The following is a 231,478-nucleotide window of genomic DNA, read 5'->3' on the forward strand; positions in this document are numbered from 1 at the left end:
ATTTTGATGAAAGATTGTGACTTGTAGGGATTTGAAGTGATAACAGTTTGTTTCTGTATTTACACTTCACTAAAATTTAACTATTTGACAAATACTGTTAACTAAGGCATGTAACACCTTATCATCAATCAGGAAAAAGAAAGGTTTGCACTAACAACATGTTTGCAAGTAAAGCACAATGTGAACAACTGAACTTAACAGCTGAGAGATCAAAATTATGGCAAGATGTTGACTTGAATACTATTTGCAAGTAGTAAATGAACAAGTATAGCTCTGAAAAACACAGTCTGGAGGTAAGCCTATAGCTGTAGAAAATGAGGAACTAGCACTGACTCTGACCAAACTTTAAAACATACATTCACAAACACCCTCAAAACGGAAATAACGTTATACATGCTGGTTGTGTAACTTGTACAGCAACAGTTTGCATTTTTTGAGGGATTCATGTGCTGCTTCTTTACAAACCCCTTGTTGTCAGTTAGTTGGCAATGCATTTTTCTAATTCTCTTTAGATGAAAAAATAAACCATAAAAATATGCATGTAGCCAATATTTGATTCCTCTGTCAAGTAAGGTTTTATGCATAGGTAAAACAAAGGATAGAGCAATGACATACAAAGATGACTTCACCGTTATGCATTTCCCACATTCAAGGAAACATCCATTACTAGTGCCACACCGTGTCATTCATTAAGACAGACGGTGACCTGCTGTCACTGTCATCTTGTTTCTCAGACAGCGCTGTAGTGACTAAGACAATAGAGTAAGACAATACAGTTGTAGAATGCTAATTATGTGACATGCTGTCTTTCCCATGTTAGTAATGATGCCTGAAGCATACAGCTGGGGACAAGGTGTGCAAGGTGTGTCACATTTATTGTCATGTCCTGGGCCGGTGGCCCAGTGTTTTATGTTTTCTTGGTATTGTTTCTGTTTTCTCGCGTTGTGTTTTGTTATCTTTTGTATTTGCCCTCAGTCATTTCTAGTTCCTTGTGTTTCCCAGTATTCTGTCAGGTTTAAACCTGCGTTTCTGTTCCCTCGTCATACTTCCTGTTTTATTTTGATAGTCGTCCAGCCCCTGTCTGTTGTATTCAGTTTTGCTTCCCCCTGGTCTCGGCTTAGTTATCAGTGTCACCTGTGTTCCCACCTGTTTCCTCTTCCCTCATCAGCCCCTCTGTGTATTTAAGTCCTGTGTTTTCTCTGCTTGTTGTCGCGTCGTTGATGTTATTGTGCCAGCGTGTTCCAGTGTTCCCTGTGTCCTCCCTTTGTCTCCCTCAGAAGGATTTTGTATTCGTTTCCCCCAACCTTAATAAACACCGTTTAAGTTATGCCTTTCTCTGGAGTCTTACGTTTTGGTCCTTCCTCGCCCGTCTCAGCGCCGGCCATGACATTTATCTCTTTTGCCCTTTCATGGATTCTTCTATATGTTCAGTATTTTACTTATGTAAAAATTATTCTAATTTCCAATGAAAAAAAAGTGTTACAGTAAATATTTTCTTATCAAACTTTGAATGAAATGGTAGCCAACAAACCGATCACAATGACCCAGTGAATAAGCAGTAAATTACAGAAGCAGAAGCACTGTAAACGATATGTTGCACATATATTACTTTCTTCTTGATGTATTCTTAGTTAGAAGACCACTCAGTACATTTTCACATAGATTAAATGAAATGTATTTCTTATTTAATCTCTCCCTGGTCATCTAAATTAAATTATGTCATTGTTTTTGTTGGAAAGCTGAATGAATAGACTCCACAGAGATTCAAGATTTGGCAGGACATTTGCAGAACACTCAGTTTGATTGGAAGCATATTCAGAAAGGCAATCCTTAATTAGTGCCCAGATTCCAGCTTTGATGTGTGTGTGTGTGTGTGTGTGTGTGTGTGTGTGTGTGTGTGTGTGTGTGTGTGTGTGTGCGCGCGCGCGCGCGCGCAGGTGCATGTGCATGTGCATGTGTTAGATCCGAGTTGAAATTCAGTAACTCTTTCTTCATAGGCAAAGTATGAATGGACTTGTTTGGACATGCATGTTTAGCCACAAATATACCTCTAATTTCCAGCTGTTAGTTGTTTGCACAATTCAGTGAATTACACAATGAAGAGAATTTTAGCCATCAAATCTATCTCTTAACGCTCTTCAATCGGAAAATAAGCAGAAGAGAAGAAACCCTTAAGTCACTCTTCTAAACTGCAACGAGAAAATCAACATTGGTATTCTTGTGACAAAACTTAATGAGGCCATCCTTCAGAGAAAAATGGCACCATCGGGCAATATTCCTGATGGACATGCGTCACAAGCAGTGGGTTAGAGACTAACTACAACAAACTGGATAGTGCCTGTCATGGTAACCCTGGACCTGATTTCAGAAACAATGGGTGCATACAAACAGAAGGTCCTCTAGAAGTTTCCATGACATGTAATCTTTGTACTGTTGTCACAACACATTAGTTGACAGGTAAGAAAGTAGAGAACGCTCTGCTCGAAACATGTCATTACTTCAAAAGGAAAACAGTGGCCTTGGTTTACAGTACAAAGAAGAGGTAATGTCATACGATTTTTGACATTTTGAATGTAGCACACACAGAGAGGACGCAAACAATAAAGGCTCATTATTTTCTCAAAGGCAGAAATATAAAATAGAGGGGATGCGACAACCAAACATACAGGTTTTCCTTTTCACCTGCAGTTGACCTCTCATCCAGGTTTCATTCAATTTCACTTGGTATTTTTTGCACCCTCACCCTGTACAGGTCGCCAGTCTGTCACAGGGCCAACACAGAGAGACAGACAACCATTCACACTCACACGCACACCTATGGCCAATTTAGAATCACCAATTAACCTAACTCCACTAAGTGCATGTCTTTGGACTGTGGAAGGAAACCGGCTTACTCAGAGAAAACCCACGCAAACACAGGGAGAACATGCAAACTCCACACAGAAAGGCCCTGGCCAAACCCAGACCTTCTTCCTGTGAGGCAACACTGCTAACCACCGTGCTACTGTGCTGTCTCAAGTTTCTTATCCAGTCAAGGGTTGTGGTGGGATTGAAGCCTATCCCAGATGTCCCAATATGGCAACAAGCTATATGAGTGTAATTTTTTTAGTAGCGTCATTAAAGTCATGTACGGGAAGAAAAATAGTTTAGAAAACTCAAAATATCAAGGCAGTATGTTTCAGTAGATTTTGGGGTTTTCTCAGCTTTTGTCTGTTGTAGACTTTGTGAAGGTTTACACATTTAGACAAGAGTTCTGGCAGCACAAATGTTCTTGTTTGCCTAATTCCAATATATTTGTGAGGTTAATAATGAAATTCTAACTTCAATTACATGTATTTCTAGCTTAAAAAAACATAAAAATTCTTGTTGCGTAAACGAAAAGCATCTCACACCGGTAACATTTACGACTTTCAGCGGCTTCCTGCCGTCCTCCCTTTCATCTGGGCTTGGAACGAGCAGGTATTGTACACTAGGTTGTATCAAGCTGACTTGATATTTTGAGTTCTTTCAACTTTTTTTTTTTTTATTTTACAGCATGTATATAGATAGAGAACTACTACAGTTTTGGTCTATATGCTTAAAAAAGTGCCAAGGAAACCCTCAGCCAGGAATTTGAGTATTTACAGTGGATGAATCACTGACAGCCAGCAATTACATGTAAATACACTCAGCCTGAGCTGAAGACAGCTAGTGAAGGTATGAGTATGAGACAACAGGAAAGGGAGTGGAGGCAGTGAAGTGTGTAAGGTGAAGAAGGTGAAGTGTGAAGAAATCTACCTGGGAGATCTACCTGAAAAATAACAAAAGCCTCCTTTCTGGGGAATTACCTTCTTCTTACCTACAAACTGCAATATTAGTATACTAATTTTACTATGTTAGTTTTTCTCATTCTTTGGCTCAAATCTCAAATCATGTGAAGGTACATAAACCACATAAAATCAGCAGCTATATATTTACATATATGTTATAAATTTAATAGTTTTACTCTCCAAAATACACAGGCCACTACTCTACACTACTCTCCAAAATACCACTTTTTTTCCAAATTTGCACTCTAGAAGTATATTCATCATCTTCTAATTTCACAAATGTCTTGTCCTGTGTGTTTTTACTGACATTAAATACCTCTTGTACCAGATTAGAATTTTTTTCTGCGAATAACCGACTATGTGCATATCAAGGTAAATACTCTCCAGTAACAGAGAACTACAGTTACAGGGGGAAAAAATGTAATAATAAACTAAAGTTATAAATAGTGCTGGGATATCCTGTCACTCCTGTTCTCTTTTGGCACAGATTCTCATCAGCCTCACACCTAAAGTTCTTCCTTCTAAACTTCCATAGTTTGTATTCCCATTGCTGCATTGTTACACATTGCTCCTCTTTCATAGGCAGGCCGATGCCCCTTTAAAATGTTGATATAAGCTGTTCTTTCATGTTCACAAAATGTTTGCTGTTGCACTCTAGATGTATAAATAATGCTTTATAATTCTCATACTCAGGCCTTGCATCTGTGGGCTTGGCATATATTCCCAATAAGATGGTATATTCTGCATGATGCATAGTGCAAAAACATTTTGGAGCAGAAACTATTGAACTTGTCTATAGCTATTAAATTATCACAAAGACATACACTATATTACCAAAAGTGTACACTCACCCATCCAAGTAACTGAATTCAGGCATTCCAATCACTTCCAGCACCACAGGTGTATAAAGCCAAGCACCTAGGCATGCAGACTGCTTCTACTAACATTTGTAACTGAATAAATGAATGAATTCCAGCATGGTTACCTGATAGGATGCCACCTGTGCATCAAGTCCAGTCAGAAAATGTCCTCACTACTAAATATTCAAGTCAATTGTTAGTGGTATTAGAACAAAGTGGAAGCATTTGAGAAGGTGGTAGGCCACTTAAACTCACAGAGCGAGGTCAGCAGATATTCATACTGACATGGTGCACTGTGCATTTTGGACAGTTTCATGCTCCCAACTTTATGGGCACAGTTTGCAGATGGCCCCTTCATGTTGCAGCATGACTTCACATCAGTGCACAACGCAAGGTTCATGAAGACTTGGAGGAGTGAGTTTGGTGTGGAAGAACGTGACTGACCTGACCTCAATTTGAAAGAACACCTCTGGGATGAATTCAAGCAAAGTCTGTGAGCCAGGCCTTCTCATCTGACATCAGTGTCTGACCTCACAAATGCACTTCTGGAAGAATGGTCAGAAAATCCAATGAACACTCCTAAACCTTGTGAAAAGCCTTCCCAGAAGAGCTGAAGCTGTTACAGCTGCAAAGGGTGGGGCAAATTTTAGACGACTGTTCCTAGTCATTTGCCTACAACTTCAGCTGTCATTTGAGAAAAAAATTTAAAAATAAGTAAAACTGTGAAGAAGCATAGAAGAGGGATGAGATTTAAAAAATCGGCTAAATTGAAAGCTCTTCACACTTTTCAACATAGGGTTTCTCTCTTGTATGTAGCTCCATGCATACTGATAGTGTTTCTATTATTTCTCTTATTTAATATACTTCACTTTCTAATACCTGCAAACAATCAAAAAATCAGAGCAGTAAAAAGTGCTCAGTATTGATGTTTCATCGGGTGTCAGGGCTCCTAGACTGATAGCTGCAAGACTTGAGCTACTGTCACATTCTGCTGCTATTTGAAAACCGTGTTTGGCTGATATTACTGACTAGATTTTGAGACTTTTTGAAATGGCCTAAGCTGCTCTGGGATGCTTATTATTGCACTTGTGAGTCACACAAACAGGTTGTGGCTAAGGAGCGCCCTTTGTTATTTGTGATTGCTACATTTCAAAACTATGGAAATACTCACAGCTAATAACACAGTGAGTTACAAAATGTACCGTAATTTGTATGTATTTATTTATTCAGTGTAACTGAGCACTCGCTATTGCGGTGCTACTGTTTTTGTGTGTTTTTTGTTCCATACCAACCTTTACACTTTCAGCTACTTTTATCCCTCTTCTACTTTCATGATGATTATATTCAGCTTACAACTCACAAATGGACTATTTTAGATGGAATGAATTTCATCCCACTTTCTGCTTTCAAATTTTGACAAAAATATGGAAATCGCATGCACATGTTATAGCTTGATTATTGAACTGCATTATTTTCCAGAAGATGTAAATTATTCAAAATGATAGACTTATAAGTTCACAATAACAAAACAAAATTCCACTTTTACAGTTTAACTTGCATTACATTTTAAAACTTTTCTACCATGAGTATGTATTGAGGGCTTGGAGCCATAGAGGCATAAGTGACATTTTGGTCAAATTGAGATATATCTATCAAATGAAAGCTTTTGATGTGCTCTATCTACTGTCAAAATTACAGAAGTAAAATATTAATAGAAATAGTTATTCAACAAAAACCAAAAGGCTTAAATCTGAATGCACAGAAGAAGTTGATGCCAAAAGTGCATTTACGACAAAGACAATATTGTTCATTAAGCATTGTGTCATGAATTTGTAAAAAGAAACATGCTTAAAAAAATAAAATCAGTAAACAAAGTAAAAGCAAACTATGGTCTTTTTTTTGTTTGTTTTTTGTTTTTGGGGTTTTTTTTTGGTCTCTCCTGCAAAATGTCACTTACGCCCCTATGGCTCCAAGCCCTCGGTATATTTGTGACTATATAATAAATTTATGTGTGTATTTATTTATCTATACCAGCATTATTATGATCAATTTGGCCCTATGTAAATGATGATTACAAAGCTGACCAACACTGACATATAGGGTCTTCCTTTTCCTGTGGTGTGCTCTGTGCTCCTTCAGCTCCTCCCTGTGGCAGGTTGAAACACAGTCAGGGTTTTAAAAGCGTGCGTCACTTTTTCTGAAGCTGAATGAGTGAAGCGGGGCTGCTCACATGAAAACTGCATAACTTTGGAATGAGTAGTACAAGCAGTATTTATGAATGGCTCTGAGAGTAGCAACAGTGGTGGACACACGACTCTGCCATCAACAGTCTCGTCACTCCCTTCCTCCTTCTCTTGCGCAAAGAGATGTTGCACAATGTTTGGCACACATCCGTGCATACGTGTGAGTCCGGGGTCTTTGGTGAAAATTTTAACTTCCATCAAGCAGATTAAAAACACAGCTTCATGTGTTATTGTTCTCCGACCCACCCCAGCCCACCCCCTTTTTTAGCGTCATCACTGATGATGATGATGATGATGAATGTAAAACTAAGACATGGGAAAATTAATGCCCATGCCCATGGTCTGAGCTTAGATTAACACAATGGCAAAACATCAGTGGCTACCAGGAATTCAGATGCCACTCTCAGAACTGGGAATGAACAGGTGACTTACTCTGGATTTCATATTACATTGACAGGTTTCCTACAAGCACTCTCCCACACTTGAAAACCTTAGTTGTCTAGGAAGTGCCAAAGCTACATAGAGAGTGTATCTGACATCATATGGCTTTAACAGGGATAAATGGTCTGAAACAAACTAAGCTTTTGACTCACCAGCTACATTGTTTAAAGTATTCACCTGGTGTTAATGGCAGCTCATTGTTATGTTCATTATTACTTAAATGGAGTTTCCATATAAATCATAAATGTCAGAAAAGAATGGAAAATATGTCCAAAATGACACTTTAGAATAGAAAGAATAGAACAGAAAGCCTTTTTTGTCATTTATTTAGGACACAACAAGACTGGGAGTGACGCTTCTGTTCGGTGCATTAAGGTTAAAGGTACTTGATTTACTTTCTTTTGCTTTTTTGGCTAATGTGTAACAATCATATAAAAGAATGACAAGCACAAATGTCCAAAATAAAAGTTTGGAAATTTTTCACAAAGTTTAACGACCGTTACTTCTTACTAACTAATCTTCACTTGCAAACTAACATTAACTAACATTAGCATTAACAAAGCAGAGAAAGATATTTCAAATAATTTTATATAAATACTGTTTATATTTGACAGGTGTTAGAGACCTCAAGCTCTTCACTCTTAAACTCTTGAAATGACATCTTAAAACACACAGAACCTGAAATTTGCTGTGCAAATAATTTGAATTTGCACCCAATGCATGATAATGGAAGTTTCCACCTTTAGGCACATTTATGGCTTATTAACTGCAAAAAGAAATCTGCCCTCTTTTCACGTATAAAATGTTGATTTTTATGAAAAGACATTTGTGTTGTTTTGTTTTGTTTAGTTTTGTTTTTTTGTCAAGTGTGTTATGACTTTGAGATGCAGGACATTCATTCATTTTACAGACATGAAAACGTTTCGCCCACAATGAATCACTACCAAAACAAAGCTTATTTTCAAACTTTCTCCATAAGCTCAGACGAGTGCCTGTGGATTCCCAGTGCTCACATGCTGACTGTGGCAGACTCACAGACATAACGTTCCAACCATAGATATTTTTTTCATTTTATCCACAGAGACTTCATCATCTAAGCATTTGAATTACATTTACTGTAAGTGAGAGCAGTGGAAACAAGTGTGGTGTGAAGACGTCGGGTTCACTGAGTTCATTTGAAAGTTTTTCTATTTTCTCTGCTGGTTGCCAAACATAATAACTCCTCTTTTCTGAGATATTTCCCAGCATGCCTGTATAACTGAGCTGAATGTAATCCCACATCTATTAGAGTCAAATCAAAAAATTATACGGTGAGTGATTTTGCAAGGCATAATGTAATGTAATCTTCACTGAGAAACTGTGGCTACCAAAATAACAGAAAAATAGTTGGGGTAAAATATAATGTTTGTGACAAGATATTTTCAGTCCCACAAAAAAATTTCTGATGCCCCCCCTCAGTTTATAATTTATTGATAAATTATCAGTCCAGGAACACAAATTCACTTCGGCTCTTTTCAAAGTAGCTCTTGAATTAAACCTACTCAAATTCATTTCAATCTGAGATTTCTCATATATTTTTTTTCATGGTTTGATTGTATGTAGATTGTGTTTTTTTCATATTCCTTTGGTTTATGAGGTAAGAGCGAGTCTTATTTAACTGTTATTCTAAATCTCAGTAGTTAGAACACAGTATATTCGCAGTAAATTTGTTTTAGGGTCACTTCGAAACTCAAAGGTTTACACTCCACTATCAAAAAGCATTAGCTCATTAGCTCAAATCATTCATTCATTTGCCAGAGCCCACACTGAAGAAGAGAAAAGGAAAGCAAGAGGTGCTTGCAGTAGTTAACAGAGAAATGAGCACATGAAGGTGGTAATAAGGGAAAAAAAGTGGTGGCAGGGAACTTGGAGCACTGCCTGTTTCAGACCTGCGTGCAAGTAGCTGCACAATGTGGGGCTGGTTTTCACTTTTGGGAAATTATGTTGAGGTTTGTAGAATGACAAAGTCCACAGCACAGCTGACCTTCTGACTTTAGTTATGAAAAAAAATGGGGAAAAGGCCTCTGAAGTGTCAGTGTACAATAGTTAGTTAAGAATTGCCTGACGCACTTTCTGCGTCATTTTTGTTTTCTCAGCATAATTTTAAATGGCCGGAGCCCATCGGCACTACTACTCTGTGATGTCTGTCAACTGGAAATGAAACCTCCTGAGTCAGAGGAGCGGATTTTTTTTTTGCGCATCAAATAAAGCAAAGCTGGACTTTCAGACTGTGTTTCATAACAGAGTAATAGCCCACAGCTGTCATAACATTGGAACACTGAAAAGAATTACTACATAATATCAAGAAGAGAAACTCGGTCTGAGCCCGGTCAGAGGAAAGTTAGAGAAGCACAAATGTTTTCTTTTTTCACAGACCAAAATACCAAGCTCTGAGACACCCGAAAGTTTGTTATTGTGGAAAGGTGAAATTTATGTCAATTTTACAGAGAGAGATGAGCAAAATATATACTTTTTAATAGATTACTTTTAATTAAAAGTGATCCCTGAATTGGATAAGTGGAAGATGGATGGATGGATGGATGGATGGATGGATGGATGGATGGATGGATGGATGGATGGATGGATGGATATTTCTCAGGAATTCAAATGTTGCAGATTAAGAATTTTGTAAGTAGAAACAGCTTTTAGTAGCAATCCTCACCTGACACTTGACTTCAACTTATATCGAGTGCTAAAAAAAACCATTTCATTTCATAGAATACATGATACTGGAATCAAACTTCTATTTCAAGAACAGCAACTGCCCTTCACAGCCAATGAAAAAATGATTTCTGCCAGTTACCATTATTAAGTAAATGATCGATAGCCTCAGGAAAAGCAGTTTCCTCCTTCTTATCTAAGGAATGCAAACTTGACTGAGTAATCTGAGCAATATGCAGGAAAAGGGACTTCTTTATTCTCCCCACAGCGCCAAACACAAGAGAGACAATATAAAGATCTATTATATCTAAAACTAGCATAACACTCCACTCCTTAATGTTGATCTTCATGCCTCAATGATATGTAAAGACCATCATACTGAGAGACCTCAGCATTGAGGTATGCAAAGTATTATTTGAAACCATACTGTGCTTCTAATTGTCTAAATGGGAGAGGCAAGCTGACGCAATAGCTTTTCTCACTCCTGCTCCCTTTTGTCTTTTTCCTTGTAGTCCCACCTGCCACTGAGACCTAAACACGTAAATATGAGGTGCCTTTTAAATGACGCAGTACCTGTGTGATGAAGGCATGTTGCTAGGTGTAAATGTATATTTATAAACCTTAGTGGTTTAGAGGCATAGTGGTTTTGGCAAGTCACAAAGAAATTAGGAATCTGGATGTTTTGGAATTCATCCTAAAAGTATTCACTTTGAATACTTTTATTAGTCAGTTATTCTCCAAAAAATAACAGTCACACAAGGTAGGCATTTACTTTTCTAGGACTAAATCTATATGGCTGAGAAGAACCAACTGCACTTAGTCTTTTGCCTATGTGTTAGATGCCATTTTCAAATGCTAACAACAGAAATGGAAATACTCTTTCTGTTAGTCGCAAGCAACAAAATTCTGTGAAGAATTCGGCTGTCACTGGAGAACTTAGAAAAAAGCAAGTCAGAGAAACTGTAACTGTCTATCCTTTACAGTCCTTGAAGTCACATGAATTAGGCATAAGGCTGACCTCTAGTGTTCAAGTGCTGTCCTGACGTTAACCTTTCACCCAAGGGAAGTGATCCATTTAGTGATCTAACAGAGACACTGAATCAGGAATGGATCAGGCACATGCACAGATAAACCCCAGGCACCTGCCCATTGGGACTCCTACTTGATAAGTGCACTGTAGGACAGTTTTATATATATATATATATATATATATATATATATATATATATATATATATATATATATATATATATATATATATAGTATGTTGTGTGTGTGAGATGATGGAGTCAGTTTGTGCGAGATGTCCTGACTAGTTTGAATGATTTGATAATCTGAGGGAAATATTACCAGGATTCACAGAGAAAGTACAAAAACGTGTCCTGTCTCCCACCCCTCACCCCCAACCGGTCGCAGCGGATGACTGCCCCTCACTGAGCCTGGTTCTGCTTGAGGGGTAGCAGCTCTCTTCTGGCCTGGATCAGGCCATCTAGCAGTGAGGCAGATGAGGGAGATGTATTATCACAACCTGATAACAGCCCATGTAGGAATAATGAATGCAAAAGACTTTAATCTCTGTTTCAATTGATAATGTTTTAGAAATCTGTTGATTAATAATCTGTTGATTTAGTAGACCTCTGCAACAGTGTATGGATGGAATAAATTAATTCATAAGTATGTAAGCAAGAATAAGGTGTGCTACTTAAATACTTAAATGCCCTTTTTTGGCTTGAGGATTACCCCCTAAAATGTCTTTGCCCAGCTGCACCCATACACACAAATAAGCCTCGGCTTTATGAAGGAATGTGCTCTACTTGAACACATTGCTCATTGCAATAATTCTTCTGTTCATTTCCTGCCTATTTATCCAGTTCAGGTTTGGGGGGCCATCCCAGCTGTCACAGGGCAAGAGGTGTGTCCTAGGCAGGTCGCCAGCCTGACACAGAGAGACAGACAACCATTCACTCTCACATTCCCTCCTTCAGCCAATTTAGAATCACTAATTAATCTAACATGCATGTCTTTGGACTGTCACAAGAAGCCAGAGTACCAATAGGGAATGCACACAAGCATAGGGAGAGCATGTAAACTCCACACAGAAAGGCCCCAACCTGGATTTGAACACAGAATGTCTTGCTATGAGGAAACAGTGCTAACCGCACCAGTGTGCTGTCGTCTTCTTCTTCTTCTTCTTTTTCTTCTTCACAGTCCCGGGGTCCAGGACCTTAAAGGTAGCAAGAATAATTTTTTCAAGCACCCTTCGACACCCTTCAGCTTCTCTCCAAACATGGTGAGGACAGTGAAATTGATATGGCTGCTGGCTTCCTTGATCATAGAGTCTGAAGCTACAGTCCACAGGGCCAATAAAGTGACAGAGTATAGATAAAAATAAAAATAAATAGTCCAAACTAAAATGTAATGGTGTGTATAGTTGGACTCAGCTGTTCAACATTCTAACAGTTTAAGGGAGCCTTGTGGTCCTGCCTTTTATGCTCCGAAATTGTTTCCAGCGCATAAAAGGCAAAGATAGCTACTACAGCTCTACACCTCTCCTCCATTCTTCACGCATTCTCCCACTCTCCAAGATTGTGTTGAACAATCAGGTTCAAAAGTCCACTGCCATCTCCCCGAGACAACTCCACACCTTCACAGGTTTGTCATCTGGGTCGACCACCTTCATCTTCTTCATAACCTCCTTACTAATCCTCTGCACTTCCTGATTCACTGTGCTCCCTCTGTCCTCCACTCTCATTTTTTACATTCCTCAGCTCCTCAAAGTACTTCTTCCATCTTTTCAATGCATTCTCTTCATTAGTTGGAACATTTCCACCTCTGTCCTTAATTACTTTAACGTACTGCACATCCTTTCCAGCTCAATCTCTCTGCCTAGCTAAATTATACCAGTCTGTTTCTCCTTTAATGTCCAGCCCCACGTACAACTCAGTATAAGCTTTATCCTTTGCTGCCGTTCTCTTTGCCGTATGCCTGGCCTCCTAGTACTCCCATTTACTTTGTCATCTCCCCGACTATCCCATTTTTCTTTGCTAACCTCTTCCTTTAATCTACATTCCACCACCAAGTCTCCTTATCCTCTTTCCTCTGTCCAGAGGATAAGCCAAACACCTTCTTGGCAGTTTCTCTCAGCACTGTACTTTCCCAGTCATCTGGTAACTCTTCCCTACCACCCAGAGCTTGTCTCAACTCGTTTCCAAACTCTGTGCAATATTCTTCCTTCTTCAACTTCCACCATTTAATCCTTGCCTCTACCTTCACTAACTAGTGATCCTACAAACTGCTGCATAGCTACATTCTCCCCTGACACCACATTGCAGTCTCCTATCTTTTTCAGATTGCGCCTTCTGCATAAGATGTAGTCCACCTGTGGGCACCTTCCTCCACTCTGTGTTCCTCCCTTTTCTTGAATTACATGTTCAACACAGCCATTTCCATTCTTTTCACAAAATCCGCCACCATCTGTCCTTCTGCATTTTGCTCATTAATACCATACCTACCCAACACCTCCTAATCACCTTTGTTTCCTTCACCTACATGTCCACTGAAGTCTGCTCGAATCACCACTCTCTCCCTCCTGGGGGCTCTCTCTACCTCTTCATCCAACAAACTCCAGAAAGAAAAATGAAACTTGTTGGGCAAACACTTTGATAACATTCACCATCACTCCTTTGATTTCCAGCTTCAAACTCGCTTCACCTCCACTACACTATTCACATCTCTACTCCATTTCTCTTCCTGTCTACACCATGGTAGAACAGGTTGTATCCACCTCCACTCCTCCTGGTCTTGCCTTCCTTCCACCTGGTCTCGTGCACACAAAGTATAGCTACCTTCCTTCTCACTATCATATCAACTAGCTCTCCACCTTTACTGGTCTTAGTCCCTAAAGTCCCTGCGCTCACCTCCACACTCCTGCCTCTGAACACACCTTCCCACTTTCCTCTTCCTTTGCCTTGGGCCAACAGTAGCACAGTCTCCACCGGCACCCTGCTGGCCAATGGTCATTTTTAACTCGGGCCCTGACCGATCCAGCATGGAAATCTCATTCTTGATGATCGCTGGGTTTGATTTGATAAAGGTTTTACACCAGATGCCCTTCCTGACAACGCCCCCACCCCCCAGAATACAGCTCAGTATATAGAATGTGATTTTTGTCCTTACAAAACATGTTACCCATTATTCTAACCGTGAGAATACCTATTTGAGCTATTTGTATTGTCATTATTAATTGAGTTAAAAAGCACTTTATACATCTAAGATTTTCAGTAGGCTATGCGAGCTTGTATTTAATAAAAGAATAATAAAAGTGTATTTTCTTACAAAAGCCACTAAATGCAAACTGTTAAAAAAAAAAAAACTTGCACAGTTGTTGGTGTTAATAATAGATATTGCTCTTTTTAGAACCGTCAGATAGATAGATAGGTGCTGCTGACAGACAGTTTTAGCACAAAAGGTGCAAAATATTCAGCCGAATTCCACTGTAAGCAACCCGTGCTTATCGAATGACTGAGAATAATGGAACCCCACCTGACATACATACTCTGTGTGCCTAAATAAAAAAAGTCCAGTAATCCCTTAAGCCAATAAAGACAGGACACAGACACAGAGACGAAGGACAGAAGTCAAACATGGTTGCAGAAAATATCGCGTGGGTGTGGAGAGCATTTGCCCTTCCTATTTGCACTACAGTGATTCAGCACTCAGGAAATGGAAAGCTTACAATGAGGCATGAAGGCAAAGGCAAACTGTGAAGAGGTGATTTCTTCTCGCACGGCAGCTTGCGAAACTATACCACCTGAATAGTTCCTGAGTTTATGTTCTCCTATAGTGAAACAACCACTATCAAATTTTGCTGTGAAGCTGTTTGTTTTAATGAAATTCAGACCCTGAAAGAGTTTATCTATTGGGAGCATTTGGGTTGGTGATAACAATTCAACTGTAGTGGAAAGTAACTATGTTTACTACAGTACCTATGAATGCTGATCATTTCCATTTATTCTATTTTCAGCGTTTACCATTTTTACTGTATCACCAGTTTTTGTGTAATCAGTGATAAGCACTCATATATTTGGAAAAACATAGGAACTGGAAGAGAGACATTTTACATTATAAAGCTGATAATTCATATAAACTTATTTCTGAATGCAGAAATGTTCTTGTTATTGACTATTTTAATATTGAGGAACGGCTACAGACATTTTTAAACCAAAGTCTTCCTCTTTCCTTAAGCTTTGGAGCCATGCAAAGAGACAACAGGCACGATATTACAAAACTATAACAGTTTTATAAGCTTGTATTGAACTCTTTGACCTTCACTTTGTCATAACTTGAAGAACTTTATTACGTAACAACACCAAACCTTTGGTGTTGTGGCTGCTTTATTCTTACCATTTGTATTTGTTAGTATTCTTAGTAATTTTAGCTTTCTTATAGCCAGCAAATAATACAGGAACACATCCAGAGGCTTCTGTTTTCTATCTTTGTTTGTTGAACTGTGTTTATTTTTTACTCACAAGAAAATTTGACATCACTATAAAGAGAAACTAATGCTGAGACCTAACTCCAAATCTACTTGTAAGGGAAATCTAGGTTTTAGAAATGAGAAGAGACTACAGTGGGATTTTTGTGTAGCAAATAGTCGTTAGGCACATGATAAAGTATCGGATATTCCCCACCCCTAGCTAGCGGTGTTTTGTGCTTTGAAAGGCTCCCCATCGTGTGTTTCGTGTGAAGCTCTATGCCTGGAAGAACTTTGAATTCCAGACAGGATCATTTTATTTGAAAGTTCATCTTGCGGATATGGTGTTTTTCCTTGAGTTAACTCTTAATGTGCAGCTTATAAAAATGCAACACAGTGGCTCCTGTGTACTGCTCTTATCAGCTGCCTGATCAAGTGATGCATTAAATTTGTGGTTTGTAAAAAAAAGAAAGAAAGAAAGACACTTGAGAAGAAGATTTGCTGATTTTTCCTCTCCTTATTTGTCCTTCTCTCTCTCTTCATTGTGTGTAGTCATGCCTTTATCAAGCAGAGTCTTCTAATTGCTGAGATGAAATCCTCTTAGGATCTGTGCTCTATTTCTGTTTGGTCTATAGGGTTGTTTTTGAAATCTCCATTAGACCAATCTCATTGGCTGGAAAAGACACACGCATGCACACAAAAACACACACTGTCCAGCAACAGATAGTTCAGTGAAGTGATCGAGTGTAGATCAGTGCAAGGTTATCTGCTGGTACAAAGAGGACTTTACTGTGACCGTGGGAGGTAAGACAACTTCTCTAAAACTCATGCAGACAGGTTTAGAAATGTGAAATTTAGTTTTGAATGAAACAACTTGTTTGGCAAGTATGTTTTTTTTTAATACATAGACTTTGGGGGCCCTTTTTGTGTTTCATGTATATAATTTATATTGTGTTACAACATTATGTATCCGATGGAGTGTTTTTGCTCCTTCTTGTTTAGTTTCTTCCTTGATTTAAAGTAACGGCTTCTGTGCAAAGTACAAACAAAGAGTTCATTCTGTTGGTGCTGAGTTTAGTCACGGGTCTGTGACTAACTGGAAGTCAGATGGTTACAAGACTTCTATTTCTCACTCACACATACACAGAAACAGACCTAAAAATTACAGAAAATCACCGCTTGCGAGCTGTGATTTAGACCTGTGTCTATAAAGATCTTTACACCAGATGAGCATTGTGACTGCATACAGGAAGTAGGACTGTACTAATTGGAACCCTGGGGGTAGATCATTTAATCCAATCAGATATCGGCTACAGGATAGGGGTGGATGCAGGTAAATCTACCTGTCCAAACAGGAGCATCAGAGACATTATGATGCTCCTGTTTGGAGTATGAAGGTCAAAAAGTGTCTCAAGAAGGGAAATTTACCACCATCCACAATACTGCACATAACAGCACATCAAATGGCATCTGAAATAATAAATTTATAGTCAATAAATGTTTTCATCTTGTAATGTATGAATAAATATGGAAGTTCTGTTACATATACACATGTATTTTAATCACTGAAATTAATTGTTTGTTTTTTTCCTTTATGGTTTCATGATCTTAGTGGCCACTTTCATCAGATCATTCTTCAAGAAGAAGCTTCAAGGACTAATAGCAAGCACACAAGTCTCCTGCAGGTCAGTAATCCTCTTAGACGGCATTAATTTAATTAAATATCACAGAAGTGGCTCTGTCACAGTGCATAGGTTCTAAATCATTAAAACATTATCTAAATTAAACTGAAAAAAAAACAGGATTAATTATGTTACGCGGATCATGAAATTGTCAGTGTTTTCTCGATTTTTGTCCTCCAGGTAACAAGCCGGAAAAATGTCTGACGGGCTGATTGAATTGGAAGAGACCGCAACCCATACAGGTGAGAAGACGTGCTGTTTTAAACCTCACACAGTAAGTGAGACTTTAGCTTAACCTTACTATAAAACACTAGGGAGAAAATGGTTTCAAGCATATATAAGAAAGACGAAGTGTAAATCTTCAGTCAGTTTGGCAGTTTAACCTCATATCCACCAGGTTGCGAGGAACCCAATAAAGATTAGGGTCAGGCTGTGGCTAAAACGCAACCCAACACAACCTGACCTGAGTTAGAGTTGGGATGTGTTTGAGTCATGTGTTAAACAAGCATATCTTTAGGAATTAGGACATGCTACTTATAACTTCCTGATAAGGATAATTCTGTATAAAGGAGGTGTGTGGGGGGGAAGGGGTTAACCTAACACTAACCTTTGCCCAAACCCAGTGAGTCAGTGAAAAATAAGGTTAAAGGTTATTTTGCCAAAATATACAAACAAGATTTTGCCGACACTCTTGCATTGATAATATCTTTTTTTTTTTTTTTTAAATCACTGTGGATGTGTTTTTATTGTTTGAAACTCACGGCCAAAACCCTACACATGTCATCAGTGACCTGGCAGATTGTGAGATGTTAACATGTGCTCTAATCTTCTTTTTTATTATGCAACACTGAAGTAATCAGTACACTTCCTGAAAAAAGGTATTGGTATGCTTCCATTAAAAATGGATGCATTACCCAATGATTTGAAGGCATAAATATATACAGAAAAATTTTTAAACAAAGAAGTTCAAGACTAATCTTTATGAAACCACAGCTACCACATACTCTGTGGCTTCTGTGTTGTCTTGCCAGTTAATTATGGATATTAGTAATTCCCCTCTACTAACTGAACACAATTATTTGCATTCTCCGTAGGTCCAAAAGGGGTCATCAATGACTGGAGGAGGTTTAAGTTGGAAAGTATGGACCAAGAAAATTTGCCTCCTGCAAAAAGGGAACTGCTGAGACAAATGTCATCCCCCAACAGAGTAAAAGATGCATCCAGAGCAAACCTTAACCGCAAGGTACAGTACAACCCAGTACCCATAATGCTAAACCAGTGCCTAACTCTAATGGTTAGCAAATAATCTGTGTACATACCTTGTATTTGTTAAATAAATCTTGTTTCTGAGTCCTCCTTGGACTTATTTTATGAAAACAATAGCCTCAAGGAGCAAATTTTTGTCTTTCCAAATGCTGCATAAGAATATCAAACACAAACTGTAACTACTGTTTTAACATATTTTCTTCAGATGAGTGTCCAAGAGTATGAACTGCTTAAGGAGGAGGATGAAGGATGTCTAAAGAACTACAGAAAGCGGTGCATGCAAGAGATGCATGACAAGCTCAGCTTTGGGCCCAAGTTTGAAGGTGTGTATGACCTGGACAGTGGAGAGGCTTTCCTGGAAGTTATTGAAAAGGAGCATCACAGCACAGTTGTGGTTGTCCACATCTACAAGAATGGGATTAAAGGCTGTGAGGCACTCAACAGCTGCCTCGACTGCTTGGCCACTGAGTATCCCACCGTAAAGTTCTGCAGGATTGATGCCGTCGCCTCTGGTGCCGCCGAGCGATTCTCAGATGAGTATTTGCCCACACTGCTAGTGTACAAGGCTGGAGAGCTACTTGGAAACTTCCTGGCCTGCACACAGCACCTAAATGAGGAATTCTTTGCTACTGATGTGGAAGCTTTCCTCAACAGCTACGGCTTGTTGCCAGAAAAAGATCTGCCTCGGATGGAAGACGATGAAGAAAATGACGTTGAGTAAATACAGAGTTTGGCTGCTGATGAAGAACCAAAGCTGTGTTAGGTCACTGGAAAAAGCTCTGAGAAAGACAGTTAAAATAAAAAGATGAATTATTCCTTTGGGTTTCAATAAATAGAGAAGCATAACATTTTGAATAGCTCCCTAGTATTTGAGAATTGTTTTCTAAAGGAAAACTTTTACATCCAGTGTCCCAGATATGAGTGCTTCCGAATACGGGTGTGACAGTTACAGCAAGGTGAGGAAAAGCAGCTTTTATTTATACAACATAGAGCACTCACCTCTATCCTAATATAAGCCAAAATTGTAACGTTAATTGCAATGTTACATGCTGTATGTACTTGTAAAAATAATAATTGATAGTCTTTTTGTAGTTTTTATATTTAATTGGACTGATATTTACACAGACTACTAGTAAAAATTCAGGGTTTGTACAAACTAACATCCCCAAATGTGACAGACATGTATATGTGATGTATCTATGGTGTTCTACCAGCATTTGAAAAGAGAGAGAAAAAATAAATACATTTTAAAGCCTGTAATTTTAAGAGCTACAATGAAAAGGCCGAAGTAATTATGATGTGGAAACGTTTATCTGGAAGGTGGAAGGTGAGTGCTGTGCTTTGAGCAACCAGTCGGGCACTTCATCATCATCACTGAACGCAGGGCAGTTCATCCTTTTCTGTGTAATTCATGCTGGGAATTGGAGAAAATGATGAACGTCATAAAAACAAAAGGAAACTGTTAATGTTTGGGTTTCTGTGTGTAATACTGCTCACGCTACAAAGTCATGACTCTGTACAATGTCAACATCATCATCATGTTTAAATTTCCTAGGATCTGGTGACCCTTTTAACATTTGTTTTAGAATTTAAATAAACGTACACCCTTTTTTGTCAATGATAATAAAAAAAAAATTCTAAAGTTTTGCATTTCTTTCATTTTTTGCACTTCAGTGATACATAATATGGACTTTGAGTTTGGATGGCAGGAAACCTCATGGTGAGAATGCGTATCATTGTGGCCAAGAAGTAGCTAATGTACTCCATAACGTCTCATGTTAGTAGTTTGCGTTCTGTAACTACCAATTAGTGAACTTTGAACTTTAAAAATTACACGTTCCTGTTCGCTCCTCAAACAGGAAGTAAAATAAGATTTCAAATGCATTTTAACCTTCAGACAGAGAGTGGTTTTTCCCTGTTGAATGCATATTTAGGAAAATTAAAATAGGTTTATTTTATGTCCTAGGAGGTTAAGCCAAGAATTACACTCCAACATCTGTTTTTTTTCCTTCATTCCCACCACCGCGCTCTACACTCCAAACCCTTGGGGTGTAAGTGTGCACTTAACGTAGATGAAATGGTCTGGTATAAATACTCTCAATCTTAATAACACACCTTCTTCAGGAATCTTTCACTTTGTGAAATAACAAAAACTAAAAAAAAGGTAAATTAATTTTTAACAAGCAAGATAGAAACAAAGTTTTTAAATGCGCACATCCAGGGATGCGTAAGGTTACGGAAGAAAACCATTCTGCAGACACATGCTGTCACATGTTGAATAATTTTGTCTGTCTTAAAGCATAGACTTGACTCCTCGGTGACCCCTTGAGCTCCCGGCATGCCAAAACCACAAAATAAAAGCTGTTTTTTTTTTTTTTTTAAGTGAAGACTTGAAATCCTAACCCACAATTTAATATGTGGTGAAATAAATCAAATTGCCCCCCACTGTAGGAAACAAGGTAGATCATAGGATCTTAAAAATTCTTATAGAAGGTAAATGTTTTTGTATTATCAGTGTATGTTTACCTCTTAAAGCTCAGCCAGCTTCCCAGGAAGTCCAAACAGTAGCTTCCTCAATATCTCCATAAATTAACCATAACTATATTCTCATCTTTACTTCATTTAACATTCCTGTAGTATCGAATCATTAAAACCATGTTTTAGGAACAGCACTTTACAGAAATAAGACTAATGAGACATTCACCAAGAAAAAAAAATCTGGTTTCTTCTCACAAGATGGTCCTTACGTCGCTGCTTTTCTCTTCACCTTCATTCCTTTCACTAATAAAGCTCTAAGCTTGGTAGTACGAAACCTCAGCTCTTTGACTGCCTTAATCGGATGCTTGCCTCTCATCAGTTTGGCTTTTTTTTACCTGTAAAAGTAAAACTATTGTTAGAGAGGTCCCGTTTGTGACAATGTTATTCTCTGTAAAATAAACGTAAAGGCATTCATAATTTAAAAGCTGTTTCATCACCATCACTGAAACAGCCCCTTTCAGTGTAAATAATAAGCTCAAAGACAATAGTGGGCATTTTAAGTCTCTGTGTTGGTTTTATTACATTTAAGTACAGCATTTAACAGCTGACCCTAACTCCTTGATTGAAAAGCAGGAGACTTGGACCTTCTCGTTCAGTACATGACCAGTGTGCATGTATCTTAAGGGGGAACAATTTTTTTTGGAAAGTTCACCCATGTGAGTTAGGGTTTAATATTTAGTCCACTGCTCTTCAGTTCAGACGTCCAACACTTTGGCCCCATAATAGGAAGACACAAAGTTATGATGACACAAAGATACGCTTTTGCCTGTCAAATGGAGGCTTTACCCATGTTGTCAGAGCCATGCACTGACTAGAAACTCCATTTTACCTTTCGACTATAGAGCTTTTAAATAACCTTTCTTATTAGCGTTTCTTATTGTTCTGATGCAATCAGCTGTAATCCTTTTTTTGCTCCGTGCACTTTATTGCTTTTATTGTTTTTAAAATATCAGAATGATCTGCAGTATTTGTTTGCCTGTATTTACACACAGTTAGGTGAAAAAGAAAGTTTTCACGGGACTCTACTGCTTCTGTAGGAATTACGAGTTTAAGCAGGAGCCAGGTGCTACTAATAAAATGCACCTGATTAACTGATCATCGGCAAGTGTGAGCACCCTTGTAAAAGCAGAATTTTTGTCAGTTTGCTGGTCTGGGGCATTCAGGTGTGTGTTAACACAATGCCACAATCTTCCCAGGAGTGAACAACTCAGCAAATTTACCTCAAGGTCAAACTGTGCAGTGCAAAAACAACCCAGGAGCTACACCTCAGACTCTACAGGTCTCAGTTTTCCATGTTAAATGTTACATTTCAGGACAGTACACTTAGAAAAAGACCAAACAAGTATGGCTTGTTTGGAAGGGTTGCCTGGAGAAAGCTTCTTCTCTCTCCAAAAAAAAAAAAAAAAAAAACATGGCATCATTTGCAAAGTTGCATCTGAGCAAACCACCATGACTCCTGGAACAATGTCCCTTGGTGAGATCAGACCAAAGGGGAGTTGTTTGGCCATAATGTACAGCACTATATCAGGTGCATACCAAATGCAGTATAAACACCTCCTACTAACTGTCAAGCATGGTGGTGGAGAGGTCATGATTTGGGCTTGTTTGGTAGTCAGACGACGTGGGCACTATGCAGTAACTGAGTCAACAATGAACTCTCCTGTATTACCAAAGTTGCATAATCTAATTTCAGATAAAGCTTAGCTGAAATTAGATTATGCCCCATGCACAGCAGCAAATCTATAACAGAATAACTAAAAAAAAAAGAAAAGAATCAAAGTTTTGCAATGGCCCAGTCAAAGTCCAGACTTGAACACTATTGAAATGCATCCAGGGACTTTAAAAATCTGTGCCTAAACAAAGGCCTGCAAACTTCAGGGAGGTAAAGCAGAAGCAGACACGTGGGCCAAAATTCCTCCACAATGATGTGAAAGACTGAAAAAGTTGCACAGAAAACAATTACTGCAAGTTTTTGCTGGCAAACATGGTCCTACAAGCTACTGAATCATGAGGTGTACTTAGTTGTTCACAGGATTGTTTGTCTGGAATGTGTCAGGTCATTTGTCCTCCAGGCTGTAAGTTTAATAGAAGTGGTAGTCTTCATGCTGTTAACCAAAACAAAGGTTAAGTGTGGGTAATAGAGGATCATGCTTTATTTGCCATATCGTTAATGAAATAAAGATTTAGAAAAGAGCCTCAAAACATATTCCAAGCTTTCTGCTTTTTTTGTGGAGGTAAATAACATTAATCTCTAAGATAACCTCTTGTAAAGAAACTCTGGACTTGCAGTTACTGTTGAAGCAAGAGCTGTTGCTGTTACATGCTAATACATATTCCTTTGAGGAACTACATGTGTTTGCGAGTCCACAGTACGGCATTTGGCATGACCTGTATAGCCTCTAGCTGGCATTGCATCATTTTTACACCATAGCGTGTCTATCAAAACCTTTTTGACACTTTTCACGGAAGCTTTTGGAATGAAAGATTGTTTTGGGTGCCCAAACATGTCAGCCAAACTGGTTGTTGTTGACTTAGACAACAGTGTTATATGCAAATTGGAAACTTTGCAGCATACAAGAATATGCTGCAAAGTTTCAGTCACACTGTATCTACAGCCATCTACATGCAATCCATGTATAGTGACTGCAGCAGAAGCCACTGTGAGGGTTTTTGCATGAGCTAAGAAAAGGTCTCGCAGCAGGGGGTATATTTCACCTCAGTACTCTATAGAACATGCATAACCTAAGGATGGGCCTCTTCTAAGCAGAGTTGTCTGAATAACTTTGCTCAGTGAAGTCCAGAACAACATTTACGTGTCGCGGATACAGTAAGCCTTTCCTCCTGGAAAAGACCCCACGCATGATGTGACTCACTGGTCCACTCAAACAAATGTTTATCTCACTGTTTACCCCTGCTCTGACCACCTGATTCCACCCCCATTCTGACATTTTGGTCCCCCTTTGTTTATACTCCTTCTCTAATTGGAATACTTTTTTGTGTTTTGTTTTTTTTTTTCATGTTTGGACTCTTGGAAAGCCCAGCTGTCGCGCTCTAGTTCACCCACATAAAAACCAGTTTAACTGAGGTGATGTCATGACACAGCAGGAGACCCGGCTGGAAAGTGCGCTTGACCAAATACGGACACCGGATGTTAGGGAGATGACATAACTACGAAATTTCCTCACTGTCTGTCATCAGTAAGAAACCTATTTTAAGTTATGCTGTTTATATATTGATAAGAGCCTCGTGATTCATTAAGGTCAACAATAGAGTGATGATGTGAATGTTAGGGCTGATGGGCTTTAGTACAAAAAAGAAGCAAGTTTTTAAATTGTTATTACCAAAGCAAAGGTTGAGGAAGCAAACTTTTCAAATAAATTGGGATGATAGAGGATGGAGGACTCAGTGGAGGATGAGAATGAGTAAGACAGCTGGAACGGCTGCAGAAAAATTAATTACAGGGCACATAAGACACCCACCGCCTACTTTTGGGTTGGTCTTATTGGTGTTTCACACGCTAGGCTCACTTTACTGAATCAAAGGACTGAAACTTGGAAAAAAATCAAGGATGAAATAAGAGATGGGTGGCTAGATTTACAAAAGATTAAACCATTGCGCTAAAAGTTCTTAGAAGTGCTGTCACTTTTTTGGTTTTCAGTGAATTAACTTGACTGAATCACTTGATATAACTCAAACACCACAGACTGTCCATGCTTGACAAGTCCTGACAGCAGTCGGTATGGCTGACTCAGAAAAAGAGGTTTTCACTGTAATGTTGCTGTAGTTTACAGTACGTATTGGTATCCAGGCGTGACATTGGAGTGTCAGAAAATAGCTTGGCTGCCTGCAGCAAAAGTTTGCCTTAAAACTTCTCGTGTTCATACTTTTGTTTCATAGACGTCTCATGCTCATTGTGAGCCAATAAGCCACTGAGGTATTTGTCCAACTAGTCTCAACAGGGTCTGAATACCAACCAGGTTTATGTCACAATGAACACAGTAAATGACTAAAACTGAGAGCAGGAAATGAAAGTGTAACTGAATGTGTGACTCAAAATATCGTATTGCTGCATGCATGAAAAGAAAGCATTCACTCTCCAACCTTCTACCATTTGACGCAGCATTTTTAGATGTATGCTGGTCATAGTGCTGCGTAACAAAAATATTAATTACATTTTTGTCTAAAATGAAATTACAATATTAGATGTGCTGTGTAATACAGATTATGAAGCTCTGAAGGGTACAGTATGAAGACAAAAAAATTTGCTCTGTGGCTGAGAGATCTCATGGCTTCTGTACAGAGCAGAGGAACCAAGATTACACTAAGGTTGTTACTGTAAATCCAAAAGCACACAAAGAAAATTTTGTGTAAAATTTTGTGAATACTTCATAGAACAGTTAAACTTACATGTGCATCATTTTAGATGTGAAACCACTGTTTATAAAGGCCTATGCAACTATTGAATTTGAACTGTTGCCCACATCCTGGGAATCCCACTGCTAGATTCCCAGAGATAGACTATCACCAGCATAAGCTCTGTGTTTTCAGTAGCAGTTGTGCACATCATGGTTTATTACATTATTATCAGTACCCTCACTGTCATTTAATTGTACTGTAGAGAACTTTATAGGCAACTTTAGCCTTATATTAGCAAGTCTTGTGGGTGATTTTAAAAAAAAACACCCTGTGCTTTATCAACAAATCAAAAGGAATCATCAAGCTGATGGTACCAAGTTGCTTTTAATTCTTTCTCAATTCTATTTAGTAAAGATGACAGTTTTTCTAATGTTATTGCCTCGTGAGATTGAATTTTATCAGTCATAATTTATTTATTTATGTTTGTTTTGTGTTTTCACTGTGATATATATATAAAAATCAGTTTAGCCCAGTCTACTGTGATGTACGCGCCTACAGACACATTAACGTCGCTTTTAGTGAGTTTTGGCGCCATCTGCTGTCCGTCACTGTCTGAAGTACGTCCAGTAAACACCAGAGGTCACCAGAGGTCAGGACAAATACAATTTTTAAAGTAGACCTAGTTGTTTCACCCTAACATACAGTTGAAACATCATGGAAAGGAAAGCATTTGTTTTACTGTAGGCCAATAAGTACGTTTTCAAGCGAGGTTTGTTTAGGTTGCCTAAACGTCAAGTTCACATTATAGAAATACATTTCCCACAATGCATTAAGAGTCTTTAGCCTCAAATTATCAACTGCGCCTGCTCGGGTTGTTGTCGGAAAAATGGCGGCACTCCTGCAGCAGGAGTTAGAAGGTTCCGAGCTAGCCAAGTTACCAAAAACAATTCAGAATAAACTCGAGAAAACACTTTCAGATCTGCGGTATGAAATCGACTCATTGAAAGCACAACAGGAACAATTCCGGGTCGATAGCGGTAAGTTATTCCCTGTTATCCCGATAGATAGCAAGCTGTGCTAAGGTGTTTGCTTACCATGCATGCCTGTTGTAAATCGAGCAAAAGTTAAAAAGTTTACTTTAAATGTAATTGTTCATTATTTCATTAGTCCATCAGCGGCTTTGGAAATATTGACTCACGCTAACAGCAGATGAAACAGCTCGTTTCCAATAACAACAATGTGAAGCTAACCGTTAGTAGCACTAGTTAACCTTTCTGAGCTAGCCGCTCCTATTGACAGGAAAAAGAAGACACTAAGCAATAAATAAAGCAAGTAGTCGACGAATTTGTGTGCTCGTCTAAGCGGTTTTTTCTTTTTTGTTTACTTTCCTCTTACAGAGCAACAGTTCTTCGAAAAAGTTAAACAGCTTTCCCAGTGTCAAGAAGAGTTTCTGTCCCAGACTCAAGAACATCTGAAACTCAAAGAGGAGTTTAGCAGGCTTGGTAAGATTGACATGTTGCTGTATTATAAAGGGGCTCGGATTGATTCAGTTGTATGACTCCGCAATGCTGACCATCATCATATCTTTCCTGAAGGAGAGGAGCTCAAAAATGTACGCGAGAAGAACCGAGAATATGAATCTGCAGAGCAGAGGCTGTCATCGCAGCAGGTAAGGCAACCGAAAGCAGCCATGCTGATAATCCCTTTGTTTTCACTTTTTTCAGAAATGTTTCTACTCGATTGTAGGCTTGCAGTGGCCCTATATACTCTTAAGCCTGGTAGAGCGTTTATTATTGCTGTCAGTGTCAGGTTTATAGACTCACTATGAACAGTTAGAGAGAATAATTTGGAGTATTGTGAATTTAAACATAACCACAGTTTTTTTTGTTGTTGTTGTTTTTGTTTTTTTACAATACTGTAACATATGTTTAGTTGCATTCATATGGCAATATTTCCAGTCTCGTGTTTTCTTCTTCAGACAAGTGATCCAATCAAACATAACAAGACAAAAAGTTTAACACACAAGATTTAAGAGCCCTTTCCACCAGCTGTGCCATAACTTCAGTATAATATGAAATAAGCTCAAATTTCAACAGCACAAAATGCTGTCAATTTAAAAATCTATTAGCCTAAATAAATATATATATAAGTATAGTAGATTCCTACATATCAAACTTAGAAGATGATCTGCTTTGATGATGGACTTTTTATGCTTTCCTGCAGAATGTCATCTGCAGCACGTCACCCTCTGTTACCCACATCCGCAAAATCTCCGTGCAGGGAACGAGGCAACCCTCTTTGTTTACTGAGATGAGACTTTCCAGTTTGAGAGTCAATAAATATGTGTAAATGACCCATCTCTGTAAGGTGTTATACAGCAACATGAACCCTAGGTTCTAACTTGTGATCAGAGTCTCTTGGAGTGAGTGACGGTCAGGTTAGGGTTGATCTTTTAACACAAGAGTGCATCTGCTCCTCTGGGGTAGCCATACCATCACACAAAGCCAACAAAACATGCATAATTTCTGTAGCATGGAGAAAGAACAAGCTGCACAATTCACGTTTTGTAGGGAAATCTGATGTCAACACTCAGGCTCGTGGTTCACGCACAGTATTTCTAGTCGGTTTTTCTCTCTAAAACGGGTGCTTTTTGGCTTAATGAAAAGCTGGAGTAGAACAGATCCTGATCATCCCATCCCACACAGTGTGACCTCTATTGTAAGATCAGAAACAGGAGCGTGGAAAGTGAAAGTCGTTTTCTTATTTGACTAATATTTGCATTGTAAACTGTTTCAAGATGCAGCGCTAAAAATAGAGAAGGGATAAACACAGTTGTCCAAAAACAGATGTCAACCATTTTCATCTAATATGTACGGGAACCCTAAATTGTTGGCTTTTTGAGAGAAGTGAAGATATAACGCGTTAGTTTTCAACATTACAATTATTTATATATGTAAAGAGGATAGTTGAACTTGTATTGATGTTTCAAGGATTTAAGGCAAAGTTCACAAGTTATGTTTAATCAGTGTGTTTAAAATAATACATTTGTTTAGACGTTGCTGTCCAAAGCCAAAGAGGAATTAGAGGCAGAAAAGCGAGAACTTGTGCGAACACTGGAGAGGAGATCCTTGGAAGTGGAAAATTTAAATGGTATGAAAAGTTAAATTAAACTTTATATTTGTACATACAAAATGTCATCTACACATACACTAAAGTTATTTCTTTTGCTCTACCAGATGACTTGAGGCAACTCAATGATAAATTGGTGGAAGTGAACACATCCAAGATGGCCCTGCAGATGAAGTTAGATGAACTTGAAGTAGCTGAAGTCAACATCAAAGTGAGTTGATGTTTTCATGTAGATTGAATAACACCATGTGCATCTGCAGAGAGGGTCAATTTTACATGGTTACTGATTGAAGTTGTGGTCGTTTCTCATTCCAGTACAAGGAGAAGCGTATGGAACAAGAGAAGGAGCTGCTTCACAGCCAAACATCTTGGCTTAATGAGGAGTTGAAGTCCAAGAGTGAAGAACTGCTATCCCTGTCCCGGCAGAAGGGTAACGAGATCCTCGAACTGAAGTGTACCCTGGAGAATAAAGAAGATGAGGCAAGTCCCTTTTTTTTCTTTTTTTTTTTTAATTCCCCTGTTGAACATTTTACAGTGAAATCAAATATCAAAACTGAAGAAATTTATTGAGCTGGTTCTGATTCAGAGAATAATCTCTGAGTGCGTAACAGTTTCAGTCTCAGTTTGTTACTTTGTCCTCAGTGGTCATTGTGCCTTGACTGTGGATAGTTCCCTATTTTGAGATAGTGTAAGAACCTTATGTGACTTGCCATCTAATGCCATAGTCTTTGTGATTTCCAGATGAACAAGCTCCAAGATCAAGTGGCCGGTTTGAAGACCTCAAATGAAAACCTTCAGAAACAAAATGAGGACATGATCAGCAAACTCAAAGAAGTAAGTGTGTTTCTATAGAGTGAAAGTAATTCCTTTTTAATCAAAGCCATCAGTATTATTGTCATTTAATAGCACTTGGAGTAAAGTGTAATCATTAAAGTGAATGGTTGGATTTTAACTTACTTTAGGCCAAGGAGCTACACGCCAGCATGGAGGAGAAGTTCAGAAACGAGCTGAATGCCAACATAAAGCTTTCCAATTTATATAAGGTATGTACACATGAAAAAGCAAACATGTGATTTGGTATTTTGTGCCTCTGGACCGTTATTTCCCAGTTCATATTACTGCATTATTATATTGCATTGTTTCAGTGTTTCACAACTTCAAAATATGCTACCAGAGGCTTATTGTTTGAGTGCTTTAGTCTTAAATAATATTTTTATAGATAGTTTGTGATGTCCAGTTTTTAAACAGCAGCTGAAATCATGAATGTGCTGCAAGTTTCATGGTTTGAATATTTGACTGTTTAAATCCTTAATAACTTTACTGCTTCTGTACAAGTTTCTATATATTTCTATATATCATTAATATGACGTCATTTAAGCTTCATGTTTGTAAATGAAATGTATTTGTTCAGCGTCTTTGCCAGTGTTTTGTTATTCTCAACCATCTGTTCTTGCAGGGAGCAGCCGCAGATTCTGAGGCAAAAAGTGAAGAGCTGAGTCGGGCGGTGGAAGAGCTGCATAAGCTGCTGAAAGATGCTGGTGAAGGTACAAGGCTTTAGTCAGGTTTTCTACCCTAGAAGGACAGCATATGTTTGATTTAGTCTATTTGCTCATTTAGTTGCACGTTGTTGCTAATTTAGAGCAATCTTTGCTTTTCCTCCCTGCTCCACAGCTAACAAGGGTCTTGAGGATAAGTTGCAGGAAATGAATGGCATCACAGACAAAACTGTTGGTGAGTTAAAGGACAGGATTCAGAGCCTCGAGAAGGAGCTGGACAATGCCAATGAACTGCTGTCAAGTTCTAAACTTAGAGGTCAGTTGGGTTGATTAGTCCTGTTTTCTTTATGTTGACACTGATTAATTGTAGACATTTTAAAAGGAATCTGTCAGGATTTTCTGGAACTTCAGCTAAGCCTTGCTGGGATTTTTTGTCAATAAATGATCTATGAGCTTTCTCTACATCTGTCCAGGCCCTGTTGCTACAACATCTATTCTGACAGAAGAGCAAGTTACCACAATGTCTCCAACAGCAACTGTTGTGTCCAAGATAAAACCTGGTATGAAGCTGACTGAGGTATGTACAGCTCAGTTTCCAGACTTGATTATGAACCTATGTAGAATCTTTAAGTGCATGTCTTGCTTTGTTCCAATTTCTTAATGAAGTGTGTTGAACTAACAGCAAGACACAGTCTGCTTTCTTATTCTGACACGAGGCATTGTCTTCAGTTGTATACAGCGTATTTGGAGAGCAAGGAGCAGCTGCAGTTGGAGCGGTTGGAGAACAAGCGAGTCAACAAGTATCTGGATGACATTGTGCAAGAAGTGGAGGCAAAAGCTCCCATCCTCAAAAGGCAGAGGGATGAGCATGAGCGCATGCAGAAGTCAGTGGCCAGTCTTTCTGCCAAGCTGGAGCAGGCTGTTAAGGTTTGAAAGCCAGATGAGTGAGATTGTTCAGAGACACCCCCCTTTCTAATTGTTTTTTTCCTGTAATGTGGAAATGGTAAAAACATTCCTTCATGGTAAATGTATTAGGTAAAAAGTTCATTCTACTGTTAGTAGCATCTGTATTTGAAATAATGCTCAAGCCTGCAATATATATTTGTTACAGGAGGTGCACCACCTGCAGAATGAGGCTGATGAGGCCAACAAGCGTGCTTCAGTCCTGGAAAGGGACAATCAGAGGTTTGAACTTCAGCTGACTGACATGGCGCAGCAGGTGGGGTGATGCTTTTCTTTATGTGTGGATAATCTTTCTTCATTTTCAAAATAAAGATAGGATTACTAAGAAATAATCTAATACCTCAAAATTCTTAATCTATATAACACCCTTTATCTTTCCCTCTAGGTTCGTGTGCTGCTGATTGAGCTTGAAGAGGCTCGTGGAAACCATGTGATTCACGAGGAGGAGGTGAGCTCAGGTGATGTCAGCAGCACGTCAGAGGTGATCAGCCAACACTTGGTGACCTTCCGCAGTGTAGAGGAGCTTCAGAAGCAGAACCAGCGTCTTCTTGCGGCCCTAAGAGAGCTTAGCGATGCCCAGGAGAAGGAGGAGTTTGAGTCTACTGGCAATAGGTGTGTTATAATGTTTGCTGACTTTTTTCTTTTTTTTCTTTCGTTTTCTTTTCCTACGCCAGAATTTTGCATTTGAACTAAATTTTCTCTCATCTTTAATCACAATGAAATGTCTCAGGCATGGGGAGCTGGAGCAGAGTTTGGAGAAAGCTCAGGCTGAGCTGGAGTCTTTGAGAGAGCAACGCAGCCAGCAGATAAAGATGGCTGAGGCCATTGTGAGGCAGAGGGACATGTATCGTGTATTACTGGCTCAGGCAACTGGAGTCACCTTCCCACAACAAGGTAACACAGGCAGAGAGAACAAGTGCTGTAGAACACAGACGCCAAAGAACATTAATGTTGGCGTCTTTATAAAACATAAGTAAATGGTGTTTATATAATTTGATGCACTAATTTCAAAGCAGGTTTGCACTTTTTTACAGCATGTTACACTTTGAATACCTTATTGTCTGTTCTCAAGGTACGCCACCTGAAGAATTCTCTCTGACGTCGACCCCTCGACGTTCACCCGCAGCTACTCCCACCACAGGAACACCCACTGCTCTTGTTTCGATGGCTACAGAATCTGCTGAGGCATTGGAGGCCAAGGCAGCTCTGCGACAGGTGAGCGCTAAATTTGCCACACAACACTGAAACTGTAGCATTACTATTTGTTTATCAAAAGCATAATTTTAAAGAATTATAGTTTTCATGTCTATAGCGCTCTTTATTGCTACGTAGCAGAGCTTTCCGTGGAGCTGTATTCCATCACTGGCTCACCTTCCTTCATTAAAAACTTGGGACATTTCATTATGTTGCTTTGCTGGCCACCAGATGGCACAGTGCCTACATAAAGAGATGTTCTGTATGTTTAGGCCTATCTGAATCACAGACACTGGAGCAATGTGTTATTTATCCTCAATAAAAACTGGAACTAACAGTAGTATTAAAAATTTCTTCTGCAGTTGCAGGAGGTCTTCTCCAGCTATAAGAAGGAGCACATGGAGAGTGAGAAAGCAATGACTGCACAGAATGAGAAGCTTCAGGAGCAGCTCTCTGAGCTCCGCTCTCAAAATGCCAAGATATCCACACAGCTAGAGTTTGCCTCCAAAAGGTAATTTTTTTAGGGGGGGGTTGAGCAGAAATGAGCATTTTTCAGGGGAAATATCCACTGTTATAATCAAACATTTAAACAACAAAAGTGACTTTAACCTCTGCACTTTCAGGTATGAGATGCTGCAGGACAATGTTGAGGGCTACAGGAAAGAGATTGCTTCACTGAGAGAAAAAGGACAGAAAATGGAGGCTGCCTCACAGAAGCTTGAGCAGACCATCCATACATTGAATGAGGATCTTAAAGCGTCCAAGGAGAAACTTACCATGGCTGAGGTTTGCCTTTTATCCATCATTCAGTATGGTGTCTGTATTTCATACCACTTCTGAGTTGAACTGTCTCTGCTCCAGGAAGTACTGAGACATCTACTGCAGGCTTATCTCATCCTCCCTTTCAGGGCCGTGCTGAGAACCTGCGTAAGGAGCGAGACCTGCTGAAGCTGGTGGAGTCCCGGCTGAATCAGGAGAAAGAGACAATTTTGAGCCAGCAACAGAGCCAAAACCTGCTGCTGACCAATCTTCAGTCTATTCAGGTAATCTGAGGTTATTTTTGCTGCCAGTGTCTCACTATCACTCATTTACAAAAACAAAAATGTTACGTTTTCTGTTCTACAAGGCCACTCTTGAGCGATCTGAGGTCGATACACGTCAGCGTCTCAACAGCCAGTTAGAGAAGCAGGAACGAGACATCTCCCAGCTACAGAAGAAGCTTGAGCAAGAAGTGGAACAGCGCCACCTGCTCAGCAGAAACCAGGAAGTAGGCATCAAATAAAACTGTTTATATGAGCTTTTGTGATGGGGCCTGAAGTAGTGTTCAACACAGGCCTAAAGTTAATAAAAACAAAGGTCAAAAGTACAGAGAGGTATTTATAGATAATATTTCTTAATGTATTTATTTATTCATATTCACAGATTCAGTTAATGGATGCAAAGAGGCAGTTGGAGACACAGGTAGCCTTACACCAGAAAACAAAGGAACAACTGAATGCTGCTGAGTCAGAGCTCAACACCCTCAGGATGCAGCAAGGCAGCACTGAAGGGCGTCACACCCTCAGCTCCCCATCCACACCCATCATCAGAGGTTGGCATTTATACGTGTGTACATACAGAAGTATGTAAAGCTACATTCACAATGTAATCCAGACATATACACTCCTATATTCTTTGTATATTGTCTAGATATTATGAAATATATCCAGATATCTCCAGTCTCATTGTACATTGTGTATAATGACAATAAAGGCATTCTATTCTAAATACCATGACCTCAAACTAAAAACAAATACAGAAGAATGTTTAACGTCTTCATTCATTTGAATTCATTTTGCTGTGAAATTAAAAGGACATTTACATTCTAACTTGGATATTTGAGATGGTTGTAAGACAAGTAAATTGCTCGGGTTCCACAGATGTCCGTTTTTCCAGTTGACTGACCCTCTTTCATCTTAACTTTTAAAAGCTTGAATGTTGTGTTAGCGTCTTTTTATATGAGATCAAATCTAGTAAAAGAATCAAGTGAAATGTTTAAACCACACTCATTCAAAAATTTATGGGTTTTAAGCACAGATTCTTCAAAATGAATTTGTATATTTTATTAGGCCACATTGCATCCTCCCATCTTAAAATCACCCACTGACTGCCAAATTGCATTACTCACTTGCAGGCCTGCCTGGTTCAGATCAAGACAGAGAGGATCTACGAGGCCGCCTGCAGCTGGCTGAAACCCGGGCAGAAGAGCTTGCAGAGAGCCTCAGGGCAGCCACATCCAGCATGGAGCAGTACAGAGCAATGGCTCAGAGTCTCGAGGAATCACTGGAGAAAGAGAAACAGGTTGGGGGCACAATTGTGAAACAACCTCCAAACTTTTGTGTTCCTCAGCTCATAAAACACCTAAATGCCACAAAAAAGATGACACTGGGAAACTTGCTAAGGACTGTTGGTTCCATCAAATAACCAGAATTTTATTTTCTAATTAAGTTTAACTTAAGTTTATATGAAAACGTAGATGAGACTACTAAGAGATTATTGTAAGAAACTTTAAAAGTGGCCATAAGGCAACTCAGCATAACATATTAAACACAATTGGAGTACACAGTATTTTGAGCTGTGATCTGATCTTCTCACAGACTGCAAATTTGGAACTTTGATTTAAAAAAAAAAACTGAAGATTTTTGTATAAAGTTTTTCATTTTTGTAAACGTGTAATGACCAGGTAACAGAACAGGCACGCTCATCCATTGAGACCCGTATGAAGGAAGCTGAGGAGCATCGTTGCAGACTGGAAGAGAAGCTTCAGCAAGCAGTGAAGGAAAAGCAAGACATAGAGGAGCAGAAGAAGAGTGCCCTGGCCTCTCTAGAGGAACAAGTATGAAATCCTTATTATAAGCAAGCAAATACTGCTGGGCAGTTTTCATTTTTTTAAAAAGAATGAAATGTTAACATGTTTACAGGTTTCTGTGATAAATAAAAATTTATTTTTGTTGTTTGTCTGTGTTAGATAAATGGCCTGAAGAGAAGTCTCACCAGTACCCAGGCAGACCACCAGGCAGTGCTACAGCAGGTGGCAGTAGCTGAAGCCCAGCAACAGCAGGCTGTAAAGGACAGCCAGGATCAGGTAAGCAGCTATGATTAAAATTTTACATTAAAAGAAAAGTGTCAAATGTTTGTCTGAAGCAATTTGTGGTCAAAAGGTTAAATTTATGCCATGATTAGAGCATATCCTCATGCTGATGGCCCATGATAGTTTATTAAATTGCACTTAAATGGTGCACCTGCAGTTAGTTTCATAATTTGTTGAGCAAAGACACAATCTGTGTAGTTTGGTATACCACCACTGAAGATTTTAAATCAGATGATTTTTAGAAGTTCAAAATTAATTGCACAAACAAGTTGTGCATTAATCCAATGATTAATGCATTGCTGGTATTGCATTGTAACAAAAAAAGGATAATCTCAGCTGGCTTAAAAAACAAAAATAAGTTTGAAGGAGATGTCAGGAAACAATAACTGTTGAGATTGAGATATGAAGAGATTAATATCAAACATTCTTTCCTATCTTCAAGGCTAAGCTGGCAGCTGAAGCTCAGGATAAATATGAGCGGGAGATGATGCTGCATGCAGCAGATGTGGAAGCCCTGCAGGCAGCTAAAGCTCAGGCCCTGCAGGCCACCGAGTTCAAACACCAGCTAGAGGAGAGAGTGCAGAGGATCAGTGCTGAGTTACTGGAGGCCAGAGTCTCATGGGAGGAGCAAGAGAAGATCCTCAAGGTTTGCTTTAGTGTCAACACATTAGATAACTAGATATATTAACATTGAGTTTACAAATTAACAGTTTTTTTTTTTTGTTTGTTTAATTAGGAGCGACATTTCTAACTTCTTTCCTCATCTTACAGGAGGAGATGTCTAAGATGGAGAGCCGCTATGAGGAGCTGCAAAGGCAGAATACCCTCCTTCATGAGCAGATCCAGACAATCAGCAGCCAGATGGCGGATAATTTGCAGCGTGCTGCTAGTGAGAGTTCCCTGAACATATCTTTGACTGAAGAGGGAAAATCCCAAGACCAACTTCTTGAGATTCTCAGGTAACACGTTATCTATCTCTTATACTGTAGGACTCTAAATTTAAAAAATAGAGAAAATATTTAAAAGTTGGAGGATTTCTTTGGTTTTTCTTCTTTGACAAATGCTATTCTTTACATGTGGTCATGTTTTCACAAATTTTAACAGCATTTGATCCCTGCTCTCAATCACAGGTTTGTGCGGCGGGAGAAGGAGATTGCGGAGTCTCGTTTTGAGGTTGCCCAGGGGGAAACTTTGCGTTACCGTTTGAGGGTGGAGCATTTGGAACAAGAACTAAAGGAGGTGCAGGACAGTTTGAGTGCTGCAAGGGAGAGGATGCAGGTTTGTGTTTATACTGGATTACTAAGTAACTTTACAGTCATTAAGGTTGGATTGCTCCTGTATAGAGTACACAGACTGGTTCTATTGTTTTGGTGGGGGTATTACCATTGTATTAATAGTTATAGTATCATTTGTTATCAGTAATAGTAGTCATACATACACTGGGAGGATGTACACTGTATACTTAAGGTAGTAGTTTAGAGCTGAGGCCTGCTATATTTATATTATGCATAATGTCTTATATTCATTAATTCATTCTTTCACATCACTTTATACATGTATACCTTTTGAAATGTGGCTCAACAGATATCTCATGATTAGGATAATACAAAGTATTCCAGGGGTTATACAGTTAACCCTTTAACACTGGGCGATTGCTACTGATAGCGATCACCCAGCTGGTGTTTGGGAGGGTTATGTTTGATTGTGACGATGTAAAAAAAAATGTCTCAAGTTTAGAAATGGCCACGTAATTGACTGGACCTGTCAGACCTGTCATAAGGAGAGAACTTAAATGTGGGACACCCCGATCAATCTTTTTGCTGCTGGCTTTTTCTAACCTGCATGCCGGGAACTTATGCTTTCTTATGTTTTTTGTTTGAACCTGTGTGTTTAATAAACCTGCACCAAATTCTGCTCCTCTGCTGTGATTTTTTTTTTTTTTTTCAAATTTCTGGTTTGAATTGAGTTTTTAAAAGGTTTGAATCCACATCATCTTGGCCAGAGGGAAATCCACGACCCAACAGAAGCCATCTGCAGATTTTCTTTACCTGTCACTTAACTCTGTTTCAGGTGACAGCAAAGACCCTGGCTCAGCACGATGAACTGATGAAGAAGACCGAAACCATGAGCATCCTATTGGAGACTAACAAGAGTTTAAGAGAGGAGAAGGACAAGATGGAGCAAGAACTGCAGCAAACCCAAACTAAGGTCAGCCTCATTTTAGAGAAAATTTTGTTAGTTTGGTTGAATTTCAAGTGCTCCTCTAAAGTATGCTATTCTCCAGCATGCCATAGAGAAGCATTACACTCCCCTTTATCATGTCACAAAAATGAAGGAATATTATGTACATTCACCACATATTTTGCCTCTATTTGTATACTTTAACAATTCATTTATTCACGTGTGTTATCCACATATTTATCCCATAACAAGAGGCATTATGTTTTTCATTTTGGCCATCTCTCCATCATATGTGGATGCAGTATCTCTTGAATAAGTTTATTGAACCATAATCTCTTCTCAGGCATTCAGCAGCAAAGCAGCAGTTATGTTTGAAATCTGCTCAGTTCCAGCTTCTCTTTCGTGTGTTCAGGTGCAAAATCTGGAGTCAGAAATCTTGCCACTGCAGCAGGCCAACTCTGAGCTGAGTGAGAAAAGTGGCATGCTGCAGGCAGAGAAGAAGATACTGGAAGAGGAACTGAAACGCTGGAAAGCTCGGACTCAGGTCAGCATGAAGACTAGGATATAAATCAGTAAAGTTTTTTTGTATGAAGGGGAAAAATCTCACGATACAGACATAACTTCTAAGTTATGAGATGAAAGACTAATTTTTCTTGTAACATTCAAATACACAGCTGTTTTTTTTCATGTTCTTTTAGCATTTGGTGAGTCAGCAGAAAGATTCAGATCCAGAAGAATACAAGCGTCTGCATTCTGAGAAAGAGGCACATCTCAAACGTATCCAGCAGCTGAATGAGGAGACCAACAGACTTAAATCAGAGGTGGCCAGGTGAGGAACTACATAGAACTGCTGAATTGGACAGGATGTTGAATTGTTCTCCCTATCTATTCTTTCTTCTATACTACCATTCATTTTTCTATTATCCTCTTTTCTCTCTATAGGACAAATAATCTCACAGCATCCCTACAGAACCAGATACAAAGCTTGCGTGACAGTATGAGTAAGCTAACTGATGAAAAGAATGCACAGCAGAATGAGTTGGACACCAAAACCCATGAACTCCAGGATAAGTTGCGAACTATCACCCAGATCAAGAAGATTGGACGCCGTTATAGGACACAGTATGACGAGCTTAAGGTGGCACATGACAAGGTACTTGTTACCATTACTGCTTTAGGCTTCATTCCAAAGCCTGAAATAAAAGTGCATGGCTGTATAATATTCATCACAGACTGAATGATTAGTAGTAGTACTGTTGTGCTTGCTTGAGGTTAATCTTTAATTCTGTGTATCCTCCAGCTGCTAGCTGAGGCCACAGCAGGCCCATCCCAAGAAGAGGAGGCTCGTCAAGCCTCAGTTCAGGAACTGCAGAGTCTCAGAGATTCTCTGAGTCAAGCTGAAGCCCGGATTAAAGAGCTAGAAGGACAACTGGAGAACATCAGCAAGGTAGAACATAAGCAAAAACCTTTTACTGAATTGTCCATGTTTTACTCATTAATTGTTCTCTTAGCCCTCCTATATGTGAGATGCTCATTTTACTGATCAGCTTCTATAGTAAAAGTTCTTGGCAGGGGGGAAAAAAACAACAGTTTTTAGACAGTTCTCCACACTCACCTCAGGTGGTCACGGAGCGAGAGACCGACGCACATAATGCTCAGGAACAGTCATCTCGGCTGCAGACAGAGCTGACCAGGCTGCGGCAGGAGCTGCAGGATAAAACTTCTCAGGAAGAGGCGCTAAGACAGCAGATGGCCGAGAAGGAGGAGAAGACCAGGAAGGCCATTTTTTGTGCCAAGCAGAAGATCAACCAGCTTATGAGTGAGAGGATGTCCTGCTGTTGTAGGACTAAGATAAATTCCTGATTTTTATCAATTACTAACTGTTCCTCTCCATCTCTAACCCCTGATGTAGTGTTGTTTCTCAGTTTGAAACTGATGAACATAATTTCTTCTCAGGCAGTAAAGACCAGTTGCAGAAGGAAAATGAGGAATTAAAACAACAACGTGAGGAGTTGGAGGTGCGAGTGAGCGCGCTCAAGTCTCAATATGAGGGCCGTCTGAGTCGACAGGAGCGAGAACTCCGAGACCTGCGAGGTCAACAGGAGAGACAAGAGCAGCGAGATGAGCCACCTGAGGCAGGTCCCAGCAAGGTGAGGTTGCTGTAAAGTTTTCAAAAGCCAAATTTTTTTTTTCTTTATAGGCTGTAATATAAATGTTTTAGTTATGTTACAAATAACTAAAACATGAGTATCTGTGATAAGTTCCTAAAAAAAGAATCAAAGTGTTAGTTCTCTCTGAGCAAAATTTGGATGTCCTGGTGAAAAATAAAGATGTGGAATATTTATTCCATCATCATTTTCCATTTTTATGGCTTAACTACATTATTTTATTAGAAACACTTAGTGACAACTCGATGTCCTGATTCTGAGCATGTTGTTGGTCCCCTTCTGTCTGTCTTGCTTTTAGACCCAAGAGCCGCAAAGGAGCACAGAGCAGAGGCAGATCAGCCTGAAGACCACTCCAGCTGCAGACAGGGGCAGGTATGAAGGGAAAAGAAGCTAAAAATTATGTCAATTTACACTATAGGGTACTTTTGTTACACAGGAGTGACTTAGTCAAAATATTTTTCTTATAAAATGTAATTATCAATCCATCCAGTAAGTTTGGTATTTGTCCTTATACTGACTTCATTGACTAGTTGCTTACCAGTTGTGGCCAGTCAACATTTGTTACACTTTTCTTAGTCATTTGTGTTTTGGTTGTGCCTCTGACTTATTGAGTCACAAAATTAGACATATCTTAAATTTGGAGGAGAGAGTACAATGGTGTGAAATCATTTACTTAGTGGATCCTTAAAATGTACTTAAGGTCCAGGAGACTCATTACTGATCCCAATCCTTGCCTCTGTCAGTGCCAGCACCTCTGAGCCTCCAACCGCCAACATTAAGCCTACACCTGTAGTTGCTACAGCCAGTAAACAGCCTGTCAACCCAGGGAACAAACCCACTCCAAGAGCAAGCATCAGGCCCATGATCACCCCAGCTCCTGTACCCACTCCGACACCCACTGCTACTGTCATGCCCACTACACAAGTGGAGACCCAGGAAGGTAGGTCTAACAGCAAATCTTAAGCTGACCTGGTAGTCTCAAAAGCAGGGAACTAACCACAGGTTATTTCATGAAGTGTGTGTGTGTGTGTGTGTGTGTGTGTGTGTGTGTGTGTGTGTGTGTGTGTGTGTGTGTGTGTGTGTGTGTAATAAATGCAATAAAACCAGTGGCTCATTGAATAAAGTTTGGTAAAACATACAGTATTTGGAATTAGGGTTTAACATTAAGTTAATATTGTTTCCACTTTAACTCTGTGACAGCCATGCAGCCAGCTGAAGGTCCACCAGTGGAGCATGTGACCGTGTACGGCAGTGCCAGCGGCTCAGTGCGCTCTGCCAGCCCGAACGTCCAGACGACCTTAGCTAGCCCCATGCTGACCGTGCAGCAGACCCAGACACAGGCCACTGCATTTGTTCAACCAACACAGCAGCAGAGCATGGCCCATACAGAGCCAGCCAATCAGGAGCCACCATCTGTGGTGATTGAGGCAACACCTAGCTCGCAGGTGGAACGGCCTTCCACGTCCTCCTCTGTGTTTGGCACTGGTGAGAGATTATCTTTTTGAAACCTGAGATAATATTATGTCTTAGGCAGCGAGATGAACACTCTGGTGGGTTTGGGGAAGCTACAGTACAGGGATATTTAAACAAAATGTTGCAAATTTGACTTCAGTGTCAAAAAATGTTTCATAATGGAGTCACAATATTAGAATAAATGTTGGAAACAGACAAATCCATGCTTATGCACACTTATTTTCATGTGCACCTAATGTTAGAGATGAAAAATTAACTTCAATTAAGTTCAGACTTCCTCTTTGATCTGTCCTGTGAGAAAAATTTCTTCTTTTCCTTTTTCAAAATGTTTTAATGAGCCACTACTTAAGCATGATAAAGTTTTTAAAAATTATTTAACCAACAATAGTCACGCTTTATTTCTAGGGTCAGCAGCACCAGGAACCTCTGCAATGTCCAAGCGTCCTCGTGAAGAGGAGGAAACCACCAGTGTAGTCACTGATACAGACACGACTCAGGAGGACACCTCCCGGGCTCCCATATCAAAGAAGCTGCGCATTATCCAGAGAGTGGATCCAGAGGTGAGGTTGGGTTGGTGCACAAAAATTTGGCCATTTCTGTTGTTTTTAATTTCAGTGAGTATTGAGGGTCCAGTTCTGATTGTCACGTGGTCTTCTTAGGAAGAGGTGCTGGTCGAGGACAGCGCTGAGGCTGAGGGAGTGGTGCCAACAGACAGTCTAGACGGTGGCGAAGCAAGCCAGGTTGGCCAAAACTAACAGAAACAGTCATAGTGACGTCTTAGTAAAAGCTGTTAGTTATGTATTTTTTAATTTTGTACATCAGCTCTTGATCAAATTACTGTTAGTATATTTACTCTGATGAAACACAGTCCCTGATAAATGTTTTAGACCACCTGTCATAAAAATAAGAAAATGCAAATATTTTATGAATCTGTCAAAAAAATCTGTTAAAACAAAAAATTATATTGTTATTTATTAGGCAAATAACAAACTGAATTCACATTTTTATACCCAAATTTGAGTCAGCACACTTGGACTTCTCTGAGAATCAGAAACTAAGCGTAACATTCCATCACTAAAACTAAATTATAGAAAATAACTGTAATTTGGCATCTTAATCAAAAAATTATGTGCTTTACTATTTTTCCTGCTTTTTCTTGTAAAATAGCAAATTTGAAAATTCATGGATAACAACAATCATATTCTAGCATTAAAAATATCATTTTGATTAAAGAGCATGCACATACTGATGGATTAACAGAAACATAAAAGAATAGGAAACTGTGTAAGAGGCAGGGTTGTCACATTAATGCAGCACTTTTTCTGTTATACTAACATGTATACTAACAGAAATAGTTTAACTGAATGCATGTTGTAAATGGTGCCCATTTCTTTTTGGGGTTTTTTTTGTTTGTTTTTTTTGACCTGTAGACTGAGGAGTTTCCTGCACTGGAGGAAGAAGATGAAGGTGCAGCCTCTCAGTCTGTTGCAATGGATCAAGAGGTCACCCTGACCCAAAGCGAGACCTCGGAACACCTGCAGCAGGAAGTAATAGTTATTGTGACAGACACAGAGAGTGATGAAGAACAGGAAGAGGAAGAGGAGGAAGAAGAGCAGGTAGAGCATTTTTGTTGCGCTTTTTAAAAGGGAATATGTAAATTATGAAAATTTGTCCTAAAAATTTCCCCGGTTTCCAGGACTATGATGATGAGGAAGAAGAAGATGAAGAGGAGGAGGAGGAAGATGAAGATGACGAGGAAGATGATGGAGAGATGGGGGAGGAAGGAGAGGACAGTAACGAGGGGAGCGGAGACGGCAACGAACCCTACGAAGGAGATGACACAGAGGTAAGATCTACGACCCATGAGTTCCAGCTCTGAGCTTTCATTACTGTCACCCACGCAGCATTCAGATCCAGTACACTCCATTAACCCTTCCCACTCACTCCCTTTCCCGTTCACTCACTCAGTTTTTCCACACAGGCTAGTTTCACCGTCACTTGCATTCTACCCCTGTGTTGTAACTCTCTGTCTGCCTACAAGCTGTGCCTGTGTTGACTTTAGCTGTTTATTTTTTGCTCTCGTCTTCGTTGCACATGTTCAGGATGAGTCAGTGTCTGCAGAGGGACAGCTAATGGTCTTTTACTTGTAATCATTGTGTAAGGTTGGAAGTCTAAAAGGTGTTTGAAGTGTTGTGTCCAAGTTTTGTGTGTGTGAGGCTTTGGAACAGTAAATGCTAAGTGTGTTACTTTCAAAGGTAGTTGTCAGAACAAAGTGGACCACACAAGGTACAACAGCGATCCAGGTTCATGCATATGCCGCGCCGCGGGACAGCTGAATAGAACCTGTAGATGTCACTAGAGGTGTAAAGATACAAAAATCTGGTTCGGTGCATGTTTGATACAGCAAAGAAAACAAATGCAAACAATGAAGACGGGCTGAGTTCAACTTGTGTTAGTGAGCACATTATACAAAAACGTTAACCCCTGTCAGACATCTGGTCCGCTGCCAAAACATATTCTGCTTAGAAATCAAGCTCTAGACACATGTACAGCATAAGTGGTTGTCTCTGATATCCAGTGTGCAAAACACAGGAGAAACCAAATCAGTATGAATTGATATAAACAGTCACAATCTAAATCAGAGAACCACAGATGATAGCAGAATAACAAAATACAGATTTTTTTTTTTTTTTACTTCTTTTGTTTTTGTCCTTGTTTTCTGTATCAATGATGAAAAATATCAAATAGCAGCACAGATAAAACTGCAAGAAATTAAAAGAAAGTTTGAGCTGTAATATTACTTATGAAATGTAAACAGTCATAGAAAGCATTAAAGATAGAATAACAAACATGTCATAATGTGTATTTAAAGTTTGCTTGAATCTGTGTGGGTTCCATTTGGGTCCTCAGTATTTGTGTTTTTTGAGCAGAAGAATCAGTGTAGTCATGTGAGAAGGTTTTTGCAGGGCTCTGTGCAGTCTGGTGAAAACCAAACACCGATGTCAGTCACGGTGGTGGAGGGTGTCTTGATTTGCTGCCATAGGAACTGGGCACCTTTCAGTCATTGAGTTGACCATGATCTCCTCTGTATACCAAAGTATTCTAAAGCTTGTCCCAAATTGGGTCATGCAACGGGACAATGATCCCAAACACAAATCTACAACACAATGGCTGAAAAGTTAAAGAATGTCCAGACCTCAGTCTGGACGGGACTTTAAGAGCTGTGCTGTGCACAAATGAATTCCCCGCCAACCTCAATGAGCTGAGGTAACATTGTTAAGAAGAGTGGGCCAAAATTACTCCACAATGATGTGAGAAACCGATAAAGTCGTATATAAAACTATTACTACTACAGCTGGTTCTAAAAGCCACTGAATAATAATTTTTTGTTTTGTTTTTTTCTCTTCACAGGACTGTATAGTAGTCCAAGATCAGTATCAACCACCATTGGTGGTGTTGGCAAATAAGATGATGACCGGTGAAAGTGTCACATCAATTTTATGATGGTTACATATTTGTTTATGGTGTAATGAAGACTTTTTAAAAAATTACCAGTTGGGGGGTGTTTGTTTTTTAATCATGAATGTATCTTTGTTTCCTTGTCACAAAATGACAAACATGGGAGGAAGAAATAAATTTTAAAAAGCCAAGTTATTTGAAACATTGGTATTGAAATCCTTGCATCCGTACTTTTTAGGCTTGTTTGAAGGGCGGTTTTGTTTCTCACAGGGAGAAAGTGAATCATAATCTGTATGTGGTGCTCTGCCAATACACCCTGGCAGCTATACTGTGCGGGAACCATCCAGTAACCTGCTTCCTTTCATGACCTTTCTCTTCCTTTTTTTTCCTTTACTGCTCAAATTCACATTACCTGTTGGTCTCACCTTCATTTGCCCTGTTTAATCTTTTAAAATTCTACAACTAGGTTTCAATTTCTTGTGCCATCCATTTCCTTTTACTTCCTTGTGTCCTCTCCTTTCTCAGGGACCTGACGTAACAGACCCCGGCACTGAAACAGAGGAGAGTCTGGGGGCGTCCGACTCCACCCAGAGGCCAGCAGATTCCCAGACACCCAGCTGTAAGCTCCAGGAAACCCTGTCAAATATGTAGATGTACCTCAGATTCTCCGCATTTGCTCATAAACTGTCCCGCCATCCAATTAGTTATAACACTCCACAATGACTGAGAAAGATGTCATGGTTTTTTTGTGCCCCCCCCCCCCCCGTTTGAAAGGATGAGTAGCAAAACTGGCCATAATAAGGTTTTACAAGTAAAACAAATGATTCAAGTTATATTGCTTATGTTTTAGCCCTACATGGTAATAGGAGGTTTAAATACAAGTCACAGGTAACTGGGATAGTTAGAAAACTTACAATATTGATTGTTTACATGTGTTTAGTTTTTGAGTCTTCCAAGAGTTTCATAAGCTATAATTCAATAGTGTATTTATCTCAAATCAGACGTACTTTTGTTCATTTGGACCTTTTTAACTTTGTTTTAGTTGAGGGTGGCACAATGGAGGCATTCTCTACAGAACAACCCACGAGTTCTGGTACACGTATGCCCCAGTCACCACGGAGACCAGTCCATCAGCTGCCCCCCCGCCTGAACATCCATCCTGCGCAGACATCAGAACTGGGTCCACCTGCTCAGGTTCAGGTGTGTAGGGAAAGTAATCTGTCACCACTGAGGGAGGAAAAACTGTCTTTAATGTTCTCTCTAACCGGTTTGTGGAATTGCTTTTACAGCGTATCCCAGTCCGTCGCCAGTCGGTGGGCAGACTTACTCCTGGTGTGCCGGGCAGTGCTGTAAGTCACATTAAAAGTCTGAGAATTTACATCATGATATTAATACAAATCTCATTGTGAAACTTTTACCTTCTGTTGTTGTTTAAATCCACCCATTTTCTTGCCTCGCTTCCTCTGCAGCAGCACTTTTTCGATGAAGATGACAGGATGGTTCCCAGCACTCCCACTCTGGTGGTGCCTCATCGCTCTGACGGTTTTGACCAGGCCATCCAGTAAGTCTCTCACACATGGCACACAAGTTAGAACACAAACAACATGCACAAAGTTTTAAGGAATGATTCATTCATTTATATCATGCATATGGGGAAGGAAAACAACTTGAAAGTTGCCACAAAGAGACATGTAGAGTGGATATAAAAAGTGTACACACCCTAGTTAAAATGCCAGGTTTTTGTAATGGAAAAAAATTAGACCACGATATATCATTTCAAAACTTTTACCACCTTTAATGTGACCTGTAATATGTGCAATTCAATTTAAAAAAACAAAAAAATCTTTTAGGGGAAAAAATATAAAAAAGCTGTGCTCTATCAGCATGACACATCTTGACTTGGCAATGTTTGCCCACTCTTCCTTGCTCAAATGCTCCAAATCTGTCAGATTGCAGGGGGCATCTTTTGTGCACAGCCCAGTTTCACAGGTCTGGCTGGGCCATTACAAAGCTTTAATTTTCTCCTGGTGAAGCCATTCATTTGTTGGTCTGGATATGCTGAAAGGTGAAATTCCTCTTCATCTCCAGCTTTCTAGCAGGAGCCTGAAGGTTTTGGGCCAAAAGTGACTGGTATTTGGAACTGTTCATATTTCCCTCCACCTTAACTAAAGCCCCAGTTCCAGCTGAAGAAAAGCAACCTCAAACCACTGCCAGCACCATGCTTCACCGTGGGTATGGTGTTCTTTTGGGGATGCAAAGTGGTGTTTTTATGCCAAATGTACCTTTTGGAATTGTGGCCAAAAAAAAAGTTCAACCTTGGTCTCATCAGACCTTAACACATTTTTCCCACAGGCTTTTGGGAGACATGATGTTTTTTGTTTTTGTTTTTGCAAATTGCAGCCAGGCTTGGATGTTTATCTTTGTCAGAAAAGGTTTCTGTCTTACAGCCCCATTCCATAGTCCAGACATATACAGTTGTGTTCAAAATAATAGCAATCCAACATGAGTAAACAGATCAATCAATCTTTTTGACACAACTTTTGAAACCAAGATGGCGCCACTGTGTACGGCCTGCCGTCAGCTGTTCTGTGTATTGTTTGTTGTCGCTCTGTTCCTGGTAGTCATCTGCCCAGATGTCTCCGCTTTGATCACCTACGATCGGCAGACACTTCTAAACCTCCAGTTTGTTTTGGTACCAGCATATACTGTAAAGAAAAACTCAACGATTTTTCCTCCACACCTATCGGATGTACCTGAGAATTTGCGCCGGCTGCCCAGTGCTCCGGTCCCCAACAAACGCCAGAGGAGACGCGGAAAGCGGGGAGGTATCGCGGTGCGGGTCAAAACTTACCTGAGACTCCTAGGTTTGTCTGTTCATTACCCCCTGGATGGTGGTCTTTGCCGCCTCAAGGCTGTTGGGCTGCCTGTGGATTTCGGGCGTCGCTAGATCAGGCCGATTGTCCCACCTGTCATCCTGGAGACTCGGCGTCCCTCGTCCTGGCGCAGGATGCGGGATCGTGGAGGCGGCGTAAACCATGCTAACCTTCGCCTGTTGAAGCGGGCCCCGGCCTCAGCTAACAAGGATCTGGACATCCGAATGGCCCTACTAAATGCTAGATCGTTAGCCAACAAAACTTTCCTTCTCAATGACTTTTTCATCGCACAGCAGTTGGATTTTATGTTTGTGACTGAGACGTGGCTTCATGCTGGTGAGTCTGCACCTTTTTCCGAACTTTTACCTCCCGGCTGTTCTTTCTTCAGCTCCCCGCGGATCTCTGGAAAAGGTGGAGGACTTGCTTCAATATTTAAATGCAGTTTTCGCTGTCGTCAGGTCTCGGCAGACCTGTACGCCAGCTTTGAACTGCAGCTGTTGGAGATAAACTCTTCCCCCTCGGTGCTCTGCGCGGTGATTTACCGACCACCGAAGTGCACGAAGGACTTCATCGGTGACTTTGCTGACTTGCTGACGGGTCTCATACTAAAATATGACCGTATTTTAATTGTTGGCGACTTTAATATTCATGTGTGTTGTGAGAGTGGTCCACTGGTTAAAGAATTTGCCTCGCTTATTGACTCTTTTAACTTAACACAACTCGTGTGTGGTCCCACTCATGAAAAAGGTCACACACTGGATCTGGTGTTGTCTTATGGACTTAGAGTCTGCATCACAGGGATACGTGACTGTGGTATATCGGACCATTTTCCTGTTTTATTTACAGCAGCGCTCCCCAGCTCTGGGATAAATAGAGTATCCTCTACACGTCGTGTGCGCTTGGTTAACTCTTCATGCGCTGCTGATTTTGCAGCTGCTTTTAAAAACTCTGACTTAAGCAATTTGGATTTTTGCTTGAGCCTGAATACCAAGGACTTCACTAACTCTTTTATATCTGCTTGCACTGCTGTACTGGACTGTATTGCCCCTTTTACAACCAAACGCACCAAACCTTCCTCCCAGCCCTGGCTGGATGAGACAACCCGCGCTCTCAGACGTGAGTGCAGACGCGCTGAGAGAAGGTGGAAAAAGGATAAGCTCCATGTCTCCTTAGAGATCCTGCGTAACTGTTTATTGAAATACCAGAAAGCAGTAAAATATGCAAAGTCTGCTTATTTCTCTAACATTGTTTCAAGTAACAGTCACAGGCCTCATTTTCTTTTTAGTGTTTTTAATTCACTCGCTGATCCTCGCTGTAATGTGAACCAAGCGAAGGTCTGTCCTGCACTGTGCGAAAACTTTAAGAAATTTTTTGTGGAAAAAATTTCTGCCCTCAGGCCTTCATCACCTCAGGCTGAAACAGACTCATCTGCACCTCCTCCCAGCAGAGCTGTCTTTGAGCAGTTTGAGCCTGTCACACTCTCCACACTAAAGGAGGTGATTCAAAATATGAGACCTGTAAACTCTCCCACAGACTGTGTTCCGTCTCGCCTTTTTAAAGAGGCTTTTGATTCAGTGGGACCAACTATCCTCGCTCTGATTAACAGTGCGCTTGCATCTGGTTGTGTTCCAGCTGCCTTTAAACATGCAGTTGTACAGCCTCTAATCAAGAAGAAGAACCTTGACCCTGATGTTCTTTCAAATTACAGACCAATTTCTAAATTACCATTTTTATCCAAGGTTCTTGAAAAAGTTGTTTTTAAGCAACTTCAAGCATTTTTAAGTGAACATGGAATGTGGGAAAAGTTTCAGTCAGGTTTTAGAATGCGTCACAGCACAGAGACGGCTCTTTTAAGAGTTTTTAACGATCTGCTTTTAACTGTGGACTCTGGTAGTCCTGCAGTTTTAGTACTTCTAGATCTGTCAGCTGCCTTTGACACTGTGGACCACGAGATCCTTCTATCCCGCCTAGAACATGAAATTGGCATTAAAGGCACGGTTCTGACTTGGTTCAGATCATATCTTACTGATAGAAGTTTCTCTGTCCATCTAGGAAACTGTTTTTCTACCACAGCAAAGCTTTCTTGTGGAGTGCCTCAGGGGTCCATTCTGGGCCCAATTCTTTTCTCATTGTATATGTTGCCTCTAGGGTCGATTTTTAGGAAACATAATATTTGTTTCCACTGTTTTGCTGACGACATCCAGGTGTATATGCCCATCAAACTGAACAGCAGAGATCCATGGGAACCCCTGCTGAACTGTCTAAGTGACATCAAGTCCTGGATGAGAAACAATTTCCTAAAACTTAATGAAAGCAAAACCGAGGTCATATGCTTTGGTAAATTTGACCCCTCAAGCTACTCCTCTGGCACTCCGAGTCATTTGGCTCCTCACTGTCGTGATGCTGTGAAAAATCTGGGTGTCATTTTAGATAGTAGTTTTAAAATGGAGAAGCAAGTAAGTGCTGTTACCAAAATCAGTTTTTACCAACTCAGAGTCATTGCCAAGGTAAAACCTTATCTCCCGCAGCAGGACCTGGAAAAAGTTATTCATGCTTTTATTACTTCCCGCCTGGACTACTGTAATTCTCTGTACTTTGGCATAGATCAATCATCTGTGCGCCGCCTGCAGGTAGTCCAGAATGCGGCAGCTCGTCTTTTAACCGGTTTAAAAAAGCATGAACACATTACCCCAGTCCTGTCATCCCTTCACTGGCTCCCTGTCCGTTTTAGAATCGATTTTAAGATTTTATTGCTTACTTTTAAAGCCTTAAACGGACTGGCACCTTTGTATCTGTCTGAGCTGCTTCACTGTCACACCCCTGTAAGAGCTCTGAGGTCATCGAACCAGCTGCTCTTACAGAGGCCTAAAACTAGACTAAAACAGAGAGGTGATCGAGCTTTTGCAGCAGCAGCACCAAAGCTATGGAACGATCTACCTCTCCATATCCGCACAGCTCAGACGATACACACATTTAAATCTCTATTAAAAACACATTTCTTTTCCTTGGCATTTGGCTGCAGTGCTACCTCCTTTTAGATGATTGTTTTATGGTATTTTATGGTACTTGTTTTAAACGTTTTAATTTTTAATTTTCTTATGTTATTTATTGTTCTTAATGTTTTTATTTATTTATTTTTATTTTATTATTTTATTTATTTATTTATATATTTTTATTTTTATTTAGTATAGTCCTTGGGGTTACAGATCTTGTACAGCACTTTGGTCAACGTCGTTGTTTTAAATGTGCTTTATAAATAAACTTGACTTGACTTTTTGGTAGAAATCATATTACTACATGGCAAACAATTTACCAGTAGGTGTAGTAGAGTCATAGAAAACCAACAGACCCAACATTCATGATATGCATACTCCTGAGTCTGTGTAATTGAATAATTAATTGAAAGGGGCGTGTTCAGAATAATAGCAGTATAGAGTCCAATCAGTGATGTCATTCATTCTGTGAAAAAACAGGTGTCAATCAGGTGGCCCTTATTTAAGGATGAAGCCAACACATGTTGTACATGCATTTCTCACTGAAAACCTGAGAAAAATGGGCCGTTCCAGACATTGTTCAAAAGAACAGCATTCTTTGATTAAAATGTTGATTGGAGAGGGGAAAACATATAAAGTAGTACAGAAATCAATAGGCTGCTTGGCTAAAATGATCTCAAATGCTCTAAAATGGAAAGCAGAGCCAGAGAGACGTGGACAAAAAGGGAAGACTACCATCCAAATGGATCGAAGAATAGCCAGGAGGGGAAAGACTCAGCCAATGATCAGCTCCAGGGTGATCAGAGACAGTCTGATGTTACCTGTGAGTACTGTGACAATTAGAAGATGCCTGTGTGAGGCTAATCTGTCAGCAAGAAGCCCCCATGAAGTCCCACTGCTAGAAAAAAAAAAGGCATGTGCTGAAGAGGTTACAGTTTGCCAAAGAACACATCGACTGGCCTGTAGAGAAATGTAGAAACATTTTGTGGACTGATGAAATTAAAATTGTTCTTTTTTTGGTCCAAGAGCCCCAGACAGTTTGTCAGACAACCCCTAAACACTGAATTCAAGCCACAGTACACAGTGTAGCATGGTGGTGCAAGCATCATGATATTCGAATGTTACTCTTACTATGGTGTCGGGCCTTTTTATTGCATACCAGGGATCATGGATCGGTTTGCATATATCAGAATCCTTGAAGAGGTCATGTTGCCTTATGCTGAAGAGGAAATGCCCTTGAAATGGGTGTTTCAACAAGACAAAGACCCCAACCACACCAGTAAGCGAGCAGCATCTTGGTTCCAGACCAACAAAATTAAAGTTATGGAGTGGTCAGCTCAATCCCCGGACCTTAATTCCATAGAAAACATGTGGGGTGACATCAAAAATGCTGTTTCTGACGCAAAACCAAGAAATGCAGAGGAATTGTGGAAAGTTGTCAAATCATCCTGGGCTGGAATACCTGTTATAAATATCAGAAGTTGGTCAATTCCATGCAACACAGTTGTGAAGCAGTTCTCAAAAACAGCGGTTATACAACTAAATATTAGTTTATTGATTCACAGGAATGCTAATTCCTAAAGGTTTTTCAGTTCATTAAGTCAATATTTGAGTTTATAAAGAAAAATGCAGACACTATTTTTTTTTTTTTGTTTGTTTTTTGAACAGCCCAACATTCATTTTTCTTCATTTCCTGTTAAGTAATTGGAAAAATTATACATTTTTCTTCATGTTTTGATTTAGAATGTAATGTGCAGTGTTTCCAATGGCTGGAAATAAAATGAAATTAAGGATGCCAAGCTTTACTCGTGCTTTTAAATGCACTGCTATTATTTTGAGCACAACTGTAGATATTACAGGAGATTTTTGTCATGTAATACTTCTGGCAGTACTTGCCAGAAATTCCTGTGGCTCCTTCAGTGTATATCCAATGCTGTGGAAGTGTTTTTGTTCCCTTCTCCTGGCTGATACCTTTCATCAATGAGGTCCCTTTTGACAGTCTAAAGATGTACTATTTCTCCTCAAATTGAGACTCCAGCTTTTATAATGAGCCTTTATTTGAAGCTAATTAAGTCTTCTCACATTTCAGTGGACAGAAACTGTTTTATTAACGGGACTTTTATTGCGAAATATTGGCAGGTAACAAATAGCAAGGCACTCAGTATGAATAAACCCAACACAGCAAAGAACAACACACTGGATTATATTGTTGAGTATTTAAAAGGTAGAGATGTACGTTATCCTTTCCTAAGATGTGTGTTACTGCCAGCAGGTGTTTATGTACCCATGTTATTTTCCCAGTGTTTGTTTCAGGATCTATGGTATTATTATTTTATTCAGAGCTGTTATTATTCAAACTTACAACTGGACCATGTTGGTCACTCTAGTCTTGTGAATCATGTTTGTGCTTCTTTTGTTTCTCAGTTCTCCGCAGGTAGCTGGCGTGCCACGCTTCAGGTTTGGCCCTTCAGAGGAGGTGCCGCAGACCAGCTCTTCCTCGCACTCGGACCTGGTGCAGCTCGCATCACAAGGAGGTACTTCACCACATGTTTAATCAGTAATCGTTATCCCCAAGGGATGTTGTGCACATCAAGATGTTCCGCAATCTCTTTTCTTTAACTGCAAAGTAATTCTTCTCTTCAGGTCTTGGTATGTTTGAAAGCCCCCTGTTCTTAGCCACTCATGAGGAAGAGTCTGGTGGACGCAGTGTTCCCACCACACCACTGCAAGTTGCAGCACCAGGTATTTGTCTGTCTCTGTCAGCCGGCCTTTTCACCAGCATCCTCAAAACTATCTGTTGTGAGCTAACTGTGAGGAAATTTGGGATGTGGGAGCACTACAAGTTTCTGAAAAGTTAAAATTTGTTTTCCTCTCCTTATATTCCAGTAACTGCCTTCTCTGAAGTGGCTCAGTCCGACACAACAGAGCACGCCTCTCAGTCTGTTCCCATGGTGAGCACGTCCACCCCAGGCCTGGTGGTGCCAGGAGCTGCCGGTACAGGGGAGGAGAGAGATGACGTCTTTCTAGAGCCAGACACTGATAGGTGAGTCTCACTCCTCTCAGCAGTTTGTCAGTCCTTGAGGTGATTGTGGGACTCAGACTTCTGGCTCTTTGAGTATTTATTTTGAAAATGTCTCTAATGAAAGGCTCTTGAAATGTGAGCTTTTCTTTCCACTCAGTTTCAGTAAGTGAACCAAAGTACAATTTTTCCAGCTGGAAAAACTATGAAGGTCATTATTTACATAATCTGAGGTGCATTTTGTGTGTTCCAGGCCCACTGCTGAAGTGTCAGTGGATCCTGTGGTGTCTCAGGGTGATATGGAGGAGTCAAGCCAGCCATCTGACAAGAGCAGCCTCCCATCCACCAGCCAGGAACCTTCCTCCAGCTCTGCAGGTACAGTACAGAGTGTGCCATTTCCCAGCTATGATTGTAAAATATTTTCTCTTTTGTTATATGTCATTGTTCTGTGGTGATTGTCATGTTGCATTTGTCTAGATACAAGCAGCGCTCCACCGAAACCCTCTCGTCCTGGGCCCAGCAGACAGCTCCAACGCTGGTCGGATAGCCGCATGAAGAGAGGAGGTAACGCATTCGAAAGCAAAATGAGCAAATTAATTTGCTGGTGTTAATCGTGATGTAATACAGACTTTGTAATGTGCACAAACACTTGGCAGTGTTTTTAACTCTTAATTTAAACGGCCACTCACAAAAGACTTAAAACATATTTAATTATGAGGTTTTTTTTATTAATAAAAACACCATACATTCATTGTGGTTATAACACATTTCATGCAGCCACTGTGCAGATTTTTTTTTTAACATCAGTATAACAGGCTTATCTAAAAATATGTTTACACCTTCACAGGTCAAGCTTTTCCTTCATGGAAACATGGGAGAAGATTTGCAAGATGAAGCACTAATCAAGTTGTCAAACTTAAACATAGAGCTCATCGTTCCCTTCAGAAAAACATCCGTTTGTTTTTTCCTCTCTGTATTCAGACTTCATGATGATCAGTTGTTATGAAGCATGTTTTTTGCTTCGCTCTTGTTTTTGTTTTTTTAATGTGATTAGAAACCTTTTGTAATTGCAGTCTATGCTGATGCTGTGTTTTTTTAAAAGGAATATAATAAACTTATAAACTGCAAAAGTTGTGAATTTTTTTTTTTTCCCAGTGGTCTGTATTTTATTTTATTTTTTTTAGATTTTCTTTGGACATCTGAAGAAGTTGTTGGTCTGAGGTGACGCGTTGGCTGTAGGAGCAGCAATGGCAGGACGTTCACCATCCATCCTCACGCTGTAGGATTTTGCTGCAAAAGTAGAAGTAACAAGGAAACAAGTTCTTTAAACGGTTAAATTAAATACTGTTACCCACAACTTTTTTTCTTCATGCCAGTCTGTACGTGGGTAACTTGAATGTGGTATAAAGCTGTTCGTCAACAGGGTTGGCCACAGTTTTTAGGACCTTAATGTTGGCAGCTCTTGACTACATGATGGCTTTTAAGTCTAGGAGTGTTGTGCATAGCATAAGAACTGTGGTTTCCTATAAACTGGATCTCCATTGAAATGGAAACCTTGACTTTGGTTATTCCAAAATAAATTTGAGCTCTAGGTAAACACCCTAACACCCTCAATGATCTGTCTAAATCTCCACCCTAACATACACATGGTCCTCTTTAGCATTTCACATGGTTAAGAGTTTACTACTGATGGATGCATAAAGGACTGATTGTGCTCCTGAAGTTGAGCAAGTATTCTGAAGAAAGGATTGCACGAACATCACAGTAACTACTTTCAACAGCCCCTCAGCTTTCATTACAGCTCAGTAAACGGTCCAGTTTGTAACTTACCTCTTGAGAAGACGTAGTATTTGTATCCCTCTGGGTCTCTGACGCTGGGCACAGACACAGCGGCTGTGATGGTGGAGGGAAAGCCTCTCCAGGATGTCCGGATGTTGATCGCTGGTCCTAAAACCGGGGCTGGAAAATAAATTGTGCCATGAAGCATGACGTTTTGGTACATTTAATATATTGTTTTTGTTTTCTGACAAAACTCTCAACCCTTATCAGTGGCACTCCCACATTCCATATGAAGGCCTGTTGTTTCCACTTTGCCTGTTATTTACAAGACAAACCCTCCCCTCCACACTGTGACTCTTTTTCAGAGCAACATGGGCTGCAGCTCAAGTACAAGTATCCGCCAAAGACTTGAATAAAGTCTGCAAACACAAACTTAACTATACTGAGAATTGCAGGAGGCTTTCCCCACCATTAAGATTAATGCACAACAAAATCATTATTAAAATCATAAATGAGTTACCTGCTTGTCGAGTTACTCGGTTGTGGACTGTGTAAATGGCATAGTGGGGTTTCCTGCCACATGTTGGGCTGGTCCCAGCTTGGTATGAATACTTCTGGACCAATCCCCCTGGGGAAAAAAAAAGAGAAAATTAAGCTCCTTACAACCTAATATTTGTTGAAAACAAACATGGTCCGCAGCATTTAATAGAATTCTCATTCAAAAGCAATGAACAACAAAATGAGTCTCTTTTTTGGCACTTTAAAGGACTTCTCATTTACCTCTCTTGAAGAAGTACACTGACTCTGACCTCGTCTTGTACTGAGGCACGGACAGCGCAGCGGTGATGTGGCCCCGCAGCCCATCAAACCCTGTTGTAATGACTCTGGGATAGCCAGGGTCCAAAGCATCATTTTCAAATCTCCAGTACTGGTTTCCCTGTGGACACCATGTAGCGCAAACCCAAACATTAAACTCCAGGTGACTAAAATGTAATATGGTTCACTCAGTGGTTCTGCTGAGATTAGTCAATTTACCTTGAAAATGTATGTCTTGCCCTGGCAGTTGCAGCGGGTGAACACAGTGTCAATGGGCGAGGGGACCCCCCACACTTGTGTGATCCCTCGGGGTGGACTTGGCACCCTGTTCCTATCCAGCAGCCAGAAGTAGTGCCCTATAAAATAATAAAAAATTACATCAGTATATACAGATTGTCTGGCTGCTTAAGATAAATTTAATGAATTTTATTGGTTTTAATTGTAACAGTTATGCTATTTTATTGAATTTTGCATTTATTTTTCTGTTGTGCACTATTTGCACTTTTAGAGTGGAGGAGCTATTTACAGCCCTCAAATAAAGGTATTAATAGCTCCATACATTTATATATGAACTGATTTTTTTTTCCACAAAATGTATTGCACCCCATCAAATTGTTAGACTGTTAAAATTAAACCCCTCTGGAGTAACAGCTGCTCATACAGCCTGTTATATTCATATATTTTTCCCCTTCTATATTCCAATAATGCTCTCTTATATGCAAATAAGCTGCTATTTGACTGGAATGATACCACTCCTATATTCTTTTATAGTTAATACTGTATATGAGCTGCCTGGCACTAACCTCTGAACACCACCATTGTGCCATTGCTCAGTGTGGTGACTCCACTGACAGGCCGCCCACTACACAGGTTTGTATCATTGCTGTCATCTGGGGAAAAAAAACACATTTGTGAGGAAATCACCTGTGAGATGAAAAAACATATAATCTCAGACTGGGTATCTTGGTGTTAGGTGTAATTTTCTCCTGCATTTTCTTTTTTTTTTCACTTCATGAAAGTACCTGAACTTTATTTCCAATTTCTAAGGAATGCTAGGTTCATTTACAGTGTGAGAAAAACAGCCAAATTAGTCACGTAACATTGCTCTGTTCACCCAGGGGTGTAATAATGAAATAACAACTGAGCTCATAAAACAGGTAGCAACCTGTAATTATATGTAATCAAAACTCAGAGCCTCCATTTCTGCAACAGTGTCAGGCTCGTAAAACAGATTAGATTTTCACAGAGCCAAGGGGAAAGAAATTTTTTGTACTTGTGCACGTCTCAGTTTCATAGAATTAGTCTCTGAGGTGATGTGTTTTCTGTGGATGACATGTAAAGAATCTGGTAAAATGATTGAAAAATAGTCTTGCCTGCTTGGTAATCTCTTGCATCATCTATGTTCAGGGTTTCTAGGGGCTTAGTTTCAGGTTTAGAGGGGGGCTTGGCTGGGTCTAGCTTGGATGGATCAGGTTTGTCCAGGGATACTGTGGTGGGTTCTGGTTTCTGAGTGCTGGTTGGTTTCAAGGTGTCTGCTAGCAGATTGTCAGTGGTCACACCGTGTGTGGTGTCATCCTGCACTGCAGCTGTGGATGAGGGAACATGGGCTGTCACAGGTTCGAGCTCTGATAACTCCTTGGATCCCAACGGAGAAGAACTGGTCGAGGGATCTTCAGCATCTGCCAGAGCAGAAAGGGTGACATCCTCCAAAGGGTGTGAAGTAGGTTCCTCCAGGATGGTTGTCGAGTCTGGTGTTGATGAGCTAGGGGTGGTGGTGACTATTAAGTTATCTAGGTCTGTGACAGAGTCCTGATTGTCCCGGAGTGCAGTTGAGACATCTAGTTCATCAGAAGGAAGAGTAACATCTGTAAGATCTGCATCTCCTGGTCTACGTGACTCCAGCTCTGGAGAGCTGGTTGAAGCAGTAGACTCAACTAAGGGTACTAAATTTGAAGTAGGCTGACCGTAGCTGTGGTCAGCTGCTGTTGTGAACAGAGGGAATGCCGTATCACTGGCATCTGGAGGGGGGGAGAAGCATTATAATTAACTCTCAGATTGAAATCACATTCATGCAGGGGCAGCAGAAAGGTTGTATAGATGGGTGTCAAAGTATAATGAGAAAAAATATTGAATAAATTATCCCAAGAAAAGTATTAGCTATAAGAAATGGAGAATAGTTTGAACTGTATGACATCATGCACTAAAAAATATTACAGTATATAATTCATATGCTCCCAGGATCTCATATACCTGTGCTCTCATTCGGGGCCTCTGCAGTGGTAACATCATCTGAGGGAGTCACTGCTTTGGTCACGGTGGGTTCAGTAGAAACTTGACCCAACAAGTCAGCTGTAGAAAGTTCATAGCCACTGCTGATCTCTGGGACTGGACTGGCCTCCAGATCTTCCAGTCCACTTTTGGAAAATTCATCACTGGTAAAGATCTGGTCATGCATATCTGGAAGAATGTGACAAGAGTGAGATGAGATGTGCACTTGGGCGTAAGAATTATGTAACTGCACTGGGAAAGATCTCATTATTTAGAGCCATTATTGCTCACCGTCAGTAAGATCATCTGGTGGATGTGATGTTGGACTGACCAGAGGAACTGAAGAGTCATCTGCTGGCAACAGAGGCGAAATAAGCAACAGGGTTCACACAAATGTTTTTAACCAATTGTCTTTATTTTTCCTGCATGTCATAACATGACTTCTATGTGACTCTGACAGAGAAGTTTGAATCCAAATGTGTCCCCACCCAAAAAAACAGTTCAAAGCTCTGATTTAAAAAAAAAAAAAAGAAAGAAAAAAAAGCTGAATGGTAGCATCATTTTGTGCTTTCCTCTTTTGTAATTGAGCCTGTGCCCAACCCTCCTACACACAGTCCACTCATGGTAACACTGCTTCCTTGTGTTTCTTTTGGCCTGTGAGGCGAATGCTCTTGGACTCAGTCCCCAAAGTAATCCTCTGTGACAAAACCACAGTGCGGCGGTCAACCATAAACATCCTCTTGCTGTCTTCCTGACATATGCCTTTTAAAATGCACCAAGTTCAGTTCATAATAGTCATCAAAGTACTCTAAAATATGTGAGCTGCAAGAGGGGAAATTTTGAGAGCATTTGTTTCTCTCATTGGGATCAAATGTAAGACGCGGTGTTGTATAACTTTCTTTAGCAAATGTCAAAAAGAATGACCTCACCTGGGTCGTTTCCCTCGCTGTATGTAGACTGCTGGTCTGTTGCTTCATTCAGAGTTTGATCTGTGGGAATGTTCATGATTAATAACATAAATGAACATTATTGGGGTAACCTTGTAGAAAAAACTAAAAAAAAAACCTAAACCAAACGAAACATTGACTGTCAATCCTAAATGAAGAATCAAACCTTTAACCAAGAAAAATATACCTTTGAGTTTGTTATCATTTACATTATTGCATGAACTAGTCTTCTTTGATGCTGTTGCACTGGCTTCCCCACTGATTTGTTCTGTGGTAATTAACCAAGACAGAAATTATTGTCAAATGTAGCCCAATGCATTGTTGCAGATTACTGCATGCACTGCGTGCTGCTGTTGTGCTGCTGCACTGTGCATGCTGGTGGTGGACATGCAGGCAGAATCAGAGTGACTGTGTCACATTCATCCTAGAATCTCCCTTCACTAATCATGCACATGTATTATCACAAATTGCCATGATTATAAATGTAGCATGAAACTGAGAGGGTTGATTTTAACATGCAGCCACCAACAGTATATGAGCTGATATATGAAATGATGACTAAATGTCATCTGCTACATAAGGGATGTATGACTTCATAGGTGAAATAAGTATTATGATGGAATCTATAGTGTTAAACATGCATTATGAATGACTCACATACACACAGGAGCTGAATATACTAGAAAGGACTAACCTTCTGCATCACAGTGATTATTGTAATCTGGACAGCACTGCTTGTACTTTACGCACTCGGAGTCACAGCTGCACAGCCGACCTCTTTTGAAGTTTTCTCCGCATCGTCCTTTACATGAGTTTTCTGTTTCACCATAACAGACATACACAGTGAGACTGCATGGTTGTTTTTTTTTTGTTGTTGTGGAATTGTTATATAATATGGCATTCAGCAATGATGAACACAAAATCTAAATTCTTGTTGGTGTCGTAGGCACAGAAAAGCCTCACTTGTGGTACACTGAGATTCATAGTCTTTGCAGCACTCTCCATAACTCAGGCAGTTGTAGTCACACTGGCACATGTAACCCCTGTAGTACTCGGCACCACATCGTCCTCTGCAACTTGCTGTCAGTAAGAGTATAAAAACAACAAATGTCAGATACACAAGGTACAGCGATAAGATGACACATGTGCTCTACTTGAGGGCACAGCCTGTACAACGCTGCCAGAAATTGATTTCTACAATAGTGTCAAACACATGTGGTACACACAGGTTCCCCCTCTGGTAAATAATTATTTAACAGAGTAAACATGAATGAGGCCAAGCACAAAAACCATGAAGCATTCTAGGAAAGGCTTTCACTAAAAACAAATGAAGGCACAGAGTAATCCAACCTAGTTTAATGTTTCTCCATGTTATACAAATGCCAGCTTATACTCACTCTGAGCAGCACTAAATTTCAAAGTGCAAGCCAGCAAAATAAAAGCACAAAGTACTGTGGAAGACATCCTCCGATATAACCTGAAACTAAGCACAACACACACAAAGATTAAATCATATTTCTATTACAGCATCAAGTATTTTGATATTTCAGACTGAAACGCCTAAAAGAGGCAATCCAGAAACAAAAATGTGACTTACCTTGTTGAAGCTGCTGAACACTTCTGAAGGTTTGACTGCTTCTGGCTGCTTTTAAAAGGCTGAGAGCCACAGTGTGACCTCCCATTAACTGGCAAATCCGGTCTAATTAAAAGTGTGGTGATCTCACAGGCTGTAGGGAGGGTCCAGACTGGAGGTCCAGACAGGATGATTTGCCGCAAACAGCTGGAAGGACATCAAAACACGTGTGTCAGACACATGGCTGACTTTACACACTTCTGAGCAAAAAAAAAAAAAAAAAAATATATATATATATATATATATATATATATATATATATATATATATATATATATATATATATATATACAGCTGTTCAGTCATAGGTAGATTCATAAGGGATTCTTTTAGCATCATGCCATCTTTGAAGTTTGTCAAATAAATACCTTATGGACACTCAAATGACATACGAAGCTGACTGTTTTCTTTCTGCCACCTTTATAATGTTATTTTATTCTTTATTGTTTATGTGGATTCCCTTTAGACGCTGCCTCAGCCACAAACACCTCCTCGGATCTATTTTAAAATAAAATAAACGCACATAGCAATTACTGTCATACTATATATTTATTACATTTGTATTTGAACAATTATTAAATTGTAGATTAAGAATAAAATCATATTGAAATCATGAAATAATCTGAGACTGTGCCACTTAAATATTTATATATACTCTCTGTTTTCCATGTTGGCAGCTGGATTTCTTGTTACTACTGATAAAATCCTTTTCAGCAGTTCATATGTCTGACATAGCTCATCTGCTCTTCGTATGAGAATTGAAAAGCCTGATGGCTGTGGGTACAAATGATTTTCTGTATATCTCCGTTTTACAACTGAGAGAGAGGAGTCTTCAAGTACTGATGTTTTTTTGTTCTATAAATCATGCAAGTGGTATTTTCCCATCATGTCATGGTTCGGTTAGGGGAAAAGTGCTCATTAGTACCTTCATGTCAACTCAATAATGATAACAGGATCTGGTTGAAGTGACCAAGCCTACCAAACAGTCGGGTAAACACAGACAGTACAGGACACATCCGCAGAAAAATTCCTCACTAATATACTATGATAAAAAAGAGTGCATTAATCCCATTGTACCTTCATTTAAATAGAGTAAGTGCACCCCCTTGTGTTTGGAGCCTTCAGTGCTGCTTTGGGATGTTTTGGACATGTGCAGAAGAAGGATAGTGGATATATTGGACAAAGAATGTTGAATAATGGAGCTGCCAAGCAGGAGGAAAAGAGGAAGACCACACAGAAGATTCATGGATGTAGTGAAGGAGGACATGCAGGGGGTTGGTGTGACAGAGGAGGATGTTAGGGATAGGGTGAGAAGGAAGCAGGTGATCCACTGTGGTGACCCCTAAAGGGAGAAGCTAAAAGAAGGACTGTCTGCTCCCTCATTACAACAACATGCCAAATATTCCACCAGAATATTTGTGCTTGGTGCTCAGTTTACTTTCCTAGTCTCATCAAAAAAAAATAATAACTAGTGTTCATATATTTTAATTTGTGTGTTGTAGTTGTATGTGCAAAAAAAGATAAGTTAAGAGACCTGTTAAGGTTTACAAAAAACACATTAAAAGTTTAAATTGTACTGCTGAGTTTATGTCCATATGGAAGAAATATAAAATTATCACTTCATCTAGAGGGTGTTTCTATTTGTCTTTACAGAAAGATGTGGCTTCCTCTCATTTTGTCTTGATTCTTCACAGACATGAGCAGTCTGTGCCCGCCTCCCCACGGGGCAACAAAGCCCACAGAGAGACACAACCCCAACCCAGAGGGACAGCCAGCAAATGGCAATGTTATCACTGAGATGTGGCACAAAGCAGTTATTACCACAGATGGATATCATACACTCTGGATCTCCTGGGGAGATTGGAGGACCACTGAGAGGAAAGAAAGCTTGTTTTTCTGTATGGAAAACTGTGTGTGCTTAATGAGCAGTGGTCTCCATCTTCTGTCTTGGCAGCTTTAATTGTCCGCCTGTTCAACCAGGAGTTAAGCTGATTTGAAAGCGCCTGCTGAGAGACAAAAACAGGGAGACACACAGGAGGAGAGGTGATGCAGAGCCACAGTGGACCTCATTTGCCAGATAATGTTTGCTCTTGCCATCTCCAATGTTGGAGGAAAAAAAAGGACTGATATTAGAAGCAGAGAAAAATCCTATTTGAGATCAAAACATTTCTGCAAAAAAAAAAAAAAGGTAGCAAACTCTTGTTCAAAACAAGAAATAGTGCACCAGTTGGTGTATGTTATCATCATTTTGTGTCTTTTGAGTTCAATTAGGCAGTCAGAAGAAAAGACTGACTGTGAAGTAACTAAACTGGCATCTGAAATTATTTCAGCCCCTTTAAAAATATGTTTTAAAGTGTACCATGTTATGTTATGAAAGACAGCACGATCACAAAGAGCCTTTAGAGGGAGACAAATGAGAGCATATCAACTGGTGTCGGAAGCAACACTCGAGCTGGTTAAGAATAGAAACAGCAACAGGTGGCAGGGATTGATGATACATAATTAAATTCAGCTGCTCATTTCATTTTATTTGTGAGATTTTTACTGGGGATTAAAGGCTCTAATAATCATCCCCCATTGTATTTGTGTTTGCAGATGGAAGAGGAGGACACTGCCAATCACGCTGTCCACAAAAAGAGTGGGTTTGCGTATAATCATGCAGCTTCTGCGTCGCCCTCCTGCACGTCCTCGTTCACTCAGCATACGGATGAAAAATATCCAACATCATCTAAATTTTCTTTCATATATGTCTCGGGTATATTCGCAAGTCAAGCAGATATCTTAAAATATCTTGTTCTGTGACTTTGTGGTCGAATGTTCACTGTAGCCTAGTGCAAACTGCAAAGGTGGAAGTGATCTAATCTAACCATCTCACAGGAAATATACACTAACTCAAATGCTGTGTCGAGCTGCACTTCAGTGTCTTTGACATTATGTTCTGCAGCACCTTGTATGGATTTCGATATTGCACTACTAATCATCAAGCATCAGCACCTCCAGCAAAGAACCCTCACTGCTCCCGTCTTTGATGTGTAACAGCATCAGAAAGGGCAAGTGAAGGTGCACAGCAGTGAGTTGCAGCAGCTGTGCAAGTGGTGACAGATTTGGTATCAACATAAGCATCCCCCCACACACACATATATATATACATCTAATACAGCCCCAGAAATAAAGGCTGCATGCAACCTCAAGAAATTAATCTATCTACCTAGAATTTTTTGCAACCCCTTTTAATCATCACCAACATTTTAAGTCTGCTACTTGATTGTGAGAAACGGCAACAAAAATACTAATACTTGCACAAGACTGTGCTGTGTCTATGATGCAACTCTCAGCAGGTCTGGATACTATCTTTTCTTTTTGCTGTTTATTAAAAATAATTCCTATTCTGCACAGTTAGCTCATTCTTGCTTGTAGTCAGCTTAATTTGAAAAATGTTTCTCCTCTTACACAAACATTACAGCCCCCATGTGAGAGGCACAGTGCTGAGTGTTGCTAACTGTCAGCTGCACCATGATAATCAGACTGCATTTTTGCACTTCACATTTGCGTGTATTTTTTTTTTATTATTACAGAAGTTTACTGCAGAAGTGTTCAGATGGCACATGACTACATCCTCATACCATTTTTAACTCTAAGAACTTTGTATTGAACGTTTGTATTTCTGGGCTGTGTCATGATCTTTTGAGAAAATCAGTTGTGTAGTCCTTTATTAATGTTTCACAGCAAAAAGGAGCAGCTTCATGTGTATTTACAGGCTTCACTGAGGAACTGATGGAAAAGATTTTTATTTTATTTATTTTTTTAACCTTTTCGCAGTCAATCAGCCTGAAATCATCACCTGCTGAAAGCCTTCTTTCAGTACTGATTTTCATAAGGAGGTTGGCATGGGGGTTAATATATTTCTGCCAAATGTTCCCTGAAAAATATTCTGCTTGTATGATAGAATCGCCCTTCAAGCTGCACTGACATGCATGCATTCAGTGATTTGGAGAATGAGAAAGAGGCTGGAACTGTCTTAAAATTAAACTTCAAAGGTTATTTCTTCATTTCATGATCTACTGACTTGTAAAACATCAAATTGCTGCTTTGTTAAACACTTTCATACACTTTTTTTTAATAGCTAGAGCAGGAAATCCTTATTACAAAATTGTTATCAACCCCTTTCAAATTACAGATGTCATTATCTGTAACACAATCAAGATTTACTCAGTTGTAGTACATGAGATGATAAATCCATACTTTGGCTGTGTGTCAAAAGTCTTGAGCCAGTCCTCATTTCTTTATATTTTGTTAGGAAAATGGAAATAGGTGCAGTGATTTGTTGAAACATGTGCAAACATACATGGAAATACAGTATATGAGGCAAAAACAGAATCTGTGCAATTAAAGATCAACATCTGGTATAAGAAGTCTTCAGGAATAGTTCTCCAGGCTTCTTGAAGGAGATTCAAAGCTCTCCTTTGGATGTTGGCTGCCTTTTGTTCTGCTCTCTGTCAGGATGATCCCACACTGCTTCAATAATGTTGCGGTCTGGGATCCAATCCATGACTTGGCCGGGTCTCTCTTGAAAAGGAGATTTTAATCTCAATGAGACTTTTACCTGGATAAATAAAGGATCGCCATGACTGATAGTGTTCCACTGTGTGTTTTTCTGCTTGTGTTTTTCATTCTCATGCTGAAAGATTAAGCAGTTGCCAATCAGACGCTTTCCATGGTGGATTAAAATCTTATGTTACTTTTCTGCATTCATAATTATGTCAATTTTAAGAAGTTCCCCAAACCATGACAGAGCCTCCATGGTGTTTTGCATATGGCTGTAGACACTCAGTGTTGTACCCTGGGCCAGATTATGCAATGGGCATTCTGGGCACGTGCTCAAGGGCTGTTGTGCAGTTGGAGAAAAATTATATCACTGGTAGAATACCATAGTCTGTATTTGCCCTGCCCCTTCCCCCTTGCACTGCTGAGGGTTGTAGCATCTCCCTAGCAGGTGGCTATGTACTTCCAAAATGAGTGAAGCAAACATGTTTAGGGCCCAGCTTTTATGAAAATTGCCATTTTTTTTTTTATTCCAAGTAGTTCAGGATGATAACATTCCAGTTAACTTAAAAGTTGTTGACATTTTCAATAAGGTGACATGCAAGTTAATCCCGAAGTTCCCTGTAGCAGCTCTCACTCCCAGTGGATTTATGACATGTAACTTTGGTTGGAACTAAATGAAAGAGCCAGGTATTGGTGTGAGTGTGCTCTCTATGTATATAATAAAGGGATTTCGAAGTGAGCCATCAAACAGCTTAAATTAAGAGCTACAACAACTAAGTGGAAACAAAATGTAACGGAGTGGAATAAAATACTGTTTCCGTTAGAATGTTAAGAAGGGTGACGCTGTAGGTCCTTAACGCTAAAGAAACAATAATCTTTGAAAGCCTATAATAAATTATGCTACAGAAGTTGTTTGGCTGTTGAACTCGGCTTGCCTGTTGTTGCATTTTGTTGTACAAATGCATAAATCGTTCAGGTTCGTTTCATTTGTATATTCGCTAGTTTGTGGAAAATGTATCCAATGGGCTGCCGGTATACACTCTTAGAACCGCCTTTTTGTGGTTGCTATGCCTACTACGCGTTTCTCTCTGATTGAGGCACGGAGCAGCCAATCAGCGTTGAGCTGGGAGGGAGTTTGCGTTCACACTGGAAACTGCCTGGTGAATTTCTACTACTAACATCAAACCGCTCAGGGTGCGCGCAAGTGTCGGACCCAGGCTGCAGAAAGACCGGGGATGGAAAATGTACTATAAGCTCTTTCTGAAAACTCAGTTCAGGTAATGCATTATTCCTTTTTCTTCTGTCTTCCACATTTAATGTGGCCCAAAATAGGTTGGAAAGACTGTGCTAATGCTACGCTATTAAAAATATCGAGCACTAGTAGACACGCTTGTTTGACATATGAAGGGAGGGAAATTCAGCTAACGCTGAAGGAGAAACTTGCGTGAGACAAGTACATGGGCAGAGATTATAAGATATGGCCAGAAACTGAACTTTATCTTTATGTTTCCGCAGAGGGATTTAAAATTGGCATAATTTATTGCGGTAAGTGTCTGTTTTACCGGGCTGCTAACATAAATATGTTTGATAGCCTTGCTCACACTAAAAGGTTATTTCTGCTCTGTGATGCTACTTTGCAGTCATTTTGGGGGCTGAAATGAATTTATTGTCACTGGGTGGCATTATTGGGAGCTGAACTGTTCAAAGACGGATCTTCTTGTATCTCGAGGGAGGTTGCCTTTTGTTACTTTCTAAGTTCAAGCAATCATGTAAAGCTTTGATTTAAGCACTGCTAATACTGGCCTTTATAGGCTGGTGTTGATAGTGATGTTTAATAGTTTTAAAACGCTGCATGCTGATACAGGTATATCCGCGGTAACCTGAAAGCAGCTGATAATATCAGCTGCCTCAGTGAGGAAACCCACAGACTGGATCAGAACCAGTCCTGGTTTTACTGCTGGACTTCACAGATCAGACACCCACTACGGGGGTTTCTAGGTTAGATGGAGGGCAGCTGACCTGACTGCAGATGTTATGTCCTAGATATTCATTGTCAACTCTTAGAGGCATTTGTTTGCCTCCATTAGTGAGTGACAGCTAGCATGGAGACAACTAAGAGAATCTGAACTTGTGAAGAAGAAGCATCAGATTTAATGAGATGTTTATAATAAAAAAAATAGACAAATTCTTTGGGTTGTCATATATTTGTTTGTGTTTCTTTTTTGCACCTTCAAAGACACTCTTTAAATTGCACCAAGATAGTGACAGAACATTGATATCGGCTAATTCCAGCCTTGCTGACTTGCGTATTGGCTATCTGCAAATACAATGGTGCCTATTTGTTGTGCCACATGATTTTTCCACTGGGTAAACTTTCAAAGATAGCATAATGAAGAGCTGAAAGCCCAGCTGTTTCTTCATTTTCCTGGCACAAAAGGACAAATAAATGAGGACAAATTGCTACTTTATTATGTAAAACATTTGTATTGTCCCAGAATTTCACAATTAGTGCATTCTTACTGAAGTTCAAAGAAATGTTTGGAGCTTGTCATGAGTCTCAGGTCTTTTATTAACACTGAAAAATACATGTGGGTAGTTTCAAAATACCCTGATTGTCGGTAAATACAGCATCCCTCGTGTAAATCAGCTCCACCCCCTCTCTCCAAGTTTCACTGTCACTCTCTGCTGTCTGCTTTCAAATGAAGGTAGATTGCATCAGCCAAATCTTGATTCCACTTTGCTTTATTCTGGAAATACTTTATCACATAAAAACATCTTCAGAGGTTTAAGGAAAAGTTGAAGAAAAAAAGAAAAAAATATAAGTATATATATTTTTTTTCTTTCATTGCATCACTTTTGAGGTGCAAGTCAACCACTGTCTGGTTGCACCAAAGAAACCAGTGTGGAAATCCCCTTTGACTGCCTGATAGATGCGTAGATGTTTTCGCTGTGACATTCTATTAGTTTGCAAACAGTTATAGTGTGAGACATGCCCTTTGCAACCTTCTTGTGCTACAGTAGTCAGTCTCCTGATGTTGTGTTTCTCTGTGTGTCTGTGAAAGCAAATGGCAGGAGTTGAGCATTGAAAGCTTCTGGGATCCTTTGATATCAAAGAGGTAAACAAGGCTCTCCCTTGTGCCTTGACTACAACAGGAGAAGTTTCTTTTCCCTCCTGACTCTGAGTCAGGGTGAGTGTGGGATGCAGAGAAAATGCTGAAAGGAGGGAGTTTACTATCATTAAATAAAGAAGAATGCATCAGTGTAAAGAAGAAGAAACAGTTTTCTTCCCTCTCCTGTTTACGGGCATCATTAGGACAGGTCACATTTGATCCGTCACTGTTCATTCATTTACCAAACTGCATGTTTGTTTAGACTCTGCAGTGATCTCTGCCTAAAAATCCAGTTAATCAAAAGTTAGATGGACCGATGGACCAAAAGGTAGACCTTGATGTAGAAGGACATGTTTATTGGTTTAAATATAAATGATGAATGGTTCTAGATTTGTTTTCTATGAGGCTGTTTGCTTTATTGATTATACATGAATGCTGCTGAGCTACAGAAATGTTTTGTCTGTTTTGTATTTTGGTTCCTTAGTTGACAACTTTGGTCAACAATGAAATAACGCAGCTTTTATATGTTGTCATAAAGTTTTCTACAGACATGTATTGTTGTGTTGATAGCAATCGCTGTTAGCACTAGCAAATGTTCTGTACCAGAAGGACCCCTTCCTCATCAAAATATTTTTATACTTTAATCCCTGGTTAGTGACTAAAAATAGACCTGCAGTAGAAACGTATTTAGGAGAATGCTTGTGAATAAAAAGCATTACAGCATTACGCTCATGCAGCTCCCAGTTTTTCAACAAAAACACTGATAACACAACAGCAGCAGGCAGCTGATTTACGTGCAGGCTGTATGCACAAGCGCAAAGAGGCGGAGCCGTTATAGAGACGGTGTGCTCAGGTTTTTCTAGCGTGCAATAAAAGCTTTTTTTTCCCCCTGTAACCACCATTAAACCTTTACTGGGACACAGCTGGAGGTCCTTCATCAACCACCTGATCAGCATGTGAAGAAAAGAGAACTTTGTAGCTGCTCCATCCACAGCTGTTTGTTTCACACAGAGAAAAACTGCAGTATGGAAGTTAAAATATGCAGGTGAACTGTTAATATGAAAAAGTATTTTTTATCAGATTACTCGAGTAATCGATGGGCTAATCGATAGAATACTCTATTACTAAAATAATCGATAGTTGCAGCCCTAGTTGCTTGTGATGATGCTGATTTTTAACTGATCATGTGGCTGAAGGACTGATGAGCTTATGCCATGGCAATTCCCAAAGAATTGCTGGACCTCCTACAATAGTCATTAGAATTTAATCAAACTTGCACACAATGATCATCTAATTGTTCTTTACCCACTACTGTACTCGTGGTCAAGGTCAAGGTTTTTTTTTAAAGCTTTTAATGGACTTGAGTGTCTCACATAGAATTGGATTCTGTTTATAACAGAATTTATATTAAAATGGTACTCACACAGTAGTTTGTATGGCCCCACGTGCTGGTATACATGCCTGACAACATTAGGGCATGCTCGTATTTAGGGCTGCAACGATTCATCGATTAACTCGATTAAATCGATTCTAAAAATTTATCGACACAAATTTACTGTGTCGATGCTTCGTTTAAACTCTGCAGCGCTCAGCTGTCTCGGTGTAAGCGGCGCTCCTCACTAGCATTAGCAGCATTAGTGCTGACGTTTTTTTGTGGGTTTATTGGGGGCTGGCAAACCAACATAGAACTGCATTACCGCCACCTACTGGACTGGAGTGTGAATCACTCACGTATACACAAGCACACATTCTAAAAAGCTCTCCGTCGCTACGATGGATTTTATTTAACACAGAGTGGATCATCACTAGAGTTGCCACCTGTCTCGTAAAATACAGAACCCCGTATGTTACGGGACTCCGTGGAATACGGCTCCGTAACATGCCGTGTTCCGTACTTTACGGGACGGGTGGCAACTGTCGCTGACATGCATTTCCACGCCTCCACTGCTCTCTGTGTGTGTTGTGCTCGCTGAGAATTTCAGCTGCTACTTTTGTCTTTACTTCCGCTGTAGCTACCAGAACTGGTTTGCTAGCGAGCGCGGGCCATTAGCACTAGCGATGGTTCGGTACGGGAAGGCCCGCCCCCCAGGACCGAGGGGCTCCTTCAAAATATTTTTTATACTTTAATCCCTTATTAGTGACTAAATATAGACCTGCAGTAGAAACGTATTTTCGAGAATGCTTGTTAATACAAAGCATTACACCATTACTCACACATGCGCCATGGCTCCCGCAGCCACTAGTTTTCCAAAACACTCATAGCAGGCAGCGGTTTTAACTGCGCAAGCGCAAAGAGGCGAAGCTGTGACGGTGAGCTCAAGTAGTGAAAAAGGAAACGTTTTTCCAGCGTCCAAAACAGCAGCTTTTTCTTTTAGTAACCACCATTAAATCTGTGAAACAGCTGGAGGTCCTTCATCAAGCACCTGATCAGCAAGTGTTAAGGTGAAGAAAAGAGAACTTTGTAGCTGCTCCATTCACCGCTGTTTGTTCACATGGCGAGAAACTGCATTACGGAAGTTAAAATATGCAGATAAACTGTTAATAAAAAAAAGTATTTCTTATCCGATTACTCGATTAATCGCTGGAATAATCGATAGAATACTCGATTACTAAAATAATCGTTTTATGCAGCCCTACTCGTATTGAAACAATGTTTCCTGGGGAATCTCCTCCCAGATCTGGACTAGAGAGTTATTGAGCTCCTGACAGTCTGTGGTGCAACCTGGCAGCATCTGATGGACCAAAACATAATATCCAAGAGGTATTCTATTGGATTTAGGTCAGGCAAGCATGGGGGCCAGACAATGGTATCAAATCCTTCATCCTCCAGGAACTGCCTGCGTACTCTCATCACATGAGGCTGGGCATTGTCCTTCACCAGGAGGAACTCTGGACCCACTACACCTGCGTAGAGTCTGACAGTGGGCCCAAGGATTTCATCCCGATTCATAATGGCAGTCAGGGTGCTGTTGCCCAGCCTGTAGAGGTCTGTGTGTCCCTCCAAGGATATGCCTTCCCAGACCCTAGTTCAGCACCAAACTGGTCATGCTGAGCAATGTTACAGGCAACATTCTCCACGGCTTCTTCAGACCCTTTCACATCTGTCACATATGCTCAGGGTGAACTTGCTTTCATATGTGAAAAGCACAGGGAGCCAGTAGTGAACCTGCCAATTCTGGTATTCTATGACAGATGCCAGTTGGGCTCCATGGTGCTGGGCAGTGAGCACAGGGCCCACTAGAGGACATCAGACCCTCAGGCCACCCTCACGAAGTCTGGTTCTGATTGTTTGGTCAGAGACATCCATACCGGTGGCCTGCTGGAGGTCATTTCGTAGGGCTCTGCCAGTTATTATTCTGATCTTTCTTGCACAAAGGTGCAGATACCAGTCCTGCTAATGTGTTAAGGACCTTCTACAGCCCTGTCCAGCCCTCCTAGAGTAACTATCTGTTTCCTGGAATCTCCTCTATGCTCTTGAGACTGTGATGGGAGACACAACAAGCCTTCTGCCAATGGCACACATTGATGTGCCATCCTGGATGAGTTGGACTGTGTATGCAACTTCTGTAGGATCCAGGTATTGCCTTATGCTACCAGCAGTGACACTGACCCTAGCCAAACTAGTGAAAAAATAGTCAGAAAAGATGAGGGGGAGAAAATGTCAGTGACCTCCACCTGTAGAAACATTCCTGTTTTGGGGGTTGTCTCATTGTTGCCCCTTTCATTAACACCAAAGCAGCTGAAACTGATTAACAACCCCGTTTGGTACTTAACTGGCTAGATCAATATCCCAGAAGTGTAGTTAACTTAATGCTATACTCTGATTTAAAAAGTGTTCCTTTAATTTTTTTTCAGGTAATATGTTTTAAATGTGTAAACATGAACCATCTCAGCTTGTATCCCTCTCCTTCACTGATCATCATTGAACTCATAAGTTGGCAACAATGTGATGAACTCATTGTTGCCAACTTACCAGCTTAGATTTAGACCTTCTGCAACTTTTTTTTGGGGGGGGGGTTGTTTTCTAAAAATTGCCTTGTGCTGCTAAGCAAAGCATCAAATACTGGCCAATAAATATGCTATTCTGGTCAGCCCTAATGTATTCAAATGAGCAGTGGTGATAATGTTCCAGGAATTCTCACTATATTGAAGATTTTGACTGTTCAAAATAGTTTGGAAACATTAGAGAGCTGTTGGTTATAGGTTATATTTGTATTTCCATGTATTATATCATAATACGTGGATACTCTTAGGTGTGTGTTCTCATTTGTTGACAAATTTCCCCCTGCAGTGTAAGGGGACGGCAAACACAGTAGAATTATTGTGGGAGACCAAAAGTATGAGCACCTAGGGATCATTCCAGTTGAAATATGTAGTAGTTACAGGTCATTATCTATGCAGACACAGAACGTGAGTAGGCTGGCCACCTGAGAAGACAATACAGTCAGTGAAAAAGTACCCAAACATCTCGTGACACCCTCAAGCATTGCTGACTGGCAGTTTCTCACAGCTGCTGCACACAGCCAATTACTGATCCATATACACGCCTTTCCAACCTGATTTTTACCCCCGACAGGTAAGCAGAAGGAAGGCAGAAGTTGGAAGGATAAATAAAAGTGCTCCCTGTTCTGCATTTTAATTTGAAAGAACTAGATGCCTGCACTGAGCTCATACTTTAAGATAACCTGTTTGAACAGCCCTTTTGCTTGACCTTTCAAAAATGCTCATGCACACACACAGTTGAGCTCTCCTACAAAGCATTATAGGAGCAACATGATCAATTATACATGTGTGTCTTCATATGTAGGCTGGAGTGCTGCAAGGCCTTCCCTTGTTTTTGCCAAGCAGGGCAGGACCTAGAGGCAGGAAATATGAGACAGGAAGCAGTCAAGTGAACCTCTTATGTAATAAAAACATAAACAGAACACTTTCAATTCCAAGCTCTGTATTTACAGTGAAATGTATTTCAATAAAATGTTGTATACTTTAAATTCAGTGTCAATTACATGTGTGAAATTTAGATGAAAATGGGTGATAACATGATTAAAAAAAAAAAAAAGAAGTCTTGTACAAGCCCTGTGTGTAAAACCATGACCTGTGCCTGAGGTTATGAGCGAGTCCAGCCAAGCTCTTCTTGTTGCAGATGGGAGGATCCTGAGGCAGGATGGCGCATTGGTCTTGACCCTTCAGCTCTGGCCCTCGGTCTGTTTCTGAGTTACTAATTCGTTTTATGCTGCGTTCAGCAGAGCGAGAAGGAGAGGTGAATTAGAAAGAAAATCATTTACTTAACAGGAGCATGGAGAGTGACTTCCATTTGAGATTATTTTTAATTACTCAGCCACAAGGAGGGAAACCTCTAATTCAATGACAGGTTGTGTTTTCATTTAGTTTGACTGTATAATGACTTAATGCAAGTGCATTTTATCTTTTTGCATTTATTATTCAAAATTCCAACTGAAGCATTCAGTTAATTTATAACAGCTGATAATTAATCTGGAAAAATGTTTAATTTTAGGTTTATAAAGACATTTATCAAGCAAAGCTTTCAAAATGATGTTGGTTGCAGGATGAGGAATTAATTTTTTTCTGTGCTTAATATTGTAAATATGTTTTTGACTGTTGGTCATACAAAACAGACATTTTAAGGAAGGTAATTTAAGCCAAAATACTAATTGATCTCCACGGGACTACTTACCTATTCTTTGAAAATCACCTGACACCTCAGGCTGCTCTCAAATGACTGAGAGTAGTTGTAGTAGGCTTGTAATACGGTGGCTTTATCTGGCACAGGTTGCACTGGCCCTTATTTTTGTTGAGTATTTAAAGGAACATCACACAAAACCATCTAATCTTCCCAAGTCTCACGCGTTTTGTCAGCAGGATATCTGGTCCTTAGTAGAGCTTTCACATTTTTCTTGTTAAATGTGAGTCAGCAAGCAGCTTCCAGGTGCATTTCACCCACATTCCAGTGGTAGCTGTGCATTACATACTTACCAAAAATATATATATATTAGACAAAAAGCAATCGCATAAACGTCTTCTTCTGCTTTTTTTTTTTTAATAATTTCACATCTGTTCAAATATTTTAAAAAATTCATGCCCATTTTTAAAACAACTGAATACATCCTTTTATTTCATTTAATTTTTTGATCAGCATTTTAAATTTATTGATAAGCCGAACAATTTTTGGTCCCATAGCCCGCTGTGGATGTCTACCCTCACACAGCTGGTCATGCCAGGCTTAGAAGTGATGCTCGCCTGGCACGTTGTCATAGACTGGACTGGACTGGAGCTGTATGCTGCAGTAACAAAAGCACATTCAGGCCGGGACAATGGGGGAGCTGACAGTTCGGGTTGTGTTTATCACTCTGCCTTTTCTTTCTCCCTCACTGCCTTCCTCCTGTTTATTGTGTTTGCTGTCTCTCTGCTTCTCTCTTTTGGTCTCAGTCACTGAAGGCTCGTGCATACGTTCAGCGGGCAGCCCATTTATCACTGTAAGAGAATTGTTTCGCACAGCGTTGCTTCGTCATTAAATACAGGGTGTAATTCTGTCATGGTAGTGACAGTGATCTGATTGTTGGGTTCAGTGTGTCATCATTAAAGTGCAGGCTCTGTTCTGGTGCGCTTTTGTTGACTCATTTGTTTTGTGGGCAGCAATTTGTGGGTGCTGAAATTGTTGTCTATAATTGTAGCAATCATGTTTTTCTTATAATAGAGCAGCAATGAATCACCAAGAGGATTTTGTATGTCCAGTATGATCATGGTCCCACTTAGACAATTGATCCCATCTTTAAATTCAGATGACAGCCCGACTGTCTGTTTTTGTTTTGTTTTTGTGATCAATCACTTTAATGATTTTGATTATGGGATATCAGCAAGGACGGAAGAATGCTCATTGCAAATTACCAGAGCTGAAATAGGAAGGCCCATAGATATTTAGTTTACATGATAAGAGAGAAAAGCAGCATATCCTTTTAATTCTGAAGGTAAAACAGCCCAGCATTCAAGCATGTGATTTCCTTGATAAAGTATTTGCATGATTTGTTTATTATTAGACTAGTTAAAGTTAATCCAGTTACTCTAATAATGAACCGATGAGAATTTTTTGATAATCAGTCGTTTTTTTTTTTCTCTTTCAAGCAGTAGCTAAACATTTTTTGGTTTCAGTCTCTCAAAAGTTAATTTTGTTGTCTCATATGTGCTTTCATACAAAAGTTGGTGAAAAGTTGTGGTCATTTATATATGTTAATTTTGTTTTTTTTTTCTTTTAATATCTTACTGTAATGCAGGAAATCTCTGTCTCTCTCTGTTTGTTTCTTTGTTCAAAAACTCCTACACAAGCAGGATTTGAGCAACCAAGCTTGGCGCTCAGGTACATTTTATGGGCCCATTATACTTGCTGCGTTGGTCGTGTTGCTCACAAACAGTGATGTTTCAACTGCTCTGTATAACTGATATCATTGCTGAGGACGTGAGTACTCACTTCAGTATTCTTCTGAGCGATAGGTATCACCACTTTGACAAAACCTCCACATCAGCGATGGTATAGGAGCTGAAGGGAAGTCAAAACTAGAAGCAAAGGAAGAAAGGAAGTTTTTCAAAGTATTTTCCTGAAAGCCTCATCTTTTCAAACTGTAATATCTCCCTCTGTTATCTCTGAGCTTCTGTGCTGATATAGCTTCACTGGTAGTGAAAACTGACACAATCGTACACTCACGTCTTCAACCCCAGGACTCACGCACAAAGTTACAAAAATTGAGAGCTGCAGAACCGACCGAAGCGTAACTTAGGCCAGTAGATGAGACGTCACTTTTGGCGTTCGGTGCTGTTCTGCTAAACAGCATTTGTACACCTGTAACACCTTATAAAGGTATCATTTTTTTTTTTTTTTTTTTTTTTAATTTCATGACAGTAATATAGGGCACTGGGGCAGACCCAGGACGTGCTCAAGAAATTACATCTTTTGGTTTGCTTGGGAACACTGGGGGTGTCCAGGGAGAGGGAGGTGTAGGCTTCTCTACTTGGACTACTGCCCTTGTGACCCAGACCCAGATAAGTGGCAGAAGATGGATGGGAACAATTTTTAGTTTTAGCTTATCAGTTAATCAGCTGTTTGTTCTGTGCTTATAAAGCATGTAATCATATTCCACTTTCATGTTCTCATTATGTTAGTGATGATGATGAAGATAGGAAAAAAAAAAAAGATACAATCCAAAGTATGAATAATGTAATGGAACTTGAGTTTTAACAGGTCAGTACACACAGTTTTTATAGTATAGAAAGAAACTACAAAACACCCACAGTGACGTCTTTCTCTAAATTATAACCCTCAGTAGTGAGTCATCCAATTGGCTGATGTGGCAGAAGAGTGCCGAAGTCTGTTGGTAACAGTGAAGAGGCAATTAGGCCTGACACAAAATGATCTCTCCTCCACGCTTCGCCAAATCAGGTTTAAAACTGATACTGAAGGACAGGAGAGTTGCTCTGCAGTGCAGCAGACTCTGGTCGGTTCATAGATTCGGTCTGTCTGTCCTCGTCCTCCCTCACGGTGTTTCACATCTGCACGTAGGTAACAGCAGTGAGTCTGACTGCTATTTCTGACATCTTAGTAAATGCATTTAAGGATCATTTTAAAGCTCTTTAAAAACACTGATTTGCTCATTACCAATGAATCTGTTGATTATTTGTGAGACTGACAAAATGTGAAAATTTCTGTGGATCCAACATCTTGTCAATATTATAGTCAGTATTCATAGATTATAAATATTGACATGCATCATATACAGATTGCTATATCTTGTTGTGCAAGTGAATTGATTGATAAGGTTTTATCATTTGGTATTAATGAAAGATATTATTTTGAAACCTTTGCTGCCTGTTTAATGGAATCCCTTTTTTTTTTTTTTATCTCTTAGTCACTGCTTCCTTTTCTTCCTGTCCTTCAGCTGTTTGAAGGCTTGTTTATTTACCTGACTGATTCTGCAGTTTGGCTGGGTTTGTGTTACCTTGTTCCTCACCTCATCTATTTTTCACCTCTGTCCTTTTTCTTTCTTCTTCCTCTGTTCCTTTGCCTTAATTTCTTTCTAACACCTGCTTTGCTTCCAAAGCTTGTGACAAGTGTGCCTTCTCAGAGGTTAGCAGATCATCTTTATTTTACACTCGGCTGTGTCATTACATTTAACCCAATTCCATTTTTATTTTGATCTTTGAGCCAGATGAGAATGCTGTTCTCTGAAAGTGTGAGGAGACACATGGGGACTCATTCATCTGTTCTCTCAAACAGAGGAAGGAGAAAAGGCAGGTGGAGGTGGTGAGGAGGTGGGAGTTTGTGTTGACCTTCCCTCCCTCCCTCTCTCCCTTCTTCTCTTCTTCCCTCCCTCCCTTCAGAGAGACATCTGCTAGTAGATCCATCTCTGGCAAAAGCAAGAGGAAAGGAAATAAAAACTGAAATGTTTAGTAAGGGCGGCGAGGATGCATCATTTATATCCTGCTGGAATTAAATAAATTGTGGGTAGTTCTTGTTTCTGTATGAGACCTTATTTCATTCCTACCTATCAGCTTTTTTTAAGTCCTAATTTTTCATGGCAGCCATCTGTGTGCTGTCAGGCAGTGTGAGGGTGGCAGAAGAAGAGGTTAGTGTGTCTTTAATTGATAAGGCTGGCTGGATTCTCTCTCTGTGTGGCTGTTAAAGATATATTTTCCTTGCATTTAGTTTTAGTTGCACTGTCTGTCTGTCTGCTTTTCTTTTTGTTTGTGCGATTCTTTGACCTTTAATGCCTAATGATCCAACACCAAAATAAGGGTTGATCAGGTGTGTAGAAATGAAAACAGGGGTAGGGAAACAGAATTACCACTGGCCATTTGAAATGTTGCCAGAGAAGCATTTTTCAAGTCATTTCACTGCATGTTTTCTCAGAAAAATGCATAGAAATGTTTTCAGTGCATTTTAAAGTGGTGGATACTTGTTTTTTCAGAGTGGATGACAATGCCAATTTTCAGGGAGTAAATCGGCCTATATATAGACAGATTTTTTTTTCTCCCTCCTCATCTTTTCTGACTTTTTTTTTTTTCCACTAGTTTTGCATTTGGCTAGGGTCTGTGTCACTACCATTATAAGATACCTGGACCCTGCAGAGGTTGCACAGGTAGCCCAACTCCTCCAGAATGGCACATTAATACGTGCAATTGCCAGAAGGTTTGCTGTGTGTCGCAGCACAGTCACAAGAGCATGGAGGAGATTCTAGGAGACAGAAAGTTACTCTGGGAGAGCTGGATGGGGCTGTAGAAGGTCCTTAACCCATCAGCAGGACTCGTATCAGCTCTTTGTGCAAAGAGGAACAGGATGAGCACTGCTAGGACACTATAAAATAACCTCCAGCAGACCAGTGGTGTCTATGTCTCTGACCAAAACAATCAGAAACAGACGTTAGTAGGGTGGCGTGAGGGCCCGACATCCTCTAGTGGACCCTTGTGTTCACTGCCCATATGTGGAGCCTGATTGGCATTTGCTGTAATATACCAGAATTGGCAGGTTCACCACTGGCACCCTGTGCTTTTCACAGATGAGAGCAAATTCACCCTGAGCACATTTGACAGACATGAAAAAGTCTGGAGAAGCCGTGAAGAATGTTATGCTGACTGTAACACGTTTCACCATGACCAGTTTGGTGGTGGGTCAGTGATGGTCTGGGAAGGCATATCCTTGGAGGGACTCATAGACCCTCCAAGGGCACCCCGACCAAGTGTATCACCACTGAGACGATCAAATGCACTTTGAATTACTGTAATTACGCAACTGTTTGTCCTATCTGAAAAATTCAGACAGTTTCTGAAAGCTGAGAAATTGTGCTTCACACCCAACATAGGGGTATTACAGTAATTGTTGCCAGAAGTCCACGAATGCCGGCACTTTGTGGGCCTGTGATAAATAAAGGGTTAAGCTGCTGCAATGAGATTTTGGCAAAATGGACTAGCCTGCTGCATCATTCTTTCACTTTGATTTTCAGGGTGTCTTTGAATTCAAGTCTCTGTAGGTTGATAATTTTAATTTCCATCAAACGATGTGGCATCCTTTCATCCTTCCCAGTCCATATCAGTATAGATATCCAGCGTGATCCTTTATTTCCCCCACTGAGATCTGATGTGTTTTTAAAGTGTTCCTTTAATATTTTTGAGCAGTGTATATTTGATATGGTAATTTCCCTCAAATATTTGACAAACTAGTTTACATCTTTCCAACTGAAGATGCTGCTTGACTCCACACCTAGTCAATTCAGGATGCTCTGCTATATGTGCTGCAGACACTGCTAAGAGTATTGTTGGTATAATAGTCCAAGTAACCTTGCTGGACAAACTATGAAGCCATTTCTCAATTAAACCAGATCTTTTTTTCTGCACTAAACCTTTTTAAAAAGGTATATATGCTGACATATGATATTGATCAACAAATAAACAAATTGGACATGCTCTACCTTTTTGTTCAAATTTTTTTTAATCTCAAAGAGCATTTTGAAATTCAAGGGATTCAATGCCTGAGAAAATGAGCACTTATTTTTGAATTTGGCTGCATATCTCCAAGATAATAAAAAGCTAAAATAATAAATAAATGAAAGGTAATAATAAAAGCTACATAATATTGGATGAAGGACATCTTGACATAGCCAGTGATATTGCTGTTAGTTTGGTTTTGATTATTGCAGATCCAAAGGCATGTGCAAAAGATTTGTCCTTGGTTAATATCACTTCATCTCAACAACAGTGACCAGACATTGGTATTCAATGAATCTTGGTTCACTGGGAAAAACTTTGAAACTATGGTTTACCCCAAGTGCTTGGCACTATGAGGATAAATTGGTATCACAAGATTTTTAAGACTGGTGGTTTCATCGTATATAAGGGTATTATAATTTTTTTTTTTTTTTTTTAAATAATTGAGCCTTATGAGATTCTGAGTATGTAGAATATAAAATACTTTAATGTCAACCCTCAACCCTAACCCTCATAAAAAAATAAATAAAACCAATTAAATTGGTGAAATGAAACAATAAATCTGCTCTTAAGCTGTTTTGGCCCAATTTAAATATTAGACATGGACCTATAGAGTCAGTCCTTAATAGGCTGCTTCATCTGCCTTTAGCTTAGATGAAATGCCACTTATCGTTGTTGTTGTCTGGCTCATTGGATTAATGTTTTCACAGCAGAGCAGAACTGTGGACTTATTCTTTCAAACTCTGTGGCATCAGCTAGGCATTTTTCCAGACAACAGAATATTAGATTTGTCTCACCTGGTTCCCTTCAGTGTATGTGGAGGAGCTACTTGAGACCCACCTGTAGTGAAAGCCCAGCACAGAAGCAGCAAAACTAGTCTCATTTTTATAAAACTTTTTCAAAGCACTCTGGTGCATCTCTGGTCTTCTCTTCATCATCTGCCTTTATAGTTTTCCCTGCTGTTAACAGACTTGTGCTACCTGACTAGTTACAGGTAGCAAATAATTGTGTATGATTCATGTTTAGAACCACGAGTGAAGAGGGTGTACAGTTGGGCTCCCTCTCAATATGCTCTGTAGTGTTACCAGTCAGTGACCATCTTGAGACCACCAGTCACAAGGGAAATATGTATATTCTGTGAGTGGTTGGTGAGTAGATGGCAAGTGGTTACTGGAGGTTGCTGGCAGTCACTAGTGTGAAATTTGTCGCTGCACTGAAAACCTCTTTGTGTCTGGTCTCTGTTTCTGGTTTATGTCTTACTATTTCAAGTTTCACTGCAGCTCAGAGTGTAAATGGCGAGTATTTACAGACAAGTTGGCATATTTCATTCAAACTGTGGGCAACTGCAGCAATCCGCTAGCAACCAAAGCAGTCACAAAGAGGTTTTTTGGTGCAGCACCCTCTTTGTGTTGACTTCACCTGGTGACAGCCAGCTACTTGTGTGTATAGTCAGTAGAAATTATACATGGCAAGACCAAAAATTGTGCCCGCATTTAATTCCTGAATAAAAAATGATCTTGAGTTTGAGAAATCAAGGTCACAGAGTGTCCCACTTTTGCTCTGGGCTCTGTTTGCCCCAGAGCTGATTTCAGCTGAATGTCTAGTTAGAACCAGATGGAGAATGCTGGATGTCAGCTACTTCTATACATCCCAACATGATGAGTATCCACACAGGGCCCTGGTGCACACCTCTCTGTGTCTGTGTGTTTCTGCTTCGTGCTATGTCAAAATTGTGAAGATTAGAGCAAAAAAAAATTAACTCAGATCTACACTATGTTTCGGTGTCTTTGTGTTTCACTGTCTTTGTGGTGTTTCTGTTTGTATCTGTTGTGCTCCCTTTGCCCCCCTTTTCTGCTTGCCTGAAGCTGGTGCTTTGGTTAGAATTGCTGTCCCCCTGCATGGGTATTTTGCCATGGAAATCTGTCCAGGCAGCATTTATTGGTAATGGGTTAAAACCTTTTAAATACTATTTTAACAATGTTTTCTAATATTCCTCTAAAATATTTTATAAATATTGAGGTTGGGCAATGATAATTATTTGAGGTACTGACCGGAAGTTGCTTTTTTTTGTGTGTGTGTGTGTATGAGTGAGCTTGAATCGAAGGCCAAAGATGATGAAGATTGGTGTAGTATTCAGTCGTCAATCATCATCTTCAGTCATTTGTTCCACTAGAAATCAATAAAGTAATAATATGGATATTCATCGTGTATCCCTGCTTCACAGTATTTCTATAGTTCTGTCCCTCCTGTGGGCTCACCTCATATGCCAAACACAAAGCTGTCTGCAGGCCCCAGTCCTGCTGCTGAGCTAATTAACAAGGTGTGAGGGGTTTCAGGTGTGTGCGACTGTGTGTGTCTACTCTAGGTCTTGCTGTGTTTGTTTCTGCATGTGTTACTGTTGCCTTATGCCAGGTCATCAGGCTCGAGCTGAATCTTTGCCAGTACAGGGAGAGGGCTGTTGTCAGCACGGACACATGCGCGCACACACATGCACACATACTGACTCTCAAACACACACAGTCAGCAAAATAACAGATAACAGAAACCCTGTATGAGGGCATCCCTGGAGAAACTCTTGCCCCATTATGGATTCTCTTGCAAAGGGCAGGATAATATTCCAGTGCTTTGTATGTATTTCATTAATGTGTTTGTGTTTCTGTAATATAAGTGTGCGCACAGGGTGTTAACAGGTGTAAGCTGCTGCTGCTGCTACAGTGAGTTTCCTCCTGCGACCAGCAAATTAAAAATGCCACTTTCATGAAAACACTGCAGTCAGGACAAGTTGTATCTTAAAAAAATAAAGAGAAGTCACATGTTCTAATGTGTGATGAGTGAAATTTCCTGTTCAACCGTTCTCACTAACATGCATCAACATGTTTCATAGGCCTTGTTTCAGTAATAAATAGGGAATGTGAACTTTTGTGATCCACCTTTTAATTAACAGAAAGAAGGATCTCACTGACTTTCAGTATGAACTCATGCCACATAAAAAATTCTCCAGTATATTTCTGCAGACTAATGCACATCTGGCCTTAAGCAGATAAACAAAGTACTTGCTGGAATGCATATTCAAATGTAAATGCACCAGTAGGTGCGATGTTATTCGATCCAGCACATATGAAAATTTGCGACCGGCAGTGTGAGCTGATCAAAAGCTGCATCTGAATGAACCTGTCGTGCATCTCATCTGTTTTTCCTTGGAGGTTACCTTTGTCTCTTTTACCTCGTTCACTTAATCAATCTCTCTCCTCTCCCCTGTTCTTTCCTCCCCTATCTCTCCTGTCACTTCTCTTCCCTGCTGCCTCCCTCAGCTCCCTTCATTCTCTGAGTTTATCCTTTGAAGTAATTTGTTAAGCTCCTCTCTGCTCTCCCTCAGGAGTTCCCTTCCTACGCTGAAGGTGTCTCAAGAGTTTCTATAAAGCTGGACTTCTTGGAAATTGGTTATATGCAGTTTGCTGATGCCTCAATAGTGCAGTTTGTCACTGGGCAGGGAAAAATTTGAAAATGTGCACATTTTATGGACTTTTCCAAAGCATCCTCCAGGTCATTTTCTCCAGCATGTGGACTCCGATGTGGTGAAAATAGAGGTCAGACTGCCTGAAAAAGAAATATCTTGATGTCAGACTTTCCTTTAATGCAGCTCTAACTCTTTCTTACAGATTGCTGTGAAATTCTGAGTGAAGATGGCCTTATTTCAGAACAACTTCTGGGTAAGTGTCTTGAAAAACACCTTTTAATAGAAATAATGCTACAGGACACATGCTTGAAGATTACATTGATCTTTAACTGATCTTTAACCGTGTCTTATAACTCATCAGCTGCTATAGCTGTATCACAGCTATGAGTCAGTGAGCTTTTCATTCATATTCTCCACGGACAGCTGTGCTTCTGGCTCTCTGTTGTGCATCAGGTATAAACAGGAACTGCTTGTTACCAATAGATACCAATCTTCTATTTGGATCTCATCTTCTACAACATGGAAAGTGGTCTCATTTAAATTCTTCTTGGCAGAGATGATGTCTGCAATGTTGTATAAATGACTTTTAATGTGATATAACTAGTTATTATTATAAGAATATTTATTTGATACAACTGTGTGTTACCTGGCAGATGTAACCTTATGTTGTTGTTGGGCATTAAAGATCTATACATTTTTGATAACTTGGTTTTAGGGAAATTCATTTATTTAAAAAGCAGAAATTTTGGTCAATAAGTGTGAGAGATGGCAATCGAAAGTTATGGAAAATGCCATCAAGCGGACCTTTCTCTCACTTCTTTATTTTATTATTCTTTATCTAGGAAAAATGTGAGACTGCTAAGTGTGCCATGGTTAAACAAAGAAACAGGGCTTCTCAAAACATTCCTTCTGGGGGTGACAATGCACATAAACACAAATGGCCCACATGTAGTAGTTAAGCAGTCTACTTAACATAAGAGCTTTTTCCTTTTATTTTTGTCTGGATTATTAAAAAAAAGCAAAACACCTTTATACCTTTGGTGGAAAACCAGAACCTCCTTTTTTTTTTTTTTTTTTTTTAAATGCAGGAATAACTCTGCAAAAGAAAAACTCCAGTTATGTTGTTTCCCTTCAGTCTTTTTCAACTTGTTTCTATGTTTTTTTATAAAATCAAAAGCACAAAGCATCAGATTTACCCTCAAGCTGACGCATTTTAACTGCATCCGTCTTTGCATCATTTCATATCTGCAAATTGGCACTCGCTAAAATTGAACTTGCAAGCAAACAGCTTGTACACACTATTTAGTCAACACTCAGAAGGCATTGAGATTATATATCCAGGGCTACTGTCTGTGTGTGAATCACAAATTTGTGAGCGCAAAAACTCAAACACATCATTTGACAGATTCCTTGTGGTGTCACCAGGTGTTTACAGTGTCTCATGAGGTTTCCTGTGCACACCAATATTCTTACAATATTAGTAATGCTTTGAAATTGATTTCTGATAAATCACCCCAACTATATATCATATCATGAATCATCACCTCTCCAATAAGACAGTGAAGAGAAAAAAAGGGTCATTAAAAGCCTCACAGCGACAGGATTTATTACCTTGTATTGGATTACTCTTGATTTTCCAAGTATTAAAAAAATTAGTAACACAGTGTTGCGAGAGGACTTAATTATGACATTAATTGGCTTAATTTTTCAGTAATTAATGGCCTCATTAGCAGTCTTACACCAATGTGCAAAGCAAAGGAATGAGACGATGCCTCAGTGACTTTGCCAGCTGTTACAGGCTTTCTCTTCCTCTTCACTCTCTGTGTTTGTCCTCCTCTTTGCTTCTGACCCAGCATACCTAGTACATCTATTTCAGGTGTGCCCTACTTTTTTGGCCTTATGGCACAGACTTAGAAAAGTTTTGCACATTGAACTAATATTTACCAGTTTCAATTAAGGTGCAGAAAAAAGAGTTTTAGAACAGGGTTTCTCAAATTTTAGTTCACTGAGCGCCAATTTAGAGAGCTGACACAGGAAAAAAGTAGCACTTGGGGGGGGGGGGGTTTATTAATATGGCTGAAGAAACCTTCCCCGAGTAGCACAGGAGTACCTGCATAGAGATTGTTCTTTCAAACCTCGCTCAGTATCTCACTATGAGAGCTACCACTAACTCCACGTCTGTCCAAGACAGACCAATCACTTCAAGGACACAGTATCTTCTGACTCTCTTTATAATAGCCCCACACCAGGCATTCTAACTTTCTTGCCCTTGAAGTCACAAGAGCTCCTCAGCGGTCCTGGACCAGAATTATCCACTTAACTTTTTGCTGATGCAGTCATAAAAGTAGTCCATGAACATGGGGTTTTCTCGTTTCAGGAATAACTATTATTATGCTGTAATTATATATTTTTGTCACAAGACTATATTCTTCTATTTGCAGTTGTTGTGTCATCGTATACCCATGTTATAAAAATAGCACGTCAAGTAGCTTGTGTGTCTGTGTAGCTATTGCTGCCTTTCAAAGCAGAGCATGATTGATTATAGGTACCACTGGATCCTCTCAGAGGTGGTGGCGGCAAGGATAAGGATGTCACATCCCACCCTTGCCCAGCCGTTTGTTGGTTGAATACCTCGGAGAAAGCCCCTCATTGCCTCTGAGTGTCAAGCATGCACAGGCATCATTGGCAGACCCTGACTCCTGCGAGTACTGCCACGTAATACCTGGCAGAATCCTGGAGCGTTTGCAAGTGTTGGTGGCCTCAAAAGTCAGTCCTTGTCTTTCTGACACTACAGTGAAGCCAGCGACAAAGCTCAGCTGCTGCATACCGGGGGGGACATGATCAATAACCTGGAGGCTGAATTTTCAGCTCCCTTCAACCAGCTTCTCAACCCTGAAGAGGAGCGTGGAGAAGACAAGGAGAATGTTAACATGGGTATCCTCAGAGATGATAACATTGAGGATGAGGAGGATGCTATTCATCCTCCTGCTCAGGCTTGATTGACAGGGAAACTCAGACCTCTCCACCTGCACGCAAAGTCGATCTACGTGAGATATGTAAGCGTGCAGCAGCCAGGCTGTCCATTAGCTGGCCTGCAAGGCAGAATAAAAAGCGGGATGAGAGGGATCTGTACAGTAGGAAAATATTGCCCACTTTGCACCCATGAAACAGCTTGCGCCCGCTGTGTGTGTGTGTGTGTGTGTGTGTGTGTGTGTGTGTGTGTGTGTGTGTGTGTGTGTGTGTGTGTGTGAAGGAGATGAGGAGCTTACTAGGATTAACCCTTTTTGTCACAGAGTGCCCGTCAAGGGTTGTTCTGGCCTGGAGATTACCAACGATTAGGTTTCGGGGCTCGAACCCAAAGTGGTGGAGGTGGCGTTTCATCTCCATCCAAACCGACATTCCACACTCATGTTGGCAGGAACAAAGGAGCATTTCACAGTCTCCATACACCAAAAGGTTTATAAGTCAGCAGCCAGCTCTCAGCCCATCAGGCTAAACTGTTTCAGGACATGGGTCACCTGTCGGATAAGGGCACCTCCAGTCCTATGGTTTGGGAGGAGCAGGCTAGCGACCTGAGGAAGAAGCAGGGTGAAGCTTTTGGCTTCTTTTTGACCTGCCTGGGCTTTGCGGCTATGGGAGCAAGAGGGCGTGATCTAGGCTTCCAGGGTCCTATTTCCCAGCAGCAGGCATCTAACTGGCAGTGTCTGCACAGACGGCATAATGGCAAAAGTCTTTTGCTGCTTTTGCTGCCACATCCACTGCTGCATTGAGCCATGGATCCACTCTCCACAGGGAAAGAAGCATTGGTCGAAATAGAATTTGTAGTGTGTGCTAGAGGCTCAGCAGGCAGCACTCATGGGCCGCTTTTCCACTGATGGGGTTCCGTGCCGGTGCCAGTATTTGAACCGTTCAGTGGTTTTTCCACTGTGAACGCACTCGGTGCTTGGCCAAAAAATGGGTTCAATTTGGGCCCTGCAAGCTAGCTGGTCTCGAACCAAGAACGTGTGATGAAAGCAGCAGAAGGGCGTGACTCTGCCGTTTCAACGTAGTTTTCTATCGTATTACATGTGTATTATATGAGAAAAGCAAAGCGATTTTCACGGCTGTGAATTAGGTTGGGCTCTAAGGCTGAACTTGCTTTTATCACAGATAAAAGGATGCAAAGTACGTACTTGTCTTGCTTGTAATTGCTGTCTGTGTTTACCTTTGTGCTGCACACAGATGCTGCAGTAGTTTTGTTTAGACCATAAAATGTGTTTGCAGTACAAGAAAGGGGAGTGTATTCTCCCACGTTTGTGCTCTTCGGCTTCTGTGTCCAGACGAGGACCCGCCCACACTCATACGTAAAGGAGCAGTTCACAGAAACGCGGTAGAAACCCAGGCTCATTCTTACACGTTTCGCTGGTTCTTTGAAACCGACACCATCACTGGCACGAGCACTGGCACCTCGGCGGTGGAAAAGTAGCAATGGAGATCCCTGCGCTGAGCGCTCCAGGGACTTGTTCACTGTTCCTTCCTCCCCTCAAGAAGCGGAGAGAGGAAAATGTTTCCTCAAGCTCCACTCTAAGCTGTGTAATGGCCAACAATGTTCTACCTGTTCACAGTCAATAAGGAGTGCAAGTTGCCTCAGTGCTCTCTAATTTATTCACCTCCCCGCCTTGTGGGGTCAGTTCAGAGAGAGAGGTGTGTGTGGTTCTGAACAAGAAAGCACTTCACATGGTTTTTTAATAAAAACACCAATGTCACAGCCAGGCATAAAGCTGAGGCTGCTGTGTGTTTAAAAAAAAAAAAAAAAAGAAAAGAAAAATCTAGAAAAATCAGAAATTGCAGGTCAGTCTGTTGCCCGAAGAGGGGAGCAGCTGTACCACTTTTGGTCTTCAGTCCCCTGGGCCCCTTGTCAGGATGAAGGAATGGTGTGCACGTGCAGTCCATCCATGTGTGTTGACAACAGTTTCCAGGGGTTACAGACTGCCGTTTGCAACCAAACCAGATTCCGAGCCAGGTTTGAAAGAGCATTTGGTTACTAGCGTAACCCCAGTTCTCTTACAGTGGAGTGAGGTATCTCACCACGCTGCCCTACTTCATGGGTTCGTGAAAGAAATATTTTGAGAATGCCTGATATGGGGTGAGGCTATTGTTAAGGAGGTCAGGGGAACCCCATGTCCTTGAAGTGATTTGTCTGTCTTGGACAGATGTGGTGGTAGTGGAGCTTCTATGATTGAACATACCAGAGGGTATTTCCCATAGTGAGATACCCTACTCAGTTTTCAGAGAACCTACCTAGAGTACCTACGCTAGTAACCACGTTTTTCCTAACCTAATACCCATCACGTTGGGGGATGCACTTTAACGCAAAAGTCCAGTAGTGTAATAAACTGCAGCGACAGCCCTCATTTCCCATCATGGATGTGGTGAATTGAGTAGACAGTAATAAGTCAGATATACTCTCTTTTATGTCTCAAAGTGCAAGTGATACTTTGACAGTTCAAGGGAAGGGGATTTATACTGGTAATTATAATTTTTGCACCAGTTTATTATTTTTATCGCCAAAGGCAAGAAGGAATTTTGACCTCTTCTGCAGATCTGTCAGTCTTTTATAGCTGTAGTGTTTTTTTTTTTGTTTTTTTTAATATAGTTCTGGACTATTTAGTGTGTGTGTGTGTGTGTGTGTGTGTGTGTGTGTGTGTGTGTGTGTGTGTGTGTGTGTGTGTGTGTGTGTGTGTGTGTGTGTGTGTGTGTGTGTGTGTTAACTGGTGAATATGAGCTGTTGATTGTGCAGTGTTTGTCATGGCCGGGGAGGAAACGGACGAGGAAGGACTCACATGAAGGACTCCAGAAGCAAACATAACTAAAAAGGGGATTTATTTCAACGGGGAAACACAAATACAAAAACCTTGGAAGGGAGTCACAGGGAGACGAAGGGCAGGCACAGGGAACACAGGAACATGCGGGCACAAAACATCAACGACGCGACAGAACAAATGAAAACTGAGGGCTTAAATACACAATGGGTAATCAGGGCAAGAGGAAACAGCAGGGAACAACAGGTGAGGCAAATGAAACTAATTACACAGGGGAAGCAAAGCTAAACACAAAGCACAAGGAAATCACATTGGCAAAATAAAACAGGAAGTGATAAACCAAGGAACACGCAGACAAGTCACAACACTGGGAACAAGACAAACATACAGGGAGGACAAACTCAGGAAATAAATTAACACAAAACGCTGGGCCAACGGCCCAGGACATGACAGTACCCCCCCCTCAAAGGCCGGCTCCCGACGGCCAAAACCAGAAACAAAACCAGACAAGGGCGGGAGGCGGGGGACCAGGAGGGAGGGCCCGAAACAAAAACAAAGACAGGGAGCAAAACAGAAATCACAGGGCGTGAACAAAACAAATCAAACCCGGACAGGAAGAAAACAAAAACACAGGACCAGAACAAAAGGCGACGGCACAAGGCCGGAGAGCTCCAATGTCCAAAACAGGGGGCCGAAACAAGGAACAGTCCAGGAGCTATGACAAAACAAAAAACAGCAGGGGAAAAAACAGTCCACAGTTCAGGGGAGTCAGTGGGAAATCCAAAAACAAAAAACACACAGTTCAGGAGGCCGCAGAGGCCAAGGGGCCACAAAGCAAAATCCCAACGAGGGAGGCCGACCGCGCTCCCAGCGGCGGCGGCGACGAGGACGAGAAGGAATCACTGGAGGCCGACCGCGCTCCCAGCGGCGGCGGCGACGAGGACGAGAAGGAATCACTGGAGGCCGACCGCGCTCCCAGCGGCGGCGGCGACGAGGACGAGAAGGAATCACTGGAGGCCGACCGCGCTCCCAGCGGCGGCGGCGACGAGGACGAGAAGGAATCACTGGAGGCCGACCGCGCTCCCAGCGGCGGCGGCGACGAGGACGAGAAGGAGTCACTGGAGGCCGACCGCGCTCCCAGCGGCGGCGGCGACGACGAGGGGGAGTCACTGGAGGCCGACCGCGCTCCCAGCGGCGGCGGCGACGAGGGGGAGTCACTGGAGGCCGACCGCGCTCCCAGCGGTGGCGGCGACGAGGAGGGGTCACCGGAGGCCGACCGCGGGGCGTGCGGCGGCGGCGACGGGGAGCAGACTCTGGAGGCCGACCGCGGGGCATGCGGCGGCGGAGAAGGGCGACCCCGGGCTCTGGTGGGGAACCCTCGGGTGACGTGGAGCGCTCGGACTGAGCAGAGACCCCCACCGGCTCGGACTGAGCGGGACCCCCTGGCTCGGAGCGCTCGGACTGAGCGGAGACCCCCATCGGCTCGGACTGAGCGGGACCCTCGTGCGCGGAGCGCTCGGACTGAGCGGAGACCCCCATCGGCTCGGACTGAGCGGGACCCTCTGGCGCGGAGCGCTCGGACTGAGCGGGACCCTCTGGCGCGGAGCGCTCGGACTGAGCGGAGACCCCCATCGGCTCGGAATGAGCGGAGACCCCCATCGGCTTGGAGTGAGCTGAGCCCATGGGCTGAACGGGGCCTACATAGTGAGGCACCGGATGCGTAGGCTGGGACCGCGGAACAGGGCACACTGCTGCTTTATTGAGCAGCAGGGGCTGCTCGAGGAATAGCAGAGGTGCAGGGGACTGCGTGGAAGCAGGCCGGGAGACGACTGGCTGCGTGGAAGCAGGCCGGGAGACGACTGGCTGCGTGGAAGCAGGCCGGGAGACGACTGGCTGCGTGGAAGCAGGCCGGGAGACGACTGGCTGCGTGGAAGCAGGCCGGGAGACGACTGGCTGCGTGGAAGCAGGCCGGGAGACGACTGGCTGCGTGGAAGCAGGCCGGAGACGACTGGCTGCGTGGAAGCAGGCCGGGAGACGACTGGCTGCGTGGAAGCAGGCCGGGAGACGACTGGCTGCGTGGAAGCAGGCCGGGAGACGACTGGCTGCGTGGAGCAGACCGAGAGCTAGGGAGATCTGGCTGCGTGGAAACAGACCGAGAGCTAGGGAGATCTGGCTGCGTGGAGACAGACCGAGAGCTAGGGAGATCTGGCTGCGTGGAGACAGACCGAGAGCTAGGGAGATCTGGCTGCGTGGAGACAGACCGAGAGCTAGGGAGATCTGGCTGCGTGGAGACAGACCGAGAGCTAGGGAGATCTGGCTGCGTGGAGACAGACCGAGAGCTAGGGAGATCTGGCTGCGTGGAGACAGACCGAGAGCTAGGGAGATCTGGCTGCGTGGAGACAGACCGAGAGCTAGGGAGATCTGGCTGCGTGGAGACAGACCGAGAGCTAGGGAGATCTGGCTGCGTGGAGACAGACCGAGAGCTCGCTGACACTGGGGCCTGAGAGGGAGCTGACACTACTGGAGCTACAGAAGGAGCAGGAGCTGAGGGAACTGGGACCAAAACCGAAGGAACTAAGACAGGGGCTGAGGGAACTGACTGAGAGGGCACTGAAACAGCTGACACTGGGGACCGAGGAAGAGTTACTGGAGCTGACTGAAGGCGAGGGAGAGCGACTGGAGCTAGAGCTGACTGAGACCCTGCTGCTGCAGCTAACACAGAAAACCGATGCGAAGGCTTGGACCTGGTTGCCCCCACCCGCGGAACAGGAACGGGTGCAGAGGTCAGCCCGTCCGTGGCTGCCCCCACCCGCGGAACAGGTACGGGTGCAGAGGTCAGCCCGTCCGTGGCTGCCCCCACCCGCGGAACAGGTACGGGTGCAGGGGGAGCTGGAGCCAAGGGAGCGGGAGCAGGGTGAGCAGAGGGAGCTGGAGCTAACTGAGGGGTCTGAGACTGCGACTGAGGAGGAGCTGGAGCTACAGCTGACTGGGAACACTGCGACTGAGGAGGAGCTGGAGCTACAGCTGACTGGGAACACTGCGACTGAGGAGGAGCTGGAGCTACAGCTGACTGGGAACACTGCGACTGAGGAGGAGCTGGAGCTACAGCTGACTGGGAACACTGCGACTGAGGAGGAGCTGACACTGGAGGAACTGACACTGGAGGAACTGACACTGGAGGAACTGACACTGGAGGAACTGACACTGGAGGAACTGACACTGGAGGAACTGACAGAGTGCTAGGGTGAACAGACATTAGGGAAACCGACTGAAGGCTAGAGGGGCCTGAGTACGTCAAAACTGGCCGCGTGGAAGCAGGCCGGGAGACAGAAAGAGCAGACTGCGAGCTAGAGAGAGCAGGAGCTAAGGGCGTTAGAGCTGACTGCGAGGAGACTGACTGCGAGGAGACTGACTGCGAGGAGACTGACTGCGAGGAGACTGACTGCGAGGAGACTGACTGCGAGGAGACTGACTGTGAGCTAGGGAGAGGAGCTGACTGCGTGGAAGCAGCCTGAGGCACAGCTGACTGGGGAGACTGAGACACAGCTGACACCGGGCACTGAGAATGCGCTGACACTGGGGACTGAGAATGCGCTGACACTGGGGACTGAGAATGAGCTGACACTGGGGACTGCTGTAGGTGAAGGGTGGAGGTTAAGAAATCCTGCACTAACCCATGCAGAGAGCCAAATAACCAAGGGTAATCATCGACTAGCCCTTGCAGCTGGGCCGTGAGCTGTTGCTGTTCCTGCTCACATGGGTCAGCCAGAAGGTCCATAACCAGTGAATCCACCCAACAGATAATGGTCTGCTTTGCCACCTCAGGGAGGGGAAAGGCAGGGGGGTGACGGGAATAATTGTCCGCAGGCATAGTAGCGTTGAAGCCAGTGTTACTCACGGAAACGGAGGATTGGGTGTGAAGTGGTGAAGCGGTCCGCGGCGTTATACCGCTCGGGTCTCGGGGTGCCTTCCGCCGTTGCTGCCGGGAACTCCCTCTCCTCCGCGGCTGCCGAGGAAGGGAGGGATCAGCGAAAGGGGAGGCAGGTGAGTGACGATGACGGGGACTGTTCAAAGACGCCGGGCCCCCCAGCGCTAGACGAGTGCCGTCGAAAAAATTGGAGCCGGAGGGGGTTTTGTAATGGTCGCGTCGTTCTGTCATGGCCGGGGAGGAAACGGACGAGGAAGGACTCACATGAAGGACTCCAGAAGCAAACATAACTAAAAAGGGGATTTATTTCAACGGGGAAACACAAATACAAAAACCTTGGAAGGGAGTCACAGGGAGACGAAGGGCAGGCACAGGGAACACAGGAACATGCGGGCACAAAACATCAACGACGCGACAGAACAAATGAAAACTGAGGGCTTAAATACACAATGGGTAATCAGGGCAAGAGGAAACAGCAGGGAACAACAGGTGAGGCAAATGAAACTAATTACACAGGGGAAGCAAAGCTAAACACAAAGCACAAGGAAATCACATTGGCAAAATAAAACAGGAAGTGATAAACCAAGGAACACGCAGACAAGTCACAACACTGGGAACAAGACAAACATACAGGGAGGACAAACTCAGGAAATAAATTAACACAAAACGCTGGGCCAACGGCCCAGGACATGACAGTGTTAAAATATGTGCTAAAAATATAACTGCAGATGGGCAGTGAGGCAAATAGAAAAGCAAAATGAAAAGGTAAGAAAATAAACAACAAATCAGTAGATATATTTATGCATCTATACATATTTCCCATCCAGCCTGCTTTCAGATCCAAATGGCTTCATAACACAAACCACTCTTTAGTTAATTAGGCAGCACAGCCACTCTGGGACAAGCCACACACAGAGACTCAGCTTGTTTGGCTCAAGAACATTCACAACTGCTCACAAAGCCTCCTCATAGCTCTCTGTCCTTTCCCATTAACTGAATGAGAGCCGTGCTTATGGTCCACAGGAGGAAGCATATCGGCTGTAATTAAGTACATCCTTAGCAAATTAAGGCGCTGCTAAGTCTTGGGAACAGAATTTGTTTCTCTGTAAGGATTGGTCCTGCTTGATTATTCTAGGAATTTTAATCACACTAGAAGTTTCGCCTTAGAGATGATCATTGATATATATATATATATATATATATATATATATATATATATATATATATATATATATAATATAGGGTTTTGATTTGATTTGCTTGTTTACAGATGTCATCACTTTCTGTGTCTGTCAAAGGATTCATACAGTTTTTATTCTCTTGGTTCAAAGGGAGAGATGCTAAAAGCTTTTGTTTCAGTGGATAAACTGAGTGGCTGCACCAAGGCCCAGTATAAGTAAGATAAATAAGGGTTATTTGGAACTGTGAATCATGCAGAGCTACTTTAGTAGAGTCCAAAAAATACAAATATGGAGCTTAACATTCAGCAAAATACATCCCCATTAAATCTTAACATTTAAGAATTTGTTTCCACAAAATGTTTAATTTTTTCCCTTTAAAAATAACTCAAATTACTCATTAGGTCAGATGATTAAAATATGTGACTAAGTACATTTTCTAATATGGATTAATTGACTAAGCTTTGCAGCTTGAGATTCAAGTAATGACATACATGTATCAATATATTTCTCTTTTAATCTTTTTGGTTTTTGAGTTATTGTAACCCACTCTGCTCTAGTGTAATCACTATTTAGTAACTAAAGATTACATTTGAGTTGATGTAAAGTTATGCCATCACCTACAAAATAAAACAGTTAAGCTTCACTTTACTGATTTTACTGATTATTTACCCCCCCCCCCCCCAAAAAAAAGCCACATAATCTGAATTCATTATTAAGGGAACCTGTAATAGACTCTTTAATCATATTCAATTTCTTCTCCCACATCAGGCTGTTTACTCTCTCTGCAGTGGTGTATAGACCTCAGAAAGCCAGTCTGCATGTTTACCAGGGGAATTTCGATGAACTGCGTCAAAGAATACCTTCAAAGCTCTGCAAACTGTGCAGCTCTGTACAGTATACAGTACAGCATTGTCTTCTATCTTCTCTTAAAAATGCCTCCTTCTTTGCCTGGAGATATGTCTGTTTGTATCGAAACACAATGCCCAGTGGGTTTTTATTATTGCCAGTTTCTCAGTTTAATGATGCCAGTGTTGCTGCCCTCCCATCACTTTGAGTCATGTGGGTTTCTTGTGGGGTGAAGAATTGTAAACGCATTTAGAAAATCTTTCTGCTTTCAGGGTTTTCCTCTGCCTCTGTCTCTTCTCTCATTTTATTCCTCCTTCTCTGCTCCCTGCGTCCTCCTTCGTTTTTGTATTTTCATATTGGATATGTTCTGTGCCAAGAGCCAAGACCGATCAATATAAGAGTTGCTAAATTTGTTTTATTTTATGGCATAGAATGTGTACAACACTATTCTCTCAATATTAGTGTGTCAATATTGGTGTGAATTTGGGTGTGTCAACAATTACATAAATAATAAATATTTAAATAGATATATACTATATAAAAAAAAAAAAAGGCATGCATGCAGAGGTGGATTTATTCAAACCGGCCCACTCTATAAATTAGACTGCATCTGCAAAGATGGGCTTCTGCTGATACTGGTGCAGCTACCTGCCACTGATGTTATTGACACCTCTCTGCTGTGAGACTGTTCTTTCTACTCAACCTGCTCAGTCAGCAGAAAAAGTTTCTGTGAGTCAGCAAAAGTGACAGCAGCTCTCACAGTCAACTGACTAGATGGCTCCATGATATAGTGTCTGACACAGGGTGTAAAAAGTTTACACCTACTTTCCACAGCAGCCTGTTATAAGGTTCAGTACAGCAGGACATTTACAGGACAGTTCAGTACAGCATTATGTTGTACGGAACTGTCTCATATAAATGATGTGTTCTGCTGTTAGCCATTGATGCAGCCAACTATATACTATAGACTGTTCTGGGTTGTATGGGACACGTAGAGGGGGTTGTTAATGACAGATGTTATGTGCAGAGATGATTCGCCTCGTCTTTTCTTATTTGTTTCTGTTTGTTTCCTACTGTTGACGGACTGTATTACAGAGCAGAAATGTACTGAGACACTGATCCACTCTGATAGACTGCAAAGTTATATCTGACTATTAGCCAGAAATAAAGGCACAGCTCTAGATGTTACCAAAAAAAGGAACCGTATTAGAAAGCCTGAGCCTAGCACTTCACTTCAGGATGTTAACATTTTTAGGAACAAATAAATGCATTTTATTAGGAACCATTTTCTGTCTTACTCTGGTACTGTATGCACCTCCCTTTGTGTGTTATGAGTTAAAACAAAAAAGCACAAATACTTGGTTCTGATTTTGAAGAATATTTTTGAATTAATGTCATGTTTCTAAAATGTATCTTATTCACAGTTTAAAATTCAGAAGCAAAAAATGAACAGCAGACCAGTTAAGTACTGCAGGCATCCAGTCAGGTGAAAGCAGATGATTTCTTTCTAATGCCTGAGGCTGTCTTTGGCTCATTTGTATAGGGCACTGCATAGTCTTTTACCCCTTCTGTCATTTTGCAGTCAACAGCATAGGTCAGACAGTTGAGATGCACAGGAATACCTTTTATTTGTCATAGAAACAGCTGTGAAGAAGGTCCTGCAGTGCAGAGTGTAGCTCAGCCCATGTCTGTTCACTGTCTGTAATTAGTTTCACAAAAGCCTGAAGGGAAATCTTAAGATGTGTCTAATTAGAATCAAGAGGGAACAGTTTATACATACACACACACACACACACACACACACACACACACACACACACACACACACACACACACACACACACAAATGAAATGATGAATAAGGTAAAGAAATAAGCCTGCTGGTTCAGTCAGTTTATTAAAAGTTATTTCAGTGCTGTCTGCTTCAGACACAGTAGCAGTAAAACACTGGGGATTTGGTAGACTAGTAGACAAAAAGGCTTTAAAAGCCTCACCCTGTTTTACATGTCCCTACTGTAAAGGATTTATAATTTGTCTGTTTTAACAGTGAATAGTATTATCAAATCATCTGAGCCACATTATTCTTAAAAGAACAATTCTAAACCTCTCAGATCTTTTGGTGCAGTTACAGCTTTCATGTGGTCTGTGAAGGTTTTAGATATCAGCAGTTGATCTTATAATATAAATCCCATTTATATCCTTATGAAAATGTTATATTCAGCATCCCTGTTTACAGAAAACTTCAACACTTTATAGCCTTTCAAAGGCTATTTGATGGTTACAATGTAGCACTTGTCTGTCTGTCCTTTCAGATATTCTGGTTGAACTTACACAAGACATGGTTACCCTTTGCATCATACCCAAGCAGAGTTCTCAAAGTGCAGCCCATGGGAGGATTTTATACATCCTGTGAGTGTGGTATGAAAAGAATGAACGTCTTTTCACTTATATACAGTTCACAGCAGAGCAGAACAAAACCCTGAGACCTGTGAGGCTCTTGTTTATATGTTTGCTCCCTGGCAAATCAGTGTTTGAAACTTTGATTACCCCTGACATAGTTTAAAAGAACAGTTGATATGCATGTGAGTGTGAGACCTTTGGGTGATAATCAATATACTTGATTTTAAACCTCTTGAAGTTCAATGGCGAGACCACTTTTAGAGGAATATAGAGATAAAATGTCCCTGCAGCACCATCCCCCCCATAACAAATCTGAGCATTTCCTATGCTGACCTTAGTAACCTACTAACTCTGCATCTTCATGAGAAACTTGGGCATATACAGATTTTACACCGTGTCTCCATAAAGCTTCCCCCTCTGCTCCTTTCTTTTCCTCTCCCATCATTCTCCTCATTGTCATGGTAATGGCCTCCATCATGCATGACCAAAGCGGTCAACTTAATTGATGAAAAAGCAATCAGCAAGAGGTGAGAAAAGAGGGGGTTTGCATATATCAGACATGAAGGATTTTCTCTCACTCGAGGCTTTAAGGAATGCATTACTTTGGGCACTTGAAGAAAACAGCCGGGGCATTTGCAGCTAATGAGTTTCACGGTCTCGGATTGCTCAGCATGACTCGACGTCTACAAGTGCTGTCTCCCATCTGCTTGCTGAATCGAGAACCGCATACTTAAACACACACGGGTTCAGTTTGTGCGGTCACACTCTAAATAATGCACATTTCATTTTTGTCACACCTGCCAATTTGTCTCATTCTCAAGTATTTCACCTGCAGCCATTCATATCACATGTAAGTTTTATTTAATAAATTGCTAAACTGCATATTTATTGTTGTTTGGGGATCAAGCTGGCAATATTCTGTGCAGTAGTTTTGTTATTGCCAACAAATCCCTGAATAAAGCTGCCAAAAAGCATTGATGTGTTGTAAACCATCTCTCAATACTTTTCAGCATAATCTACATTTAGCTCATTCATTCTGAATTCAAAATGAAGATGAATAAATTACTCATATCTCTAAATGTGTGCAGTGGGATCTATTTTCAGCTGCTGATAACATTTGGAGCTCTAGTGAGTTTTTAGTCAGTGCAGAAAATTGTCTGTGGGATTGACTCAAAATAAACCACAGCACCCATGACAACAAAAATGTTGTGCAGTACAACAACATGGCTCACTGATGCGTTTTTAAATATTTTGGGGAGTACAATTTGTTTTTTAGCACACAGGAATACGTTTTGGATACGTGTGAATTTATGTAATATACTCAAGATTTTTTTTAGTGGCTTTAATTTTTTTTAACTTGTATAGGAAAAAGATAGAACATTACCAATTTTACTATTTAAAGAATTTCTTATGGCATACAGTTTTGCCAGTGCACTCATTTTTGCAGAATCAAGTCTCATAATCAGTAGCAAACCTGTTCATCCACTTGATCTGTTGTGCAGTGGAGGACAAATAATCCAAGTGTGTGCATTGAATATTGGAGCTTTCAGGGAGTCCTTCCCATTGCTCAAATAAGCAGTCCTCCCCTGAAGAGATGATGGACAAAGCTGAAACTGTTTGCCACAATTTGACAGCACTGCCGGTGGGAGAGCTTTTTATTTCCTCACACCAACAATGATTCTCTCCTATCTAATGTGAAAACTGCAAGACCACAAAAAAGACCAGCTGTCACTGATAATGGAAAATGAATGCAGAGTCTGAAAATACACTGCTTTGTAGTTTGTAAAACAGGTTTCAACCAGAGGTGAAAAGTTGGCTGGGTAAAGAGAGAGCAGCACAGTGTCGCACAGCCACTGTGTCGAACTAACTGTACATGCAAAAGGTGAAAGAAATAGTTCAATTTTAAAAAAGCTGCTCGTTCATTCAGTGTGCTCTTCTGAAGTCAGCATAAGTGGTGTGAAACCTGGAAAATTTGTGGTCAGTAAGAAACTACATCACCTTTGTCAACTTATTCTGTGATCACTGAGTTGTATGCTAAGAGGGAACATGAGTAAATATTTGAGCATTTGAGAAGTTAAATGCAGTCCATTCAATGCGCTAAGCAATAAGCTGTTGCAATAAAGTTCTACCATATCACTCCTAGCACAGTTTGCTCATGCTTGCTTTTTCAAATATTCAAATGTTCTTATTGACTGTGATTGTTATCAAACTCTGTGCTAACCTTTTAAGGCACTAAAAGCTCTACAGTATTTGCATACAGTCAAGAGACTAGCCTGTTAGTACCGGTGGGCAGGCGCCGTGTCTAGTTGTAGAGCTTCGGGTGTGTGTGTGTGTGTGTGTTTAAACTTGCAGCTCACCTTTCTGTGAGGCGAGGGTAAAGTTTCAAAGTTTCAGCACCAGCTGAAGAGACAAGTCCTGCATAATACTGGTTCATTCACTGTTTATGAACATTCAGCTGTTGGGTAATAGCACAGATCCTATTTTTTGTGTTATGAATGAACAAGACAAGATGTTGGGTGTTTCATTGTGTGTTCAGTAATAGCTTAGGCAGTTTAAATGAAGTTCAAGCAGTGGCATTTTGTTTCAGGATGATGTAACCATCCTGCAACATTGACACTCTGTTTTTTGTTTTTTTTTTTAAATTGCATTTTACACTAATTTTATTTCTAAAAGGAAAAGGGGTTTGTTTATCCAAACCATAAATTTTAAATTTAAACAACTGCTTTTCTTTGAGCTGGTCTTGTTTTGACTCTGCTGCATAGGCCCTGAGTCATAAATATGGTCAAAATGCAGCAACCTCTATGTTTATAGCAGCTTTAACTCTGTGTTTCTCTTTCCCTTTTATGAATTTTATAAAAAATAACGCTCTGAGGATGTGACCATCTCAGTGGTGATACCTCAGCAGATGACTTTGTTGTGGGTTTTCTAACAGATGGTGCCAGCAGCTCATCTGAGATCATTCTCGGCTGTTTTTTTTTTTTTTTCTCGTCCTGCTTCTTGAATGCTCAGTCTGTATGTTTACCTCTGGTTTACATGGTTAGTGTGGGTATGCGTTTGTGTGTGTGGTTACTGATGACCCTTCCTCAGCATTCCAGCCATTCCCCTGGTACCTGGAACTGGTCTGTTCTCCTCCAGCAGGGTATTTTTAGGTCCTGAAAAGCAGCTGTCTGCGGTTCTGTTTGCACAGACAGCCCTGCTGTCTGCCGACTGAAAAATGTGGTGAGGCTGAAGGTGCGATACAACCTTTTTGTAACGATGTTGCCGCCTCAGTCAGACACTTGTCCAGATTATTTAGACACAAGTGCAGATAGGTTTAGGTTTGTGTAACTATGGCAGTGATGGGTCTGGGGTGGTGATGTAGTCTGTGTTCATTCTGCTTAGCTGCAAGGTGTGCAACTCATCTCCGCAACATTCCAATTCTGTGTTTGTTTTTTCTTTCACACAATACTGAGTCATGTTGGCCCTGAGCTTTGTGCTTAATGGATGAGCAGAAAATTTGTGAGTACAGCAGCAGTTCAAAGCCCCAGGATGTACAGTAGTTGATCCTGGAATATCAGCGTGAACTAATCTGTTCTGTTAATAAATGTTATCACAACTCATGTTTGAACTAAAAGCAACAAAATACCAAATAGTACAGAGAGAGGTGAACACTATTGGTCCTTTGCTTGTGTGATATTTTTACAAAGCCAAGCTGGTCGAGTGACCATGCTGACAGTGACTGATGATGGTGTAGGCCGGATCTATTTGCCCTACTTTTGGAGCAAGTACCTACAAGCACAAATTCTGGTGTCTAAAAAGGACTGGTACTGTTGCTTATAGTATACAGCAAAGAGTGAAAGTGTCCTACTTGAACACACAATTACTGGCTAAATAATTTAGTTTCTTCATGCATGACGTCTGTATTTGTTGTGACAATGCAGCTTTTCGGGCATAATCTAAAAAACAAAACAAGGAAAAGCAGTTGCTGAAAGAAAATTTAATTATTTTTTGATGAATTTATTTGAAAAAATTGGTTCCAGAACACAGTGCATGTAATTATATTTGGTAAATCAGTGGCACTACAGAGTCAGTATGAAGTATTTGACTGTGCAATGCTGCAGGGTAGAAGTAATAATAATTTTTTTTAAAAAACCCTAAAAACTAACAAACTCACAGATCAAAACAGAACCAAACAAAACCAACAGCAGTGACAGGAGAAGAGGTGGTTTCTAGAGGAAACTTAGGGATGACTGGTTTTTAATGCACCACTGGGACTTAGAGAAAGACGATTATAGTGTGAGCATGCTCATGGTACACAACCACAAGAAAAAACAAATCAATGAGCTGAGCACAAGTGTCGGTTCTTACGAAAATGCATCCAAACACTTCTGATGAAGTATATTAACTGAGTTTTTGAGTCCTAGTGGTGGCAATAAAATGTGTTTTTTAAAAGCTCATTTGGCCAAAGGACCGATGAGCTAATGTCATTGCGAGACATCTATTGTCCATCAATCTGCCTTTCACAAGACTCGCTAATCCTTACAGTATTGGTCAGAATTTTATCAGCCATGCACACAATGATCACCTAATGCCGGAGTGGCCAACTCCAGGCCTCGAGAGCTGGTGTCCTGCAGGTTTTAGATGCGTTCCTGATCCAACACACCTGAATCAAATATAGAAGTCATTAGCAGGACTCTGGAGAACTTGACTGCATACTGAGGAGGTAATTCAGCCATTTGATTCAGGTGTGTTGGATCAGGAACACATCTAAAACCTGCAGGACACCGGCTCTCAAGGCCTGGAGTTGGCCACCCCTGACCTAATGGGTCCTCACCCAAATTGTGCTCAAGTTCAAATTTGTCATTTTATGGGGCCTGTGATTATGATGGCTTGTGAGTTGGATGAGCTACATCTGGTTGATTTTAACTTTAAGTTGTTCTTATTCAAAAACACTAATATGCTTCGATATCACAATATGATTACAGTAGTTGGGTGGAGGGGACATAAACAAGAGAGGCACTGCTTGTTTTTCAGTGTTTAAAAATAGGCATTTTTGTGAAGTGTTGATGGTCATCAGTGCATGAGGTACAGTCACTTTGAGGTTTTGTAATCTTTGCTACAATATATGTTTGGCAGGAAAAAATAAATGAGCATTATTTGTGGCCATATGTTTTGTTGTTGTTGTTGTTGTTTTGCTTTTTTTTTTAACTGGAATCTCTGGTTGTCTGTCAGTCATTTTTCTGTGATGTGAATTAGATGCAGACTTGACTTGCAAAAGGTGGATGATACAGTGTATCACAAAAGTGAGTACACCCCTCACATGTCTGCATATATTTAAGTATATCTTTTCATGGGACAACAGTGACAAAATGACACTGTTTGACACAATGAAAAGTAGTCTGTGTGCAGCTTATATAACAGTCTTCATGTAGCGCAACAATTCGTCTTTTAAGATCCTCAGAGAGTTCTTTGCCATGAGGTGCCGTATTGGAACTTTCAGTGACCAGTATGAGAGAGTGTGAGAGCTGTACTACAAAATTGAACACACCTGCTCCCTATGCACACCTGAGACCTAGTAACACTGACGAATCACATGACATTTCGGAGGGGAAATGACAAGCAGTGCTCAATTTGGACATTTACGGGTGTATTCTCTTAGGGGTGTACTCACTTTTGTTGCTGCTGGTTTAGACATTAATGGCTGTATATTGAGTTATTTTGAGGGAAGAATAAATTTGCACTGTTATATAAGCTGCACACAGACTACTTTTCATTGTGTCAAAGTGTCATTTTGTCAGTGTTGTCCCATGAAAAGATATACTTAAATATCTGCAGAAATGTGAGGGGTTTATATACCAGTCATGCCTGTACACACAGGAATGATTTATTTCTTTTCTTGCAGTTTTTGTATAGTTTGGGTTTTAGATGGAAAGAGAAACAGGTTCAGTTTTTACTGTCCACCTTGAATCTTTCAGGTATTTTTAGCAAACTATCACTAGAAAAATGTAATGTCTCAAATTCAGGCAAGCTTGATACTGAGGCTCCAACTGACATCATTTTATTTTATTTTATCACACTGGTTTTCTGTTTCTCAATTTAGTGCTAACAGACGTGTGTGTGTGTGTGTGTGTGTGTGTGTGTGTGTGTGTGTGTGTGTGTGTGTGTGTGTGTGTGTGTGTGTGTGTGTGTGTGTGTGTGTTTTATTCTCGGCAGGGGGAGAAGAATGCTGGCTTCGACGTGCTCTACCACAACATGAAACATGGCCAGCTGGCAGCCAAGGAGCTTGCCGAGTTTGTCCGAGAGAGGTAAGGTTTGTGTGTATCTTAATATCTGTGTGGGAGGTGGTGCTAGTGATGAGATTTGGGTGGAGAAATCCAATGACTCTATATGTGGAAAGAAAGATTGTGCTAGGCTGGATGACATACTGGGAGATTACAAACAAACCAGTAGGATTTCATCTTTCAATTTAACTAACAAGGTGTTCAGATTATCCTGTTTCAAAGTTCTGTTTGCAGAATGCACACACACATCCTTCTTTACTTGAACCGCTTTTTTTTTTTTGGCCTTTTTTATGGCTTTACACAATAAAGAGAGACAGGAAAATGGGAGGAGAGAGTCAGGGGAAGACACGCGGTAAATAGTAACAGGTCGGGATGCGAACCTGCGCCATCCGCACCGCCATGCAGCACACATGGTCGCCTGCTCAACCAGTGAGCCACCCCGGTGCCCGGTCATCTCTGTTTTGACCTGACTCCTGTCTTTGCTATTGTGCTACTTTTGAAGTGCACGGTTTCCCAAGCACTCAAGTCTGAATACTGTATTTGGATGACCTCTGAGCTTCCTGCAATACACACACACACACATATCTTTTTCCCTTGTGCCTACTGCTCAGAAACTGTTTCATCATTTCAGGATGCGGTGAGCAAAATGCCACCTCTTTGGTCACATCAAAGCAACCGTAGCTAGGCATAGCAGGCCTGTTGAACTTTATTTTTTGTATGTGCACTGCAGCTCTGAACGTCTTTCTTTTTTTTTTCCTCTATGGTGTGCATGTTAATCTCTCAGTAATTGCCCAGTAAATGCATATCAAGCCAGTTCATATTATGTGACCTTCCCCTTGCACACTATCTGGGCAGCACACTCAGATAAACCTGTGTTTCTACTGGTGAGATACACCTGAAGTGTACGGTTTCCTGCTGTGTGTAAGAAAAACACCTGCTCAATGTCCTGACCTGACTCCACCCAACATTGTCTGGAGTTCATGTATGTAAATGGCTTTGGTTTAAGGGTGGTTCTATCTCTCTTTGTCTTTTTAAAACCAAAGCAAAAGCGTGAAAGTATAAAGAATGGATTATTTGATTTGGCAGAATTTTGCACTGGATACCCTTCCTGACACAACCAGAGCCAAGCCAACTTTATTTTTAAAGCTCTTTATAAACAGTGTCAGTACCAAGTGCTGAACATGGGAGTGGGATGGGTGCACCCTGGACAGGTCGCCAGCCTGCTTCAATCTAAAATAAATCAGCTAGATGATAGATGATCAGCATAAGCTGCTTATGAGTTACTGGTGGTTTCATCTTTGTCACTGTGAAATGCATGTCTGGGATGTAAGAAGAGAGTTTGACAGGACAGTTACACAATATAATTGAAGAAAAACCAAGTGGGAAGATTATAATGTAAAATACTCAGTCAACTAATTTGTGATTTGACGTGAGTACACTGAGGGGAGTAATGAGGCCCCTGCAGGAGTTTGTGCTCTCACAGTTGGATGTTAACGCAAACAGAAGACAATGTCAAACCAGTGATATAATCCTGACATTGATTCAGAACTCTTGTGCACATTCCTCACAAGGAGAGTTTCGCTTATCCACTTGGAAAACAGCAGACAACAAATCAGCAGTCAGGAAATGAAATAGAAGCACTGTGGGTAAAATAGTGTGTGATCCTGCAGGATGGAGGCAGAGCAATTGTCCCGATAAATTTCCTCAGTCGTTCTCTCTCTCTCCACTTCCTTGAAAGGTCATTTTTGATAGAAGAGACTCTATGAAACACTCAGTTAAAGTACCAGAACTGTCAAGGTTTCTCAGTTACTGCATTCTCTACATACACAGCAGAGATCAATCTTTTAATATATCAGTCAATAAGTCAATTAGTTAGCAAACAGAAGAACATAGTGGTCATTTTATTCTGGAATAACTTATTGAGTTACTTTAAGTTAGTTATTCACAGTAACTCTAAACGTCTTCTAGCATTAACATCAGCACAAAAACTGTGCACCGGGAGCTTCATGGCATTGGTGTGCATAGCTGAGCAGCTCCCATAGGTATAATGTGTAGGTGGCCCAGTACTTTTGTCCATATATTCTATTTAAAGACTACACAATAAATTCACTCCCAGATAACAAATAATGAGTCATCTTTACAAGAAGCACTCCCAGGAACCACAGGTTGTGAAAGGCTGGGCAAAGCAAACAAATGCACAACAGAAAACTGACTTAGGACTGCGCTATATCACTGTAAGACAATATGTAAGAAGTTAACTGATTTTTAAACATTTTTAATAAAAAATGTCCAATAAATACAGTTTTAAAGCACAGTAACCTTCAATGGTAACGTTAACCCTGTATACCTGCTATGTTGACACAGATTGATGCCTCAAATAAAACCCCATAAAATTTTACTAGTCAGTGTGGTATTCAAAGATTTGCAATTTTCAAAAGGACTGCTAATGTCAAATTCCATTAAAACAAACCACTTCTGTTACCACAAATCAAGCCTCTTCTTTGGCTTCCCGGAGAATAGAAGTCGATCAAATTCACATGTCTGGCTTTCAGTATGATCAAATACACAAAAAAGACCAGTTTAATTTAAATTATGAGTAATAACTTGTGAGACAGTTTCATAATCTCTGCCCAAGATAAACAGCAACATTAAGTATCAGTTTATTTATGATTCTCTGTTCTCCTTCATAGCAAGTTTCCCCGTTCACCCTGAGGATATTTGGATCAATGCTCGCTCTTGCTGTTCCTTAAGGGTCTACAGATGGTTATTAAAGTTTTATGGCCAACCTTGTAAACATCTATTTATCATTTAAATGTGGCTTCTTGTAACAGTTACCCAACACAGATGAAAATTAATCTTTATCTCACAGACTGGCGGTGGATGCCCAGTGTCTGGGCCAAATAAGCTCTAGATAGAGAACATAACATATGAGGCCATTAGCAGAAGTGATGGCGTTGTGAGGAAGTGCTGTTGGAGTGCATTTGGTTCACCGGTCTAAAGGGTATTTAGAAGAATTTGCATTTCAGGGGGTTTGCACAGCATTAATCTTCCTGTCATGCTATTAGTATAACAGGAAGACGAAGAAAAGGTGTCCACCTTGTAGACGCACACATACTGTATGCATATATTCATATATGCATAAGATGTAAAATTTGTGTATCCATGTGTCCTCCTCATGCTTATGTATATGTTTTTCTCACTTTTTTTCCTAAAGGGCTGCTATTGAGGAGACTTACTCTAAATCAATGAGCAAACTGGCTAAAATGGCCAGCAATGGAAGTCCACAAGGGTGAGTACCCTCATTTACAGCCATGTATCCACAGGACGGCGCAGTTAACAAGAGATTCGGAGCATTACAGTATAGATACCCCCCCCAAGAAGATGTAATGGTCATATGGCTGCATATGAGATATGGATGAGCACCATCTGCAGCACCAAATGCTCATGTTTATGATGCCATTCAGCCTATGTGGTTCGAATCATATGTTGTCTGCTACTTGGCAGGTTTTATATCTGTATGTACTTAGTGATGGAAATGAAGGAGAACACACTGAAGACCACAAAACCATGATTATCTTCATATAATCGCCAGATCCCTCATAAATACATAAGTCTGCAACGGTTTGAAAGTTTTACACTCGTGAGATTTCTGTGTTTGGTTAAAGTTGATTTGGTTCATTTGGAAAACCATGTCACATACTTCACTGTGCTAATCATATTTCAGCTACATAATTAGATTCTGATTAGAGTATGTGGGTTGTTTGGATATTGTCAATCAAATCTTATCAAAACACAAGCACACATTCCTAAAGAAAACAGCTGAGCTGAGTTTGGAGACTTAAGCTCTCACTAAATAATACTTGAGCAGTTTTGTTTTCTACTTTACGTTATAAGGGACACTTGAAGCAATTTTTGTGGTATTTTATCACTGTTAAATGGCAACTTGACAGCAGTTTAAAACTTTTTTGCTGACCTTTATTGACCTAATGTGTTATCTGGCAGCACTGAGATATACAGTAAGTGTACGCCATGCTACATCATTACAGTCCATCACTGCTGTCTGTGATGTGCAGTAAAGCACACTTCTGCACACATCCATCAGTGACGAGGAATCTTAGACACAGAGGATGGTGAGAGCCCCGTGAGAGCCACATATCTTATTGTTTGAGGACAAATAGACATTTTGGGGGATTTTGTTTTCTGCAGCATGTATAGTTGAATATTTAGAAGTTTGTTTCAGATAAAAGGGGAATTACATGTTTATCTTTCATTACTAAATACTTCTGATTTGTTTAGTGTCTTTGATGTAGTTTTATGACATGTCCACAGTATGACATTGGATTACTTTAATAAAGCAGAAATGCAGCAGCTTCATGATGAATGGACGTCATTATCTGTGTATTTTCCAGGACTTTTGCTCCCATGTGGGATGTTTTCAGGGTGTCTTCAGACAAACTTGCCCTCTGCCACCTCGAGCTGATGAAAAAGTTGAATGATCTCATCCGCGATATCAACAAGTACGCAGACGAGCAGGTCAAAATTCACCGCAAGGTACGTATCTGAAGTGAGGAAAGAAAAAAATACTTTCCCACAGTCTTGACAGAAAAGAGGTAGTTTTTGTGTCATTCTGTGAAGATGCAGGCTGCTATATTTTCTAATTGCTCACTCTGGTTTGAGTCTCTGTCATCTTGTTCTCACAAAAAATCCAATTACTGTCTTCTCCTTCATGGTAATTGCTGCATTTGCCCTTACGGTATGTCCATTTGTATGCCTCATTCTTTACATATGTTTATGTGCATCACCCAGACTAAGGAGGAGATGGTGGGGACAGTGGAGACGGTGCAGGCGCTTCAGGTTCAGAGCGGGCACCTTCAGAAGTCAAAGGAGGGTTACCACACCAAATGTTTAGAACTGGATCGACTCAGGAAGGAGGGAGCTCCACAGAAAGAGCTGGAGAAGGTTAGCCTAATCTTTTAGATTCCACTTTAATAAACATTAATGATACTGCAAAAACTAACTGCAATGTGTCCCATTAAAATAAAAGATTTATTCTGTTTCAAGCTTTAACTGGGTGTGATAGAGCTGCTTCAGTATTTCACCTTGAGCTAGACATTCCTGAAAATATGAGCCTAATGAAAATATTTGGCAGCAATTGTTTCATAGTTTGTTAGTGCCGAACCTGATGTTAAGTCTCATGCATTATAAATATGTTATTTTAAGCAGATATCAACTAGATAGAGAAGGTTTGTACCTGTGCGAGGGAGCCAGACTACATATTTCATGTTGGCCTTGGAAATCATAAACTCAAAACATGGCTTGAAAATGAATGGGTGACCTTGAATTTTGAATATCCCTCTTTTGATTGACACTTGAAATCCTTTAAAACCTTAGCTCTGATACAATTATATTGAGTGTTGACTTCTAAAATTCAGACTTTCAATGTGATTTCTTCAAAGTACCAAAATCATCTAATAATAAAAAACATAAATTAAAATAGATTTATTAAAATCTGTGTTTATTTCAGTCTTGAGGTCATAAATTTTAACTGGAATAGCATTATGGGTTTGACACTGAGGAAGAGCCAAAACCCCCCAAAAACAATCAGGCACAGAAATGTTTGTGGCTTTAAACCATTTATGTGATTGCTACACAAAAAATATTTACAAAAGTATACATTAAGGCACAGAATTACACAAATGTACCAACAGAGCTGTAACCAATGTAAGAGTATACAGTAACTACAGGGAAATGCAGCAACCGATTTGCCGACAGTACTAATGTGCAGGGCACCAGTGTTTTGAATAAAAAAAAAATGCTATATGATATTATACTATGTATTAAAAAACAAATAAAAACAGTGCATGTAGGGGGGTCCCTCAGCAGCATAAAAACAGTACTGTAACATGAACATGGGTAGTTAACCATCTTGCAATGATTTTTGCATGCACATGGAGCAACTGCAGTCACATTCTTAATTACTCATAATTATCAATTATCTTCGTTATGGAGACAGGATTTGCCAGGATTGGATGGTTAATAAGATGCGTAGACAGCTTCGCAGACAGTTTGGTCTCATTAAATTGGGAAGCACACTTGATGCTCGGTAAATTCAAAGTGTGTAGGTGTTTGCTGCAGTGCATCTGATACAACATGCCACACCGACTTCGTCTCTCTATAAGCAGGCCACAGCTTTACACAGTGGCCTCTCTTTCATCTGCAGCTAACACTGTGGGGATGTTTCCCTCATCTCCCGAAAGCTGTTTTTTGTTTGTTTTTTAACACCAGCTAAAATGTTTTTTCTTAGTTCTTGACAGGTGGGGGCAGGAAAGATCTTGGTACCACTTGAGGTTGGCACCACAAAGTGCTAATTTCCATATACTAACCCTAACCCTAACCCTAACCCTAACCCTAACCCTTAAAATACCCAACTTTACAGCATTAAAAAGCATATTTACAGCCTGGTAGAAGAAATGTTTTGGATTCTAAGGATAGTTTTACCCTTCGTTACAACTGTATAATAGGTGATTTTATATATTATTTATCTATCTGGATTCTGGATTTAGGGACGAGGCTGTCTTGGCTGGCATGGAAGGCTGTAGCCATTCGCTGTCTGGTATCTCTCACTTCTACTAATTGGAGTCCATGTCTGTGTTTTACACCCATGCACTTTATGGATGCATTTTGCTAAACCTTGCTAGTGTTAGTTGATAACTTAGCACCCTGTGGCCCAAATTTGGTCACTTCTGGCTTCTTAAAACTAATGTGGCAGCAGCCAAAGCACTAAGGAGGCACCAAATTGTGAAGTCCAAATCCAGTATGTGACTTTGTGTTGGCTATGGCTGTTTTTCCTATACCGTCCGTGCTATTCTCTTGCTTCTTTGTCAAGATGAAAGACGGTGCCACCGGTTATGGTTATGGTAGTACAAGTACATTAAAAAAAACATTAAAAATTATGTCAAATATTGAAATGTTGCAATAGTTACAAACACTGAGTGCGATGGCTGGCACCGAGAACTGTGTTTTGGTCAGGTTTGGATGTGACCAGAGAATTGTGGAGTGACAAGCAGCTGGCCAAACAAACTAAATGCACAAACTGATCTCTAGTTATTGTAGTAGGATTAAAACTGCCATCAAAGTTTCTTACTGACAGTTCACAGGTGAGCCCTTTAGCTACCTGTCAAATCTCAAAAGGTATTAGATTTAAAATGTCACAAATATTAAATGAAAGCAACAGATGGTCACATTTGAGAAGTTGTAAGAAGGGCATTCTTGAGATTTTTGCTTAAAAAAATTACTTCAACAAAATTGATTGGTTATCAATTAACAGCTGCAGCTATAATTTTGTTAGTAACATAGTAACAATTGGGGTGTTATGTTATTATTGGCTGTTTTTTCATCATGAAATGCATTATATCCTTGTTTCTTTTAGTTCCCCAGAAGATAAGAGTTTTACATGTAATTTAAATATATTTGATGTGTTGCACCTTTGAAATCAACTTTACTGTGGACTGCCGACAGGAGTGGTTTTATTACTGAGCCACAAATCTGTCTCTTTCACTTATGGAGTTATTCCCTTTTATTTCCAGCTTGTGAACCAGGGTCAGTATTTTAAAGGCCATTTTCCTTTTCCTTTTTTCCTTCACTAGGCGGAGCTGAAGTCAAAGAAAGCAGCCGAGTCATTTGCGTTGTGCATTGAGAAGTACAACCGTGTGGGAGGAGAGTTTGAGCAGAAGATGAGCGAGTCTGCCCAGGTCAGCTCTGACTCCAGCTGGGCCTAAAGCTGCTTTTTATCTCTCTTGCCCACCCCCTGATGTAATGATTTATGTATCTCTTCTTCTCCTGGGGCTTTATTTTTCTTTGAATCTCCCCGACTCACCGTCTCAATAGCCTCCCACCCCACAAGAACTCTGTCTTATCTGTTCATTTACTATCCTACATCCTGCTTTGCCCAAAAAAGGAAACCTCGGCCCCCAACTCCTAAACACACACCAACCTGCGCACACATCCTGCACCCCGCTCATTACCTTTAATCACTGGCTCTGCACTTCCATGGTTACTGCTGCTGTTTCCATGGAAATCTTCAACAAACCCCATTGAGTGGTTTTGTGTTTTAGATTTGAGATAACGATAGGAATCCTGGTAACCAATTATCTGTTGTGATAGCCATGAAGGGGAAGGTCTGATATTAATTGTGAGGGAGTAACTGGAAGAACAACATGTGTCACAGGATCGTAGGCCAAATGGAGGAAGACTGCTTTTTATAACATAAAAAACTGAAGATCAAATCTTCACACCTTTTAATTCCGTTCATACGGTTTTAACCAAGAGAAGAATAAAACGGCCAGTGTGTTCTCACACATTTATTTTGTGGTTCATGGTCAAGCTGCGTTTTTGCAGCCAAAGCAGGAAGAGTGAACATGAGAGAGAGCGTGCAACACGCCATACTCTGAAAACCACATCAGCTTATAGAAAGATTTTTCTAGTTGATGCAATTGACAAGGGGGCACCCTCATGCAATGCAAAGTCACTGGGGAGGCAGGAATTGTTTTCCTTACTTCTGAGGTTGCAACTTAATTGTACTGTTTCTCTGTTGAATGACAGATAACTCACTGGTTGGACAGTTTTGGCGACTGCCATCCTGCATCGTCACTGAATATTATCTTGTGTAGGAAAATCAAATGCTGGACACCAAATCATGCAGAAATAATTTTATGTCAACTAAATGGTTAATTGACTAATTGGTTAATTGTTGAAGCTAGTTGCCACTGAAACCTTCCTTTTGCACTGTTTGCATCAAATTTTGTTTAGCAACAAAATAAATGGTGCAAATGCACTAGAGATGGTTCAAATCAGACCAAACTGATTAGGTGTTAAAGCATATTGTTCATTAGTCCCTATGAACAGTTTATGATGCTTAGTTTTGGTGCACCTATTCAAAGAATTTCAGAGAAAAGCTATTTTAGTTATATATGCATATGTATTTGCAGTAAAACCTTGAGCCATGTCATGATACAGATGGAAATAAAGAGCTGTGGCTGAGGCTGACAGCAGCTGAAGAGAGAGAGTATTTCATGTTTGCTCTCCAAGCCTAGATCTTGCATGTATAATTGGAGTAAAGGAACTGGCACAAGTCTGCTCATAAGCTTGTTTCGCCACCAAAGGCCAGCGCTACTATATCACGAGAATTCCCCTAAAGCAGACAGCGACAAACGAGCTGGCTGAATAAAGAGCCAAATCAAACTTAAATACTAAATCTTCTCGAATTATCGCGGGTTTAACGACCTGGCAAGCCAGTCCCTCCACAGCTGGATGACTGCCCAGCCGTAGCTCAGCTCTCGTTCAAAGGCTATTTCCCTTTTATTGCATATAGGTTGAGTTTGAAGTTTCTGTCTTATTGGAGTCTAGTGGCTTGTCAGAATGCAGACAAAAAGCACAACAAAAACCAACCCCAACAATCACAATTTGGAAAATGAGAACTTTAATCACATACTGCTGGGAAGTTTTCTGTGTGTTTAAAGTGGTGGGTCCAAAAAATATATAAAATTATATAAAAAAGTATATACTATGTGTATGCTATATACTATGCTAACTGAGAATAAGATTTTTTTTTTTTTTGAAGAGTTCACAAAGTGTCAGCAAAGGCTTTTCTTGTCTTTACCTTATTTGTTTCTGTCTGTGTGTGTGTCTGAGCAGAAGTTTCAGGAAATTGAGGAGGCTCATCTGCGGCAGATGAAACAGCTCATCAAAGGTTACTCCCACTCCATAGAAGACACCCACGTACAGGTGGGACAGGTATGTTTGAGCTCATTTGAAATCAGCTCTGATACATTTCGCTTTGTTCTTCAAACAGAAATGTTCTAATTTTTTTTTTTTCTATTTCCTGCTGTGAGTATTTTTATGTGCAGCTTATATTAAACAAACTCTGTTTATGGGTAAATTACAGGCAACTTAACACTTTACTTGCTGTACTAGAGTGTCATACTTTTGTACTTGCCGTGTTAGAAGAGCCTGTAATGCTAGATGTATTGTTGCATCCTGTTGGCCTTGATTATAACACTGTTACAAATAAAAGGTTTACTATAGAAATTTGTAACACAGAGATTTTTCAACAAAACTGGAAAAAGCCCAAATAAATCCTCCTGTTGTTCTCTGCTGTAGGTTCATGAAGAATTCAAGCAGAATGTGGAGAACATCGGCATCGATAACCTCATTCAGAAATTTGCCGAACAGAAGGGCACGGGCAAAGACAGGCCAGGTACTGTGATCTCACCGGGATCAATGTTGGCATGTGTCCAGTAAGAAGGAAATAACAGTAAACATACGGCTGCAGAAGTTGCATAACGATAAAAATATGGAAACACCCACATTCATAACAGTAGTGTGGAAGCTGATTCATGGCGGCAAACTATGACTGCCTCCATGGATAATGTGTTTTTTGTTGTCAAACCACCTTTTGCATGCAGCTGTGGTTGGATTCGAGGAGTACATGACAGCTTTGGCACCTGAAGGTGGGAAAAAGAGTCGAGCAAAAGCCTTCAGGATACCAGGTCTCGGCAAGAGGGACAAGGAGCCAGACTCTACGTGAGTGTGTGCATTAACACCCCTAATAATATGCATGCAATGTCAGTGATTTCTGTTTCTTCCTTTTGGTTTCAGTATGTGTTATTACTGAATAAATAAGAACAATTTATTATTCACCTGTGCTTCTTATTTGCAGCGATTCAGCTGTGACGGAGGCTCTGGTGAGTATTTCACAAAAGGTTTATCAACCTTCTGCTATGAGTGTGTGTTTTAGGAGATGAGAGGAAACGTGCGTCTGTGTTTGTGGAAAGAAAGTGAGTGGAGGGATCGTGAGTGTGTGTCATTATAATGTGACTGACGGTGTGGGGTTTCCTAGGTCTATTTCAGTACTTCTGGGAAGAGGCTTCTGGGAGACACAGGGGAGGTGCATAACTACACGTGAGGGTGTACGCATGTGTTTGTGTACCCACCAGCTTGTGTACAAGTGATGTAAGAGGAAGAGACGTGTATCTTTGGGCTGTAGTCGCTGCCAGAAAGTTATCTAACAGACTGAGAGGGAGTTAATTTGAAAAGACGGAGAGTGAGAGCTAATTATAAAGGTGTCCCGAAGCTCTTGATCAAGTCTTTTAAAGAAACATTAACTAAATCAGTGGCTTCTTAAAGTTTAGATATGAAATCCTGCTGGATTAAAGCTCCTTAATTCCTTGAATTTGAATGATTAAATCAATAGATTGGATTTTGATTTGCAGCAACTCAAAAAATAGTTCATTTTGCTCCCACGTGTATGAATCTTGAGTTTGTCACTGACTTTTTTTTTTTTTTTCTGCGTTGTTTAATGCTGAGCAGGTAACATGCAGTTGGCTCATGAGAGCTTTTGTGTTGATGTAAAATGTTGTTAAAGTGGCTTAAAAGTTAGACAAGAGCTGCTCAGTAGGTCGTTATTGTCAGACTGCAACATTAAAAAAAGTATCGATCTTTACATCTACAGCATGTGTCAAACTGCAGTTAAGCAGCTTCTGCTGTTAGATTTGTCTTATTAATGTGACTTTTATAACCTCCATCATATTTTCTGGAGTACTCTGACTACTACTTAATTAGATTTTCTTTTCACTGTGTTAAAAAAAAAAGTATCAGTGGCTTCAGTTACACTTGTTCTGTCAGGTTGACCTATTGAGGTCTGTTTGCTGAAACCACAGGTAATGAAATATCATCCTAATAAGCAAACACTCTTAAAAAATAACGGCTCCCATGTTGGTTGGATTTTAGTCTGGCTTTCCTCTTGTCTTATTTCTACTTCCACTCCCAGACATCCTGGCTTGATTAAATGATTTCAATCAAACTGAAAGTGCTCTTGTAGCGTCAGCGTGCTGTTTCATTTGAGCTGCTGGCAAGAGCGCGTTTAATGTACAGCAGTTGTAGTAGTTACTCACTGACTCACACCAAACAGTGTGTAATATTTCTGGCCTATATTTATTCACTCTAATGGAAAGCTCTGAGTGTGCATACAGGCTGAAGTGCTTAGTTACACAGTATGACAAAACACTTCTTTGTGTCAGATATGAACCATTTGTCTCTGATCCAGCTGGTGTCTGCCTCCCTCCCTTTCTCCTCTGTGCCCGTATGCTCCCATTCATTCCCACAGAATTCCCCCCTGGAAGTAGACGACGAAGGATTTGTCATCCGAGCTGACAGCACTCAGAATGATATCCTTTTACTTCTCCTGGATTCAGGGCTAGGAAAGACCATTAAGCTATATTTCAACTTTTAACTTGTAATAAAAAATAAGTGATAATCCAGATGGGTGGTAAATAAATGAAAACCCCACTCGTGTGTTTACTGGCTTCCAGAATAGCTGTAGATGTTTAGAAGCCTTTAGAAGTAAACTGAAAACATGGATGTCGGTCTTCTGATCATGGGAATAGAAACCGCCACCTCACAGTTTGGCCCCAGATCTCCATTTCATATGAGAAATGATAACTGTGAAGACCATAGCATTTCATTCACATTACTTTTAATTCCTTGTGCCATGAATAGGATCATCTATAATATTTCATATCTAAGAAATGATTTTGATGAAACCTTGCATGATTATTCTCCATATCAAGACATTATGTAGAGATCAACTCCTGGAGGTCAAGGTCAAAAGTCAAGGTCACATAATTATTTGTTTCTCATGTGACAGCGAGCAGGGTTAATATAGTACTAAGGGCATATTTTGCCCCGCTAGGCGGTGCTCTTGTTTTTATTTGTGGTTTATTTAGATCATTTTGTAGCAATCTGTTTTCTCTTTAATAATCTTTTTTTTTTTTTTTACCTACTTTGATTTAATGTAACAATAAAATGAATGTATCGAAGAGCAATTTCAGTACGCTTCCAACAGGAGGTGAATTCTTTTTACAGTCACTGTATTTTCTTTTTTATGTCCACAGTATTTATTTTTGTAATTCAGTCTTTTTTTTTAAACACTAACAAATACTCATAAATTTTGTAAAAGTGTTTATTTTATTAGCCAGGTACCATAGTGACCACAGTTAAAGTCTAGTTGGGCTCTTTTATTGCACATTATTTCCCATTTTTCCTCCTCGTGCACTGCCATCATTTAACCACTGATTCTAAAAAGGATATCAAGGCTGTATTTCTAACGGGATTTGAGAAGCGCTCAAAAACTGCAAGAGTGTAAAGTAAAATTATTTTGATAAACTACATCTGGTGAATTTTCTGTTGAGTGTTGGGTGTCTAGTTGAGAAACTGATTAATACCTAAATATGAATGAACACAAATAAAACATGGACCATCTGTTGAATGAAAACTGCAAAAACAAACGCTGCTTCCAAATTAATCGTATTTCTTCCCTTGGCATAACACAGGCAGGCATGACTCAAGTCATGTGACAACAAATTATAGCCCATCAGATCACTGCATTAAGTCTAAGAGAGACTCCCGAACTGAGAAGGAGCCATTTTAAATAGGTTGTAATCAGAAGGTCGGGCATGAGAGACAGTTTAACCATTTTGTCAGCACATTTGCCTACATTGATGGCCTCATTAACTGAGAGCCTGACAATTAACAACCTCAGTCATGTTTGTTGACACACATGACTAAATGTAGCCCCCTCTTTAACTGCAGCTAAGGTAAGGTGAAGCTAAAGTCAGCCTCTTAATATTTGAATGATCTGTGCCCTCGCTCCTCAGTTCTGCTTCATTTATCTATATTGGCATTCCAAGTCACAGTAGATGGAAGATACCTGCTGTTCCTGCCAGTGCCATCTTCCCATTAAACTCCCCGCCTGCCAGGAGTAAACAGAAACACATTCATCAGAGTCTCAAGGTGCCCATAACATTTTCATGTGCAGCAGAGCAAAATCCTTGGAGAAGAGGAAGGGGTGTGGCTTTTGTTGAGGGTAATGATGTGGCAGGAAGTGGCAGTTTGGCTGTTTGACAGTTCTGCAACACTCACCTGCAGGAAACTGCGGTCCTCTTCTGCTTGTGTTTGTCATGCATGTCTGTTGGTGCCTCGTTGCTGCTGTTTCTTTATTCTGATTTTAATTGTGATTTTATTTTTGTTTTTATCATTTATTTGTATTTTCTTGTTTGAAATTTTAAAAGGTGTTTTAAGTGAAACTATCTAATGCATCATTTTAACTTAAACAATAATGGGCCAACTCTTTGTGGCATGTAACCCATCAGCATAGTGTCTTCCTTGACCCTGCTCTGTCTGTACGCTGCTCTGAGGACAAGGACAACAACTTCTACTCTAGTGATTCAGACTTTGATGACGAGGAGCCCAAGAAGTTTCACATTCAGATCAGGCCGGTGGCCAGCAGCAATCGCAGCAGCTCCCTTGCCACAGAGAAGGAGCTAAAAGCTACCGTGGGGGTGCTTACCCTGCCGCCCAACAGAGGGCCAAAGCAACAGGTTGGGTTCGATTTGCTGTTTCCTTTGAGTATTTATTTAAGATGTAGATGTGCAACCCCCTCGAAATATTCTTAAGAGCTGCTCTTAGCATTAATTCATGTTAAAAAAAAAAAAAAAAGCTTTCTTTAAAATTCTATGAAAAGACTAAAATAACAAGTGACTGAGGCCTTTCCTTCCCCTGTTCTAAAAAATATTTCAGACACAGCAGTGAATCTGTGTCGCATCTATTCATTCTTGATATTGAAGATGGGTCCTGCTGTTTTTGAGGCAGTCCCACCAGAAATAAGACAATATGAACCCATAATAACTTAAAAAACAAAAACTATGATCTTTATCAGTAGGCACCAGTGGGGCTGAAAAAGGGCAGGGGAGTATGAAGTTATTAATGAGCTAAAGCTTTGTTGGTTTGGGTATTTTCATTTATTGACAAAAATAAATAAGAACACACACACACAGCTTAATGTCAGCTCTTACCATTTTCATAGTTCAATATATTGAATACGTCTCCCTCTCTTTCCCGACTTTCAGGTCAAGCGACATCTCTCCAGTAAGTTTGAATGTTGGCATTTAAACGTCTGTCTTTTGAATAATTTTCAGTGCTTGTTGGTGTGCAGCAATACCCCTTCTTGTAAGGCAATGGGAAATGTACAGTATGCTAAATCTTAATATCTTAACTCTCCTGCTGTGTCTGTCCAGGAAACTCGAGTACCGCAGGAGGCCGATCAGAAGAAGGGGAAGCTGCCTCCCGCAGAGGTGAGTCTTCAGTCTCTTGTGGTTGAAATGATTACCTTGGTGTCTGGCAATTTGTGCAGGCATGTTTTTTGTGCTATTTTCTGACTTTTGTAGACCTAAAGATAAATATCTTATTGAAGAAATTATATTGGGACAAATACAAAATTAATTGCATTCACTACCGATTAATCAATTTCTTATTTGTTCCAATCAGCAGTTCAAAAGTAAAGATATTATCTTCTGCCTCTGTTTACGCCTGTAAGAGGGTTGTCAGGTTGCCATCTTTCCTTTTTATATGGAAACACATTCTGTCACACTCACGTGTGCATCTGTAGTATCGGTAGATTGATGATGCCTCCATGCACCACCTCTTGACCTTGCATATACAGCCATTAGTCTGCTCGTGCTCCAAAGCATGTTTTATCGCAGACTGGTTCATTTGTCAGAGGTTAGGCTACAACCTGCTGCTCTCCACCAGCAGGGAGTCTCTACCTCTTGAATTCACAGGCACAGGCAGCAGGATTAATGATCAGCATCAGATTAAAGCGGTTACTCTGCAGTGACAAAAGCACTGGCTGGAGCTCAGTGAGACCAGGCTAATTGCTGGTATTTATCACAGAGAAGGTAATGGCTGATTTTGGGTGGGTGGGGGGGGGGGTGGGGGGGGTCTCTCTCTCTCTCATGTAGTCTTATCTCAGCCCATTCCGGCCTCTCAGTCCTCTGAGAAGCTCTAACGAAGAACAGTGTGCTGCTGATTAGTCCTGATTGGGAAGCATTTTCTGAAGTAAGTGTGTGTGTGTGTGTGTGTGTGTGTGTGTGTGTGTGTGTGTGTGTGTGTGTGTGTGTGTGTGTGTGTGTTTGGTCTTTGTACAGATGGAGAGCAGGAGGGCCTTCGCAGGTCCACCTCCAGTCCTGATCACAGCAGGTGAGCTACCTTTGCCCTTCACATCACCTTCTTCCTTCTGCCTCTGAGCATTGCAGAGAGACACACTGCCTGGTCAAAAAAGAAAAAGTCGCCACCAAAAAAAGGTCACACACTAACATTTCGTTGGACCGCCTTTAGCTTTGATTACGGCATGCATTCGCTGTGGCATTGTTTCGATAAGCTTCTGCAATGTCACAAGATTTATTTCCATCCAGTTTTGCATTAATTTTTCACTGAGATCTTGCAGTGATGATGGCAGATTCTGACCACTACACAAAGCCTTCGCCAACACATCCCAAAGATTCTCAATGGGGTTGAGGTCTGGACTCTGTGGTGGCCAATCCATGTGTGAAAATGATGTCTCATGCTCCCAGAAGACAATTCACACACACACAATTTGAGCCCGATGAATCCTGGCATTGTCATCTTGGAATATGCCCGTGCCATCAGGGAAGAAAAAATTCATTGATGGAATAACCTGGTCATTCAGTATATTCAGGTAGTCAGTTGACCTCATTCTTTGAGCACATAATGTTGCTGAACCTAGACCTGACCAACTGCAGCAACCCCAGATCATAGCACTGCCCCCACAGGCTTGTACAGTAGGTACTAGGCATGATGGGTGCATCACTTCACCTTCCTCTCTTCTTACCCTGATGCACCCATCACTCTGGAACAGGGTAAATCTGGACTCATCAGACCACATGACCTTCTTCCATTGCTCCAGAGTCCAATCTTTATGCTCCCTAGCAAATTAAAGCCTTTTTTTTCCCCAGTTAGCCTCACTGATTAGTGGTTTTCTTAAGGCTACACAGCTGTTCAGTCCCAATCCCTTGAGTTCCCTTCGCATTGTGCGTTTGGAAATGCTCTTACTTTCACTATTAAACGTAGCCCTAAGTACTACTGTTGTTTTTGATTTGATTTCACCAAACGTTTAAGTGATCGCTGATCACGATCATTCAGGATTTTTTTCCAGCCACATTTCTTCCACAGAGACGATGGGTCCCCACTTTCCTTCCAGTTTTTAATAATGCATTTGACAGTTCTTAACCCAATTTTAGTAGTTTCTGCAGTCTCCTTAGATGTTTTCTCTGCTTGATGCATGCCAATGATTTGACCCTTCTCAAACAGACTTTCATCTTTTCCACGACCATGCGATGTGTCTTTCGACATGGTTGTTTAAGAAATGAGAAGCGACTAATTGCACCAGTTGGGGTTAAATAATTTGTTGCCAGCTGAAAGATAACCACCCATGCAGTAATTATCCAATAGGAGGCTCTTACCTATTTGCTTAGTTAAATCCAGGTGGCGACTTTTTTTTTGTCCAGGCAGTGTACAGTATATGAAGGTGAAATTGCATCATCAGTGGCCTTTACAGCACTTTGAAGCTCCTCAGGTTTCTCCTTGCAGTCTTTCAGCTGTCATCATCTTTGATTTATTTTTGGCCATCTCGTTTTACCTTTGTCAGTTTGTTTCACTGTGAGGCTCATTTCTTTAATTACCTCGTCTTCATAGCTCAGATTAAGCACCTGAATTTTTGTAAGGCATGGCATTATGGCCTGTATGTTTCTACCTTGTTGTTATTACCATGGCAAAATGTGGTATGGCAAGACTTTACAAGTGTGTCATTAAGATCAAAAACAAGTCGAGGTCAAGTTCAAACATGGGGATGCATACTGCACGAGACTAGCTGCTCTGCTGCTGTAATTGCGTTCACTCTTCTGGTTTCAGGTTCTCCATCAAATTTTCAAAGCTGTATGTAGAGATTTGCTTCCATTTAGACATTTAGCAAGGTCACGCAGTGATGATTATCCTTTTATCTGCACCCTCCATCTCTCCTCCACTCTCACTAATTTTCTTTATCGTTTCCAACCTGCTCTCCATCAGGTTGAGTTCGACAGCGTCGGGCTCAGACAGTCTGTTTGGACCACCACTGGAATCAGCCTTCAAGTCCAAAAGCTTTGACAGCCGGGACCAACTCAGAGGGCAGAGTGCTTTTGGAGCCTCTGAATGTAATGTTAAAAAATATTCTGTAAATTGATTTTGGAACATGTTATTTTTATTTATTTATTTTTATTATAAAAAGACAAATTCATGGACAACCTGAAACAAAAATGTTGCCCCTGTAGTTTCTGGAATAAAAGCTATAAATTCTATATAAGGCTCAGTATTGTTCCCAGTACTAATGTGTTAATTGTATGTGTTTCAGATGCTGCTTTCTCGTCTGACTCGTCCTCTCCAGAAAATGTTGAAGACTCTGGCCTCGACTCACCATCCCATCAGCCCCTTGGACCCTCCCCTGAACCAGCAGGCTGGGCAGCCTGGCCTCCTGTGTCACAGAGTAAAGAGCAGACACAAACACTGGGACGACCAGCGGACCCTTTCCTTTCTGCTTTTCGTGACCACTCCCCTGGCCGCAGTCCTCACCAGCAGGATGACCCTGCCACGATCTGGTCTGTCGCTCCAACACGCCCCTCACGTGTTCCCACTGATATGGACCCTTCATCGATGCGGTTCCCCGCCTTCTCTCAGTCCCTCCCCCCACCAGAGGTGGAGTCATCAGTGTGGAACTGCAAACACATCCCACCTGAGGATCCCTTCCTCGCCGCCTTTGAGAGGACTGTCGCCCAGGAGACATTAAACCTATCAGATGCCTGGGCACGCCCTCCGCCTCGCACTTCTCAGGAGGGCAGAGGAATGGATCTGCGAGGGGACCCGTTCTCAGTTACCCTAAATGACACCAAGACACTTCCAACCACTTCCTCTTCCTCTTCATCCTCCTCCTCCTCCAATCGTAAAGAGAGGGAGAGGAAACGGGATCGCAGCCTGCCACCTCCCATTTCCTCCGATGACCCATTTGCAATCACAATGATTGGCAGCCCAACACACCAGTCGGCGCTGGCTGCAGCAGCTGGGGTAATCCCTCCACACAGCGGCAGTGGCAGTTCTGCCAACAGCAATAGACTCGGACTCGATGCTAATTCGAGCACTTTACCGTCAGCGCAGCCAAAGAAGGAGCTTATGCACTGGAACTCTGTCCACAACCCATTTAGTGAAGGCAGCAAATTGCAAGAAGGAGGCGGAAAAGGAGAAGGTGGTGGAGAGAGGAGAAAACATCGATCATCGGAAGGCGAACCACGCAGGAACGCCCCTCCCCTCACGAGGCATTCAGGGCCCCAGGAGGATCTCTGTTTTTCAACAGACAAAGATCAAGACTGTCTGGATCTGAACACACAGATATCCTGCAGTGTCAGCTCTCAAAAGGGTACTACTTTATTCGTTTTAGACAAAGCTTTTACTCACCATAAATAAGGAGAAAAGCAGTTGTTGCCTCCCACAGCAGCCCACGTGGTAGACATCACATTTCCACTATTAATTATAAAACACCTAGAGTCATGCTGTACTCCAGCCTCAGTCTGTAGCTCTCCTTAATTAGTCACAGAGGTAGCAATCAGTTTCTTTTCAGAGTAGTCAGAAGAAAAATTAATACATACACACTGCTTTCGCTCAGAGCACCTTTGTGTTGCCTTGCAATGTTTCGATGTCATCTGGCTCACAGAGAAAGAGTGAGCTGTATTATGTGAGTCATAGTGGACCCTCAGCTGTATTGCACTTAGAAAAGTGCTTCACTAGCTCCCTGACTGAGACAAATTACACAGACTCTAGCTGTGATTATCCCATGCTAGGTTGGCTAGCCCTTGTATTTCTAGTTCTTGAGCGATACCACCCCATGATGCAGGTTATGCAGTCTAATTATTTAATAGCACATTATCCCTACCTGATTGTTCATTAGAAGCTGCAAGGTGCCTTACATCTGATTGAAACTGGTTTTACTGGATAAAACCAGTAAACTGAGGGATCTCGATGAAACAAATGGGTTTTTATTCCTTTACATCATTTAGTGCAAGCCCAACGCGTGTGTTTCTGTGCCTAAACACTTTGGCAAGGGGTTGAGTAACGAGCCTTTGCTGGTTATTGTACAGCCACAAATGTGCTTCTGGAAGAATGGTCAAAAAGTCCCATAAACACTCCTAAACCTTGTGGAAAGCTTCCCAGAAGAGTTGAAGCTATTATGGCTGTAAAGGGTGGGCTGACATCATGTTAAACCCTACGGATTAAAAATGGGATGTCACTCAATGTGTGTGAAGGCAGACGAGTGTAGGCATAGTACTAGTGGGTGTATCCAGCCACAGCTTCACTTGTCACAGCCAGCCAGAACAGCTCCATCTGTACTGATGTGGATTGGGTGAATGTAAAAATTATTTTGTCCTATTTCACTGTAGTTGATTACATTTTAAACACATTCAAATGTGAATATAATTTTTCTCATGAGCTATAACTTTGACTGCAAAGTTCCCATGCATCCCAGAAAGCCTTATTCACAAGTAAAAGACTAGAACTTAAACAACTAAAACAAATTGTTTTCTCTCTCACTGATCACTCCTTTTATTAATGAGCTTCAGCACTTAAAATTAAAATTTTAACATAAACTTGTGTTCAACACTGTATTTGTTATGGAAAGTCTCTTTCACCACAAAGATGATAAATCTTTCTTGAACCAGTACAAATAAGATGATTGTTGGCATCTTGTTTTGGCAGCATGGTATTTTGAGCTCGTCTGAATGCTGCTTCTGACAGATTTTAGAGCATGCCTGTGTCTCATATTCAAGTTTCAGAGTGTGATTTAGATCAGCTTTCATCCACTTTGTGTGTGTGTGTTTTTTTGTAAGGCTCCAAACATAACTTCAGACAGGACGCAGCTGAAGTGGTCACAGCTGCTCCTCCGAGAGCGACCCGGGCCAAGAGGTCTTCAGGTCGACTCAGCGGCTGCGAGAGAGTGAGTATCAGTCGCAGCTTAACTCATCCAACAGTAAATGATTATAATGATTATATTATCTGACTCAATTATTATTTAAGTCGCATCCAATTACAGCTTTGTAAAATATTGTAATGGTATTCAAGAAATTTCCCCAGCAGAAGCTCCAATATTCTGTTGTCTTATTTAGAGGACATGAAAATTTAAGAAAAAATAAGGAAAAACTGAAACTCTTTCTTTTTTTTTTTTCTTTTTTTTTTTTTAAATAAAATGTCAGAATTTTCATGCATTTGTATTTTTCAAATTAGCTACATAATATCACTAATGCAGACCCGGCCGGGTCCCTGTGTGTTTCAGTCGCGGTCCCTGTGCTCCTCCCCGCTGCCGGAGCCCAGCCCTTCCCTCACTTCCTCCTCCTCTTCCAGCCCCAGTGAATGGGGGCCTCAAGCCAGAGACAGTGAGTGGGGGGGGCAGAACCGTGCACCCAGCCCTGCCAGGGTGGGACAAGCCTCACCGCTGCCCTACCAACACCAGGACCACCAACAAAGACAGTGTAAGCCACACAGGCATAAATCTAAAGATGGCTTTTGGAGATACTAGCATTACATCTCTGTGCAGAATACAGCACAACAGCACAGATGGACACACATGACACACATCAAAGTATAGCTGCTACATACGCCTGTTTACTTACTGCTCAGTCAGATGATGACGATTGATGTCAGTCTCATGTAGCTTCTCAGTACACTATTTTCATGTCCAAAAGAATTCACAATAACAATTTATAGCAATATGTGTAGAAAATAAAAAGGTAAAAAGATCATATTATAATGATAATATGTATATTTGTATGTCCCCTGCCTCCTAGATGAGTGAACCAATCTTGATTAAACTTTGCCTAGGGCACTGAGAGTGTCAGCATCTATGTGGTGTATGCAGATATTTTAATTGTAATAGTAAATTGATATTCATATTTATCTTAATATTGTGAGACCTTTAGTTAAAACAATACAATGGAGCAAAAGTTAGCGTGTTTATCAGCCTCAAAGCAAAATCACAATGAAAGAGAGACAGAGCTGGTACTCACAGAATCACCGTTTTTGTTGTTTTCATAATAACTGGCTGCTGGATGTAGCTTTATTTTTACTGTGCAGAGACAAGAATGGTATTAATCTTCTCATCACTGCTGTCCTTTTAAAGAGAGCTTGTTTCAATTCAATTCAATTTTATTTATATAGCGCCAAATCACAACAAACAGTTGCCTCAAGGTGCTTTATATTGTAAGGTAAAGACCCTACAATAATTACAGAGAAAACCCAACAGTCAAAACAACCCCATATGAGCAAGCACTTGGTGACAGTGGGAAGGAAAAACCCCCTTTTAACAGGAAGAAACCTCCGGCAGAACCAGGTTCAGGGAGGGGCAGTCATCTGCTGTGACCAGTTGGGGCTCAGGGGAGAGAGACAGAACAAAAGGCACACTGTGGAAGAGAGCCAGAGATGAATAATAACTCATGTGGGGTATAAACAGAGTAAAAAGAGGTGAATGAAAAGAAACACTCAGTGCATCATAGGAACCCCCAGCAGCATAAGCCTATTGTAGCATAACTAAGGGATGGCTCAGGCTAACTATAAGCTTTATCATAAAGGAAAGTTTTAAGCCTAATCTTAAAAAATAGAGAGTCTGTCTGTCTCCCGAATCCAAATTGGGAGCTGGTTCCACAGAAGAGGGGCCTGAAAGCTGAAGGCTCTGCCTCCCTTTCTACTCTTAAGTATCCTAGGAACCACAAGTTCTCAGACTGCTGGCTACAGTCTGAGAACGAAGTGCTCTACTGGGGTGATATTGTACTATGAGGTCTTTAAGATAAGATGGGGCCTGATTATTCTAGACTTTGTATGTGAGGAGAAGGATTTTAAATTAAATTCTGGATTTAACAGGGAGCCAATGAAAAGAAGCCAATATGGGAGAACTCTGCTCTTTCTTTCTAGTCCCTGTCAGCACTCTAGCTGCAGCATTTTGGATCAGCTGAAGGCTTTTAGGGAGCTTTTAGGACAGTCTGATAATAATGAATTACAATAGTCCAGCCTAGAAGTAATAAATGCATGAATGAACTTTTCAGCATCACTCTGAGACAGGATGTTTTTTCTAATTTTGGAAATATTGCATAAATGCAGAAAAGCAGTCCTACATATTTGTCTAATATGTGCATTGAAGAACATATCCTGCTCAAAAATGACTCCAAGATTTTTCAGTGTTACTGGAGGCCAGAGTAATGCCATCAAGAGAAAGTATCTGAAATGACTCAGATTTATCACAATTGTTCTCTACAGTGCATCTGTCTAGAGGCCCCAGTCCCATCTCACTCAGCACACAGGAGTCCTGGCCAGTAGCAGCAGCCATTACAGAATACATTAATGCCTACTTCAAAGGTGGACAGCACAATCGGTCAGCACGATGCTTTCTGTGTTTTAAAGCAGACATTTCACATATTGATTATCACACAAGTAAGAAAGGCACACTTAATTAAACTAACTTGTCTCTTGTTCCATCCTCAGCTGTCTTGTGAAGATCACAGGTGACCTAACGATGTCCTTCCCAGCAGGCATCACTCGTATTTTCACAGCCAACTCCAACGTTCCTGTGCTCAGCTTCAGACTGGTCAACATCTCAAAGATCGATCACTTTCTGCCCAATCAGAAGCTGCTCTACAGGTCAGCCACCTTCTTTGCTTTTTCAGTTACAGCCCTGTCAGCACTTGTTTCAAATCTTTATCCCTGTGTTGTCTTCGATCTTCCTCAGTGATCCGTCTCAGAGTGACCCAGACGCCAGAGACTTCTGGTTCAATATGCAGGCTCTGCAGCTCCATCTGCAGAGAGAGGCTGAACTCAACCCCCAGGCTTCGTACTACAACGTTGGCCTGCTTAAGTATCAGGTCAGGATATGAACTGAGGATTCTGCTTCTCCGGGACACTTAGGGGGGGGGGTGTCTTCACATTCATCTAATAACTCTCTGAAAACCTTTTTTATATTTGGTACAAATTATAAGGAGAGCAGAAATATCCTCTAAAGAAGAGGCAATACAGACATTACATATAGTACCAAATTAAACTGTTCTGCCCAGAAACTTTTTGCATCAGATCAGGAAATTATTTTGAAATAAAGCACCTAAAAATAACTAGGGTGTTCCTCTGGGCTCTAATTTTGTCTTTATACCACCTTCTGACTGTGCTTCATTTCCCTCAGGTGTCTTCTCAGGACCCGGGTCGGGCTCCTCTTTTACTGTCAGCTGAGTGTCAGCGGAGCGGCACAGTGACCAGGGTCTCCCTGGATTATCACTGTTGTCCCGCCACCGCGCCCTCCACCCAACTTACTGCCGTTCAGGTGCTGCTGCCACTGGACCACACTGCCACAGACCTGCAGTGCCAGCCGCCCGCCTCCTGGTGAGCACAAAGGAGTTTGTTTGCTTGTTTTGAGGAAGCCGTGATTGTGGTTGGTACTCATTTCATCCTTTTCTTTCTTTAAAAAAAAAAGAGATATACAGCACAAATAAAACCAAGGGTTTTTGTTTTTTTGATTCATACTAAAATTGTTCTCCTTTAGCATTCAGAAAACGTCACAAAGGCCACAGAACTACTGTGGCCTTCAAACTGTCAATCTCAAGGATTTTCATTTGAGTAATTATCTGTTCAGTCATCATTTCCAGATGAAGTAATTAGTGATCAGCGACTCCTCACATTTCTGTAGCCCTGTGACTATTGAACATGATTTCACAGTAGAACTTTTAAAATGTGCCTCTGTAGAAAATGTGAGATGACATTAAAATCATTCATGTTTCCTGTAACTTTGAAGACAGCAGTGTAAAACCATGCTGTAGTGAAAGAACTAGAAAGCAGTGAGAGTTGTAGACATGGAGTCAGTTTTCAAACGTTTTAAATTTTAAGTGGAGATGTTGCAGCTGAGCTTAAGTGTAGATGGCATGCCGCGACTGCAGAATAAAAGCTTAAAGAGAGCTTAGAGGAGGGTGTGTGTGCAGCGAACAGGTGACGGTACAGGTGGGTCTGACTGTTTGGGAGTTTGTCAGAGAGAGAGATGGTGAGAGAGCAGCTCCAAAAAAAAAGAAAAGAAAAGAAAAAAAAAACCAATTTGTGGTAGGCAAACTTCTTGTGAGCTTCTATAAATAAATAAATGTATGGGGAACTCTGACAGCTGCATCATGAGCAAAGGTATGTGCATAGTTAGCAGACTTCCCTCCAGCATAAGTGCAGGATGATGATGATGACAAGCTTGTCACTGTGGGGTCTCCAAGCTATCCACTGGAGACCTCACAATAAGAAAAAAAAAAAAGAAACCAAAAATGTGTGTTGGAGGGCTCTGGATGTCCTCAGACTAATGCTTATAACCCACTGATGAAAGCATTGCATTCATAAAATGTCTTAAGTTACTTAAAGTTACTTAAAGCTCTAAAGTTGGCTTAAATTGAGTTTGGATGGGTTTGAAATGTTTTTAGTCACATCACTGTGAGAATTTCCAGCACACTTTCTGCTATTTTAGCCCCCTCAAGATGTTTACATCGCTTAATGTGACTCCATCTTTAAGGCTTCATAGTTTGGCTTTCAGGTTGATTTTATATCTATAAAAATGGTCAACGGCAACAGGAGGCTGATAAGATACAGTATCTAAATAAAAACGCTTGTAGCTCGTGCCTAAATTAAAAAAAAAAAAAAATCTTAAAAATTCCCACTGCTTAGGTGTGGCAGGAGGTCAGTTTAACCCTGGCGGGCTGACAATGTGTGCCTATGGCAGATTTTAGAGGGAGAGAAAAAAAAAAGGTTTTAGGCTTTTTATCAATTAGTATTTGTGCCTAAAGCTGTGGGTCATTTAATATTCACTGTATTTATTCCAGCGCTTCCTTTTTGTGCAGGGGCCTATTGTTGAAGGCCTCTCCATATTATATATTGTATATGACTAGTTGAGTATCTTTTTATATTGGAGATATTGCATGTGCACACCATGGTAATTTTAATTTTGCAGCACGGTGGTTTGATGTTCAACTGTTTGATCTATGTGAGACATGGTGTGCTCGAAACGTCACACACTACCAGATGCAATAAAGAGGTAAAAATTGGAGTTCTGCGATGCGTGAGCTGTTTCCTTGCAGCGTAGTTCACATAGTTAAACACAAATTGACAGGAAATGCAGAGAGACTCTTTCAGGGAGCTTCAGCTTTCAGAAATGCCAGCAGGGCTTTTTGGCATTTTTCAGCAGCAGATCAGTTTGAAATACTGCAGGGAAGGTGCAGCTAAGAGCTTGGTGGATGGAGAGCTGCAGGCGACAAGCCGCACAGCCCCAGCTTCTCAGGAAGATAACCAGCATTTTCACTGTGCCCTGCTGTTTGCAGACTCATGATCACTGCAGCAGAAAATCAGATAAGGTTGCTCATAAAATTATTGAGGGGGGGAAGAGTCCAGTTATCTGCTGGCTTCATTATTAAAATGGCAGCAGTTTGTTTCGCATGTGTGACCTTTGATATTAAACCACTTTGCTGTTACAGTCAGTGGCCACAGGTGGCACCAAATCCACCATCCACCATGCAACTTTAAGCATGCTAGAGTATTACCATAGTATGCAATGTTATGCTTAGTGAATATTAATAGGATGACTGAGGTAGATAAGAGGAGACATTTAAAGGTGTAAGGTTAAGAGCAGGTCGGGCCTCGCTGACTCTTTTTTTTGCCTCTGCAGGAACGCTGAAGAACGTCGGCTGCTCTGGAAACTCCCCAACCTTTCCCCGACCAACCACAGCAAAGGTCAGGGCTCTGATGCTGCTTTTCCACATCTCTGCTTTTCTGTTCTTAACCCCCATTGATCCAGGAAACTTTGATTAGAGACACTCACACCTCCGCATCTGTCTGTTTTTTGTTTATTAAATAATTGATTAGTTTTCTCATTGAATATGATGCCAGAGTTCTCAGCTTTACTGTAGCTCCATCAGTTTCAGCTTTCTGCATCATGTGAAGTCACTGACAGCCTTAATTAACTCTTGATGACTGTACGTTTTTCTGGAAAGATCTCTGTGTTCTACATCCTGGAGGTGGACGATTACCTTCTTAACTGCAGCATTAACATTTGAACGTGGCAGCTGGTTTTCTCAGCCTGGTTAAGATGAACAAAATGAGAGGGAAGGCACTTCTGAATACAGAGCCAACTGACTTTGTGACCTTAATGGTACACAAATGAGAGGTGGCATATAATGGAAGATGCTCTGGCTGTAATTTAAGCTGGGGAAATCTAATGAAGTAATTTAAGCTCAAGGTTTCCTTCACCCGTGTGCTTCTTTGTACCTGACACCCACAGTTCTCCTCTGTAAGTTATACTTTATTCATCTAATGATATATTATTAGTTCCGGGTGAAGTGATGGGCTTTATGAAGACAGAAAAAGAAACTATTCACAGGCAAAGAAGCGTGGGCTGGTTTATGAGCCAGTGACAAAAGTGCTGAAAGGTCGCGATAATGCCTCACTACCCCTTCAAATCTTTTTTTTTTTTTTCTGCACCATGCCTATTTCTTTGAGTTATGAGTGCAGCTTTGCATAAATACTTTGACAGTTTGGAATCAATTAGCGTCACTGAAAGTCTTATAAACAAGCAGGAGGAGAAGAAGTTGTTTTTCAGCTTCATGAGGGCGAAAAGAACCTGTATCTTAGCTCAACCAGCATTTCTTCTTAGACCGCTTCATGCTGTGTGGCTTCATTATATGTAATAAATCAATAATCGTGCAGACTTCTGTGGGTTTTACATCCAGAGGCCTGTGACTCCGACTCTTGCTCAATTGTTGATTTGCAGGCTATCTCAAACCAGGTGGCCATGGCCTCTAGACTTCAAGCAGTCATTGACTGCAAAGGATATTTGTGCAAGTATTTAAAAAGTATGTTAGGTTGGTTCAGCTGGTTCAGGTTATTGGGAAACCGAGGCCTTGGATGTTATGTCTTATTGGTGCATTTGAATGTATGTTTGTTGTATGTTAGTAGTAGTTGAGCTACGCTTTCCAGTGAGGTAAATATTACCTTTGTCTGGGAGTCACATCACCACCAGAGTGCTCATAGAGTAGACATTTATTTTATTGTCTGAAATAAAATAAATGTTATCATCTGAAATAATTATACTAAACTCATCTTTTAAAAAAAAAAAGACAAACCCTCTTTTAAAGCAAAAACATTTTAGACGAATCAAACCAAGCAGCCCCTTTAGCAGCTGTTCTGGAGCTTTTTACAGTATCGCCCAGTCTTCCTCAGCATTTAACTCTAAACCTTTGTGTGACTACCAGAAAGCTTTACACACTTTTTTCATTTCTAAAATGTGGCTTCTTTTGTTAAATGGAAAACAGAAAATTGTAGAAAAACATGATTAGATTTCATAAATGCAGAGATGGTGATAATGGTGCTGTGTTAGAAAAATTCCTACAGAAGCTGTGGGGAGGATACATGTTCACTTTTTTCTGGGACACGTCTAAATCTGAATCTCAGGATATTTTTGTCACTTTCTTTACAAGATTTTCAGGTTGGAGAAACTCCATCCCCCTCTCTGTCCTTCTCATCCTTCAGATCATTATCACTGCTGTGTATTAATGTATATTTGTGTGTGTTTCCAGGCTCAGGGACTCTGTGTGCCAGCTGGCAGTGCCTGGAGGTCCCTCACGGCCCTCCACCCAGCCTGGCTGTTCAGTTTGTGGGCTCCGGGGCCTCGCTGTCAGGCATGGATGTGGAGCTGGTGGGCAGCCGCTACCGCATGTCACTGGTCAAGAAGAGATTTGCCACAGGTGAGTCTGAACACACTCACTGGGGTTTTTTTTTTTTAACTAATAATATTGGAGGTGATACCATTTCATCTTTACACCTTTTACAATGCTGTGCAAAAGTCTTGAGACACCCCTCATTTCTTTATATTTTGCGTCCAGGCAGCCAGACTTTCCTGTGGTCTTTAGTTCTCCAGGCTTTCTGAAGGTCTTTCAAAGTTTTTCTTTGGACATTGGCTGCTTTTTCACTCATCTTCAGCCCAGTCCTAGTACCTGACTGTTTTCAGAGAAAATTTTTTGTTTATTACACCACTTAATACCGACATATGAATCATTCAAACATAAAAACAGCACCTAACTCAAGGGATGAACCAGTCTTGTCTGCACCAGTGGCTCTTTGTTACTAGCATCCTGTCACAAAAACGCATCATTTGTTTCAATTTCTTTAGCTGAATGTGTGAAAAATGCCAACAGTATGACAGTTTGACAAACATGAATTATTTTTTCCATCACCAAGGTGAAGAAGATCCAGTTTTTTCACGTGTGACTTCCTGTCTGCCTTCGACTTATTTGTTTATCTTAATGTCTTTGACAGGGAAGTACATGGCGGGCTGCTCCTTGTGAACCATATTTAAAGGACCGTCAGATTCCTGAATGGATGTTGCTGAAGTTTTGGAGAATTTTGCACTTTTGGTGCCTGAGTCAAGGGCTGGAGAGAGGAGAGGGATTCTTGCTATAAAGTAAAGGCTCTCGGGCTTCAAGGACAACGTGCACTTCTGTCAGTGTCCTGCTGCTTTAGGACCAAGTCCTTTCTCTAATTTAACTTGTGTGTTGTATGTTCAGCTGTTCTCCTATTCCAGGGAGAAAACCTTTTTCCCTATTAAATCTTTGTCCGTGTTGTTCTGTACACCTTTGTATCAAAAGACTGCAGACTAAGCTAAATGTCCTGATGACTTTTCTTGAATTTAGAAAAAAAAAAAAACAGTGAATAAAATATAACATTTCTGTCTGGAGTTGCCATGAAGCTAGGATTTTTCAATTCAGTAAATACTCCACTTCTAAAGGATTGAACGTGTCATTTGTGAGCAAACATCTTTGACCAAACCTTTTAAAAAAAAAAAAAAAAAAAAAAAAAAAAAAAAAGGGCCCATTTGTAAATCTGATGTTTGTTCCAAATAGACGTTTTGTGATGTTGATATTTGATAAAATAAATGTGCTGGAACCTTTTTGTTTACATCAATTTATTACACATTGTGACCAAGTACAAAATACAGCTGAACTATGCAGTTTATTACAGACCATCTGTCCTCAGGCTAAAGTGTAGTCAAGAACAGGTTTAAAAATACACAAAAATAAGGGTTCAGTATGCTTGTAAGAACCTAGTTCAATAAAAAATAATCCTCCGTCAAAAAATCTAAAACAGCCTTACAAAACATTACAAAGTACACATAGAAATTATTCTTTTCAAAGCACTTTAAGGCAAATTACTGTGACAGGCACAAGTTACAAAAAGCCTTAAACTCAAATTCAAAGATTCTCGTTGCTACAACAAAATCATCTGTGAGGGAAATGGGGGGAGGGGGTGGGACCAATTTCAATACAAAACTCAAGTCCATTAAATCAGATTAGTTCATATAAATAGATTTTTTTTCTTGTCAGCTTAATAGCTTACTGGGAGCTTAGCACTGCAGTAACAATTAAATTTCATTACATTGAACAGCTGAGATTGGATACAGATTCATCACATACGTCAGTCTAATCCATTACACAAAGCATTTCTTTCTGATACAATGTGACCAACCAGGTAACAGCGTGAACAGAGAGATTAGGCAAAGACCAAAGGCCACAAAGCACGCACTGTCTACATCATATAAAGATATATATATAATTTATGGATTAATTCCCCAAATAATGCACCATATTTTTCTACCTATTTCAAACAAAGCGTGAAGGGGGGTGGGGGGTCGTCAGCTCAGACACCAATTAAATCTTTTAGTGTGTGTGTTTGGGGGGGGGGTTCTGGTTTCAAGGTGTTGATTTTTTTGCTTGAAATGAACAAGACCAGATTCCAGATCAGGCTTTAACATCCCGTCTCTATAAAGCTGATTACTGTGGATTTGTTCTGACTGCGTGGCAGCTGAGGAAACTACCACAGGTCTGCATCACAACACTGAAACCATTAGGAGGAACACAAACTATTTACACAAAAAAAAGGAAATGGGTGCGGGACACAACACAAAACGGCTACATTTTTTTTTTTTTGTTAATAGTTGCCTCATCATCTGAGCCGAATGAGGAACAGCATAAAAATCTGAGGTAAATAGATCAACATCTTACACAGCCAAGCTGATAGCGGGAGCGTCCCCGCCTTACTGACTACTGCGACATTATGAGGTCCTGCCTGACACACGGAGCCAGAACTATGGCTCGGCTGGTGGGAGCGACTGAGGGAGAGGTCCTTTGGATCTACAGGTTGCATGTTCATGTTATATTTTTTTGTTTGTTTTTTCCCATGCATTTGCTACGAGCTGCAGCAGAGGCAACGAGGAGAGCACACCTACACGTAATCAATGTTAAAGGTGCTTCGAATATTTGAGGTTTGGAGACGATACATTCATACTGCGGTAGAGGCACAGCTGAGGGACAGAGACATCTCAAAGTTAGCGATCTAAGGCACTCAAATGACACTATGGCACAGCTAGATTCTTTAAAAAAATAAAAATAAAAAAAAAAAAAGATACTGCACAAATTAATTCACAGTTGCAACAAAGACACTCAGACCTTTACATAGTGGTGCAAAAATAACAACGAAAAAAAAAACGTGAGATTCTTGAGAAACGTTCACTTTTCATAAATGCTAGTGAGGGGAGGACGGGCATTGCTACACTCTTGTCTATGTACATTGCACACACTGACTGCAGGAGGACATTTGAAGCAAGAGCCACGGGCGACATTCCAAAAAGGCTTTAAAAGCAACTTTTTTTTCTTCCTCCTAATGAGAGTGAGATGCCGGTTCTCGTGGCTCTCGGTCTGACCCGGTTCATACCGGACTCACATCTCCTGCAGTGGGTGGCTCATTTCGATCCTCTCTCTCTTTACAGCTGGTTCAGTGGGTCCTCTGGATGTATCGGCGTCGCTGCCCAAATCACTCATCTCATCAGAGAAAGATGCATCTGCAGACACACAAACACACACACAGTTCATGTGAAAGGAGTAACCAGTAAAACTAAACCATGCTGAGAATGTGGCACATCATACCACACCACAATACAGACACGCAAACAGGAATATAAAATTTAACAGTGAATAAAGAAACAGAGTTCGCAGTTTCTCTCAGCCTGAGCTTATTGGTTTCAGTAATTCCCAGTTACATTATTTAAAAGAAGAGGAAATGCTTTCCACTGGGTATTATTACACATTTAATGAACTACAGCACCCATGTTGACTAATGAGAAGCCACCCAGTGCAACAGGGTGACTATTTAATGCCAATTAAACAAATATATACAGGATATCAGCAACAATTTTTACATGCCGTTTTAAAATCCACAGCCAGCTGATGAGCACTTTATTGAAATCATTAAAAATGAAGACAGTAGAAAGAGTACCTTTTTCCATGAGTGATGGCATCATAGAGGTTAGGTCGCTGAACTATAATTTAGATGAGAAAATGTGTCAATCATTTTGCAATTTTAAATATTCCTTTATTAATAATATAAGTTCAAGTGTTTCTTGCTCTAAACTTTTTTCTCACCTCTCCCATGACAGCAATAGGAGTTTCTCCAGTGGCCTGAGCCACTCGGTGTTCCACCAGGTAAAACATGTACTCATCGTAAAGAAGGCGAATAAGGTGGAAGGAGCCAAAACTGGCCGCGCTGCGCAGGGTCAGATCTCTGATCACCATGGAGCTGCAAGAGAAGGAAAAGTGAAAAATCAAAAAGCTCCAGGGAACTTTATGACCTAATGAACGTTTATAAAAACGATCCATATTCAGTGACTTTCACAGGGATTCCCCACACCGACCTGTAGAAAGACCATTTGAGCAGGAACTGGCGTGCGGCTTTGGGGAAACTGGGGCTGCCCTGGTGAGGTTTCAGGACCTGAGAGACCACGTTATCCAGCCAGGTGGCCCACTGATCCAGAGAGCTCTGCTGCTGCAGGGTGACCTTAAAGTCCTGCTCCAGACGCTGCACCACGCTCTCGTCACACTGACACACCCACGACGCCTGCTCCTGTTTGACACAACAAACACACCCAGCCACATTCAGCAAGAAACCACAGACGCATAAACAGTGTTCAGCACCTTGCGCAACACAAAAGTTTGTCATCGCAGCATCGAGTTTCACTTACCTGGACGTTGGCAAAGTCCACTCTGTTGAGGTCGGAGAGCATCTGGTTGATCTGGGAAGTGTTCTGGAGGACGGCACGCGCCGCCTGGGCCAGATGGTTCAGACTGGTGTAACGCCTCAAAGTCTGCGCAAACGCACTGACCACGGCCACCTGCACACAAGAGGCAGAAAATACACTTCAAGCCCTGCGTGACTGGGATGAGTCCAGACAGAGTAACAATTCATTCATTTTCGGGCTGAAGGACGCATTTGGAGCTCTTAAAAAAAAAAAAAAAAAAAAAAAAGCACATTCATTTTACAGCCACTCTACGTCATAATCTAAAAGCCAAAATTGTACTCAGCACGCTTTTAGGCATCAGTATCATGTAATATATCAGCAAAACTGCACCAGTATAATGTCTATGATGCAGAGTAACAAAAGCAAGCACACGGTTCCCCAGATGTCTAATTGGTTTCTACGGAAGCTCGTTTCCTCTCCGAAGAAATTTTTTGCCATCTGTAAGTGAAAATTTTGAGATATTAACCTGAAATTTGTACTTACTCAGAAATAACTTGAAAAATGTTTTGAGTCCTATCACCATGGCTGGTCAAAACAGTTAAAGCATATTAAAAGTCTTTGTTGCTGCATTTTGATACCAGGCTCATCTTCCAGCCATGATTCCTTCTATTTTTTTAAAAAAAAAGTTCTGGTGGTAATTTTTCCTCAGATTTGACTGATGTTTTATGGAATGCTGTCAAATTCACCCAGATTTACAGTACACAAAAAAAAAAAAACAATGCATCTCAGTCACATCTATAAATGCAAATAAACTGCTGCACAGATCGGGTCATCACAGTAAGTAAGGAGCCCTGCTCAAAGTCATAAGTCGAGTGAGAGATGCTTTTTGAGAAATGCATCACGAGAGGTCACACATGAGTTTGAAAGTTAATACTAACAGCTGAACATTTATGGAAATGCTATTTTAAAAGGCTACAAAAAGGAGATGTTTTAGAAAGGTCAAGCTTTATTACAGTCTAACCCACATAAATCACATGTATGCAGATGATCTATAAAAGGGAGTTTTGTTTGTTATTTTTACCTTAGTGCGGATAATCTCTTGCGGAAAGCTGGTCATGGCATTAGTCAGCCAGCCCTCCAGACTCTTGGCAAAGTTACGGATGGCCTGAGTGAGAGTGCCTAAAGAAAGAGAGCAGCCTGGATTACAAAGTATCATTATTATCACCACTCTGCAGAAAGCTTTTAGGGAGAGTGTAAATGCAGCGCAATTAAATACTGACAAACAAAACAAAGAAATGCCACTAAAGCGGGTTATTGTGTCAGCGCATAACTTCATGTGCAAAGAGGTAATACTTCAACACTGAAAATAAAATGTTTTCCAGTCTGTCAGCAAACAAAGCCATTGCTCCTAAATGCATCCTGTATGTCATTGATCGCTGTTTCTTAAAACTGAACATATCCGTTGATTCAACAGCTTATTCTGCATTTACGGCCTTGCTTCTGATAAATATATGTAATATTGTCTGATTTGAAATAATCAAACAATCAGCTGATAAGCAGACTTGAAATTAGTTTTGCTTTATGCTTTCTGTAATTTGCAGTACATTTTTAAAATCATATGAATACAATCATCTGTAGTACTTACTGGGAACGGGTCGCAGCACGTCGGGGATGAGGATCTCCACCAGGGCCTGATAAAGGATGTGATCACAGCTCCTCATCCATAGCCTGACAGGCTCATATTTACAAAGAGACACCAGCTTCTCTCTGGGAATCACACCTTCTGGGTCATCATCACTACACACACACACACACACACACACACACACACACACAAAATAAATAAATAAAATCCAAACTTTAAAGGCTGCCTTACACTTTGTTCTGAATACAGGTGAAATCACAGACATAACACCACAAGGTCATTTAATCCCCAGCTTCAAACACTGAAGCCCCCCACCCCCACCCCCACCCCCCTTTCTTCCGGTCTGTGCGATCTGACCTGCTGGGAATGGTTGTGCTTCCATCACTAGATGGCGGTGTTGAATACCAAAAGGTCTGCCAGAGTTTCTCAATGTAGTGGAACTGGAGATTCATCACCACATCCAAAGTAGCCTGCAGGAGGGAAACGAGGGAGGGAATTGAGGGGGAGGGAACAGTGGAGGGAAAAGAGAGGGAGGAAGAAGGGGACAAAACACACAGAGCTGAACCATGGCAACCAGACACACAACAAAGTTTCTACAGCCAGGCAGGCTGCCTCTCTCTCACTCCAGGCCCTCCTGGTTAGACAATGAGCCAGCTTAAACACAGCTCCCTGCACATTAATCACCAGGAGAATCCTAAAGGGCACGTTCAACCTTCATCTGCAGTTTTTTTTTTTTTTTTTAATTTCTGCACCCTATTTCATCTGGGTTGCTTAGTCACAGATTTGTGCATGCATCTGCCTACTTTTTAGTGACCTGCGCTAACCCATGGGACTTCCTCTTTCCTGTTCATAAGTATAAGCCCCTTTGAAAGCTGCAAACAAGTGAACACTTGAAGAGCACAAAGGAAGCAGTGGCAAGCTGCTCAGATCTAAAATGATTCGCTGCTTCTAAAACAAGAGTCAGCAGATCAACCCTGAAGCCCAGCTCAAATATTTAAAAAAAAAAAAAAAAAAAAAAAATCCAGCATTGCACACGTGTTTGGGGTCATTCATCAGGCTGGAGGAGGTGATACCTGGACTCCACCTGAAGCAAAAAAGTCAATCTGAAACAGTTCAGAATGTCTGCTCGCTAAAAGTTTGATTTGCACCGTGAAATTCTCTGCTTTCTCTATTTGGCAGGATGCACGCTTGCCGCTGGATCTTGTTACACAGCAGTGTAGGCTTGAATCACATGATATGTTTTTGCTTCCTCTCCAGCCATTGCCATGGCAACCGTGTTTACAGTTGCCCCCAGCAACAGGTCAAACACAAAACTCCAAAACAAAAAGGAGAATTTCCCATCCCTGCTAAACAGGAGCATTTTGCTTCCACAGTTTTATGTGACAGACACACACACACACACACACACACACACACACACACACACACACAAAAAAGTGTGCAGGAGAAATAACACATGTTCACGTGCAGAGTCTGAGACAGACAAGCAGGCCTGCAGCGGAGCTTCCTGAATCTTAACTGCTTGTTTCTGTGCGTACACACAACAAATACAGTGATTTATTACCCTCCATGGTTTACTGAAAACTAATCATTTATTCTCAAACATTCATTCAAAGGCTTGGCTGACGCCTGAGTATTTGGCTGTTACCATGACATTAATAAATATATGCCCCACAGTGGATACTCTACAGCCTACTCAAAGAGAGACTCTTTACTCTATGAAAATGAAGTCAAATATTTTGAGCTAAGGCCAACTTGTTATCTTTGTGTTTTCATGTTAAATTATATTAATAAAACTCTTGGCTAAATGTGTTAATAGGTCAGTGTCGGCACACACACACACAAAAAAACAAAATCACAGGAGAAATGTTGACTGCATAAACATTAAAGATGCAGAGGCAGTGTGAGCTGCGAGACTGACAGAAATGTGCTGGCAGACAAAGACAGGAGCCCGTGTGCCTGTCCACCGACAAGGCTACACAAAGGCCCAAGGGGAGGCCACCACAAAGACACCAAGATGTCCACCCAGTGCACTGAAAGGTTAATTGGCATGTCTTGAAAGCTGCACGGAGATGAAAAGACGGCTGGAACAAAGGGAGCGTGGTGAGGCTGGACAAGGGGAGGGCAGGGATAATATGATAAAGCCGAAGCTTTGCTGCTTTTAATCACAGCCTCTCGCCTGTGTGTAAAGACCCACACTTTAACGTCCAGAATTATTTCTACTCTTCTGAAATGTGGTTCTATACACGTCACTGAGAGCGACACTAAATTTCAACCCATAGCAACCAAGTATGGTTTCAGTTTCACCTCTCTGTCCTCCTCCTCCTTTTCTGCCTATCAGTTAAATGATATTTAAATGTCAGTGTCATTGAATTAATTCTCATTCTTGAAAGCAACGCCAGGTCACCAAAGCCGGGCGGCGGCTGACCCCAGACGAGAGGGCTGATATGGGTGTCAGCCTGAAGAGGTTATCAGTATTTATGAAGGCAGGATGTTTGTGGGATTGACTCAAAATGAACTACGGAAAAAGTCAATGCTTCACTGATATGATATCTCATACTCAACTGGTGAATGATGTGTAAGTGTTTATGTAATATAAGAATGAGTCGGAGCTTATAAAGCTACTAATTAAACTGTAGGCTTTTATTGTTTCAGTGATCTTACTTTCATCCTATTAGGAAGGTAATAAATATCAAAGCTGGCTGCGGACAATTGTAATTTATAACAGTACGGTAATGGGCTCAACTCAAATGTATTGTTCGTGTGTTTGATGTGCAAAAGATCAGAATAACATGATTAAAACCAAAATCTACACAACACTTCAGTGACTGGTAATTGTTTCTGCAGATGAAAGATAAAAAAGAAAAACACCTTTTTTTAAACAGTCAAAATGCATCTGCTTATTAAAACGATTCATTGTTATTGTTTGTCATGTATATTCACAAATATCTGAAGGTGTCACAAACATGGCAATTAATCCTCGCAGATTCTGTGCAGAGTACTCCGGTGCAATTAGTGCTCTTTATATAGTCTTTCCTGACAAGCAGCACATATTTTCGAGACAAAGACAGGCTTTTGACTATATTATTTATATATAACAATCTTCTCATTGTTTGCTTAACCTTTAACTATGTGGGAAAGTGAAGGGAGGAAGCCGAGGGCAGAGTGCACTGCAAGCAGCAACGAGATGCTACAAAACGGAAGCACAAACCCTTTCTAAGCATTAGACACAAGTCAAATCCATAAAATAAAACTGCACCACAGCGATGTAACCCACCTCACAGTGGTCTCTGTAGAGTGTCTGCAACTTCTTGATATCATTCACGTTGATGCGCTCAGGCAGAGACTGGGTGCCCAAGTCAGGAGTTGGAAATGGAGGCAAGGTGTGAGACGTATCTGCATAAAGGCAAAAATGTAGACAGGTGTCACTCATTTCACCCACACAGCACCAAGGAGTAAAGACAAACTGTTTTATGGATATGGGTAGCTCACATAGCGGATGCCACAGTGTCTGACATTCATGACCTAAGTTTAAATTATATTTGCAAGTAAAGCCAAAACATGACTATGATTTCACACATTGATTTATTCTTATCAAAATATCTGGTGCTACTATTAAAGACTGCGTTTGGAAAAATAGAAGTTATGAGAGTAAAACTCACTAAGTAGTTTTAGTGTCCTTACCTATGTACTGCTGGTGGTGCTGGCTTTGAGCAGCCACCGACTGCTCTGGAGTGCTGTTGCAGTGCTGAGAGCTCACACACAGACTGTCAGACATGCTGTCCACCTTCTGTAGAGGCTTGAACCTATGTAGACATAAGAGGGCGGACTGTGTAGATTAGCTGGTTTTTGAAGATCTGGGAAAGCAGAATCAAGGAATCTGGCACTGAGGGGTAGACACATGCACCACATTTGGCACAAAGCTGAGCCGATTTATGTAAGCAGCACCAAAATGTTGGGTTTTGAGATATGTTTGCATCAATTCGGTGGGTATGTGCAGTGATCTACGTACATATGCTGCATTAAAGAGCAATTTAGCACCAGAATGAAAAGCAGAGTTTCATTAACTATTCAGAAATACTCAGACATAAACACAAAGCAATGCACTTACAAGTCCCAAATTTTTGCAGGAGGTCACTAAAAAACTGTTCCCAGTAAAAATGTACATTACATTGGGCACATTAGTACACACAGCACATTATGGACGCACTAGAAGCAGCACGGTTCTCGTTTCTGGTTAAGTAAAACAGGAAAATGGAGAGGAAGAGAATATCCAGTATTCCTGACTTCGCGCCATTACCCCTAATTCATAGCGGAAGCCTGTATTTTACTTCCACTGCGCTGTTGTTTGCGGTTGCGATCTTACACACTTGCTGTTCATTTAAACATTTTGACACTGCAGTTTCTTTTACCTGGCGTAAATGGTACCACATCGGAGGTGGATACATTGCAAGGATGTTTTAAAAAGCAGCCAGGACAATTCAGTAACAGTGCCTCACCCATCACTTCTCACTGACTGAAAAATACGGTATCTGGATATCAGAATGTTCAGATCACTGAAACAGAAACACTGGACTGGCTGAAGGCTGTGATCCGGGAGACACACAGCTGTCATCTTGCTAACTGCTAAGTGTTTACATGTGGAAGCCACACGTTGTTAAAGCTTTGTGTAGGCTGTATGCTGTAGTGTCACACTATAGATAAAATAATGTAAAAAAAATAAATAAATAAGAGGCTGTTCATTAAAGGAAAACTTAAAACATAAGGAAAAAATACAGTAATAGGATGCGCAACTGGGTAGTATAATGTTGGGGAAAAAGAACAAATTTACAAAATAAAATAATTTGAACAAATGTACAGACCGATGTAGTGACAACCAATGACAGCACAACCTGAACCCGAGCTCATGTTCCAACTAATAAAGCCGCCCGTTACAGCACAAAGTACCCAAATTTTGTCATTGGCTCTGACTTTGCGTAACCGGAAGTATAAAACCGTACAGCGGAAGTAGCAGTCTGTCACAGCAGCTACGCTCTTACGGAAACCTGTGGATAGCAAGCAGCAGGGTGGGTTATGATAAAGCAGTCACAGGGCTGATGTCCTGTTTGATTTAGACATGATAGTAAAAGTTGTGTCAAATGAAATGTAAAGAAAGAATGGTACAACAAGCAGACTGGGAGAAAAAGCTGACCTCTGTTTCTGGTGGACTGGCTGCTGCCTCATGGCCATGTACTGGGTGTCCTCCTGCAGCCGGTTGAGTGGTGAGTCTGGCTTCACCCGGATGCCATAGTAATGATACTTAGAGTTGCCTCTGGTGGATATAGAGGGAAAAGCCAGAAACCAGTCATGAGAAGCCTTGCCATCAGTGTAATCACTATCATTAGCCTGATCCATCAGCAAGTTACCAGTGCCTATAAGCATTAAGCATCATCACATCTATAATGGTCATGTGATTACCATCATCAGCATCTGCAACAACCTCTTCCTCTTCCTACCTGGTGCCGAGGCGGCGGGTCCTCAGGCCCATAAAGACTGAGCGGATGAGTTTGCCGAAGGAGGCCGCGTTAACTGGGTCCAGTTTCTGCTCCTGACAGTGCCGCAAGTAGTGGTTATAGAGGGAGGACCGGGGCAGGCTCACTCCCTCTGCTGTCTCATAGTTGTCCAGAAGCCACTGCAGCTAAAAATACACAGAAGACAGTCGCAAAATCAGTGAGTCCCAGTGGACAAATTCTGCTCTGTGGCCAGTAACGGAGAAGACAACAGAAAACAGATAACACACACCACAGGCTACCGGTTTTAGTTAGGTGTTTAGTGAGTTAAGTACCAGAGACACCACTGCACTCCCCTTGTGTAACAATATTCTTGAGCGAACATAAGTGATGACAGCATAAGGAACAATGACTAAGGAGATGTTTACATGGCCAAAACTATAAGACAAAACTGAGGAGGATTATAGTACTGTCTGTGACAGCATGATTAGAAATTATTAGTAACGTTATGATTTACAATGTGCAAGCTAATAAAAAGAGAACACTTCAAACTAAATTTATGCAAATAATGTAGCAAAAAATAAAATAATATAGGTTAAGAGTTAAGGGAAGGACCCACACAGAGATACTACATGAATCTTATTTGTAAGGCTTATTATACCTAACAGACAGCATCCTGGCAAGGTGAAAGTTGGACTGTAATAAAATTTGAGTGCATGTCTTGGTGTACTTAGAAGTGAAAAGAATATTTTAACACATCAATCAACTTAAGTACATGCAGATGCAGAGTATTAAGGCACATACACAAGATCCACAACTGCGGAAAGAGTGACAGCAAGTGCAAGTTCAGATGAAGAAAATTAATTATGCGTGTCAGTGAGGCAGTGCAGAGCAAGTAGGTTTGCAGTAGATTAAGTAGCAGTGTGGTCATCTTAGCAGAGCGCAAGGGGAGCACACAGCCTACAGATTCAGCCATGGCTTTCTTTTTTTTTTTTTCCACCTCTCATGTCCTTTTCAAAGAAAGTTCCTGGTTGACTTACATGGCTGTTGAGCAGGCTGCTTTTGTGACTTGCAATTCCTTCAGACTTTTGGAGGTTTTCAATCGCCATTTCAAGCTAAAGAAAGAAGAGGCATGCAAAAAAGGGTAAAAAAAAAGTGGACACAGAAGGGGGAGGAGGCAAGAGATTGAGAGACAGACAGAAAAAGGGAAGGGAACAGAAATAAGCAGTGGTATATTAAAAAAAAATACAAAAAAAAAAAAAAAAAAAATACAAAACACACACAAAAAAGATTAGGGGGATTAAGACTGTTAGCGAGCAGCCAGATCTCTGCAGTTCTATTTAATAATAAAAAAAAAAAAAAGTGTTGCAGCCAAGTCTAGTACTGGCTGACAAAAGCATGCAAATCAAGGGACTCATAGGGTTAAGCTGCTCTGTTAAGGTTTGCGGTCAGACACTAATGTATTCAAATAGGAACCACAAATAGGGTCACAGGTCAGCTCAAGGGTTTGAGCAACAGGTCAACAATGCCTACCACCCTGCAGTTTATCAAACAATATAGCTCTGAAAAATATTTAATGAGCTAAAGGGCAGACAGAGTAAGCTGTAACTACAATGTAAGCAAGACTGTCATGGTAGAAAATACGCTGACATATTATTCTATCACCAGACAACAAAAAAAAAAAATGGAGTCCAACTGGCGGGCGAAGTGAATGACAAAACCAGGGACATTCTGTTGAGCTGTAGAAGAAAATCAAGTCAAAAAAGAATTGGTACTGCAGCCAAACTGGAGACAGAATAAAAGAAAAAAGAAACAGGCAGCGGTCCAAGCCTTAAGAAGGCTCCCGAGGGCTCTTGGCCAAATGGTAATGAGCCCCAAGGGTTGCTTTGTTTCGTAGGGCGCTCAAGTGCCTGTGAAAACCTCTGAAACAAGGCAGTGCTGAATTATTTAAGCCAATGTCCTGGTTCTACGGGCTCACTGGCCTGCACCACTCTGTTCTGTGTGTGTTACTACAGAGCTAGGAGGCCTCGACTTAGACTGCAGATTCCTGGGAAACTGGGTGGTCAGTCAGGACGCAGCCTCAGGTAGTGATGAAAGTTACTATGAAAACTATAATTTAGACACCCCCACCCCCACCCACAGTAGTCAGGGAAAAGACAAACACTTCAGCACATTTATTCAGTATTTTTCAAGGACCGACTTTCATACTGTCATTTGGTGTTTTACGTTTTATTTTTGGCTTGATCATCAATCCTGTGCTAGTTGAAAGATGTACAACGGAATACCAGAAGAGTGGGATGGGTGTTGCTCACCATAGCTGAGGAGGAGCGCGATGAGTGCGATATGTGGTTACGGCTTCCCTCCATATTTCCGCCATGGATCAGGTAGGTGCTGCCACTGGAGATGATGTGACTACTGCCCACATCCATGGCAATGCCTACCATGCCATGGGGGGGCACACCACCACTGGCAGAGGAGACCACTGTGGTAACATGACCTCCACCAGCCTGAGAGTCAAAATAGGCCCCGCCACTGCTCTGCCCATACAACTGAGCCTCGGGGTTGTAGGAGTAGGCTGCTCGTCTGCAGAAAAGGTCACAAAACTGAGCACGCAGTCTAAATGAAAGTATGTTTACTTTTAAGCTCTGTCTGGAAAGAGGAATCTTTATAATCTTGCGCAAAGGCACAAGAAAACAGTACTGTTGATACACTACATAGTTGTGTTGACATAGATGACAATATAACTGATCTCATCAAAATATTTAGTTTTGCTGCAGTCATATTAAGCAGCAAACTGTGGGATAAAGTTACCTTTAATGGCACTTAGATTAGTTTATTTTATATTATATATATATATATATATATATATATATATATATATATATATATATATATATATATATATATAAATATAAATTTAAAAAAAGTAGTCTAGATAATCATTTGTGCTTATTCCTTTTATCCAGCACCCACTTACACATAATCCAAGATGACTCCACATTTGGAGCAGAGTCAAATATGTGCAGTGGTGTGTCTGTGAGATTTAAAAAGCAGCCCTTCAGGCTCTTTCACTGACAGTTTCATTGAGTTACTGTAGTAAACATGTTACACATTCACAACAAAAGGTCTACACCCCCCCCCCCCCATCTGAAATAATGTAATATGACTTACATTGTTCCATTGGTGTAAACAGCATCTCCACTTTCTCCAACATACTGGACCTGGGATGGGTAGACATGCTGCACCTGCTGCACCTACAGGGAGACAACAGCACAATGAAAGCAGTGATCAATGGAAACAGGCCTGAGAACATGATTTAATTTATTTATCATATCGAGATGGACGAAGGAAGAAGGTGATCTGAACAATGCTGTGTAGAAAAAAATAAGATAACTAGAATTAATGCCTTGCTGGTGCGTTCTTCCAAGCTTCAATTTACATCCGTGTTTATCCACACACACAATATACTGTATGCACTGAACATCTAATAACCTTTGACCACCAATTTTAAAAATCAGTCCATTCTCAAGTCCAAGGGAACTTTTGTCCCAGAAACAAAAAGGTGTTCCTGAGATATCGCTCTCACAAGAATGGGAAAGAACTTAAATCAAAGTGACACTGATAATGACTGCTGCAATCAAACCAGTTCTTTATGGAGCTCAAGTGAACACTTGCGAGAAATTTGTGGAAATTCCCCTCAAGGCATTTAAGACATATTGTGTGCACAAAAAGCGCTGTGCCAATGACAGCTGTGGCAGGCATATAAACAGTAGATCAAAATGTACACTTTGCATTTGGTAAAATCATATCTGAGTGGATTTGAACTTGAATGAATACATACATATTGCACATGTGGTTTACAAAACAAACAAAAAACAAAAAAGAAAAAAGAGAATAGGTCATCATGTTGCAAAATGGAATGAGAGCTTAATTCACTCGAGTCCTCATTTATCTTGTACACTTTACCTCTACCAAAGCGCTCCACCACTCTTGACAGATGATGAGCCCTCCTCCATCATCTTTTCATTTATTCAACATTCCAGAGATGTAGAAAATCTTTGGGTCAAACACATGACGCTTTTTTCAATTTTCTGTCCAGTATGTTCTTATGCCTATCTTAATCTTGCCTTTTCATTGGACAGTGTCACATGTTTTTTCTCTGTAACTCAGCCCTGAATGATGCCTTTTCACTGCTGACGCTGAGAAAGGTGTTTTGTGGGTTTCGTTTAATGAAGCTACCAGTTGAGGACCATTGAGTTGTCCATTTCTTAGTCTAGAGACTCTGATACTTGTCTTCTTGCTCAGATGTGCACTTTGGCCTCCCACTTCTTTTTCTATGGTAAGGCCAGCACTAAGGTTTTCAACTGTCATTAAACAGATCTGAAGTTCTAATCTAATGATTAATTAGCTTTTAGCATGATAAACTTGCATTAGATAACACATAAGTAATGGCTGCTGAAAAATGAACCTACGTAGATACAGTTTCATATTATTGATGGAATTCCATTTATAACATTTCTGATCAATTTAAAAGTCATTTTAAATTTAAAAAAACAAAACAAACGTAGTTCCTTTCAAAACAAGAACATTACTATTTGACTGAGCATTTGAGTGGTAATGAATGATGTATTAAAAGATTAAAATGATGAAAAGAGGGTCATGAACTGTCTTAGCTGCTATCAAATGATCTTGTGGCATGTGAAAATGAAAGACTGACACAGAGGACAAACTAATACCAAGACAGTCGGTTCAGCCCTTAGTATTTACCATTAGATGTTTGACATCACACAGATTTCAAGTTGGGATTTGGTTCAAGCCCCAGGAATACCAATGGACTTTGCTACAAGTCACATTATACCCTGGGACCAAGAGCTGACTTTGTGCCGTTAATCATAAACATAATCACAATGCAAGCAGCAGAAAAGCCAAGAAAAACACAGTCACCATCACACACATTCAAAGCTTATTATTTTAACCACTGGAAGAAATAATTGTTTAAAATAATAATAATTTTAAAAGCCATGAAGAGATTTTAATACAAGTATACCCATGTTATTCCTGTATACAGCCAGTGGGCCAGGCTCAGCCAGAAAAAAACTTTCACACCCGCATCAGGAGCGCAGGAAGCAGGAGAGATGTGCAGGGCTTTTTGGTAAAATAAATGGGCTAACATGTTTGAGATCTTCGGCGTTTAAACACAAACATGGTTCTGTTACCGTTCTGCTCATGTACTACCTAATTTGTTTGTTGAAGGCCAAAGTAGAAACCTTTGAGACTAAATTTCATTATTTTTAAGTGTAAACTGTAACCTGAATAAGACCTGATGAATGACAAGTATTTGCAAATGAGAAAAATAAATCCTGGTCAAACAGGGGGCGAGGCTTGCCAACCTTGAATTCTGGGTAGGTAATTAATTTAAAATAAATGTAACCTTCTTCCTACTTTATTATAAGACTGCACAGGTCTTCAGCAATTTTTTCCATGGAAAATGTCAAGTCAAGGGGGTATACATATTTTCAGAGCACTGTACAAGTAAGTACAGTACTGTGTACCTGCTGAGGGACCTGTTGAGCCCTGGGTACTGAAAGCTGCTGTACTTGTCCTCCCTTCTGAGCTGAGCCTGTGGCTTGAACCAGCACCCTCTGTGTGGATACAAGACAACTGAATTACATAGATAGGCAAGTAAAAAGCACACATACACACTATTCTAAACATGTAACAGTCAACACAATAACAAATATCTTCATCATTTAGCAAATGAGGATTTCCGGTAACTTTTTTTTTTCCCTCAACAATGCAGAATCAAAAATTCAAGATTACATTTCTTTTTACAGGTATTGCATATAAAATACCAAAGATAGGTGTGGATACATGGACATAAAAAAAAAAACAACACAACAGAGATGTCCACTGCCCTTTACACTCGTGCTGATAATACTCATTTATCTGCAGCCTCAAACATTAGTATATTTGATGTACTGGTCTGGCAATGCAGAGAGAAGTCATGGCAGAAGTTAATATGGTAAATTGATATGAGAGGCATCTGTTGGCAGAGTGGACGGTAGCAGATTTATTTGCTGACAAGTTACAAATTGGAACCACAATTTAAAAATACATTCTTATTTATTGCTGCTGCTGCTGGACAGGGAAGGTTTTAACCTGCTACATTAGGGTGGGCTTTTAGAAATAATACGCAGGCAAAGCAGGATGTCGGCGCAGTCGTGGTCAAGCGATTAGGGAAGTGGACTTGTTGCCCAAACCGTGCCAGTCTGCATCATATTTTTATCATACAATTCCTGATAAAAAATGAGCATAAAACATGCAAGTTAAAGTAGCATTTAGCATTCCTTGCACAGGTTAGAGAGTGTTATTTGTCTGAGTGGTGTGATTTTTCATGAGCGCTGGAACCGAGTGTTCAAACCTCGGAAGTTAGAAATCGGAAGACCCAATCGGAAGTTAGAAAAGGCATCTTCTATGCTATATTTCCATTGGCATTCCATGTAACATGAGCTCCTGGCTTGGTTTAGTTTCCAAAATAACTTCTCTCTTGTACTTTAACATTTGGAAAGAGATGGCATGGAACAGTTAAGTCATGACAGACTTTGCCCTATCATCACAGTAGCAGCAGGGTAGATATATTATCCTACCTGCTGAGAGGCTGGGACAGGCTGTACCACTGGAGCCTGGGCTGATGATGACGTCCGCAGCGCTGCCACGCTGGTCGTGGTTTCTGACCCTCCCTCAGAGTTCTGCATGCTGGGAAGCATTAAGGAGAAACAGCAAAGACATCAGAAGAGGCAATTTTCTACCAGACTGAAGAAATACCCTTCCAGGTAAAAATGAAGTCTGAAAGAATATAATAGAAGCATTCTGAATCTACACAAATGGATGGCTTTACTGAACAAGCACTCTTACACCCCATCCCATCTCTTGTGGAGCCACCAGGGCATTCATTGTACCCCAGGGGCTTTCGGGCTTTACCAATTCAAGCTGAGTCACTAAAGCTCTCAGAGCCCTAGAAGCTGCCCACCTTCAGTCTTAATCAATGAAAAAATAAATAGCCCAACATTATTGCTGACACACTTATCGTCCTGCTGAGAAAGCAGACCCAGGGGGAAAAATTACAGTAGAGAAGTTCAAGTTACCAACAGGACTGAACTGCTTCATGAGGACCAAACCCACTGACACTGCTCTGCTTTCCACTGGGTGACAATGTGCACAGCATAGCAAAGGGGAGCTAAAAATGGAGCGACACAAAGGCTCTCTTTTTTTAAAAAAAAAAAAAGGACAGAAAGAAAGAGCGGGAGCAAGGCAGGGACAAGAGAAGAATAAAACTGCAAAAAGGGGGGGGGGGGGGGGGGGGGGGGGCGCAAGCAGATAGAAAAAAAGAAAAAAAAAAACTTCCCTATTTTCTCCCAAAAGAAAAAACGAAGGGGGAAAAGATGAAAATGGCAGTGGGGTTCCAGCCCCTGCCAGGGTCCTGATGATATCCAGCATTTGTTTTGAGCAAGAGCTGATCTCTGACGGCTCCAATAATCCAGCTGATATGAGGAAATTCCTCAATGCTTTGTAAACGTTTGTCGGTTGCTATGGAGAGGAATCTATGACCCCCACCACTACCACCAATTCACCCCAGCTCCCACCCCCATGCCTCCATGTTCACTCCTATTTTAGCCCCCTTATAAAGCTTCTGCACAAGAACTTTTGAGCACAACCACAAAGAGAGGAGGGGGAGGATGATTTGAATAAAGGAGAGGGAGATACGACATCGTTTGGGGGGGGGGGGCCTGGACTGAAGAGCAGTCTTTAATTTAAAAGGCAGAAATTGTGGGGCAGCAGGAAAAGTCAGCGGGGAAACGGCGATGTAGTGTTTATAAGGCGCGTTACAGTGAAGGGCCGCAAGACACAACCTGCTCTAGACATGCTGTGATTAGTCATAACACACAGCATGCGCAACAACGTTGTTTTAATTCACTTGAAGAGACCTGACAAAAACCACTGTGTGCAGTAACCTGCACACACTAGATACAAGCAGCCACGCATGTGTCTTGGCTTTCTCAAGTCTTAACTTTCAGGTAAGTCAAAAAATTAGGCTAATAACTAATGGGTTATGAGTGTGTCTTAGAGATTAAGCAAAATCCTTACAAATTAAACTTGAACTTTTCTGTGTCTGAGGGAAGCAACCAAGAAAAATTATTTTTGGAAAAAAATTTAAAAAAAAAAAAGACCAAAAGGAAAGAAAAATCCAATCAGACTCAAGGAAACGGCACTATAGATGGCAATGAGGAGGAAATCTATTTAACAAAAACAAGAGAAGTGTTTGCACCAAAGTCGGGGGTCACACCCTCATCCATAAAACATTTAAGGGCTATGAGGATGGAGGATAACATGGCTCTTGTACAACTAAAACACTGTTGCTAAAGGTTTCCATGTGAAAAAGTAGACCACAAGGACATGTTTCATTACAAAATAGTGACTAGAAACAGTGAATCTCAGTATCCAGCAGACCAGCTTTGTTCAAGACTGTATCACACAAAACACTGACTCACCGGAGGCACTACACCCGGGACAGTCCCCCATATTACTTGATCAAATGCTAATTACAGTGTCTAGCTCACATTTTGATTTAAGTTATTTTAAGGGACCAAGAAAAAGGATGCAACACCTTATTTTTAGTGAATGATAACATTCAATACCAAAAAAAAAAATCAAACACATAAGCAGATTAAACAGAAATGGGTGTGCCACTTAGTGACATCTTCCATGTGTGCCACGTGCAAAAATAGTGCTTACATGACTAACAGACAGACTAGGAGGCCTATGTTGAAATTCCTGATGTGTGTCAATCTTCAAAAACAAACAGTCCTAAGTATCACATTGAGTCTTCCTTTTGGAGCATACCTCTGAGTCCATTTTGATTTATTTGTTAGACAGAGCACAATTAACACTAATGTGTAAAGGCTATCATTTTTCCTTTACAATGTTTATCCAAATGATAAATGTCTATTATTGAACAGCACTAACAAGAAGTCACTGCATTAAAACCTGCTGCAACCCTCGGCTGCATTTCTAAAGCCAGGAATTTGTGTATGGAGTGGCAGCTGAGTTATAAAAAGACTTGTAGCAATCCCATCAATTTTCTTCAGACTTGTCCTTTTCAACAGAGGAAGCAACACAAGCCTGGGAGCTTCTTTACTCCATTAATGAGTGGACGGCACAGCGAGATGGTGGCCGATCAAAAAACAGATCACTGACCTGCATGTTTTCGTCCATGAAAGCACTGGCTTAAATTAGGTAAGGTAAACTGTGCCAAAATCACTGAGTTGGTGGGGAAAGAGAAAGACTCCTCTAAGCCACGCACTGTTTAGTGTTCGAGGAAGGTTAAAAGCCACACAAAATCCCCACCAGCAGCTCTGAAAGGCACAAAGGTAGAGCCCAGCAGGAGGGCCAGCTCACTGCTGCAAACCCACTTTTTATGATGGGCTAGAGTTTAGGGCCAAACCTTTGTGCCTCCTACACAGACAACTTCACACAAAAAGTGTGTCTTCATGTCAGGTCTATGAGCCTGGTTTATTTCAAGCAAATCCCAGATAAGCACTTAACAGCGTTACAAAAAGAATCCCTGCTTTCAGGAAATACCTGAGTTTTAAAAGCAATACAAAAACAACAGAAGTCACATGTCAGAAACCCTGAGGCCTCACAAACTGTCATTAATAATTGAGTCTATATTGCCAACAAAATTTAAACATCTGTCACTGACAGATCTAACTTACACAGGGCTCGATCAGAGAAAAACACATACAGATGTTCAATTAAAAGCAGGAGCCCACAGTCTTGGCTCGTGTTTGCACTGGCCCACATTGTTTGCAGAGCAACAACGGTTGCTAGTGGCAACACCGTCCACTCCCGTTTCCAGGAGCCTGTTGCTACGCAACCGACAGAATACTTCCCAAACCAAACAATGCCATCCCCCACCTGATCCTTCTATCTCACGCTAAGTAGAAACTTACAACAATAAATAGTGTGTAAGCTATTAATTTCAGACAGCAGGGGGACATGGAGGCAGAGTTATTTCTGTGCTGCAGTCATAGAAAAATGTACAGACTTTATGCTGGTTAAGACTAGATTGACTGGGATGTGATTAAAGTGCTGTTTTCTGAAAACACTTGGTGGTCAAAAGGAGGAGGAATGTTTAGGCCATCGAGGAGACAAGAGTCTATTCTTCAGATCTGCTTTACACTCATGCCACCCAAAAACAGCACATCCAAACCAAGCCGAGTCTTTCCCCAGGCAGATGACAGTAAACAGCTTCAGTAGAGCAAAACTTTTTCCAACTCAGTGGAAGCCAAAATAAAGCAGAAGTGACACTTGTTGCTGTTTAAAAAAAAAAAAAAAAAGGCATCTACGGAGGGCATTTGTTCAGCACGGTGCCCGTGCATTTCTTCCTGCATTTACCTTACTAAATCTCTCAAGAACAAGCAACAGGTATCTGCCAGGGCTTTAACATGCACTCCCCTGATTTGAGAATGAATTTAGTCAGCGATATTATTTCAAGCAAATTCATTGTAATTTGTGGCTTTGAAACAGACAGCATTAAGCTTTTCTTTGATTTCATTAAAAGAACTTATAAGATCACACAGGCACACGCGCTCGCACAAAGAGCGAATTAAGATATGATAAGAGATTTCCACAACAGAGGCTGTTCTTCAAGCCTGTCTCATTAATTCATGGCTAATCCAATCAAAGCAGCTCTTGGGGTCTGCAGATGGCAGAGTTTAGGGAGAGGTGGGAGGGGGTGGGTGGATGAGAGAGAGCGAGAAAAAGAGAGAGTGAGAGAGAGAGAGAGAGGAGGAAAAATAGCAGGCACCGACCACTATCTCTGATGCAAGCACACTCCTCCCCTCCCCAGCTCTCACCACCCCGCCTCTGGTCATCAGCACAACCTGTCCACTCCGTCACCATGTGTGCTGCAGGCCTGACAGCCACAGAGAGAAAGATCAAACTGTTGCCATGGAGATTGTGTGTTCGTCTATGCATTACACTCGCAACTTCCTCCCCAGCGCCATACCTCTTCTAACCCTTTCCAGATTTCCATGCCCTTGCCCAAGCCTCTTATCCTTACCATTTAACATCTGAAGATGAAGGCTGAGGATTTGAAAATTGCACATTTCAAGAAGTTAAACTGAAAGAAAAAAAAAAAAAAAAAAGTAACACCAGACAGGGAAGCGGAAAGAGATGTCACAACTGGAAATGTAATCAGACTACCCTCTCGTGTGTGGGTGTCTCTTTCTTTCGAGAGAATTTAGCTAATGTGTTTTAAGGCTGCCACACTGATGACACAAAGAAGGGAAGTTTACTCAAGTCACCTCGCTGCTTAAGGGGCAAAGTGGGAAAAGCTAACAGCTACAGTGGAGAATCTTGAATACCACCTATTTCACTTGTGAAACCAATAAACTAAGAAAGCATACCCTCCTGTCAGGCCTGCAATTGTGTCACTGAGATGCAATATTAAGAATCTAGATACACTACAAAAACAGTTACTAACAGGCAAATGCAGCAACTTATCTTTTCAGTTCTGGCTGCTTAAGGAGGAACTGGAAAAAGGCTAATGTTTGGGGAGGTTAAGTGCAGTATCCTAATGCTTACGCTAGGCACTGATTTTCACCTTCTCTGTAGCTATATTACAATACACAAATCTGCTTTTAGTTCTGTTAAAACAGGTGTGTTTCCAACCTGTACACTTGAGTTTTATTTTCAGGAAAGCACATGCTCTGAAGATTACCTCAGATTCTGGCAGCAAGCTTCCACAATCTTGACCGATGAACCTGAGATAAGCCTCGTGTTTCACATGAGAAGTCTGCCTTCTTGGCAAGCATTCACTCAGCAGAGATATGACACCGAGAATCATCGCACTGTACGAACGCAGGGCACTACTTGATACGAAATAATGAGTCATCAGTTAATGCTTTAAATCTGAGACAGAGCTGAGTGTCTGTTGTTTATGTAGTGAATACTCTACCAGGCTGACTGCTTGCCATCAAACACAGATTTAAGTATTTAACGCCTCTTTCACCTCCAAACCCTACGCAGACAAATGTACAGATGGCTGAGGAAAAAAGCAACATTAAAGGTGTTGGGGCTATCTTGTAACACCAGAACAGTTTCCATGCACTTTGGCACTGATTCTCCCAAGTTGTGAACTTTACTTATGTCCCAATAAATGCCACAGGTTTGATTGGGGTTGAGAAGGTTATAGCATATGATTCACTATATTTTCATACGCAAACCATTTAGTGACTCCTAGTGCCCTACGAATGGGGTTATTGTTATCCTGGCAGAGAACACTCCCCCACAGACAAAAAAATGCTTCATCACAGGATAAAGGTGATCACTCAGAACAGATTTGTATTGACTTGCAGAGAGGTAAAACGCAACCAATCCATGCCAGGTTACTTACTTACACACACACACACACACACACACACACACACACACACACACACACACACACACACACACACCCAAAACATGGCCACTGGATCCCCTCACTTCAGGGGTTTTCCTTTCCATTTGTCAGCTCTAAAGTATATATACATGCATGCATACATATACACACACACACATACACACACTTTGCATCTAACAGTTTTGAACCTGAATACTGATTACAGATAGAAATCTTTTGCTATTTGGTACAGCTGCCAGATACCCATATAATTAAATGAGTTCATTGTAAATTCATGTAAATTGTTTGTGCATTAGAAATGGACACTGGACTACAATTTTCATTAAAATAGAGCAGTGTTACACCCAAGCTGCATCCAGAATTAGTAGCAAACTAACTGTTATAGGTAGACACAAATAAAGTGGACCTCAGTAATGCGAGAGTCTGAATATTACTAAAAAACCAGTGACTCCTGTACAGGATATTACAGAAACATACATAAAAGGTCTTGGGACTAGGTATAGATCAGCTTTTATCCAACTAGCAGTCAAATCCATTACAATAATATTCTACTGACTTCGGACTTACTCAACCTTTACACAAATTTACCCAACCAACTTCTACATTCAGTGCGATTTCAATAATATTTATCATAAACGTGTATAAAAAAAAAAAAAAAAAAGCACAGTGAACACAGAACATACAGCAAACAGCCTGATAACATACTGAGAGGCCTGCTACCCTACCTTACAATCTGCAGTGCTCTTTTGTCAGAACACACAATACCACCAGCAGTGAACATTGTGAGATTAACATTTGCTCCCCTTTCAAGATAAAGAGTAGAAGAGGGTCTTCTAAGATAAAGAATGGGATCTCACGGTAAAAGGACTTCTACCACTTAACTGAATCAAGAATGTTTCCACCCCTGAATGCTCTGCAATTGCTACCCATTAAATCTCATCATGTAAATACTTCTGAAAAGCATTTCAACCTAAAAATACTGTTTGAAGCCCTCTCCACCAAAAAGACTAGTCTTGGTTCTGGTTATTACTTTGTAGCAGGTTTTGTACTAACAAAATTTGTTCTCTTTTATTCAAATAAATATCCCTTAACAAATTAGCCCCAAACTCTACAGAAAACAGGAAAAGTGGGGGAGCGAATGGAGGTCTGCTACTATCCTGCCTCAAAGGAAGAGGGGGTTCAGTCATTGTAATGCAAATGTAACTGCCTTGTCTGCTGTTTGTGGCAGGAAATTTAATTACCAGTGGTGTAGCTACGATACAAACAGGTGGAATGCTAAGAATGCTGCTGATGACACACACACACACACACACACACACACACACACACACACACACACACACACACACACACACAGAAAAACATTTCATTTCACAACGAGTTTCAACTTGTTGTCACCACACGAGGGCCAATCAGTTGCAGCATTTTTCAGTATGGGATTTGTTTCCTTGTATCCTAGTCTCCACTGATTTCCAACATCTTTACAGCTGGAAGACTTGATGCAAGTCAAGAGGATACTTAAAACAATTTTCCCTATCAACAAATCTTATAAAACAGTAATGGCAACACATCAGTTAAAATGAAAAGCCCTTAACAAATAAATGAATTATGGAGCTTATGAAATTAAAACATTTCATGTGTACAAATGGCACTATTAATTTCCACTTAACAAGCCCCGCGAGGCACTCGTTTCTCAGTTCTTCTGCTTTGCTCTGTGATTTCCTGACATGCCTTTGACTGGAGTTATGGGACAAGCCATTAAAAGTGGTGTTAAAAAAAAAAAAAAATTGAGACAATGATAGGTTTCAAAAGCCAAACAGTTCACTTATCACACTGGGAGGTAAATGAAACTCTGCAGGAATATGATCAACTGTAAACAGCACCAGCAAAACTCATAGTAGTGGTCAGGTCTGTGTCTATATCTGAAGCTGGCTATTGGATTGAGAACTCCTCCCCGGGGCAGCAGTGGGCCTCATTAAGACAGGCTAAATACAGCATGAGCAAGCACACACACACACACACACACACGAGCATGCACAGCACACACCATATACACAGAGAGAGAGAGTGAGGACATGTGACTTAAAGCTGTGTCAGGTCACCCCCCTGCCCAAGAGACCACTGCAGCTGTCCTATTGATAGCTGAACTGTAGTACACACATGGGCCCACTAAACACTCAAAATGGCACATGGACAACAGTGGACACTGAGAAGAAGGAAAAAAAAAAAAAAAACATGGCTTAAAATAAGGTTAGAGAGGAAGGTCGGCCTAAAGAAGAAAAATTAATGTCTCCAAATCACAGGCCAATGTAACATGTGCAGTTGGCGATCTCAGGATGAAGGCAATGTCAGTAAAGCAAGTGTTGTTGCTGAAATTCATGAGATTTTAAAAAAATGTTATATATATTATATATATATATATATATATATATATATATATATATATATATATATATATATATATATATATATATATATATATATATATATACGCTTTCAAAGCAATGTGCAAATTAATAATTTCCCCATTTTACAAGCCGTGCAGTAACCAATTTTTAATAACTCTCCAGCTGCTATCCACTTCGTTTAATTCTCTTTTCTGACCTGCCTCTGCAGGCTAGAGTTATGCACTCCTACCACAAAGAGGGAGATGAAAATAACCTGATTAAAACACTGACTTTTAAAAGAATAACACTTCGCTCCATGGCACGCTCCAACCCCTTTCTTTCCATGACTTGGGTGTATTTGTATATCAAGTTGCCATGTAAACATAACAGTGTCATGCTCAATTGGGGGGGTGGGGTTGGCGGGGGACACACACAGTTTCAGCGCAGTCATCTCTTTATTTTCGTTGTAGCTGCGGGAAGTTGTCTGTCCAATCAAAGATAAGTTTCCTTCTCTGACACATACTCCACAACAAGCCAACTCCCCAGTCAACGAGCACATGGTCTGGTCAAAAAGGAGTAAAATCATGGAAGTTCATGAACATTATGTATTAACATACTCAGACCTACTTTTTGACCCATTTAACTAAAAAGAAACAGATATTGGCTCTTCACTCAATCATTCAGAGCCTCTCTCCAAGATGAATTCTTCATGTAAGTAAAAATTTTTAAGTTTATGGATCAATTCATTGCAAAGAGGGCATTAATTAGAGAAATCTTCATGCTGCAAAGATTCTTCCTGATGCTTCAATAGCAAGCACTACAAATGACCGAGCACCTGACAGCTGTCTCTGAAAAGACAGTTCATTAGAATTAATGCACCCCTTGGGACAGAAAGAGACACAATCCCAAAAGGAGAGGGGGGGGGGGGGCAAAGACAGACACGGGCGCAGTGTAAAACTACTGAAAATTTCTAGCTTCCTTTGTTTCCTTGAAATGCAACAGTACAGACCGATATGTGCCTTCAGCTCTGCAGAGGGATCAAACAGCAACCTTAATGAGACCTTCTACTTGAACAAAGAGGCAGTGGCACTAAGAACACCTTGACCATTAGCACACAATTTGATTGTGAATCTGATCAATAACTAAGGCACTGTCAAAACTGAAAAAAAGACTGCTAGATGGCTCTAAATTTAAGGGTAAATTGACTTCACCATTCTAGTCGTTATAGAATTCATAGCTGTATTTAAATTCACGCAGAAAACAGCCATTTAAACGCTCAATTTCTCATCCAAGACAGTTAAATCAAGACAGAGGAATATAAAAGAACCATCATAGCACCATCTAGCTGTAACATACCCTGTTATTCAAGTTATTTCTGAAATATCACAACTTCTTCACTGTAAAGTTGCATTTTGGTTTTAGAGAGGTAATTCAGTTTGATCAACGACGTGATTTACTAGTGTGAGAAACCAGGGGGAGCATCACGTTTGGTGTAGGTGTAACCACGCCGGCAGAAGTTTATCAGTGCTTCTGTCAGTCCTAAAAGGAATCAGTATCAGTATTTCTGATTCCTTTTAGGACACAATTTGAGAGTGAAAACTGCCACGAAAGAGCTGTCCAACTGCCAGAAGAAATAAAAGTTGTGACCGCGAGGAGATGCACACAGCGGACGTGGGTAAGAGCAACAGAACTGCCGCTGCTGCTAAAGGCTAGCTAGCTGCATTTCCACCTGCTGGAGAACGCGATTCTGGGAACGAGAAGTTTTCCCGTGCTGTGGCGAACAACACAGAACCGCCGTCAACAACTCCACACGAACTCACAAGCGAACTTGCACTCATGGCTCCTGGTCGTCCAAATTAGCATTAGCTGTAGCTTGACTGGTAGCCTAACCATCGATCCCCGCTGATACTGTGCTGGAAGTGCGTTCAGACCTCGTAGCATACACAGCACGACGTAGCAACAAGTGTAAAGTGATGCTGAATCAATCTGGAATTGAAGTATCGATGACACGGAGTACAATGTTAAAGGAAAAGTGTAGCAGAAGTGAAACGGACCCCAGGCTAAAGGCTGTCGCCAGCAACTGGTAAATGTCAGTCAAATGAAGAGTAGAAAGCCGTTCTCAACTTGGGGCGGATACCACAAAAGAAGGGAAAGTTATGTTGTAAATAACCAAGACTCCTACTATACACGTTCGACCTCAACAATAGGATTAACTCAGCTTCTAAATTCTACAAACATATAGTCACCTTTGCCTTCAGAAAAGTTGTGCCCTCTCTTTTTCCACTCTCTCGGTGACTTCCAGATGCTGCTGCCGCTGTTGCTGAGTGTTGCGCCCGTTGGTAAGTAACTGTCTCCACGGCTACAGTCACTATAGCGCGACGGGGTCTCGAGGCAACTGTTGCTACCCTCAAAAGCCTACGTCAGGGGCCTCACTATGTAAGGGAGGGGCCAAAGAGACGTGTGTTCCGCCCAGTTAAATGAAGCTGTAAATTCATATTGAACCACTGGGAGGTGGTCTTGGCTAAGGAGGTGTTTATGTATGGAGGACCAAAGATGCTGTGGCATAAAATAAGTAAAAAAGAAAAAAAAAAAACTCAAATTAATTAAAATGCATTAAATACAACAATAATTTAATTAACATTCCATTTATGCTCCCAAACATATTTTTGCTTTAGTTTTTACATTGTGTAAAAAGAAAACAACAAAAACAAAAAACGGGCTAACAGAAGTGTATGAAAGTGGGGATTTTTTCACATTTGTATTTCTGTCATACAGGTGGTGGTCATAAAATTTTAACATTTACTTTGATCAGAGAACATAATTTTGGACCACTCATCAGCAGTCCAGTCCGTTTTGTCTTTAGCCCAGGCAAGATGCTTCGGATGCTGTCTCTTCTTCAATAGTGGCTTGACATAAGGAATGTGACAGCTGAAACCCATGTCTTGCATACATCTGTACGTCGTGGTTCTTGAAGCACTGATTCCAGCTGTAGTTCACTCTTTGTGAATTTCCCCCACATTTTTGAATGGGTTTTGTTTCACAATCCTCTCCAGAGTGCAGTTATCCCCATTGCTTGTACACTTTTTCTACCACATTTTTCCTTCCCTTCACCTCCCTATTAATGTGCTTGGACACAGAGCTCCGTGACCAGCCAGCCTCTTTAGCAAAGAATTTTTGTGCCTTGCCCTCCTTGTGCAAGGTGTCAATGGTCATCTTTTGGACAACTGTCAAGTCAGCAGTCTTCCCCATGATTGTGTAGCCTACAGAACTCGACTGAGAGACCATTTAAAGGTGATTTGAGTTAATTAGCTGATTAGAGTGTGGCACCAGGTGTCTTCAATATTGAACGTTTTCACAATATTCAAATTTTCTGAGATACTGAATTTGAGGTTTTCATTAGTTGTCAGTTATAATCATCAAAATTAAAAGAAATATACATTTGAAATATCAGTCTGTGTGTAACAAATGAATATACAAGTTTCACTTTTTAAATGGAATTACTGAAATCAACTTTGTCATCATATTCAAATTTTATGACCAGCACCTGTATATCAAGAGCATGTTGCTCAGCGTTCTTTCCCTTGTGTCAAGTTCCCTGTGTTTAGGCCTGTCTGTGTTTTCCTATTTTGTTCTCACTTCCTGTTTTACTTTTCCTATTCTCCTGTTCCCTGTGTCCCATGTCAATGTCAATTTTATTTCTAGAGCACATTTAAAAACAACATTGTTGAACAAAGTGCTTTACAAGATTAACTACAAAAGTAAGCAAGATAACTTCATAGGTGAATAAAATAGAATAAAGCATAGAACATAAAAATAAGCTATAATAAATATGATGCAATAAAACAAACTAAAACTAACACACTAAAACAAGAGACACACAACATAAAACCTGATGGGACTCAAACTGAACTTGAATTAAAAGCCAAGGTAAAAAGGTGAGGTTTTAGAGAGGATTTAAATGACTGTATGGACTCAACAGTACGAATACAAAGTGGCAAATTATTCCACAGTCTAGGGGCTGCGACTGCAAAAGCCCGATCCCCTCCGTTTAAAACGAGACCTCGGTTGCACTAAGAGCATCTGGCTATATGATCTCAGTACTCTTTTGGGGTTATATAGTTTGAGCAGCTTAGCCAAATAGCTGGGTGGCATTCATTTAAGACGTTAAAAGTAAGTAAAAGAATCTTAAAATCAATATGAGATTTGACAGGGAGCCAGTGTAAACCTGCTAAAACTGGAGTGATGTGTTCATGCTTTCTAATACCTGTCAAAAGACGTGCAGCAGCATTTTGGACTACCTGCAAACAATGGAGAGATGATGTTCAAGACCCAAATACAGAGAATTACAATAGTCCAATCTAGAGGTGATGAAAGCATGAATAAATTTTTCAAGGTCCTTTGGAGGAAGATAGGATTATTAGATAGGACTCATGTTGAGTTTTGCTTCTGCCGTGCCTCATTAGCATGATTCTCTCCACCTGTTCTCTTCAGCTGTCTCCTGTTGTCTCATTTACCCATGTGTATGTATTGTCAGCATTTTTCCTAGTTCTCTGTCATCTCCATGTTTTCGTCAGCTCCTTCCACTGTAAGCTCGTTGTCAGCCAGTGTTCTTATTCCAAGTGTGTTTGTAATTTGTTCTGCTAGTCCTGTCTGCCCTGAGTTTTCAAAATAAAAGCTGATCTTAAGAGTTCAGGCCTGTTCTGAGTCCTGTCCTGGGGTCAACAACCGACCTGCAACAGGCAATTTCAACTAATTTTAAATAGGGTAATTTTATATGAAGGTAAATAACTACAGAAGTAAAATGCATTTATGGAAAATACACATTTATATTATACATTTTTTTAATTAAGACATTTTTATTTCCTAATTTCTATTTGATTAAGATAATTTTTCCATATTATTTCCATAATAATGAACATGCACTTCAACTGGTAGCAACAAAGTCTGGTAGCTCTGATCTTTATTCAGACTTTAGTTTTGTTGTATTTCTATTGTATTTCTATTGTTTTTGTTAATTACTGATGGATACTTCTGTGGGGAGAAAACTTTACTCAAGAGAAGAGCTTTTTTTTCAGTGAAATTGAGCAAATCTGGAAGATGCCACCCTATTCTAGCTGAGCTAGAGAGGGGTTTTTGTGGTTGCTGTACTCTTGCAAAGGTGAGGGCTTGGATGTGGAGATATAAGCCCTTTCTCTCAATAGTCATCATGGGAAATGCCAACTCTCTGCCCAACAAAAGTGATGAGCTGGAGATATTGATGAAGACTCAAAGCATACCGTGAGTACAGTCTCATGTGTCTTACTGAAACATGGCTGAATCAAAACATCTCAGCCTCTAATGTGGATCTACCTGGTTTTACCCTCAGACAGAGATGCTAAAGCTAGTGGCAAGAAAAAAGGTGGGGGTCTGGCTTTGTTTGTAAACCGTAGATGGTGCAATCCTGCACGTCTCACTGTCAAGGACTGGACGTGCTGTCCTGATACTGGATTATTGGCAGTTGGTATGCAACCATATTACCAAGAGAATTCAGTCATATCATAACAATACTTGTGTATATTCCACCCAAGGCAACAGCCATGTGAAATTCTCCATGAAACTGTTGCTAGGATACAGACTAAACATCCAGAGGCACGTTTCATAATTTCAGGAGACTTCAATCATTTCTCTCTCCTCCCACCTGACTGGAAGCCATCATGAACAATTCTGATCACCCACTTTATAAAACAGAGAGATACTGAAAAGCATTTGTACCCACAGCCACCAGGCTTTTCAATTCTCATACAAATAGCAGATGAGCTATGTCAGACATATAAATTTCCCTCAGGGATCAATAAAGTTATTCTTATTCTTATCCTTTTTAATATCTGTCCATCCATTTTCATCCATTTATCAATTCAGGGTCACAGGTGTACGGGAGTCTATCCCATCTGGTGAAGAGGTGGGGTACATCCTGAATAGGCTGCAGGGCTAACACAGAGAGACAGAAAACCACTTGCACTCACATTCACACCTACAGCCAATAATATGATATATAATTGATAAAATTCACCTAAATTCAACTTCTGCAGTGAGAGTAGGAAGGAAGCCAGAAGAGAGTCTAGAGAGGTTGAGGTATGCACTGGAAAGAAGAGGAATGAATGTCAGTCAAAGCGAGACAGAATACATCTCTGTGAATGAGAGGGAGGCTGTTGTAATGGCGAAGATGCAAGGAGCAGAGTGAAGGTGGATAAGTTTAAATACCTGGGGTCAACCATCCAAAGCAACACACAGTGTGCAAGAGAGGTGAAGAAGAGTGCAGATGGGGTGGAGTGGGTGAAGATGAGTGTCAGGGTGATTTGTGACAGAAGGATAATAGGAAGAGTGAAATGGAAGGTTTACAAGATGGTAGTGAGACCTGCTATGATGTATGGTTTGAGGACAGTGGCACTGACAAAAACATAGAAGGATGAGCTGCAGGTGGCAGAGCTGAGGATGTTAAGATTGTTAATTGGGAGTGATCCGAATGGATGGGATTAGAAATAAGTATATTAGAGGAACAGCTCAGAGGGGCAAGGCTGAGATGGTCTGGACGTGCAGAGGAGGGATAGTGGATATACTGGATAAAGGATGTCAAAGATGCTCCATCTTTGACATCCAGGGAAGAGGAAAAGAGGTAGACCACAGAAAAGGTTTGTGGATGTAGTGAAGGAGGACATGCAGACAGCTGGTGTGACAGAAGAGGGGGAAATGGGGGCAGACGATCCACTGTGGTGACCCCTAAAGGTAGTGGGCAAAAGACGAAGAGGAGGAAGAAGAACAGCAATTCCCATAAATGCAACTGACTCAAATTTCAGACTTTGTCTTTAAATTAAAATGGACTGTGTTTAGGATCTGAAGGAGCTATGTGTTGTTTATTACAATTAACATAATCATAGCCTGAGAAATTGTACACTTTGCCTGGTAATTCAGATTCTAATCACATCAATAACAATAATTTAGATAAGGATGGGGTTTCTTAAGGTAAAAAGACACATTATAAATTAAATGAAAACATTTGGTTTGGCAGATTTTGTATGTCAAAACCTCAAATTACTCACTGCCTTGACAATACGCATTTATACTCATCTATATTTTAACACTAAGTTGCAAATTGTTGCATCCTTATATAAACAGATCCATGCATTTAGTGTGCATTTGTTCACGTTATTCCTCTTTCATACGTGCACTCAGACAGTTTATTAGGTACACCTGTTCATCTGCTTGTAAATGCAAATAATTAATCAGCCAATGACATGACAGCAACTCAAAAGATTTAGGCATATAGAAATAGTCAAGACCACCTGCTCAAGTTCAAATTGTCAATAGAAAATTAGAAAAACATGCTTTGGTCTGATGAGTCTCAATTTCTGCTGCAAGAATTGGATGACAGGGTCAGAATTTGGCATAAACAACATGTCAGCATGGATCCATGTTGCCTTGTATTGGTTCAGGCTGGTGGTAGTATAAAGGTATGGGGGATATTTTCTTACCTACTACCAATTGAGCATTGTTTAAATGTCACAGCCTACCCGAGTATTGTTACTATGTCCATCTGTTTATCATCACAGTGTACCCATCTTTTGATGGCTGTTTCCACCAGGATAACGCACCATCTCATCTGAATTCAGATCTATATCTCAGTCCAAAAGAGCACATTTGGGAAGTGGTGGAATGGGAGATTAACATCATGGAGGTACATCCAACCAATTTGCAGCAACTGTGTGATGCTATCATGTCAATATGGACCAAAATCTCTGAAATCTTTTAATAATCTTGTTGAATCTATGGCACAAAGAATTAAAGCAGTTGTCGGTGTAGGTTCTCAGCCATCCAGGTCATGGTAAATTCTGGAATTTGAAAAAAAGATGACTGGACTTATGTTTTTGAAGATGTTTCACCTCTTATCCAAGAGGCTTCTTTAGTTCTAAAACCAAATGGCAAAACCACTGTGAGACCTTACCCCACTCTATTAAGTGATCTATTTCAGTCACCTAAAGGTGAGGATATGAGTTGGGGCTGAGGTACCTGGGAAGGGTTTTCAAGACTGCATTGTAGGTGGCTGACAGCTGGTGTTGGAAGCCACCATCTCTGTTCAGTGATGGTCGTTCACAGTGGACATAGATGGCTTCTTTTACCTCTCTTTCAAACCATCTGTCTTCCTGGTCCAAAATGTGAACCCTAACCCCTAACCCTAACCCTACCCTAACCCTAACCCCCTAACCCTCTCCACCATTTGGTTTTAGAACTGAAGAAATCTCTTGGATAAGAGGTGAAACATCTTGCCTTTTTTCAAGCTCCAGAGAATTAAAGCAGTCCTGAAGGAGAAAAAAAAAGGGATCCAACCCAGCAAGTTTTACCTAATAAAGTGTCCATGAGTATATGTTACTGTATATATAACTGCTGCCTGGATATTGTTTTCAGGTTAAAATATCTATATATTAAATCTATATATTAAAAAAAAAAATGCATTTTCTGTCTTGCAATGGTACAGAGTAGGCTACATGCACTTTGCCATTTGCAGCACATGATGGCAGCATATATCTACATTGTGATACAGTGTGGTCAGGCATTCTATCAGGTCTTGATGAACAGAACACAAATTCTTTACTGAGGTACTCTGTAGAGTTTAAATGCTAGTTTGTGAATTTATAGCCGCTCAGCATCAGTCATGTATAATACACTCTGACTTCATCAAGAGGCCTTTGGTGGAGTTGGAGCTAATTCAGTAAAACCAAAGGTGACCAGGTGTGTGAACCTTTCAGTTTTACTTGTTTGTTATTATTTTTGTGAGATAAAATTAAGCTGAAACTTAAAAAGGACATGAATGGTTGTGTTTTTTTATTCATTTATGTAAATTCAACAAGTTTTATGCCACAGCAAATAAAGGATTTCCCTGCAGAAATCTGCAGATTGTCTCCTTATAGGGACACCACTGTGATGAAATAGCTTGTGGCAGGTGGAGTAGGTTCGAAATGCAGCACTTTGAAGATGAGGAGTACATTTAAACTTAGCTATTGATACTAAATACACAGGGGGGAAGCAAAACTGAGCACAATGCACACAGAACATGGAACTGGCAAAATGACACAGGAAATAACCTGAGGTGGGAACGGGAATGCAGACAGAACACAGGAAGCCGACACACTGAGAAATATAACAAACACAGTACCCATGAATGAACTTAATACATAAGATTAGACACAACTTTAACTTTAAACAACCCAGGAATCATAGAGAAATAAACAAAACCACAAAGTCCAAAAACTCAAAACACTGGCTAACAAACTTAGGACCATGACAACTACAATGCTACAGACATTTATAAATGGATATTAAAAGAAGTGCATAAATAACAGATATGTACTGTATGCTTCTTGGTGATTCAACTTTGCTGCAGCTGTGATTCTCAATTCAATTTAGTTTTATTTATCTAGTGACAAATCACAACAAACAGTTGCCTCAAGGAGCTTTATATTGAAAGGTAAAGCCCATACAATTATTAGAGGGAAGACCCAACAGTCAAAATGACCCCCTATGAGCAAGCACTTGGCAACAATGGGAAGGGAAAGCTCCTGTTTAACAGGAAGAGATTCCCGGCAGAACCAGGCTCAAGGAGGGGGTAGTCATCTGCTGCAACCAGTTGGCTAGAGCCAGAGATTAATAATAACTAATGATTAATAATAACTAAAGATTAAATGCAGAGTGAGGTATAAACAGAGTGAAAAGTGGTGAATGACAAAGAAACACCTATTGCAGCATAATTAAGGGATGGTTCAGGGTCACCTGATTCAGCCCTAACTATAAGCTTTATCAAAGTTTTAAGCCTAATCTTAAAAATAGAGAGTGTGTCTGTCTGTCAAACCCAAACTGAGAACTAGTTCCAAAGGGGCCTGAAAGCTGAAAGCTCTGCCAGCAGTCTGAGAGCAAAGGGCTCTATTGAGGTGATACTATGAAGTCTATAAGATAAGGTAAGGCCTGATTATTCAAGACGTTGGATGTAAAAAAGATTTTTAAATTCAATTTTTGGATTTAATAGGGAGTCGTTGAGGAGAAGTCAATATTGGAGAAATATGCTCTCTTTCTAGTCCCTGTCAGTACTCTTGCTGCAGCATTTTGGATCAGCTGAAGGCTTTTCAGGACAGCCTGATACTAGTGAATTACAATAGTCCAGCCTGGAAGTAATAAATGCATGAATTAGCATTTCAGCATCACTCTGAGACAGGATGTTTCTAATTTTAGAAATATTGTGCAAATGCAAAAAAGCAGTCCTACATATTTGTTTAATATGTGCATTGAAGGACATATCCAGGTTAAAAATTCCTCACAATGTTACTGGAGGCCAAGGTTATGCCATCCAAAGTAAGTATCTGGTTAGACACCATGTTTCTAAGGTTTGTACGGCTGAGTACAATAACTTCAGTTTTATCTGAATTAAGAGGTCATGCAGACCTTCATGTCTTTAAGACATTCCTGCAGTTTAACTAATTTTGTGTGCCATCTGGTTTCATGGATAGGTAAAGCTGGATGTCATCTGCATAATAATGAAAATGTATGCAATGCTTTCTAATAATACTGCCTAAGGGAAGCATGTATAGTGTAAATAAAATTGGTCCTAGCACAAAACCCTGTGGAACTCCATAATTAACCTTAGTGTGTGAAGAAGACTCCCCATTTACATGAACAAATTGGAGTCTATTAGATAAATATTAATATAGATTCCAATTAATCCAGATGACAGATTACACTAAAACCAATAAAAACAGACTTAAGTAAAGTTAATTAAGGTGCACTTCCACAGTGGATGAACTGTAGTCTCACCATGTTGTTTGGTGCCCCTTATTGCTGACATAGATTCAAGGAAGATTCTGTCTTTCCCCTTAGACTGTACATAAATTATAACTAGGATTCGTTCTGTTGTCTGGCACAATTTACCCTAACCCTAAAGGCCAGAAGAACACCTCTCATTGCAACCCCAGCTGATACAATTTGGTTATGTGTTACTGGTCCAGTGGAAATTCTAACTCAATGTTCCTTTGCAACCCTCTCACACCCCTGAGTTCCATCCAGGTTGACTGTTGCTTTACTTTAATTTTCTGTTACTTTCCCTCTTCACCATCATTTTGTTTCATTAGGTAGGTTTTACAGTTGCTCCAGTTTCAGCCACACAGGAAAAGCTACTGACAGCAACTGGGTGAAAAAATAAAAGCACAGCAATCTTCCTGGAAATTCCTAATCAAAGTGAGGGCTTATGGTTATATTATTAACCAGTCTAAATGCAGATGTGTCACTTTTTGTATAACTACAGTATTACCTTGTCCAGGCACCATTTACTTCATAATAATAGGTTATAACATAAACAAAGCAAAACAATACAACGGAATGGAAGACAAATGGCTTTCTAATACTGTGCTGAAAGGTTATATTTAAACACCAGATTCAGGCCTTACAGACCAGTAAGGACAATTATTTTTATATTAACTGAATGTCCCTCGAGTCTTTGCCATTTTTAAACTGTTAGTCTTTTTTTATGTGCATGTAGTACAAATGACTCCCTTAAAAATGAATTGAGTGTATATATGACAAAATACAATTTTGCATTAAATTGTATCTTCTTCTTGTCATACTGCCAGAAAAGCTCTGATCCATGCATCCACGGACTCCACAAAACAACAGATGCCAAGACGTAAGCAGCAGATCCTTTAATTCCTGTATGTTGCAAGGTGGGGACTTGGTTTTTTTAGCACATCCCACTGATGCTCAGTCAGATTGAGAGCACCTCCTGCCTGAATTGTGCTCCCATTGCTTCCCATGTAAACAGCACACGCACACCCGGCTGTCTGCATGATGTTAAAGGAAACGTTAGACATTAGATCACAGTCATATTGAACCCCAATAAAATGGAACAAAATATTTATTAAAATGGAAACAGTGGTGTGGTGAACAACCACAAGTTTTGCTATGCAATTATAAAAGACAGGTGGAGCCACTGTGTTAGGATATACCTCTGAGATACCCACTAGCTGGAGTGACACCTCAACCTTCTTTCATTCCTCTGTGGTCCATTTGGGATGTTCACATGCTCAATACAAACTCTTTTGTGGACAAGGCCTAGAATGGGTATGGCAAGCCTCAAACACAGTAAGTGTATACTCATATACCTTTCAACATGGCCAGCATTGAGATTTTCAATCAGTTTATAGCTCTTCTACAGGATCATCACTCCCCATCTGAATCACTGGCTGCCATGAGCTTGCTGGAGTTGTCCATCCTTGGCTTTTGATGGGTTGTAACCTCTGTATGCCAGGAACAAGCCACAAGACCTGTTGTTTTGGAGATGCTCTGACCCAACTGACTATTCATCACCAATTATTAGTGCATATTTTTCCTGCTCCCAGTACATCAGTTTGATAACTGACTGTTGACCTGCTGGGTAATAATAAATACCACCTGTAATAGCTGTAAGATAATAAGATAGTCAGTGTTATTATCTTCACCTATGCTGTTGCTCATTGGTGTTCAGTGACACAAGAAATTCCAGTTTTGCTTTCCTGTGTACATTGTTGAGATAGTTTACTAGCAATACCTGCGCAGACAGCAAGTTTATCACGCTAGTCAACAATACATGTGCAGGTACAGGCTCTGGACAAATGTTTGACAAAAGTCTTCACTCACCCACCCAAATCATTGAATTCAGGTGTTCCAATCACTTCCATGGCCACAGGTGTATAAAAGCCATTCTTTCACAAATCTATGTGAAAAAAACGGGTCTCTCACAGGAGCTCAGTGAATTCCAGCATGGTACCATGACAGGATGTCACCTGTGTTGTGTTATTTCCTCCATCATCCATCCATTCTCTTCACATCATGTGAAGTCTGAGGAAGGACAGTTTACCTGAAATGTAACTCTTCAGTTCGAGGTAAATAAAAATTTTCTCAGGTGTGCAGACTTTAATCTTTGTTCAGTGACTCGGCCACAAGTGGTAGGCCACGTAAAATCACAGAGCGGGGTCAACAGATGCTGAGGTGCATAGTGCACACAGGTTGCTAACTTTCTGCAGAGTCAATCGCTACAGACCTCCAAACTTCATGTGGCCTTCAGATTAGCTCAAGAACAGCGCACAGAGAGCTTCATGGAATGGGTTTTCATGGCCAAACAGCTGCATCCAATCCTTACATCACAAATACACTTCTGAGAGAATGATCAAAAATGTACATAAACACACTTCTAAACCTTGTGGAAAGCCTTCCCAGAAGAGTTGAAGCAGTTATAGCTGCAAAGGGTGGGCCGTCATCTTATTAAACCCTATGGATTAAGAATGGGATATCACTCAAGTTAATATGCATTTAAAGATATATATAATCTATTTAAATGCACAATAAAATTTGGTACATTTAAAGAGATTAAACAAAATATGTGTAAAGTAATTAAATTCTGCTACATTAATATTAAAATGCTATGACATTATAGTAAAAAAAAAAAATCTATTGCACATAACAAAAACTTTGACTGAGAACGTCAGTGTGCTGTTTTACCGCCTGGGCGTGGGATGAGAGCGAGGATGCCTCTGACCGGCAGTACCCTCAGCGTGGGTTGCGTCAGCACCGCTCCAGCGCTGGAGCGGTGCTCATGTGGATGAGCCGGTCTCTGGGTGTCATGTGACGCTGTGGCGTGGTGTGGCTGAGTTTTCGTCTCTCGTGGTGATTGGTTGACACTGATCTTTCTACAGTCCAATAATGATACACATTAGTGAGTCATGTGAGCGTCTTCGGACGCAAGTGTTTTAAAGATTGATGAAGATGAAGATAATTAGGTGATAACATGCGTAAATGGTTGTCACATTTCACCATTTAAAACGTGTGTGTGAATTCCTTTTAAATATTTGGATAAACGTATCTTATTAAATGTCAAAAATGAGTGGCAGCTGTTAATTTCCTTGTTAGATTAAATTCACAGCTTTGATGCTGCGTGTGTTTTATTTTAATGAGTCTGAGGAGGACATTTCTGTACTTTCCTCTTCCTCTCCTTGAAGCACCTCACCGCTTGAATGATGCTGGCAGGACTTTGGGGAATTTGCTGTGAAATCCCACCCCCATTAACTCCAGAAAAGCGTGCATGTTTAGCATAGGTCACGGATTCGTTCTCTGTGTTGTCTTTACAAGTTTATTTACATATTCTTATGGAAGTTCAGTGTGTGTCAACAACTTTAACCTGCACTTCTTCCCTTCTCTTTGTTTTTAATACCATGCATATCAGCTTAAACTCAGAAAACCAGAAATACAGGATTGGCTTGTCAAGCTCTTGGTTATGAGTGTGAGAGTACTTTGTAGTTTACAGGGTCATTATATGCGTTTCATGCAAAATCCTAATTTGTAAACTAACTACAGCAGTGAAATGATTGAGCTGGAGTGAAAATGTAAGTGTTTACTACTGCATTGTAGTGGAATAGAAATATAAAAGCACCTACTAAAAAAAAAAAAAAAAAAATCAGATTTGCCACTTTTCCAAAATAAATAAATAAACGCAACATATTTACTTGGTCCAGCTTCTTCAGTAACTGATTTTCATCTTGTTTTTTTTTTTCCTTATAAATAGTCACATGATGGACATTTGTTATAATTGTGTATAGATGTTTTACAGACTTTTATTAGAACTCCAATAACTGAAAAAATCCTCAAAATTGTCATCATCAGTGATCTTCAATGGGCTTTAACAGCCCAATATGTAAGCAAGCCTAAATGAACAATGTACAGTAGTTCTAATAATGCAGGTTGCAGGATATGGGGTCCATTTGCAGTGTGTATGAGTCATATTTCAGTCGGTGCAAAGTCATAAAGTTAAACCATCACAGCTGCACTTGCTGTCAGGGCTTCAGAAACCTGCGCTATTTGTCCGATAGTAACCCCCCCCAATCAATCGGCATATCTGCAGCGTGTATGTGAAAGTAAGGCTTGGAGGGGGTGGGGATGGCTTTCGAGGTCCATACGTAGCAGCATCTGTGGAGCGCGTGTGCTCTCCCTGCAACTTCCGCACCCACCTCATCAATTTGCGTTGCGCAGCCTTGTATGGAAAACAGGTCTTGTGGTGTGAGCAGTCTGCGCCAATCAGCTTGGCTGCGCTCTGACAGAGGAGGGGTGACGGGAGGAGGCTGGAAAGCCCTGCCTGGGGTGGGGTTTTTCTTCAAGGGGGAGGGACCCGCTGAGCCGGTTGGCGTTTGAAAATGAATGATTTGCTGCTCTGGTTGTAGACAGCGGCCGGTTGGTATGTGTTTAGCGGCAAACTGAAGCTACGGCGTTAACGGATAACAGAGGAAAAGATTAAAGAAAAATTCAGATCTACACACAAAAAACAAACCGGATTAAGAACCAGCTTCCAGCAATGCAATGTGAGTTTAAGCCTTATTTGCGTCTTTCATATTTTGTAACCGGGAGGGTTTGATTTTACCCTGAACTCCGAGTTTCATTTCCACACATCAGGTTTTGGTAAGAAACCGGTTGGTCGTGATTTTAAGAAACTCTCCGGTTTATGTGCGTGTTGCATTTACGCGGCTTAGAAATGATTGAGAAATGCTGCGCCCTCGGGTTTTTGATGCTGAAGCGTGATTTCCGGGTTTATAATGTGAGTTTCAAATCGAACCTCACAGTCTCGGTTCAGTGGAGCTTATTTTAGGCGTTGATGGGATAATATATAGTAATAAATGTGTTCAATTTAAAGAACGAGTATGTCTAGACAACATGCGCAGACCTGGTCTCATCCTAAAAGGGTGTAACCCAGCCAGCTAGCAGATCCATCTGAATTCTTCTCTGTAATTTGGCTCATTTAAAAAATAGATCATTAAAGTCTAAGACACTCCCTTTTATTTTTAAAGGTCTGCACTGGCTTACAAATATTTTTAGTGGGGGAAAAAAAACTGCTCACTGTACCACGGTGTTTCCGAGAATGATGACGCCCAGTGGGTGCTGCTGGGAGGGAGCAGCTGGATGAACAGGAAGATGGAAGGAAATCGTGCATTTTTGGGAACTCACAGTATCGCTCTTTCGTTTTGAGCAGCAGCACCAGGCTTTAAGTGGTGGAGTGAGGTGGCTGTTATTGAGGACAAAAACAGAAATGAAGCGTGACTAAGAATCGGAGAGACGCATCGCCTTTTTGTCTGTACAGTTTAAAAGGGGATTAACCTAACTGAAGTTTGCAGGCATGGGTGTATTGTTTTGGGGGGGGACAGTCCCTAATGTTGGGGCAGACACTTTGTTTAAGGATTCATGGGTGGAGGGCGTGTTTCTCTATTAATCAGCAAAGAAGCATAAGAGGCTGCAGTTCCCTTTCTGAATGAAACAGCTGTTGCTATGCAGTCAAATCCCCTCCTGGTTCCATGAATGCAGTATTTCGGTAATGGTAGCTGTTTGCACAACTGTGCTGAATCCATCAGATGATTCATCCTCGTTATTGGCTGTGCTGTCTTATGACGAGGAAAGCATGCACATAAAGTGCCAAAAATACTGCATGTGTTTCATCAAAAAGGTGATTAAAGATCGTAAAATCAGTCAGCAGAAAATCAATAAGCAGCTACTCTATACACTGTTTAATTGCCCTCTGGTTGTAGCTCCTCAGAGAGACGCATTTGAATATGTCACCTTGGGCTGTAGGAAGATAAGATGCCAGTGGCATCATAGATTCATGAACTGAGTGATAAAATAATTGGACTTATATGGATTGGACTCTAACTGAGTGCTCAAAGCGCTTTTTACTACAAGCCTCAATAACCCAATCACACACACACATTCTTACAAGCACTTTTTTTTTTATTCCTAAGCATTTGTCTAACACACTCGCACTCAAATGGATGCATCGGAGGGAGCTTGGGGTTCACAGTATCTTGCCCAAGGATACTTCAACCTTTCAATTGGTAGATGACCCGCTCTTCCTCCTGAGCTGCAAACTAAATAGGTTTTGGTTGTGGACTTTTGAGTTTCTCGGAAACTGTGTTAGACATTAATCAAAAACAACAACAACAAAAAGAAGTTGTCAGATTCTGAAAAGCAGGTAAAAGCCATCCATGTTACTGCTTTAGTAACAGAGGTCGAATTTACATGTGCAGGCCCTCCATTGCATGCTAAGCATTATAAACATCAAGGTAAAGGAAGTAAAGCTGTGCTTCAGTGCAGGCAGGTTTAATGACAAAAGCGTTGATTAACAGGTTGATCTATATTGGAAATAAATAACAGGTTGCAGCCTTGCTTCTCAGGGATATTGATTGTAATTTTGCTTGCTGAGAGATAATTAAATGGGAAGTATGTGGACCCATGGGTGATATCAGGAAACCACTGAAGAAATGATTGATGGAAAAACTGAAAGTTTATCACAGCATGCAGGGAACTGTATTCTTAGGCTGCCCATGGATCAATAACACTGCTCCCCTTGTTGACCATTGATGGATCTTTTAAAGGGGTTTCCACTGCCAGATGAACAGTAAGGGGTGGAGTATCATACCAGGTCTGTATGGTAGGCATGCTTCTCAAATTTTTGTGTGTGACTTTTTGTTTTTAATGTGATAGGCTCATGTGATGATGTCTCATGAGGGGGGGGGGGGGGGGGGGGGGGGTTTAGAAATAACCTCAAGGTTTTTTTTTTCCTATATACAGCTCTCAAATCTTGTATCGCACACTTGTAGGGTTTATGAGTGATTGAACCTTTCCTCAAGATCAGTGTCACACACCAATCACATCACGAGACCACAGCAGTGACTGAAATAAGAGGAGTTGGGGGTGGGTGGGAGATTTTTAACGTCTGCCCCAGTCCATCCCAGGCCTGCCTGCCTCCACCTTCAGCTCATCCTGCATTTAATACTGCTTTCATATCCATATCCACCCACAGCAGAGGGATCTGCAGCTGCAGTGGAAGCAAGAGGCGAAATAAAATGTGTCGCGTGTCCACAGAGAGACCTTTAAACCTCCAGATCAAATCAAATCAAGTACATGCCTCCTCAGGGACATCTGTTTTTGGCTGATGGTGATGATTCTTTTGCAGTTTAGATATAATTAACATTTAAAATAATCCATGTGACGTGTATGTTGTTACACAATGGAAGGCTTGGGTCTGAATATGTGTCAAACCTGTGACAGAAAATATTTTTGACCTCTCTGGAGCCTGTTTTTTTTTTTTTTTTTTTTCTTTTCCCCCCCATGGGTCTGAGTCCAATTGTCCCTGACAGGTGAGCCATGATGGGCTGCTGCCAGATGAAGCTGCTGCTATGTGTTTTCAGCCCTCTTACATAAACAGATAAGTCCTGTGATTTACCAAAGAGGAGGGGGGTCCAGTTGGGCAACAACAGTGGCTTGAATGATAGAGAGGTCTGACATGGTTACTGTGATGGAATAATGACAAAGGCAGAAAAGGAGGGTGGTACTGATCAGCTCAAATACACTGGGCTGACATGTAAATCACAGGATCACTGAGAGAAGAGGGAGCAATCAGGAAGTCTTTGTCCACGCTTTGCTGTCCCAGTTGGAGTTTCCACTTTCCTTCTGTTGCACGTTTTTAAAATTCAGTTTCCATCATCAGTTTCCTTCAGTGGCTTCCAGTGGATGCTGGGCGGGTGGAGCAGTGTAAATATTTTCATGAGGTGTTTAGTTGATCCAGCTCAGCGATGAAAGACAATTATTTGTAAGAAAGGCAGCATTATCTGTAGCACGTGTTTGCCAGATAGGCTCCATTCAGTCTGGTTAGCAGCATAGATGAAAACAGTATTTTTCTTTTAACAGTTCACGAAGTCAGATTCGATCAGCGTGCGTTTATGTGCGTCACAGTTTGTTTGAGATCAGCTTTTCGCGATCGTGATTTCTTTCTGATCACTAGATAAAAAACAGGCAGAGGTATGCGAACATGTCCTCAATTAAAACTGTGGGAATGTGCAATGTGACCTAGTGCCCTACAGCAGGTGACTTTAGTGAGTACCACCTGCTGCTGGCTGTCACACGTTGGTGTTGGTAGTGTTGGCTGAAGTGTTGTGGCAATTAGACAAGAGAAGCAAAATGCTTTGAGGCATCTTTTCAGCCCAGGCTTCGCTGCTGAACGATTTTCTTTGGATGTTATTTCTTTGTCAAATATGATTGTTTATGCAGGCATTTTTTTTTTAATTCATCAAACTTTTCTTAAGATCTAAACACCAAACTGTTTAAATTATTTAGCAATTACAGCACAAATCTCCGAGACACACACCACTTTAAAAGGAATTGCTCCCGGATGCACGATCCGAGTCGTGTTGCAGCTACTTTCAGCTGCTCAGTTGTTCACAAGGGGTCGTCACACCAGGTAGCACCACATGTTTGATTTGGCAGATCCCCAGAGGAATCTGTGTCTCCTCCTGGGATTGAAGTGGGGGATCTTTCACTTAGTGCCACTGATCAAATTTGCATTTTAATAAACATAATTTTATAAGAGCTGCTGAGTCAGTATCTGAATGTGGCTTATGTTCACCTCTCGGTCATCGTCTACAAACGTGTCCTTACTGTGAATGCTGACAAACCCTGACGGTCCTCTCTTTCAGTGACTTTGTGCGAGTCCACCACCACGACGGAAGCAGGGGTGATGGAGCCTCCCAGAGCAGCCGGCTTCCTGGAGTCATCTTGTGTTACGGGGGACAGCGCAGCTTCGCTTGATGACGGCATTGTGGACACAGCAAAGTACGCCAACACAAACACACTTCACCGGATTCTGGGTGGCATTACCTCTGCGGGGCCTTTAAAGATAAGCCCCTCTTTGCTTGAACTGCCCACAGAAAGGTAGTGATAGCGTTTACACCACCAACAGTTGAGATGAGGGCATGATATGTGCTGTCAGGATGAGAGAAACAGTTGCCTCCTCCCCTTCACACATGACTCACACAGAGTCAACTATCTGCCACCGGCTACCCCGTACAGCCAGTGCCAAAAGGTGGACTGGATACCTTTTGGGAATGCAGTCACTTAAATGAAGTGACATGTTTTGTTTCCTTCCTTTTTCTTTAGTGAGTCTTCAGAGGAAGAGTCCACAGGGGAAAGGGAAGAGGAGGCTGGCGCCCAGGATGCAGCCACCTGCAGCAGCAGCACCAAGACTAGAGAGTACCCTGCTGAGAACAGCTCAAACACACACACAGGTGAGTGCTGAGGGAAAGCCAGTGGAGAGAATGTGTTTACGCTTCCTCGGTCACTCCCTAAACTCTTAAATTCTTGAGGGCGGTGCAGGAGGAATTATGAAAAGCAGTATACAAACGCACAATTAGACAACGTCAGTGTCATTTTTAGGATGTTTTGCATAGTCGAGCATCCCTGGAGATAGACTGTGATCTCAAGTTTGATCTGATTGCTGTGCTTACTCTAGTCATTGATGTCAGCATTTGTGACTGCGCTTTATCAGATTTTTTTTTTTTGTTTTTTTTTTATTTTCCTGAGGAAGCAGCACAAACAGGACTGAATGAACTCTGTGTCCTTTGGCGCAATGAGCTCGACTTCCCTTTTCCTGCCTTTAAACTGCACATTGACATTCCTTCCTGTCTTAGTCAGTGAGGAAAAACCCTGATGCATGTAGTACTGCGGCATTTGTTTATGTCGTGGACTGCGAATCTTGCACTGCGAGCCAAAGTGAATTGGCAGGCACAACTTAAAGGAATATTTTTTTTTATCATTTATTAATGAGCAGAATCATATTTAATGCTATTTCTGTACATATTGACTGCAGGTAGCATTTTTATGAATATTTATAGTCCTGCCCTCAGTGAACTGATAAGCAGCTGCACGTTTGCTCATAAATCCTCTGTGTGTAACCGTCCTGCTGTTTGTTCAAACATCCCCTTTTTAATATGTTTATTGATCATAAAAACGCTTATTACACAGGACGTAATCTTTGTTTTTTTATATATACTGTTTTATAAAGCTTTATAAAGTGTGCATGAAGGGGAAATAAAATTACCTTTCCTGTTTTTTAAAGAAAGCTACATGTAGCCAACCTGAAGGAATGCCTAACTCTTGGATCTTACTGTGTTTCCTGTGTGACTGAGGGCAGCTCTGTTAACACTGGCACTAGTTTTGCTTGTTCAGTCAGCAGCCTGTGCGACTTTGTAGCTTTAATATACCGGTAGTGCCCGCTCTTGGTTGGTACCCGTAATACCTCAAATAAAGCATTTTGTTGCAGTTCTCACAGACAGCAGAGGAGTGCAGATCAGTCACTTAGGCCTGAATGTCATTTGCACATCTTCCAGTGAGCGCCCAGCGCCCAGACTCCCTGTCGGTGCCAGCGGCAGCAGAGCCCCTTCTGTGGACGACGCAGTGCGATGGAGAGGTGAAACTGAGGTTGGAGGACTCTGGTCTGGCTGCCGAACCCCCTTTGACAGTGAACCAGATGTTCACGTCAGCTGTGGAGCGCTTTGGTGATTATACAGCTTTGTGCTGGAAGGACGGCGACCAGCAGAAAAGCCTGAAATACAAAGAATACTACCAGATGTGCCGCAATGCTGCCAAAAGCTTCCTGAAGGTAGTTTTCTTTTTGACTCTTCGGGGTTAAAAGCTTATATTAAATTATTCTAGTTCAACCTCCTTTTCCCCGTTTGCAAACCACCAAAACCTGTTTTAATTGTTACGCATTTGTTGGCATTTGTTGAGGGTGTGTTTTCAGCTTTGTCTTTAGTAAAGTGCTACAGCAACACGAGCTAGTTAATACATTACTTTAGGGACATAAAATTAAGCTTAACTCAGTTTTTAAGCAAAAATACAAAATGCTCTGAAATGGGGTTTTTTTTTTCTTCTTTTTTTTCCTCTTATCATAAAGGATCGCCACAGCGGGTAGCCCCACATATTTGATTTGGCAGATTTTTGCACTTCCTGATGCAACCCCCAAAGGGCTTTATGTCTCCTGCTGGGATCAAACTTTTCTAGGAGGAGGAGAATGTCAGCATGAATTAGGCATTAATTAATCAGGCCTTTAACCTGCAGGCTTCCTAGTAGGAAGTCTGTGTGATGGATCGCACTGATTTGTAAGGAAAGCGCAGATAGTCCAGCTTAGGGAGCAGTCTTCCTGTGTCCTGCCTCCTAAAACCTCTACTCAGGCAATAAGATAACCTAAACCACGCAGAGGATTTCAAGCAGTGAAGAGCTGGCGTGTCCTGTCCTGTTGTGTTATGGATGTGAGAGAGAACAACTTCAGACAGCGTCCTGACCTGATTTCGTGAAAAAACGGCTTATAACACAAGTGAAATCTGGCTCTTAAAAAAAAAAATAAAATGAAGATAAATCAATTAAAAAAAAAAATTGCTTGCAGGTCTAACACACAGTGGGGGGTTAAACACTTCAAATATGGAAAATTGAGTGCTTGATTTTGTTTAGTTTGAAGAATTTAACTCAGTAGCCAGAAACCTTTGTTTTCCCCCTCACCGCAGTCTTCCTCAGCACCAAAATTCTTGTTTTATACAATAATCTTCAAGTTGTCATCATTTTAATGTTTTCTGTCCATTCGTTTTTGTGCCCAGTCAGTCTAGACAGCACGCGTCGCCGCACGAAGGGGTTGGGCTGAAATGTCAGCCAGACAGCGAGGTCTCAGCAGGACAGAGCATGTTATTGTCTCTAGTGAAACTCAGCTGAGTTAGACAGCAGGGTGACTCATTTCTGCACACACTCACAAACTAACTTGAGCCTTAGACATGAACTGGAGACCTTTATTGGCCTTTCGTTACATGATGAACAAAGCTCAGTTTTTTTCTTTCCTAACACAATCATGGGTTTCAGATCTAACTGCATGTGACCCCTTTATTATCTTTCAACAACTTCAATATGCTGGCTACGGTTTAATCTTGGTATCTGTTACCATTTGACTGTATGTGTGCTTCCATGGTAGCAGTTTCCATCGTAATGCACTTCAGCTCACATCCCTCTGTGCATTTAAACCATCTCCACGTTTAAAGAAGCGAGACAGGCTAAATCTGGTGCATGTAAAGAAACAGAAGAAAAGCTTGAAAAAAAAGTGAGAATGAGGATTAAACAGCTGTCCCCTCTGAACTTTATTCTGTTAATCAAACACAAAACAGCCTAAGGTAGTAATTAAAGTGAGATTGCTTTGTGCCTGAACAGCCCTGAAGCTCTGCTGGAACTTTTACTCAGGTTATTAAGACGGCGTAATAGATTATAGTTTTTTTTTTTTTTTAATAAGTGCGCTCTTCCTTCTACAGCTCGGACTGGAACGCTACCACGGCGTCGGGATCCTGGGCTTCAACTCCACCGAGTGGTTCGTCGCTGACATCGGAGCCATTTTGGCAGGGTGAGATTCATCTTCAGCACTAAATATTTACTTTATGTGACTGATGATCGTGAGCCTAATGCCTCTCACTCACTATATTTGTGTCTATCTTATCTACATACTGATGTGTTACGTGTGTCAGTGCGTATGCTTGTGTGTCTTCATACCAGGGTGATACAGTCTGAGACTAGAAACATGAACATGACAGACCACCACCTTGGCTGTCATCCACTTTTGCACATAACCTCTAAGCTGAACGGCATCTTGATTGATTGAGTGATTGATTGATGCGATAGAGCCTCAGTGGTTGAAACAATGCACATTAACTCAAGTGCTGTACTTAAGTACAGTTTTGATGCACTTGTACTTCATCTGAAAGAGAAATTGTATTTATTTTATTCCACTACTGGTTACTAATCAGATTGAGAATATATGAAACACCTCTTAATCGTTTAAAATAATAAAGCTCATGTCAGTTGTCGGGCAATTTCTTTTCTGAACTGCTAACATGGTTTCATTTAAATAAGTAAAAATAATGTTACGTCAAATCCTTTGACTGTGAATCCATTAATACATTTTCCTGACAACACTAATGTGGCTTTACTTTAGTGCTTTATAAGGCTTATTTATTCATTGTTGTTGTGTTGGTGCTTTTATTAAAACAAAGTATCTTTGGTGAACTGTGCACTGATCACATAACAGCAATCACAAGCCTCTCAGCTTTGCTGCATAAATATTCAGTATGAATGAAGCCAAGCGAAACCAAACCATGTGTGTTATTCAAGAGCGTAAAAGAAATCCAGAGAAGCCAAAACCCTTCAGGCCTCGACCGATCGGTCAAGGCCCGATGTGCCTCGGCTCAGCTGCTTACATCACCAAACATCTGTTATGTGAAACTGGGTCCAGTAAATTTTGGTTCTTACACACACACAAACACACACACAGATACTGTGGTTTCCTAATCTCTCCATCCTGCTTAATGGCCACAAAAAGAGAGTCGGTTAGAATGTCAACAAACCGGTCATGAGGAATGTGATCGGGTCAAGTTTGGAAAACTCAGTTTGAGGTTCATATTTTCACCAAAACAAAACATTGACTCACATGTTGCTTATCTCACTGTCTTTTAGAAGCGGAGGCCTAGTTTCTAGTAAAGCAATGCTGCTAGGTCAGCCGGTTTCTGTTGCTCCATTATCAGGAGATATTTCCTCTTTATCTTTTTTGAACTGAGTGCACGTAGTGGACTGGTTTTCTATCGGAACATCAGGATGAGGGCCTTTATTTTAGGATATCTGCAGCTCCTTTAAGGACTTAAGGATGTGCTGCTGGCATTAAATTCAGTTTTTCCACAAAACAAAACATTCTCAGTTTCAGCGTTTAATATGTTGTTGCTTCATTTAAATGCCGCGTTAACATGATTGCGTGCAAATTTGCGAATCCATCCACCTTTTTTTCTTTGTTTAAGCAGGTGTAGGCTGGGTTTAATGATTAATTTATGATATTATTTGAGTTTATTGTAATACACAGCTGGGGGGAGTGACGAATCTGTCATATGGATGTCAGTAATTTCAATGCATTTAGTAAATAACTGCAAGCTCTACTGATTTTTCTCTTTTTTTTCACCTGTTAAAATAAGTATTTAATTGCATCCTGTATGGCAATAAATTGTCCTAAAAGTCTTAAATGTGCCTTGGTGTAAAGATGTCACATGATTGGCTGACATGTACCTGTGGTTACACTAAACATGTGTAACTGCACAGGCACAGAAACAAATTTAAATGCCAAGAAGTAATCTGCTTCAACAAGAAGCAGATTAAATCTGAAATATTGGACTGGCTGATACATTTCCACTAAGTCAGTTACAGGATTTACCTCTAAGTTGATGCTGCCGACTCAGATTAATAAATCCTGTACATCTGCAGGTTTTGGATTTTAAGTTGTTGTTTTTATGGCAACTGGAGATAAATGAATAAGTGAAAAAAACAATCCATATATTTACCAATCAGATGCGGCTAATTCAGCCTATCTGCAAATTAAAGGCCTCTAAACTTAATGTTTTGGATATGTAAATAAATGAATAACTATATAACTGAGTGTATGACGTCTTGCTCTCTCTCTTTCTCGCAGTGGGTTCGCTGTGGGCATCTACACCACCAACTCTCCTGAAGCCTGCCAGTATGTAGCAGAAAACAGCAAGGCTAATATCATTGTGGTGGAGAACCACAAACAGCTGCAGAAAATCCTTCAGGTATGATGAGAGTGACTTACACACTGACATGGATCATAATGCTAAATGGATTTGGGGCACGGCTAGAAAAAACATCCCTTATTTACTTTATCATAAGCCTTTGATCACTAAACTATTGGCCTCATCTTTTTTGTCCTGTAATAATATTTATATTGAAGAAATTCCACGAGCGTTTTCGCTGATTGTCTTCGTGTTTGTCCACAGATTGAAGGCAACCTGCCACACTTGAAAGCTATCATCCAGTACAAAGATGCGCTAAAAGAGAAGAGGCCAAATCTGTACACGGTAAGCGCACGCTCCGTGCACGAGTGTATAAGAAAAGCGCTTGTTAAACTTAATCTTAAGTGGTTTTGTTTGTGTGCCGCAGTGGGCCGAGTTCTTGGAGCTTGGACGCGATGAGCCTGACGCTCCTCTCGATGCGGTCATCGCCAGCCAGAAGCCCAACCAATGCTGCTCCCTCATTTACACCTCAGGAACCACAGGCCAGCCCAAAGGAGTCATGCTCAGCCATGACAACGTAAGTTTCACTGCAGCCTTGTGGCATGGAGCAGATAAACACGGGTGCTAATAATTTCAGTCGTAATTAATGGGATTAGTAAAATCAGTGTTTACCTTACTTTTTGCTGCCTACTGTGTCCTCAGCTGTAAAGTAAAGATATAAAACACTACATTTGCCACTGCATCCCACATGCACAACTATTAAAGTACATTGTCATTACCCCCCCCCCTCTCTCTCTGCTCAGTTAACTTGGACCGCCTACTCTACCGGCAAGCATGTGAATCTCACAGAGGCCACCCAGTCTCAGGAGGTGGTGGTCAGCTACCTGCCTCTGAGCCACATTGCAGCTCAGATGGTCGACATCTGGATCACCATGAAGATCGGAGCGATGACTTACTTCGCTCAGCCAGATGCCCTCAAGGTGAGACGCAGTGATTGTATTGATAGTGCCACTAGACTAGGCAAACATGTCGGCACCCAGAATAAACGCTCAGCGCCCTGTTTAATAGGTTTACCCTGCCAGGCAGTGTGCGTCTTTTTGGCTGCCATAGAAGAAGAACAAAGGATTTACCAATTTTTTTTTTTTTTTTTTTTAATTAGGGTTCGCTGGTAGAGACCTTGAAGGAAGCACGTCCAACAGCCTTCATGGGTGTCCCACGTGTCTGGGAGAAGATGCAGGAGAAGATGAAAGCTGTTGGAGCAAAGTCTTCTGCCGTGCGCAGGAAAGTGGCTGCCTGGGCCAAAGATGTGGGTCTGCGCACCAATCTGAGCAAGATGAACCAGTATGTATACGTTATAAAAATTACAGCTTTTGTTTTTAGATGGTGCTGAATCATTTCCTCGGGGGTGGAGAGTTCCTGTTTCATTTTACTGAAATGTTCTTATATTTCTGTCAGTGCTTCTTATTTGGGAAACCACTGCAGATATAGGGTTATTGTTGGAGTACTGTAACAATTTTTTCATCACCTGTAGTGTCAGTGTCACTTTTTGGAACCACAGCACATATAGAGATCTAAAAAAAGATATAAATAGTGTGCTCTTTACCACCCGCATTAACCCTCACACTGTTTCCTCTCTCTACTAGAAATGCAACACCAGGGGGCACTTCTGTCAGCTATCAAATAGCCAAACAGCTTGTGTTCAAGAAGGTGCGTAAGGCGCTGGGCCTGGACCGCTGCACCAAGTGTTACACAGGCGCCGCCCCCATCACCAAAGATACTCTAGAGTTCTTCCTCAGCCTCAATATTACTCTCTTTGAACTGTACGGCATGAGTGAGAGCAGCGGCCCTCACACCATCTCCCGCCGCGATGCCTTCAAGCTCACCAGGTATATTTTACTGTTTGCATTGGTTTGATGACACGCAGACTGTAACCTGCACTGCAAGGTTTAAAAAAAACAAAAACAATAAATGAGTGATCTCAGTGGTGAGTTACTCAAATGCTGTCTTGCAGTTGTGGCGTAGAGATCCCAGGGTGCAAAACAAAGCTGCACAACAAAGACGAGGAGGGAAATGGTGAGATCTGCTTTTGGGGTCGTCACGTCTTCATGGGTTACCTCAATATGCCCGACAAGACGGCGGAGGCTCTGGATGCAGAGGGCTGGCTGCACTCAGGTGACCTGGGCAAACAAGATGAGAATGGATTACTCTTCATCACTGGACGGATTAAAGGTACTCCTTGAGATAGATCTCACTTTGGTAGAACTGTACCAGATTAAAAAAAATTAAGATTATTAGTTCTCTTTTCAAAATCTTATATTCTGTGACAGGATGATCGCTTCAGGTTTGTTCTTCTTTCCTTTGCAGAGCTGATCATCACAGCAGGAGGTGAGAACATTCCTCCCGTCCCTATAGAGGATGAGGTGAAGGAGGCCGTGCCGCTGATTAGCAACGCCATGCTGATTGGCGACAAGAGGAAGTTTCTGTCTATGCTGCTCACAATCAAGGTAAAGGTTCAGATGCTGAGCCCTGAGAATAGGAGTGGTTGATAGCTCTGTATACTCATGTAGTTGAACTGATACCACAGGATGTAACTCACTGGAGTGAAGGGTGTCAGATGCAGACTGTATCTGTGGCAGATCTACATCAGTAAATCTGCTTTAACTGATGACAAGGAGAGAAGCACTGGCATTTCATTTAAAGCACTGACACCTAGTGGCCGTTTTGGAAAACCACACCACCATGACCCCTCATCTCCAGATTTATACTGTAATTGTCACTGAAGCTGCACTTACAGGAATATTTAAATATATGGGAGAAAAAAAATGATTTGCTAATTTTTTTCCCGACCCTCCAGTGCCAAGTGAACCTTGACACGGGCGATCCAGAGGACGAGCTGACACCGGAAGCTTTGGAGTTGTGCAAGCAGCTGGGCAGCAAGGCCACACGGGTGTCTGAGATCGCAGGCGGCCGAGACCCCGCAGTCCAAGCCGCCATCCAGGAGGGAATCAACAGAGTCAACGAGAAGGCCACTTCCAACGCTCAGCGTATTCAGAAGTGGGTCGTTCTGGATCGGGACTTCTCTGTTGCCGGAGGAGAGCTGGGTGAGGGCTTATTTTATTTAAAGGCTGTGGTGTGACTCGAACATGATGACAGGGCATCGTGCAAGTTGTCTGCTGTGTCACTCAGCTTCTGACTAACTGAGGTTTAACACAAGTTAAGATAAACCAGAACTTTGTGGGGATTGAATTGCTGCTTTGTGCCTTATTTCTTTGTCAAAACACATTCAGGTTGAGTTGAACTAAAGCCAAACTGGACTAATGATAAAGGTGTCTTTTTAAAAAATCCTTTTCCACACAGACGGAGGCCACACAGTAGCAAAAAAAAAAATGTTTTAAATAATTGAAAGAAATATATTTGAAATTATTCAGTGAAGTCTCTACCACTGATTGCTGAAAAAAAAAACAGTACTAGAACTATTTTTTTTTTTTTTTTAACATTTCAGCCACAATTTCCAAACTGTATGTATCTTAATCTTTCAGGTTTTAAACTTATTTTAATGTTTCCATTTTTAAAAATTTTTTTTCAGCTGAGGAGCACTTTGAAGTCACTGAGGGCTATAAAGCTAAAAGCTTCAAATTTCCAGTGACGATGATCTGTGAACCATCATATTAAATGACATTTAATGAGATACGTGTGATAACCTAATGGCACAGGCTTATAAATAACTGCAGCACGTTCCTTAATCACAGCTGTCCTCTCGCTGACAGGTCTAATGAGCAGAGGAGTGAGCCTGCTGTTGTTGTTGTTACTCTTCTGCTGTTTTTACATCCACTTATGGCCACAGTTGCTTGCGTGATGGGAAAACATCAGATTTAAGCTACAGCGGCCCCTAGTGGCAGTGATGGGAGTGTTTAATTTTGAGGAAAGCAGGAGTTAAACAGCATGAATCCTTTTGCTCTTTCCGCAGGCCCCACCATGAAGCTGAAGCGGCCAATGGTGGTAAAGATGTACAAGGAGCAGATTGATAACTTTTATAAGGACCTGGCATCTCCAGCAACCCCAGACAACCCGCTGCCACCCAAATAGACCTGCTGCACCTGCTGGGAGATCAGGACCGACTGCATGAGCGTGCAGATACACCCCCTCCACATCATTCCCGCCTCTCCCTGCTGCTGTGTTCCAACTGTATACATGTTTTTTTTTTTTTTTTACTGCCTTAAGTAGTGCTCAGTGTCTCGTTGTACAGAACAGATTGCCAAATGGAAGAAACGAGAGGTTAAATTCAGCTATTTATTTGTATTTTCTGAAAGAACCGTAATGACGTAGCAGCAGCTTTATGTAAGGAGTTGTGTAGTGGACTGTAATACTTGACACGCAGAGACAGAGACTCTCTCTCTCAAAAAAAAAAAAGCAAGTTACTGGAATGTTTTAAAGGAATCGTTTGTATTTGTTTTTGGTTTACCAAAGTTTATGTTTGCCAAATGAGCATCAGATGAACTGAAATTCCATAATCACGAGCTGCTTTCTGGCATTTCCACGTCTTTGGTGTTTCTCTCGCCTTTGATTTTATTTTTGTTTGTGTTCTAAATGTTAAAAGGGTTCTGCGGTTGAATTTAAGCTATCTTTCTCACCATGTCATTAAGCCATATCTATTGCTTTTTGGTATATGTCAGGTATTTTGATTTGTGCTGACTCATTTTTGTGTAATATTGTAAATATGTTTTACCTCCTTGTTTCTTTTGGCTTTCATTTTTTTTTTTTCCCCAGCCATTGCAATATGTCAGAAATCAGTTTTTGCACTCACTTGGGAACGAAGTAAAATTGTACATAAGTTATAGGGCTATATGTCAGTTTATGGCAAATGTATCAGCTGCTTACAGCTCGTTCTTGCTGGCCTGTTGCCGCGTCCATAAGTATCATGTAAATGTTGAGGTTTTAAGATGACACATTAATGTCCTTCTTAACGATGTCACACAAATTGGTGAGCTGTAAAATTGTAAGCTGTTCTTGCACTCCAGACAGGTGATCTTTGTACATCTTGTAATAATAGTATATAGCAGGTGTTTGAGATGCACTCCCAATGGAGGCAAACTGAAGGTTGGTTTGCTCGTTATGGTTCATTCACATTAAGTTTTTGTGCGTTTTGTTTTGTTTGAAGGATAAATAAGGAAATGACGGTGATTCAGAGGGTCAGGGTGAGTGAGTCTGAGCTGATGGAACACATCAAATGGCCTTTTTAGTTTAGTTATCTCAAAAAGTGCAATACACCAAATGTCAATGTACTTGCATTATGAGAATCTTAGCAGCAAATGGCTCAGTGAGCGCTCACAAGACCCCTGACAGAAAACTGGATTTACCTGAACCTAAGAGCTGTTTAATCTCAAATATATCAGGGTTAAAAGAAAATATGTTCAGTGCAGCAGGAGAAGAGTGAAGCAGGCCTGTTTGTACCTATGAAAATGTGAATATTTGTCAGACCAAATATGGAATAAAAATTCATTACACACTTTGTGAAACTTGTCCTTTTTTTTAATGTAAAGCGGTTTAAATTGAGCCACAAATAACAGTTTATCCATCAGTCAGATTCGTGCACACACAGACGTAGAGGTGGAGGAAGTCAAACGGCTTCAGCCGAATATCACCCATCTGGACTGTGTACCAGGCAGTCAGCATGCAGAGCTCAGATGGATGAGCCGTCATCACATGCACTCTAATGAAGATGCTGCTGGACTCAGTTCTGCTCCCCCCGAAGCACACTGAGGTGGACAGAACCTGAGCTGCAGTCCAGTCTGTCTTAGAAAGCTTTTTAACTCCAACCTCACAATCGGAACAGATTCAGCTGTCAGGTAGAAAGAAAGGAGAGGTCATGGCCTCAAAGCTAGATGAAATGGAATGGATAGCTTATTTCAATATTACACATGCTGACCAGTTTACTTACAGCTATCACTGAATCATAAATAGGCTACTTATCTCCCATGACGACTGCTGAGTCTCATTTTAGCAACATGTTAACAGTTCATCACTGATGTTATTTAAGCCATTTAAAACCGAAACACTGCAGCAGTTATACCAGATTCATTCCAAAGCAGAGCACTTAGGTTTGCACGAGGCGTTTTATTTTGAATATTGACCGTACGCTTTATGGCAGTCCCGTGTCTGATTTCCTGCGACCTTCTTCTTCTCCTTGCAGCTTGACTCGGCTTCTCTCAAGAACGAGGTGCAAACATGCAGCTGAGAACTACAGAAAGCCGTCAGTGCCAAATATCACCACGAGAGCCACTTCTGGCATGATTGAGAATGTCCTGCCGTGCATCATATTGTTTAAAATCTCCTGCGGTAAAGAGGAAAATGTGTAACTGTCCAGAAAAATATGGATCTGACTGTATGTTTCTTTGATTTCATTGACACTTATTGACATAAATGGCCTGGACATTTATACCAGTAAACGAACTTGAACCATCTTACCACATGATCCATTATTTGTGTTATCTGGCAATGTAAATACTCAGACAAAAAAATACAAATGAACCATATGAACATCTAGTTTTGCAGTACAGCAGCTGTGATAATCAATTTGCAGTACTGGCTACAATAGCCTGTTGGCCCGGTGACAGGTTGGCAACCTGTCCAGGGTGTAGCCTGCCTCTTGCCCTACAACAGCTGGGATAGGCTCCAGTAAAACCTTTACATGGCACAAACATACAGTGGCTAAAAAAAATAAAAATAATAAAAAAAAAAAAATCGGATTGCTTCATTTTTTTAAAAACTCTAAAATATTCAATATTTTCCATCAATTTTACAAAGAATTAAAATGCTTTTGGTTTTTTAAATCTAGGACAAGAGTGCCACAAGTAGGAGGGGTTGAAGCTTGTTTGCAGAGTAAATGGGGGTTGTACTGCAGCAGAGACCTCATGGTTCTGGTCACCAATGTCTCTCCCAGCAGAAATTTGTGTGTTGCCTAAACCATTAACACTGCCTCTGTTCAGCGAACCAGCATGAAAATTCTCAAGACCATGAAAGTGAAGCTGCTAAATGGTGTTCAGCCATCTTTATGTCGTTTACACCTGTGCTTTTCCTGCTGTGACAGGCAAAAGGCCTGCATGCGGTCTCTCAGTTTATTGATACGCCTCTGCCAATAAATGTCCCTCCCTATAATGACATTTCTTCAATAGATGGTCAATGCATCAAGAGCATTATTACCCCGGCCTGCTGCTTGTCCTTTTAACCCTGCAGCCTGCAATGACCATCACGTGAACTTTACATGAACCCTTCCACCGGGTCACGCAGCGGTCAAGGATCGGACACACAAGGACAACAGTACTTAATGACTTTATTAATAATATGATTTCAAAATAAAAAATAACATTAAAATAACATGTTTCGTCCTCGTTATCAACTTGCATTATATGGCCACATGGTGGCATTGTAATGCCAAGTTTGCTTCTTTTTTTTTTTTCCTTTCCTTTTTAAAAATACCAAATTGTTCTTCTGCCATCCAGTTCATTTGTTCTTCCCGTGGTTTGTAGCTTTGACCACATACATGGAACACGTTTCAGACGCCACCCTCCCTCCCGCCCCCTTTTAAAAAAAAAAAAAAAAAATTGTTCAACCCCTTTATAAATACAGGCAACCCTGTCCCCTTGTCACAGACACATTATGACACCACTGACACAGGAAACACCCCGTCTGCACATGCCCCCTCCCACCCCCCTCCACACATTAGCAAAGAACCATTTTCTCAATATTTTTTGCTTTTTCCTCATCCTCTAAAGATCCACACAGTAGATAATCTACCTTTGTTGTATTAAACACATATTATATATAATATAGACTCAGCTGAAATGCTCCACTCTTACAGCTCTGTGCACTGAGTTGCAAAGGGAAGGGACCACTGGGTTTTTTTTTTCTCCTCCTGCCCATCTTCCTAGTTTAACTTTTCTTCCCTTCTATAATGTTTAACATTAAAAAAAAGAATGGCTTGGTGCTTGCACCTTGCTGCAAGTTGCAGTTAATTAAGCAAATGTTCAATGACACAGATATTAATAATTAACACAGATCATTTTCAAGCTTTTGTGCAGATCCAAGCCAGAGAAGGGTTTAAACTTTTTTTTTTTTTTTTTTTTTTTTTTAAACAGGAAAAATGAATGGCACTTTAACTTCCAGAACATCTCCTCCCACTTTGCAACTCTGTTTCCTATGTTGTGTTTCTTCAGGCTCAAGTTCTCCTAACACAATAAAATTAGGTGAAGATGACAGTCTCTGTTTGGGTACACACATTTATGAATGTGCAGAACTGAAAATCTCAACCCCAAACTGGAGGTGATAGAAAATAAACAGCTTTCATCTGCTGAACCAAAGTGTGGACTCCTCACGTCCTCCTTGCGGTCCAGTCATTTAAACTTGAAGCAGAGGGTGACAAAGTTTAGCTCATCCAGCAAACACCCCCCCCCCCCCCCCCCCCCCCCTGCCAAAAAAAAAACACGTGCTTCTCCGTGTTCAACTGTCATTAGAATCATGATACACAAAAACATACAGGGAACATCCCCATAACAACATTTTATGCCTAAAACAGATTCAACAGGCATGTTTGTGAATAATAGTAACAACACATGCCAAAATAAAGACAATTAAATAAACAAATGGTTGGCAAAGAAAAACAACTCAATTCATATTGTATTGCATGTAAATATTGTATAAAATCCTTAAAAATACAGTTTAGGTAACTACTTAAGTACTGAAGTCATCACAGCCAAAAGTGCAGAGGTCCATAAATAAAACATTGACTGTGGGTAGACAGTGGGGCTTCTCCCACTTAACTCACTGTCTCCGCCACCACCACAAGGGACTGAATGAGTGCCTGGTCAAAGGTCAGAGTTCATGAACTAGGACTTATAAGTTCCCACATCGGTGCACAGAGGACAGAAAGGAAAGTTGTTCATTTTAAATTCTCTCCTATCGCTGACAAACACGCACGCAGATGCACTAACGTCACTCACACAGCTGCAAAATTCGCTCAGGCCTGAAGTTCTGTTGACAGAGGCACACCTTGGGAAAATGAAGGTGGCACAGAGGGAGGAAGGAGGGAGGGAAGGGGGCTACTGCAGGGCACATAAGGCGGCGTGGATGCCAGTTTTCTTTCCTTTTTTTTGTGTTTTGTTTTGTTTTCTGAGACCCATTTTCCGCGCTCGCACTGCATTTACAGTAAGGGCAGAGGGAGTACGTCGCTGAGCCAGGCAGGCAACGGAAGGAGAGAGCGAAGTATTAAAGCTATCGAAACGTCAGAAGAGAAACATGGGAAGAAAATAGAAGAGGAGGCGACAGAAGCAGGGAAGAGATCGCTCACTGAAGCACTGTCCCACAGTGGGACTGGTGTCTGTGAGTGTGTGTGAAGCCTAAAGGGGCCACAAAAACTAACATCAGGGGCCTAAATCAAAAACTTGCACACAGGTTTATCTTGTTTTGGCCTCACAAAACTGGCTCCTGGACCTGTTAACCCACCAAAGTGGGTAGAGGTTTGTTCATATTAGGCAATAAGAAGCTACTCGTGATTAAGAGTAGTGTCATTAACGTTTAATAAAACTGAAGATCCCTTTGGGGGAAATTCTGCAGCAGCGTTGTAGAGTATAGATAGAGTCTAAGAATAGAAAATATAAAAACAAGAAAGCGATATACAGTAAATATAAAGAAACTAAAGAGTAAATAATAGACAAATAAAGCAATAATCAAACTAACAGTGCTAAGCTAAAAATAAGCAAATATTATACTGTACTCTATTACAAAGAGTTAAGTCACCAACATTTGTGCTTCTCTGGTTCTTTGTGATCTTTATGAAAAGTAGCATCTGTATACAGTATGGTCTGATGCAAAGAAAAGTATAACATATAAATTACTGGTTATTATTCCAGAGTCACAGGAGGAGGAGCGTCTCGACTTGGCTGAACGGTTACAGTACATATATGTGAAAATAGTTTTTGCCAATTCAATTAGAGTTAAACTATTCAAATCACTGTGCAAAGTACACTCAACTACATGTAACCATAACCTTATCATGGCTTACAGCAATTATTATTATTAACAGTCCAAATGCACCACAGAATTTAACACTTTCAGTGTGCCAACGTTGCTTTTGAATGAATTATTAAAGTGGGCATTATTAATGATTGTCACTTTTGAGTTCATTCAAATACTTTGTTGACTAGGTACCAATGTGTTCATATGAGCCGCAGTGGATCATTAATCCAAAATTTACTACATTCCGCCAGCCTGCTTAACAGGACCCAACCCTTCAAAGAGCTGATCTAAAAGCAGCAGATGTATTAAAATAGAACACAGAACAATGGTATTGGGAAGAAAAAATTAATGTTTGTTGATATATACTTATATTATTATTAGATCAGATTATTAAAAGCCTTTAATATCAATATTGGCTTTTTAAAAAAACAGTATTTTCTAATATCACTAACACAGCCATAAACTATTTTAACACATCTTAAATGTTTGAGATATTCAGTGCATAAAGCAAAGTGATTCTGCTGATATGTTGATCCTTATTATTTAACCCAGCTTAGCTGAGCAGCATACAGTCACTGATCTGATCGGTTAGGAAGAGCCAGCTTTGTGAGACCGTCAGTCCGATTCATGTGTTTGATCCACTCATCTCGAATCATGATGTAAGCACAAGCGTGCTTATTTTCTTGCCTTCACATCCATTAGTGATGCCTTTTAAGTGCCTGGTGACTTGATATCAGATGCACTGCTATTAGCTCTTATGCTTTACACTGCTCGAAGGGGGAGCCCAGACCCTACTTAACAACGCACAGCACAGCTGAAGCAATTGTTCCTCGAGCTAATTATTGGGAGAAACTACCGCAGTCGTCTGACGCTTCCTATTTGAAAGATGCAGAACCTAATCTTGAAACCGAAGACGACAAAACCGTGGCCACCTCCCTGAAAATTTCTAGAGGGCTTGATGAATGGAAACATTATTGATAAAAGGGACAACAGCCTACACAAAGGCAGTGGAAAGGAGAAGCAGGGATGGAAGCCATTAAGAAAATACTGGATATTCAGGCATCCAAATTAATACTTGTTTCCCCAAGGGCAGGGGTTTGGTGGGGGAGTGGTGTTCAATCTGTGTGGGCATGCCTAACAGAACGCACCCCCCAACCCCCCACTCACACACACACATACACACACTGCAAGTCGCAGAAAAAGGCACTAGAGTGGGGCTGTTGCTAGCCGTAGAAAAGTAAAAGCGATATACATTCATAGCTCACAGGTTATCTGGGAATAAATACACAAAATGCACTTGTAGAAAAATAAAATGTAAAAAAGCGTGGCCCCTATTTTTTTTTTTTTTTTTTTTTTTTTTGGATTTAGGGAGACAAGTATGGCTACTTTTTCACGGCTTTTTAACCCCTACCCCCGAATTCCCCCCCCACACCCTACCGTGCCCTACCCAACACTTAGAAGGCAATTCAGGAGTGACCCTCCACTGCTCCGGCTGCGAGCAGTCGAGCCCTTTCATGCACGCCAATATGGGAAGAGGTGGGGGGTGGTGGGGGGGATGGAGTGAAGGGCTTTCATTGGGAAAGGGAGGGGTAGCTGTTGGTAGGAGGTCAAGGCTCAGCTTTCAGTGCGAGGAAGGAGAGGGGGGGAACTGAAGAGAATGTTTTCAGATGTTCAGACAACAGAGAAACCTCACCCGAAACGAAGGCTCACGCACACATACAGCACACGTCTCAGTGTCTTCATGTACAGTGTTCAGTTGGAAGGACCTGGGAGGCAAACATGCGCATGAATCTGGGTACCACTTTACTGTAAAGCCCCCCATTTAGCATTTATGAGCACTGCAAATATTTAGCAACTGGTTTATAACACACTATAATTATATATAAACACTATTTATGACAGATTTCACAGCCCCTTTAAGCGTGGCTGTGCAGGCCAACAACAGACACTTTGGACTTTGATGAGTACAATTCATTAAAAATTGCCATAAAACAGGACTATCATTTCTCTGAAAATTATTTCTTAAAAAAAATTGGTAGTTGTCAGATATTATTGCTCCGGCAGAGTGCTGCCTCTATTTGTAGCTTTAATGTTGACTGGCAGGCAAGTCCGAGTCAGTCAGCACTATAAGACGTTCTGGCTTTTATTTACAGGAGTTTCTAAGCAGCATTATTTGGTGAATCTCCTCTCTAAAGCAGTTTCCACACAAGCACTGCAGCCCCGAACCTTTCCGGACCACCCGACAGAGGAGTGCCCGACGCAGTGCTACCAGCTCCCTAGTAAAACGTTTCATAATGTCAGATTGAGCCCACATGCAAACAGTGCAGTTAACTATCTGGTGGGTACACAGCGACTGAGTGGGAATCATGCATGTGGCCTCCTGCATATTCTACCAAGGCAGGACCCTTGCCTAAACCACATTAGTAGTATTTCCAGTAATGAAAAGGTTTGAAGTAAACCTCTCACCGCTGTGTGTGAGAAAGGAAAACTGTAAGAACAAATAATCTCCTATTTCTCCCAAAACTGCTCAAAGTTCATGCATGAAAACCACTTAAAAAGAAGTATTGTAAAAGGTCTTTTTAAAGGGCTGCCTTATATTCTGGTCAATTCAATATATGAAGAAACCTTTACATCTGCTCAGAACTATATTATAGTGTGTTACAATCCATTTGTTTAGTTTAAATACCTATTAATGTTAAATGGGTGGCTAATAGAGTAAAGTGCTACCTTAATTCTTTATATGTTGGCGTGTGCTTGGGGGGAAAGAATCAAACTGGCTGTTTGTGTTCAAGCTTCACAAACAAAGAAAAGTCAGTAACCACAAAGACAACATCTCCTCTTAAACCTCAGCAGTGCTTGCACACACATGCTCAGACAACGAGCATACACACACACACACACACACACACACACACACACACACACCTCAAGAGTATGTCGGGAGAGAAATGAGCTCCAGCTGACAACGGGGGGTGGGGGGTGTTGGAGTGTTCTGCCGAGTAAGGAGTGTGCATGTAAAGGGGGAGGAAGGAGAGGAGGAGGGGAAGTATTAGGCTTGCAAAGGCGGGAGCAATATGAGTGCAGGAGGGTGGAGGAGGGGGTGTGGGGTGAATTCCACAGCACTGCACAGACTCAAGACGAGATGTGTAGTGAAAATCCTGACTGCAGACGGAGTTCAGCAACTCCGGTGTCTCCTTCCACACCTCCTGTTCCTCCAGTTTTCTCCCCAGTGTCGAGTGAAGGTGGCGGTGGTGTGTCTTCATGTGTGCTTGTGTTTGTTCTTGTGTTTCTTTTTGTGTGGTAGTTATTCGATGGTTCAGTCAATCCTGTGACAGGGCTGCGACAGATCTGGCTACTCATCTCCTCAAAGAGCAGACGCAGTGGCGAGGCTACTTCCGCCGCTGCCGCCATCCACAGGCCGGCTTCCACTTCCTGTCACGTGGTCGCCTCCAGGTAGCTCTGTAGTTTGCGGACAGTGGACTCGTCCAGTGAAAAAAGGTCAAAGTCAAAGGTGGTGTTGGTCACATTGAAGTGACCCGTCTCCTCGATCAGGTTGACAATCTGATAGAGAAGATGACCAGTTAACATCAACGTAACTGTTACAGCCGATCATCCACAGTAGTCATAGTACAATTTTGAAATTTCCCATTTTTATATTGGCATCAACTCCACACACGTGCTGCTTCAAAATGATCATCAAAATGACAAATGCACATGCACACACACCTGCTGTAGGACATTACGCTCCCTCAATGCCATCAGTCTGCGGTGGAGATCCACTAGTTCTTCTGTGTAGGCCTGCAGCATTTCAGAAGGAGAATAAAGTAGAGGGAATAAAGACCAAGGGGTTAAAAAAAAAAAAAGAATTAAAAAGAAAAGTGAGAGAAAAAAAAAAAGAGGCTCAAAACTTAGTTCTTGACCTGGTCTTTCTACTCTGTCAGTGTGAAATTGTAAATCTAGAAAGATTTATTTTTTCTGTATCTGGGAGTAAAAGGATAGCGCACGGCCTTCTACAGTAATTTATAGCAAAGTTGCTACAAATTCAAACAATACACAAGTATGAAATATACAAGACTAACTATTTACTGATTCAACAAGTAACTCAATTGATTCAGAGATTAAACGCATCCACATGCATCCGATTAAGCTCAATAGTTATTGATTGATCAATGATATTCTATGTTAGCTTTGTGGTAATCAATCCAAGCAGGGCTAACAGCAGGAACAAAGAATCCCTTCTATTTTTAAACATTTATTCTAAATGAGGTGCTGATGGGGTTCAGTCACCACCTCAGCCAATAAATCTTCATGGTTGAATCTATGAAGGGTTTCATGTGTTCTCTAGATTTTGGGGGCACTGTCTACAGGTTTTGGGCACTTTAGATGCTTAAGACTCTCAAACTTCATGGTGTAACATCTGGGAGATTTGCTCCCAGATCTTCAGGAGGATAAGAGGCACAAACATGCAGCCATAGTCATAAATAACTTTCACCAGCAATGAGGGAAAAAAACCCCAAAAACAAACAAACAAAACAAGAAGTCCAGCAAACTAAGGGCTCGGCCCCAACGAGTCTGATCAACATCACAAAGACAGTTACACAAAGAAAAAATAAAATACTTGTACAACACTGTGCGTTAACCTGTGTGAGGCTCTGCAATTCACAGAGACCACTGTAGCCTCCTGATCTTTAATAACTGAATAATTTTCTAATTCATTTATTGTTGTGAAAAGGTGTTGCACATCCTTGTTACAGCTATTTCATGTTGAGGTTTATTCAACTCTTACTTATGCAAAAATTATTTTACTACAAATGAAAAGAGTGGTTGCATTGAATACTGAATCATCTTTCATCTGTTATCTTTTGGATGTAGATTTCTCTTGATTGACACTATAACATATTAGAGCATTAGACCATCTAAATTAAATCTAAAAGTACATGATCCAAAAAAAAAAAAAAAAGTTTAATTTTGGACTTTTTGTTGAAATAAACTACTGATTTTATCTTTAGTCAGTGTGGGATTTAATCCCTCTTTTCCTACAAAAAGCCTCAGTTTTTATGTGAAACTGGAATAAAGATCAGTTTACCAAATGCCACTTTAACATTACTTTAATTATTCCATTACACAGAAGAAAGAACAGAAATGTGTTTATGGGTTCAAAGGTCAGAGCCTGTCTGCATAGCTGGATGAATTTACTGGTCATTACTGCATCTTGAATCCATTAATGCAGTCCCTGAACACTGTCTAAAAGCCTCGTGTGTGTGAAGGTTTAGGCATAAAAAGTTTGATTTACCCTTCCTACCTTGTCGTATCCCTTCTTCATCACCTTCTCCGAGCGAAATGAGGAATCTGGACTTTTTCTGACAGACACCTGCAGGACAGAAAAATGTAAAATATGATTTGGGGGAGAGATACTGATAGAGAGGCAATGATCTGATGAGACCACCTGCAACAGGGATGACATTTAAAAAAGGAGCTGAAATGTAAGTGCCTGCCTGGTGAATGGCTTTAGACCATTTTGTGCTGGGCAGGAGTACTGCTTTTAAAAACACAGCACATCTTGAAATTCAGAATGAATAACCTCTGCCAGGACAACACTGCACATTTTAGTTTAATAGTTTTACTCACACACTGCTTTCATGAACACACAGAACTACAAAGTTAAACAAAACAGTGGTTTATCATGGTTTCTGTTGGCTAAGAATGAACTCAGTCACAACAGTATAGTCTATAGTCTTAGTGAAGTTAAACCGCACATTTTGCTATAGGAAACATCAGTTGTGTGGAGAAGATTAAAAAAAAACAATACAGGACCAAAAGCAAACGGATGTTTTGTGTCGTCTCAGTGTTTCTATTGTAATGAGATGATACATTAATGAAAGCAGGCAGGAAAATGAGGTCTGTATGACTCACTTTGTTATTTGAGGAGCTGTGTTTCTGTGGGGGCGGGGCGGGGTCTCGACTGGGGCGGTGGGAGCCATCACTGCTGTCACTCTCGCTGTCCAGGCTGAGTCTGACAGGGGTACAGGGCGAGGTCAGAGGTCAATCGCACATGTGCACGCACGCACACACACATGCGTGCACAACATAATCTTACTAACTCTGTAGAAAATCAAAGTTAGCCCTTGAGTTTCTTTTGGCTGCTATCTTTCAGTGATGGAACAACAAGAAAAATCTATCAGAGAGAAAGTTAAGAGTGCTGACAGAGCTCAAGATATGGAGGCAATCTGTGGTCTGAGAAACGAATAAGCTGCAGTCATGATGATAAACAATTTTTGCATGAGATGTTCCTGCTCAGATGCTACAAATTCTGAAATGTGGGTGCTTCACACTAATCTAAGATCTACAGAATGACCACAGCTTCAAGAAGATGACAAAGATAGACAGAAAGCAGTACAGTACTGCTTTCCACACACCTCAGCAGAACTATAGAGAAGAAAAAAAGAACCAGGCAAACTTAATACAGTTCAACTTTTATTCATTTGGCTCATATTATCCAACTTATATCTGATTACGATAGGCCAGTTTGCTGCTCTCTAGCTTGTATAGCCTGTGTGTATTTGTCTGATGTAACTGAAACACACAGGGTCAAATCAAAGGGTCAGTCAAACCAAAAACCACCTCTGTGCCCTGGTGGCAGTCAGGGGAAAGAGTCCAAGGTAAATATTGTAGTATTGGACTAGCTTGCCATTTGTGTGCGTATGCACACGTGTAAGATGGCTGTTAACGTTTTCTTGACTGATGTGCACATTTCTCTTACTAATGTCATTTCCTGTGTAGGACAGCCTGAAATGGGGAAAACTGACCGAGAGTCACGGTTAGTTGGGTTGGTTTTGATGGGCGTTTCTTCCTCTGAGCTGCTGTCATCATCATCTGACTCTTCTGACTGGATCTCCTCCACCATGGATCGCAGAGGCCCTGAAGAAGGCCCACAAAGTCACACAAACCATTTCCTATTTCACACAAACTATTATCTTAAATCGTTTTCAGCATCCACAATTTAGAACAAGTCTAAATTTACCCGGTTAGTTCTTAAATGAGTTGCATATCATACGATTCTATTTCAGAGAGAGCATCCCAACATTTTGGGTCACAGCTGAAAGAACTGTACCTTGCCCTTGTTTTTGTCCCGGCTCGAAGTCTGAGTCTGAACTGGAATCAGAACTAGAGCTCGAGTTGGAAGGACTGGAGGGAGCCGACTGCTGTACGAGTAGAAGAAACAACAATGAGTCAATGCGAGGAAGGAAGACAGAAAAGACAAAATTAATAATGAGCCCAAGCATCAGACTGGCTAATTTTGATTTCACTATGAACATAATGACTTTAAAAACAGGTAAAATCCAGCATGTGGAATCAAGCCCAGCCCAGTCATGAAAAACTTCATCTCATCTCCAGTTAAATCAAAAGCTGCAATAAGTGTGCAAATATTAAAGCTAAAAATGACGATATAGCTGATTATGTTGACAATTTACTCATAACTAAACTAATTTTTCACATAACATTATAAAATATTTTACCGATAGCTTTTTTCTCTTCCCGCTTCCCAAAAGCTGTTTTGATGCTGAAATGAGAGTACCATATCATCATAATACCTCTGACTTTGAAGATCCTTCATCCTCTGAATTTGACTCTTCTGAGTCTTGTAGTTTCTTGGCCTCTTTCAGTTCCTGTGTGTCATTTTTGCCTTTGACCCAGCGACCTTTCTCCTTTGGAGGTTTCTTCTCAGCGTAGGACTGGTTGGCTGTGGATGAGGAAGATACACGGGGGGAGGTTCCTGTGAAGGCTCCGCTGGTGGGCCCCTTCGGTCCTTCGGAGCTGCCCTTCTTCTGCTTCTTAGCGCTTGGTTTGGGAGACTCCACCGTGGAGGGTCGTTTCCCCGGGGCTTTGGGCTCTGCAGGCCCTCCGCCGCCACCTCCTCCTCCTCCACCACCACCACCACCTCCACCACCACTCCCAGCCCCCCCTCCTTTAGGGGACATGCCCTCCATCTTTGACTCCTTCAGGGTGAGTTTAGGTTCCTTGAAGGCAGCCTTAGGGAGGACCTTAACTTCATCTTTCACTTTGATGTCTGACGGCTTTTTAGAAGACGAGGATGAGGAAGAGGAAGGATCACGGCCAGTCTTGCTGCTTCCGTCTCTATCGTTGTCTCCTTTTGATGCGGCTTTGCTCTCAGAGTCCTTACGTGGCCGCTCTCGGTGCTCCTTGGTTAACTTGTGTGGTTTGGGTACTTTGCTGCTGCCACCACTTCCTTCTTTGCTGGGCTCCTAAAGAGGGAAACAATAGCACCATCATCAACTCTTCTCAAGCATCTGGCTCAAGGCCACACAACAGAATATAGGCTCAGCTGCTCAAATGCCTCGAGTACAAGTGCATTGTGACCTTCTAAGTTTCCCAAATCGGGCCCTCCCAGTCTGGCATGTAATCACATTACATGTGACTGTCTCAGTAATTAGTCCAAGTAAACAGAATAACATCTGCCAAGCAGCTGTACAAGGCTCACCATTGCTTAGAGCTAAATAAAACCATAAGAATGAAGACATTATCAGTTTCAGTCCAAACAGGTTTTTCTTTAATATGCTCTATATCTTAGTTTATTCTGTTGGCGTGTTCTAACTGTTGACAAGCAAGGCTATGTGGAGCTGATGCTGATGGGAATGTCATTAGTGTCGCTGGAATTTGATTAGTGTGAAACACACTGAAATGTATTGATGGTGCTGCATGAATGTGCTAGATGACTTGCCAGCAGACGAAGCACATGGGAAATCAATGATGGCTCAGTTCCTAGTAAGATTTGGGAACATTAGCCAAAAAAAAAAAAAAAAAAAGCAAAGAATCAACTTCATAGTGGCTGCTAGTGTGGCTAAAATACATGGGGTGAGATCAAAATGTTCTGAAGCTAAAAAGCACATTTTTGGACCGGTTTTCCAGCCACTTCCCCTCTTAGGGTTAACTCATGCACCTTTGGACCACAATTCAAGCAGTGTTTCTACATTTAGACTGCTCCTTGGAAGTGGCATTATGATCACTTGCAGTTGTGCACTTCAGACTTTACCATGGACCTCACATTAAACGCGTAGACAGTAGAATATCAACTTGCGTGTCAAGATGCCCCAATGCAAATATCAGGGGTCATTCCTTCACCTAAAGACCATACAGCAGTCTGTTGTCAAAACAGGAACTCCAATAAGTGACCCAAACAGAGAAGAACAGCTGGGATCACTGCTCAAAGAGACAGTTTAAAGGCAATAACAACCAAATTCATTTCCACATTTATTTAAATGTGCAGTATTGGAAATGTCTGATCCCACACAAGTTGTTCTTTACCGATTGGTTAGGTGAAACTGAATCTCCTCCCCCGTGAAAATCAGTTAGAGTGCAGGCAGTGGAAACACAGTGTAACTAGCTGACATTTCTGTCTAATATCAAGCAATGACTAATGCCCAAAAAGGTGTGGAAGGTCACAATGACAATGACCCAATCCTTAGCCAATCCATTCCTTAGTTTGTGCTTCTGAGGTATCACAGTCGTGAGAATAGAAGAGATAAACAGATTGACAACCCAAAAGCTTAATTCCTCAGCCACAGCTGTCACTGGCATAGAGGCATAAAAATGTAAATGTGCAAACAAACGCACCACAGAGTCACAAGAGCAGCTTTTAATAGAACTCTGGCAGTCAGTGCCCACTTATCAGCAAACAGTTTTGCAGATTTTTCAAAATGACACTATTAAACTCAAAGCATACATTAGAGCTTTTATCATTATTGATTCACTGTAAGAAAGGCAGACTCAGTACAGACTAGAACGGTGAAGAGAACGGCCATGTGTGTCATGCATTGAGTTTTTCTGTGTCAGCAGATGGACACAGCTGGATGAAACCATTCCACCTCAAACTGGTGCTCAACAAACAACCACTCATGCCACAATAATCATGGGATTGATGAAACATGTGTTTCTATGTCAAAATGAAGACAAATTAGTTTACGGGTGAGCCATGGTCTTAAGGTTGATTGTGTATGAGATGAGAAGGAACATGTAGAACACACCAACTTGTGTTATCGTTTTATCATAAGACAAGGAGAACTACAACAACTATAAGTGCTTTAAAAAAACCCATCTATTGCCCCATTTTCAAGAATGAAGACCTTACTAGGTCTGCAATGTACTGGCCTGTGAGCTGGCAGAGGAACTGAGGCAACTCTAGAAAATGTAAAGGGATCAGTTTCTTGTTTTCTTCTGATAGCCCTCCTTTCCTGGCAGGCTGAGTAATTCTGTGTACAGATGCTCAAAACAGCTGGTAGTGATTAGAAGTCTGAGTCAGGCCGTTTTAAAGGCTGACTTAATGATTTTGTTAATGTCTTTTATCCAGAGTGGGGTTATTTTAAAAATAAAATAAAATTCTCGGAGTTGATCAATAAAGCTGCAACAGATTAAAAATTTCAAATGAGTTAGCAAGGTGTACAGAGAAAAAAAAAAAAAAAATATATAAAAAGATGATTTCTTGATTGCCACTTAACTAGGGCTGCAACGATTCATCGACGGAATCAATGACGTCGACTACAAAAATTTGTCGACGTAGAATTTCATCGTCGAACCGTCGTACTTTTAAACCCATCCATCTATTTTGTTCCACTTATCGTGTGATTTTGTAATTGCAATACATTACAGGGAGATATGGGGGCAGTACTGCTTCCATTGTCTGCCAGCAACAACAATACCAACAAAGAAGAAAGTAACCGAACACCATAACGTGGAACAGAGAGGAGGGTGGAGAAAATCAAAGAAAATGGAGACAGACTGTCAAAGGTGTGGGAGCATTTCACAGAAAACCAAAATAAAGCTGAATGCAGACTGTGCAAAGCAGAGCTTTACTTCCACGGCAGCATCACTGCAGTGCTGAGCGTTTAAAACGCCGGTGTCGTGCCAAAGTAGTTATCCCCGACATAAATTGTATCCCCGCCCTGGAGAGCGCGCAGAGGAGGAGGACGAGGAGGCGGAGCCACTTGCCATGCTTTACGCTTCCTTCCAAAATGTGGGGAATTTTGGCGATTATTCTTTTTTCCTACCAAAAACTACAGGGGATACACATTTTTTATGAGGTAGGACAATAAGTGTGCATTATAGCAGGGGGCACAGATTTTGGCAGACGGAGAAACAGCCTGATAAAATGTGTATCCCCTGTAGTTTTCGGTAGGCAAAAAGAATAATCGTCAAAATTCCCCACATTTTGGAAGGAAGCCTAAGGCATGGCAAGTGGCTCCGCCTCCTCGTCCTCCTCCTCTGCGCGCTCTCCAGGGCGGGGATACAATTTATGTCGGGGATAACTACTTTGGCACAACACCGGCACCCTGGAGCTGTGACGTCAGCTCTGGATGGGTACGTTAGTGCGTCGTAGATACCTGTTAATGTTTGTACAGTAATGTTTCTGTTAGTTTACCTGTCGGAAACAAGCTCTCATGGATGATGTTTGCTAAGCACCACCATTTCAGTTATGTTAGCTAACGATTGAAGGACAATAGGAGCAGCTACGCTGGCTCCTATTTTTTTCCCTCATATTAATATCAGCGTTCATTCTGAATAGTAAACCTCTGTATGAACTGAATCATCTGTAAACTTTTCAGCTGTTTTGGACGGAAAAAACTTTTTGATTTAATTTGAAGCCTTATTTGAACTTTTGGACAGAGGCCATTTGTACTTATTTGCACATTATATTTTCATTTAAAAATAAAAATTGCATTTACTTTAATATGCATTTTTTATTTGATATTTATTGTGATGGTCACATTAATGTTAAAATACATCTGATTAGTTTCAAACTTGTATTTTTATGGGTCATTATTTTAATTTTGAGAAGAGAACAAGGTGATGTTAACAGGTGGGCAGACTTGAACAGGTGAGTTAAGATTGAAATGATCGTTGACTAATCGACTAATCGATAACAAAAATGACAGATTATTCGACTACCAAAATAATCTTTAGTTGCAGCCCTACACTTAACCAACCTTTGACACATGAGAGGTCTTGGTCTTCTTGGGGTCTGAGAAGGCAGAGAGGGGGATGGTAGGGAGCATGGGGTAGTCTGGGCTGGGCCTTGACATGGCTTCAGCCCCCTCGGGGACCACCAATACCTGAAATTTAAAAGAGAAGGACCTTTGAGTGACAGAGTGCATATTAACTGCAAAACACAAGGAACTAAAGTAAAATTCATGCCCATTTTTCCCCCAATAGATCTGAAAGTGAGTTTTAGTTGAAGCACCTATTGGGTTTGGATGGACAAGAAACTCAAACTCAATAAAATACAAGCATATGGAAATAAAAATGAATATTAGAAGCATTTATTCAGGAATTATGCAATAACAGAGCTCAAACTTGTGTGGTGTTAGCAGCCAACATCAAGAAAAAGGGAAATATAAAGTCCACTTTTGATTTTGGGTCTAATTCCAATAAATTCAGTGTTCATGGTGCCATTTTTTGCATACAATTTCAAAAGTTTATATAAGGTTTTGATAAGAATCACACTGTACATAACAGCGATAGTGCTGACAGTCTAATGGCACCAACAAAAAGCCACAAAAAAAAGGATTCAATGGCCTTGTGTGCCCACAATCCCGTACTTAGTGTTTAGGAAAAGGAGTGTGTAACACATCCCAACAGCTCCTAACCACAAACAAGAGCACAAAGAAAAGAGAAAAATTCTTTTCAAAGTGAAATTTCAGGGTTTAATTCCTTCTAAGGCCCTTTTTTTTTTTTTTTTTTTTTAACATAAATCAATGCTTTTTAAGACTTTAAGTGATATCTTCAATGCAGGTTATCTGCAGCTCTTAAAGGATTAAAATGGGAGGAGAACAGCGAAAAAACACTTTCAGAGCCAACAACTCCTCCCACTTTAATGCTAAAATACAGTGTGTGGTACTTGCTACTATTAGTGTTTGATATTCACTTTGATCAGCCATTTAGCTCTCAGTGAGTCAACCTGGCAATGAGCCAGAGTGTCAGGGAGCCTCACCCCTCCAGCTTTGATCAGCTTTCTCCTGAATTCTTTGGTGGGGTTGTTGAAGGTGAGCTTCTCACAGCGCAGATGGTTGACTGGTGGGTTCCCCTCCAAGTTAAGGAAAAGGTCATAATTGAAACACACCTTTTTGGGCTCCTCCTGAACAGGAAGAAATGGCTGTTTTTAACAGTCTTTCAACAGCATGTGAGTCACACAGTCGAATTTCAATACATACACATTTCACAATGCACAATAAAAGCTGAAAGACTGCACTATCAACCCAGAAAGTCAACAGAACAGAGACAATACTGAAGCTGGTACACTTATAAGAAACATTCATGGAGGACGCCGTACACTGAGGAACATGCATTAGGCTGCTCTTGAAAGATTTTATAAATACAGTTTTTACATAAGTGTCATGATGGATTAATGGATGCTAATATTTACCTTCTGCTTCACTTCCCTTCAAGTCTTTTCTGGATCATCCTGACAGATTCATCTCATTGTTTACAAGTTACTTGCACATAAAAGGCGGATGTTGCAGTTTTGGAAGAAGTTCAAAGGTTTAACATTACAAAGAACTGTAGGAGATGATGGCACACTAACGGCCACAGGCCTCATCTCATAAAAGTAAAGCAATTCTTTCATCCTTCTAAATGGTTGATGCCAGTCACTCATACAGCTAATGTTTCTACACCAGGCAAGTGTTATAGCAACACAATCAAGCTTTCTCATGGTAACCTACTGAGGACTGCATATGGACACTTCTACTGTGAAACCGATCCTATAATACAGGTTACCACAGGAGCGCTCCCCCCCGTATCATCATATAAATGTTAAATGATTCAAAACTGTAGCACCTTAAGAGTATTTGCATCACTTCATATTAGAACAGCAAGACATCTGCTCTTATGCCAAATTAAAAACCAATAGTCTGAAGATACTATATTACAAATGGAACCACAACAAAGGTAATTCAATGTCAGCACACCTTTCATTACTCTGGTTCCAATCTTTTCTTTCTGAAACACTTCCTATGCCCACTTTTAAAGAGATTGTGGCTCTATTTTCCTTTTAAAATATTTTAAATGTGTTCCAATAAATTTAAGTCAGCCAACATACTTAGTAGTAGGGTAGTTTTCTTATTTGACTTCTTTAGATACGTCTCTGACAGGGGGCTCTTCACTGCTATCATTCCTTCTTTCAAGCTTCTGGAGACCGGGAGTCATCCAGCCAGTATTTTGGTACATTCACAAGAAACAACAACATCTATAAACGTCATCTCTCCAACATCTTTGCATTTGTTCAGACCCCTATCATCACACACCCACCTTCACTGCCAGACTATGCATTCATTGTAGTACTGGATGGAGCTGAAAAAAAAAAAAGTATCTTGTTCTCCTCTGACCAAAGAATATGCTCCAAATATTCACCAGGTTTCTCTTCATGATCTTAGCAAAGTTTATTCTTGTAGTTTTGTGCCGTGTTGTTTGTGCAACATTATGCAGGTGCTTTGCACAAAGGTTACCAATGAAAATCTGACTTGCAAAGTCTGGAGCACTTCCTTGTCTACAAAATGCTCCAGACTTTGCAAGTAAGCAAGCACCTATGATGCCAATTTAAGAGGACAGCCACTACAAATCTAATTAGTAGTACTGTGACTCTTTAATAGAAGTACTGATAATGCTTTAGTTGATCTCACAACACCACGTGAAATCCTCTGGCAACCCTTTTCCATGTGGAGCCAGGATGCAGACACTCAGAAAGACACAGCTAACAGGTCCAGAACAGCTCATTTTCTAATCATGTGTGTGCAGCCAGTCTAAGTGGAAATCACAGGTGTACTTAACTTTGTTTCACAGGCTGCAGGTTTTCTAATTGCTTGCCAGTAATCACAGGTTACTTAGTTTTGCTGCACTAAGTTTTTACTTTGCAGTCTGTATTTTCATTCTAATCTTTCTAAGGTCTGTTTGATTTTCCAGAAGAGGATACACTGTAGCATTCCCTTTAACTTGGACATGATGCAGTTACTGAGACATGAGAATTCTGATTTATACAGTATAATTTTTTTTCAGAGGTTATGAACCATCACTGCATTTATATGCCCTTAACTGGATTACTCCTGGTTTGGACAGTAACCTGATTACATACACATTAAGTAAAAGGCAAACCCAGCTTTCTGTATCAAGTTAAGGAATTAACCTGAAAACCCTGATTTCTCCTTATATCCTGTATTCCTATGAGAATGTAAAGGTGGCCTGAAACCCCATTCAGACTGGAGCCATATCTCTAAGGGAGGTGGGGTGATTGTGTCATTATTTGCAGCGGTCAGTGATTTTATCCCCCTCCGACCTTCCTGCAAACCCTGCAGAGCAGCATGTTTTTCCTTTAAAGAGGATCACTGATTTTGTTTGTGCTGCTTCCTCCATTTTATTCAGCTACATTTAAAAATGAACTTTTAGTAACACTAACATGCAAACAGGCACATTTTTGAATGCATTTTACAATTGACAAAAAGACTTCAGGTTTTCTTTTAAATTTCACCACATTAAAAACAAAAATTAGTCTAAACACAAAGCCAGTTGACTGCTGATGTTCAGGTATTCTCACCTTGTTCTTGAAGTAAACCTCAATAGGCATGAGGAAACCTGCGTAGCCGGACTCCTCCACTTTGTATGGCGGCTCTTTGCATACTGAGACAGACAAAATTTGTTTTTCCCCATTAAAAAAAGATCAAGATCAGAATATTCATGTACAATTTCACATTACTTAATTTAAAGGCATTCATTTCACTTCATTTCAACATTTAGAAATCTGATCAATTTTTTGTGTGACACATGCAACAGGAAGAAATGTGTAATCTGTATAAATCACAAAAAACGAGTGCAAAAACAAAACCATTTCTGTGTTTTCATCCTGCTTCTTTTATGTGCATTCTTTTTTAATCACAGCGCATTTTAAAACTCACGTCACATTTCTTATTCACTATGCAATATAGTCAAATAAGCCTGCAGAGAATGAAAATGTGTGGTTGTGTGCTTGTTTACATATTATTATCACTCTGTCCTACCTCTCTTGGGTTTGGGGAAGCTTTCATGCAGGCGGAAGACAACCTTCTCTACAAAATGCTGGATGTCACCAGTCTCTGGGCCTCGGACAAACACCATCCAGTCGTGGGTGAAGCCTTCCGATGTCACTTTCTTCCTTAGCTGAGCTCTGTGGCCCAACTCTAGCTTTACCTGCACTGTGCACTGAAAAGGGGCAGACAATAGAGCACTTTAAATACTTCATTAAATACTACATATTTCTTTGCCAAGAATGAAGGCATGGGAGCAAAAAAACTCATTTCAGCTATTGTAAACTACAGGGAAAGGACAAAAACATAAATTTAATCTGATTAAGAAGCCCATGCTGACATTTAGGCATGTAGAAGTGAGAAAAGCACAGAAAAATAAATGCCTTGAGATTTCTATCCTACTTCCACTGGATGAGGGGAAATAAGAAAAAGGAACCTGAATTTAACTGGGTTCTCTTTACATTTTCAACCAGTACTGACACTCAATTCAACTTTTATCTATAAGTCAAATCAAAATTTTTTTTTTCAAGGGGCTTTAAGAGTTGTAGAACTCAGGGCACTATTCAGACAAGATAACGTTTGCAACCAACTATTAATCAGCACCTTACGGTATATGTAAATATCTTGTTTTTGGTCTACCAAGTCAGAAAAACACATCAGCTCCAAGCAGACATTTTCATTGTTTTATCCCAAACCACCATAAGCTAAAGAAAAGAAATCACAAATTTAAGAGGTGAAAACAAGTAAATATTTGTCATCTCTGCTTGAAGAATGTGGCTAACTCAAACAATATCTGCCTGTCTATCCATTTTCTTAATCACTTGTCTAATGGGCTAGAGTCCATTCTAGCTGTGACAGCGCAAGAGGACAGGTTGTCAGACTCTAGCAAGGCTATCACACTCACACCCATGGCCATTTTAGAATCATCAGTTGACCTAACATGCATGTCTCTGACTGTGGGAGAGAACCCACGCAGTACTGTACATGTTCTCATGCAGGAAGAACATGCACACACAGACAAACAAAAAGGAATCTGGAGTATTTTATTTGTTCTGACAAAGAAAGACACATAAATTAAAATATGATATAAGGTTTTCTAAGGATTAATATCAGTTTAATGATAGAAGAAGATACTTTTGGCAGCTCCCTTATTTCTGAATGGATTACCACAGAGGACAGTTCTGCATGTTTGACTTGGCACAGATTTTTATACCGGATGCCATTCCTGATGCAATCCTCTCATTTACCCAGGCTTGGGACTGGCATTAAGATTATATTAGCTTGTGACCCCCCTGAAAATGAGTTTGTGTCTCAACCTGGGTTTTTTTTCTTCCCCCCCCGCATGTAAGGTGAATATGCTAACCAACCACTATATTAATGATAAAAGTAGAAAAAAACATGAAAAAAAGCAGAACAGTTAACAGTTTTAAGTTGGTTTGACCTGCTTTGTTTTGTTGCCTTTAACACTATTCAAGTAATAACTCACTCTCACGTATTCTGCTAGTAAAAAGCCAAAAAATATCATTGGAATAGTTCATTAGTTCACAAAGAGAAAATTCATCTTGACTATTTTACTGTCTGTTTCATAGGTAAATAATACCTCTATAGCAGTGAGATGCACATATAATACAGACCACTGAATATAACAAAGCTTCAGTCAATTTAAGTAATAATTGCAGCCGAAAACGTCCAGACTTCAATAGCTACACCCCACCCCCACCTCACCCCCGGTGCTGCTTTCAAGTTCCTCGGGCTTCTGCAGTATTATAATGAATCTCTAGGTTTCTGAAATTTGGCTGAACACAATAGCGGAAGACATCAAATTTGGTCCTTTTCCCTGTTTTTGACTCTTTTTGGACTTTCAGTTAAAGTAATTAATTGATATTAAAAGTATTGTGTTCAACTTTATAACAAAACAATATGATAAAACTTGAAATCTTTCAGTTTTGGGAGAAGATGCCACTGTGTCCTTTAAAAAACTGCTTACCCTTACTTCTCTGTTTTATAGACAATTCTGTCCAATGACTTTAAGTCAATTATCAACAGTATTACAATCAATAATAACTGTAAGTCAAAGCCCTGTGCTATTGGCTTCATCCTGGTTCCTGGCAGTGACAAATTACAGCAGCAAAGACACCTTCCAAGCTGAGGTAGCTTATGAAATAAACATCAGCAAAGCCAGTTGTAAGATTAATCCACAGAGCAATTATTCATTGGGTCCTGAGTCCACCTTGAACAAACCTCTGAATCTCACGAGTGCTGAGACTCGACACTCAAGAGGAAAAGGCCCGGACAGACACAAAGCTGGACTCATGTGGGGACGCTCCCAGTGGAATGGGAGTGATTAGGTGCCCGAGCAGAACGATCTCAAAAGGTTTGTCCAGAAGAGGGTCACGTTGTTGGACTACATCTGTCTCCCAAGAACAATAACAGCAGCGGGCCACGCAAATGACAGTGCTGGTGGAGATTGAGTGCAGGAGGGAGTGAGGGGTGGAGGGCTGGTGGTTAGGACTGGTGGGGGACAGAAAGGCACTTTATGTCCAGGGGAGGACTGAAGAATGTGGGGATTTGGCCCCTGCACTGAGGAGCTCGTGAGCTGGGACCGAACGGGGGGATTAGAGGGGACAGGATTGAGATGAGCTGGGCTGGCACTCCCCAGCATGAAAACACACACACACACACACACACACACACACACACACACACACACACACACACACACCACACACACACACACACCTCCCCGCCTGGCACTCTGCCCGGCCATTCTGTGGCAGTAATGCCCTTAAACTCCAGACTCCACCACACCCACAGCAAGCCGCCATGGACTCCCTCCAATCATCAGCGCCCCCTCCCCCTGAGGAGTTGGTAAAATCGAGGTTGTGATAAGTAAACATAAAAATCAGGATGACAACGAGCCAAAGAGGAAGATGCTGATTCTCCTTTAGAAATTAAACAATAGTCAAAGCATGAAAATACAACGCAAGAATGACCTGCAACATTTGTTCGTTTGACTGATTAATAGGAGAAAGAAAATGTTAATATTTTTATGTTTTTTAAAGACTAAAACATGCAATTTTCTTCGTTGTCTTATAATATTATGACTGATCTTTTAGCAAACTGGAATTTTTTCCCCCCACAATTTCTAAGCATTTTATTGACACAGGTAAAAAAGCTATTAGCTCCAGGAGTATGTGCAATATCTGCCAATAATGAAACAAATTAAAAGAAAGAGACAGAACCAGGACCCGAGGCAATTAGTTAATTAGCTGATAGTCAGAAAACGACTGTGCGAGTATTTTGATGACTAAAAGATAAATGAAGCAATTAAAAAAATAAAGAGCCCATATCATAGTCACTTGTGCCACCTTCCGAGTTGGGAAACATTTGCTCATTTCTTTAAACAATAAACTGAATATTTATTTGGATTGCTGGCTGGAAACTGCAACATATCTGAAGCCATTATCTTGGGCACTAGATCTTTAGATTGGGCCATTTTCTGATATTTCTCAGAGCAAAAGACTCATCAGTTAAGGAAACAATTGGCTGATTAATCAATGATGCCATAAAACTGATGGGACAAGGCTTTGCCATGTTGTGTTTCAGGAAAAAAAAAAAAGAAAGAAGAAAAACACTAAAAGGAGGAAATTCTTCCATTAAACACTGAGAAAAACGTTTTTTAGTATTGTTGTAGGGAAGACAACAACTAAAATCTGCTTTTAAATATCAGTTAATCTATGGACTATTTTCTTGAATCATTAATTGATAAATTAAGCTATTAAATATCCGCCTTCTACAAGTCCCCAAATCCACGGTGACATATTCAGATGTTCTATTTCACTCTACCAGCAATCCAGAATCAACAGACATTAAATTTAGAGGAAAAACCTCAAACCAGTTCAGAGAAATAAAGAAATGTCACAGCAAGAGCCAAACTGATTGTGAATATACAAAAAAATAAAAAAAAGGAAGTAGACAAAATACTTGATGGGCTCTGGTTAAAAAAAAGAAAAAAAAATACTATAAATTCTTCACATTTTCAGAAATTTTAAACATTATGACGGCATGAAATGAAAACACTGGATTTAATACACATTAACCAAAGTGTGTCAAACTGCCTCAAAACACTTCAGTTTCTCTGTTTAGTTCTACTAAAATAAGCTGGACAAACAGCCATGTGGAGACATATTTATTTAGCCAACTTCTATCAAAGGCAACGCATGGGATAAAAATAAATAAATAACACAAAGCCACTGATATTGAAATTATATGTGTATGCCCCCTCTCTCCTTCTCTCACACAGTGCTCCAATTGAGGGGAAATACAAATTTTGGCAGACACACTGGCTCCCATGAAAACAATGAACTCCCAGCTGCCATGTAAATAACACCCCTCATGACCATGTTAATCTCTTCCAGCAAATGAACGATTAATATAAAACTCAGAAAGTTTGCCTAGAAGGAAGACACACATGAACAAGCAAGCTTGACAGCAGTTGTGTTTTGGGGACGCTAAACCCTTCACTGTACCACACTATCTAGAAGATAACTCAGATAGAAGTGAAACAGTTACTTGTATTGGAAAATAGTCAATCCCCAAGAGCGACAGGAGAGTCACAAATAGCTTATCTGCAGCACCCAAAGAAAACAAGGGAGCATTGGAAATAGGGTGTGTGAACAAGCATGTGGGGATTATGAAACGCTGCATGACCACTCATCCTGCCATCTCAACTGCAGTGTTCATACCTCAAAGATCAGAGCATAAAAAGTGCTCCATCTCGCAAAAAAAAAAAAAAAAAATCATGACCCTCCTTTGCTGTCCATATAGAAAGCTATATGACTAATCAAGTTGCTATCCCGCTGTCAGTGTGATGATGCAGCACTATGCAATAAACTAAACTCCCCATTTTTAGACTAAATTTGATCCTGCCCTGGGTCTGAAAGAGCTATTTAAGCCTAATGAGATTATAATCCAACCTTGCAAATATATCTCAATTTTGTGAGGTGCATTTGTATCAGTGAGGCCAGATGTACTCACTACAAACACTTTTAGGAACAAAGCAATTCAGTTTAATGGGGACAAACTACAGCCTTCAAAATGACAACACTGTGCCCTTGATCTAGGTAGGATTTGAATGCGTACCAATAAACTGACAACAGTGCATGTGGTATTTGTGTAATATTGTTGGTAAAATGCATTGCAAATCTTGCCCATGTAACAAAGGTAACATCCGTAACACAAGTACAGCTAGAGAAAGCGTTTAACTTGTAGCAGAAGACTTCCTCTGGATGCACTAAAACTTCAAAGGGGCCAAAGCTGAGCGGAGACTAGTTCCAAGAAAGTGGCTGAGCCACTTTCCATGGGTGTGTGTGGCCTAGCCATCTGAAATAAGTCCTGAATAGCCTCAGGCATTCTTAGAGCAACCCATTCTGAAACAGCATCTACTTTACAGTTAGCAGATATGTAATTTGGTTTAGCCACTTTTCTGTTTCTGTGAAATAAATTAGGTACCTTTTTATGGTGTCATAAATTTTAACTGCGCAAATTTATATGTGCATTGCATGAAATGTCGAGGCACGACATTGCAAGATCAAAAAAGTATACAGACCAGGCATTAAAGTTATTCTTTTTATATATTGAGGATTCTCTGCTTTATAATAACCAGCAAATCATAACTGGACTCAACATTTGCCACACACAGAGCCTGTCAGTTTTTCACCATGCTACACGAAGGTGATGACCATTAAACATTAACCAAGTGTTGGCAAAATAAATAAATAAATAAATAAAATGCACACATTGCATGCTCTACGCAGATTGGTGGTTTTATTTGCTTTGTATGTTAAGGTCTCAGGCCGCTGGCACCGGAGGCAACACCCGCCTCTCCAGGTTTCTCTCCCCCGGCGCCTTGTAGCGACTCCTTAGCTTTTTAGCCAACGGCCGACACTGTCCTGGTAGGTAGATTAGCTTAGCTCAGCTACACAAAACCTCGACTTTAAACTAGTCTCCGGGCTGTTTAATGTTGTGCATGTGCTGTTTAAAGGCAGCAGAGCTGTAGCTATAGCTCTCTTTGTGTGCCTGGCTGTGGCTAGAGCTATGCAGCGGTGCTGACTGAATGGTGTGGTAGGCTGAGCTCTGCTAGCGGTAAATACCGATGTATGAGTGCCCAGCTAGCATAGCTCCAGAGCCAAACAACTACGAGTTCATTAGCAGCAGGAGCATTTTTTTTCTTCTGGCTAGCAGAACAGAGGATTCATTCCCGGCCAGCCACCGCTCAGCCTGCTGCCATTTGGAGTCTGAAAAGTTCATAATCCATAAAGAGACACAAAAGCCACTGTACCTGGTTCTCCATGTTTCTCCGGCCTCAGTGAATGATGGATATATTTACAGCGGCGTTAGTGGAGCTTCTCCCCAGCCTCGTCTACTCATTGTGTGTCAATCCTTCTGCCCAAAGCGGAAGGCAGACGGCTCCCTCCCCTCTCAGGCGGCTGCTGGCAGGCTACCAAAACAGAAAGCTGTCTCAGCCAATCGGAGAGCGGCAAATGGAAACACTCTTGAAAGGAGCCAATCAAAGCACGCCAAAGGCGGGGTAGTCCCCGAGCCGCAAATACAATTAAAGCATTTTCTGGGGGTTCTCTCGAGTGACAGCGAGCCTGTCCCAATGGCTACAGCTCTGTTTCAATTGTAAAATGCACAACATGCTAATTGATTAATCGAGGTTCGATTGTATTGAGTTTCAAATTTCACCTATTGCTCTTAGTGGGCTACACGCAACATCGATGACATTAACAATTAAGGTAATCTTACTTTTGCAACATATTATATCACGATTGTCTTATATTTGCGAATAAAACTGTTTTTCTGCATGTGCTTTATAAAACCTACCATACAAAAACATCTAATGCACTGACAAGCATTGATGAAGAGTAAGTAAACACATTTAATCAAGCGTCATAATAAGATGTCCACCTTTATTTAGGAATTGTACTGACTAAAATATTGTTACAGAATAAGCTGCCCAAATTGTAAATGAACAGGATAAAATTATCTCCAAAGAAAGCCTCACAAAAACCAAGCATTTTAATAACAATTCAAAAATGATCATAAATATAATCCAATACTTACAGGAGCTACTGTTCATGCAGTGCTTTGAGCTTTGCTGAATATTTTGAATGCATGGCCATACTTGCAATGCTATAGTGTTCACAGTTACAGTGTTTAAATAAGTGAATGACGTCAATGCTTTCTCTGCTGGTGAAAAACAAACATTTAAATGTCACTGATATAAGGTAAAGCCTGAAAGACCAGTCTTTTTTCTTTAAGGGCAGTTCTGCTGTGTCTCAGGGCTGTGTAGAGTCAAAGACGTTTATCATTGCACAAACCTTTCTCTGTCATTAAGATAAAAGTCTATGCAGATATACCTGGGTATATCTGCGTAGACTTTTAGACGTAAGGAGCTTACTCGACTGTGTCTCAACCGGCCCGGTGTACTGGTTCCATTTCAAAAGTTTCAACTGAAAGAAAACAGTATGTCTCCTAATTGAAGACATTTCTTTCATACAGACTCAGGGAGTTAGGGTCCATTGCAGTGAAGTCTGAGCTAAGACTTTGATGTGAGATTATCGGGCCTCAGCTCTGTGACAGAAGGTCACCACTCTCTCACTGGCTTGATGCCTCTCCTTCTCCTGCTGCTCAAAGTGATCCAGGCTGCCTCTCAGTCAAACCTGGGGAAACGTAGTACGACCTGGCTGTCAGACACGATGGTGTCCGACTTATATTAAGACATCAACCTTTAAATCCACCTTTTCAACATGTAGTGAAAGACAAAATCCCACTGGTTTTACAGATAACAGAGCTTTATTATAGTTAAATCAGCAGGACAAGTACAACACAAAAACGTAAGAGTGGAAAGCATAGATGCGTGTCTGTGTGTTTGTGAGAAAAATGAACCGCACGGTGAGCAAAAATGCATTATTAGATCAACAGATTAGAGACAGGAGAAAAGAAAACTGAGAACAGAGGAGTGACACATGAATAACAGTGGTGGTACACAGCAATAGAAATGTGACAAATTTGGTGATTCAGAGTTGAAAAGTGTAATAATTTCTCAAGAAATTGGCTGTTGGAAGAAAAAATAAATAAAAGCAAAAAATAAATCAGTCATAAAGTAAGTTGTGAAAGTGTGCGGTTGTCTGTCTGCCCTGTGGTGGAGGGAGGGACAAAAAAAAATAAAAAAAACCATTTAAAATAATCACTGAACATTTACCAAGAGACACAAAGATGAGAAAAAAAAAGCAGACATGGCCCTCAAAAATCCTCAATCCAAAGGAGGATTTCACAACTGCATAACTTCCAGGGGAAAGAAAAGCATTGGGGCAAATCAGACTGATGATTCTATACATGCAGCTTTTTCTGACGTGTGGGCTGTTGAAATTCAAGTTAATTTAAATAATCCTTCAAAAATAATTGCCCAGGGGTGTTACCAACCTGGCTGAAGAGAGGAGATGTTTCTTTTAAAAGGCACTGCCATCCCAGATCCACTGTCTCACCGCTCCAATTTAGTGCACTCTGATTAAATTATTTCCTGCTTTTGTCACTTTGATCAGCCATTTAGCTCTCAGTCAGTCAACCTGACAATCAGCCAGAGTGTCAGGGAGCCTCACCCCTCCAGCTTTGATCAGCTTTCTCCTGAATTCTTTGGTGGGGTTGTTGAAGGTGAGCTTCTCACAGTGCAGATGGTTGACTGGTGGGTTCCCCTCCAAGTTAAGGAAAAGGTCATAATTGAAACACACCTTTTTGGGCTCCTCCTGAACAGGAAGAAATGGCTGTTTTAACAGTCTGTCAACAGCATGTGAGTCACACAGTCGAATTTCACAATGCACAATAAAAGCTGAAAGACTGCACTATCAACCCAGAAAGTCAACAGAACAGAGACAATACTGAAGCTGGTACACTTATAAGAAACATTCATGGAGGACGCCGTACACTGAGCACTGAGGAACATGCATTAGGCTGCTCTTGAAAGATTTTATAAATAAAGTTTTTACATAAGTGTCATGATGGATTAATGGATGCTAATATTTACCTTCTGCTTCACTTCCCTTCAAGTCTTTTCTGGATCACCCTGACAGATTCATCTCATTGTTTACAAGTTATTTGCACAAAAGGAGGATGTTGCAGTTTTGGAAGAAGTTCAAAGGTTTAACATTACAAAGAACTGTAGGAGATGATGGCACACTAATGGCCACAGGCCTATAAAGCACTGGCCTTATCAAATAATGAAAGTAAAGCAGTTCTTTCATACTTGTTCTAAATGGTTGATGTAAAGATGGCTTGGTACCGAACATACGACTAGGGGTGGGGGCTCCCCTCTCGGTTCCAACAGAATGTACCAAACAACCACTTGCTAATGCAAATGGCTAGCTAATTGTTACAATGGCGATCTGTTCTGGCATTTAGCTGCTGAAATTCTCAGCCCAGCGCAACAGCACCTCAGCAAGATGCAGCGCCAGGTGATCAACTGCTGGCTAATACCCTGATACTAAATTACAAATGGAACCACAACAAAGGTAATTCAGTGTCAGCACACTTTTCATTACTCTGGTTCCAATCTTTTCTTTCTGAAACACTTCCTATGCCCACTTTTAAAGAGGTTGTGGCTCTATTTTCCTTTTAAAATATTTTAAATGTGTTCCAATAAATTTAAGTCAGCCAACATACTTAGTAGTAGGGTAGTTTTCTTATTTGTCTTCTTTAGATACGTCTCTGACAGGGGGCTCTTCACTGCTATCATTTCTTCTTTCAAGCTTCTGGAGACCGGGAGTCATCCAGCCAGTATTTTGGTACAATAACAAAACAGTGACACAAATATATTATAAATTAGCCAGAAGCATATTTTTTATTCTAAATATAACTCTGCGTTTTCAGCATTAAATGATAATGGAGTCATGTATATCTGAAGTTTAAAGAGGAAAAATGATTGCTGCATTATTCTTAGTGAGCCACCACAGTAGTGCACTGCTTTTAAACGTTATGTCTGTGCTGCCTCACTCTGACCTCTAATAGCTTCATTTCAACATTTAGATATCTGATTAATTTTTTGTGTGACACATGCAACAGGAAGAAATGTGTAATCTGTATAAATCACAAAAAACGAGTGCAAAAACAAAACCATTTCCGTGTTTTCATCCTGCTTCTTTTATGTGCATTCTTTTTTAATCACAGCGCATTTTAAAACTCACGTCACATTTCTTATTCACTATGCAATATAGTCAAATAAGCCTGCAGAGAATGAAAATGTGCTTGTTTACATACTATTATCACTCTGTCCTACCTCTCTTGGGTTTGGGGAAGCTTTCATGCAGGCGGAAGACAACCTTCTCTACAAAATGCTGGATGTCACCAGTCTCTGGGCCTCGGACAAACACCATCCAGTCGTGGGTGAAGCCTTCCGATGTCACTTTCTTCCTTAGCTGAGCTCTGTGGCCCAACTCTAGCTTTACCTGCACTGTGCACTGAAAAGGGGCAGACAATAGAGTACTTTAAATACTTCATTAAATACTACATATTTCTTTGCCAAGAATGAAGGCATGGGAGCAAAAAAAACTCATTTCAGCTATTGTAAACTACAGGGAAAGGACAAAAACATAAATTTAATCTGATTAAGAAGCTCATGCTGACATTTAGTCATGTAGAAGTGAGAAAAGCACAGAAAAATAAATGCCTTGAGATTTCTATCCTACTTCCACTGGATGAGGGGAAATAAGAAAAAGGAACCTGAATTTAACTGGGTTCTCTTTACATTTTCAACCAGTACTGACACTCAATTCAACTTTTATCTATAAGTCAAATCACAAATTTGTTTCAAGGGGCTTTAAGTTCTATACAACTCAGGGCACTATTCAGATAAGATAAAGTTTGCAACCAACTATTAATCAGCACCTTATTGTATATGTAAATGTCTTGTTTTTGGTCTACCAAGTCAGAAAAACACATCAGCTCCAAGCAGACATTTTCATTGTTTTATCCCAAACCACCATAAGCTAAAGAAAAGAAATCACAAATTTAAGAAGTGAAACAAGTAAATATTTGTCATCTCTGCTTGAAGAATGTGGCTAACTCAAACAATATCTGCCTGTCTATCCATTTTCTTAATCACTTGTCTAATGGGCTAGAGTCCATTCTAGCTGTGACAGCGCAAGAGGACAGGTTGTCAGACTCTAGCAAGGCTATCACACTCACACCCATGGCCATTTTAGAATCATCAGTTGACCTAACATGCATGTCTCTGACTGTGGGAGAGAACCCACGAAGGCACACACACACACACACACACACATACAAACAAAAAGGAATCTGGAGTATTTATTTGTTCTGACATGTAAATGAAAATATGATATATGATAAGGTTTTCTAGGGATTAATATCACTTTAATGATAAAAGAAGAAGATACTTTTGGCAGCTCCCTTATTTCTGAATGGATTACCACAGAGGACAGATCTGCATGTTTGACTTGGTACAGATTTTTTGCCAGATGCCATTCATGATGCAATCCTCCCATTTACCCAGGCTTGGGACTGGGGTTAAGATTATGTCAGCTTGTGGCCCCCTGAAACTGAGTTTGTGTCCAAAACTGTTATTGTTTGATTGTTTTTTGCATGTAAGGTGAATATGCTAACCACTACACCACTAGATTAATGATAAAAGAAGAAAACATGAAAAATTTAAAAACAAAACGGTTTTAAGTTGATTTGACCTGCTTTGCTTTGCTGCCTTTAACATTACTCAAATAATCACATGTGTTGCTAATGAAAAGGCCAAAATACCATCGGAACAGTTCATTAGTTCACCAAGAAAATTAATCTTGACTATTTTACCAACTGTTTAATCAGTAAATAAAACTCACCTCTATAGCAGTAAGATGCACATAAAATACAGACCACTGAATATAACAAAGCTTTATTAGCTTCCCTCGGGCTTCTGCAATATTATAACGAATCTCTGGGTTTCTAAAACAAGGCTCCTCTAAAAAGAAAACTGCTTACCCTTACTTCTCTGTTTGATAGATTTGGCTATTAATCATAACAATTCTGTCCATTGACTTTAAGTCAATTATCAACAGTATTACAATCAATAATAACTGTAAGTCAAAGCCCTGTGCTATTGGCTTCATCCTGGTTCCTGGCAGTGACAAATTACAGCAGCAAAGACACCTTCCAAGCTGAGGTAGCTTATGAAATAAACATCAGCAAAGCCAGTTGTAAGATTAATCCACAGAGCAAATATTCATTGGGTCCTGAGTCCACCTTGAACAAAACCTCTGAATCTCTCAAGTGCTGAGACTCGATACTCAAGAGGAAAAGGCCCGGACAGACACAAAGCTGGACTCATGTGGGGACGCTCCCAGTGGAATGGGAGTGATTAGGTGCCTGAGCAGAAAGATCTCAAGATGTTTGTCTAAAAGAGCGACCTATTTAATGTTGTGCATGTGCTGTTTAAAGGCAGCAGAGCTGTAGCTCTCTGTGTGTGCCTGGCTGTGGCTAGAAGCTATGCAGAGGTGCTGACTGAATGGTGTGGTAGACTGAGCTCTGCTAGTGGTAAATACCAATGTATGACTGCCCAGCTACTGTAGCATAGCTCAAGAGCAGTGGTGTCAGTAACGTGTTAGTAACGTGTTACTCTAATCTAACTACTTTTTTTTGGTAATGAGAAATCTAACGCGTTACTATTTCCAATCCAGTGTGTTTCTTGCTCAAAATGACTTGTTATCATTCATGAGAGATATGTTTGACATATGTTTCACAGATTATAGGTCAACAAGTCATTTACAGCCGTTTAAATATAGACGATCACTTTTTGGCACAACACCGGCAGCTGTTTTATGTAACTAAAGTAACTTGTAATCTAACTTATTTACTTCTAAAATTAAGTAATCAGTAAAGTAACTAAGTTACTTTTTAAAGAAGTAATCAGATGACTTTTTCAAGGTAACTATGCCATCACTGCTCAAGAGCCAAACAACTACATCTGTTTCTCAATACTGAAGTTCATACTTGTGAAGTTCACACAGGAGTACGGACTTCCCAAACGGGAGGACGCAGCACAGCGCGCTTGATTACTTCACTGCTCAGCTCCAGTGTTTTTTGACACCTTTCAAGTTAAATTCACTGTGATTAATATTTACAATGGAAACTGCCCATAATGCTTAATAACTAGAGTTTTATTTATATTTATATTTATATATATATATATATATATATATATATATATATATATATATATATATATATATATATATATATATATATATATATATATATATATATATATATATATATATATATATATATACACACACACACACACACACACACACACACACACAGATGCTGGTCATATATTGTGAAAACGTTCATTATTGAGGACACCTGGTGTCACACTTTAATCAGCTAATTAACTCAAAACACCTGCAAAGGCCTTTAAACGGTCTCTCAGTCTAGTTCTGTAGGCTACACAATCATGGGGAAGACTGCTAACTTGACAGTTGTCCAAAAGACGACCTTTGACACCTTGCACAAGGAGGGCAAGACACAAAAGGCCATTGCTAAAGAGGCTGGCTGTTCACAAACTCGCCTGACCCTAACCCCATAGATTATCTATAGGGGTATTGTGAAGAGGAAGATGTGATACGCCAGACCCAACAATTCAGAAGAGCTGAAGGCCACTATTAGAGCAACCTGGGCTCTCATAACACCTGAGCAGTGCCACAGACTGATCGACTCCATGCTACGCTGCATTGCTGCAGTAATCCAGGCAAAAGGAGCCCCAACTAAGTATTGATTGCTGTGCATGCTCATACTTTTCATGTTCATACTTTTCAGTTGGCCAACGTTTCTAAAAATCCTTTTTTTGTATTTGTCTTAAGTAATATTCTAATTTTCTGAGATACTGAATTTGGCGTTTTCAATAGTTGTCAGTTATAATCATCAAAATTAAAAGAAATAAATATTTGAAATATCAGTCTGTGTGTAATGAATGAATATAATATGCAAGGTTCACTTTTTGAATGGAAATACTGAAATAAATCAACCTTTTCATGATATTCTAATTTTATGACCAGCACCTGTATTTTTAAAATGTTTTAAAATCATTTTCACAAAATGCTCGGCTATAAAAAATTTAATCTCTCTGAATAAAAAAAAAAACACAGCTCATGTTGCTTACTGAACAAAAACAAACAGGTGAGATGTTCAAATGATTTTACTTTTATTCCAGAAGACTCCAACAGTTACAACAGACAGATGGCTTTTAAAATAGAGTTGAATAAATATTAAAAACATAATTTGATCATTTCTGGAGCAGCCTTGGCATCAGTCTTTACGATCTCCAGGAACATCAACATGCCGCTCAGATGTTTTTGCTTGGTAAAAAGGCTCTCGCTTTACTCCCTGATTACAATATTTTAATGTTAGTTTTGATTCTAAATAAGCTTTTAAAACAAGCATAGCACATCTTTGACATCATGGAAAAGAGAACAGCGAATAATTCACTTCCAAATATACTGGCAACTTTAATCTCAGCCTGACCGATTTGCTCAGGAACAAATGAAACAATGAAATTTTTGAGTTGTTTGGCTGCACGAAGTAGATACAACTAACCACACGTTGCATCCTTTCTAGAAGGGGGCGGAGCAAGAACATATCCCGGCAGTTTGCGCGTACTTCACTTGATGTGTACTTTGAATTGGAACAGTGCTTGGGCTGAGACTGATGACATTTCATAAGTACGCATACTGAGAAACGGCCGCGTTCATTAGCAGCAGGAGCATTTTTTTTCTTCTGGCTAGCAGAACAGAGGATTCATTCCCGGCCAGCCAGCGTTCAGCCCGCTGCCATTTGGAGTCTGAAAAGTTCATAATCCATAAAGAGACACAAAAGCCACTGTACCTGGTTCTCCATGTTTCTCCGGCCTCAGTAAATGATGGATATATTTACAGCGGCGTTAGTGGAGCTTCTCCCCAGCCTCGTCTACTCATTATGAGTCAATCCTTCAGCCCAAAGCGGTACCCTCGCCTCTCAGGTGGCTGCTGGCAGGCTACCAAAACAGAAAGCTGTCTCGGCCAATCGGAGAGCAGCAAATGGAAACACTCTTGAAAGGAGCCAATCAGAGCACGCCAAAGGCGGGGTAGTCCCCGAGCCGCAAATACAATTAAAGCATTTTCTGGGGGTTCTCTCGAGTGACAGCGAGCCTGTTCCCAATGGCTACAGCTCTGTTTCAATTGTAAAATGCACAACATGCTAATTGATTAATCGAGGTTCGATTGTATTGAGTTTCAAATTTCACCCATTGCTCTTAGTGGGCTACACGCAACATTAAGGGCAGTTCTGCTGTGTCTCAGGGCTGTGTAGAGTCAAAGACGTTTATCATTGCACAAACCTTTCTCTGTCATTAAGATAAAAGTCTACGCAGATATACCTGGGTATATCTGCGTAGACTTTTAGACGTAAGGAGCTTACTCGACTGTGTCTCAACCGGCCCGGTGTACTGGTTCCATTTCAAAAGTTTCAACTGAAAAGAAAACAGTATGTCTCCTAATTGAAGACATTTCTTTCATACAGACTCAGGGAGTTAGGGTCCATTGCAGTGAAGTCTGAGCTAAGACTTTGATGTGAGATTATCGGGCCTCAGCTCTGTGACAGAAGGTCACCACTCTCTCACTGGCTTGATGCCTCTCCTTCTCCTGCTGCTCAAAGTGATCCAGGCTGCCTCTCAGTCAAACCTGGGGAAACGTAGTACGACCTGGCTGTCAGACACGATGGTGTCCGACTTATATTAAGACATCAACCTTTAAATCCACCTTTTCAACATGTAGTGAAAGACAAAATCCCACTGGTTTTACAGATAACAGAGCTTTATTATAGTTAATTCAGCAGGACAAGTACAACACAAAAACGTAAGAGTGGAAAGCATAGATGCGTGTCTGTGTGTTTGTGAGAAAAATGAACCGCACGGTGAGCAAAAATGCATTATTAGATCAACAGATTAGAGACGGGAGAAAAGAAAACTGAGAACAGAGGAGTGACACATGAATAACAGTGGTGGTACACAGCAATAGAAATGTGACAAATTTGGTGATTCAGAGTTGAAAAGTGTAATAATTTCTCAAGAAATTGGCTGTTGGAAGAAAAAATAAATAAAAGCAAAAAATAAATCAGTCATAAAGTAAGTTGTGAAAGTGTGCGGTTGTCTGTCTGCCCTGTGGTGGAGGGAGGGACAAAAAAAAAAAAAAAAAAAACATTTAAAATAATCACTGAACATTTACCAAGAGACACAAAGATGAGAAAAAAAAAGCAGACATGGCCCTCAAATATCCTCAATCCAAAGGAGGATTTCACAACTGCATAACTTCCAGGGGAAAGAAAAGCATTGGGGCAAATCAGACTGATGATTCTATACATGCAGCTTTTTCTGACGTGTGGGCTGTTGAAATTCAAGTTAATTTAAATAACCCTTCAAAAATAATTGCCCAGGGGTGTTACCAACCTGGCTGAAGAGAGGAGATGTTTCTTTTAAAAGGCACTGCCATCCCAGATCCACTGTCTCACTGTCTCTTATTTCCTGCTTTCATGGAGGTGAACTTCAGCCAATATGACAAACCAAACACAAATTATTAGGCATGGAAACTTATTTGTCTACAAAAAGTCTGACACAAGCAAAAACAAAATCCCATTATGTTTACTAAAAATAGGACAACAAATATAGCCTGGGAACCAAATGAATATGAGAGCTCATGTTTCAGTTGCTCATGCAGAATGCATCCGTTTTCACATTTCCATGAAGCCTTGTTTGTGCCAGTCGTAGAAATTTATCTAATATGCGGAGGGTTTAATACAAGAAATGGAGCCCTTGCTGAGGCACTTTTCTAAACAACCAAGATGATGCGACGCCTCAGAGTTAGTATATTATTTTTTATGCAAGAGTTTCTGATGCTATATTAACAAACCTCTGTTGGGGGCATCGATCAGTGTGGACTGCACCTTAAACGCAGGCTTATCCCCAGATGAAACCAAAAATACCTGAAAGTGAGAGACACCACTTGAGCCATTTCTGTAATGTTTTTTACAGCTATGCAAACTTGCCTTTAAAAAAATATACAACCTCAAGACAGACTCACACAGATTTGAAAATTAAATAGTTCTGACAACTGACTATAATCAGTCACTTATTTCCAACAACGTGGCGCCAGCGTGCCTTTGGAGAACTGGTCCACGTTTTGACAGGTTTGAGAACCGATTAAAGGAGTGACATTAAAGGAGTTGTTTTTGCTAATTTCTACTGCTTTTTTTGACCCTCTTTCTTTCCTGCCATACACAGCATGTGTGAAAGCTCCAGAAACCAACTGTAAACCTACCAAGTAACAAACTCTTCTTGTTAACTGGAAATATAAACTACTCAAATTAGTTTGAATACATAATAATCTAGTCTGAGTACAATCCAGAATATGAGAGTGGAGCAAATGAATATTCACAGAGCTAAAGAAAACAGCTCAATGTCTGTGTTTAGTAAATATTATGTTCATTATCTGCTTTCTGTGGTACATAACGGTGGTTTTAGCATTTTGATTATATTTTGATTGAGAATAATGAGTGTGGTAAATGTGCTAAAACACACTGATGTGGAAAGCATCTGCTGTAAGGAAATACCAATAGTGAGTAAGTAATAGTAAGTAACAACATTACTTCACTACTTACAATTCTGCAGCTCTCTCTGCATTGTATACAGGAGTTCATTAATAAATACCTATAATACTACTCAAGTAGACTATTATGCAAGTATGCACAATACATGTAATAATAAGACTGTTGTCTGACTTTGTGTGCATACTGTGCCTAGTGCAGATGAACATACAGTGCAAGTCAAAGGTTTGGACACATTCACAAGTGTGTCCAAACTTTTGACTGGTACTATATAAAGAAAAAAATTGATAACTGCTGGTAACAGCATGTCAAAAAAGTAGAAATTTAACATCCATAAATGTACACATTAAACCTACACCCATTCATTTTCCATATATTTACGTCATTTGAAACCTAATTTTGACCTGACATTGTAACGTTATATACCCCTCCCTGAGCTTGGTTCTGCTGGAGGTCTCTTCCTGTTAAAAGGGAGTTCTTCCTTCCCACTGTCGCCAAGTGCAGCTCATAGGGGATCTCTCTAATATTGCAAGGGTTTACTTTACAATGTAAAATGCTCTGTGGTGATTGTTGTAGTCATTTGGTGATATTGAGGAAGAAATCCATTTAAACTGATTAGACATAAGACTATTTCTCTGTGTATTTATGTTTCAAATGTGATATGAACAGGAGACATTGCAGTGACTTTGTGTATGAATTGTGTGATATAAAAATGTTTACTCAGGCCTATGTGGGTAAAGTGAAAAAGGTGTGTACATGAGCATGATAAAGTACATAGCCCTCAGACAGTCCAGCCATGGGTGAAGTCCTCTGATATTTTTATTTTTGTTCCAGTTTAAATTCAAGTTTTCACTTGGGTAAAATACTGAAAGTTTTTTGAAGGATGGAAGAGGCCGTACACGTTCAGTGTCAAACCTCCCTGTGTAACACTGAGCTGCAGCAGCCACTGAAGTTACCTGTTACCGGTTTACCGTACTCATGTTTCCCGGTCCCCTCCGAGTTTGTACAGCCTTTGTCACCTGAAAATGCCCATACGCTAAAGCTCACCTTTGTGTTGAATATTTATATCTACTATTTATGAAAGGCCGTTATGAACAGTGTAGAAATCAAGACAGTCTTTCTTCTTCTTCTTTTTCCTTGTTATGGTGTATTACCGCCACCAACTGGAGCTTAACTTTATTTCTTCCAGGTTTGGAGGCCATGGATTTCTTCTTAGTGATGAACATCACACCTCCCTGTATTATGTTTTTTCCAAGTTAAGTCTGTATAACCATTACCTATGTTTTTCCTGCACAAACATCTCTACGGTTTACAGAAAATGGTCTGAAAAAGAGAAAAATATCCAGTGAGTGGCAGTTATCTGGGCAAAAACACCTCGCTGATGCCAGAAGTCAGAGGGGAATGGCCAGACTGCTTCAAAGTGATAGGAAGACAGCAGTGACTCAAATAATCATTCATTACAACCAAGGTATGCAGAAGAGCATCTCTTGACGCACAACATGTAGGACCTTGGAGTAGTCGACTCCAGCGTTTTGTGACCACAGCAGGTTCCACTCTTATTAGCTGAAAACAGGAAACTAAGGCTACAATTTACATATGCTCACGAAAATTGGACAGCAGGAGAAAAACATTGCCTTGTCTGATGAGTCTCGACTGCTGCTGTGACATTCAGATGGTAGGGGAGATGTTTTCTTGGCACACTTTGGGCCCGAAACTGAGTATCATTTAAATGCCAAAACCTACCTGAATATTGTTGCTGATCATACCCATCTTTATCACAACAGTGTACCCATCTTCTGACAGTGGTTTCCAGCAGAATAACGCACCATGTCACAAAGCTTAAAACATCTCAAACTGGTTTCTTGAGTGTAACAGATAGTTCCTTGTACTCAAATGGTCTCCACAGTCACCAGATCTCAATCCAATAAAGCCCCTTTAGGATGTGGTGGAGTGGAAGAGTTGCATCATGGATGTGCAGCCAACAAATCTTGCAGCAACTGTGTGATGCCGGCATGTCAACATGGACTAAAATCTCTGAGGAATGTTTCCAGCACATTGTTGAATCTGTGCCACGAAGTATTAAAGCAACTCAGAAGGTAAAAGGAGGTCCAACCCAGCAGTAGCAAGTTGCACCTAAAAAAGTAGCCAGTCAGTGTAGTCCCAAAGCCAAATGTTGAAAATTACCCAACTTATTGCTGCTCTTGTTTCGCTTATGTTCGTCATTTCCCCAACGGACTTCCAATCAGACATTTCATACATTTAATACTTTATGAAACTTAAAACTTATATAATTATACTGGAAAACTGTGATAACTCAATACATCCCTCTATTTTCTGAATTGCTCATTTAGGGGGGTCTGAAGCCTATCCTAGTTTCCTTGGCAAGAGGTGGGATGAATTCAGACAGTCATTATAGGGCTAAAATAGTGTGACAGACAGCCACACTCCTTCACACTCATATTCACAACTACAGCCAATTTAGAATCACCTGATCAAACATGCATGGCTTTGGACTGACGGAGGAAGTCAGAGCACCCCGCAGGTGAACTTTTTTGATTTTGGTTTGAAATTGCTATTTTGTAAAGTACATTGTCTTTGTTGTACCCGCTGGAAATTTAAATTCCCACTTAAATGACAAGTCTTATGTTTTATCAATATCTCTTGGAGGTTACTTGCAAAAAACCAAAACACCCCCCCCCCCCCCCGCCCCCCAAATACGCAAAATCCAGTATTTCCACTTTTTTTTTTTTTTTTGCATTTTTATCACAATCGTCGTTTCATCAGTCATTTTTCTTCATCATTTGAACCATCCAGTAATGTACTACGATCTTCACAACAAATACCCCCCCAAATTTACTGTGAATTGGATAAGCAGAAGAAAACAGATGGATGGACTTCATTCTTAAAATTAGACGCGGTCACGTTACCCAAGGACCTAAATGAGGAAACAGACTTTTGCTCTTTTTGGCTTCCTGTTCACAGGGTCACAGATCATCTGCACACTAAGTCTCTTGATTTCTCTTTGGTGTCTGGTCTTTGGCACATTTCGCACTTCCTGCATAGATTCTTTCTATTGTTTAATCAGCCGCTCTGTCCATGTGACCTTGTAGTGGTTATGCTGCAGTAGGGGAAAACTGGAGCCCTGCAGTGTGCAAGATATTTATTTTCGTGTTTCATTTATAACAGCTCTGATGTACTGATCAAAAATCTTGACAGTATGCATCTAGGTTGACAAATGCATGTTACCTCTGACTCCACAGGTTACTGCATTCGTCTTACTTTGCCTCAGATGTCCGTTTCATGTTTTAT

At 40.8% G+C, this 231,478-nt stretch overlaps 8 protein-coding genes across 11 annotated transcripts; 4 read left to right on the forward strand and 4 right to left on the reverse strand.

The window, feature by feature from the left end:
* The first annotated feature begins 16,184 nt into the window (after nucleotides 1-16,184).
* On the forward strand, nucleotides 16,185-19,729 carry pdcb (phosducin b). Its single transcript, XM_030727406.1, has 5 exons — nucleotides 16,185-16,330; nucleotides 17,139-17,211; nucleotides 17,389-17,450; nucleotides 18,303-18,451; nucleotides 18,680-19,729. Exons 3-5 carry the CDS (start codon nucleotides 17,405-17,407, stop codon nucleotides 19,193-19,195), a joined length of 711 nt encoding a protein of 236 aa, XP_030583266.1. The 5' UTR covers nucleotides 16,185-16,330; nucleotides 17,139-17,211; nucleotides 17,389-17,404; the 3' UTR covers nucleotides 19,196-19,729.
* Nucleotides 19,730-26,123: 6,394 nt separating this feature from the next.
* Nucleotides 26,124-54,436, forward strand: tprb (translocated promoter region b, nuclear basket protein). Its single transcript, XM_030726765.1, has 51 exons — nucleotides 26,124-26,405; nucleotides 26,766-26,870; nucleotides 26,964-27,037; nucleotides 28,422-28,518; nucleotides 28,605-28,708; nucleotides 28,813-28,977; nucleotides 29,239-29,331; nucleotides 29,460-29,540; nucleotides 29,954-30,041; nucleotides 30,169-30,309; nucleotides 30,467-30,570; nucleotides 30,723-30,920; nucleotides 31,105-31,212; nucleotides 31,342-31,568; nucleotides 31,687-31,850; nucleotides 32,029-32,171; nucleotides 32,513-32,661; nucleotides 32,774-32,936; nucleotides 33,059-33,193; nucleotides 33,277-33,417; nucleotides 33,573-33,741; nucleotides 34,324-34,490; nucleotides 34,873-35,025; nucleotides 35,158-35,274; nucleotides 35,723-35,926; nucleotides 36,052-36,239; nucleotides 36,411-36,558; nucleotides 37,351-37,488; nucleotides 37,874-38,005; nucleotides 38,160-38,290; nucleotides 38,404-38,614; nucleotides 38,762-38,908; nucleotides 39,082-39,280; nucleotides 39,418-39,611; nucleotides 39,928-40,001; nucleotides 40,373-40,569; nucleotides 40,830-41,114; nucleotides 41,508-41,662; nucleotides 41,762-41,842; nucleotides 42,533-42,718; nucleotides 42,799-42,948; nucleotides 45,087-45,180; nucleotides 45,604-45,761; nucleotides 45,851-45,910; nucleotides 46,031-46,122; nucleotides 52,852-52,961; nucleotides 53,071-53,169; nucleotides 53,314-53,470; nucleotides 53,700-53,821; nucleotides 53,924-54,010; nucleotides 54,294-54,436. The coding sequence occupies exons 1-51, from the start codon at nucleotides 26,255-26,257 to the stop codon at nucleotides 54,338-54,340; spliced, it is 7,083 nt and encodes a 2,360-aa protein (XP_030582625.1). The 5' UTR covers nucleotides 26,124-26,254; the 3' UTR covers nucleotides 54,341-54,436.
* Nucleotides 54,437-54,499: 63 nt separating this feature from the next.
* Nucleotides 54,500-70,788, reverse strand: prg4b (proteoglycan 4b). The gene is made up of 15 exons (XM_030726767.1): nucleotides 70,759-70,788; nucleotides 60,854-61,036; nucleotides 60,654-60,739; nucleotides 60,220-60,336; nucleotides 59,951-60,073; nucleotides 59,239-59,298; nucleotides 58,601-58,660; nucleotides 58,292-58,498; nucleotides 57,415-58,059; nucleotides 56,845-56,931; nucleotides 56,261-56,397; nucleotides 56,006-56,162; nucleotides 55,746-55,853; nucleotides 55,277-55,405; nucleotides 54,500-54,736 (listed from the first exon to the last, which is right to left on the reverse strand). The coding sequence occupies exons 1-15, from the start codon at nucleotides 70,767-70,769 to the stop codon at nucleotides 54,627-54,629; spliced, it is 2,220 nt and encodes a 739-aa protein (XP_030582627.1). The 5' UTR covers nucleotides 70,770-70,788; the 3' UTR covers nucleotides 54,500-54,626.
* Nucleotides 66,609-133,722, forward strand: fcho1 (FCH and mu domain containing endocytic adaptor 1). Its single transcript, XM_030726766.1, has 27 exons — nucleotides 66,609-66,711; nucleotides 83,691-83,741; nucleotides 103,837-103,928; nucleotides 107,119-107,193; nucleotides 108,314-108,455; nucleotides 108,711-108,863; nucleotides 111,551-111,655; nucleotides 113,598-113,696; nucleotides 114,063-114,159; nucleotides 114,368-114,485; nucleotides 114,622-114,646; nucleotides 116,068-116,128; nucleotides 118,146-118,339; nucleotides 118,868-118,886; nucleotides 119,036-119,092; nucleotides 119,945-119,996; nucleotides 121,884-122,008; nucleotides 122,206-123,261; nucleotides 124,727-124,833; nucleotides 125,170-125,365; nucleotides 127,143-127,257; nucleotides 127,368-127,523; nucleotides 127,612-127,744; nucleotides 128,056-128,252; nucleotides 130,555-130,619; nucleotides 132,461-132,628; nucleotides 133,200-133,722. Exons 2-27 carry the CDS (start codon nucleotides 83,715-83,717, stop codon nucleotides 133,226-133,228), a joined length of 3,663 nt encoding a protein of 1,220 aa, XP_030582626.1. The 5' UTR covers nucleotides 66,609-66,711; nucleotides 83,691-83,714; the 3' UTR covers nucleotides 133,229-133,722.
* Nucleotides 133,723-133,828: 106 nt separating this feature from the next.
* Nucleotides 133,829-161,383, reverse strand: rfx2 (regulatory factor X, 2 (influences HLA class II expression)). 3 transcript variants are annotated; one of them, XM_030727970.1, is made up of 18 exons: nucleotides 161,184-161,383; nucleotides 150,732-150,840; nucleotides 149,637-149,726; nucleotides 147,256-147,338; nucleotides 146,397-146,667; nucleotides 145,125-145,199; nucleotides 144,091-144,272; nucleotides 143,787-143,906; nucleotides 142,280-142,401; nucleotides 141,873-141,991; nucleotides 138,953-139,065; nucleotides 138,596-138,747; nucleotides 138,032-138,129; nucleotides 136,954-137,103; nucleotides 136,627-136,835; nucleotides 136,358-136,511; nucleotides 136,212-136,254; nucleotides 133,829-135,777 (listed from the first exon to the last, which is right to left on the reverse strand). In XM_030727970.1, exons 2-18 carry the CDS (start codon nucleotides 150,837-150,839, stop codon nucleotides 135,656-135,658), a joined length of 2,211 nt encoding a protein of 736 aa, XP_030583830.1. In that variant the 5' UTR covers nucleotide 150,840; nucleotides 161,184-161,383; the 3' UTR covers nucleotides 133,829-135,655. The 3 variants fall into 3 exon arrangements, with proteins under 3 accessions (XP_030583830.1, XP_030583832.1, XP_030583831.1); XM_030727972.1 differs by lacking the exon at nucleotides 149,637-149,726; XM_030727971.1 differs by lacking the exon at nucleotides 145,125-145,199.
* Nucleotides 161,384-174,171: 12,788 nt separating this feature from the next.
* acsbg2 (acyl-CoA synthetase bubblegum family member 2) lies at nucleotides 174,172-189,906 on the forward strand. The gene is made up of 15 exons (XM_030728011.1): nucleotides 174,172-174,338; nucleotides 178,497-178,632; nucleotides 178,957-179,084; nucleotides 180,186-180,457; nucleotides 182,145-182,233; nucleotides 184,337-184,457; nucleotides 184,662-184,742; nucleotides 184,825-184,974; nucleotides 185,201-185,377; nucleotides 185,557-185,738; nucleotides 186,041-186,283; nucleotides 186,409-186,626; nucleotides 186,762-186,901; nucleotides 187,252-187,498; nucleotides 188,365-189,906. Exons 1-15 carry the CDS (start codon nucleotides 174,332-174,334, stop codon nucleotides 188,481-188,483), a joined length of 2,310 nt encoding a protein of 769 aa, XP_030583871.1. The 5' UTR covers nucleotides 174,172-174,331; the 3' UTR covers nucleotides 188,484-189,906.
* A 5,872-nt stretch (nucleotides 189,907-195,778) lies between these two features.
* Nucleotides 195,779-216,947, reverse strand: LOC115779339 (protein ENL). Of its 2 annotated transcripts, none has more exons than XM_030727949.1 (12): nucleotides 216,813-216,947; nucleotides 210,467-210,647; nucleotides 210,007-210,089; nucleotides 207,412-207,555; nucleotides 206,408-206,533; nucleotides 202,001-202,672; nucleotides 201,520-201,607; nucleotides 201,215-201,326; nucleotides 200,322-200,421; nucleotides 199,711-199,779; nucleotides 198,135-198,206; nucleotides 195,779-197,969 (listed from the first exon to the last, which is right to left on the reverse strand). In XM_030727949.1, exons 1-12 carry the CDS (start codon nucleotides 216,822-216,824, stop codon nucleotides 197,844-197,846), a joined length of 1,785 nt encoding a protein of 594 aa, XP_030583809.1. In that variant the 5' UTR covers nucleotides 216,825-216,947; the 3' UTR covers nucleotides 195,779-197,843. The 2 variants fall into 2 exon arrangements, with proteins under 2 accessions (XP_030583809.1, XP_030583808.1); XM_030727948.1 differs by having other exon boundaries at nucleotides 199,702-199,779.
* Nucleotides 216,948-219,106: 2,159 nt separating this feature from the next.
* On the reverse strand, nucleotides 219,107-225,551 carry LOC115779481 (protein ENL-like). Its single transcript, XM_030728172.1, has 3 exons — nucleotides 225,419-225,551; nucleotides 220,806-220,986; nucleotides 219,107-219,279 (listed from the first exon to the last, which is right to left on the reverse strand). The coding sequence occupies exons 1-3, from the start codon at nucleotides 225,428-225,430 to the stop codon at nucleotides 219,248-219,250; spliced, it is 225 nt and encodes a 74-aa protein (XP_030584032.1). The 5' UTR covers nucleotides 225,431-225,551; the 3' UTR covers nucleotides 219,107-219,247.
* Nucleotides 225,552-231,478: the final 5,927 nt, after the last annotated feature.

This window comes from Archocentrus centrarchus, chromosome 4 (assembly GCF_007364275.1).
Source record: "Archocentrus centrarchus isolate MPI-CPG fArcCen1 chromosome 4, fArcCen1, whole genome shotgun sequence".
NCBI lineage: Eukaryota > Metazoa > Chordata > Actinopteri > Cichliformes > Cichlidae > Archocentrus > Archocentrus centrarchus.

Excerpts from the sequence above, each read along its gene's own strand:
- pdcb (XM_030727406.1), top strand. The coding sequence starts at position 17,405 with ATGTCTGACGGGCTGATTGAATTGGAAGAGACCGCAACCCATACAG. Across the intron at positions 17,451-18,302 it reads AGAGACCGCAACCCATACAG|GTCCAAAAGGGGTCATCAAT; the intron begins GTGAGAAGACGT and ends CATTCTCCGTAG. Across the intron at positions 18,452-18,679 it reads GAGCAAACCTTAACCGCAAG|ATGAGTGTCCAAGAGTATGA; the intron begins GTACAGTACAAC and ends TATTTTCTTCAG.
- tprb (XM_030726765.1), top strand. The coding sequence starts at position 26,255 with ATGGCGGCACTCCTGCAGCAGGAGTTAGAAGGTTCCGAGCTAGCCAAG. Across the intron at positions 35,026-35,157 it reads TGGCCTCTCTAGAGGAACAA|ATAAATGGCCTGAAGAGAAG; the intron begins GTATGAAATCCT and ends TGTCTGTGTTAG. Across the intron at positions 38,006-38,159 it reads GCTGGAAAGCTCGGACTCAG|CATTTGGTGAGTCAGCAGAA; the intron begins GTCAGCATGAAG and ends ATGTTCTTTTAG.
- prg4b (XM_030726767.1), bottom strand. Across the intron at positions 56,398-56,844 it reads CACAATGGTGGTGTTCAGAG|GGCACTACTTCTGGCTGCTG; the intron begins GTTAGTGCCAGG and ends ATTATTTTATAG. Across the intron at positions 55,406-55,745 it reads CCGAGTAACTCGACAAGCAG|CCCCGGTTTTAGGACCAGCG; the intron begins GTAACTCATTTA and ends TTTATTTTCCAG.
- fcho1 (XM_030726766.1), top strand. The coding sequence starts at position 83,715 with ATGGCCTTATTTCAGAACAACTTCTGG. Across the intron at positions 127,524-127,611 it reads AATCAGAAGCTGCTCTACAG|TGATCCGTCTCAGAGTGACC; the intron begins GTCAGCCACCTT and ends GATCTTCCTCAG. Across the intron at positions 130,620-132,460 it reads CCCGACCAACCACAGCAAAG|GCTCAGGGACTCTGTGTGCC; the intron begins GTCAGGGCTCTG and ends GTGTGTTTCCAG.
- rfx2 (XM_030727970.1), bottom strand. The coding sequence starts at position 150,839 with ATGCAGAACTCTGAGGGAGGGTCAGAAACCACGACCAGCGTGGCAGCG. Across the intron at positions 141,992-142,279 it reads GCACCACCAGCAGTACATAG|ATACGTCTCACACCTTGCCT; the intron begins GTAAGGACACTA and ends GCCTTTATGCAG. Across the intron at positions 136,255-136,357 it reads CTATTGCTGTCATGGGAGAG|TTCAGCGACCTAACCTCTAT; the intron begins GTGAGAAAAAAG and ends TCTAAATTATAG.
- acsbg2 (XM_030728011.1), top strand. Across the intron at positions 182,234-184,336 it reads ATCGGAGCCATTTTGGCAGG|TGGGTTCGCTGTGGGCATCT; the intron begins GTGAGATTCATC and ends TCTTTCTCGCAG. Across the intron at positions 185,739-186,040 it reads AATCTGAGCAAGATGAACCA|AAATGCAACACCAGGGGGCA; the intron begins GTATGTATACGT and ends TCTCTCTACTAG.
- LOC115779339 (XM_030727948.1), bottom strand. Across the intron at positions 207,556-210,006 it reads AGGTTTACTTCAAGAACAAG|GAGGAGCCCAAAAAGGTGTG; the intron begins GTGAGAATACCT and ends CTTCCTGTTCAG. Across the intron at positions 198,207-199,701 it reads GATACGACAAGGTAGGAAGG|GCCTACACAGAAGAACTAGT; the intron begins GTAAATCAAACT and ends GAAATGCTGCAG.
- LOC115779481 (XM_030728172.1), bottom strand. Across the intron at positions 219,280-220,805 it reads CTTCCCCAAACCCAAGAGAG|GAGGAGCCCAAAAAGGTGTG; the intron begins GTAGGACAGAGT and ends CTTCCTGTTCAG.